At 37.1% G+C, this 282,949-nt stretch overlaps 4 protein-coding genes and 1 non-coding gene across 7 annotated transcripts; 2 read left to right on the forward strand and 3 right to left on the reverse strand.

Moving 5' to 3' along the window:
• Nucleotides 1–29,881: 29,881 nt before the first annotated feature.
• Nucleotides 29,882–29,965, reverse strand: Trnal-cag (transfer RNA leucine (anticodon CAG)). Its single transcript has one exon. It is a non-coding gene; the product is annotated as a tRNA-Leu (tRNA).
• A 39,506-nt stretch (nt 29,966–69,471) lies between these two features.
• LOC134530313 (zinc finger protein 236-like) lies at nt 69,472–141,118 on the forward strand. 2 transcript variants are annotated; one of them, XM_063365038.1, is made up of 25 exons: nt 69,472–69,656; nt 69,959–70,140; nt 79,877–80,034; nt 80,440–80,871; nt 81,722–82,015; nt 83,247–83,378; nt 85,269–85,418; nt 85,685–85,802; nt 87,232–87,374; nt 89,052–89,244; nt 91,124–91,238; nt 91,727–91,859; nt 93,996–94,135; nt 94,474–94,643; nt 97,668–97,821; nt 100,122–100,359; nt 100,970–101,168; nt 112,836–112,957; nt 114,140–114,349; nt 118,206–118,399; nt 124,218–124,347; nt 125,633–125,742; nt 126,998–127,268; nt 132,307–132,586; nt 136,357–141,118. In XM_063365038.1, exons 2-25 carry the CDS (start codon nt 70,017–70,019, stop codon nt 137,415–137,417), a joined length of 5,271 nt encoding a protein of 1,756 aa, XP_063221108.1. In that variant the 5' UTR covers nt 69,472–69,656; nt 69,959–70,016; the 3' UTR covers nt 137,418–141,118. The 2 variants fall into 2 exon arrangements, with proteins under 2 accessions (XP_063221108.1, XP_063221109.1); XM_063365039.1 differs by lacking the exon at nt 69,472–69,656 and adding an exon at nt 69,671–69,883.
• A 2,466-nt stretch (nt 141,119–143,584) lies between these two features.
• Nucleotides 143,585–162,369, reverse strand: LOC134530320 (sialin-like). The gene is made up of 9 exons (XM_063365046.1): nt 162,284–162,369; nt 158,890–159,044; nt 153,231–153,455; nt 150,352–150,439; nt 149,055–149,269; nt 147,252–147,404; nt 145,618–145,750; nt 144,470–144,711; nt 143,585–143,988 (listed from the first exon to the last, which is right to left on the reverse strand). Exons 1-9 carry the CDS (start codon nt 162,324–162,326, stop codon nt 143,806–143,808), a joined length of 1,437 nt encoding a protein of 478 aa, XP_063221116.1. The 5' UTR covers nt 162,327–162,369; the 3' UTR covers nt 143,585–143,805.
• Nucleotides 162,370–171,507: 9,138 nt separating this feature from the next.
• LOC134530319 (uncharacterized) lies at nt 171,508–195,506 on the reverse strand. The gene is made up of 3 exons (XM_063365044.1): nt 195,454–195,506; nt 186,452–186,882; nt 171,508–173,652 (listed from the first exon to the last, which is right to left on the reverse strand). The coding sequence occupies exons 1-3, from the start codon at nt 195,464–195,466 to the stop codon at nt 172,561–172,563; spliced, it is 1,536 nt and encodes a 511-aa protein (XP_063221114.1). The 5' UTR covers nt 195,467–195,506; the 3' UTR covers nt 171,508–172,560.
• Nucleotides 195,507–228,342: 32,836 nt separating this feature from the next.
• On the forward strand, nt 228,343–261,216 carry LOC134530314 (E3 ubiquitin-protein ligase sina-like). 2 transcript variants are annotated; one of them, XM_063365041.1, is made up of 3 exons: nt 228,343–228,484; nt 238,734–239,379; nt 255,971–261,216. In XM_063365041.1, exons 2-3 carry the CDS (start codon nt 239,047–239,049, stop codon nt 256,709–256,711), a joined length of 1,074 nt encoding a protein of 357 aa, XP_063221111.1. In that variant the 5' UTR covers nt 228,343–228,484; nt 238,734–239,046; the 3' UTR covers nt 256,712–261,216. The 2 variants fall into 2 exon arrangements, with proteins under 2 accessions (XP_063221111.1, XP_063221110.1); XM_063365040.1 differs by having other exon boundaries at nt 228,414–228,538.
• Nucleotides 261,217–282,949: the final 21,733 nt, after the last annotated feature.

A 282,949-nucleotide genomic window follows, 5' to 3' on the forward strand; every position in this document is an offset into this window, starting at 1 on the left:
TACAAGCGGACGCATTTATGCTATAGTTTTATAAAAATAGAGATAAATTTATTGTGTGTGATACATTAACGTTCAGTTCTTTAAACATGCGTATTCTGTAACATGATTTATAAAATATAATTTGGTGTAGCCCACAAGCACCAAACGAGTTTTATTTTTATGAGCAGAAATTTAATACCTCATATTTAGTAGGGAATTCTTTTCAGTTTTCTTATGAAGAAGAAATGATTAATATAAATGCATACATAAAGTCTCGATATTGTTGCTTGAGGTTGAGATTTCGTTTGTAGGGCATTTTATGTTTATTTTCTCTCTAAGCTTTCCCTTTGCAAGCCCTTTACGACACTATGTGGGAACGCTGGTATTCTATGATTAAAAGTGAACAGAACAATAAATATTACACTTTGTATAAGTTGAAAGGAATATACTAAGTTGTATATTGATTTGGATGCGCCTTGTTTGAGTCTACTCAGTATCTTTTATTTTGCAGCGGAGTGAGTGAACAAAGAAGCTGGCTTTCATCGGTAATTTCCGTAGAAAGAGGCGAATAGCGCAACATATCCGTGGTCAAGCAATTTGTATGTAGTCTTGTTGCTCTACATTAAACGGGTCGTAGACGTTCAGAGTATTATGGCAATATACCTAAAGAATATATGTTTATAATATATCAACAAAATAATTTTAGTCACTACAAGATTACTCACAACAATCATATGTGTTTTCTGCCTAAATTCTTCAAGTATTTAAACATCGGTCAGAAAAAAAGATTTGTGGGTTGATGTATTTTTATTTTTTACCTACTACTGTGTGTTTTACTACGCATATTTCTAGTATGAAAGTTATTTTGTATGCAATTTAAATAAATTATTTTTTAAATGCATCATATATACGATTCCATTCTGAATCATTTCAGGTTTACAGAGCTATTATTACAGTGAAAAAATTCTAACAAATGTATTTTTATACTATTTTTAAATACACACACAGGTATAGGTGCAAAACTGTTGGATTCCGGGTTGTTGGGTTGTGGGGGGGGGGGGGGGAAGGGGCATGTGATAAAGTTTATCATTTTCATTTTACAGTTACGTTTTTGCAAGTACAAGCGGGGTCCCTTCTGAAAGAGGCTTTTTGATTCCAGGGGGTTACCACGCACACAGCCCCCCACCCCACCCCCCGGTAACTAATCCCAAGCACACAAGAATAACTAGTGAGATAAAAAAATTCCAGTATTAACGTTTAGTAACTCACCCATCTTAAAACATAAAACTCTTCCCACGAATCACAAATTGTATGTATAGCGATTTTTGATCGACCATTGGAAACTTCTGACAAACAGTTCGTTCGCCTGAAATTTACCAGTTGTTATTTATTCGGCAACAGACACGTCATCGTCCTAACCATTGCCTTCAGTTCAAGGTGATTCAACATGAAAAATTCTCGCCTGACGAGTTGTCTCCGAGCTCCGAAAGCGGACTGGGGATGCGAATTTTTAGTCGTCAGTGTCCAAAAATTACTGCATGACTCACGTTCCTCGGTACATGCTATGCGTGAAAGATATTATTAAGATATATAATGCAAATCACACATATTTTGATACCGCTTGCAATGAAACTTCCGTACTAAAATAGTTTTACGTGGCACAGGACCTAGCTTTGCCTTCTTGTTGAAGTCAACACTTGTGAACTGGTGTGATTATCGTGGTTTTAGTAGCAGCCCACGTGAAATAATAAGTCGTTTTCTCTCGTCGCTTAGACTGGAGCCTGTTGGTAAATATGCGGTTGCAACAACTTTAAAGAATGTCTTTGAGATATGAATTATGCCTTGACAAGCTAAAAAAATTGTGATAAATAGTTCAAAATTAGAATTATAGCAAAAATATGGAAAATTCTAAATGGCGGGGAACAATCTCCCTTAATGGCAATACATACATCTGGACGGCAGAATATTTCCCATGTAAACGTTAATGCAATTGCAGTGTCATGCAACACGCGTTACTGACACGCATGCGGGTTGCGTCGTTTGCGGTATACATGCACATACACATACATACAAGTAAATATACGTTAGGTACCCTCAAAATTTGAAAATCGATTTTCCTGTAGGTTGAGTACCAGCAAACGGTCAGATAAAACATTTTTTTTTTGTCATTTGTTAGATACAGATAAATAATTATTGACACTATTTTTCAGAAAATCGTATGGGACAACGCATTTTCCGCTCCGTAAGTAAGGCCACTTCCAGTTTTTCAGTAAATAATAATTTTTTATCATCAGCAGTGCAATTACCTCTCGTATACATTTGTAAAATTAATAGAATATTTACCGATAATGTTCCATCTGTAAATTAGTTTTTTATCTAAGTTAATTTTAAATAAACATTTTTTTTTTTTACTTTTTTGAGCACAATTCTTTGCTATCAGTACGAATAAAGAGCTTGTTCTTGTTCTAACATCCTTCCCCCCCCCCCCCCAACCAAACAAAACACAAACGCGTTTTATTTGTGGATTGGGAGTTCATTGTGCATTAGTACCGAGAGAAGTGGTGCGATGGTAAAACTTAGACGCGTAATCGAAGAGATTTTGCCCCTTAAACGATGTTTACTGCGATTCCGAATTATGTTTCTCGTGGTGTCCTGCTACCACAAAAGATTCCTTTGGAAATCAGTTGCCAAAAATAGTTTATAATACTACAAAATAATTTAACATTGTACAACATATGGCTATGTTTATTTTTCCATATATGAAATATATTTTTTCGACATAATACTGAGTATTTCTTACAAAAATTGGCACATAGTTTAATATTTTGACTGATGTTTCATTCAAACATTATATTTTTAAACCATGAAAAAGATAATCGAATATTCAATTATTAGACTTAATTTTTTATTTTATACCTAGGTAAATATATATATATAAATAAATGTTTTTTTGTAAGTTTTGTTTTTTTAAAATATAAACATAGAGATATAGAGAGATAGAGAGATATAGAAAGTTAAAGAGAGATATAGAGAGGGAGATATACAGATAAATAGAGAGATTGCTAGGGATATATAGAGATATTATAGAGTTATATAGGGATATAGGTTGAGATAAAGATTGAAACATAGATACATAGAGAGATATTGTGATATAAAGAGCTATGGATATATAGTGATATAGAGAGGTTGAGATATATAGAGAGATAAAGAGATATAGAAAGATTTTAATATATATGGATAAATATAGTGACATTTATTGAGGGTCATTGTAGAGAGATAGAGAAATAGAGAGATAGAGAAATAGAGAGACAGAGAGAGATTCTTTGTGTATGTGTACCTACTTCAAACAAGTTAGAAAAATTTGAAAGTGGCATAGCAACACAAGCCGTTCATTAACTAGTAAAATAATAATATTCGCTTTGGAGGTGTACAGACCGCCTAGTTCGCTCTAGCATGGGAGCATTTAAGGGTGTAAAAGGGGGAAGCTGTCCCCGTCCCTTAAAAAAGTGGAAATAAAATATAAGAAAGAGCAAGGCCCTGTTCACTGTAAAAAATGTTCGCCTTCATTTTACGAAGAACGCCGGTTACAAATCATCCAAGGATCTTCATGGATTTACGACTTTCTTCGTAAATTTAAGGACATGAGTTCAATCTCTTTTAACATGAATTCAAAATAAATTCTTTGTATATTAAGAAATATTTTAAAAAAGCTGGTTATGTCTACAATAAGAACACTCTTATTTTGTCCACGTGTGTTTTTGCCTTCTATTTAGAAAGTAAAGTACAACTCAGGAGTCGAAATACCGCGTAGGTTCTACGAAAAATTTTAAATTACGAAGAACCCTTCTATTCGTATGTTTGAGTTAAATTCTTCGTTGAACAGTCCTTAAATTTTCTGTAATGTCTAACAGTGCATATATAGGAAATTTGTAACGAATCCTCACTGACTATTGTTTAAACATTTTAAAAATAAATAATTTTTATCTTCTTTTTTTGTTATTGTTGTATGGCCACTTGCACCCTCCTCTCTCATGAAAAAAGTTTGAATTCTGGAAAATTTCCTCCCCCTGCCATTTTTTTTTCTGTTTGAACTAGATACGCCTTGCGCTCTAACACAGTGTTCTAGGAGTCGAGCGGATGTTTCAGTCTGAGTTAATTATGACGCACCTCCGCCGCACGCCACCACGCGATCTCCAGAGGGCAGAGACGACGACCTCGGGCGAGGGGAGGTTACTCGACGAGTAGATTCCTGTGTCTGCGGACCCCTCCCCACCCCCCCACCCCCTCCGCCACGCTAACGGGGAGTTACGTCGACGCCTTCCGAGACGCTAGCTCCCCGCGAGCCGACGGCAGCGGCGCTTCTTCTTCTTCATCTTCTCTTTCTTCGCCGCGGCCGTTCCGCGGGTAGTCGCGCGCGCGCTTCGCCTATTGGTCCTGCGGGACGCCAGTTTGAGTCGGCCGCCGCCAGGGTGTGTCGCGAGCGCGCACGGCTCCCTCCCCCGTCCCCCCTCCCCCCTTCTCAAGGTTCCCTCTCCAGCGACAACCTTCCAGCGGAGGAAGACGGGAGTTTCAAGTTGAGAGCAAGCCGCCGTTAAGTAGGAGGAATGAGCGGCGTCTCTCGTACGGCCCCCGCGAGACGTAACAATTTACCACTTACTCCTCGGAGAAAATGAGGCAGGATGGGACAATGCCTCTTTTTTAATTGGCGCATCGGGCGAGAGCTGCTCAGCCATTAAGAAAGCTGGCGTGAGAAGTGGTTATGGAAGCGTTGGGGGGAGGGAGGGAGGACAAACACCGCTTTACTTTCCGCCACCCTTGGTTGCGCCGAGTAAATATGACTGGGCGTTAAGAAAAATGTATTTTCACCTCGAGATTTTAACTGGGAAATGCGTGTGTAATTTTGTCTGCTGCTGGAAAAGGGGGCCGCTGCCGCTAATTTAACGCAGGGGGCATTCCTCCGAACACGAGGAGGGTAATTTTCGGCGCGCCGCGATAGGAACAAACTGGCAAACTTTCGCATCTCCTTTTTCTTCTTATTTTCCCCCCTTTCCATTTCATCTCCAGACCGCGCTTATAGCTTTTTCATTGAGATTCACAAGCAGAATGAAACCGTGCTTATAATTCGTTACGGCAGGCTTAGATGAAACAGTTCTCCTTGCAAAGATGTAGTGTGAATCCATATTAGTGTCTTTTATTTCGAATTTCAAGCTCCAGATAAGAGTGGTACACAAAAAGTTTTGCATATAATAAAGTATAGTACATAACAATGAATTATACATAAAATTAATAGTAGAAAATAATGCAAATGATGCTTTTGGAGGTAATAAGATAAATTTGTTTTTCCTGAGGATAATTATGTGAATCTACATATTTTTGTTATTTTATCGCACTTTGTTAGTTTCATATACAAAACCAAACACTGTATGTCTCCTTCCACTATAGCATCCCCCTCCAATATTTTACCGTCCCAAAAAGATATGGTACCATGAAAACACTTTTACTGCGAAAACTGCTGCACGTAATGTGCAATAAATGTAAAACACAAAAATCATGTTTTCAACTCAGAAGCCTGAAGCCTGAAGCTTTAAGTTTACGTGTTTTATTAAACTCTCAGATGCGTTATGGTATTCAGGCAATGCTGATAAATCTAAATTAAATTAAAATTTTCTTGCTTCTAAACCACCATAATGGCGATAAACCATGTGCCAAGTTTAAAAAAAATAATTACAGTATTAAAACAGTCGTACCAAAATGCTTAGGTAATGCATTAGAAAATCGTCCAATAAATTTACTAAGAGCCTAATATAACTTTGTACTTAACTTACTATAAAGGCACTAATGGAAAATTACATTCTTCAATTATTATTTATCAAAATCATGCCCACGTAGGGGTGGAACTAGAGACGGAATAATTTATAACATTATTCTGATAAAACGTATATTTTGAAACATATGGCGCCTTGAAACCATTAAACCATCTGAAACATGAACAAAGAACATCACAGTAAGTGTTTAAATGGTTTTAACACAATAAATATATTGTAGCCCCTACTTTTTATTCAATATTATAGACTCTTAACTCAACTCCACACTCAAAACTATATTCACTGCTTTCTTGCTAGGGCCACGAATATAACCGGGGGAAAAAATTCCTATCAAAATTAGATTATTAAAACGATTAATATTAGAAGCATAGGCCTATTACTTGATAACTTAATAAAACAACGTTAATTACAAATATTAACTTAAGTTTTTTATTAAGTATGTTTTTTATTCGCAGCAAAACTGTGATTCAGAGGTCATTTTGCTTCCGGAGTTGATAGCTTCTTCCTCCAAACATCGCTAAACGTTGTTTATTCTTACAGTAGCTTACCGTGTAAACTTTAAAACACTCTTCAATCGCCATATTTTTCTCAACTTTGTAATCCGAACTTTTAAATTCTCGGATTGAAAATAAGGCCATAATTCTTTTCCCTCCCCTTTTCACCCTCCCAAAAAAAATCCCTCTTTTCTCTCTTGCCCATCCCTTTCGGTGTCTCCTTCGGTTCCGCTTCTCGGAGATGCTCCCACCTTCTTCAGGCAGGCCCCGGCTGCCATCTTCGCCCCTTGCGGTGGTGAGTTGTGGGAGATGTGGTGGCAAGGGCGCGCAGAGGGAGGCAGATACGACGGCACTTGCCACCACGCTTTACATCTCGTGAGGCACGCAGTTGTTCACAGATCAGCAGGACCTGAGCGTAATGTCCACACTATAACGATGAATAAATACATTTTCAGGTTAATATTCACCACGAATTTTTGTACCCTCAACTAAAGAAACATAAATAGTAAAATAGTCACCATGCTAAACGTTACAAGATATTATTTTTTGTAACATATTCCAAAAATAATCGGAAATATAATACATTGATTTCATGACAAACAGTTACTTTCACATAATATAAATCATAATTGTACTCAATGGTGTGCTTAATCGAAGCATTCCCCCCCCCCCCCTTTTAAAATAAAACACTGTTGGCTTTATTTTACTGTTAAAGCGTGTAATACGCCCATTTCAATTATTTTATTTGGTGTTATTAATGTATAAGATATGAATTTATCTGATGATTTAAGATCTCATTAAATATATTTTAATATAAAACAAGTGCTACAGCCTGGCCGATCGGAACTCTTCAAAAAAAGCATCCATTGTGAATGGACGCCCTGCTGAGATTCTCGCGCGGGTTGTCGGGATAGCCAAGCAGGAGCCAGGCTGACTGACCCATTTCTTCCTTCAATTCTGGAAATTGGGGAAGCTGCAATTTGAGGCGTGTCACAAATAAAATTTAAAAATTTATACAAAATCTCAAACAAATAATAAATAATTCAATAAATTCATGTACCAAAGTATGAAAGTCAAAATTTAAAAAAAAACTCAAATAGATCGTAATGAAATTCTGCCCACAAACATGAAATTTGACTGCAGGGTCGGGGCTTAGGTATGACCAATGGGTGCTGGTTGGTGGACCGGGAGAGTCCGGGTAAACTCTAAACTGTCTAAGGGGATTGCTAACCCCTTTTGGTTTGTTAACCCAGCCCTCTTAGCATTATCCCGACCGCCGTATACGCGAATCGGGAAAGGTATATGTTAGAGCTTCGGCAATGACCAGAGGCTGTTTGCTACCAGCATAGTCACTACCTCGGCCCCCTGCCTCACCCAGCTAACCAGACAGTTGGCTGTGTCCTTTAGCCCTTGGACCTTATCAGCACTGCTGGTGCCGGGGACGCACCACAACGTCGAAATACCACAACGCCGAAATGCCAAATTGACCACAACGCCGACAGCTATAAAACTGCTGTGTACCACAACGCCGAATTACCACAGCGTTTAAATACACTAACGCCGAAAAATGTCATTGCAGGACTGCCACAAAGGTTAGGTTAGACTAGGTTAGGTTAGGTTAGGCTAGGTTAGGTTAGGCTAGGCTAGGTTGGCTAGGTTAAGTTAGGTTAGGTTGTATTATGCTAGGTTATGTTAGGTTAGGTAAGGTTAGGTTTGATTGTGGTATTTCGGCGTTAAGGTGCATTTAAGAAACACACACAAATTCATTCAGTTGTTATTTCGACGTTGTGGTACACAGTAGTTTTCTAGCTGTCGGCGTTGTGGTCAATTTTGACATTCGGCGTTATGGTATTTCGGCGTTGTGGTAACGACCCCTGGTGCCTACCTGAATCCATCACATCGCACTGGGACCCCTCAGTCACCCAGAGGAACCCGTGGTCCGGTGGAGGTCCCAGCTGTCAGGCCAGGGACCGGAGCTGTGTCGTCGCTCACGGCGTCAGCGAGTCCGGGTCATTGTCGAGGGACAATGTGCGGAGGAGACTCTGGAGTCTCGAGACTGCCTCGAAGGCAAACAGACGCCCTCCGGCCGTCGAAGGACCGCAGCACCGTCCATCTCTGGATTCAGTTCTGGGGTTCGGAGCGTCAATGCCGACCCCGGGAAACTGCATCGGCCGGTTGATGGTGGTTAAACTGAAGCACAAGGTAGTCCGCGATTTACAATGGGATTCAAATATAAAATCAACAATAATTATTTTTACTAATCATTAACTTAACCTTAGCAGCCAAGTTTGATGTGGTCACTTTTTTGAATTCAATTGTTGTTTTGTACATGTTTGATAGCGCGACCACTGGCTCGTGACTTTCCCCCTGAGTCCAGCCGCAGCATGAAGAGTGAGACAAATCAAAGGACGTAACTTCCTTTGAAGGGCGTGTTACAAGTGCGATAAATTATTTGAATTAACTTTAAACCACTGACAGGCAAAATAAACCAATAAGTATGAAACTCTAAGAAAAAATATATTTTATACGCTGAAAATCTTGGTTAGTTAAAATAAATAACTGCACATTGTCAACTACTGTAATTATTTTTAATTAACTGAGAGGCAAAATAAACCCAAAAGTAAAAGATGCAAAAAGACGTACTTAAATTAAATGAAACAAATTTACTTATTCAACGTTGAATTGGCATAATAATCATAAAATTTGATGGTTATTCCAACTAAGAATACTGCTAATACAATTTAATTTTTACAAACTCAAAAAATTCCAACTTAGTGAATTTATGTTTTGATTTGCATCATTGCAATTGATAGCCTTGCAGAATTGTAGTTTTCACTTACAGATAAGTTTACTACAACCTTTGGAATCCTGTATGTATTAAAATTAGTATGCAGACGTCGAGTGTGGTTAAAATTTAATTTATCTAAATGGGAGAATAAAAAATAATATAAATAATAATATAATGACCAAAGATGAAATTAGTTTATATATATATATTTCTTCGTAGATATCTATCGCCACAACTAAAGGTAAAACAAAAGTGTCATTTGGGGTCTGCATTCGCACAACAGATGGCACCTGACGTCACTGCAGACGAGAGGATAATCCACGGGATCAAGGCCCGCAACATGTCCGCTTCTCGAACTGAGGCCAGGAGCGCCTTCCGCAGTCGGCAAGGCATACGAGAGGCTGCATGAGGGGGGGAAAACATCCATAAAAGTCAGTTGACTGGAATGAACGACAATAAACCATACAAATAAATCACCGGGGCCAGCAGCCATTTTCTCCCTGATTCTCCGGCACGATTATCGCGAGAAATGCGTTTTCCCTCGATCCCCCAACACTCCACCTTCGCCTCCTCCACTTTGCTCTTAACTCTTGCCCCCCCCCCCCCCCTTCTCTTTTCCGCTCCTTCGTCCTTCACCCTCGAAGACCAACCCCCGCGGAATGGCGCGAGAGGGGATGAGGCGCTTTCTATGCACGTCTCGGCTTCTGGAGATACGGGCTGTTCCAGCCGCACGACCTGCCCCCACCCCCCCTCCACCCCCCAACCTGCTTCTCGCGACGACAGCGCTGGGCTGTCGCGGCGGCCGGCGCGCGCACTAAGGGCGAGTGGTCGTCGATCCGTCGCCCGCCCCTCGAACACTCGAGTGCGCCGGGTAAACAACTCGGTGCAAGGCCTTCTTGTACTTCGAACACCAAAGACCACGCACTCGTATTACGCTGAACGGAGTGGTTTCGATAACGAAATGTTGTTTAGCTTTTTGATGTTCAAAATTACCTTCTTACAGTCGGCGCGGTGTTAAATGTAATAAAAATGGAATATCCAGTAAATAACTTTTTTTTAGTAATTTATTTAAATTTGTTGGTACGTCTTGAGGACGAGGTTATTAGATACGAACATAGAATAGACACTTTGACAATTTACTGACGATGCGACAAGAGTTGCTACTCATTTAAACAAACACAAATTCACATCCATGCCATTGACGAAATTCTAACCCGAAAACCGTTCGTACCTAAAGCCTGTATGCATCTAACTGCGCTACGGATCTTGGCATACGTGATATCACATGTTTGATAACATGCGATTCTTGCCATTTATTTAAAATATTTTTCATGATGTTAATTAACAAAATTTTTTCGCCATCTATCTCGATACGTAGTTTAATCTACCTCAACGATACAACATTCTTGCCAAATTTACAATTTAAATCCCAATATTTTTATCAGTCATCGTGGCTTATTGGTTGAAGTTTGAAGCTGCGCCATTGTTTTAGGGCTAATCAACGTTTCGTTTGGTCTGCTTTAACCAAGTCACGTTTTTTTTTTCATACGAAAATATTTTCATAATAATATTAATGCAAGTATGGCGATGATCCTTGTTGAAGTGTGTAAGTTATGAACCGTTAAAACCGTTCTCCGTATTTAAATATGCCTTAACTGTAGAAACTATGTCTCAAAAGTAAAACACTGAGAAAGTTAAGCAATTGAAATATTTACAGTTTAAAATTAACTTATTGAGGATTATTACTGAATTAATCCGAATAGTAACGCCACGCTGACTTTATTTTCACGTTATACAGAATGAGTCTGAGTTCGACCTACAAACTTCTTCTAATGGTTCATAGCGATAAAATAAGTTTAAAACATCTATACGTGCTTCCCAACGCTGGTATAGGCCTTTGAAATCTGAACGGAACAACAATTTTGTTGTAAATGACAGAGTTAGTATTAAAAATAGACCTCTGAGTGTCTGGATGAAGCTTAATTGAATGAAGTTCTACAACTATCGTGAATTATGTCGCTGTCACCAAATTATTTCATTGAAAAAAAAAAAATTGGTGTAGTAACTAGTCATAAAAGTCTGTGAAAAATAAAAGGTTTTGCACCCAATTATTTCAATGAGATAATTTTTGAACAAGGACAAAATTTGCAGTAATTGTATGATTTAATTCAATTAACCTAATCCAGACGCTTAGTAATATATCTTTAATATTTGATTTGTTATTTTCAATAAAAGTGTTCAGCTTTAACTTCAAAGACTTATAGCAGACTGGGAAACATTTTAGACCAAAAGCCGTACTAATATTTTTAAAAAAAATTTGATGGACCTGCAGACCAAATATGTTGGTCGAACGAATTCATATTCACTTTGGATAAGGTGAAATTTCAATTAACTTTATCATATTATTTTTTAATGTTAATATTTCAACGGATGAATAAAATATTGTAATGGTAGATTTTATAAAAAGTAGGTAGGCCTACTATTAAAGGCTTGTTTATTTAAAATCACTACCGTAATTTACGCGTACGTTGGTAATGCATGTATCAAAAAATTTACTTAATATTTATTACGAAATCATGTTTTTTTTCGGTTTTAATGAGAACAAGAATGAATAATTTTTTAAAAGTATTATCTCACAATGTAAATGTAATAATTGTAATGCAACCGCAATTTAGTATCCTTAAAGTGTTATTTCTTGGTGATTTGACGACTTACATGGTGTGTAGTATGTACAGAGTAGATACCTATAAATGTATTTATCAATGATGTAAATATGTCACATGGTTATTACAATAATTAGTGTTATTAACTAAGAGAAGGCCTCTTAATAACAGCGGAATGCACATGACGTAGAAATCTGTTTGTAATGTACGCGCAGAAAGCGCAGAATGTAAGTAGTTATCTGGAATGAACAGTGTGAATTTTAGTTGCAACGCTTAAAAAAAAAATCGTATTCACAATATAGCTTGCGTGCTGCTTGTAGCGGAGATGATTTAGTGCGCTGGACTCTTGCGTTGGCCCCAACACCGGAGGCACCCAGGAAGCTAGGCCTATATACGAGGGCGAGTTCGCGCCGCGTAACTTAGCAGAACTCGAGCTAATTTACGTTCGGGGCCGTCCGTTCCCCTTTGACGGAGCACGGGGCGGCTTAACGGGCCCGGGTTGGTGGGAGGGGGGGAGGCGTCGCGGCGCTAAGTGGCCGGCGCCCGCCAAGTTTGCGCGCGGGGCGCGCACCTCGTCTGGCGACGCGAGGACAACGGGCGCGTCGCCATTACTAATTCACGCGCGCGCGCACGCGCAGACCGCAATGGCGCCAGCTGGCCCCCGGAACAGGTGGCGGCCGACGAGGGACCGGCGGGGACTGGTGTTGGTGCCTTCGCGCGCGTCGCCTCGTAAAGTGATGTGTATTTACAAGCCGGGGCCCAGGCCCGCGGCGTATCGCTTATTTATTAACGGCCGTCTTGAGGCCTCTCTCCTCCGCGGGAGAGAGAAGGTGCTGCTGTATTGTTAATGAGGGCGTTAGTGACTGCGGACCGAGGGCCGTATATCCCGGCCTCGCGACAACGACACTTTCGCTACCTCCTTCTCCCCCGGGGGAGAAAGAAGTGTGGCTGTGGGTGGGGGGGGGGACTCTTCTACCCCCTCCCGACCCCTGAATGCGCGGAGAAAGTGTTACGGGACCGCTCGCTAGGCGGGGGGGGGGGGGGGAGGGGGGAGCCTGCCCTCTGGAGAGACGTCCTCCGGCCGCTGTCTGGGTGTGTCCTGGGTGAGGGGGGGGGGATCCGCGCGTCTTTGCACATACTTCCGTCAAACCGCAGCGGGCCTGAGGGTCGGATACTGGGTGAAGGGAGGGGATAAAAACAACCAACTCCAAACCCCCCCTCTTCCCTCCTCAAAGGTACGGAACATGCGTGCGAAGGGTAGCAAACGCCCCCCGTACATAAATAACCATTCTTTATTAACGCCCTGCCATTAGGATTGCGCGCGAGTTATTGGCTCGCCTTGAAGCCCTCGGCTCGTAAACACCTGCGCGCGTTGTGACGCGGGGACCACGCCTTTTCTAAAAAGTGCGTGGGTTCCAACCTGTTCGGCTTCCTCCGCGACTGCGTGTGACTTTTTAACGAGCGTCCCGAGCGTAAAAGAGGTATAATGCCATACGTATACAGAATGTAAGCGTGTAGGACATGTTCACTCCCACCAAGCTGAACGCTTTTCAATTATTCCAACGTGTTTGCTTTCGGTCAAGAAGGCGTAGAAGTAAGGTAAGTGTGTTATGTAAAAAGATTCTCGCAATTTTTTTTTTCCTTTTTTCTTAAGGGTAGGTTTTTGCAAGTCTAGGATATGGTGATTAAAATGAAAGGTTTCTTAGGTCAAGGGTTCTCTAAAATCTAAAAAAAAGTATTTACATGGCAAAATATTTATACATATTTTTTACCACGTAGGTGCATAAGCGAGCGATGAACTTCGGATATGTTTTAAACTGTTCGGGCGTCGAACTCCATTTCAGTGAATCTTAAGCTTCCCATCATTGTAAACTATTCCTCTACGCATGTACTGAGCGTAGACGAGTAACCAGTATTTGTAAACTATTCTCAGAAAACTGCTAGGTGTGGTAGTTTTCTTTGTGTGTTTAGTTTTGAATTCATTACTTCAGTATCTGATATTCGCTGCACTTCAATTTATGATTTGCACAGGAAAAACGAATCACAGATCTCGAGTTATATAAGGCATAAGTAAATTTTAAAAATGTGTGCGTACCCCCACGAGCATTATAAGTGAAACTTCACACTTCTGAAATACACTTTAACGAGAAAAAACAAATAAGTATTCAATAATTAACCTGATCGATGAAACTAAAATATAAATTATATAGTGGAGGTTTACAAGAGATTCATAATTGTAACGAAATATGGCGAAGAAAATCCTGCATAAATTCTTGCAGTTGTCTAACTCCACTTTATTCGTTATTCCACCTTTCCTCTCCCTTTACACCATCAAGCGCCAACTCTTGAGCGTTATACAGGATGTCCATAAAATAATGTCCCAGTTTTAATGGTGTATTATAACTCTTTAATTTTAACTACTTAAAACAAATCATTCAGCAAATTGAAGGTAAACTAACATTTGTACAAATTTTCAATATGTGTACCTTTAGTTATATGGCACACACCCAACCTTAAGTACAATTCTTCTCAAACTTGTGTTATAACGTTCGGAGTGATGGTAACAATAGCCTCTTAAATTATGTGTCTCTACTCTGGTAGAGGCGAATCGTAGACACGATATTTTATAAAGCCCCAAAGGGGAAAAAAAATCACTTTCGACACAGCCTTCAGGCGCAGGTAGATATTTCGAAGTACCTTTTCTTTTGTAAACTTCTATAAACTCCTGAAACATTTTAAGAACTTAATGTAGCCGAAATAACATCCTACATGTTCTTCAATAATCAAAAATATCGAATGAAAATTGTATCATATTCCATGCAGCGAAAATATTTTGAATGTTTTTTTAACTTAATGCATTCAGCATTAAAAATCTTAAAGAATGTCATAATATGCCTAGTAAGGTTTTATGCAATTATTTTGATCTTCAAACACTTTTTATCACCCCTTGCACTAATGCGTGGTCGTATAAATCTTTTTGGACAAAGTTTTAAGTTAATATTAAGAGAGTTATTAATATATTACGACGAATTTTATACTAAAAAAGTTTATATTTTTAATTTCAACCCCGGTTTTTACGGTAGGTAATAATTCGTTTCAACAAAAATTTTCCAGGAAAAGGTTTTAGATAAAGTTTTGGCGTTTAACAATAAATTATAATGAAAAAAAATTAAATGTATTTTTAAAAAGTAATGACTTTTTTCCTACCCTTGTTATTTCCACCCCTTTGCTTTAATCGTTTGTATTTCAAGAATTGTTTCAGAAAAAAGTTTTAGGTAAAAATTTTAAAAATTGACAAACGTTTTGAACAGATTTTATAGTGTACCTACAAAGGGAGTTACGATTTTTTTTTTTAAATTCTACCCCTCATTTTTTTCAACACCTTGCAGCAATAGTTCGTCTAAACAAAAAGTTGTTTCATACAAAAGTTTTAGATAAAAATTATAAGCTGTACGAATTCGATGTTGTGCCTACGGAGGGAGTTATTATTTGTTTTTGTCCTCCAAACCTTGTTTATTCTACCCCTTGCAGTAATGGTTGGTCGTATAAAAAATAATTCTGACGAACGTTGTAGATAATACTTTTAGGTTTTATAGTAAAAAAAAAAGAATTGATTTAACAGTTGCCATGTAACAAAATTATATATATTTTAATTTACCCCTTTATTTTTTCAGCCCACTATAACAATGGTTCGTCTAACTAACAATTGTTTCAGACAAGAGTTTTAGAAAAATTTATAATATTTACAAATAATTGGAACGGATTAGATAGTGTACATACTGAGAGAGTTGATTTTTTTTTAAATTCTATCCCTTTTTTAACACCTTGCAGCAATGGTTCGTCTAATACAAAATTGTTTCAGACAAAAGTTTTAGATAAAAACTAATAAGATTAATACATTTTTTTTACTAATTCGATGTCATGCCTACGAACAGAGTTATGGTTTTTTATATCCGCAAACTCTTGTTTTTCAACCTTTTGCAGTCATGGTTGATCGTATCAAAAACATATTCAGACGAATGGCATTACTCGTACGAGTTATAAAACGTTCAAATAGATGGGATATTTCCATATTAAAACCATTTTTTCTATTGTTTTTTTAACCTTCACCATTTCTAGCCCTTTGGTCGGAAATTGGCCATAACAAACTAGCCGTAATTTTATACTAGATTTTTTATATCAGTTTGGAAGTGATTTGGGAATAATTGCGATAATTATCGTGTCTACACATTTGTGATATATATATATACATACAATTTTGAGTTGACGACGGTTTTCAGGTCTATGGACTATGAAACGAAAAACTATACAAAAATTTTCCGAAAGTCGCACCATGGTAAAGGCTACAATAGATAGTAATTCTTTTAAATCTACCTAAAATCGCATCTCTGGCTTTAAAGCATGAAACAACTGTAACCGGTATGGACGCATTTGTAAACGTGTTCTTAAAACCTTTCACACGGTCGTCTTTGGCAACTGAAGTTCAAGACTTGCTTTTCGAACAGAATTCTTAGGACTACGCAGGCAATACGCTATGACACGGTCAACATCCTGTACGGACACTTTTGGTTATCCCGTGCTTTTCCCTTTGAAACATATCCGGTCGTTTCGAATTGCCTATAACATAGGCAGGTATTTTTTCCACATGGTGGATCACAATTAAAATTCAACGAAGCGCACATACAGATGCACTCTTTGCAAATTGCAGAACACGAAACCTTTTTCGCTTAGGAGTCGCTATTTTGCGTAGGTGGCGCTGCAAACGAAAAAAAACAACAAAAAAGTACTCGCGCATGCGCTTATATAAAACTTTTTGAGTTACTCTTAAATTGTGACCTTTAACCAACAGTCTACAACGGTTACAGTTGATACTATTAATTTTTATAACTGGGGCATTCTTTTTGGGACATACTGTACCTTTCTTTACACTTTGAAGAGTAATCGTCTCAACTCACTCTACCGGAGGCTAAGAAGTTTCACTTCAAAAACTACGTCTTCAGCTGTTAGGCTAGTGAAATTTCTTTCGAACTGCAAATGAGAACCATATTACAAATAAAATCTATTTAAAACAGGTTTTGTTTTCACGTAAAAATTTAAAAAGTAAGTTTTTAATCACATTTCAATATTATCACCAACATAAATATATTTTTATTTATTCTAATTTTTTTGATGAATTACCAAAAACCCTGATACAACGGACTTATTGATAAACAAGAGCCTAAACACCAATTTCCCAATTACTAACTTTAAAAATGACAAAACTTACATTCAAACTTTAATACCCTATTTAGCTTCCGTATGGGATGAATTATGTAAGTAACTCCTATGCAAAATTTCATGCTTCTATACCCACCAGTTTAAGCTGTGCGTTTTCTGCCAGTAGACTAGCTAATGCCTGGCAGCGTATTTCCAAACACTAGGTTGACTCGCGTGCTAGGGTAGGGCGCGGCAATGGTGACGAAGGAAGAGGGTGTTTGTGGCTAGGGACACCGTAGAATGGGGGTAGCTCTCTGGCAAATTTTTTAGAAGGTTTTATGGTAGTTTCTGTCATGGAGGGGGAAGAGAATGAAAGATGTCATCATGACGTGGCTTAGGGGCACAAAGCCAGAGTCGGCTTGAAAACAATAAATGGAAGCTAACAAATAGACTAGGGCGAGCATGTGTACTGCTGCAGAAAAGATTATTTCAGAAGACTCTGACGGCGCAAAATTCAAATTGTTAAAAGCTAAGTGAACAGTGAAGGCTTAAGTTCAGTGCTATTTCCAAGACTGAGGAAACTAAATGCGACGGCGATCTGGAGTGAGAAATACAATTGTTAGGTGAAGAGTTGCTCAGACGTTACGAAACCAGATTGTATTTTTTTTAAATTGAAAAAAGCAATTTTTTTATAATGTGTAATTATTGATTCAAACTAATAATTAGTGTTTTATCCGTATTTTGAAATGAAAATAATATAAAAACCAATGTTACATACATCTGTATGAAAAAAACAATATTCACAACTTCAACAACGATATTCATATATAATTTCCAGTTCATTTAGCCGTGTTTGTAGTCATAATGGAAAAATTTTACCTTTGAATGACATTTTAAATTGCAGTAGATAACAATAAACGCTTTTCTAACTAGTTACATATTTGCAGCCATGTCTGACAGAAACTTTTATGATGAAAGTAGCATACAGAAATGAATGTCGAAGGACTGGCTTCTGGGTGAGGAGCCGACCACCATCTTGGATTGTGATGTCACGGCGGCCATCTTGGATCGCTTTGACCTTGACATTCAAAATTTGATAAAATCCGCAAAAAAATTCCACCACATCATTTTTTTTATTTTTAGGGAAAATTCTCGTTTCGAGGAAAAATTTTCCCTTTTAGTCTAAAAAATTACATAGGCTTAAAGTTGCTAAAACTGGCTTCAGAGTCCTAGAAGCAAGCCGATGAGGTCATAACCGTGACAATTAGGATGCCATGGCGGCTATCTATAATTATGACGTAACATTTCCAATTATCGTGACGTTTACCATCTTGAAAAAATGTAATTTTTATGCTAGCAAACAAGGAAAAATTTTATAATTAAATTAAGGAATTAACAAATATTGAATTATGTCATAGCCGTTATATTAAAATTACTTTATTATTATCCAAAGAATAAGAAAAAATATAAAAATTAATCAAATTTTAAAATAATTTTAATTAAAAAACGGACTTATTTCATGGAGTTCGGAGTCCTCGGTTAGAAACCGGCGAGGGCAAAACAAAAAGAATGACGACAGATCCTTCCTCCACGGAAGCCACTGACAGACTGACCTCCAACACTAATTCCGGCTAGTATGATGTCACGACCGCCATCTTTTTTTTTTGTCTGCTAGAGTGCACTACCGCCATCATGTTAGTTTATTTTTTACCCGATGGAGGGCAGTAATTATTAATTGCTGTGATTCCTGCCAACTTGACATTTGGGTGACATTATGGAAATTCGTAATTAGTTAGAAATTCGGGAAAAATTCCAAAATTCATAGAAAAATCCACTCATTAATATACTAATTGATTCGATCGGTTACTGTCCTTATTCGATATGTTAAATTTTATGGAAAAAAAAATTAATTTCCATAAATATGGTGAAAACATCTAAAAGGGGCTTAAATTATTGTTGTAAGCAGATAATGACATATTTACTGCCATGATAAAAATTCGTAATAATTAACCTAAAAAATTAAGACAAATTAAAAAAGTAACAAATTAATAAAGTTCGCTGTTAAATATGGTAAAGAATCAATCAATATCTCAAAAAATAGGTAATTACGTATGTTTAATATGAGACAAATTAGGTGATCCTTTCAGCGTCGTAGCCAGTAAAAAAACTGAAAGTCCTTTCGTCTTGGACTCGCTTATATACCCGCGAACAATATATTCAAATGTTAGTCCAATAAACACATTAAAAAAATTTGGAAGCGAATTCTACAAAAGAAATTGACACACAGTACACACACTGGACATGCCATATACATGAAATGGACACACAGGCACGCAATGGTCACACGGTACACACTGGTCATGCAATGGACACGCGAAATCTGCATTCCGTGGAACGTTGAAAGACTACGCTTATCTAAATACGTTTAAAACTTTTCTTGGCGATATCAGGCAGAACATTATCAACCAGGTTAATGATGAAGTAGCTACATACAATCCTTAAAAATATAACTTGAATTTAAAAAAAATTGCAAAACACCACTTTTTTTCATTATTTGTATCCTTACTAATCCTTACTAATATTATAAATGCGAAAGTAACTCTGTCTGTCTGTCTGTTTGTTACCTTTTCCCGGCTGAACGGCTGAACGGATCGTAATGAAATTTGGCAAGGAGATAGATTATATCCTGGGGATGGACATAGGCTATCTTTTGTCTAAAAAAAAATAAATTTTAAACGGGTTAAAAAAATATATCATAATTTTATGTAACGTGTGTCATAGATATACAAACTGTAAGTGTCATTCCTCTATGTCTGCCGAGCAATAGCTTTCAAGCCATTACGTTACGTTTTGCTATTGTAAGGAACTAAGTAGAGAGTAAGAAAAAAATAAATATCTTGACAGTTTGTAGTTTCGCCATATTTGTTTCAGTTTTCAATACCGTTTTTGTATATTACAATTTAAATTATATTTTTTTTACAGTACCTACTTATAACTTATTTGCAAGGAGTTTGGTTCAGTGTTTATAATTTATCTGCTGAGCGTCAAGAGTCTTAGGGCTACTGAGACCGAAGACCAGAAATATTTATCAATTATGTAGTATATTGTTGAAAAATTTGAATTTTACTATTTCAGGTAGGTCGATTTTTTTTATTAATTATAATAGTTACGTGTAATTGCCATCTTCCTTTATTTCATATTAAACATTATGTTTGGTTGAGTGTGAGATAATTTTATTTATGTATGTTTTAATTTCATTTATTTTCTTATATATATATATATATTCTTACCTACCTACTTCTATTAAATTTCAGGTGGATGTTAACATTGTCATTCCAGTTGAATAAATTGTTTTGACAAATTAGTTGTTATTAATACTTTTTGTTTCATTTTGGACTATGTTTTTTTTTACTTAATTCAAAGATTTGTGGTGTGTTCAGGGAGTGATATCTCTATTAATTTCTATACTGCTTTGGATAAGCGGAATATGGCCACCACAGTTTTACATATCAACCAATCCTACAAATGTTTTAAACATTATGACAAATAAAAAATAGTTTCACAAACATCCTTAGTTTTTTTTTGGTGTGTATAGTTTGAAGTTTAATATTATTTATGTACGTAAATTCTTAAACATAGAGTTATTTATTAATTTATTTAGAAAATTATTCATAGGTAGGTAATAAGTTTTCCTTTATATCTCTTTCGATTTGGAGTGTTTCCGAGCCATTCGGGGTCCTCAACATCACCCCCTCCCCCCCCCCCCCCCCCAGGTGGTTAAAGCCCCAAAGTTTCGAAAGTTTAAAATTTTTAAAAAAATTTATCTTTCGATTTTAAGCGTTTTCGAGCCATTCAGGGTCCTCTGGGGAAAAGCCCCAAAATTTCGATAATTTTAGGAATTTCAAATATCTATTCTTTCGAGATGGAGTGTTCCGAAACATTCGAGGTCCTGAACCTCAAAAGTGAAAGCCACAAAATTTCGAAAAATTGGAGAAAATTGTATTAAAATTAAGTCATTACGAACTTAAGTGTCCGGGGCATGGTGGAACTTTTACCCAAAGTCGACTTCGCACCCAATTTTGTGGGAGAGGGGGGGGGAGTGCAAAACTCCAAAATTACGACAAATTTCAAAAAATTCTTAAATTTAAATATACTTTTTTTACTATTTGGACTGTTTCCGAGCCATTCGGGATCCTCAAACTACCCTCCCCCCACAAGGAGTCAAAGACCCAATGATAAAAAAATTTCCCAAACTTTCGAAAACCTATTCTCTTTCGGTTTGGAGTGTTTACGAGCCATTCGGGGTCTTCAACATCACCCCCCCCCCCTTCTCAAGGGTCAAAGCCCCAAAATTTAGAAAATTACAAAAATCATTCTGTTTCGATTTTTAGTGTTTCCCTGCCATTCAGGGTTCTCAAAATAACCCCTCCCCCTCTGGGGACAAAGCCCCAAAATCTCGAAAATTTCAGGATTTTCAAATATCATTTCTTTCGAGATGGAGTGTTCCGAACCATTCGAGGTCCTGAACCTCCACCCCCCTCCCTTTTCTCTAAAGTGAAAGCCACAAAATTTCGAAAAATTGGAGGAAATTGTATTAAAATTAAGTCATTACTAACTAAAGTGTCCGGGGGATGGCGGAACGTTTACCCCAAAGACGTGTTCTCCAACAAATTTGTGGTAAGGGGATTAGGGGAATGCAAAACCCCAAAATTTCGAAAAATTTCTTATATTTAAGAATACTTTTTTTTACTATTTGGAGTGTTTACGAGCCATTCGGGGTCCTCAAACTACCCTCCCCCCACAAGGAGTCAAAACCCAATAATTAAAAAAATTCCCAAAATTTCCAAAAACCTATTCTTTTTCGATTTGGAGTGTTTACGAGCCATTCGGGGTCCTCAACATCACCCCCCCCCCCCTCAGGGGTCGCAACCCCAAAATTTAAAAAATTTAAAATATCATTCTTTCGATTTTTACTGTTTCCCAGCCATTCAGGGTCCTCAAAATCACCCCTCCCACTCTGGGGACAAAGCCCCAAAATTTCGACAATTTTAGGAATTTCAAATATCATTTCTTTCGAGATGGAGTGTTCCAAACCATTAGAGGTCCTGAACATCCACTTTTCGCAAAAGTGAAAGCCACAAAATTTCGAAATATAAGAATATATATAATTGGATTTTGGTATGTATGACGTCGATAAACTCTTACACCGTTTGACCGATCGCCATGAAAGTTGGCACATCGAAGTGTTTTATCATCCATTTTTTTTTGTAACTCGCCGCTATATGGCGCTGTAGCACATCAACTTCTAAACCTTTCAACCGATCGCCCTGGGTAAACAGAAAATCATAGGTCACAGATACACAAACAGTAATTATGTGTCATTTCTTAATGTCCAACACACTGGACATATCGCTATCCATTTTGCTGTAACTCGCGGACAATATTTCACCCGGTGTTCAGCCCGGGCAAAGCCGGGTACTGCAGCTAGTTTAATATATTTTATACATTATTTTTTCAAACTAATAATTATTTTATCAGAGTTTTGAAGTGTAAATGATAGAAAAATAAATGTTACATAAATCTGCATGACAAACACAATATTTACAACGTCAACAATGATATTTTTATGTAATTTCCAGTTCATTTAGACATGTTTGTAGTCAAAATTGTAAAATTTTACCTTTGAATGACATTTTACATTGCAGTAGATAACAATAAACTCTTTTCTAACTAGTTATATTATTGCAGCCATGTCTGACAGAAAATTTTGTGATGAATGTAGCTTACAGAAATTAATGCAATTATAATGTGTTTACATATACCTACATAAAACCTCATGTCTGTCATTACCATGGGCCAAGTCATCCATCACAGATTATCATTCATCAATTTAAACCAGTTTAAATTTGAGGGTGGTATTAACAAATTGCATATCAAACTAATTAAAGACATTTGAAACAATACTAACTAAAGAGACATTCATCAAAACAATCCTAAAGTAATACAATTCAAAATAAATAGGTGCGTGTGCTTATGTACGTGCATTAGAAGTGGCGTAAAAAAATAAATTTGATATCGTGTGCAAATAATAATTAAAAATATATTAATAAAAGGCCGTTTTGTAAACTGTAAACTAAATCAACAAAATTTTAAGCAAATATTCAATTATAACATAAATTTAAATACATTTTAATTAATATTAAAAATAAAAAATATATAATAAATGTTTTTCCTAATTAGTTTTAATTATTTATTCAATATTAATGTAATATTTTATAATGCAAATTAATTATACAACCGGGAACATAACCTCACAATCACTCCCATGAAAACGGCCAGGTGACTACTAACCCAACCACAGACACTCCCTGCCAGCGACAATGGATGCTTACATGCAACATCGTTGTACATACGGGAAACATAACCTCATTTATAATAAATACACTTTAAAAAGTTTATAAACACAATTTATAACATTAATATTTACACTAAATCAATGATTTTAAGTATATGAACCAGAATTCATTATCAATCACTAATATATATTTTTTTAGAAGTAATTTTTTATGCTGACTATTTATGATGTGTAACATACGGCATTTAATAGTTTTAATTTCATAATTTGAACGGAAATGAGTCTTGCAGGACCTGGGTTCGCGGCTCGGCTCCTCAGAGGCGGATTTTCTATGGCAGATGGTGGCAATGGCATTTGTCTGATAGGAATAAACAAAGATCCTTCCAGGATGGCTTTCAAATGACAGGTCTGTTTCTTTTCTAAGGCGTCCCATGCGGGACGGGTGTTTCTCCGGGGTCGAAGAGATTTGCAAAAATATTTATTGTCATCTTACCATGTATACTTATTTTTTTTAAAACTCTAATTTGATTTTATTTTATAATTTTGTTAATTTTAATCAGTAAATATGCTGATTTTTTAATGCATTAATTGATAAAATATTCTAACGAGAACAGTCATACTTCCATAAGATTATAAAAATAATTTCTATCACTAATATCAATACTTCAATACTAATATTATAAATGCGAAAGTAACTCTGTCTGTCTGTCTGTCTGTTTGTTACCTTTTCCCGGCTGAACGGCTGAACGGATCGTTATGAAATTTGGCAAGGAGATAGATTATATCCTGGGGATGGACATAGGCTATCTTTTGTCTAAAAAAATTATCTTTAAACGGGTTAAAAAAATATATCTTAATTTTATGTAATGTGTGTCACGTTTTGCTATTGTAAGGAATTGAGAAAATTAAAGCTCTGCATCGTAGTACCTCAATACACCAGTAGATGTCACTGTTAGTTTTTTTATTAATCGTTCCTCTTTTGTCTAAAAAAATAATCTTTAAACGGGTTTAAAAAAATATATCTTTATTTTATGTAATTATGTAATGTGTGTCATAGATGTACAAATACCTCAATACACCAGTAGATGTCACTGTCAGTTTTTTTATTAATCGTTTTATAGTTTGCACATACTAACTAATATTATAAAAGCGAGTGTTTGTTTGCTACGCCATGAAATTTTGCATAGAGATAATTTATGGGCTGGAGAGTGATATAGGCTAATTTTTATGTACGGTTCCAGTGGAATTTTGTAAATACCTCTAAAAAATACGTATTTTTCTATTGTTACATTTTGTTTGGTTGTTCGCAAAGTAAATTTATTCATATGTTTTTTTTAATTAATTTCTTATATATATATTTTTTCTCCCTACCTAGGGCACCCATAATTCTTTTAAATTTCACGTGTATGTTTTCAATGTCATTCGAGTAGTACAATTTTTTTTGTCAAATTGATCATTGTTTATACTTTCTGTTTCATTTTGGAAACATATTTTTTTAAGGTATTATGACAAATAAATAAATTACTTTCACTAACATTCTTAGCTTTTTATTGTGTGGATAGTTTCAAGTTTAATATTATGTAGGATCAAAAATTCTTAAAAATATCAATTTCTTCGAAATTTATTCATAGTTTGGTAGGGCCTACTAATTTTTTCTATTTGTCAGTATTGTTATTTTTTTTACAGTACCTACTTATTTGCAAGGACTTTGGTTTTGTGTTTATAATTTATCTCCTGAGCGTCAAGCGTCTCTTAGGGCTGCCGAGACCAAAGACCAGTAATATTTGTCAATTATGTAATATATTGTTGAAAAATTAGAATTTTACTATTTCAGGTATGTTGATTTTATTTAATAATTAGAGTCGTTAGGCCACGTGTAATTGCCTTCTTCCTTTATTTAATATTAAACATTATGTTTGGTTGAGTGTGAGATAATTTTATTTATGTATGTTTTAATTTAATTTAATTTCTTATATATATATTCTTACCAACCTACTTCTATTAAATTTCAGGTGGATGTTAACATTGTCATTCGAGTAGTAATATTTTTTTTTTGTCAAATTGGTCGTTATTTATACTTTTTGTTTCATTTTGGACTATGTTTTTTTTTTTTTACTTGTAGTGTGTACAGGGAGTGAAATCTCTATTTATTTCTATACTTTTTTGGATAAGCGGAATATGGACACCACAGTTTTACATATAAACAATCCTACAAATGTTTTAAACATTATGACAAATAAAAAATAGTTTCACAAACATCCTTAGTTTTTTTTGGTGTGTATAGTTTGAAGTTTAATATTATGTATGTACGTAAATTCTTAAACATAGAGTTATTTATTAAATTCATTAGAAAATCATTCATAGGTAGGTAATAAGTTTTTCTATTTGTCAATATTGTTATTATGGTAGATAGGAGTACAGTAAATGCCTACATTCTTATATTCCTTTATATCTCTTTCGATTAGGAGTGTTTCCGAGCCATTCGGCGTCCTCAACATCACCCCCGCCCCCCCAAAAAAGAGGTCCAAGTCCCAAAATTTCGAAAGTTTAAAATTTTTTAAAAATCTTTCATATTCGATTTTAAGTGTTTTCGAGCCATTCAGGGGACAAAGCCTTAAATTTCGAAAATTTCAGGAATATCAAATATCTATTCTTTCGAGATGGAGTATTCCGAAACTTTCGAGGTCCGGAACCTCCAACCCCCCCCCCCCCTCCTTTTCCACAAAAGTGAAAGCCCCAAAATTTCGAAAAATTGGAGGAAATTGTATTAAAATTAAGTCATTACGCACTAAAGTGTCCGGGGCATGGTGGAACTTTTACCCAAGGTCTACTTCCCTAAAAAAATTGTTGAAGAGGGGGGGGGGGGGGGGAAATGCAAAACCCCAAAACTTCGAAAATTTTCAACAATTTCTTAAATTTAAGTATACTTTTTTACTATTTGGAGTGTTTCCGAGCCATTCGGGGTCTTCAAACTACCCTCCCCCTACAAGGGGTCAAAGACCCAATAATTAAAAAATTTCCCAAAATTTCGAACATTTATTCTCTTTAGATTTGGAGTGTTTACGACTTAAATAGTTAAGGACTGTAAAAATAATTTCTGTACCTAAAAATGTATTGTGTCTATTTATTGCGTAAAAATATTTGGAACTTTTTTCCATGGTAAGATTTCAGCATTACTCAGAAATTGCGCGAGCGAAGTCGCGGGTTATTAGCTAGTTCACAATAAATACACAATTCTGCCCACCTGGTTAAAAACTTTTGAATATTTTTTATATGTAATAGGGACGTATTAAGGGATAGTTTTATTTTTATAATATTTTATTTTTACCAATGCGAAACGAAATTAATTTAATATTTCTTTATGTACTTGCTTTAAGTTTATTTACTATATCCATTAATCTGCCCGGCATGAGTTGCAATGCCTAAATCATCTGTATGTAATATTTTTGAAGTAGGTATACATACACAAAGCATCTCTCTATACATCTTAATCTGTATATATACGTCTCACTATATATATTTATATTTATATATCAATCTCTGTTATCTATATACCTGTAAATAAATAAATAAATAAATATATATATATATATATATATATATATATATATATATATATATATATATATATATCTCAAAATATGTCTAAATATTAAAAATATATATTTTACCTATCTCTATTTTTTACTTGGCACAGGTGTGACATATATATATGAAAACAAGCGTGTATTCGAATGCAACGTTGAGCCAAAATTTCAAAGCAATCAGTGAAGAACCTTCGGAGATTTAAGATTTTGAACGAATGAACCATTACGTTTTTTATTCGAATAGATTTGTTAAATACGTACCGCTATTAAGCTAGAGCAGCAATTGTTTCATGTTCCCACGACCAGGTTGGGCTACGCGCCAGACCTTTTGGCCCGCGACTGTACCGGCCTGGAAGCCGCCTGCGCGGGTCTCTGGCCCGATCGTACCTCGGAGGTGGAAAGCAAGCCATTTGAATGCATTCTCGCTCGTCACTCAAGTGCGCGTTACCGCCGCCGGCGGCGCCCGCGTCGCCCTGGTGTGGGCTGGGGGGGGGGGGGGTGGTGGGTGGAGGGGAGGGTGTGGCACAGGGGGCGCGCCGGAGTTACGGCCGGAGCGCCGGCGCCGCGCGCTGCCTGGCAATCAGGCGGCTAGGCCCTCCTGAGGCGCCTCCGCGCGGACATATCGCGCGATAAACGTCCGAGAATACATCGACCAGTTTCACGCAGCGAGCGACCCTCCTGGCAATTCTTCTCGAACACCACTGGCTCAGTCGAATAAGCTGCCAGTACTCTATTCTGTCCGCGAGATTTATACCTATTTTCTTTTTTAATAACGCGTTGTTGAACCGATCCTACGTAGCGACGAGGCCTAAATGTGATCTAACGTTTGGTTTTTAAAAAAGGGTTTGAATTTTTCATTAATCTTGCCAATTGTGTAAAAAAATATATTGCAGACAACAACTAAACGTTATTTGAATGTAATGTCATCGGAAATTATTTTTTATATTTATAATTATTAGGGCAATTGCTTTTTTATTCCAGCTATCATATATATTTAATAATTTTTTTAAGTTAAAATTGATTGAAGCGATGTTTTTAAATTTTATGACACTTATTTTTTTCAGATAACAATTACACGAAGCAAACGCATGGGTAGTTGTAAATAATACATATTAAATTTAAAACATTTTCGTGTTTTTTTTTTTTTGTATTTTGCTATTTTTCTCGAGTAGATTTGTGACAAGATGAAAATTAGTTTTCTGTAAATGTGATTATGTTTATCTCTGGATGTAAAACTTCCTTATTTAATATGTTTATTGTATAGACGTTTCATGCTACGAGACTTATGAAGCGTGTGTTGAGGTTCGTGGGTTTCGATCCCATATTCATAGCGGAATTCAAATTTGAAGGCGTCGTTTCAGTGTCCATAATATATGCTTCGGACCACTTTGGAATTTTTCGATTTCAACGTCATCTTAAGTCACTGTAACCACGTAAAGTGAAACCGTACCTTTACGCTCATATTTATTACTTCAAGTGGCGGAAGATTCATTTCCTTTGCGTCGCAAGCTGTGCAGATGTTTTAAGGTCGCTGTAGCAGGAGCTGAAAAGTTGTTACGAGAGAATGGAAGCGAGGGGTGGTGGAGGGGGGACTTTAGCAGGCGACGCACGCTCGCCAGCGGGTTCAATGTGGGTACCCCACCCCCCAACCCCTCCCCTTTCATTCTTCTCCCAGCCTTCTCACCGGCGAAGCCGGCCCGAACGCCCTTCGCCGTCATCCCGCCGGTAAATCGTCATAAAAGTGACGCGAAGGGTTGGCTGTGATGTGACGCCTGCCTTAGCCTAATTAAAGACCGAGATTTATCGACGTGTGGAGGGGAGGATATTAGCTCGGGGCCCCCGCCTTTAACGCCGCCCCCGGCTGCGAAACGTCGCGAGGGGGTGCAGGGGTTTGCAGACGAGGAGATTTCGTTCACGTGCAGCACATTCTGCAAGTCCTGCGGGTTTGTGCCGGCGGCGGACGGGATACGTGAGCTGAATAATTGAACGATCGCTCACGTCACTCAACGGGAATGCGCAGAGTCTTTATTTTCCGCGGAACGGATTAATATTCGCCCACACTTGTGGACGGCATATCAATAGGTTGGGACCGGAAAAATTCGCGGGTTCAATGACCTGCCGGATGGACTCCGAAGTTCTACGTACACTCGGTCAAATGACACCCACTCATTGGCTGCTGTCTTGTGAGACGTCCCAACGTAGCAGCCTGTGATTCGATAAAGCTTTGGTCGGGCGTTTCTCATTGGCCCAGAGTCACCCAGGTGAGTTGTGAGCCAATAGCAGAGGCAGCACTGAGGTATAACTATTTGTATTTTAGCCTATCGCGAAATGAATTCGCGAATTTTTCCGGTCTCTATCAATAGGATCATTTCACCGGCTCACGTTCCTCCAGGTGCAAAAGTGGCACAAGGGTTTTTTAATTTCAACCTATCGATAGACAACTAAACAATTCACGTTATTTTTTTATGGAACCAGGATGAACTCCACACTATTGTATCGACGTATATTTTCCACTGGCTGCTGCCACATACGGCTTCCGGTCGGATTGCATGTGACTGGGAAATTTTAATGTTGTAATGTTGTTCTTCGTTTCTTTTTTCCTTTGGATCTGTAAAACTTCATATAGGTCCAACGAGAACGCAGATCAAGTATTTAAGAATAAGAATTCCAGACTCTTTATAAATTATAACGCAATAATAATATTCGAATTTTTTTCATTTTATAAGTTTATAATGATAAGCCTTACTAGAGATAACTAGAGATATGAGATATTGAAAAAGTGAAGAAGAACTTTACTGCGTGTCTCTAAAATAGATCGAAAAATAAACTTAATTGCGTTGGCCACACTGTTACCTAGAGTTGTCACTTTACAAAACTATTTGTCGATATATTTCCGTGTGGATCTAAAAAATAAACTCGTACAATTATGTGTGTGCAGCTTATTAAACTAAATATTTACATTAACTACATTGTTAGAGTACCCAAAAAGACTATTTTCAGAAGTGGGATTCGAACCCACGCCCACAGAAGTGGACTGTGACCTGAACGCAGCGCCTTAGACCGCTCGGCCATCCTGACTTGATAAGTTAACCATATTTTAAAATGATATTTTTATTAAAATAATTATTTATTATATTTTCTTCTGTTTATATAAATGTAATGTATGCTTTAAATCCAAAGAACTGCCATAACTTAGAAAACTTGGAAAAATCCACGTAACTAAGAAACACACAACTTAGAAAGATCATAACTTTGAAACACACAACTTAGAAACACACAACGCAGAACCACACAACTTAGAAACGCCATAACGTAGAAACTCAGAACTTAGAACTATCGCAACTTAGAAACACACAACTTAGAACTGTCATAACTTAGAAACACGTAACTTAGAAACACGCAACACAGAACCACACAACTTATAAACGTCATAACGTAGAAATTCACAACTTAGAACTATCACAACTTAGAAACACACAACTTAGAACTGTCATAACTTAGAAACACGAAACGCAGAACCACACAACTTAGAAACGTCATAACGTAGAAAGTCATAACTTAGAAAATTATATGTTGTGTGTTTCTAAGTTGTGTATTTCTAAGTTATGACAGCACCCCATCCCGAAGTTGGCCTAAGGTGAATTATTCGGGCGTGTTCGGGCAGGGTCCAAAATTTATGTGCATCTTAGGTCACCCCAAGTCCTGATGGACTCACCCACGCTTTTTATTTTGTGTGTGTGTTTGTGTTTAACTTTCTCGAATGACCTCGTGGTCGACGAAACACGAAACACGAAGCTCGCGGCTGCGAGGTCGGCAGGGGAAGAGCGAAGGAGGAGGGGCCGGTGAAGCAGAGGGGTCGGCGATGGAGGGAGTTGATCGCTGATCCCACGGCTACACGTGGTGACAAACCTCCGTCAGCTTGGCCCTCGTCCTTCTTGGGCAACCATTTCCATGCTAATCTCTGGCGCCGAGGCGCCACCTGCTGCAGCCTCGTGAGCGGCACCCGATGTCCCGACGGCGTCTCGTCGACGTGCTGGTAGACAAGGGAGGGGGGGAGGCCCAAGCTTCGCACGTGTTGGTGCCTCTTTCTCCCTCCCCCCCTCCCCATCGCGAGTCAGCACGGGGTCCCTTTCCACCTCGCACTTCCAGCACTTGGTGTACAACCCGCCTACCGAGTCACGCGTCACTTTCCCGGTAGACCACAAAATATTTTCGACGTGACAACGTCTAATAAATCGATGAACGCCGGCTGCACGCACGAAAAAGGATGACTCATTGTCCCGTTACACACATTGTACCTTTACGCTATGTCCCGTTACGCTCATTGTACGCTTGCGCCGCAAAACAGCCGTAGGGCAGCTAAAATCCCCAAAGCAACGCCATGACTAGCAAGACCTGCTTCCCACTTAGCTCATATTCTTGATTTCCCTCTTGTTCGATTAATGGATATTTCATATCTCTTCAACTCGATTGGAACAACCATCGATTTGACTTTTTCGAGGCACATTAAACTCGAAACACTCCCACTCGTTTCCTACTTTTCCTATCATCGTCCTATCCTTAACAGAATAACGCAGTTTGGAAGAAGTTAAATAGCAAACATGTATAAAAGTTATAGTTAAAATAATCTCTTCGTTAAAGTAATAAACATATTTGAATTAATGAGTGCAAATAAAAGTAAATTTATCCATTAAATTGTAGATTTCATTTCACTCCTTCTTTGTATCCATACAAAATAGTGATAATTTAAAAAAATGATTCAATTTTATTCATAAAAGTATGCAATCATTTCATCAATGTTTTGTTATGACGTTTTCACGTTAAACTATCGTCCGTAAACCGAATTTACAGACAACCAATTTTTTAATACATATTTTTTTATTACGTACGCAGCGCTTTTATTTTGAACTTATTCATGCCGGATTTTTCATTAAAATAAAATAATACGAAAATTAAAAAAAAACTTTTAATTTCCTACAGTGATTTTTGATAGTTGAATGCAGTTAAAAAAAATTTTATTATCAAATTTGGAAAATAAATTCCATCCAAGCGACACAACGTTGGATGATCTTTCTTATAACGGAGATCTTACTTACACCTGTAAAAACATGGTCAACCAAATCATCCCCGTTCTTAAAACAAAATGGCTCTGGTCAACTAATTTTGTGTGTAATTATGTAGCACAAAACCACCCGCATATACATAGTTACTTAAGTTATCACGGGTATGATTTCTTGTAAGGATTTGCCTGCTGGGCGTTTGAAGTGCTGTTACAATACACCCTCTTCAGCCTTTAAAAACCAACAATTATTTTTGTGAAGTCTTCATTTTATTTTAAATTATTTAATATTATTACAATTATATTTGTTTTTTATTAATTATTATATTTATATTATTATATTATTATTTAATTAATGTATTATTTGAAATTATTCATTTTGTTTGAAAAATTTTCATATTTCACGTTTATACCAAGCATTACTTAAAGTACTTAAACTATTGAATTAAAAGCAGTATTTCTTATGTACACTACACTACATGACGTAATTGTGATATTATTTTTTAGTTGACAAGTTATAACTTGATGTAATAAAATCGTAAAACTCTGTTGGTAATATACTATGTTTGAATCAGTTATCTACTGGATTTTGTCAATTGAAGGTTACGACGAATCTTCATTACAGTGGTTTAACATATTTAGCTCTATATATTTGTTTTTCTGAGTTTCTGTTTAGTAGTTATAGGTCTAATATACTTCTTTCTCAAATACGAATCTTGGCTTCGATTCTCAAATTAGTGCCTTAAATCCGATTATAGATCTAAAGTGTAAGAATAAAATAATATATGAACAAAAAGGGGGTTGTCTGAAAAGTCGGTTTACGGACGATAATTTTACGTGATAAAGTCATAAGAAAACGTTGATGAAAAATTGCATAGTTTTTAATTTTCAAATATTATTTACAGTTTTTGCAAATTAAATTTAAATAATTGTTTAAATATAATCACGGACAATTATTTAAAAAGCCCGCCTTAACCTGTTTGATATTATAGAAGATTTTCTCGCACGGTGATTGGACGGTTCTTCAACTCTCGGCTCAGGCGGAATGTGAATATTTTTCGCACGTGCAGCCGGCGTTTATAGATTTATAAGACGTTATCACGTCAAAAATTAATATTAAAAATAATATATTTACGATGATAAATGCATATTAACGTGATTAAGAAGTAAACCAGCATACATTAGATAGTTCCTGAAAATTTAAATAACGTAATCATTGTCAACTGCTCATGTTATAGTGTTTGAATTTCTGAGTTTAACTTCCTCAAATATTTACTTCGAATTTTTTATCTCAAAAATCAAATATTTTGAATAATAAAAATATTACTGGCTCATACCCACAATCTAGTTAAGCCTTTAAACTAAAGAAAAATCATAACTTTATTTAAATGAATCATGCAATGCGGAATTTTAATTTAACACAGTTTTACTTTGTACATACGCCTTTGCAGTTTTGCACTGTTTGTCATGTAAAAATTCCGAAAATCTAAAATAAATAAAAAATTGATCAAGAAAACAGTGCAAAACATCGATGCCGTATGTTAATAAAACTGCATTAAATCACAAAAATAAAATTTTTTAAACAAAGTAAATAAAAAAATCGATAAACATTATAATATTTCAGATTATGTCTCAGCGTGGTAACACTTGATAAAAACGTTGCAAGCTGAACACCTTACCAGACTTTCTTCCCAATAAAGCATTAAATAAACTAAGCAGGTGCGATTGATGGATTAGCGCACGGATACTGTAAATAGATTCACCACAAGATTTGTTTTACTTGCAAACTATATAATATTGTTATTTTTTATTTATATTTATTTTTTAAATAATTTCTTTATAGAAAAATAAAGAACAAAACTCAATGCAGGTTCTTTGTGTGGTTGGTAAATACTCCCGGTGGGAATTTTTAATATACAACAGTGTTAAAAGGTCGAAGGATTTATCATGAAAACGTTTTCGAGGTGAAATACGTTTGAAAGTTGATTTTCAGAATAGTCTGCAGCTGTTCATTTTTTCGTGCTAAAAAAGGTTAAGGCTATGTTCACTGGCTTCCTTGAAGACTTAAAAACATGTAGTTATAACGCCGGGCAGCTGATGTTACACTGTATGCTAATAGAATATTTGTAATTTATTTAATCAACACATTAACACCAGTGAGAATCGTCTTATCTGACGTAAACATGCAGTAACGACGTCATAGTGACAGAGGCTGTAGATAACAAGGTGTGAATGTTTTTAATAACTTTATCGCAAGGTAAAAAAAAATTAATAAAACCTTAATTTCAAATGTGTGTATATAGTATTCTGTTTATAGCGCCACGAAGTATACTTGCCCGTCATACCGGCTTGTTGTGCGGCAAGCATTTGACCCCTTAGACGTAGTCTTACACAGCTTCAGGTTCTCAATTTGTGTTTGTTTGGCGTAAGTTAAGTTAACTGATGGTGAGATCATGTTTGTTTTAGGGGGCTAGTGGTTATTTTCGTTGTAAATTCTGAACTCGGCTATCGGAAAATGTGAATTTTGATGATTACACAAATCCAGATATGTAATTAATAAGTAGGAAGGTGATGAGCACACAATTAACGTTTAATTAATATTGTAATGCAAGGGAGTCGTGTACCTTAAAAGTTAGACAACATTTGTGAATAATTTAAACTTATACTTAAGACTTTTAGTATATTGACATTTTTATGGGAAAAAATAAATAAAACTTTCTTTTGCCATCCCGAATGTTTAACAGTATACTTTCTATTGCTGGGATGTATTAGAAATCTTATCATCCTAGCTATGTCAGTTTTGCACACTAAAATTTCCCAAATACGTAAAGCTTCAATGCCATTTTATAAACTTCTCTTCAGTGAAATGCATTTGAATTTTTTTTTCAACCACAATGAATTTATATATCTCTGAAAATAATCATCAACTTACACACGCCAAATTAAGTCGGAAGTGGTATGTCTGCTCAGCAGCCGTCGATGAAATATTTGGAATGACGTTTCCGAGGTATTCTAAACCTTCCAGAGCGAAAGAAGTAATAGGCGGGGGCAGGTTACTGCCGGCATCCAGCGGCGCGGAATCGGCGACGGGGCGAAGTCCGGGGGGCCCGAGGGGGCGGCTCCCAGGGAGCAACGGGCCGGGGTTGGAGAATAAGTAGCCTGGCTTCCCCCTTCCCGCCCGCAACGGCCGAGCGATCTGCGGCAACAAATGGCGCGCACCAGCTACCAGCGCGGGCACTAACCATTACGACGAATTTACAGCTTCCGCTGACAAACGAGCCTCTTTCTGCCGGAGAAGCATCACCGTGTTTACCTAAAACTTGTTTCCACCCCCCCGCACGCCGCGTCGGGGGGCGAGATTGAGGTCGGCTTTTCAATTGCTTCTCGCGAGGCTGTCCTGGCCCCAGAGCGCTGCTTCCGCCGTGAAATACCGTCGACGAGGCCTCCAGGGGAGAGGAAAACAACGCTGCTGGCACTCGGTGACCTCGCTCCAGACCTCAGCCTCCGGACACGCGCTTCTGTCCCTCTGTCGCGCATCACCTGCACGTCATTCTCTCTCTCTCTCTCTCTCTCTCTCTCTCTCTCTCTCTCTCTCTCTCCCCCGGGACAACGCGACACCACTTCCACCTCACATTCGCGAAAAAACACTTGCCGCAAACTATCCAGGGATCTTCCTAAACTAACGTTGTATATTTTTAAAATAACGGGTATTGGGTTAAATTTATTTGAACAAAAGTCCTCTAGGATAATCTCGGTTTATCATCAAAACTTTAAAAAAAAAAAACCTGGTTAACCTATTAGCAAGATCACTCCTCTTTATTCCATGCGCGTGATTTACCTTGTTTACAGCGCAACACAAAATTCGGAATACGGAAGCCGCCGTGGTTTATAAGAAGATTTTTCGTTCGGCTGAAATTACGAATAAATCTCCGTGTATTTAAGGTGCTTTCTTCACTGACAGGTTCGAAAAATTTACTGTAATTTCTAACAGTGTGGGCAAGCAATGTTAATGAATTCACGCCAGGGTATCAGGTCATTTCGTTAGAGGATGAGTATAGAATCGCACACTTACACTCCAACAGCTAAGTATCTGACGCGGTGAATAAACTTTTTTGGTTTTTAATTAAGATTTTATCCTCCATCTCGGGTCAAAACTTCACCAACAATAAGAAAAGGAGGTTTAAGCATACTTATGTTATATTTATTCATTAGTTGTATCTTAACCTTATTTGGATACCAATGTTACTCGATTTTATAAATAATTTTTCTTAATTATGTATATTTTACCACCATCTAAGTTGGCAACAATTATTACTTGCACACGCACGCCAAATGAGCGAAATGAAACTAAATGAAATGTCTTTTAAACTTTAAAATTTATATTTCTTGTATTTGCCAACTGTAACACACCGTAAAGTTTCTTTTATATAATAGTTTTATGAAGTGTGCGTGAACATGAAGATTTACTTTGTTTCTGAAGAAAGTATTCTAATAATTGATTTCTGTATCTCAGAAAAATAACTCAGAAAAACGTTTGTCTGCCTCAACAATATTTTCTTTTGTATATGAACAAATAAATATAAAAATTATATTCAAACAAATATTTTGCTGCAGCAGGAAAGAGCCTTCACGTGTTACTGTTTTTAAGGGGAAATAACAAGCATAGTCAATTTAAAAGTGTCTTCTCACATTCGTAATTCAATTATGATCCAGCTTCAAAAATAATTCTTTACGTATGTCTGCAGGATTTAAAAACTGATTTTCGCATTAAATTTTTATTTTATTTTATACTGAAAGGCTTTTTACAGCATTTCGCGTGTTCACGACAGTCATCAAAGTAGTTACGGAGTGTGTGATCATCAACGGAAGGCCTCAAAAATTTCTGTGTTCCTTTAAATTAGGTTGTTCGTCAAGACCGCGCAAAAATTAAGCTGTTACAACATACTGAAGATGTTATCCTTCGTAAGATAGGTCCAAACCTTTCGAACCAGGAACTTTTCCTCAGCGTTATTTCTCCCCGTGCAACAGCAACGACTCTTCACGGACGGGGCATCGGTAGAAAGAGATCCCATCCCCTGTAAATCAGCGGGAATAAAAATTCTCCGTCGTAAATCCGCTTTCTCCCTTTTTCCACCACCGCCATCTTAAACGGAGCGGTGTAAAACTTGGGACATTAAATTTCACGTATGGCGTGCCACGGAATTAAAAGCTGCTCGCGAGGTTGCATGAAGCTTGTGAGCGGGTAGAGGAGGGGCCAGGGTAAATGAGTCTTATCGCGATAGCTGAATTGCCGTAATGAGGTCACTATATTAAGGCTCCTCCCACCCCGCACCAATCCCGTGCCCCCGGGGCGACGGTATCCGACCACCGCAGCCAGTAAATACGCCCCACGTGACGCAGGGGCACCAACCCTCCACCTCAAAGGGCGATGTTTAAATTACTGATAAAAATTGCGCAAAGATTAGTTTTGAATTTGTGGGCGTGCGCTGCAGACAAATTTCCCACCCTCGAAAGAAATATCCCACGGTACCCCAAAGGAGGAATTTGGAAATATCTCACCACTTCTTCGGCTTCAGAACAAGGAATGAGTTGAGTCGATACATACTCTCAAACTGACAGAAAATTCTACACTTCTTAATTCTGTCGTTATAGCATTTTTCAGCTAATGTAGCTTATTATATGCGCTAGTTACTAAACCTTCAGTCATGATAACATGGGAATGAATAAATATTCCTTTATTCTGCGCTTATTGGCTATAGAATTAGTTTAATGTACTAAAAGTTAAAAACATCAAGTAATTCTTTTTGCTATATTTCATTGTAAATGGCCATACAGAAACACTGATTAGTTACATGTGTTATTTACAATATGATTTCTCTGTGCTATGTACAATATATTTTTAATTTGGAATCATGATACATGTGATATTTTTCTCTGGTACACAACCATTAACGAAGAGGCAACCAAACAGCTGACATGTCTGCACGGTAATAAATATCATCTGTATGAGTTGAGTCCAAATGGTAAGAGTGACAGTGGTGATGATCAGGTGCCAAATGTTCAATTCCAAATCCAAGCAAAAGTTTACAAATACTGCACGAGGACTGGTTGCGCTCAACTTAATTTAAGCCAGCAAAAAACACGTTAGAATTTTCGACGCATGAAGACGGGAAATTGACAGGGAATCAGAACTTTTAGTCAACGGGAATTATAGACACACGTAATGAGATTAGTTCGACTTAAAAGTACATCAAACGATTGTCAGACAGTGCAGTTTAATGAAAGATGATTTAGATTACAGTAGAGCAAATACTCCTACAGCTCAGTGCATGAGACACAGACAAGGTTTCTGAAACGGATTTCATTCCTTCTTAAAAAATGTCTTGACTTTTTATCTACACCCTATTACGTCCAAATAAAGCATGGATTCCGTAACTCATTAAATTTATAAGCATTGCTCATTGTTTTCTCCCTTCATTACGATAATTCCAAACAATATTAATAATCGAAATATTTAATAAAAAGAACAAATTTTCTTTATGTAATTTCCATGACTGTAAAAGTTTCACACTCAGCCCACATTTACAGTTCATTCATCTTACCTGGAAACGTTTGAAATCAAACATTGGAAAAAATAATACCTATAAATTAAAAATAAAATTAAGTGTTTACACTGTGGTATTCACCCAATACGTTTCGCAGCATATCTAGGAAATATTTTTTTTAGACTTAAATTTCTTAACGCTATTTTGTACATCATATTGTTATGTCTCTAGAATAATGATTAAGTGAAACCTCTTTGGTGCTAAAATTATATAAATGTTTATTTCGAAATTTTGTAAACACTTTATTACATTTTATAATAAATTGCTAACTTATAAATGATATATCTACGTTCATACAGTTTATGCCATTTAATTTAATAGTTTACAAAGTGTTACCTATAATTCCATTATTGCAAAACCTTATGTATACAATTAGTTCCATTGTGGTTGAATATTTACAAAATTTTGCTTAAATTAATGCACAAACAGTTGATAGGCCAGTAAATTACGGTTCTGAATAAAAAAAAAATTCAAAACATGTCGTAGTGTTCAGTTATATGCATTATTTTTTTTTTCGAAGTTTTTAAATCCATACCATGCACCAAATTATTAGAAAGTGTAAATAATTATTGCTATGTTATCATAAATAACCCTACTATTGATAAAAATTAAAAATAAGAATTAAAATGCTCTACTTTTTAAGATAAAAATATTGGGAAGTCTTATGCGGCAAAAATTTTTAATAGGGTAGATTTTACTAGTTATACTGTAAAAAAACTTTACTAACATAGCAAGTAATTTGAAAATATGACTAACTTAAGCAAATAACTTGCTGAGTTAGCTAATTAATTTTTCGTACAGCGTGAATAGTAAAAGTTACCTGAATATAAAATGTTGCCGCATACGTTGTACAAAGAAATATGTTACCCACAGTTATAGCATGTCTTATTTTATTTTGATATGTTTATAATGGTAGGGTTTATTTAAAATTGCAAACATTTTTAGTCGTAATATATTATCGTTTGACGCAGGGTGGGAATTTAAAAACTACTTTTAAAAACGTATACTTAACTCAAATACTACGACGCTTTTTGAATTTGGGTTTTTCGATTCAGCAGCGTTATTAATTGGTAAATAAATGGTCCTCGGCTTGACTTTCAGCTAAGGGACATTCTGTATACACACTGTAGCCTTTGTTTAGGTGCAACTAGCCAAAAGTATTCTGTCTATGAAACACATATTTGAAAATTAACTCTTAATAGCAGTGCACACTTTTACGGCGAGCTTAACCGGCTGTCGTCCTGAGAACAAAAGAGTGCTAGCATCTGAAGCTGACAAGAGTTAAGTATCATGAATATGCAATTGTTACACAACACCGCGGGAACAGTTGGCTCTGTTCGCTTCCCCTACAGCCCATAAAGGTTGTTTTACAACTTCTGAGGCCCCCCCACCCCCCTTTTCGCCAGCGGCGTTATGTAATTTATAAACGGCTCCTTATCCCACTCGTTTAAATATTTTAACACCTCAATCTGGGAGAGTACTCTCGTTTCTTTGATAACATTCACTGTTCTGGCTCCTACATCGCTTCTTGGCAGGAGGGTTTTAACTCCCCAGTTGAGGCTACGATGTTTTAGTTCATGTCTAGTCCTACCTTCGTTTCAGCAAGGCCATAGCATGTAAACTGAAATTTTTCATTTTTAACGCACCTTTTAATCGGGCAAACATAACCAGTCAGAAGAAATCCTGGTTCAGATTTTGCCACGTTTTCATTAAATATGCCCAGGGGAAAAAACAGATGGTTTATTAACCAATTCCTTTCAATTTGCTGTGTTTTCGGGATAGATTATTTCATCGTTAATTAGCTTAAAACCAAATAAATAAACAGTATCACAACAAATATAAATCAATAACGTATATGTTTTTGGTAAAACCACTAGCATATCATCTAAAAAAAAAGTTTCTGGTTTAAATCCTGTAAATGGCATGGGTCGACGAGTGCATTTTAAATATAAAAGATATGTAAAAAATCGTTTAATCTTCACGTAGCGTGTTTCAAATTTGGAGTTCGAACACTGATAAACAATTGTCGTTGTTTACTTACGTACACTGTTGACATAACAACAGTGACAAAACGACACGTAGGCCATTGGTTCTACTTTGGAGATATATCAAAGTATCACACAAACTATAAAATCATTTAACGTGTGAAACACACTCTCACGCTATGACTGGTTAACCAGATGAGCAGGCCACTAAGATGTTTTATAGTGAAGTCAAGCTGTACTTTTTAATACTTCTACAATATAGTAACAGTTATTTCAGTGCTAATCAGTTCTCTATGTCAGCTACTAAACCGACCAGAAACCACCGAAATCGCAACGGTTCCCCTCGCCCTGGATTGACGAGCGAAGCGGGAAATGACTTGCCCAAACTGCCGCGGGGTCTCCCCTGCAACTTTGATACTGGCGCCGCGGACGTAAAGCGGACAGGGCTGACTGAATGCCTGCCCTTTATATGCGGATATCTACTTTATGGGCCACCTGTTGCTTCACTCCCAGGACCCCCTCCCCTCTTCCACCCCCCGCCTTCAACCCCCCTACTCCGACGCCCTCTCGACCAACTTCCTCCAACGTGCAACACAGAACACAAACTACCCGCCTGCTCCGGGCTCTGTTTTTTTATTCCGCCCCCTCCGCACTTGTCTCCCCCTCACCCGTCCTTGCTCGGCGGGCGAGAAGGGAGCTGGCGAGAGTAAATTGAGCGGCTTGTCGACATGAGTTCTCCAGTAAAAAGCCATCAGGGACACAATGTTTTTATACTCTCCGTTCCCTCTCCACATCTCTCTTCTGTCTGTCTCTCCCTCTCTTTCCGCTTCACGCGCGCTCTTATCGAACATCGCTGTCCCCTTCAACCCTTGCCAAAAAATTCCAAACCTTTCCGACGGACTCTTTCCAAGCGCAGCTGCAGTAGATCCGCTCGACCATGCTTGACACGGCGACGCGTTTCGTTCACTTGAGTTCAGCGCGTGGCAAGACAGCCTTCGTCTCCCGGCTTTGAACCCGTGGTCCGACCACCCTGACTTACCGTGGTTTCCCGGAATAATACCCAGGCCAAACCTGGGCTGGTTTTTGGCTTTCGGTTTCCATCGTGTGCGTGTTTCCGTCGCCAACTACCTCTTTTTTCACGTGACAACGTCTAATAAATCGATGAACGCCGGCTGCAAGCACGTAAAAGTGTCCCGTTATGCACATTGTCCCGTTACGCTGTGTCCCGTTACGCTCATTGTACGCTTGCGCCGCATCTATCTCTCTTCCACTTGATTGGAACAACCATCGATTTGACTTTTTCGAGGCACATTAAACTTGAAACACTCCCATTCGTTTCCTACTTTTCCTATCATCGTCCTATCCTTAACAGAATAACACAGATTGGAAGAAGTTAAATAGCAAACATGTATAAAAGTTATAGTTAAAATAATCTCTTCGTTAAAGTAATAAACATATTTGAATTAATGAGTGCAAATAAAAGTAAATATATCAATTAAATTGTAGATTTAATTTCACTCCTTTGTATCCATACAAAATAGTAATAATTCAATAAAAATTGTTAAATTTTATTCATAAAAGTATGCAATCATTTCATCAATGTTTTTTTATGACGTTGTTACGTTAAACTATCGTCCGTAAACCGACTTTACAGACAACCAATTTTTTTTATGTTTAACAATTTTAGCTCTCGGTATGCGACATTTTGTAGAAGTGATTTCATGAAAATGGAACGGAAATTCGATGAAAGGAAATGTGGCACAATGATGGCAGACCCACTTGTAGCAACATAAACCCGGATGTAGTCACTTTCGTAAACATTATCGTACATATCAAACGTATTGGTGTGCCAAATGAAACTTAAAGTATATATCTGTTACCCAAAAATAGCCACAGTAAAGAGTAATCACAATATTAAAAAAAACTAAAATAAACCGGCATACAATCATAATATTAGATATTATCCTTCTAAAGTCTCAATTGGCTAGTGGGACAGCGGTAGAGCACGCACTTAGCGTTACAATATGTGTTTTAAAAGCTTTCAGTTTAATATTTTAGTAATGACATAGAAGTAACTTCTAACGTGTGCGGGAAATTTTACAGTATTAACTGTTTCATGAATTTTAACAAGATGAACAATATTTTAATAAAATTCCTGTAATATTTTTCAAGTATTTTTCGCTTTTATCGGAGCCGTTTCTAATAGTTTAAAATATCGGTTTGTTTCGTGCTGCGATCGGTGAGTGATGGTGGCCAGCAAATTTAACGATTCAGGCAGCGAATTCTAGCTGCTGGCGCAGAAAGTAAATGTGTGATTCTCGTCTAGATATTTTGGTATGTACTTTAAAAACTAACATTTTATTGATCAGTATATTATAATATACCTATGTCACACATTTGACAGGTAAAAAGATAGATAAATATTTAAACAGTTAAAAACATATATTTTTTAATATTTTCATTCATATAACCTAACATATATAGAGAAATAGAGAGAAATATATGTACAGGTGTATAGAGGATATATATATATATATACGTAAAAAGAAACGTAGAGTAAGAAAGAGAGATGGAGATAGGTATAGATATATATATGTAGATTGAGGTATATAGTAAGATAAAGGGATATTTTGTATATGTGTACCACTTCAAACATGTTACAAAAAAAATGGGGTGTGGCTGTGTCACGGACACGGTCGTGTGTTGTACGTGAACACGTGTACGTAACAGTTAATATTTTCTATACAAAATATAAAATACGCTATTTTATGTATGTTATAAACATGTTTGACCACTAAGAAGTCGCGTATAGGCCGACATTCTATATATTTATTATATTATTTTTATTTTAACACCATATATATTCACTGTAACTATTTTACACTAATGTTTTATGCATGCAATCGATACATTTTGTCTTAGAACTAACGATTGAAACCTAAACGAAAGTCGTAGCATCTCCGAGTCAAAAGTTATACTAAATGTAATTCTCGAAACACAGCAAAATGACCTCAAACTGGCTGTGCTTCCCCCTCCACCGCGCGCGATGCGTCACAGTCCTCACTTAGCGTAACGACTTCTTTGATCCTTTAGCTTATCCAGTGGTGTAATTAAATTTTTTGATGGAGATTATAGATATGTAGCTGCAACACCAACCTGTATCCCCCAGATTTTGTTTATCATTCGTTTTTTTTTTTAATTGTCTCCCAATATGGAAGCAATTTTAAAGACGTATTCGTGTCAAAGAATTGATTGAGGCATCGCAACGCATGCCGAGCTTTAACCAGTTATTGAAATGAAAGAAATTACCTTTTAAAACTAGGGAAGTTTTTTTGGCCCATGGAATGAGATGACGGGGGTCTTGCAGGGTCGGGAGCGCTGACTCACACCCGGCTCGGACGCCGTGTGCTAGGAGGCGGCAGGCGAGCATTGCACCGGGACCCTGTTGGGGTGTTTAGTAAGGAAGGGGGGGGGGGGGTGTCTGAGTCCCGATTCCGGAACACCTCGTAAAACACGGCGATAGGGCGCCGATCGTAAGGCAGATGGCGTGCTGCTCGCCGCAGAGGGCCCGTCTGCCCGGTGGTGATATTGGCGTGTAGGGAGGGGGTAAGGGGGGTATCCTCACGTAGGGAACGGAGGAGGGAGAGAGAGCACTGAATGCCCCGTCCGGCTGTGGGACCAAACAAGACGAGTTTCTGTTCGGCTGCTTAACACGTCGCGTGTGTTGCAAAACTTTTACGATCGCATCCGGGACCCTTTGCAACACCACTTCCAAAGTAGGTGTTTCCACACCTGGTAGTCAAATTTTATTATTTTATAATGTGCGTCCTTTCGATAAAAGTAAACGCATAGGTTCAGGACTCACCTCATGACAATCTACAACGTAGCTGCTCACACGTTTAGCAAGGGGAAAAACAAAATTGCTTGGATGAGTCACAATTTTTTTTCTCACCCTTACATCGTAATATATTATACTTATTTCCTTGAATAAAAAAATTTTAAACACTATAATTCAAATGAGCCTAAACATCTATTAAATCTAACGTTTGCGCTGGAAATATTGACAAAACAATGGTTGGTAGATTCATGTTTTCAAATAGAGACCAACAACTTAAACAGATATACGTGGCCAAAACGTGGTAACCTAAGCCACGACTCACTACTTTATCACGAAAAAATGCTGAAACCATCGGCCTCGTCAAAAATATGACGCTATGCCCACATGCATATTATCTTTGCTCCACGGACTCGGCAGCAATGCTATGAGGAACAGGTTAGCTATGAGCAATGAAAATGTTATACTGTAAGCGTATGAAAATAAAATTCTTATCAGCGTTACAGAATCAGTGAGTCAGTGATGAGAGTATTTATATATTAGATTTTATCACGTGCGTGTATAATTACCACATTTGCTGTTAACTTCTGGTTTTTTTTTTGTGTAACAACTCTCGATTTATGGCATTTGGTAGGAGTAATTTCGTGAATGCGACGGAAGTTAAGGAAATGTGTAACAACCATCTGTGTCAGATGGCGCGAACCAAATCTCACAAAGACTAAGGTAAACTTTAAAGAATTAACTATTTAATGAATATTTACAAGATGGACAGTATTATAATAAAATTAACTGTCGAAAATCAGGTCCGAAGCGTCGGGTTAGTATTTTTCCAAATCTTTCTCGCTTTTATCGGAGCCGTTTCATTATATAGTTAATCTTTCGCTCTTCAAATCAAATTATTCGATCGTTCACGTAGCTACTCAAGCAGCGAATTTTAGAGGCAGGTGCGGAATCTACGTATGATTAGCGTCCAGAAATATTTTTAAAACACAATTTTCGTATGTTCATGATGCTCAGCATTATTGTAAAGAATTGTCCGTATAATTTCGTGTCCGATTTTTGTATTATAAGTGTGTTTGCGACACGAGAACCCATAAATTCGCTCGTTACCGAGGTTAGATCACTGGCGAGTACTGAAAGACTCACCCACATTTTTATTTTATTTTTGTAAAGCGCGAGGGAAGAAAAACTTTCTTTAAATTCTCAATAACAGATTGCTAAAACCGTGGCAATTTACTATCTTGAAAATTACTATTTGAAAAAATGTTTTCTTTTAAATTCTAAGGTGTTTATGAATTTTCTATTAGAATTTAGCACTGCTTTTGTATCAACCTTTCCGTATTTACCAGACTTTGAGATGCATACAACTATTAAAACTTTTATTTGTCCGACTCCTGCAAGCATAATAAAATGACGTAAAGAATTAACATAAAGTCAAAAGTGGTATCCTTACCAGACGACTGCCTGACTCGTCACACCCACAGTATCAGTACAATATTTACTACGATTTATTGTACTGTTGCTTCCAGCGAAAATAAAAGCCGTCATGAATAAAAGTAACCTCGTAGATAGGATGGTCTGCCTTGGTATGGACCGGCGTGTAAGAGTAAATGGAACAGATAAACAGAACTTTGCGGGACTGAAAGTAAAAAGGATGCGTTTGTTGGGGGAAGGGAGGGGTGGGTTGGTGAGACGAACGGGGTGGATTCAATTCGAAAGGTTACTCCGAGAGTTTGTCCGCGAAGGCAAACTGTAATGTCGGAAGAGGAGGAGGGGGAGATTGGAAACGCTCATGAAAATGAAAATAGGAAGGACTGGAAGGGGTCGGATTAAGGATTCGTTCTTAGGAGCGAATTATGGCTGCTTTCACAATTATTTTTTTTTTTCACCCGCGCCCATCCCTCCTTCCTGGCCTTTTACTCACACAGCCCTCACCCCGAGTTGCAGCTTTTCTTTGCGTCGGCCACCACGGTTTCCCCCCTTCCCCATCCCCTCCTCGACCTTCAGTCGCGAATTAATTGGCCATTTCACGAGGCTATCCATTAGTCCCTTGTCGCAGTCTGCCACGCCCCTCCGTCTGCTGCACTTTTCCGTCCCAGGAGTCCCTTTTTCCAGCCCCCCCCCCTTTTTTATCTATTCTCTCTCTCTCTCTCTCTCTCTCTCTCTCTCTCTCTCTCTCTCTCTCTCTATCTCGTGGCCATCCTCGCTGCCCGTCGAGCACAAATCACCGCGGCGAGCAGGCGGCTAGGACCGTGAATCCCAGCACCTCAGCGGGTCTGCTGCTGCACGGGAGACGAGCGCGTCTGGATCCACGCCTTCTTCCCTTTTTTTTACCCCCTCTTTTGTTCTTGCGGCAGGCGTCGACTGAGTAATGTGCTTCTGGCCTCGAAGACCGCGTCCCAACGCCGTCGAACAGACCCGCAGCCAGGCGCGATGCCTGTGTGCAGTTCACTCGCCCCCCCTCCCCAAACCACCCAAAAAAATATATATTATGGATATACTAGAAAAAAAAGGGAGCCGCACGTATATATATTTTTTTTCGCGAAAATATTTCGAGTCCATCCGACGAGATAAAAAAACATTATAGTATCGTCTGCGCTTCTTGATCTGTCGAGTTCCTTTCAGGTACGAGGGCGCCCGGATCACGTAAATTGTGTAAGGAAGCAAAACGCGTCCTGAATGGTCCGACCAAATAAGGCAATTGGCTTCTATTACAGACAGCCGTGAATTACGACGAAGAAGCAACTGGCGTGGGCGTACCTTGTTGCAGTCTAACGAGGACTGTGGAATTTTCTTTTTTCACCCGAAACATATGTGCCTGCTACTAATAAAAAATAAATCCCTGTTGGCCATAGGCTACGGGCGTGGATGGATTTAGAAGTACCGTTTTCCTCCGAGAATGTTCTGGGAACTTCAATAAACATCTTGTCCATTTAAATAACATGATATCCTATATGTTCTCCAATATTCCAAAATGATCGATTAAACATTTTCTCATAGCAATGCAGCGAAAATGTTTTGGAATTTTTAATTTTTAATTTTAATACATCTAGTATTGAATAGCTTACGAGTAATTACATACTATGCCTACTAAAGAAGTTTTGAAATGTTTGACCTTCAAACACTAATTTTCATCGTATAAAACTTTTCTTTACACCAAGGTTTAAGATAACATTAAGATGATTTAAAATAAATTTGAACGAATTGATAGTAAGGAAGGGTGATTTTTTAAAATTTCAACTCCTGTTTTTACGGTAAAAGTTCGTTTCATCAAAACATGTTTCAGTCAAAGGTTTTATATAAATTATAATGGATTTGATATTATATTTACTAAAAAAAAACAGCTATGATATTTTTGTTTATTTGTACATGGCATTTATCCCCTTGCAGTATAAAAAATTGTTTTAGATCATTTTTAGAAGATTTTCAGTTCATTGTTTTAGATTTTATAGTTTACCTAATAAGGGAGTAATTAATTTTTGGCCCTTTTATTTATGTTCTAATCCACCCTTCACAGCAATGGTTGGTTGTATCAAAAAATGTTTCAGACAAACGTTTTAGATAATTTTAATAAGGCTTACAAACAATCCGAACAGATTTAATGGTGTGCCAACTCAGGGAGTTATTAATTTTTTGTTTTTTTACAACCCTCACAGTTATGGTTGGTCGTATCAAAAATTAATTTAGATAAAAGATCTTGGCATTTGTTCTACGAGTTATAATACGTTCAAACAGATGTGATGTTTCATATCATGAGAGTTATAGCAATTTATCTGTTTTTAAAAACTCCTTCCAAGTTTTTACCCCTTTGGTCGGATTTTGCCCATTAACTAACTCGACCGAGAGTTTCCATTCCTTTATTTCATATATCAGTTTGAAATTGATTTGTTCCAAATTACGGCAGGTATTGTATAAATAGAAATGTTAAGAACTTGGGTGTCTATGGTTATGGGAAACTCTTATTTTTATTTATTTCGTTAATGATATATTACTAATATTACTAATGAGTTTTAAGAAAAAGGCCACATATTAACGGTTAATTAAAATCTGCGTACCACATGATTTCATGCTTTCAGTTTCATTCTAGGACTGACATAAATATTTGCCTTTAAGTTCATAATATAAAATAAAAAGATAAGTGTTACAAAGTAAAAAAATATTTTATAAACAATGAAAATCCACTATATTATTATCTATTTTGATACAATAATGCGTAGAAACACGAAATATTAGAACTAAAATAGTTTAGGATAGGCTAGTATCCCCTTTAGAGACATATTGCGAGCAAGCACTTTGAAGTCCGTGATAAGATCCTCCGTCGCCTATGGCATAGACCATAGTTGATGAGCACTGAGTCTAAACTAGTTGTTGCAGAACACACTTAAAATCTTGTAATCGTGGTATAAGTCTGGAGTTAAGGTGGTATTCACTCTTAATTTTTTTTTAAATTAAAACTTGTAGTGAATTCACACGAAATACTATATACCTATCCATGCATTAGCAGTTAAAAAATTTCGTACGATTTTTATGACAAATGGCTTGTACAGTTATGCATGAGTATGCATCTTAATTTGTACTGTTCTGTGTTTATTATTATTAATACTAACGTTTCGTTGGAACGAATGAAGAGAGCATGCAAGTCGGAGAGTCACTTTCGGAATCGGACCTGGAAGCACTGACCTCACGTTTTTATACTCGATCTGCGTGTTGTCTGTACCCAATGAGAAGGCCAAGGGGAAAAAAAAAGATTAGCGAATAGAGGTGGATAATTGTTTTCTTGGATTTTCACTTGGGGCAGACACGTTTCCGTCCAGACGCTCGTATCGGAGCCGACGGAGGTCGGCGCACTCGACCCGTTGTCGGGAGCTTCCTGGAGGGGGGGGGGTAGGGGGATAGAGGGTATTGTCTGGAGGGGTGTGGCAGCAGGGGGAGGGGTGTAGGTGCTTCTTTATTCAGGCACTCCAGGGCGGCTTCGGTATTGACTCCAGTGGATTGTACCGGGAAGGCCGGGGGATGAAGAGCGGGGTGGGGAGTGGGTTTGGCTCGGGAAGAGGAGATGCAGGCAGGCTCGGGGTTCTTCAATCCTCGGACTTGGCAAGCGATCAAATGAAACGTTACTCGGGGAGTCGAAGAAGCGAGAGAGAGAGAGAGAGAGAGATGTAAAGACGGTACGGCGGTGGGGAAAAAAAAGGGGGAAAATTTTTTTTTTAGCCGGAATACATCCTATCATTACTCACCTTTCTTTACATTCTCGTCCGGTTTTACCAAGGGAGCTTCTTTCATGGCCACCCTACTACCGCACTCCCAGCCGTCGCGAGATTACTGACCGACCGGTGACCTCTGGCGAGACCCACTCACGTGGTTTGTGATCGCTCGCTTCGCCAAGTGGTTCGAGGCTTCCCGAAGGAATAGCTCAAAGTATGTAGGTATATAATGGCCGAGTGGCCAATGTCGTTCTGATCTCCACACAGAAAAAGAAAAAAATCTGTGCTTTTACATAAGATTCGTTTGGAAACCGTTTGCCAAGAAACAGTTTGTAACACTACAAGAAAGAAATTGTAACTTTGTGCAACACATTGCAATGGTAATTTTTTTGCACGTGTGAATTAGGTTTCTCCAGATAATACTGAGTATTTTTTATTAGGCGCATAATTTTACTATATTAACTGATGTTACGTAGATTTAAGCGTAATATTTTTAAACCATGGAAAAAGATAATTGAACTTTGTTTTGTTTTATTGTGCTTTGTAATGTGCTCAGTTAATATTGTAAATCTATACAGAGAAAGTTTACAAACAATTTTAACTATTGGAGATACTGGGACAACACAAAGCATAATTGCCCGGGTAAGAATCCGAACCCGGTATAATTGTGAACACTATTTTTTAAATTTTAATTATGTTTTTAAAATTAATATTTCTATTGAATTTACAAAAATATTTACATGTTAGGAGTCGACCACTGCCACCCGGTGCACTGCAAGACAGGGACTTTGCGACAAGTGAATCCGATCTCTTGTCGAGGAAAACATGTTAATTTTCTCTTTGGGTTCTTTAAGACGTCCAGTACAAGCACACCAAATGAAAACAATGGAGTGTCACGTGATGTAGTCCTCCCCTCCCCACCCTCCAGCTCCTATGCTCCTACACGCCAGCCGTGCGTGGGGTGATGCTTCCTAGGCGCGCGCTGCCGTGACGTAGCTAATGTACCTGACCCTGCCCCCACCCCCTAAATACTGGCTCCCCACCAGCCCTAAAGGCCCTGTACTCACTTTCAAAGATTCGCTTCCAACACCTTCCAACATGTTGTGTTAGATGAAGTTGGAGGGTCACTGTAAACGTCTCTAGAGAAAACATGTATGTTTCACAAGTTGGATAACTTGAGGTTTTATAAAATATTTTACATATAGGTACATAACGGGTTCTGAAATATGTTCGAAGTTGGATGCAATCAGACAATCGAAATTCTGCCGAGTAAAAACGGAAGAAAACATTTGTTTCCGTCACAACGTATTTTAAAATGGTGAAAACACATGGCCGATTCAACAGGTTATAAAGGCGAAATCACTTAAATATTAATATGAATGTCATGTATGAAATGATTGTATGTATACATAGAAAATTATAACTTAACATAATCGCCGAAAATTTATTTTATTATTTAACTGTGTTAAATTTATAGATGTTTTACAAAAATTAAAACAATGCTTAAAACTGATAGCAAGTTAAAAAATTCCATCCAGCATCGTGATACATTATTTAATTTCAAATTAAGATTAAATTTTAAAAATTTCATATAGCTCAAACCAAAAACAAACTTGATAGTGTGACATGATTATAATATGTTTAAGATGATCTGTCCAAAATATATTTTATGAAGAAAATTGGAAGCAATTTTCCATCCAATACTAACCTTTCATCTCTATTTTCAAATATAGTTGGAGACAGATCTTTGAGAGTGTGACAGGGCCTTAATACCTTCCTTGTTTTCTTGTTATAAGAGTATTATTTATTGCATAGCTCACCTGAAGTCAATTGTTTATATTAAAAACTCGCGCGTTTTCTTGCAAGGGCAATAACACCGGCCGCATAAATTGAAACAAACTGTTCTTCTGCCTTCACCCTAGTCCTAGAAATTTCGCTTTTTCTCTGTGCTGGCTTGGACGGTAATTTGTGTCCCTCAGGCAGCTCAACCCTATGTCTGTGTGACCTTACCTCGATAAACAATAAACAAATGTTTAAATATGCAATATTATAATTGTTAAACCTTTAATATATCATCATTCAGAATCATCTTACAAAATTAAAAATCTTAGTATTCGGATGTGCAGTTGAATAATTAAATGGGCATCGCTTGATTACGAATATGTAAGAAAAATGTTCGCGTTTAATTATATTATTTAACATATTTATGTTCTCGTAAGTTATTTATTTTGGAATATATTGAAGGAACGCAGTTGTAAAATTACTATCCATGCTTAAGTGTTTGAGATAAACTATGATTGAGTGTATAATGTTAACTGTAAATAAGTCAAAAAAATTATAAAGCCTCGCCTTGGAACACACTCAAACCAGTAAATTGAGAAAGCGTCGGCACTAGTAAAAAAATTTAAAAAATTACAATTTTAGAAACATAATTTACACTCGAGCCTTAAATTTAGTTCTTTATTGTATTTTCTAAGAATAATACCTATAAAGTTTGAACAAAATATGAATTCATAACAGTTTTTATTGTTACGAACGCCGACAGGACAGCGACGCGTACCAGGTTCGGAGCTGACTGGCGGCCACTGACGTCACGCACTATCCACTGACGTAAGACATGCTACGCGTGCCTGGCCGTATTACAAGGGTCCTCGCTACCCACCCCCCTCCGCTCCCCGCGCACCGTCGGGACTTGGGTTATTGTCACATTTAGCGGCCTGTGAATTCCGGCATACAGAGGCCGCCGCGAGGAGTGGCATGAATAACCGTCGCTGTTCTGGGTGTTTCGGGTGGTCGGGTCGGCCCGGGATGACGCGACACGTCACAGCCGCTCTCGTCCCTTCGAGAAGGGCGCCACGGGTATATAAGCGGCGACGACGCCGGCCTCCGCTTGAGTTCCGATAATTCAGAGAGTTCCGCGAGTGAAGGGAAGTGCGACATCGGCGAAGAGAGTGTAAAGGCCCCCTCGAGAGCGGCGCGACGAGGAGTGACGGGACCGTGAGAGTGCGACTGAGTGGCGCTAGACCGTGTGTGAGGACAGGCGTGATGTAAAGGTCGAATCACTGTCGAGCCTTTGTTCCAGTGAGGAGTGCGAACTGTGGAACTTGATAGACTTTGAGTGACTTGCGAATAAATATTTTTAAGTGCATGTGATTGATGATGAGATATTTTTAAGTACAATTATTAATTAGTAATCAATAAAACTGTAATAAAATTTAATTTTGCTATCCCTTACGAACCCAGTTCACCCTCATTATACTCGTAACAGTATGTTAGCTACTTGTTATATAAGAATATATGTGTATACATGTATATATATCATGGTCCATGACTTCAAACAATTTTTTCTAGCATATAGGACCTTGAAAATTCCTATTTGCAGTAATTTCTGTAAAATGCGAAAATATTTTATCAATCATTACTCATTTTTATATTTATTTATTTATTGGCAGTACCTAGAAATTTATATTAGCTGTATCCAGGTTCTCGTCATGAAAAACATTTTAGGGCAAACATGCGAGCTCCATACTCTCTCTAACAAGACGGTTACATCCTCTTTTCACCTTTAATTCTCATTAGCCAACTGCTAAAGTAGACGCCATTCCTTTTTTGGACGCGCTGGTAGCTTGTACTTCTCTACGAGATTTTAACGCAATTATAAAACTTACTGGCTGCAATAATTGTCTCTTGGTGTTGCAGACATGGATAGGTTTTCTCTTCGCAGTGAGTGAATAAAAAACAGCTGGCTGAATAAAAATAGTGGTGTACCTAAGTTAAATAATACTGTTTTTTGCATAGTGATTTATTATGGTTTTATAATTTTTATTTTGACTTAAGAGTTGTGGTATATTTTTAAAATGATAAATACTTCCTTAGACCAATATATTATTTTTAATATATTTGAAGGCTTTTAGTTTCAAGTGATAATATTTATTTATTTATTTAGTTTCACTTTTTTTATTTCTTCGCCCTTTTTAAAGTATCTTTATGTAAAAGGGTTCAAATTTTTTTTATATTTAAACCCTGTTGTGTGAAGTCATACGTCATAACAGTTATTTTTCTTTTCTGTTTCATTTCAATTTTATGGAAGCCATTCTAAAATATTTTGTTAAAATTATTAAAATTTTTAAATAATATTATTTTTGTGAAGCAATCCTTTAATAGGTTTATAAATATGGCATTACTTAATAAAGTAATTTAACCATCATAAATGTATAAATATTTTAACTATAATTACTAAATAAGCTAAAGAATTTCTTAAAACATTAAACAACGATTTGTTATTAATATAGAGCAACATTCAATTTACTTATCAATAGAATTTTCTTCGCAGTTACAAATAACGTATTATAAAAAATGGACACGAGAACTTATCTACGCGCGTAAAAAGTTATATTTACTAGGCGTAATAAAAAACTAACTTTAATTGGTTATGCAAATTTAATAGAACTAAAATAACAAAAGGACATGGAGTGATATTATAAATAAGTTTGGTAAAGTATAAATTCAGTCAGTTAAAAAATTTAAATAAAAATTCAATAAATATTAATATAAATTCGTGTATAAAATTAATTATTTAATTTAGTAAACTAATAGAGATGATTTTCATTAATAATGAATATCAATAGATATTTTAAGTGTTCATTCAAATCTATTAATTCTAATTACTTATTAAATAATAAATTATTCATTTAAATTGCAAATAAATTATACCTACGGGAACATAACCTCACTTATACAATTGAAAAAGTAAAGTTTATAAACACAATTTATATTACTAACATTCACAATAAATAAATGTTTTTAATTATATAGTCCTGTATTCAATATCAATCACTAAACTATATGGCTTAAAGGCACATATATATTTTTTTTATTTGTGTGAAGCTTTTTTGTATGTAGCCTCTTTTTCATCCTGTGAAAATTTCATTTTAAGTGCGCACGCATAGAAACATTTAACTCTCATAATGTTTTCACAACGTACCTAAAGAAGTATAATTTAAAAAGTATAATTTTACAGAAAGTTGACAAGAATATTTTTACACTACCAGTTTTAATCCTTTGTTTAAGTCAGATCGAGAGTACTCGTAAATGAAAGTGTTCCGTATCCAGTTACCACCTCATCGCAGTTTTCCATGATAGTCAATACAATAGACTCGATGCTTATTCAACGAATAGACGTGATTGTTATATAAAGCTTACAAACACATTTCTAACCCTCAAATGTCGCGTGAAACGTACGCTCAGACATTTCTCTGGATACTAATGAATGTTCATAACGATGCTTATACGACATTAACGTCCACAGAATAACGATCAGGTAGACTCCGCAGGTAACCTACGCCTCTACGTGGCTTATCTGTCAATATATGTCAAAAAAACAACATGCGTTATGTACGTTTTAGAGGTTATAAAATTGCATGGCACTTTTTTGAGTCCTGATGCCGTGTTTAATATTATGTGACAATTTGAACTATTTTACATTAACTTAAATGTTATTAGTCAAAATATAACATTAATGTTAGGATTTTTTTTGTTGGAGTATCTACCATCAAAAATAAATAAATGCATACCTCTTAATTCACATAGTCTGATTTTGATGGTTCTATCGTCAGATAGCGGCCAATAATGCGCAAAATACAAGACTCTGTTCAAACAGAATGTGTCTAAAACACGTGTCAAAACTTTCTGGTACACGCAGGAAGTGTAGAAGAGGCGAAAATAGGTTTGGAAACGCTTTCTGTTAATCGGTGGAGCAGTTACCGTGTACAATTTGATACATTTCATATGACGTCCTGAACGAGTTTACACAGTCTTACTAATGATTGTCTATCTACAATTTTAACGTGTGAAACAATAAGTTGCAGTGGGGCATCGTAGATTTAGGCAAATTTGTCATTTGATTTAATGCAGCAACCCGCAAGCATAGCAGTAGTGCGTGTTGCATAACACTGCGCCTGTTATACTGTAGCTCGACTGCAAGGCTTTATGCAGTGTTTGGGTGTGGGTCCCGGATACATCATTAGAACTTAGGGCATGGACAATATCCATTCAAAGAACGTAAGGTTAAGTTTGTTACTGTTGGGCGTAGAAGGGATGAGAAACAGCATTGCAAAAATAATATTGACTATGATATTCCAGTAACATTAATGACGTCACTGTGGACACCAACTGTGCCAATGAAATGGTCTGCGAGACCCTTTAATCTGGGGTCACAGTGCCACGACAGGCCCGACACGCTTAGTTACCAATGAAATACGAAGTCAGTGACGTCAACACGACAAACTACGCATCCCAACGGCTCGCTAGCAGTAGATTATATTGCTAATTTCGTCGTTTCGTTGTCGCACGATGGAAAGCAAAACGGAAACCTTACAGAACTAAACTTCAAAAATATTTACCTACTTGGTAAATCTTTATGCTTAAAAAAGAAATTTCGTTTAACGTTTGGATACACTTTCACATTTGTAGCGTGCCTTCAACTATTCATTATGTTTATTTTTAACTTTGAGCACAGCTTGCAGTGTAATTATGTTATGTCCCTTCATTGTATACTTAAAATATACTTAATCTCACTTTATGTAATTGACGACTAAATGCTATATTGTTATGCAACAGGAAATAAAAGGGCCTACGCTGTTGTAGTGCATTATATAGGTACTGCATTTCATGGACAAATTGGATTGGGAAGACTTGCCGACAGCCATATTTAGAGTTCGTCGTGCTAATGTTGTCGTGTTAATGTGAACATACGCTATTAACACTATCGTGCTGGAACGCTGCACGACGCCTAATTGGATTTTTCGTGTTCGTCGTGGCATTATGGCACTCGCTTTAGGCGACGTGATGAGCCAATCCTTAGAAGTAAAGAGCAACCAACTGACGCTCCACTGAGGAGTTCGTTTTTGATCTTACGGTATGCGCTCACGATAGTGTTCTAATCAGAGTTCGTTTACATGAAGCGTGGTTTTAAACTTGAATTTAATTGGAAAACGAATATTACTGATCTTAATTGCTGGTGAGACTCGGTAGGAACGTAAATCCAACCAAAAAAACAGGTAATCTTATTACACCGTGGTAATTTTTAGGATGGATGAATTCCCAGTCAAGAGGCGAATTGCTTGCGTTAAATAAAAAAGTATTAATCTCTTGAAGGTATATATTAAAATCTATATATTATCCCAAGTACTTGTGAATAAACAATACATTACTTTCACGTATACCCCAATAACAAAAGTTAATCAAGTATATTTTGTAGAAACAACTCAAAATTAAAACTTCAAAACTATACTGACTCGCCATTTACCTGAATAAACATTGCAAGAAACATGTTTCTCTAATGAAAAAACTTTCAAGAAACTGTTAAAATGTTTTTTTCTGTTAACCGATATATTCCATATTGCTTAGGAATATTTCTCTCAAAAATATGACAGCCAAATATTAATGTAAACTAAATACTTTTGTAAATGTTTTTTACCAGTCTTGTAATTTTTTGTGTGGGAGACTCATCAACATGGCAAAGAATAGAGAGTGGAGAATACATGTATATTGTATATTTTGTGATGTATATAAGTTATACTGCATATTTTGGGTGATGTATATAGTACGAAAATGTATACAATACGTTTATGTGACTTCTAATTTTTTTTTTGTAAAACCATGAATATTATTTGCTGGAAAACAAACAAAAAATAATAATTTAATGCGAGTCATGCCTGGTGTTCGAACCAGGGACCAGTATACCTCCTCGCCAGAAGAACTTGACGCCGTAGCAGGCGTGGATCCCAAGTACCAGGCTCTCGGACTAAACGGTGTCCATAAATGCTGCAAGCCATTTTTTCCCATTGGGTTAAATTTCCGTGGAGCAATCGAAACTCCGCAAACAAGCTCTCTGCATAAAAGCTCGGGCAAAAACACGCTATCTCCTGCACAGATCCCTCCAGAACCGTGGCAAAAATCTATTCCCCGATCGAGAATATACTTCCCCTTTTGATTCCGAATCCGGGAGTTCGTTGCGTTTTCTTTCTGGTAAACTTGTTCGCATCTTCAAAAAAAAAAAAAAAAAATCCGGCCAGATAACGCTGATCGCGTAACGACTTTCCCCGAGGCGCGGGCCGATCAAATCACGTTCTTCCTGCCTCGAAGGGGCGCTGCGACCCGGTCAGGCAGGCGCCCGGGGTAAATGTAGCGAGCGGAGGTCGGAGCCGCGGCTAACCCTTTAATTACGAGCAGTAAATTAAACGCGATGGAAAAGGGGGGGGGGGGGAGACCGGTGGGAGGAGCTGGCTGCGATCCTCCGCATAACGTTTCAGCGGAATGAGGGGGAGGGTGTGTGTGGGAGAAGGAGGTGGTAGGAAGATCCCCTCGCAAAGTTTACACCCTTTCACGCAGCCGAAACCCAGATAGCTCTTCGCGCACATCGGGAAGTTAACAGGGACTGAAAGTTGAAGGAAAAACGGGGGGTTGGGGAGGCAGGAGGGGAGGACGAGGTTATAAGGGGGTCGGGAGAGACGGCAAGAGAGAAATCAGAGGTCTCGAAGAGCCAGGGAGAAAGAGAAGAGCGGGAAAGATATGTGTTGTAGTTCTACCCTAGACCCGTCGGTATCTCAGTCTTCCCCGCCTCTTCGCCCCTCAGCCTCAATTAATACAGCTTATCTGCATAGAGCAGTGGATGCTGCAGTAGGAATGGTCCCATAGAGCGCGCGCGTGGGTAAGAGGACTCGGTAGGGGGGGTGAGAGTGCTCCTGCTACACTAACCCTCCCTCCCCCACCCCCTTTCTTCTGCCGAGTTAAAGTAGGCCTCGCCTTTATAACAATAAATATCCCACCCTCCCAGACAGTTCCGTATCACTCCGCTAGATGGTAGCACGGAGCGCAAGCACTTCAAGTAGGCCATTTGTATGCATGCAGGGGAGCTTCCATCTGAAGCGTTTGCCGGGATCTGTCAGTCAAAATGGCGGAGGGGGAAACGTTTGCACGGCCCGTCTCCGTCTCTTTCTGGCTGGGATACCTCCCAAGGGCGCCACACCGTATCTCCAGGAACCCCTTCCACGCCCTCAGCAACCCGTCGCAACCCCCCCCCCCCCCCCCCCTTTCCGACCGAGCGCTGCTCGAGATACAAGTACCGCGCCACTCCGCCGCGCGGCGCTGCCGGCACTTCTCGCCTGCCATTACGCCCGGAGGAGGGAATCAGGAATTAAAACGGACTCGCAGAGGCAGGATGTTCGTGCCGTCCGGGAAAGAACAAAACACAGTTATATCGGCTTTTTCGTTTTAATTTCTGCCGAAAGTAACTTCGTTGGGCACCCTTACTCGACGAGAGGAAATTGGCAAGAATTGTTGTGTAGCGTGCGAGCAAAAGGGTTAGTGCTTAGGAAATGAGGTATAATTTATCATCTGCTTGTCTACATCAGTTGATGCTGGAAATTTGCAGATAAGCTTTTTAACTTTTTAAAATGAGCGCAATGATATTAGACTGTTTCTAAGTGGCTATATTACATCTAACTTTTCTTTATCACGTTTCAAGAAATATAAGCTTGACACTTTATTCTCAAAAATAATGATACAGAATATCCATTTAAATATTATGTAAGGTTACACAAGTACATTCGAAATATCTAAACTATAAAAGTAGAAACGTTTAGACATATTGTTTTCAAATTTAGTTTATCTTTGCGAAATTATTCCTGTGTTAAGTAGATTTATAAATTTACAAAGTATTTTTTTTTAATGTCTTGGTGCTGAATACTTATATATTTGTTTACTAAATAACGGCATGTCCAATATTCACTTTCACTTGGTTATTTACGTAGACGTGATTGCGAGACAATATTTCACTGTGTTCAGATATTGTATAGTCTTAAGACGTTTTCTCAAAGAATATACTAACCTTACTATGCACCACATGTATGGCTTATCAGATAGTTTAGTAAATATACTTGTACTCATTAATTCTGATCTACTGGAAGAGCTGCAAATTTGATACTTTTAAATACATATAAAATTTAATGCACGTGCAAAAGGGGTCCTTAATAGCCAAGTATTCCAAAAGTTGTGGATTTGAGCCCACACAACACAATTAATTTCATTGCGTAGTATTTGAATGAGAAATATAACTTAGCTCATAAATACATAGTATTGTCAAAATAATACATTTTTCGTAATTTAAATTCAAGCAAGATTAAAGGGTAATACATAAATACTTATATAATTTATAAACATATTTTTTACTCTCAGTCAATTAATATCGGATGCAGCTCGTTCTACGTAGTGTGTAAATGGCGGTCCGAGGACAGGCGCCAGGCGGTGGTGCTGTGGTGCCGACCACCATCTTGGATTGTTACGTCATGGAGGCCAACTTGGATGACATTGACCTTGAAGTTTGACCTTGACCTTCAAAATTTACCAATATTTGTCCAAAATTGGCCAAAATTGCCCAAAATTCACCAAAATTCTCAAAAATTCCTAGTTTTTTTTTTTGAGAAAAAAAAATCCGCCAAAAAATCTCAAAACATTTTATAATTCAAACATTAGGATTTCGAAAAACCTCAAAAGTCTTTTTGCCTTAGACAGAACACAAAAACATAAAAGCGGCTTAAAAGTCATAAGTGCTAGCCGCTATAAGCCGCCGAGGTCATGACCTTGAAAATTAGGATGTCATGGCAGCCATTTTTAATTATGACGTCACCGTTTCAATTTACGTTACGGGCGCCATTTTGAAAATATTTATTTATTAACCTATTTTAATAAAATAAAAAATTTAAATTTTAAATAAATTCAATCAATAAAATTTTAATAAAAAATAATTTAATATACAAAACTTACGACATGGAGCTCAGAGTCCTCGGTTCGAACCTGGTGAGGGCAAAAAAATATAGCGACCGATCCTCCCCTCATGGTGGCAGCTGGCAGACTGACCTCCCACCACCTTGAACAATGCATATATATACCATCAGCTAGAATGACGTCATGTCCGCCATCTTGAAAATCCGTAATTTCAATGCTATAAATTCGGAAAAGTTTTCAAAATTAATAAAAACTATTAATTGAATATTAATAAAAAAATCGTTCAAAAACACTTTTCCATTTTTTTTACACCCACCATCTTGGAAAACCATATTTCTTATGGTAGAAATTTGAAAAAGTTTCAAAATTTATAATCAAATTTTATTTATCACATTTTAATAAAATACTATACAAAACCTACTTACGCCTTGAAGTCCTTGGTTCGAACCCGGTAAGAGCAAAAAATAAACAAAAGGTCGATAGATCCTTCTTCCATGGAAGCCACCTGCAGATTAACCTCCCACCACCAAAAACCAAGGTATATATCATCAGCTGGTATGACGTCATGTCCGCCATATTTTTTTCGTCTGCTGGATGCCACCATCTTGTTTTCGTCTACTAGAGTGCACTATCATAATATTAGTTAAAATTTTACCCACTAGAGTGCAGAAATAATTTATTATTACTGACGCAACCGTCACCTTGAAATTTGGGTGCCATCTTGGACTTGTATAATTACTTAGCTAATATTCGTGAAAAATTCCAAAATTCATTAAATAAATTTGCAATCAATGTACTGATTGATTAGATCATTTCCTGTCCTTTTTCGATCCCTGGGCGATGCAAAAGTTTTTAAAAAATTCTTCTTCTTAAAGACGCTTTAAATCCTTACTACCAGCCCCAGTAAGCCGTTATGAAAAAATCACTTATTAATTTACACATTTAATCGATGGATTTCTGTCCTCGGTTTGGTTCTCGGTCAGTGACAAGTGTAACTAAATATTAAATAAATTTTATGTTCGGTTTTCCATTGCCTGACTCGGAGTTTATTAACAATTCACTCTACGAAAAACAACTCAAGACAATATATCTGTCCGACGAATTAAATATGTTGTCGATAAGCCTAACATGAAAGTCTAGTTTTTCGGTAGCTAGAATAATCTCTAAAACGTTCATGTACAAAAGCCATAAATACATATAGACCAAGTGTCTTCGGACCGCGAGACCGGGTCATGAACAATGTCAGACATATAGACCAGTCTTTTCCGAACCGCATGACCTTCTTCGATGTCAGTTAATTATTCAATTAAACCAACGTAACATATTTTACGCTTACAAGAAGACCAAGAATCCATAAAAAATTATTCATCAAGACAAAGAGGTTTTCGACTAGCAAACATTCAGAGATTCTACAGATTTGAATACGCACACTTAACGAAACATCACACATTCAACAAAAGAACACACTAAACATACAGTAGACACAGTACACACAGGATATGGAATGAACACACAGTACACACAGGAAACGGAAAGAACACACAGTACACACAGGAAACGGAAAGAACACACAGTACACACAGGAAACGGAACGAACACGCAGTACACACAGGAAACGGAACGAACACACAGTACACACAGGAAACGGAACGAACACACAGTATACACAGTACATGCCGGAAACGGAATGAACACACAGTACACACAGTCGACAAGGAATGAACACACACACAGTAGCGAGAACACAGGCTTAGTTTGAAATCAGAATACAATAAATAAAACATTAAATTTTTTGTTATTTAAATTATTTATTTTATTTCTCAACATTATACAAATGCATGTAAGACAAGTCATTATTGTATGTAGCCAGCCTCCTTCAGTTCTTTGAGTATGAAGGATATTTCTTTGATGCACGAATAGTTTCCTGCACAAAGAGAGGCATGTAGAAGTCGTAGCCGGTCAACCAATATGTTTGGATCTTCCCATGATGTGTAATCAATCTCTTCTGCTACCATCTTTCTTGTATGTTTATTATAAATACTTTTAATATCACTATCGTCCCAGTGATCATAATAAACATTATCAGATTTATTTATTATAACACGAAGTTTCCATCGTTTCGGTCTCAGGGCTTCATCACAGCTTTCGATTTTGCCAGCTTTAGGTACTTCAGCACAGTCTTCGATCACGTCACCTGCTTCAGAGTCACTATCGTCATCACCATAGAAGTCAACATATTCACCCAAATTACTGTAAGAACTCTAAATCGTTGATATTGGAGCTTCTTTGTCGTATAAAATCTTCCTTTTTAAGTGTCCATCATTATACCTAAGTATGGAGAATCTATTGAATATAGGCTTGAATGTATTCTCACTTTTCACGGTGTTGATACTTCCATTAGTTTCAGTCTTCCCGAAGCCATCAGCATCCTTCAATTTATGTTCTTCGTCACAATCGGGTGAGCTTATACCATCACGCTCAGGACAATGAAAATTATTTACATCCACTAGCACATTCTTCCTTTGTGAAGTGTCTTGATCGATGTCATCTATCCCGTAAGTGGGCTTGGCTTTACATGTTCTACCATGTCTTTTTAAGCTGCCAATTTGTGTTAACAACCTGCTACACTGATTACAGCTTAACATTTTGCGTAGTGGGTTTTTAACACAATCATTCTTGTCATGACATCTAGCATTCCTTCTCATGTCATAATCCTTGCTATAGTATCTACAGAGGCTTCCTTCCGATTCAGCTGCAGATAACAAACCATGATCCATGGTAGCTTCTGTGACTAATGTTAGATTCAAACTGACAGTTTTCAAATTGGAACCATTACTTAAATATAATTTTTAAAATATTTCATCAGCGAGAGTTAAGTTATCTCGTGCAAAGCAACTTGTTGTAAGTAGTTCTGCTTTTCAACAACAGATGACGCCACATTTTGCTTGCTGGTAAATATTATTCATTTATTTTATGTGGAATGTGGGATGCTCACTAACGATCGCAAAAGAAGGAAGGCTACGCTAAACAACAAGGAGAAGGAAGTTCGCCTTGCATGTTAGTGCTTTTTAGATGTTTCAGGGCATATTATTTGACTGTGTAATGGTTGTTTCAATTTTAATTCCGAATAATAAAAATATTGTAAGACACAACACAAGGCTACGAGGCTTCGAAGATACATGGCTCCAACTGGCTACAATAGCTCCATTCAGCAGCGAGAGTTAATTTATCTCATGCAAGAGAACTTGATGCAAGTAGTCCTGATTGTTGTCATGAGATGTCCTCACGTGTTGCAATAAGTCAACATGTATTTAGTTCTTTTATTTGGGATGCAGGATGCTCACTAACGATCGCAAAATAAGGAAGGCTTCGCTAGACACCAAGGACAAGGAAGTTCCTCGTTCGTGATAGTGTTTCTCATCCGTCTCATCACATATTATTGGACTAAGTAATGTTATTTTTTTTAATCCACCTGATAAAAATATTGTACGTGCTTATTTAGTAGCAGAAATTCACAATTTAATTGCAACTCTAGATAAAATGGCATGACTCTTTAAGTAAAAAATCCTTCATGCAGAGATCGATTTCTCACAAATAATCAGAAGCACTCGCAGAAAACCATCTGATGTCTAGCCAGGAATAATCAAAAGCACTTGGAGAAAACCATCAGATGTCTAGCCAGTGATAACTGGAGCACGCGGAAAAAAACATCAATATAGATTGTCAGAAAAATTCAGGAGCACACGGATAAAATTATTGTAAGTTTTCCTTAGTATCAAAAAAATCACAGAAAAAATTAAAAATAATAAAAATAGAATAATAATAAAAATAAAAACCACAAAATGAATATATAATTACAAAAATTCTGGCTTGAACTAGAACTGTATCCTTGCTCAACAAATGAGAAGTTCACAAGCTGACAGCTCCGGTTTTTGTTATTTTTGATACATCCTAATTTTCAAGGTCATGACCTCGGCGGCTTAGAGCAGCTAGCTCTTAGGACTTTTAAGCCGCTTTTAGGATTTTGTGTTCTTTCTAAGCAAAAAGACTTTTGAGGCTTTACGAAATCCAAATTTTTTAAATTATCAAATTTTTGAGATTTTTTGGCGGAATTTTTTTCCAAAAAACTGGAAATTTTGGGCGAATTTTGGCAAATTTTGAAGTTCAAGGTCAATTTCAAGGTCATCCAAGATGGCCACCATGACGTCACAATCCAAGATGGTGGTCGGCACCACAGCACCACCGCCTGGCGCCTGTCCTCGGACATACCAAAACATACTACTGTTCTATGCTAAAGATCACCTGTGATTGATTTTCAATTTTAATCAAAAACTGTTTTTTTTCCAGTGAAGTTATGAATTACATTGGTAAGTATTTTTGTATGAATATAGGTTCAGGCATAATAACTAGGCAATTTATTTTTACCTAATTTTTGCACATATGTATGGTAACTCTTTCCTAGGGGAAGAGATTTTTAAAAAGTTATTTATTTACTTGTCTTTTTTATCACGTATTTTGTTACGCTATTTAAAAAAGATAAGCATTTATAGTTATTTTGAAATATATGTAGTATCATGGCACACATTGGTATACAAATTTTATGCAATGTGTAGTTTCCTGCACGTTTTCATTTTTTAGTGTGTTTCTGCGATCAGAGTTGTTAGACAAAATGGAGTTAAATTTCATATATACTTTATTATATCAACGAGAGAGTTAATGGTATCATTATAAAGTAAAATTTTAAGTTCTTTGAATGACTTTTGCCACGGGGTAGATTTATTTAAAACATTATTTTGGACATATGCTATTGCTTGTTTGCAATGTACGTCATAGAGAGAGCCCGAAGAAAGGACAAAGAAAATTGAATGCACAAACACACAGAAAACAAGCCAAAATCAGTTGATGTTAAATTGCAAATTGAAAGACAGCACAGAGAATTTCTTTGGAAGGAATTCATCGTAAAAATACCACAGCACAGACTAACGTTTCAAGACTCTCATAGAAACACTTAGTGGGTAAACAAACCTAGACAATTATGAATGATATTGTAGCGCGATTCTTGTTCAGTCGCAAACCCCACTCCTGCCCCATTTAATGTTACCCTTTTCCTTTTATTAGTTATCGTTTGCTCGTATGAATACGTGCACTCTGTCATTTCCCTGTCATTATTTCGACTCTCGATGTCATGAGTCATTTTACGAACGAATCACTTCTCTCATTCCAACCTCTCGTTCCCTTTTTGCGTTTTATATTGATTTTATTTACATTCCGTTGAGCCTTGTTTTTGGTTGATACCATAAGGCTGTGGAACACGCCATTTACACATTTACAGTTTACATATTCATAACATGCTACAATCTAAAGTGATACATTGATACACTGAAATATATACTAACAAGAAAATAATACGTACACAGCTTTGAAAGATAAAAAATTTCAGCTTTTTTTTTTACATATTACGTAGTTTGTAAGATTAAAAATATGTACATGGTATTTTTTCGTATACACTCTTCTGTTATAAATTTTATCATTTCTATAAATTACAGGATGTATATATTTATATACTTTAAGAAACTGGGTAAGACTTATAATATTTAAATTTAAATATTTTTTTCGATTTAGAGTGTTTCCGAGGTCGGGTTATGGTGCAAAGTGTGCCCAGGGTTCGACTTTCTCCCCCTCGGAGAAGGGGGTGGGGGTGGTTAATAACTCTAAATTTCGCAAAGTTTAAAAATGTATTATTATTTGAATAGGATTTTTTTCCTATCCAATAGGTCGGGCTATGGTGGCAAATGTACCGGAGGAGGTGTTACAGCCCTAAAACATTTAACGCTTCCGTAACCTACCTTGGAGACTGATTTTAGGAAAACTCCGTGCTCAGTTAATGTGTATGTAATATAAATAATATCCCTGACGAGTTACAAGCATGTAGACATATACTTGAAAGACGGTCAATAGCTTTCATTTTACCGAGAACTCACAAATTTAGATCAGTCTCCCTTTAAATTAGTTTTTCAAAACCATAAAAGTTGGTTATTTAATTATATAATCATTTTTAACTGGCAAGCTAAAACTATTGTTGTCTTAATTTGTATTAATTAATTTTCTGCAGTTCTGTGGTAGTGCTGTAGTGCTGTAGTGCTAATGTGCTGTTAGGTACGAAATAAGTAATGACAACTGTATCAAACATGGCAATATTTTATTTTGAGACTAAAAAGAATGAAATAAACTTATAATTTAAAAACCTAAAAAATTATCGTTGAATGATCTAAAAATTAAAATATAAAATTAAAATAAAATTTTTTGTCTAACAGCCAAATAATGCAACACAACACTAAAAGTTTGGGGCGCTTGATATAATTTATCTTAAATTTTCTATCTCTATTTTCAGGATTTAGTCATTTACGAAAATAAATACATGAAATTAATAACATAAATAACTTAAAACATATTTATGGGGTGCTTGATATCATTTGTTTTAAATATTTTTATCAGTACTATTAAATGATTTGTAATAGTTTTCTATCACTAATTTTAGGATATAGTCATTCCAAAAATTTTAAGATATATTCAGTACGAAAATTACTACATAAACGTAATAACTATGATGAACTTAAAATTAGTATTGGGGCGCTGGATATAATTTGCCTTAAATTTTCTATTATTCATTTGAGGATATAGTCATTACGAAAATTTTTGGATTCAGTCATTACGAAAATGAAAGAAGAAAGTATCCCACGCTTTTAATTATGCAGAGTTGTGGTGTGTTGTGGTCTGTCATATTTCAAATTGAGTGGTGTGTGTTGTGTGTGAGTCTCAGTTTATTACAGCCTAGAGTATTCTGATCATGGACATCTTTGTTTCTTTTGAATTTGTTTTGGTGTCTGTAGCAAATCATTAATGTTCTGTAGATGTATTAATTTGTGAAAGTTAGTATTCCAATTATTTTTTCTTTAATTTTTCTGTAATTTTCGATATATTTTGCCTCTTGTTACATTTTTCCGAATCGTGTTCAACTTTCGACTTTAAAAGAACAGATTCTTCACAAAGCAAACAAATCGTTTGCTTTCGTTCACTCAAAGATTCGTTCAATTTTAACGAATTGTTCACTGCCGATACACCACTAGTTCATGTCGTATTGTGTGTGTGTATGTATGTATGTATGTATGTATGTATGTATGTATGTAATGATGTATGTATATATATATGTACATATTTATATATTCGGACAATTTAAGGACTTACGTAGGCATACTCATATAAGAACTACAAAATTTATAACAATAGTAAATTTTAAAAAATAATTTTTTTTCAGTACTTGCTAGTGATGTGTACCATCTAACTTTCGGTAACGAGGTGTTATAATGTTGCAAATATACATATAAAACCAGGGGCGCAACAACTAAATTTCCAAAAGGGGGGGGGGGGGGGGCAATATACCTTTTTAGAAAGAATCATCGATCCCTCCTATTGTAGCGGGGGGTCCGGGGGTCCTCCCCCGGGAAAATTTGTATTTCCAGATGGAAAATTGTGCTATTTAAGCAGTTTTATCATCTAAAAATTGATTACACAGCACTTTCTTTGCCCCGGTTTGCCCCCACTTCAAGGTTTGAGAGGGGGGGCAAAATACCCTTGCCCCCCATCCCCCCTGTTGTTGCGCCCCTGTATAAAACAAAACTCTGACACGAAATTTAAACGCAGAATCTTTAAAGGAATGCCGAGCGTAAGGGCGGATCCAGAATGATGATCAGGGAAGGGCCAAAATTAAATTTTCTTATACATTATTAGTACATTTAGAATTGAAATATTTTGTACATTTTATTTGTGGTTTGAAACCGTCCTATTATCTATAGCACTGCAGGAAAATAATACTTTATTAAGTTTGGTAAACTCTGATGAGGAATTACGAAAAAATCTGAACATTTTTCAGGGTTCAGGAGAAAAGGTGGGTGGGCATGCCGTCATGGCTCCCCTTCTGGATCCGCCTCTGGCCGAGCGTGATAAATATTCAAAAATAGTGTTTTCGACTGCATTTCTTGACGCGAATCACGCGTAGTTTCCGCCGCTAGAATTCGCTGCTTGAGCAACTATTGAATCATTCGTTTTGCATAATGAAAATTTAAGCTATATAATGAAACAGCTCCGATAAAAACGAAAAAGACTTGAAAAAATACTGACTCTCTGCTTTGGGCCTGATTTCTGACATGAATTATATTAAAATACTGCCAATCTTGTTAAAATTCATTAAACAATTAATACTATAAAATTTCCCTTTCTCTTTGTAATCTTTGGTTCGTGCCATTCCTGACAGATGGCAGCACCGTGGTTATACATTTTCGCACGTGCTCCCCGCCCCAGAGGGGTAAAATATGCACTGGATAATACGACTTCTGAAGAAATAAACATGTATTTTACTAGGTCCAGACAACCGGTACCCCTACCCCACCCATAAATTAATCATGGGTCCGCTTTAACTATATCATCTAGACTGATATAGATAGAATCTTATCTGCACACGGGGCCAAAATTGGCATACTTCTTGCCAATATAGGCCTAATTATTGTCAAAATCAGCTGATGTAAGTGAAATACTTTGCATTTTTGAACCCATGACATATATACATACGTTATTTTTTAAATTATTTTAATTATTATCTAAAGTGTAAAGTGAATTCAGAATAAAATTGAAACATCGCCGCAATCTTTTATGAGCCAGTAAAAGATTTGACTCTCGTTGAGCTAGTAATATCGCACGCGCATATGAACGAATGTTTTTAGCTGACGAGTAGGTAGTAAAAGTAGCTAAATAATAAAACTAAATGAAACACCTATTGCAGTTTATTTGCTGGAATGATATTTTATTAACGGTGCTTCCATCTAACGTGAAAATAAAATACTAAACACTAACGAAACGATGATATTATTTTGTATCGACTGTGTATACTTTATAAAATATTATTTGTGCTTAAATGTGTTGATTAAATTTGTCGAAACATAAACATTTATTACAACTTCATTTTTAATACTATTTCGAGAGTAGAGAATTTTATTTTGTAGAGAAAAATAAAGTTGACATATTGCATCATGGGTCATGTACTTGATGAATCGCCATCCGCCATGTTTTTCTTCATTGCACAGAAAATAATTAAATATTTCTACCCTTACATTGTAGTTGTAATTTCGCTCTGATGTAAAAATGCAACGTGGTGTAGTATTTTTGTGGTCCACTATACCCAGATAAATTATTTCGTCAAACACAGTGAGAGCCATGTTTTAATTTTCCAGCGGAATGATACCGTAAGTAGAGCCAGAAAAAAAATGTACCGCTGTCTTTAGAATGTTTTGATGTTTGTTCGCAGGTTGTTTGACAATCAGTTACTGACTAGCTCAGAATCAATTATGGTTATTTCTACTTTAATGTATTTGTCGCATAACTTCACTGTAGTCTGGTATTATTGGATTCTGAACGTTATTACTGATGTTTTGTTGTTCTTCCTATTGTACAATTTTTCATTTGTAATGAGGTAAGTATAGGTTATGTTATACCTTTTACTACAGTATAAAGTTGATGGAAACTGTCATATCTATTTAAATTTTAGGTGAAAGTGTGTGGCAGATGGGGACATCATAGTATAGCCATGTAAAGCATCAAGCAACATGGAGAAGGAAGTCAAAGGGGTGCTGTCAAGTGATTCCCAAATCATGTCACTGCAGATGGATACAGTTTTTTCTGGCAATAGTTTTGTTTTTGCTGGAGATGGGAACAATCTTCTGGCATCAAGTAAGTGAAATTTTATTTTGAGTCTTAAATTAAGTTGAAAAACAATAGCGGTAGTAATAGTTAAAACGGCTGGAAAATCGATGGAGTGTGTGAGTCGTTAATCCCAATATTAGATTTTTTTTTTTTTTAAAGATAGTTGAGCCTTTTTCCATCTGAAAAAAAAAATAATTTCCATGTTTTCCAATCATTCTTCAAGAGGACATGTCTTACTTAAAGTAGTTTACCAGTAGGTTACCATTTGCATGAGTGGTTAGGTTAATTAGGATTATACATTACAAATAAACTGTGATATGAGAATGGTTGTTTTGGTTAGGTTAGCAATTTTTTAATAGTGTGGACTGTTGATTAGGAAAAATTAACTGCACTGTCAGCTGGTAATTTATAATCTGTTAATTGTATACTTTAGAGGCGCTACTGTAAAAAAAAGGCAAATACCGGAAAATTAGGTAAATATTTACAATCGCGGTAGATGCCAAAAAAAATGCTAAAAATCCGAAAATACTTTTATTCTATGCTCTTTCACTTCCTCTTTTCAAATCAACCGGCGGAGATAAGAAATTCCAAATACTTTAGGAGATATCGAATTTTTTAATTTCATGATATGTAGAGTCGCGGTAGATGCCAAAAAAAATGTAAAAAATCCTAAAATACCTTTATCATATGCTCTTCAACTTCCTCTTTTCATTAAAAGCGGCGGAGATAAGAAATTCCAAATACTTTAGGAGATATCGAATTTTTTAATTTTGCAATACAAGACCTGTGGAACCATTCGAGCGGCGCCATTTTTGTTATTTTGCCGTGTGTTCGTGAATACGTAAATCGTGAATGCGTAATTAATAAAATGGTTGATTAGGTCAGGTCAGTTACATTATTAATACTTTCAAACTTAGCCGACATTAAAAATTTTTTTGTGAATTAATTTTAATGGATGTTTAGTTTTAAAATATTTATAATGTAACTGACCTGACCAAACAAACCCGGACAGAGGGTGAACAGTAAACTAAAATGGTCGATTAGGTCAGGTCAGTTACATTATAAATACTTTAAAACTAAGGTGATATTAAAAATAATGTGAATTAATTTTAATTATTCTTTAGTTTTAAATTATTTATAATGTAACTGACCTTACCTAACAAACCCGTAACAAAGGATGTACAGTAACAACTCACGTAAATTTTTTTGTTACTTATTACTTGCGCAACAATATCAAAATAACAAATAAGACTTTAAAATTAGAAACGTTAAAAACTCACGTAAGTTGGAGGCGGTAATTAAACACCGTTTTAAACAATAATTGAACTAAATAATCACGTATTAGTTCATTTGAATTCTGGCCTATCACGAACAATCACGTGACATCATTATCCAATAAAAAAATAGATACTCGTACGTAAACAAGAAACAATGGTGCACGCACGCCACAGGAATGCGCTGGTTTTGTGCTGAAATTTAAAAATTCGATATCTCCTAAAGTATTTGGAATTTCAAATCTCCGCCGCTTTAAATGAAAAGAGGAAGTTGAAGAGCATATAATAAAGGTATTTTCAGATGTTTAGCATTTTTTTTGGCATATACCGCGACTCTACATATGATGAAATTAAAAAATTCGATATCTCCTAAAGTATTTGGAATTTCTTACCTCCGCCGGTTGTTTTGAAAAGAGGAAGTGAAAGGGCACAGAATAAAAGTATTTTCAGATTTTTGGCATTTTTTTTGGCATCTACCGCGATTGTAAATATTTACCGAAAATTAATTTATTCAGCTCCTTATTTTTTTCATAATTATAATATTGAGGCACATTTCAGATATTTTCAAGAACTTCATGTAATTAATTTAATTTTGCCTGTGGCCACTACCATGGTTGGTAAATATGTACAGTCGCGGTAGATGCGGAAAAAAATGCTAAAAATCCGAAAATACCTTTATTCTATGCTCTTTCACTTCCTCTTTTCAAATCAACCGGCGGAGATAAGAAATTCCAAATACTTTCGGAGATATCGAATTTTTTAATTTTCATCACAATACCTGTGTATTCATGCGGAAAAAATTTTACAAATCCGAAAATACTTTAATTCTATGCTCTTTCACTTCCTCTTTTCAAATCAACCGGCGGAGGTAAGAAATTCCAAATACTTTAGGAGATATCGAATTTTTTAATTTAGCAATACAACACCTGTACAACCATTAGAACGATGCAATTTTTTTATTTTGCCGTGTGTTAGTGAATGCGTTATAAATAAAATGGTCGATTAGGTCAGGTCAGTTACATTATTAATACTTTCAAACTAAGCGGACATAAAAAATAATGTGAATGAAATTTAATGGCTGTTTAGTTTTAAAATATTTATAATGTAACTGACCTGACCAAACAAACCCGGACAAAGGATAAACAGTAGGAACTAAAATGGTCGATTAGGTCAGGTCAGTTACATTATAAATACTTTCAAACTAAGCGGACATTAAAAATAATGTGAATTAATTTCAATGGTTCTTTAGTTTTAAATTATTTATAATGTAACTGACCTGACCTAACAAAACCCGGACAAATGATGAACATTAAAAACTCACGTAAAATATTTTTGTTACTTATTACTTGCGCAACAATATCCGAATAAAAAAAATAAGACTTTTAAAATTAGAAACGAATGATCAAATGGCAGAAGTTGACCATTTAATTTAACATCGTATTGAACAATAAATGAATAAATAATCACGTATTGGTTCATTTGAATACTGGCCAATCACGGAACTGTCACGTGACAAAATTGTCCAATAAGAAACATAATAGACACTCGTAAACAAGAAGCAATGGTCGTCGCCGCATGAATACGCAGGTATTGTGATGAAAATTAAAAAATTCGATATCTCCTAAAGTATTTGGAATTTCTTACCTCCGCCGGTTGATTTGAAAAGAGGAAGTGAAAGAGCATAGAATTAAAGTATTTTAGCATTTTTAGCATTTTTTTCCGCATCTACCGCGACTCTACATATTTACCGTATGGTTAAGTCCTGGTAAACATGAGTACTTATATTCCAGCCACATGTGAATAATTGTATTTTCAGATTGAAGGATGGTGTAAAATTATTATAAATATTGCCTTGTACTATAAATATAGTGATGTACATTTGTTTCTTGCGTTAATAGCATAGCCAAGACTTTTTTCAATGAGCGATATCTCTAATCCCGTTGTCGTCGCCCTATTGTTTACTTGATACTATAGCTGCAACATAATCCTGTGGTTCTTCAGAGATCCTTAGGAATGTATAGCATTGCCAAGGCTGATTTCTAAAAGACAGGAATGTTAAATGTTGGTACGTTACGGCTGGGGCCAAGACAGCTTTCAATCTTAATCCGTTTTCCACCCTAATAGTGCCTAATTGGAAATAAAATAAGGAACTGAATAAATATATTTTCAGGTGTTGCCTTTTTTTCACAGTGGCACTCCTACAGTAGAAAATTACTCCTTACCAACCATCCCAAAAATTTTATAGTAGGTAAAAGTTATTCCCAGGATCCTAATGGCATGATCCTCTATATGTTTATCCAGTGGTGCATGATGCTGGCTGTTTTAATTTAGTACATCGGAACATACAGGACTTACAAAAACAGAGTTTTCACAGGCTGGGAAAATCTGGAAAACCGGGAAAGATCAGGGATTTGATAAGGTGTCTTCAAGTACAGAAAAACACAAGTATATTGCAAAATGATAATTAACAAACTGGATTAGTTATTCTTTAAATACTGGTGTGTGTGATGTCATAAAACCAGTATGTGCTTTAATTACATATTCCAGGGTTAGTACACCTCTTTGATATCCTTAAAAGTCCATAAATTAGTAATGTATGCATGTGGGTATTTTTATGTTCTTTTGTTTCAGATCTGTAGCAAACAGTGCTTTGTGCATGTGCAGTACAATTTGTGAATTTTGGGCCGTGTGATTAGATTTTATGTATAAAAAATGTTTTGAATTAGTTTTTTGTATTTTGTATCTCACCTTTAAACTACTGTCTTACTTTGAAATTAAATTGTAGGGCTATAAATGTCAGGTAGACACTATGGTTGGGTTAAATATCTGTTCCAGAGATAATTGTAGACAAAAGGGTCTTATTTGTAAGAAGTGAACTAACCAACAATATTATTTTTGTGCATTAACTATTTATCATTTTTATTTATCTTGAGGGATTTTGTGATATTACAAATAGTTTAATAACTCTTAATGGAGGTGAAAACAGTGAAGTAAAGGGGTTCTTAAATTCTCCTTAATGTTTGATTGCTCAAGAGGGTATTAAACCTCGATTAATGTGTAGTTGTAAACCAATCTGTTATCTTTAATTGAACGTTATCAACAACTGTGTATTGATTTAATGACTTGAAGCTTGCTCAAATGTAGATAGTCGTTCACCTGGTCACAATCAATAATATATTGTTTCAAATTTTGATCAAACATAGTGGTATTATATTACTTACTGACAGAATTTGCTGCGTAGCGTTGATGGAATTAACAGTGGAAAATAGAAAAAGATTTTATGACTGAAAAGTTTTTTGATATGTATTTTTAATTTTATATATTTATATTATCTCGCAAAAGTTTGTTAATAAGACGTGAAAGGGGGGGGGGGGGGATTTTTTTTGACAGGCTAAACACTGAAAACTAGGGAAATTTTCAAGAGTAAGGGTATGGGAATCCTGAAAAACTTTTAATGTAAGAATTAAGGTTAATTGTAAATTGAATACAAACAAAAAAATTTCACAAGACCTGAAATAATTTTTTGTGTTATATTTTTGTTTGGTCAGGATCTTTTGACAAGCTAAATTAAAACAGCAAGTGTCGTGTACCATATAATCAATTGTTCATGATCATGCAATCAGGATCAAGGGATAAACTTGGATACATGATGCCAAACTATAATAGTACAAGATAATACCGTAACTACAGCCCTGCCTATTCTAGTATAGAACATGATACAGACGATATATTACCACAGTGTTGTAGCTATTATATACTACAATCCTGCCTGGTTTTGTATATTTTGTGATACCAATTTTTATTATTATTATTTTATTTTTTTTCATTTTCAAATGATTTCCCCTACCTACTCTAGTATGTATAACACAGGTCTGCGATGAAAAAGTTTTTAAAAAAATTTATTACAAACATGTAGATGTTGGTCTGTATATAGCAAATATAAACTTTGTTTTAACGTATCATGTCACATTCTTTTTGCATATAGATAAATATATAATAGTTCATTAGATCAGTAAGTTCGGGTTTTTTTTTTACAAAATTAATTCCATGATCTATATTTCTATTCTATACTGTATGACCAACCATCCTATAGTCTATTGTTACTAACCTGCCTTTCCCCTGTGAGAAAATGTATAAAAAAAAGTCTATGACTAATCATAGTGGTTTAAACTGCAAAAAAAGTGTAATAAAAGATTGTTTTATTAAATCTGTAACTATGGCTCTTCGAAGTTGCAAAAACAATCCAAATGTATTTTGCTATATTTTCGCACAATATACAATAGTTACGCAAAGATTAAAAATAACAGACTTTGTAAAAAATGCTTTTTATGCTTCCTTCGGAATGAGGTTATGTTACCAAGAGAAACAGTGGGTTCCAATACAGTATGCCGGCTATGTGTTGAAGTGTTAAGACAGTGGACTTACGGTAAATCAAAATCATTGTCATTTGGTATTCCTATGTTGTGGCGGGAACAAAAAAATTATACAGATGATTGTTATTTTTGTTTGACCAATGTAACAGGATTAATTCTAAAAACCACGCCAAAATTTTGTATCCTGATGTTTCGTCTGTAACAAAGCCAGTTCCACATGGACCCGAATTACCCTTACCAGTTCCTACTAACACTAAAACCTTCAAAACGCCTTTATCACAAAACTCAGAATAAAGTGATCATCTATCTGCAAAGCAGTGGTGAAATTTTTCACCCTACAAATGACCCTCTATCTTTAAAACAGCAAGAACTGAATGATTTGGTACGGGATCTTGGATTACCTAAGGACGCTGCAGAACTTCTTGGTTCTCGACTAAAAGAAAACAATTTATTAAATGCTTCAACTACATTTTACTGGTATCGAAGCAGAGAACAAGAATTTGTGGAGTATTTTAAGAAAGAGGAAAATTAGTATTTGGCTGTGATACTGGCGGTTTAATACAAAAATTCAACATCGAATACAATACACCAGAATGGCGACTCTTTATAGATTCTTCGAAAAGAAGCTTAAAGGCTGTCCTTTTGCATATCGGCAATAAATACCTGTAGCTCATTCAATTTATCTTAAAGAAACTTACGAAAACTTGAAAAATGTTTTGGAGAAAATAAAATACACCGAACACAAATGGTTAGTTTGCGGTGACATGAAAATCATATGCATGCTTTTTGGTCAACAGCAAGGCTACACAAAATTCCTTTTACATTTGTGAATGGGACAGTAGAGCAAAAAATTTACATTGGAAACAAACTGATTGGAAAATTAGAATGGAATTGAAAGTTGGAGTAAAAAATGTCATCAATCCGAGCTTGATGGATCCAGAAAAAATATTGCTTCCACCACTTCACATCAAACTTGGTTTGATCAAACAGTTCGTAAAGGCATTATCGCAAGATGGGAATACTTAGAAGTATCTTTGTTCATGTTTCCCTAGCTTACCTGATGCGAAGTTGAAAGAGGGAATATTTACGGGACCTGACATCAGGAAACTGATAAGGGATACAGAATTTGAAAAAGTGATGACAACCTTGGAACAAAATGCCTGGCATGGCTTTAAAAATGTTGTATCTAAGTTTCTAGGCAACACAAAAGATCCTGCGTTTACAAATTTTGTCTAGGAAATGTTAAATGCCTATAAAAATTTAGGCTGTAATATGAGTCTGAAAATTAATTTTTTGAAGTCTCACATTGATTGTTTCCCAAAAAATATAGGCGACTACAGTGAAGAACAAGGTGAACGGTTTCATCAGGATATAAAAGAGATGGAAAGAAGATATCAAGGCCGTTGGGACGTTAATATGATGGCGGACTATTGCTGGATGATACACAGAGATGAAATAAAAAATCATAAACGAAAACCAACTAATCGCAGCTTTTTTTCAAAAAGAAAACGTTATTATTAATTGTTTTCTTCATGTATACCTTAATGTTGTATTTTAATAGCTATAGATACAATAAAACTTTATAAAATATTCTAAAATGATTCTCATTCATTTTATTAAATTTTTGTTTTGTTCTTTTTTGTATTGAATTACTATAAAATCTAAATCTGTTAAATGTGACATGTTATATATCATATGAATACAGTTTTCTATTACTTTTTAAGAAAATTAAAACAAATATTAACCATTTAACAAAAAAACTTTTTTAAAAATTTTTCGCAGACCTGTGTTATCTATGGTATCATATTCTATACTACAATCCCAACTGGCGTACCTAATATATTTTGTGATAATAAATTAATATATTTTAATTGTTTATTTTACAGTGATTTAAACTTCTCAAGTATTGTAAAGTTTACTTCAGCCCTACTTCTTCTGGTATTGAAACACGATACTGAAGATATATTACTTTCCGTACCATAATGTAATTTCCTCAATAAAATATCTTGTGCAAAACCAGCATTTGAAACTTTTCCGTTCAAAAAGCCCTATTTTCATCTTCTACCATATGAAATGCAAGCCGTAATAACTTCAGAACCGCCGAGTTGATTACTTCATTCTTATTCCTTCCATATTGCAATGTAAACTTATAAAAAAAAAAGTGTTTGTGGCGTCCACGTGCAACAGAAGTGAAACAATTTGCTTATTAGTTATAGATAGAAATAAATTATTAACATTTTTAATCACATTATTCACAGAAGCATCATAGTTGATTGCACAAATCAATAACTCATTTCCACACAAATAAATAGATTGTAGATACTTTAAATTAAATTAAATATGGTAGCGTCAATTGTTAGGAGTAGACCAACCAAGCATCGTTGTGAGAATTCCATAGCATCACTGCTGCGTCATTTCTACCTCTCCCCTGCCGTCTCTCCTTCCAGCCGTTACAACTAAAATATAGCATGCTACACTATGTACCTATCCCCTCCTTCGCCATCTTTCCATTCGACCGCTATTGTGTATGCATTGGAGTGGCGTCACTGCTGACACACTCTCCTCTACCGGTTCCCCCACTACGTACCTAACTATTCCCCTCGTGCAATCTGAATTGTTATAATGCTCAAAATTTGTATCCCCCTTAGCAAAGAAGTTTTACTTGAAAAATTTTTTAGCTGACATACCTTCACCAGACCTTTTACTTTGTTGTTGTAACTTAGAGTGCAAAACTAACTTTCCCTAAGAAGAAAAAGATGTTTTTACAATACCTTATCAATTTTTATGATTTACATACCAAAGAAATACTGTAAAAAAATTGATAATTTCACTCAGTATAATGCTTTCACTGAACAAACACCACACAAAATGAAATAAATTTGACAGATCTTGGCCTTATGCCACTACATAAGTAAAAATACTTATTTTAATTATAAACAACACAAATATCCAATAGTACTAAATATTGTACAGATTTAAATTAATTCAAATGCAAGTAACCTAAAAAAAAATTCCTTTTAGTTTTAGTTATGCACACAACCAACAAGCAATGTATAAAACCTTTCCCATGATTAATATGATACCACACTTGACTCAACTAGACCCACATGAAAAACAAAAAATGGAATTGAACTGTAAAACATTTTCAGGTAATTAAAATCTCACAATCTTGCACTGCTGTCTGATGCAATCACCACAATGGTTAGTATAGCTGAAATGTAACACATTTGAAATTTTTTTACACAGAAGCAGCTAATCAAGAACTTTATTGTTGAACTAAAGAAAATTAACTGCTAGTTGTCAGGGCTGTCAGGAATAGGGGGGAGGGGGGAGGGTGTTGCAGAGGCTGCAAAATCCGTGTGTCCTAGGAAACTGGAGGGCCTGGTTGAGTTTTTTTAATGTATGAGTTTACCTTGATTGTAAAATGAAAATTACAAGTTAATTGCTAATACAATTGTCATACAGGTATGGCAACAGAAAGTTTATATCCTTTAGGATTTTTATTTAACATTGTGAATTTTAAAAAATATGTACCTACATTTAGTAATGGTTAGGAGGTCCGATAAAATTATTTGCCCCTGTACCCTGGGTTTTTAGACGGTCCTGTTCATAATAACAAATAGCAGATGATGTGGTTACTATATAAACAATGTATAAAAATTAAAAACAAAAAGTAATTGGCAATACTCACATAGCCTTTATAGCTATAAATGTGCTTTTGAAAATCCATGTGCAACAAGCAAATAATATTCTATTCTCTCTCATTTGCTGTATCAAATTAAACATAATCTGGTCTGACAAAAACTCAATATATTTCCACAGAAGTGACATCCCTTAGAAAACTAATAATTTTGGTTTTAGTAAATAAAATAACACTGCAAAAGTACGTAGTTTAAAACAGAAAAACTTAAAACAATTTATGAACACATTTTAGGAAAACATTTTATTGAAATTATGTAGGTCTTGTGTTAACTTTTATTGTGATATGCATAGCTAACACTTTTTCTTCATCTTTTTACTTTGAAATTCATAATGCCATTGCTTGTGAAAGGGATGTGTTTTAATTTAACTCTCTGAACTACCTTATTGTTTTATAATTGATTTTTTTTTGTGCAGTACCAGATGGTGGTCTTGACTATGGGAATGCAGCAATTTTTTCCATTCCATTCCATTTACTTGCTGACACAGGAGTAATTGAGCAGAACAGTGCTCAGAATGTTGTCTACCGTACCGTAAACAACTCCTCCATTGGGTTGTTCCTCGACAATGGTCAGGTGAGCAAGCCTTTGCAATGGAGCATTCTAGTCATCTACTGTGATGTGTGCAAGTACTTGTACATGGTTGATGATGTTCAAAGTGATCACCTTGGTAATCTTTATAGCTATGTTCCTCTGTTCAAGGGTGATTATTTTCCAAGCTGTTTTTGATTGTTCACGATTCATTATATTGTTATATACTAATCTCAAATCAAGTTCTCCATATTGATATTAGTTATTCTCAATGTATATTATCCTAGCTCAGAATCCTGCTCTTTCATCTTTAATTAGAATCTCATTTAATGATCATGCAAGTAAATCGATTCTTGAACAATCATGATTCATTTTTATAGAGGAATAATATTTGTTTTGAGTAAGTAGTGACATTTTTAATTTTTATGCATGATGCGATTGTCTGTTTAGTTGACATTCTTGCCAAGCAGCAACCACGTGGTGCTTAACGCGGATGCACTGTCAGCCATGGGCGGGGACCTGGCGACTGTCCCCGGGGATGACAAGGTGAGTGACACGGCTCTGGGGCTGGAGCTGGACCTGGGGTACCTGGGCGGGGATGTCCTGGTGCCGTCCCAGCCGCCCCGCAGCCCCGAGCTGGTGCAGCCGGAGTCCGGCGATGAAGCTGGCGCCTCGCAGTGCGTGGAAGTGGAAGTCAGCATCCAGGAGGGGTTGCAGCAGGCGGAGGCTGCCCCGCAGCCGCCGGACGACGTCGTGGGAGATGAGAACGGCATCACCTTCAACATCACCAAAATCATTGTCCCGTCGCCGCGGCTGTCTAGCCGGCGTGGCCCAGGGCGGTCGCGCAAGATCGACAGGGACATCGAACCTCCTGTCGGGAAAGTGAGTCAACTAGTCCTTTTGATTTAGTGTCTAGGAAAACGTACTTATTAATAAATGTAGGCTGTTGCTCAAACTGTAATCATTTTACTTTTTAACTACTGTTCAATCCAGCTTAATTGAGAACTTTTAATTTCTGTTGTGCATTTTCTTTCAGTCAGTAAGTGATTGAACATCTTGTCTTAAAATACTGTGGTTTGAATAGCTATGTTTTGAGTTAAATTTTGTGAAATTGTAGTTTCGAATGACTTTCAGAAATGAAGTTTTAAAGTGTTCAGAGCAGCTGTAATGCAATTAGTATTTAATAAACAAAATTTTATTCCATATAAATATTTACCTTCAATATTGCCACTTTAGTGATAACAGAAAAGTACCTTTACATTACTTTATTTGGAAGGCCATATTATTGTTTATTTTTACTATCTACTTAGTGCAGTTTTTTTCATTTATTATAATAAATACTACTTTTAAAACATGTGAAAGCCATTTTCATTTTTTTAATTCGGGCATCCTACGTACTAGTTTACTATTGGAGAAGGCCATGAGGATAAATCAAATATTAATGTCCAAATTAAAAATACTAAATGAAAGCAATTTTAAGTTACTTTAGATTTTTAGACCATTTCATAGCTTTTCTGTGACAAAATTTATTAGTTGCTAGTACTAAGTTATAACCAAGCTATAAAAAACCACTTAAAAAAAAATAGTTTGAAGACATCCAACTTTCAATTTTAACTGAGTTTAGATAATCTTACAAGCCCTACATCAAACATAATGACATCGTAGTTATTTTTTACTCAGGAAATTAATCTCAGCTTTCGTTCTGTAATTGGTGGTGTTGCCATTTTTTCAGGGCCCGTACAAGTGCCCAATATGCGTCCACGTGTTTGCGAAATGGGCACAGCTGCGCCGCCACGTTAAGATGCACAAAGAGGACAAACCGTTTGTGTGTCCGTTGTGCCCCGCTTCGTTCAACGTGGAGGCGAACCTAGTGCTTCACGAGGCGACACATGAGCGAGACGACCCTCGCTGCCCCGAGTGCCACCGAAAGTTCACCCGCATCGCCAGTCTGAAAGCGCACATCATCGTTCACGAGCGGGAGGAGAGCCTCTTTTGTCCTGCGTGCGGAGATGAGTTCGCCACACAAGTAAGTAGTTGTGACTATTGTATTTTTTTTCATGTTGGGATAGAAGGTTTCAGAAGGATAGCCCTCTTCATGAAATTTGTTTTTTACTTCACCATAAATGGTCTCATGTCTGTCCACCCAACCTAATTTATCTACTATGTACACCTTTCGTGACTTCCTCTTTCTTAGTCTCTGTCTGGGAATCACCCTCCCTGAACGCACTTTGCTCACACTACTCACTTATGCCTGCGACGTAATTCGGCCCTTGATTATCCACTGCTCTGTCACGAATCCTTTGCCAAACTGTTACTTGTCTCTATCTCACTCACTGGTGTTGCTAACCACAGGACTCTCTCGACTGGTCGGCCAAAAAGCCTTAAGGGGATGGCTGGCGAATGATCTCATACATTTCCAATTTCTGCAAACACATGTCCTTAATTTCATGCCTGGAATCACCCAGGTAATAGGTCAAAGTCTCATTCTCTGGCCCCTAGGACTGGGCCGAATTCTCTCGAGAGACACCTACATGATGATGGTGGCGTGGTTTCGAAGGGGCAGTTAGTGTTCTACAGGATGAGTTATCAATAAGCTATAGTATCTCAAAGATGCTGGTGTTAGGTGCCCAAGTCAGAAGTCAATTGCGGATGAAGATAGATACCCAGTTGCTCTGCGGAACGCTTGCACTTTGCATAGCTCACATGTCGAGCAACTGGCTGTCTCTAGAAGAAACTTCACCCTGTAACAGTCAGTAACAATCAGTAACAATATTTTACTTTTGGGAGTGGTTTTGTAAGCTAGGATGGTGAATTTGTGATTACTTAAAAATGGTTCTACAAAATATAAAGCCTTCCTAGTAATCTAGAGATTTTTGTCAATAAATCCACATTAGTTGTGTTTCATTTGACAACATGATGGGACAAGTAGTTTAATATTTTAACACACTCTTGACTGTATATATTTGAAGATTGAGATAGAGGCTTGTAATAAAAATATACTTTTCTGGGTTAAAATTAATAGGCATACCAATTTTTAAGCAAATTTTCATAGGCTGATAGTTCTACAATTAACTTGTATAGTGTTTTTTTCCAGAAATTTCCAGTTTATGACAAAATATGTACATATAAAAAGTAAATTGGTAAATATGTAAATATATTACACTATTCTGTCTTTATTGCTTGTGTATTTGGTTTCTGGTAATAATGAGAGCCATGCATCAACGAATATTGTGAGTATTTTGTTTGTGCATGCGTAGGCTCAACTAGAGAGGCACATGAATGACCACAAAATATCAGAATCAAAGGAGAAGGTTTTCCAGTGCCAACACTGCCACCAGCAGTTCAACCAAGTGTCGGTGTTGCGGGAGCACCTCCGACAACATTACAAGGTAATGCATCCCTCTTGTGCTTACCGCCAAGTATTTATGTGGACGGGTTACATGTATACACAGTGTTGTGTTTGATACATGGTGTCCACATTCTGGAAAGTCAGAGAAATTTGAATTGGTCAGGGACAGTCAGGGAAGTGGGAATTGGTCAGGAAAAGTCAGGGAAGTTGAAATTGGTCAGGGAAAGTCAGGGGAGTTGTGAACAGATTTCATGTATACATATTGTTGTGTTTAAACATGGTGTCCACATTCTGTAAAGTCGGAGATTTTGGAATTGGTCAGGGAAAGTCAGGGAAGTTGGAATTGGTCAGAGAAACTACTGGAAATCATGGAAATTCCCCAGTGATAGTAATTTTGAAGTGGAAATGTCATTCTTGAGTCTGCCATCACAGAAACAGTAAAAGTTTTTTTTATGTTTTTTTTTGCATAGTTATACACTAAAAAATGGTGTATATGGTTCTTTTTGAATATTCATCAACTATTTGATTGTTTAGAGCTGTATTTTCATTTATTTTTTTTGTAATATGAAATAGCAAAATAGGTAGGTTTTTTTTAAAAAACATAGTTAGAGAAATATGAAAAGTTAAGAAAAATTTTATTGCAGATTTGTCATGACATCCTGTGTAGAAAAAATATTACAATTGTCTTGCAAATCCCAATTTGTAATTATAGTTTGTTTTTTTGCAACTTTATTTGGGATACTCATATAAATACAGTATTTTCATAAAACAGAATTAAATTGTTCATAAATTTTGTTTCTTTGCGGCTAAGGCTTTTTGTCTAGGCAGGAGGTAAAAAGAAAGGCCCCATGAACAGGTACACTACAAAAACAAGCTGCAAAGGACCCTTTAGATAATGTTCAAAATGAATTCTACTCTGATATTCATAAGGAAAAAAAAGTTTTTTTTTTGTTTTAATACATTCTGTGTGTGTGTGTGTGTTTTTTTTTTACTTTTCGCTTTTTTAATTTAAGTACATGACAAAATATTTCACTAATTCCAAGAAACAAATGTTAACTTAAGTATTTGTTTTAACAACAAAAACCTTGGCATGGTTTGGGGTGTGTGTTAGACCTATTTAATTTATTCTTTTGTTTTCAATTTTAAATTTTACTGCACTGAATTACTAATCATTTTAATAGGAAAAAGTTAAGGTATTGACATTAGGTTGCAATTTACATAATACAAATTCAGATTCAATTTTAATTTAAAATTCACAATTATTATTACATAACAGTATGTCTGAAAGTGTTTCCCCGATAAAATTCCACATAACTGTGGCAGAAATTTATATATTTTGTTATCATTTAACAAGTGTGTACAATTGTCAAGTACGTATTTTGTGTGTATATTTTATTCCCATGTCAGTTTATAGCTTTGTGTTGGGTGATTGTGTCATATATTGTCTCACATATATTCTTGGCTTCTGAGTTGAGACCACGCCCTTGTAAAGTCCCAGTCAGATGTGTGGACTTCAGTTCTTTTCTGGTTCAACATGAGTGGCAGAAAGTAGGATTTTAACGTTCTGAGAACCAAAATAACTAACGTAATAAAACAAATGTTGGTTTAAACAAAAAAAAAATCAGGTTGTTAGGTTTTAAAAAAAAACCTGGTTTTTCATCCAAATGGCAAGATAAAAGTATGCGACCCTCAGTTTTGGTGTCCTCAGTTTTTATAACTCAGTTTCTATAAAAATCATACCATTATATTCAGGTAAATATGGTAACACCCCATTTAAAACAACAATTTGAAAATAATTCAACCTCTAGTGTATTATAGGAATAAATTCTCTTAATGTCCCTAGCAATAAATCACAAATGTTTCTCGAAGGTACCTGTGTGTTTCTGAATCCCGGTGTACTTATATTATAGTATTTGTGTGATGCCTGCAGGTAAAAATATCACTGTCCCACAAATACCACAAGCGCAATATTGACCGCAGCTCATTTGCACACAAGTGTGACAGCTGTACCATGGCATTCCAGAAGCCAAGCCAACTGCTGAGGCATCGTCGCATTCACACAGGCGAGCGACCATTCAAGGTAAGAGCATGAGATGCTGTTCAGTTTGTAACTTTTAGCAGCAAGTGCATTTTTTTAGATTTTCTTCCAGTTTCAGAAGCAGATCCGTGCAAAAATTATATAAAACTTTTTTGTGTTCAAAGTTTGAAAAAATCTATACACGAAAGGAAAAATCCATGCCATTGGCACAGGACTGGGAGTAATTTTTTGAAAAAATTTTCTCTGGGCTCTTTTTTTTTACATTATGTGGTTTTATTTATTTGTTTACTTTTATTTATTTTTTTCAGTGCACTGTCTGCATGAAGGAGTTCAATCAGAAAGGTTCTCTTCAGATTCACATGCATAAACACAATGGCAGAAAGCCCTACCCATGTGAATTCTGCTCTGCCATGTTTAGCCAAAAAGGTGAGTTTTGCTGAGTGATGCTCATTATTACATTACATAATTGTTAAGTTTATGGAGTAACAGCAGCAAAAAAAAAAATATATATACATATATCCTTTGTAATACTGAGAACAGTAGCTGGTAATCTCAAGGGAATGAACGTTGTGTGTTGTGTTGACAGAAATTATTTATTTTTCTGTAATCCTTAATTTTACTAATAAAAATGTATGCATTTGAATCACTTTAATTAAGCAAAAGCACATGTTTGAACTGGCACCAATTGAGCCTCTCACATGCAGATGTTTTCAAGTATATTCTAGCTGTTGACAGTGGCCGCCAGGTGGCAATACGGCGCTGCCGACATCTTTACTGTTGGTTTTCATTTATTTCAATGCTGTGTTTTACTTTTACCAAAGAGTTCAATTTCATAGGTACACTTGCGTAATGACTTTTTGAAGACTCTTTCACATCTTTATTTTTTTTCCAGGCAGTTTATTATAATTTGTTTTAAATACTATGCCTGTATATAAATTTTTCTGTATTATTCCCAATAAAACTACAATGATGTTCAAAATACAGGTGTCCATCAAAGAATGTCACAGTTTCAATGATATATTGTAACATTTTAGTTTAGGATATTTACAACAAATCATACATGAAATTGAAGGTGAACTAACGTAGTTTTACATACAAATGTTTAATATGTGCACTTTTAGTTATATGGCACAACCTAAAGTTTCAATCTTCCCACACTTTAGTTAACAAGTCCGGAGAGTTGAAGCAATAACCTCTTTAATTCTGTGTCTCAACTCTGGCAAATCATTGGGTAGTGGCAGAACATAGAGACAATCTTTTACAAAGCCCCAAAGGAAAAAATTGCAAGGGGTTATGTCAAGTGAACGTGGAGGCCAGCGAAAAGGAACTCTGTTATCTTGACCATTATGACCAAGCACATGTGGCAACTGTAACTGGCATGGACTTTAAATGAAACACACGTTGAACTGAAATTACAGATTCACTCTTAGCAAATTGCAGAACACAACATGCTTTGCGCTCAGGAGTCGCCATTGTGCGTAGGTGGCGCTGCAAGCGAGAAAACAACTAGGCAGTTCCCGCACATGCACAGATCTAAAACTGTTTGAGTTACTCCTATTGACCTTGAATCAACACACTTTAATGCTTACAGTTAATACATTAAAATTCATAATTTCTTAATTCTTTTATGGACATACTTTATTTATTGAGATATTTCAACTTTTTGTATATGTTTTATGTGCTAGTCAAGGAAATATTTGCCCTTTAGTTTTTACTTATCGTCAGTACATTTTGTACAGTGGTACTAAAATTATGTTGCAACTTCACATATATTATATATATTTTAGAAATTTTCTAATGGTTATCATAGTTTAGGAAATTTTTTTTTTTGTATTTAGGCTGTTTTATTTTTCAGGGAATCTTCGCATGCACATAACACGTGTGCACACAATCCCACGGTCTGGTGAGACTGTATTCAAATGTTCGGAGTGCTCTTGTGTGTTCCGCAAGTCTGGTAGTCTAAATGCACATATGAGTCGCAAGCATACATCTGATAAGGTATGTAAATTTTCTAAAGATGTCTTATCCAAGTTATTAATTACAATTTTCAGAAAAAAGCCTCTGGATCAAATCTGAAGGAATGAAGGGACTTAATTTATAAAGATTTGGAACGAGCCAAGGTTACTATTCCACGACAAGTACATGGAGGTTTGAGTATCTCAAAAACTGCAGTGCATTTGTAATGAAAGAGTTGAAACTGGATTTTTGCTCGTGGGAAACTTGGCCGATGTTACAATGATAGGGTGAGTTTCCTCTGGGTACCAAGTTTCTTCTGTGCATTCATTCCGTAAGTGCTCCGTGCTCATCTTATTATCCTTCATCATTCCTGGTGACCTTAATGTCGACGTGATGTTAGGCCTAATTCATTCTTTCTTTTGTGAAATTACACCCACACATGCACTAACACAAGCTCTTTAGAATCTCAGTATGATCATTGTGCACGGAGACAGTTGCTTCTGAAAATTACACTTTTGGAAGCCTTGCACAACCAGAGAAAAAGTCGAAAAACTTTTGTTGGTGATCCACAGTTATTATAAATAAGTAAAAGCTAGGGATTTTGGTGCTACAGTGGAGTCCCACTTATCGGAACTAATTGGGGCCAAGACCTGTTTGGATTACCATATTTGCAGATTAGCCAAATAATATTGTGGTAACGCAACAAAACGGTATACTAAAATACATCTCTATAAGTATTAAATTAAAACTTAACAAATCCTATAACACTTTTAAAAGCACAAAGTTAGTAAATATGTTGATAAATGTGTCAAAACATGTAAAAAAAAAATTTTGAAAGTAAAATAAAGTCCAATATTTTTTAACCCTAAACTAGTTTGGATTTGCCAGAATTTTGGGCCGGCGGGGTTTGCATCAGTGGGACTCCACTGTGTCTATTATACAAATTTAAACATTCACTAAGAAAACACTGAAGAAAGTAAATAGATTTAAATGAAATGGCAACAAACTGCAAGATAACAGTCTTTATCATTTGTAGTATTGTTACACTGAAAATTTTAGGGTTTGGTATTTTTTGGGATACTTATGATTTGTGTTTAAAGTTAGTTCTTTCTTTGTAACATAAATTTTTTTTATTTCAAATTTAATTTGAAATTATTTTGGTTTGTAATACTGTAAATTTTTTCTCTCTTGCTCTTGCTCTTTTCTTTAAGAAAGGTTATATTGGTTTGGAAAACTTTTTTTTAATATATAAAAAAAGATATAATCATTTGGAGTTTACTTGGTAGTCTGGGCAGTGATTGGTTTGGTGAGCCCTGGATAACGTGCGTAGGCCGTATTGTGTGGTTAATGGCGTGGCTGACATGTGTTGTGGAGTTCTCGGTGATGAAATAGTAAGTTCTCTTGGTTTGTATTGAAGGAGCCCGGGGGGCCGGGTAGGGGGACAGGACGACCATGAAGGCAAAGTTAGTTTGTTTGTTTGTTGTTGAGGAGGTTAGCTCTTGGGCAATGATTACCAATGTGATTGTGTTGTTCAAATCATCTGGAGGGCCGGAGGACCGTCAGAAAGTCATCGGATCATGCATATAACTTGGTTTCAGTGTTCATTTTCGTGTCCCCCATAAACACCTTACAAGGATTAGATGTTGCCTTGCATGTGTTGTTTTGAGAAGGGCCAAGGCAAGTTTTCTTGGTGCGTGAGACCCTGTGCCCCTGGTGCAGAGAGTCCCTTGTGACGGGGAGAGGGTGGCGTTCACGGCGGGCGAGCTGAACTCCCACCTGAGCGCGGTCATGTCCCACCTGACGGAGCTGCAGGCGGCGCTGGGGGAGCAGCCCCAGCCGAGCGACGCTGACATCCTCCAGCAGGCGCTGGTGAACAGCGGCGTGTCCGGGGACAAGGCGGCACCTTCCGGCGGTAACTACAGTTCCTACACGCTCCAGGAAATTAAAAGCACTGCCCTTGAGATGGCGACGAAGGAACGTGTTCACTCAGTTGGCTGCATACCAACCAAAGTGGTTCCTCGACTTAATGTCTAGAGAAAAGATTTACGGTTTCACATGCTCAAAATATCGCTGCTTCGTGTGCGTGATTTCAGATTACTGCTAAATCTTGCCATTTAAAGAAGAGTATGTTATTAATTCCAAACATTTTTTTCAAATAATACATTTGTCAGGTGCATTAAAGATTTATCTCATGACAAATCAGTTTAAGAATTACAATTTTTAATATTGAAATGCGTGGCTTTTTTTAAATTTTGGTGTAGATCAAGTATCTGATTTTAAAACTTAGGTTTCGGAACGCTCAAGTATATATTTTACCTTGATGAAATCACAGTTACCTCCTTTTCATTTCATGAAAAAATTGTTAAACAATAAACATGCACATGTATAATTTTTTTACAAAGATTATTCCATTGTTTACACTTAAACTTTTGTTTACTAAGGTCAAAGCTATGCTTAGAATAATTAAATAAATGCACCTTATTACAATTAAATTTTTTAAGGATATTAGTTACAATCACATCTTAATTTGAAATAAAGATTACAGGTATCAAATTCACTATCCAACATTTTAGTTGATTCTTAGTTTGCTTAGTACTGTATTACAGTTTATATAAAATCCCCAAATTGTTTACCGCTCTTCTCTTTTCCCACACAAATGCCAATGTAAAAATTCTGAACTAAGCAAACAATGGCAATATTGTTAACCAAATAAAAAACCAAACTAGCCCCCCTTTTTTTTACCGCAGGTGTGAATTCTAAAATAATTTTAGTAAACTTACATTTATATTAAGTTTAAATTTATCTTCTCAGTACTGATTTATTGGATTTCATAACCTTATAACCTTGTCACTATTAATATCTTATAAATGTGAAAGTAGGTTTTCTTCATGTTCATTAGAATTAATATTACATTATTGCAACAATTTGCTTTGCTTAATGCATTGCACACATTACTAGGCCCTTGTTAATGTTATTTAGGCATGTGGTTGAAGAATACTGAGAGTAGATCTTGAGCAATGCCCTCAAAAATGTAAATCTTAGTTTGAATCATCTGTAGGCCGGAACACTGCTTTTGTCATTAATGGGGTGATGAAATTCTAGGTTTAGTGGATCTACCGTGGTTGAGTGGTCAGATTACTATCCTACTACCAAGGTAATCCAGGTTCCATTCCTGGTGGGGTCAAACCTGGATTTTTTTGTTACTGGCAAATGAGGCAGTTGTTTTTCTCTGGTTACTCCAGTTTCTCCGACCCCATTCATTCATCAATGCTCCATTCTCATCTTGATCATCCTTCATCATTTCTTGAGTCCTTTTTGTACAAGATGTAAGCCCTAATTAGTTCACTCCATTCATTAAATAATTCTTCCATTCATTCAGTTAGCCATTTATTTGTTTAGTCTGGCACGTGCGGCTTTGAAGTTATCTTGAGATAGTGTTTTACAAAAAAAAAAAAAATTGTTTCAAATTTATGAAATTTTTACATAGAAAGTAAAACTGTAATTTTTGTCTGTTGAAGGTGTTAGCAATAAATTTAAGAGTACAAAAATATTTATAATATAAGCTGAAGATCTATGTATAAAAAAATTAAAATGCATGTCTTCACTGAAATATTCACATTATACCTAATGTCCTATAATATAATGTGTACACTTTTTGTCCACCTCACTTAATCTTGTTTTTTTTTTCTTCTGGTGCTTGTTAAAAACTTTTATTTTTGTGGGTGGCAGTTATTTTTAACCTATACTGCAGGTCTTGTGTAGGTAGAAGTGTTGTATGGTGTATGTTGCAGAAAGTATTCCTAAGCCAGTTTTGGATGCTGAGAAGAAAGCAAAGCAGGGGAGTCATAAAGATGGAGTTGCATCGTTCATCATGTTGGGTGACAAGGACGTCCATGGCACAGTCAGGTTAGTTATTTGATAAAGTGCACACATGTTTGTCATGACCTCATAGAAGTGAAAAATCCTCACACCAATGTAAAAAAAAAATAGTTTTTTTATGAGGGAAAAAACTCATTAATATATTGCATTTTATGTTTTGGCAGATGTAGTGGCTAATAAATCATTATGTAAACATGTGAATCATCCTATTTAAAAAATACCAGTTGAATCATGTGATATGTGTTTTGTTATATATGTTGTTAGGTTGGTAGCAAGTATGAAAAAAATTTTTCCTTAAAACTAAATAACTGAAAGTTTTTTTTTTTAAGCTGACAATATTTACGTATTTATTATGCTTTATAATAAGTATATGCTAATTTGCTAGGATTCATATTTTTCACTTTAAAATTTGTAATACCTAACTCACAGATATTTAGCATGTTATTGTATTCATTTTTATATTATAAATTTAAAGTTGTTACTAAATAATTTTTGAAATATTGTGTTGTTTACAGGAGATACATTATTCGTCAGAGGAAGGTAGGGAATGTAAGGTGGCATCAATGTTCTTATTGTTCTAAAGAGTTTAAGAAACCATCGGACCTGGTGCGACACATTCGGATCCACACTCATGAGAAACCCTACAAGGTAAGGCTTGATTTTAGCTCATGTTATTACTCACTTCTTCATTATTTTGTGCCCCTTGCAGTGAGAGGTCAGAAGGAAGAAAGGGGTGAGATAGGTACCTGGTGGATGCTAATGTCCGGCCAACCAGGTTCCTTGTGCAGTGGTTGCTTTCCCCACCGACCACCCTGTCCTCAGGCACGTATGTTTTCCCGGCAGACCAATGTAGCAGGGTACTCCAACCACTGAGAAACCAGCCCACAGCTGTGTCGGTTAGGAACGTGGCAAGGTGCGAGGGATGAACCCATGCCACCAAGCTGTGTTGCCTTTCCATTCTTTCGGGGTCGGCGGAATGCCGGCGAAGGCCTTGGCGTGTGAGAGGCGGTTAACAGAAGTTCCCTGTGGAACAGAGAAGGTGTAAAGTCAGTGGCTGGTGTTTATTACAATAAGCAATACATCTGCCTTCCTCTGGTTTGACTTGGATTATTGCTCTAAAGTGCCCGAACAGGCTTTAACTCACGACCGCGTGACATCTGCGGCAGCTGCACATGTAGGCAGCTGGTGCAAGGTAGCGCGAGCACGACCATCCATAGCAATAGATGTGCTGTAGGGCTCGCTGCCCCAGGAACACTCCTGATTTCTGCCCGTGCGCCACTTTTTATACAGTCTTAGGAGGGTGGTGTAGTGCTAGCAGCGTTGAAGGAGGGATGAAGGACTTCGGTAGCAGTCTGCGTGCCTCGGGTAGGCTTGGCTCAGCCCTCTTCTCAAGGCACAAGAGGGGTGGTGAGCAACTGATTGTGTTACAAGTTGTTCTCTAGGTTCTGACGCTGGCAAGGTCCCGTGTGTATTTAGGTTATCACGGCGGGGTAACTGATGTCAGTGCCCTTTGATTGGGGCGCGAGTGCACGACATGACTTTTTTTTAATATAAAAGTGACTGTTCGGTGACGTAAATTCTAATTCATACTTACTAACCATCATCAGACGTTATCAAGCACCATTTCCGCAATGTTTTGGGTGAAACAGTGTGGCGGTGGCGAGGTTAAAAACCAATTTCAATTACGTCGCATTGTGCCGTTGCCTGACAATTCTTAACTCCATGGAGTGAATACGTAGTTGCAAATTAAAACTAGGTACTTACTAAACCTAATACAAGTTATACTTTAAAATTTCTTTGCACTGCCATAGGTTTTGTACTTTATAGTAACACTTCTCCCCATCCCCCCCTCCCTCAAGATTTATGTAATTGTGAATCTTCCACAATGCCCTGATAATTATTTGTTATCACTATATAAATAATTTGTTATGCATTTATTGGAAAAGTGAGCATGCTTTGTTTCTTTCAATGTTGTTTCATCTCCAGCTTTATTATCATTTTTATTAGAGGCATGAAATATTTTACTTAATGTTAATACATATATGGTATAGACGACACAGCCAATCCATTCAACTTCCTGCATTATCTTGAATGTAATTTAATACACTGCATTACTTAAGACCCCAGTGCACCATTTTATGTGAACTTGAATGATCAGCTGTTTAATGTTTATTTTATTCTTAAACCTATTCTGCCACATGCAATACAATATTTTAACATATTTCCAAATATCTACTGCAAAGGTTTAAAAACTTTATTATGACAACAAAACCACTTTCAGCCATTCCATATTGACTTCAAATGACAGTTTTGGCAGCATAGAGAAAGCTGTATCTAAGATATGTATAGTTGGTGTGCACATGCTGGCTTGATCCTTCCTCTATGAAAGGTCATTGCATAATATGTGACATCTGTATGTGTGTGAAACTGCCTTCTTTTTTATGGTATTATGTATTACATGAAATAAAGTTTAGAAAAAAAAATAATTTTTTTAACTGGTCTACTCTACTGCAGCAAATAAGTAAGTCTCAAGATTGTGACAACAGTAGACAATAAACAACAGGTAAATAGTTCTCATTAAGTTAAAAATGTATTTATTCTAGTTATTTTATGGTATGTATAGTTGTTTTTTTCCTGCTTGTATGTAATGTATGTACCTAATTGCTAAATAAATAAGAAACTTATATTCTGAATTCCACTTTTCTTTGTGATGTTTTTGTGTGCAAAATGCTTAAACACATTTTCTTTGTGAAATTATATTTTTTACTTAAATTTTATTTACAGTGCACTGGCTGCTTCCGAGCATTTGCTGTGAAATCTACATTAAAAGCTCATTTAAGAACTCACATTGGTTTGAAAGAGTTTTCATGCAACACATGTGGAAAATTATTCTCATCCAGTAGCAGCCTCAAGGTCCATGAGAGGTCAGTATTTGTAAAGCATGATAAAACATTGTTAACATTTCACTATGTATGGTCTAAAATATACATTAAATTCCTGCAAAGAAGTTTCTGTGGTACCATTTAAATAGCTGAGAACCAATGGAACTGAGGGCCAGAGTCAAGAGACATCATAAATTGACAAGTTTTAGTCAAAGATTACAAGAAAGTATGACTAACAACAGCAGACTTTTTGAACAGTTTCATTTTGCATTTTTATAACAACCTGGTTTGAAATGAAAGGCTTTTGCCTTGATAAAGTGAAACCAAATGTAATTTTGTACCTGTTTGGAAATAGCCTCAGCAGAGTGTTTACTGTGCAGGATACACACAGGACTGAAGCCTTTCCAGTGCTCAGAATGCCCCAAATCATTCCGGACAACAGGCCACCGCAAGGCGCACATGGTGTCCCACATTCGGCAAGTTAGCAGCAACACGTCGCTGGGACCAGTCGAAGAGGCCATGCAGGAACCAATAATAATTGCTGAAAATGGTATGGATAAATTTATTTATTTTCTCTCCTTTCAAAATTAATTTTTAAAGATGTACATACCCTTGCTTTGCTAAGGCAGGTTACAGATAGAACACTTCTCGTTTTACATGACTGAAGTGAAATCTCCATGGTGCTGTTAGTGATTTTGTACCTGTGTTAGCTTTCAAACCTTTTTTTATTTAGATACACTGTTATCATTCAGTGTGTGACTGCCATGCTGCTTTAAGTCCTCTTCTGTCCGTCCTCGGTATGCCAATGCCCTTCCTCGTGGAATCACCACTGCCATGCTACTATTATCTGCCTCAGCCTTTTCTTGTGGGTACTCTATTGCCATGCCTCATATCTTGCCACTACCTCTCCTCGTTTGTACACCACTGCCACGTTTCATGGGTAATAGTACCACGTATATCAAAGTTTTAAAAACAGTGTTATGAAACAAAATATTTACTTACTTTAAGAATAATGTGAATAAATATAAATCAATATATTCTATCTTGGATTCAAAACTATAAGGTTTTAACGTTTTAAGAATATTTAGCTATTTTTGTATTACGCATTTGCATTTATTAAGGATGGAAGAATGCTTTAATAATATACTGAAAAAGACTACAGAAAAAGTATTAAAATGTAGATGGCAGTTTCAATTAGGTTCATAATAAACAAATGTTAACTGCCACACACCAATTCTGTAGAGAAATGTTTAGAAAAATAAAACTTTAAAAATATAAATCAAATTAAAAAAAATCACTTTAAAAGTGCAAGTGCACCCCTTAACCCTTATCCCTTACCCCCTTACAAAAGACAGACAAACTCACACGTGTATCATAAAGATATTGCCACAATGCTGTAATTTCAGTAGCCTTTTTCTAACTGGCATTTTGTTTTTTACTGCCTTCTTTAATTGTCACAATTATATATAAATATAACTAGCTAATAACCCGTGGAATGGCTCACAGTTTTAAGAAAAATATATATTCCAAACATTTGACTAAAGAAATACATAATAAATTGTCAGGTGTATAAAAGTTTTGATTGATAAAAAAAAATTAAGAATCATAATTTTTTAAGTGGTTTTGGGTTAGCCTTTTTAGTTTTTAGTACGTATTACATATCTGATTTACCATTTTAGTGTGTTTGAGGATACATTTAACCATGCTGAAATCACACCTCATTTTCATTTTATGAGAAAGCCAGTTCAAAAGTAATGAGAAACTTACACCTATTTCTTTTTAATTTAGATTATGCCATATTTTACTCTGAAACTTTCTTTAAGTTTGGTAATAGCTATGCTGAAAATAATTAAATAATTACCGCACATTATAGATACCAATATTATTTTATGATTTTTGAAACAATCACATCTTTATAAGAAAATGTGGGATAAAGGTATATTTCTTTTAGAATTCAGAACTACAGATTTAGTAAATATAGAATGTGAATACTAAATAAAACCAACCTATCCTGTAATTTATCACCGTAGATGTAAAATCCTAATTATTTTTTTAACTTTCATTTATATTGAATTTAAATTTATCTTGCCAATATGGATTTAATGGATTAATTACTTTTTTTTAAATTTATTTTTTAAAATAAGTTTTCATGCCTGTTACAATTTAAGAGGAGATTGAATAAGAGGAGTGAGTTTAAAGTACGTTAAATAATCATTGCCAGTATCTTAAATTAAGTTTTATGTAATCAGAAGATTATATTCTTTAATGTTAAAAACATACTTAGATACCTTCACCCCTTAAAAAATATGATTTCAACAAGTAGTAAGAACAGTTAGTATATTTTACTTGTTTATAATCTATAATTGATACTGCATAACTTACATCTCATTTGATTAACTTCAGAGATACTCGCTTTTATTAAAAAAACAAAACCTACCCCTTTTTCATTCCGTTTGCGGTGAAATATATAAAAATAGTAAAGTTTATAAAACATTCTTTGTGATCATATAATGTTCATTATTCTTGATCAGTTTCTTACCTCCAGCCAGCTTAATTTGTTTGGATATACAATTTATTACTACGAAAATAGTAAAATTAATGTACACCTGTTTCACTGCCTTTGGGGTCGAATTTCTAAAAAGGTAAATTCACATTACAGATTTTATTATTTCAGTTATTCATGCTCTGTTTCTTACTTTCAAGTTTGCTTTGAAAATATATATTTTTCTTTTTATTATAAATCAAAACTTCCCAATTTTTACCCCTTTTGCCCCCTGATAAATGTTATAACAGCATTCTACTGTATTTAGCATGGTCAACTGGACCTCTGTACTAAAATTCAGCTCTGGAAAAATTTCCCAGAGATATAAAACCATGGTTTCCTGGGAGCAAATGTTGCCCCAAGCCCGAAAGACTGCAGTACATACCGTCTTGTTTACACCGCTTTGGTGATACATTCAATCACGCTAGACTCTTAACAAATACATCATCTCAAAGCTTAAAGAATATTCAATAACATTTGTTCTAGTGATTTTTACATCAGGCCGTTCTTGTTGTCATTTCTGTATTTAGTTCGTTAAATGTGAGAAAAAAATTATTTCCTAACTTTCTGGATTTATATTACATATTTAGCATATCATTTGAATAGATTTTTTTTCTTTTTAATTTTATTTTATAAAAGTACATTTATAGATTATTTTGGTTGGTTTAGTTGGTTGTGATAGTTGTGTTTAAGACATGCATTTTTTTGTGTCATTTAGGACCTAACTGCACATTTTCTGATTGACGCTAAGGTCTAGGTTTTAAATGTTTGATACATTACAAAGCATAGACAACTTTATCATTGTACTAAAATTCAGCAAACTAAAATTTGGCATATAATGTGTGACCCACACACTATCAATATAGTATATTTTTAAGTTCAGAATTAGTTTTAGGGTGTACGAAGAATCAAAGGACTCCAAAAGAATTCCTTTACTGCCGGTGTCATGAATATTACTCCCATTCGGCAAACATGCTTCCAGTTTTGTGCAAGAGCTTTGTTATTGTCACAATTTATTTTCTGTGTGTACAGTACGAGGATCCTTGAAAGTAGACACTGGAGAGGGAAGGAAATACAAGTGCTACTTCCTCGGGTGCACGTCTGCATTCCGCAAGTCGAGCCATTTGAAGCAGCACATACAGAGCCATAGCAATGAGCGGCCATACGTGTGCAAGCAGTGCGAAAGGTGGGTACAGCTGAGTTGGCGGAAACAATGTTGAGAGTATTGCAGGGTTGATACTGAAATGTTAATTTTGGTCTGTTACAAGTGGAAGAGGTTTAGTTCCCGGCTTCTCATCTGATACTGTTTACTACTTTATTTAGTTGCCTTTGTAATTTAAAAATAGAATTTTGAAAAGGATTTCCTATTTTCTTTATCTTTATTTGAAAGGTTGCGTGGACTATAGGAGCTCAGAATTTTCATTCTATTTAATTCACTCAATTGAACAACAAAAAGGTTAAATATTACGGCTTTTTAGAGCAGGTATACACCTTGTTGGATGCTGATGTTATAACGGTTCGTTATATACAAAATAAAACAGTTCAACGCCGATTGCAAATTTTGATGTTTTTATTATTTTTATTTTTCTAAACAGAATGCCCCGACGAATCCAAACACTTACAATTGTTCATTCACTCGTTCCACATGTATATCTGACTGTCGAAAATACTGCTGGTAGCTCGCATGATGAGAAATTACCGAAAAATAATAGCGTAGATGAAGTCCTTCAGTAATGTTTTACTGCAAGTACAAGAAGATGGTGCGACCTCGAAGAGGACCGCACCCAGCGAAAACGAATTCCGCCCCGAGCCAACTGCCGACGAAGGTGGCCGCAATTTCTAATTCATTGTCCGAAAGAAAATAAAACAAATTAGGTTGATTTAATATTCGGCCTGGCTCCGACCACCAACATGAAATTATCTATTAGTACATTACATTATAATTTAGTGAGAAGCCACCGAACGCGACCTACTGTGGCAGCGATCGACAGACGACTGGTGAACTCATGCCACACTCTCCTCCACGCAGGGAGTAGACGTCACATGACCTCACCGACCAATCACACGCACGCTTCATTCACACTTACAGATACCAGCCAATCACAGAACAAGTTACAATACATGAAAAAATCTTTTACATACAGAACTCTGGGCTTCCCCTGATCAGTCTCTTTTCAATTTCACATCGAAATCGGGGACTTCCATTTTCGTTCTCTCTCCCACACCGTGAGAGAGCAGTTATCACACATCTCCCACGACCAGTGGAGAATTACCGTCTATCTCGGTTGGCGGGGAAGCACTGTTTCTTTCTCACTCCCACTTACAGGCCTCTCATGCCTCTCTTTCTAACCATCACACCAGCCCAGACACAGTCCCGTGATTTATAATTATATTACAATACGTTAATAAAATTTAAGAATAGCAATCATAATACAAATTACTTTACAACATTAAAATCATTTAGAAATATCCTGAAAAAGTAGGCCTTAAACAGGTAACAATCTAGAACAGCAGCTCATTTGTGCATAATTATATAAAAAATAGTACTGATTGAAAATGTCTAATAAAATAATAAATACCTTCTTAAAACACATAGCAAGCAAAAAATATCAACCCTAAAATATATAACAAACGGTAAAATATCATTAGAAAGACTTTTTAAGAAATATTTACATTCATGAAAATAGTTAAAAAGAAAAATATTTAATTAGGAGGGCAGGGTTCTGCAACATTACATTGTTGATGCCAAGCATGGATTATCAACACCCAAGATTTTAAGTACGTAATTATTTTATTTTCAGCTCTATTTAGTTTTTTTAAATTGATTATTTCAGTTTTATTAATTTTATCTACCAATATTATTTAATTGGGTTAAATACATTATAATACTATCTTCGCTAATAGTTTTATATAGTTGCTAAATAAGCTTTATTGTTTAATTAAGTCATTTGCAATATAAATGAACAGTGTTACTAAAATGATGTTAACTGAGTTTTTGGCATAAAGATTAAAATTTAATTGATCTCGGTAAAATTTTGTTAGAATTATTTTTTATTAAATTAATTAACCAGTGTTTCTGTAATACACTTGCATTAACTTGCATTTCGATATTATGTATCGCTGTGACTGTGACTGAAATTTTGGTTTTATTTCTGTTTTATTGCTAATCATCACATAATAATGTCTCTAATTAATTATCAATATGTTAATTTCCTGAGTCAGAAATAACTAACAACTTTTTTAGATAGAAAATGTGTTTCCTTATATAATTATTTTGTACAGTTGTCATGTATGTATTTGTATATCACAAATAAATCAACTTCTGTAGTACTCTCTTCACTTGCAATAAATAATGTTATGGGCTCATGTGAGGTTTGACGAGCAGGCTCAGAACTGAAGATGTAATTTAAAAGCTTTTACCCCGTGTTCAGACGACAGTGAGGGGCAGGTGCGCAAGGAAACGGCAAACGTCTGGGTTTGTTCCAGGAGCTTCAACTCGATGGGCACGATGAAGTCGCACATGCGCACGCACCAGCAGTCGAAGAACTTCAAGTGCGGCGTGTGCGGCAGCTCCTTCACGACGAACGGCAGCCTGAAGCGCCACACGGCCGTCCACAGCAGCGTTCGCCCGTTCATGTGTCCGTACTGCCAGGAGACGTTCAAGCTGGTCTCCACCTGCCGCATCCACATCCGGGCTCACAAGAAGGAGCAGGCCTCCATGCAGGTTTGTACTCTCACAAATAGCTTTGTAGATTTTTTTTAAACTTAATTTTTAAATTTTTTTGATTTGAAATGAACCAGTCGTTCCAAATGAGAGTCCATCATTTTTACCGTTTCCCAACTTTGCTCAATACAAACAACAACGATACACATTTTCAAATAAAATATTTTAACATTCCATCTTTCTTTTGCTTGCCTTTAAGAAAGAGCGGTATCTTATAAGAGTTAAGGTTCAGCATAAATGAAATTTAAAAAAAAAAGGGAAAAGTAATCCAAAGGAATTGTGCATAAGTAACTGAAAAATAAATGGATAATTGATTCTCACATTCAAATCAAGGTAGTTTGAGGGATGTATATTCTTGCATAAGTGTTTCGCTCATGGCGTATCACGTAAATCAAATTTTAATTGTTGACAATTAAGAAATTTGTAAACATTTGGACTCCTAATAATTCAATAATTGGAACTTTAGTTCCTTATGGTTATGTTTTACATGAATGCACCCAAGAAAGCAATGGACGTAGACAAAAGTATTTCATGGCTAAGTAGAGATTGTGAATCCGTCTTAAATGTTTTTGACTATCTGTTGAAAAAATAAAATCCATCATTTCTGCAGGAGCAGCAGCAGGAAACTAATCAGGCAGTGAAGTCTGTGAGCGACAAAGAGCCAGCGACATTCTCGACTAGTGACCTCATGCCTGTCCCCGACTTCAGCCAGGCGTTCTCAGACCAGCCGTTCCAGTTCCCGTCTGAGGACAACAATGAAGAAGGTTCAGCTTTCGTGGCAGAAAATGTGATGCCCTTGCTTGCTGCAGGTAAAACATGAATATTGTTTTGTCATTTCGTTCTTAACATTTTCAAATTTTTTGTCACTGCAATGATCTCTAATCTTTTTTTTTTTATAGGAATTTTGTAAGTTAATGTCATTTTGGAATTTTTTTCTTTTTTCATGTAGTAATGGATGACTAGAGTTGTCCACCCTCTGACATCATGATGTCATGTGACACATGTGGTGAGGGGAGGAACTGTGGGAAACAAAGCAAGCAGTCTCTGGTACAATTTTGTTGTGTACCTCATTCGTAAGAGTTAATGTTTTATGCCATAAATAGAATTTCACACCTATAAAAAAAAACGAATGTTTTAAATAATGAAAATTAAAGTTTGTGAGAAGATCACTCAAGTACAATTCTAAGCACGCGTGTGTTCTGCTCTAAACACTTCGTTGCTGCAGATTAAAGGAAAGTTGATTGCTGCGTTATATTGTTAAAGAAGAATACCGTTCCCAGTATTTTTACATTCACATTGCCTTCGCAAAGCAGCAGACACATCACTTCCCAGAGCCAGGACCAGTCGGGCGGCAGACACGGTACAAGAACTGAGCTGTTAACGAACTTCACATGACCGCTGAGATATTTTGGTTAAACAGTTTATGCTTACCAGTACTTGTGGATTTATATTTATTAAAAGCCAACATAGGTTGGTTATTTATGCACATGATTCAGCCACACAGTACAATATTTTTTTTTTAACCCAAAGTAAAAAATTGACCTTGGAGTCTCTGTAAATTTTTTTTGCAATAAAAATCGGCATTAAATATACGATCCAAATGCAGGTAAATACGGTACAAGCTTGTTTTCTGAGTAAGAAGGCCTCTTTTATTTTTAAGTTTACCAGTGGCATGTGCAAAATGTTTTTATTACTTGTATTGTGATTATAAACTATCATTCATACTATTTACTGAGCATCATTGTGATATAATTATAATAAACATAGTGTTGTGATTAACTGTTACCTAGCTTTATCCAGACTTACAGGTCATGTAAAATATTAAGTTTTAGAATGGAAACTGAACTTGAAAAAATGTTGAAAAAAGAGTTCTAAGTACAGTGAATGTCCGTTGTAACGAATACGGTCTATAACGTAAAGTCCGCTATAACGATACCGTATTGGTCCGAATATAAGGCGACCATTTTTACATAAACGAGAGATGCAAAAATTGGAAGTCGCCTTATTTTCGCACCCAAGACGTCAGAACCGCAAACATTAGTTCCAAGCTGAAAGCTACAGTAGAAACATTGTTTAACAAAACGTTCACGATTTTTTATATTAACTAAAACTTTGTTACCTCACACGGTAAAAACAATAAATCCACCTAATATTGCAGTAATTTACAATTGTTTGAAGTTGAAAATTAAAATATTTGTTCTTGAGTAAAAACGTGACTGTTGAAGCATCTCAAAATGGCAACCTTTTATTTCACAATTCATATTTGTACTTTGTGTACAATCGCGTGTTAACATTTACGGTAATTTATCTTCAGATTTTTAACTGAAATATTTGTACTAAAATATCACAGTTATTTTCAGAACGATTGTTTACGTTTACAAACATTTCGGATGTAATGTATGGAAATTCACGGCTGCCAACTGTCTTTCCACAATATTTCTTTGTTGTAAAACGAACATTGCCGAACACGCTCGAAGACGCCATATTAACAGGAATTTGGTACGTTGCTTCAAAAGCTATTTTAATAATCCACTCTTTATTTATGTAAAAACCTTTCATAATTATAATAGATTATTCTTTCAAATTCATAGAACAGACTCTCTCTGTCAGAGAGTAATATGGACAAATATACGCGGTCACGTAACCGAAGTTATTCATGGCCGTATGCTTCATCATGTCAGCTAGCCACTTGTTTTGTTCCGGCAAGATGCATTATTTGTTTGCTTTTTTTACGTTAAACACACTACTAAATAGTAATACACCTTGTTCTGTGGTAATACGTAGCTTAAGTCAAACGGAAAGTTAAATGCTGTATTTTAAGAGTGATTAATAGCCATTGTAAAAATTTTAAATTCGTAGATACAGTAAACTGTGAAAAATCAACAATCACACATCGGTGGAACGGCGGGGAACGAGCTCTAGACAAATAAACAGCTCTGAAGATGACAATTATGCAGCTTCATTAGAGTAAACACGAAAAAATTTCTAGTGTAATATTTAAAAGTGTAAATATTTTCTAATTGTTTTCTTTTGACTTTTAGGGTAGGCCATTCAAACTTATTTTAAATAAGTAAAGTGATAAATATAAATTAATTGTTATACATAAATGCAAAAACGATTTATCAACACAAAATGTATGTCTAATGAATTTTCACATTAATTTCTACCAAAAATTATTTTTACATTTGTTTGGCCTCCTGAAACTGCAGGTCGCCTTATATTCGGGGTCGCCTTATATTCGGGCCAATACGGTAATTGCCATCGGCACCGTCAGTTTTGCATATGCTGCGTAGGATAAAAATTTCAGAAATAACGAATGCAGCGTGGGCTCATTTTCGCTATAGCGATAGATTACACATCTGTAATTTTGCTCTAAAAAATGAGAAAACATGTACAATTTCCTTAATAAATAAAAAACAGCTTCGCACAATTCCAGGCGTCCGGCAAACGAAACAACGCGCATGATGTGGCCGACTTGGCAACACCACACAAGGTGGGGCCCCACAGCGAGCATAGCTTGCCTCGCGGCTACGAAAGCAAGACAGGGCGCCGCTGCGAGCATTACGTATTTAGAATTGTAGCCCGTAAATGATAGAGGTGTAAAAGTAACGAAAAAAAGAGTACCCGTACCTATGTATGTATTCGTTACTATAACAATTAGTAGGTACTAGTTACTATCGTATCGTTACGTTACTCGTTACATCTGATACCGCATAACATGCTATGTTATGTTGCAGCAACGAATCGAGTGGTATTGCGTACGCATACAGTATGACGTCGCGTAAATAATAATAAATAGAATATAAACAATTAACATTATTTGATAATTAACAGTTTTTGTTAACCAAGAAACAATTAAATCTTGTTACGTTGTATGTTTTTTGCCCGGCTAAGCACACATAGAAACGTAACAAAACAAAACAAACAATGTTCCTGAGGAATTTTTCATTACTATGGTTCTGCGTTATTTGGAAATAAAAGAGTTTATTAAATTATCTATGTTTATTTCTTAAAAAATGTTTTTTCTCATTGTTACATGGCCTCAATACACAATTTTACAAATGAATTTAGTTAGAAAAACTTCGTTACTTGCACAGTTTTTGTCTTTTCTTATACAAATTTTAACGATGTCTTTGAATTTTGATAGGATGAGGTCCAAATACATACCACAGCACCATACATTTTGCCGTTGATGGTCGAGGAGTCTTGTCATTCACCAAAGAAGATAAAAAAACTTAGTAATGTCCCTTGGTTAATTACATAACTCAAGGTACCGTCGATCGCGGACCGAAATCACACGAAGTCGGGCCGATGCTGACGCCTAGGGCCTAAATTTCTAATACATTAGTCCGAAAAAAAGGAACTTAGGTTAAAAAATTACGGCCTGGCCCCAGCCCCTAGGCGTTAAATTATCTCTTAGTGGTTTTACATTTGTCTTGCGACTTGCCGACGACGCGACCGATTTCGACGACGATCGAGCAACAAGTGACTTGGTCGACGAGATTACCTTCCCTTGTAAAGGTGAAAACAAGGGAGGCAACCCCGTGGGCCAACTGACCAATCAGCGTACATAATTCCAAAACATGACCATATAAGGAAATTCGTACGGGCACATCACTTGACGCCAGGGCTTGCCCTGATTGGCTGGCTAGTGGTAGCCTCCAGAGACCCTTCCAGACGGTCGCTACAGCTGTGCGTACAACGTGACGCGTAAATCCCAAACACGCATTTACAAAGTGAAAAATAACTTTCTGGAGCCAGAGTGTCGCGTCTGTCCGCTCTTCCTTCTGTACCTTCCAGACTATTCTCAAAATATTACACTAGCAATATCCAATAGAATATAAAATTACCCAAAAAATTCAAATACAATGTTAAAAAATTTATTAAACAAAGTTGAAATTCATATAAAAACTTTTGTTTAAAAATGACGTCCTGTAAAATTATAATCTATTCTGCTTTAAACAAAACAATTACTGACATTAATTATCAAATATCAAAATTAATTATTATGAACTGGAGTTAACCCTCAAATTAATAATTAAGTATCTCAAGGAAATAAGTATTTTAAGGCTTTCCATGAAATTTAACCAAAGTAATTAATAACAATTCTTAACAACTCTGAACTATCCTTATCTACATATTAAATAATTACTATCTTTCATATCAAAATGATTCTTAATATTCTTATGACACCAAAAAAAATATATATTAATATAACATACTCATTATGCAATGCTACATAACCCCCCCTACTTTTTGATTGAATTTATAAAAAATTAAATCAAAAAGTACAAAAGTGTTAATTGAAACAAACTATATACCATGACAAATCAACAAAGTGTAAACAAATGCAACAAATTAACCTGACCATGAGTATTGCAAGATCTTTTTAACACAATAACAACATACCATTACTTTTCATATAACTCCTTAAAACAAATTTACAAAATTATAACCCAAACATTGAAAAATTATATACACAAAATTATTTCAATTCTCCATACCAAATTAAAAAGTAACAAATCAATCTTGCACAACGAACACAATTAACACTTGATTATAGAGCAAATATAAACTTCAACAGGTTATACCTTGACACTACAAAACATTTCATTGGAATTTCATGTTCATTTTTCTTTTAAAAAATATGCTAAATGTTCACTATAGTTAAGTGTCTTTAGTCCAACATGATAAAATTCTTGATCACAATTTGTTTACAATATCAACATAAAAATATCTTACGCAATAATCAACTTTGTACAGTTGATTGTCCATAATAATGTTTCATTGAATTATCCTAAAAAAGTACAAACACAGTTGGCAATTTTTTTTTTATTATTTTTTTTTTTTAATGTTTTCCATTCATTCTTCTTATGTATTGCCCATTGCAATGTAACACCATCCAATTTAGTGATAAACAATTCTACCTGTTGCTCATCCGAACCACTAAAATAGCTAACTACTTTCTCACATTTGGTTACAAATTGTATCGGAGTGACCCCTCGGTCATCACCAAACAATTTAGGCACTGTCCCTGCTATAGTGTTCACTTCATCTACAGTCAAAACTGAACCTCCAATGCTACCCTGTCCATCCGCTCTAATCTTACTCAGCCCTTCCTCGATTTCCTGTAAACATTCTCTATCCACATCATACCTATAATTCTCCAACTGGCCACACACCTTTGAACTTCCTGTAAAAGTTCTTTCAACATTAGCTCCAATATTCCCTTTAACTTCCTGAACCACTTTCAACTGTAAATCTGTGACATCATCTTGATTTTCGACAATTCTGTTTTGTACACCCTCACTATGTTGCACCAACTCAGAAATTTTTTTACTATGCTCCTGAACTGTTTCACCTGTTTGTGTTAACCCTTCACAATTATTTACTTTGCAGACACAAGAGATTTGTTCTTTAATATCATTCCTAAGTGCATCAACTGTATTGGTTAGTTCTTGTTTTACTTGTGTAATTTCCTGTTTAGTGGTTGTAAGTTCCTGTTTAAGTTCCTGTTTAATGGCATCTAAATTTTGTTCCATTATATGCCTGAATTCAGTCTGATCCTGTAACATGTTATGCATCATTATTATTAATTTTTTTAACATTTGATTAGACCTGTCTGACCCCCCCATAACCTCTACTGGATGACTATTTGCAGGCTGTTCCATGTTTTCTGACTGCTCCTGCACCAATTCAATATTCAAATTCCTGAAGTTTCAGGAAAACCCGCAAGGTCATCCTGACTGTCTGTACTCATTTTTTTTTGTTTTTACTATTATAAATGATTAGAAAATGTAAGCAACCCTTTAAAAACACATTTAAAAAAAAAACTTTAAACAATGATAACCACAAATACAAAATTTAGACCATAAGAATGTAAGTTTCTGTCCAATTTAGACTTGCTGTTTCCGGCGATTCATCCCTCGTCCCGCGAAGTACCGATTCATCCCTTGTTGTCCTGCGAAGTACCGAGATGATCTATGTTGCTGGAATCTTGTCCCACGATGTTCTGCGAAGCGCTGTTCTACGATGTTCTAAAATGTAGTTCTCGTCGCATTCCTTTCCCACGATGTCCCGCTCTGTTCTTATACGGTGAATGCTGGCTTCTCACGCTCGTTTTCGTTTGTTGATGTTTACAAGTACGACGCGAAGATCACACGATCCCCTATCGAATCACTCGTTCACAAGTTATAATTTTGCCGATGTTCCAAAAGGTATTACCACAGTTAATTTAGACATGATTGGCTTTTACTTGATAAGTTTTTACTGTTTTTCCGAATGTTTATTTTATTATCATCAGGCAGTGTCTAAATTCGTGCCCCACGACTGGGCAGCCATGTTGTTACGTTGTATGTTTTTTGCCCGGCTAAGCACACATAGAAACGTAACAAAACAAACAATGTTCCTGAGGAATTTTTCATTACTATGGTTCTGCGTTATTTGGAAATAAAAGAGTTTATTAAATTATCTATGTTTATTTCTTAAAAAAAAATGTTTTTTCTCATTGTTACATGGCCTCAATACACAATTTTACAAATGAATTTAGTTAGAAAAACTTTGTTACTTGCACAGTTTTTGTCTTTTCTTATACAAATTTTAACAATGTCTTTAAATTTTGATAGGATGAGGTCCAAATACATACCACAGCACCATACATCTTGCCGTTGATGGTCGAGGAGTCTTGTCACTCGCCAAAGAAGAAAAAAAAACTTAGTAATGTCCCTTGGTTAATTACATAACTCAAGGTACCGTCGATCGCGGACCGAAATCACACGAAGTCGGGCCGATGCTGACGCCTAGGGCCTAAATTTCTAATACATTAGTCCGAAAAAAAGGAACTTAGGTTAAAAAATTACGGCCTGGCCCCAGCCCCTAGGCGTTAAATTATCTCTTGGTGGTTTTACATTTGTCTTGCGACTTGCCGACGACGCGACCGAGTTCGACGACGATCAAGCAACAAGTGACTTGATCGACGAGATTACCTTCCCTTGTAAAGGTGAAAACAAAGGAGGCAACCCCGTGGGCCAACTGACCAATCAGCGTACATAATTCCAAAACATGACCATGTAAGGAAATTCGTACGGGCACATCACTTGACGCCAGGGCTTGCCCTGATTGGCTGGCTAGTGGTAGCCTCCAGAGACCCTTCCAGACGGTCGCTACAGCTGTGCGTACGTGACGCGTAAATCCCAAACACGCATATACAAAGTGAAGAATAACTTTCTGGCGCCAGAGTGTCGCGTCTGACCGCTCTTCTTTCTGTACCTTCCAGACTATTCTCAAAATATTACACTAGCAATATCCAATAGAATATAAAATTATCCAAAAAATTCAAATACAATGTTAAAAAATTCAGTAAACAAAGTTGAAATTCATATAAAAACTTTTGTTTAAAAATGACGTCCTGTAAAATTATAATCTATACTGCTTTAAACAAAACAATTACTGACATTAATTATCAAATATCAAAATTAATTATTATGAACTGGAGTTAACCCTCAAATTAATAATTAAGTATCTCAAGGAAATAAGTATTTTAAGGCTTTCCATGAAATTTAACCAAAGTAATTAATAACAATTCTTAACAACTCTGAACTATCCTTATCTACATATTAAATAATTACTATCTTTCATATCAAAATGATTCTTAATATTCTTATGACACCAAAAAATATATATATATGTATATAACATACTCATTATGCAATGCTACAATCTCATTAGAGTGGCTTTTTAATATTATCTCTTTTAAGATAAGAACAAAAACAAACGTGAAAATACGCGTTAATAAAAAACACAAATCAGGGTGTCTACTGACCCTGGAAAACCTGGAAAACCTGGAAAAATCAGGGAATATTGTAATCAGGGAATAATCAGGGAAAAATCAGGGAATTTTTTTAAAAATTGGAAATTTTTGTTTTGTAGGTTGTAGTTGGCAATATGTTTTTTGTTTATTGATCTGCTTGCATTGACGTAGCATCAAGTGTATTGCGTCCCATTTTTTTTATTTTTGAATGGAAAATAACGAACAGTTCCCACGTCCATTTTCTTTTATTTACCATCGGATTCGGAAGTAGCGTTAAACTACGTGATACAAACTGGTTCAAGCTGGTCTGTTATCCTGCTGACGTGACGTGCTGCAGCATGTGCTTCCCACGCTCGGATTATACCGACAGGTGCATTTAATTTTAAGTATCTATGGATGCCCTCAATGTAAACTGGGCATTTTTGTTAGCTTTGAAAATACATATCACAGACAATTTGGTGAAGATTCGCCATTGTTGCTAGAAATTGGTAGCTGTGGGCTTCATACGGTCCATGGTGCTTTCAAAACTGGAATTTCTGCTATACAATTGGACGTTGTTAGTTTTTTGAGGCACAGTTACTATTTGTTTATGCATGTACCTACCTGCAAGGAGGGCAGATTACATTAGAATAACTGGATCAGAGCTTTTTTCCAAGAAATTTTGTGCAATCAGATGGAATACTGCAGTTGCTGAGCATGCCATGAAAATGTTACCCCACCTAAAGAAATTTGTTAGTGAAGTTTCTATTTCATCTGTGTCTTTCAGTGTAGTGAAAAGTGCTCTTGAAGATAATCTTCTAGAAGTAAAATTGGCATTCTTCTACTCTTTGGCATCAGAGCTGGAATTGTTTCTCAGAATGTTCCAAAGTGAAGCACCCATGGTACCTTTTCTCTATGATTCACTGGTAGACATTTTATTAGCTTTGGCTGGAAAGTTTTTGAAACCAGAGGTACTGAAGAGCTTTAGGGAGAAACGCAATGTATCTCGATTGGATGTAGGTAACCAGGAAAATCTATTGACTGCTAACAATATCAAGTTGGGTTATGCAGTACGCCATGCCATCAAGAAAGAAAAAGTACCAGTAAAGTCTGTCCTGTTACTGAAAAATGATGTTAGGACTCGTCTAAAGGTTATGGTAAATAAACTTCAAGACAAAATTCCCCTGAAGTACAAACTTACCAAGGGAATTTCCTGCTTATGTCTGTCTGTGGCTTTAAATTCGGGTGTGAGGAAACAGCGTGTGAATTACAGTTTAGAATGTTGTCTTCAAAACAAGTGGCTATAAGGACAAGAAGCTGATAACATTGAGTAATCATATCAGTTGGTATGTTCCTCGCAAGATTCTGAAGCACTGTTCTCGTCTTTTTCTCGAGAAGACTGGCGCCTTGATCACTTGTGGGTGCTTATTCTTAAGGCACATACAGTAGCTACCAAAACAGGCCTTCTAAAGTTTTTGAGGGTGATGTTGGTACTTTCCCATGGAAATGCATCATTAGAAAGAGGATTTTGAGTGAATTCTAATCTGCTGACTGAAAACTTGCAGGAAGAAATACTGATCGCACAAAGACAGATGTACGACTTTGTTCAACATTCTGGAGGTGTAGAGCATGTTGATATCACCAAGTCCATATTACAGTATGTAAGAAATTCTAGTTGTAGGCGTAAGGAAGCCCTGCAAACAAAACAAAAAGAAAAGGAAGGTACAGACAAGAAGAAGGCAGAAAAAGAAGAGTTGAAGAGGAGATCAAGGCATTGCAGTTGAAGAAGGCTCGAGTGTTGGATTTGGCTTGTTCTGAAGCAAGTGCAATAGACGCAAAAGTTGAGTCACTGCGAAATTGATGGGAGCTTCCTTTTACTTATGTTTTTGCAAAAGTGTGTGAAATATTTGTAGCAGGATGTTTTATTTGCCATCAGTTGAGTCACTTTGGCCACGTCTGAAAGAAGGTATTTTTTTTTTACTAATTTGAGTTGAAATACTTTGAAACCCGTCAATGTACTGTTACGCAGTTTTTTCAGTTTCGTTGAATGTCGTAATTGTGTTACAGAAAACCTCAAAAGTTCAGTTTTAGACCTGGAAAACCTGGAAAAATCAGGGAATTTCATTTACTAGATCTGGTAGACACCCTGAAAAACATACATATTTCTAATTTGTAAAAATTACTTTCTTACGTTGTTTCTGTTCCAATCTCAAACTTTGTCTACACACACTATACCTTTAATAAACAGTAAAAATCTTGGACGAAGAATTTCCAAATTATACCTTACTTAATAAACAAACATAGTTCTTTGTAACGTAAATTCATCGAATATGCACACGCATGCTAGAACATACGAAAAATGTGAGTAACGAGATGCAGCCGTGTGTAAAGTTTCATTACTCAGTACTAGATGGCGCACCCGTTACTCAGTACCGAGTACATAAAGTTTGCTACAGCTCTAGTAAATGAGCATAACTCGTATCACACTTGCATCGTAAGCGTGCGGTGAGTCGACGAACACGAAACTTGTCGAGCTCGTCTTTTCTAATCAGAACGAAGCGGCGTCTGAAGATGATGACAATAATGACAACGAACCAAGTTCCGTCGAAAACGTCAATGATGGAGGCACTTCCAGTCGTTTATTTTGTCCGAAAGTCTAATGAAATCAAGGCAAACGAAAATTGATTCGTTTTTTAAAAAGTAATTTTTAATTTTGTGTTATTTTCCAAGGGTCTGTACGAGTGATTATTTTTGTGTTACTGAGCAATTGTCTGAAAAAAATTTTTTATATAATTTGTATGGTTGTCCAACGTAATTAGAGATTTTTAAATATTTTTTTTTGTATTCAAAACTTTGCAAATACGCACCCGATATCATCAGCTTAGCGCACATGTCTCCAGCAAACCAGCTGCGGTCAAAGCGACAGGAAGCAGCCGGCATGACCTTGCATGACCCCGCCCGCCCATCTCCATGTAAACAAACAGCTGTGCGCTTAGCCACGATGTGCATGACGGCCTTATCACGGCCACGCGGTCTCATATTTCACAGTCAGCAAGTGCTGATATAGCTTAAAAATGTTATTTTAGTAAGTTTTATGTATATTTCCTTTACTTTTGCTGTGAATTTCCACAGTAAAAACAAGCGAGAAAATAATATATTTAAAAAATGCTACAAAAATAAGATTTTTTTTTAAATTTTGGCTATAACGAAAATTCGCTATAACATAAACTTTTGGCGCCGTTATAAATTTACGTTATAACCTTATAACGGTCTTTTACTGTAGGTCTTTAAGCTTTACTCTTTTTTAACAATAAATTTTCTGGGACTAGTTTTCTTAATTAACATAGTGACCAAATATATTTTTTAAAAGCATTAAAAATTTAGTTATCACTTTCAGGTAACTGACCAGTAAAATTTCAATTATTGGAACTTTTATCAGAATCTGGACCATCACTACTTAAAAAATTATGCTCATTGCAGTAATCAATAGCATCAGGTTAATTGTGAGGGATCATGTATTCAATCCACACTTAAAGTTTGGCTCAAATTTATGAGCGCTGAGAAGTTAATGAAAAACCACTATAATTGTGTACGTCTGCCAGCTTAAACTGCTACAAGACTCTGTGAGATAAAACAATTTCTTTATCTGCTACCTTCAGTTTGTGGTTTTGCTTTTGTGCGTGGATAGATCAGAGTGCCGGAGGAGAAGCAGTTGATTTGGGGCCCAATGCCGGGACCCGCACACTTCATGCGGATGCTTCTGGGACCATCACGCTGCCTCCCATGGTCGGGCAGACTGCTCTGACACAGGTATATTGGCTCAGAAATCTTGAGTGGTCTAAGTGTCTGTGTGCTTAGTTTTGAATGACTTAGGCTAATGTGTTGGATGACGTGAAAATATTTAGTTGCTGGAAATGTGAATGTGTTGAGTACTGTATACCTATTTAGCCAGTTCATACTTCAATGTTGGATACCAAATAAAATAAAATGGATATCAGTTAAACATTTAAATTTTATTGTTTATTGCAATTTACATGAAACTTTCTTTCATAAAGCTATTGTCTTGATTGGATGATTAAGCCTATGAAAATTTGGAGCTTAGGCAAAGACTGAAGAAAAATGAAAAAGTAATGAAAGTTGCAAATAACAAGTTGAGTATTGTGCAAAATTATGTACAAAGCATAATAACATACTTTTTTTCAAAACACATTTTTGGTTTTTATCAGAAGCTTTCAAATTAATTTTTTTAATGCACTAATGGTTATTAATTAGTCCTACATGTCACACACAAAATAATTGTTTATGGTTATTGAAAGATTGACAAAAATTTCCAAAATATTCATTCTGGTGAATAAAAATTAGAAACATAATTTTACTTTTAAAAACTTTTCCATTAATCTTAAGTAAAAAATTTAAACCCATTTCAAATTCCAAATAAAAATCCATCTGTGAAAGTTGTCCTGAGTCATAGGGTCAGATAGGCACGTTGTACAGTAGTGTAAGCATATCCCAGACAGACAGGCCTATTAATCAAGCAGACCCGACTAGCTCTAATCTGTTCAGGAAGATTTTAATTTAAAATTTCTTGAAAATGTTTATTTATTGAAATTTTATAATATACATATAGTTTTGCTTCAATTTTTTTTCTAAAATTTCCAAAAAATCGTACTGTTCCAGCATGTATACAAGCTGATTATCTGAAACAATAGGAAATCTGTAGTGTGAGAAGAAAACCCAGGAGAAATTTCAAAGCTCTTAGGGACAATTTGTGTTTATTTGTTGTCACCATCTCCAAAATTCACCATCATCAAATTTTTGAAAGGTTGCATAAATGCAATGTTTCATTTATCAGTTTTCTGACTACTTTAGAAGGTAAATTGTACCACTACTAATTAATGATATTTGTCATTGTGAATATTAAGTATTTTGAATAGAAGTGTCCTTGGACATTTGGCTATTATTGGATTTACCATGCATTTTTCCCCCCCTTAGGAGAATCTACAAGAGATTGAGCGCACACTGAATGAACAAATATTTGGGGCGACAGGAGATGCAGTTGAAGAAACCATCCCAGCAGCAGGAAGTAAGCCGGATGATCCCACTGACCTCGCCAGCTCTCTCTCTGCTGTCAATGCCGTTTCACACCAAGCCTCGTTCACATCTGCTTTTGAGTCTTGTGTGTTTCCTTCTGTCACCTTGCAGGTATGTCATGTGAAGAAAATTTAGCATCTCGTATATTATGTAGAAAAAAATTGTAATCCATGACATAATCTTCAACTGCTTCCAGCCTGCAGCCAAGTCAACAAAGTAAAATATCTCCATCTTCCTCTGCAACTAAATCATTCCTCCTCCACTCTGTTTCATTATTCTCCTTTCCCCTTCACTTCTTCAACTATTGGCTCTTCCCACCATTTCCTTGCTCTTTCTTGAGACCTTATTCCTGTGTTAAACTCAATCATTTTCCTAGGCAGCTTCTCTTTTCCCATTCTCTTCACATGACCCTACCATCTCATTCTTACTTTTTCCATGATATCATTAAAGTTCTTTACTCCTGCACTTGCTTGCATCAACTCTTCCCTGATCCTGTCTCCCCTCATAACTGTCAACATACTCCGCGTAGATTCATATCTGTTTCCAAGTCTCTGCTCCATACGTGGACGCATAGTAGGATTACACAACACTTGTTTGCCATTTAATGGCACCTCTATCTTCCATACCAAATCACTCACATGCCTGTAGAATGTATCTCCTTGTATTCTCCTTACTATGTCTTCCTTGTTTTTGCCCCTTCCTACACACTTTAGATACTTGAACCCATTTCAACTCAATACTATCTAATTCAATGTACGTATTCCCTTACTCCATTTGTGTTCCTCGTCATGACCATCACTTCACTCTTTTTAGTGCTGAATCTTATACCACTTATACCACTTCCTCACTTCATACTATACCTCCACTTTCTTTTCTCCCCATGCCATAAAATTGCCAGCAAATAACATGCCTTTCATTTTTCCTTCTCCGATATTTTCTTCCACTCTTCATAATTCTATCCATCACTAACGAATAGCAATGGGGACAATGCACCACCCTGCTTTTCTCCGTTAGCTTGTTTAAACCACTTCATCATCCCTCTTCCAGTTCGGTTTTCCCTATAAATACCCAGCACTCCAATTATTAACTCTTCTTTAATATATCTTGTATATCCCATGTTTGAGCCTTCAAAGATGTAATTTTTTATGTATGAAAAAATCTATGATGACATAATTTTAAAAGATTTTCCATAGTATTACACTGATTTAAGATACTTCTTTCTTTGTCTACACTATGCAAAGTTTTGTGGAAAGTTTGCCATTTAATAAATTGAAGCTTAACTCACTCACACTACTAGTCATAAATTTCTTTATAGACTAGTGGGTATCTTCCCCCTCCCCTACCTCCCTCACACTCACCCGCTTTCTTCTCCCCCCCTCCTTTTTCCATCCTAGCATTAAAATATCTATGCTGTTTGCAATACAATCACTGTCAGTTTTCTTACTGTTATAAACAACCAACTCTTGATGTTTAAAAATAATAAAAACAATGCAGAAAATTCATGTTGTACAGTAACTTTTCAGAATAAACATATTAATAATAAAAATTTCTTAGAGTTATGTTAAAGATGAATCCAGGCATCTATCAACTTCTGCATAAAAGCTTATTAACAAGGAATTCATCTCAGTGGGGGGAAGTTTTAATTCCTTGCATATAAGACATCATGTTGTTTAAGATGGCAAGAACTAGTTTGACTATTGAAAATTGAAAAATAAACTTGCACCTCCATATAGTATGAGGGTCACTTCGTCGTACACAGTTTTACCATCGTGTTTATAGCATTTAAAAGTCCGGTAACATTTGAAATGTAAGTTAAGATTAGGTTTTTGTGACAAAGTTAGCATACCCCTAAACAATTTTTTTTTTATTTTGGTTAAAAAAAATGTTATAAAGTCTTACCTAACAAACTATTTGGAGGTTTATTTAAGTTATGTACAAGTTCAAAAAGAAGGAATGTATATTACATTATTCTTTAATTTTGGTATCCCACTCCCCAGAAAACAGTTGGTTAGTTTGACAGTCTGACCTGAAGATTTTTACATTATACAGAGCAACAGGTCATTTAGCATTGATAAGTCCATCTATTGTTCTTGCAAAGTTTGACCATAACAGCTGCATCAGTCATTCTGCTGACTGGATTTTGTGAGTAAAAAAAAAATGATCACTTCAATAGGCAGCTTGTTGATTTCTTGTATGATCTTGGGTATGTACTTTCATATCAATAAGATATTTCGACCCATCCTGGAACATTTGGTTCAGAATTGCAGAACAACCTGAACTCTTTCTACCATTTTTTACAGTAACATTAGTGCCAAGATCTATACGGTAGTGGCGTTTGTTTTCACGCTATCACAACCCATTTGAATTCATATAACATACATATTTAAATGATCATGGCATCAAAAAACCAGAAACTGATCAAACAATTCAAGTAAATATAAACTCATTTTGTTTATGACTTTTCAACATACCAAGAACATTCACCCCAAAGCCATGGATAATAAAGCTGTAATTTCAGTACTGCATAAAAGAATGCCTTAGGGTAAATGTTTTTGAGCTCTTGAATGCTTGGAAGTGTAATAGCTTCACATATAATGGTGGTGTTTGCCATCGGATGTCTTATGATGTTAACAAGCAGAGTGGATTATACGTAAATATATACTGGAACATAATTTTAATTGGAAATTATTGGCTCAACCATTGTAAACATCTGGGTACATAACGGTTTTTCCGCCAATCCGTTTTATCATCAAATATCTGTAAAATAGATAAAATTTATAAGACCAGTAGGCATGGTCTTGTACTTGGAAGTTGCATTAGTAGCACATCCGTGCATATCCATATTCAGTGTATAAAATTTTGGGTGGCATTTTATAAGGAAATTATGTGAATGTGAAGAGCCAAATCATTTTTGTCCATTGTAACGTAGCAGAAAGCTGAACAGAATAGTAGGTGCCTCGAACAATGGGCCAAGTAGTCTTAAAATAACCTTCCACCTGATTTTAAATCATAAATATATATGTATATATAATATTTTTATAATGTATGTATATAATACAAACATCAACACAGAGGTGAAGTATGTATGCAAAGTAAAAAAATGGGTCAAGTAAGTCAGATCATTATAAAAATATATATTTCTGTTCTCCTTCATGTAACGGCACCGTAAGTGCCACAGATTGGGTTGACTCTTTGCAACAGTGACCTAAGTACTATAAAATACAACCTGTTATAAGAACGAGTAACAGGACAGCTTTAAGAGGAAACTTTCAGGTAACCTACAATTTGACAATTTAAAACTTGCCCCTCAAAAATGTCATCAGTTTTTTGTGTGTGTATGTATGTATGTATGTATGTATGTATGTATGTATATGTATATATATATATATATATATATATATATATATATATATATATATATATATATATATATAATAGTATTTTAATCAATAAATTATATTATACATTAAAAAGAAAATTGCGTTTAAAATGCTAGCAATTTCTTGAACAGTTTTATGTGTCATACATTTTATATTTGAAAAATTATCATGCAAAAATTTCTTAAAGTTTGTGTAGTTTACAGAGAACTGAGTTCTAACTTAACATGTTAGTCAAAAAAAAATTTATAAAAAAACTTGTTTGTTTTTAAAACTTTGTAAATGGAATCTTAAATGTTAAGGAATGTTTATTAAAAGTATCTTCCAACTTGATTATGTCATTTATTTGTAACCACAAAAAAAAATTTTTTTGTACTGTATGTATGGTGCATTTGGTGGTGTGAATTTGTAAACTTTTCACTAATAGGATGTTCTGTCTCAAATTTTCAATGACTGCAAATAAGATGTGTCAAGAGCTCATCTTCACAATTGCCAAGTTTAAATAACAGATAGGCGTTGAAAGGTTGTTATATGCACAGATGGTTTAAAACTGTTCAGAGGGATGTACAGATTGTTTGTGGCTGTTCCAGAACGACCCGCTGAGCCTGGATGGCATGGAGCCAGAGAACGCCCTCACGGCCAACATGGCGACCATCCTGACTGGTGCCGAGCCCTCGGCTGAAGAGAGTCAGCCCGAGGACGAGATGTGCGAAGACCCTCTGGGCTCCGTCGAGGTGCACTATGACTTGCAGGGAGAGGAAGTCAGCACCGACCAGCTGCATCGGTGAGCTTGGGAGGATCCCTGCATTTGTGAATTATGTGAAGAATGTGGTTTCCATCTCTCTTACATTGGAGGTGTCATTCGAAAACCAAAATATCATTATCCGTTGTGTTAAAGTATATTTTCGTAAATCACAAGCAATCATAAAAAGTAACTAAAATTAATAATTGTGACAATGGGTTGAACAATTCTCCTGAATAGATTCTTGTCATTGACTTAAGTAGAGATCAAGAATATATATTGTGCAACTCTAGGTTAACTGTTAAGCAAATCCACCTTGATAATTTAAGTTTCACATTTCACTGTCCGATCTAAATAACATGCAAACATAGCAATTCGGAGCTGTAACAGGAACTTGATACTGATGAATGTTGAGGCCAAATGATACCTACTTACGGTACATACCACAAAGCACAAATAAATCAACTCTAACACTCAATGAACAAAGTTTGTTTCAATAAAGACACGTTCTTAAACTACCTTATAGACACTTAGCTACAATGTCTGATGTGTGGGTGATCCTCACAACTGCCAACAAGCATCAGTTTCCTCGTCCCTGCCCCCTCTCCCCCTATTCATGTCCGCAATGCCAGCCATTCATCTCTATTGGTGTCGCAGCGTGCAGCTGCATGGTCACCATCCCAATATGCACTTGCCTGTGTGCTGCTGCATCATCTTGAACTGTCGAGACATGGAGAGGGAGGCAGTTCCTCTTCCCCTCCCTCTCCACATCCCTGAAGAAGACTATGTCGCGCCTTCTGTGACTCGGCCTCACTTTTCGCGTCTGGGTTTCTCGTTTCCCTAGACTTGGCTGGCTTGGGGCGAGGTGGCCACTGAGACCCCAACATGCATCTCAACCCCTTGTCACTTCCCTCCCCCCCAATTCTTTTACACGCCGGTGTCCTTGTCCACCTTTTCAAGGAAATGAGCTTCAAAAAAGAGGGCCAGGTAAGGCATATCAAATCACAGCATGATGAAAATCTGTTCATACTAGCACAGCATCAGACACACACTGTCAAAGAGCCCCTCACTGACTGGCACACGCGCAAACACAGAATCTCTTTTTTGTAGTGACATAGGACAGATGGCTCATCGATAGGGGTAGTTAAATTTCGTTAATGACGAAATCGCGAAATTTTAAAAAAATCACTTGCACGTGATGTGTAATACAAATAACCTTACTTGGTAGTGATAAGACGTTAATATACTGCATTTCGTTTTAACTAAATTTGCTGTGATGCGCGAAATCCGTGGTTTTTCACGAAATATGACGAAATCACGATATTTGCGCGAAATTAACCTCTTTTATCGCGACAAATCACGTTGAATCATTCTGGAACCTGCACACAACGTTTATTATTCCAAGAGGTTATTATGTGAGACGCCATCTTTGTTTTTGTTCTTCTCTAGCACCCATAGAGTAGAGAGTGGCAATAAACATCATCACTTTAGCTACTGGTGGACAAATCACAGATAGCGTTGGTAGTTACGAGTGTCGAAATGTTCTATGACTTTATTTTCACGAGTGCGTGTCTGTCGAGTTTAAGTTCTTTATTTTTGAGTGGATGCAATATATATCTTCCGCATTCTATGATCGTTTTCCGTTAAAGTTTTTGTGGCATGTAGATCATATTACCGTGGTCAACTGTGGATAAATGTATAAAATGCCGAAAGTTGTGTTTTCGAAAGAGCTAAAGAATTTGACGACGAAGGATTTTACGGGTTCAGTAAAGAAAAAGGCATCATGATGTGCAAGTTCTGTGATGGCAAGTCAACTGGAAAAGAAAAGACACGTGTGAAACACGGAAATAATGCTAGCAATGTGTTTTGGTGGGGACTAGTTTGCAGGAAATATATAATAGCTTATTTTCAGAGATAGTCGAAATGGACTTGAGCCACTAAAGTTTCTGATCAGTTTCCGATTTTTTTGACGTGACGTCTAATAAATCGATGAACGCTGGCTACACGCACGAAAAAGTGTCCCGTTACGCTCATTATACGCTTGCGCCGCATCTATCTCTCTTCCACTCGATTGGAACAACCATCGATTTGACTTTTTCCAGGCACATTAAACTTGAAACACTCCCATTCATTTCCTACTTTTCCTATCATCGTCATATCCTTAAACGAATAACACAGTTTGGAAGAAGTTAAATAGCAAACATGTATAAAAGTTATAGTTATAATAATCTCTTCGTTAAAGTAATAAACATATTTGAATTAATAAGTACAAATAAAAGTAAATTTATCAATTAAATTGTAGATTTCATTTCACTCCTTTGTATCCATACAAAATAGTGATATTTCAATAAAAATTATTCAATTTTATTCATAAAAGTATGCAATCATTTCATCAATGTTTTGTTATGACGTCTCATTAAACTATCGTCCGTAAACCGACCTTACAGACAACCAATTTCTTTGTATGTAATCTTGAGAATTTTAATTACAAATGCAGCGTGCTAAATTTATGTGTACATGTACTTTAAAAGATTGTTTTTGATAAATTTTGACCAAAGAAAACAATAATTACATCAAAAATATATATGTGTATAGAATTATAATGACGAAATATTTATTTTTTCTAACTAAATTTTTTTTTCACCGAAATTTTGCACCGAAATAACTCTTTTTATTCACCGAAATGGGCCTTTTTTATTTACCATTTTTCATTGGCCTTACTCATCGATAGGGCCTGAAAAATTTCGGTGTTTTCAGTATGCAAAAAGCGGTACTTTCAAATTAGAAAAGCGGTGGTTTAAAGTTGGTATTTTCGTTATGCAATGGAAATTTTACCGGTATTTTAAATGTTGACTAAATTGTGCAGTTATTGAATATAATAGTTTACATATTTAAAAAACAATCCATGTATACTAGGAATTGGCTAATATGCATAATAACAGCCAATTAAATCCAAAACAGTTACACAAAACAGACACGTTGCTATAGATGTTTGCAACTACAAATTTTCTTTTTTTTTTTTGGCTGCCAATGCCACATGCTTAGCCGACTTTAGGTGTTTGTCAATGAAATCTTTTCTATCCCATGAAACTTTACAGTTGCAAAATTTGCACATCACTGTGCTATTGTCAGTACAATAAAACCCATGTTTCTGATACTGATATGCTCGTATTTAATGGAGTGGAGGAACACGGGGTTGCCACTTGAACAAACCCCAGCACACAAATGAGAAGAAACTTAGTGTGAACTATACCCCAGATCAATTTTGAGCATCAAAACCATACACGAACACGGCTTATGTAAAAATAAGGTAATTATGCTGAAACACAAGACTTGGGTTAAAGGATACTTTAACCTTGTGTGGATCAAGTAGAAAACATTCGGCTATAAACGAAAGAAATAAGAACAATGCTATACTGAAATGCTGTGACATGTTTTTGGAGTAGATAATCACAGCGACAGACCGACAGGATGCGATGTTTATTTTGACAGCTCAAGCAATTATCTTTTCCACGTCCCTTCGCAGCGTAAAAAAAAAAAAGAGAAAAAAAAAACACGCTGACAGTTTCTCACGCAGAAGGTTGAAATAAGGGAGGGAATGTGTTGAAATGTTAGTTGGATAAGGAGGGAGGGGGGGGGGAAATTGTTTTTACATGGTTTGTGGCTCTGGGAGGGATGAGCCTTGAAGAATTAGCAGGGGATGGGAGAGGTAAGCGTCGCGTCACGTCACGTATGACGTCAAGCCGCCGGGCGGGTAAGATAACATGACAGCTGAGACGGCTTTTCGTGCGATAGTGGAGGCGCCGAGCTCTTCTAGACACTGCCGCGTGGCCAGTCTAGAGGGGTGGTATCTATTTTTAGACGTCTTTTGTATGCCTGGCTGCTTACAGTACAGCTCTCGCCAAGATAAACGTGAACACATAGAGCCCAACAAAGTGTAACAGACTTGTTTTTCAGCCGATTTTACTCAAATTTTCGACTTTCTCTGCTCAAATTTTTCATGTTTTCTCAAAAAACGGTCATATAAACGGAATGGACGCATCAGAGGGGGCTCGCATCGGCGGGATTCTACTGTAATGGTACTTTTCGGGGATATATTCGCAGTGTAATATAGAAATGTTGTGGTTTTCGCGAATGTACTTACTTTTCGCGTTTTCATGCGAAATTCGCGCGAATTTTCGCAAAATTCGCGATCGCGAAAAATTCCAGGCCCTACTCATCGATAATCGCTGTCTGCGAAATGATCTGGATCAGAGAACCATATTTTTTCATCCTACACTTATACTGGTAGCACAATTACTCACAGACGATAGCTAGATGTCCGATAGTTCTGAACAACTCTGACTTTGTTCTGGTGGCCACCAGGAGCACTTAAGATTGGGTGCTGTATTGGTATTGGTGTCATTTTTAGCTTGCAATGTCCATACACCTCTGCTTAAGCTGCTATTTACCTATGAAAGTCGTTATCTACAATTCCATCAAAGAGTTACGTTCTGCAAAGTTAGTTAATTTGCTTGAGACATGGTAAAATAAACTTTTTTAATACAGCTCTTTTTTTTTTTTTTTTTTGATGTGACAACTTCTAATAAATCGATGAACGCCGGCTGCACGCACAAAAAAGTGTCCCACTACGGATGTGCTCTGTTTGCTCATTGTACGCATGCGTGGCATCTCTCTTCCACTCGATTGGAACAACCATCGATTTGACTTTTCAATCATATTTTTGTCGTTTGAATTATTAATATTATGTAATTTAACGATCGACCACCGATTTTCAGCACAATCGGTACGGTTATTTAAAAGTAATGTTGAAAATTCAAATACGTTTTGAACCAACAATGGTGTTACAGTTACAAATAATAATTCAAATTACACCCGGGATCTTTTGCACAATGTTTTAAAAAATATTGTAACACATTATAAATAATTTTGGTGTATTTGTAATGCGTATTTGTTATAAAATCGTGTTAATAGTATACCCCTACCGTGAACAAAGTTTTATATATATATATAACATTTGAAACTACATTACCTTAGTATGGCCTCGTGGGCGTGTGGTTAGCGTAGCTAACTCTTAAACTAAAGGTTGTCGGTTCGTAACCCGGCAGCTGCAAAATTTTTTTTTGTACTTGTAAAAATAAATATGGCGCACGCAACATTTCAAAAGTAATAAATATATTTGAATTAATGAATGCAAATAAAAGTAAATTTATTAATTCAATTTCACATCTCATTTCACTCCTTTGTATCCATACAAAATAGTGATAATTCAATAAAAATGATTCAGTTTTATTCATAAAAGTATGCAGAGGTAGATTTCATCATGCAAAATATTGAAAAATTAAAAAAAAATTCTTCCTCAAAGAATATAATATTTTTAATGCCTAAATGGTTTGGTTGCAAAAACCTATTACGGCTCAGTCTCAGGCCGAATATGATATTTCCTTTTCTTCTGGATCAATCATTTCATCAATGTTTTGTTATGACGTCACGTTAAGCTATCGTCCGTAAACCGACTTTACAGACAACCAATTTTTTTTTTTAGTATATTACTAATTTATACAGTTATTTCTACCTGGAGGAATACAACTGAAACACCTGTAGTAATATGCATTACATATTTAAAACAAAATATTATAAAATTCTTACTAATAATGTTTATTGAGCACTGTATACTTCTACTGTACTTGAATATGGCTTTTACTGAATTTTTTTTAATGCTTGAATAAACTTAACTAAATTTTAATTTTTTTTTTTTTTTTTAATGGCTCTGGGATCTAAAAATGTGGTGTTTTAAGGTTTTATATGGTTTATTTATTGAATTGTATTATTTATAACAAATAGTTTGCACTGTTTACAGCTGCTGTAAATGTACAATGAGCTTCAAGAAGGAATCTCAGCTTAAGACACACATGCTGTACCATGCTGGTGAGAAAACATATAGCTGTAACAAGTGTCATAAGCAGTATAATACCAACAGTGGCCTTAAGGTGAGTGCAAAAAATAAATCATTATCCAAAATTATTTTTTGTTATGAATTAAAGTAAAACAAACAATAATTATTCAATCAAGTGTTTACACATAACACATAAGAATTTGCAAAGAATCAGTATTTAAGAGGTACCACTGTTCTTCCGAAAAGCTGGCAGAAAATATTTGCTTCTGACTTTTAATGGCAATACTCTCAATTAAACAGCAACATGTGCTGCTTAAATGTGTGGAATTTATTGACCATCATTCCTATTTTACCTGCATAACTGTGAGTTCACTTCATTTTGCATAATGAGTTTTGCATCTGAAAAACCTCCAGAGGAAAAGCAAATTTCCATGCAATCATTTACCAACAATTCGCAAATGTTTAAGAATAATACAGTAGAGTTTTGCTTAGTGTGTTAACAATGGAGATAACATGAATACACCTAAATAATCTCGGAAATGAAACAGCAGTTAAGACAATGGATTGCATGTGGCGAAATGTGTTTAATTTGTTGGATAGGTGATGCCGTCTGTTTTTCAGGCTTTAAAGGAATTTTTCTAACTATCTTGAAAAAGTAAAACATTACTGGAGAACACTATGCTTCACTTTTGAACAGATTAAGGGGGGCAATAGTTAAAAATTGTGTAGGAGTGTCCAAATGAAGGTGGTGTTTCACCATGAGACCGCACCGGTGCATTCAAGCCATGTCACTGAGCAAGGATTGGCAGAGCTATGATTTAAACTTCTTCTGCATCTTGCCTATTCACCATTACATTATATTGAGCTCCCTCGAATACCTCTATTTCCGAAACTATAAACTTTCCTGGCAGGACAAAATAATTTCAGTGAAATAGAGCAATCGTATGAGAAGTAAAAAAGTATTTTGAAAGCCTCGAAGAAAATAAGTTTCCTATAAGGAATCTAGAAGCTGAAGAAACATTGGGGTTAGTGCGTAGAACTTTGAGAGGTTTTTGATTAAAAATACAGTCTGTTACAAAACTGAGATTTTCTATGATATCAATTAACTTAGTTGTTGGCTGTTAAGAAGTGTTTTTTTTTTCCCATGTTTTTAATTATTTTCAATTTTTAACTTGATAATGTAAATTTGTGATCACTAATTGGGTCATAATTCTAGTTTGGTTTTCCCCTCCCCATCACCCTTCCACTCCTCTGCACCAAGAATTTCACCCGATTGTGGTGGTCGGTTATCTGTATCAGCTCAGCTGTCTGAATGAATTTTTTGTTTGATGTGTCGCATGGAAAAGCAAGTAATCTATTAAAGCCCATCTTGGTTGCAGGCTCACATGAAGAAACATGAAGGTAAACTTCATGAGTGCTCGGAGTGCGGTTCCAAATTCAACACCATTGCTGCCCTGACCAAGCACATGTCTCGACACAGGGAGGAAAGGTATTTGTCTCTCTGATATTCTTCAAATTTCTAAAATAAAAAAATAAAAATTAAAAATAAATAAATAAAAAAGTTGCATTTATAAGGCATTCAGATGTTCCCATTAGAATGAATAATCAGGAATCTTCTGAATTTGTAACCTTTAATGCCCATTTATGTGTTAATAAATTAAGATGTGAATGTTTATCTCAGGCTGTAACAAGTGTTTCGCTCATGTAATGGAGTTTTTGGCATGACCCAAATTTATATGAGCACTCTGTCTGTACCTAAATGGTTTGGAGACTACTATAATCTTGGTGGTTATGTCACCTTAAGCCTTTGTGATATAAAACTATCAAACAAACAAAACTAAGATATATTCAGGAGCCTATTTATAATTGTTAATTTCGTAATGGTTACAAGAAATTTTACAACATTCTTCCATACTGATGAATTTATTAAAAAAAAAAAAAAAAAATTGCCTTGACGATTAATGTTGGTTAGCATGACTGTTAAGTGTATCGTGCATCTAGCTGAATTGACTGGTGCTTTTCTTAGATTAGTCAGTGTTTTGTGAAACATGTGTCCTTATCTATTCATATCATTATTGGATATAGTGCATAGGATTGGATATAGTATCATAGGTAAGAAACATGACAGGCTTTTCTCATTTGCCAGCAATTTTCATAACTGGGAATGAACATTTTGTATGGATTCATTAATTTGATTTTCATTTGCAACTAGTGTAGAACCTGTTCATTTTATACCAGTTCCACTAAAGTTGAATATTCATTTTTTTTTTTTTTGTATTCTTCTTGCACAAGGACAAAACCTAAAAAAAAATTTATAGATAGTATAAATATTATATTTTTTCACATTTTATTTTCCATATGATTAATTTCTGTAGGCATGTAACTGAACAATTAAATTTTTTTTTAGTTTTGGAACTGTGTGACTATAATCAAAATAACTTGCTGTTCCCATTGTAAATAATGTCATGAACATAGAATTAATATTTCTTGCTTTAATATGTTAAATATATTTACATGAACATAAACTGTGAAAATTAACTGTCATGCATGTACCTACGAGCCATTATTCATCTGTAATAGTAAGTAATAATAACTTTTATGGGACTGTGAAATTCATATTCTGTTTGTGCGCCTAAAAATATGCTTGTTACACGTTAAATTAATATTTGGTTTTGAATAAATCCGGTCTGTGTTTATTTAATTTCCGTGTACTGGAATTGAAGTACGTGTGGTCTTGTTGGCAGGAAGCACAAGTGCGGCGTGTGTGGAGAGGCGTTCCAGACGGAGGCACGGGTGCTGCACCACATCAAGTCGCACGCCTCGGAGCAGGAGGCGTTGCAAGTGGCGTCGCACCGCTGGCGTGGTCGGCAAGGGCGCCGGCCCCGCGGTGTGATCCAGCTGAGCTCCGAGGAGACGGAGCAGCTGGCCCAGCGGCCGCCGGGCGAAGCGGCCAGTCTCTCCGAGGAGGTCCTCATCGCCTCCGTGGCGGAGAAGGATCGCATAAGCGAGGTCAAGGTAGGCGGCTTCCTTGGCTCACGCTTCCTGCAGTTAACTGGAGATGGACGAGTCTGCAAATTTTTGGGTCGAGTCATGTCCACGCTTGATAATTTTTTAGTTGAGTCGAGTCAAATTCTTAAAATCAAACCGGCTTACTAGGAATTATTATTATTATTATTATTGTGTCTACCACCCCTTCCCCCTCCATCACCTCCTCCTCTCTTTACTCCCAACTCCCATTTCGATTTGAGATTAAACATTACTTGCCACAGTACCTAGAGTCCCTAACTGTAATTTTCCTAATAGATGCCAGATTACACAGGGTTCTTACCACTCCATAATATCCTAATTGGGTTCTTATATTTTATTGAATAAGGGCCGTTAAAGCGTAAAAGTCTTTAAATTTCACTAAAAAAATCCTTAAAAACACCCTAATAAATACTGAGAAAGTCGAGTAATAGATAAATGCAAGTTTTTAAATTGTGTATTCTACATTGCAGCAAACATCACTTTGCGCTTGTGCAGTACATTTGGCGAATTGTGGGCCGCTTGATGAGATTTTATACTTAAAAACCTTTTGAATTTGTTTTTCGTATTTTGAATCTGACCTTCAAACTAAAAAGGTGTTTTTGCTTTCCTGCTTTGAATTATAAAGTAAAAGTAATTACGTAGTGATAAAATTAAATGTTAAGGCTACACATTTCAGATAAACACTATGCTTGGGTATGATATGAGTTCCATAGATCATTCTCGACTATAGGGGCTTATCTGTAACACAAATTTTTTTATGGTTTTTTTTTTTTACTTTGTTATTTTCTTGAGGAATTTTGGGAAAGTACAAATAGTTTTCTACCTATGTATAATAAAGAAAAGGGGTTCTTAAAACTTAATAATTTTTATTGCACAAGATTGTACGAACCATGTTACATAATATGCCAAACCATTTACAGTCAAAACGAAACTTGTGTAGGTCTGGAGGAATACGAAAGTTGCATTTCAAAGCACTATTACTTAGCTGCGTGCATTTCATTGATCCAAGAACTGGAAGTTTACATAAATAAAATAGTATGTTTGCAGTACATACCAGAATTGCTAAAGGATGGCTGTAGTGTTAGTCATGAAATTTGCAGTTAGAAAGCATGGGAAATCTCATGTGAAAATAATGTTGATGGGGAAAAGTTCGAAGTGAGTTATCTGCTTCATGCATTGTCAAGACTATGAGAGAAAGGGACAACCATCAACATTACTGCTTAGGCTATGGTCACATTTATTCGCTAAATGCATGCATACAAACACTGGCTAGTTAATTTTTTTAAATTTCTTCTCTTGCAGCAACTAGGGACAAGCTTTGTTACTTGTCAAGCGCCAGACGAGCAGTAGACATAATAACAGGCGCAGTTCAGGATACTTCACAAGCTGATTCTGAGATGTCTGAATGCAAATATTTTTACTTTCTAGTGAAGTTATATGTATTCAAAACCTATGCATGTTAATTACATAGGCATATATATAACCATCCAGTATCTTATGATTATCTGTTTTTTACCCAAAGTAAAAAACTCTCATAAGGGTCACTATTTTTTTTTTTTTTAATTCATAAGTGATAAACAGTGTGTGTGACATATACACTGATAAACATTGTACAAAAAGTTGTAACGTATGTACCTAATAATATAAAATATATAGTAAAAACTATGTATAACAAAAACCATAATGTTGTTTCATATTTTTGTAAATTAAAAAAAATCATTGTCCAAAAAATTGGTTGTCTGTAAAGTCGGTTTATGGATGATAGTTTAACGTGACGTCATAACAACATTGATAAAATGATTGATCCAGAAGAAAAGGAAATATCATATTCGGCCTGAGACTGAGCCGTAATAGGCTTTTGCAACCAAACCATTTAGGCATTTAAAATATATTCTTTGAGGAAGAAAATTTTTTTTCAATTTGAATCATTTTTATTAAGTTATCACTATTTTGTACGGATACAAAGGAGTGAAATGAAATGTACAATTTAATTAATAAATTTATTTTTATTTGCATTCATTAATTCAATTATATTTATTACTATTGAAATGTTGCGTGTGCCATATTTATTTTTACAAGTACAAAAAAATTTTTGTACCTGCCAGGATTCAAACCGACATCCTTTGAAGTGGAAGTTTGCGACGCTGACCGCACGGTCACGAGGCCATACATGAAAACTAGAAGTTTCAAATGATATAAATATACATACATACATACATATATATATATATATATATATATATATATATATATATATATATATATATACACACACACACACACACACACACACACACACATATATATATATATATATTAGTGATGGGCCGAGACTCGAAAATTCGAGTCGAGTCGAGCGAGTAGCATCAGCTCGGCTCTGCTCAGCATTCGAGTTTATTTTATTCGACGGGGCGAAACTCGAAAGGAAATTGGGTAAAACTCGATGATAAAATATAATAAAATTGAATTACAATTCTTAATATCTCTTTACGTGACTTCGGCCGACACTAAAAATACGTACGTAAGACCGAAACACGTACTTACAAACAATGACGACAATCGGCCATATTATTTATATTTTAGTTTTACATATTGCCAACTTAACAGGTGTGGCCACATAGCAAAGAAGACGAACACATTTTTAATAAATAAAACACGAATTCAATTTTATAATCATAATATCGGCCCAAATTTACTTTTTTTTTAGTAAATCCGTGCTACAATCGGCGCAACGTTACAATAATAAATTAACGGTAGCGTTATATTTGTGTTACAGAGCGCATGTTTGCGACTGATACGCCACCAATCACGAAATGGCAGTTAAAAAAAAAACTTTGCTCCACTAATTTTAGGAAGTGTAGGTTGGCGAACATGAATTTTTTTTCCGTGTTTGTTTACTCTATTACGTTCGGCGAGATTGCATTTTGTATAATTGTTTGCTATCCAAGTTAAGTGGCAAGTTAAAATTAATTATGAAGTATAAAGTATTTTATAAAGTGTAACTATTCAATACAAATACAAAAGCATGGATTGGTTGGAAGTGCCAGCTTGCGATTGGCCGGCAACGTAACGGCGTTAGTGTTGTAGCAATAATCTTTAAATGTATTATATTTGTTATGGGAACGTTTATTGTAATGTTGCGTTAATTGTAGCACGGCCTTACACTTCCCATAAGTGAAAGTTTTCAGAAATGTTCTAATGATTGTGTGAAACGTAACCTAACCTTCGCGCCAACAAGCCTAAATTATATTAATTTTTTTATTGACTCGTGAATGCTGCAGGCCGCAGCTAACTCGTTCGGTCCAAAATAAGGTAAATACATATGTAGTTGAGCGGTATTTGTGGAAAAAAAATGTTAAAAACTGAAAATACTTTAATTATATGCTCTTTAAATTCCTCTTTTCATTAAAGCCGGCAGATATAAGAAATTCCAAATACTTTAGGAGATATCAAATTTTTTAATTTTCATAGTTGGGCAATATTTGTTAAATAAAATTTAAAAATTCAGAAAATACTTTCTTCTATGCTCTATACCTCAATTATTGAATTGTATTATATCAGTTAAGAATTTATTCTAAATTAATTATTTGTATTAATACTTGTATTTTAAATATATTTGATTACGTGGGCCAATCTAAGGACTTTTAGCAGTAAAGTGCAAATATTCAAGCTCGACTTAAGTGTCAAAGATTTAAATAAAAATTCAGACTCGAATCGACTCGAACTAATTATTGTATAATTCGACTCGACTCGACTTAAAAATTTGCAGGTTCGTACATCTCTAATATATATATATAAACTTTTTTTCAGGGTAGGGGAATAATATTATTTGGTTTTTATAACATGATTTGATAACAAATACGCATCCCAAATACACCAAATTTATTTATAATGTGTTACAATATTTTTTAAAACATTATGCAAAAGATCCCGGGTGTAATTTGAATTATTATGTGTAACTGTAAAACACTATTGTTGGTTCTAAACGTATTTGAATATTCAACATTACTTTTAAATAACGGTACCGATTGTGCTGAAAATCGATGGACGATCGTTAAATTACATAATATTAATAATTGAAACGACGAAAATATGATTGAAAAGTCAAATTGATGGTGGTTCCAATCGAGTGGAAGAGAGATGCCACGCATGCATACAATGAGCATGAAGAGAGATTCCACGCATGCGTACAATGAGCAAACAGGACACATCCGTAGTGGGACACTTTTTCGTGCGTGCTACCGGCGTTCATAGATTTATTAGACGTCACGTCAAAATTTAAAATTCATAACAGAACAATGTTTCTTTTTTTATGTCAGCGATAAGAAATTAAATAAACATAAAGAGGGAGGGAAAGAGAGACACGATCAGCTTGCCTGCATGATCCGGCCTGCTGCCGGCTAGTGGTTAGCATAGGAGAAGATGAGGGTTCACGGTCTGGGAGCTAAGGGAGGGAGTAGAGGGGTGGTTATTTGTCCTTGCTGCAGCCAGATGTGACGCGACCAGCTTGCCTGCTGCCGGCTAGTGGTTAGCATACATTGACCGGAACGAAGAGGGATAGTTGAGGGATGAATGGTCTTGGTGGTTGCTTAAGGAGGTTGTGGAGGGGTGGTTCTTTGTTTTTGTGCAGCAGACAGACTTGTTGCCTTGTCACCTGCTGGCCAACATACTGCTAGGCCTGGCCTGCTGACAGTTAGTGTATGTGAGCTGAGCATCTTTTTTGGTGGCTTGGCAAATCATTTTGTTGCACTGTTTGATTTTACCATGTGTACGAAATGAATGTTGTTTTTTTTTATTATTATTTATTTTTATTTTTTTTTATTTTAAATGTGAATTTTATTTGAATAAACAATTTTAACCATGTATTAAAAAATTACTTTCCCATGCCTCCAATACCTGTACCAATACCTTGTTACACTAGCAGAATGCTTAATATATTTTGTTTTTCAATACCGAAATTTGGTATCAGAAAAGCCCTACTACTATCATCTCTCTACTAATACTTATTATGTATTTGGTGTACCAGGATCCTGAGGAAAGGTACCAGATGGAACCACTGTTTGCACACCAGTGCAGCTACTGCCCGAAGAGCTTTCGCAAACCCTCAGACCTTGAGAGGCACAAGCGGATCCACACGGGTGAGCGGCCATTCAAGTGCCGCCATTGCAGCAAATCGTTCACTGTCAAGTCAACGTTGGTGAGCCATTTGAAGATTCATGAGGGCAAGAAAATGTTTGACTGCCATGTGTGCGGCTGTCTGTTCTCCACCAAAGGAAGTCTCAAGGTGCACATGAGGCTTCATACAGGTACGGCCAACTTCGATTTATATTGCATAAACTATAACTTAGTTTCCATCATTTAAGACGGGGGTAGTTTTTGAGTAATACAGTTTGAGATTACATTTCTCCTTAAGATATAACAGAGACCACATGGAAGTCCACAATTATATACAGCAGGGTATGAAAAAATCCTGATTTTTTTTAAAAATCAAAGAAATCAGATTTTTTAGATTAAAATCAGGTTTTTTTGATTAAAATATGATTTTTTTGATTAAAATATAAAAAATTGTAATCTGTGTAATATAAAGTACATTTTCATGATTGTTTTCATGACTTGACTTTGCTCTACAGTACAATTAATAACAGATTAATTTATTTTGTAAAGACAACTAGCCTAATTTTCTTTCTTTGAAATAACCACATTTTACATTGCATAATGTTTTAAGGAAACATTAATAATGTCACTTTATGAAAATTTTTAGTACAGTAACATAGTTAACATTAGTAAAAAAAAGATGTCTTATAGAAAATAACTAAATCATTGAAAACATATCATATTTAAATGTAACTTTGTCACTTCTGTCATCCCTTATAGTCTTATAGTCCAATTGTTCTAAATAAAGTAATTTAAACCAAAACCACAATTTCCTTTCTTCCTTATTCTCAGAATTGCACACATACGAGAGTATTCAAAGTAAAACTTCTACATAAAATATTACTTATTTAAAATTTTAAACAAAAATACAAGTTTTACACCTTTTTCTGTATCCAGTCGATTTCTTAACGTTGACTGAACCAAACCAGACATACCAAAGAAGTAACTAAAAATTTCCTTCCTACAGTTCTAAAAATAGCATTTGACATTGTTGGAAGACAACCCTGTTGCCAAGGAGATATGACCAGTGTTGTTAAGTAACGAATTACAAGTAATCGGATTACTTGTAACGATTACTTTTCAAGTAATTTATACTTGTAACGAATTACATTTAAAAAATGTAATTCGTACTTGTAATCGGAATACATAACATTAATTGTAATCGATACATTAAGGTAATCAATACTTTATATTTACTTGCAGTTACTTTTATTCTCGGAACGTATAATGAATACAATTAAGAACAAGATTATCATACACTTTTGTATTAGTAAAGTTTATAATTTTACGCTTGTAGTGCTACGATCGTATGCACAACATCTATTATCAAAAATGAAGATCCATAGTGACTTGCAGTGTCTCCAACATTACCCTATCCTAAAATCTGCATTTTTTAAATTTAACACATCGCTACCGTCAAGTGCTCCCGTTGAGCGTCTTTTTAGTGTTGGTAAAGATGTTTTTGCCATCAAGAGAGGGAATCTATATGATGAGAACTTTAAAATGCAATTGTTTTGTAAGGTCAATTCCAAAATTTAAAGAGTGTTACTTTTATTACAGGTAGCTACTTTTATGAAGTCTTTTGATGTTATTCAAGCAAGTTTGTCCTCAAATATTATTCATTTAATTAGAGATAATAAATTTAATCATTACATGAAATCATTTTTTTTTTAACCAAAACATATATGTATGTATGTTTATTAAGTAACAAAGTGTAAAAAAATTGAATCGTAGGTCAGTTTTAAAATTGTAGCGGGAAGTAATTGTAATTGTAATTGTAATTTTACTGATTACTTGTATATAAAGTAATTTTTACTTTTAATTAGTTACATTATCACCACAGTAATTGTAATTGAGCCTATTTACTTATTCCGAGTACTTTTAACAACACTGGACATGACACACACACAACACAAACACCTGAGGTAGAGGAGAGAAGAGAGAAAATGAGGTGGCATTTAAAGGTACATTACACCCACCCAGGGCAGCAACTAGAGTCTCTGGCACCCGGGGCATGAATGGATTCATGCGCCCCTCCCCCCCCCCCCCCCCCCCTCTTTTTTGGCACATACCACACCAATAAAGCGGGGGGTCTGGGGGCCCTCCCACGGAAAAATGGTGCTATTTAAGCATTTTTGGTACCTACATGTAACAGTTTCTGTGCTACTGTAACTTCCATGCATGAACCCACTAGTAGGAATTACAATGCAAGCGATTTCGGCGCCCCCACAGCTTTGCGCCCGGGGCGTATGCCCCGCTTGCCCCCCCTAGTTGCGGCCCTGCACCCACCTATATTTAACAAGTGTTTCAAAATAACTATAAATACATTTTAGAAGAAATTAAGTACTTTTTATTTTCATTCTATCTTTGCAACAGTCAATTTTTATGTAAGTAGGCATGATTACTTGGATTAAACAATACAGTATAGGAAATATTAAGGTTCATATTATCATATTATAAATTGATTTTATTCACTGATTAAAAAAAAAATCACATGATTTAAATCAGGATTCAAATCACGATTTAAATCATACTGATTAAAATCAACATACCCTGATATACAGTGAAATCTAATTACCACATATTTGAAAAAAAATATAACATTCAATTTAGTTATAAAAGTACTTTATACTGAAATTTCAATAAATGAATTATTCAATGAAGAAAATAATAATTTAAATTTTTCCTTTTTCAGAAGTAAAAAACTTGTTTCATAAAAAAGCACTTCCCCTGAATTATCCTAATACTGTCTTTGTCAAATACCATCTGTAGTAAAAAGGATATACTGTTAGAAAACATAGTATTTGTAACAAGTTTTTAGAAAAAATACAAACTTTTTTTCCCATTTACTAGCTGTTATGCATATTTTTTACATTTTATTAACAGTTGGGAACTTAGTTTTCTTTTGCTGGGCATAATTAAACTATGGATAATGCTACTTCTAATTACGTTAAAAATTATGCTTAGGTAGTTACTTTCTCCACAGTAGCCTGACATTCCCCACAAATTATACCACACCCAGCAGCCATACATGTGACGAACATCAAGGAATGTAAATGTGTAACGACCGTGGCGCTGCAATCTGTGGTGGATGGCGCAAACCACAGTTCACAAAGACAAAGGGAAACTTCATAGTATTAACTGTTCAATGAATTTTAACAAAATGGGCAGTATTTTAATCAAATTCACTGTCAAAAATCAGGTCCAAAGCTGGGGTTTTGTATTTCTTCAAGCCTGTTTTGCTTTTATTGGAACAGTTTCATTATAGTGTTAAAAATTCCGCTCTGCAAATGGAATGAGTTGATGTTGATTTAGCTGCTCCGTGAAACTGTAATATAAATACTGTCATCTAAGACAACTTGAGCAAGCAGCTTTAAGCTCTTCCAACTGGCATAAAATTCTCTTGTTTTGTTTGATAGAATTTTAATTTAGCATGGCTATGCACAGTTTTGTAAGGTAATGAGACCTCCCAAGATTATAGTGTGCTTGATCACTCCAATACTTGACTTTGTGATCATAAATTAGTCATTTTGGTGTGTTGGGATCAAACCCTCAACCCTGGCCACATGAGATTGACGTGATCACTGCTGCTTGGGACCCCAATTCTTGTCTTATTCATTGGAAAATAAGTCATAGTTTTCAGAATGCATACATTTGAAATGTTTATTCACAATTAAATTTTAAAAAATGTTATAAAAATTTTAAAAAGTGGATACAACTTATGTGTTATTGAAAGAAACTCATTATAAAAAAATAATATAAAAAAATGTAACTAGATCATTGCCAAATAATTAAGTAGAACAATTTTTTTCTTTTTTTTTCTTTTCAAGGAACAAAACAAGGGATGTGAGGGCATTATGACACGTAATCTAATGGAATATTGTTGTGAAAGATGTTTATGTTTTTATATTTATGTTCTCAGGTGCAAAGCCATTTAAATGCCCTTTGTGCGATTTAAGATTCCGCACATCTGGTCATCGCAAAGCACACGTTGTGAGCCATGTTCGTAACTTGAGTGGCCAAGGAAAGGGCAAGCATCGTGGAGCGCAAACAAAAGACACCGTTGAAGCAGCCCAGCCGGAAGCTGAAACTGAAAATGCGACGGAAAAGCTGCCTGGTAACGAGACTCCATCAGAGCAGTCTGAAAAAGAAACCGTAAACCATTCATCTGAGTCTGTGAACCTTTCAAGTGAAGTTGTAAACCCTGCGGATGAAATTGTTTTGGACCCTTCATTGTTAGTGACGAGTAATGAAGAAATATTGGGACCCCATTCCGCTTTAACTGCCGTTAATAATTTGCAGTTTCATCTACCGGAAGGTCTCACGATTTTGACGGATGATGCCGGTAATAGGTTCGTAGCTGCTCACTCGTTCCAGCTGGACGGAAATTATCTCCAGCAGATACAGACATCGACTGGGCTCATCACGCAGGGTTTGGAGAGTCAGCCTGTGGCATCAGCTGGAGAAGATGGGGTCACTTTCGAGATCCACACAGACCAGAATGGACAGATTGTGGACATAGTCTCCAAGGGCACAGTTTTCCAGGTGCCGGAGGAACAGCACACCGTGGCTCTCACAGCTGCCAGCGACCACATGTTGGCTTCCACGACAAGCCAAGCTCGCAAGACAGACGACCACCAGCATAGGTGTTCCGTGTGCGATAAGTACTTCGCAAAGCCATCGCAGCTCGAGCGTCACATTCGGATCCACACGGGTGAGCGGCCATTTACCTGCCAGCAGTGCGAGAAGACGTTCAACCAGAAGAGCGCACTTAACACGCACCTTAAGTGCCACATGGGTGAGCGGCCGCATGTCTGCCCGCACTGTAACCTTGCATTTACCCAAAAGGGGAACCTGAAAACACACATCCGGCGCGCACACCGCTTTTACCTTGCGTCGGATGTTTCAGCCAAGAACTTGGGGCGCGACCTATTCCCTCGAATAAAGAATGGTACCGTTGCTTCTGTAGATCCTTTGACGTGAAACTGGTGTTCAAGCTGAATCTGCCAGGCATTTTGTGTAAATGCTCATACCCAGTTGTCATTCAGTTGGTTCTGACATCTTGAGTTTTGCAACCCACCTATCTGTGTTTGTGGTAATGCTTTGTTTTCCATTCTGTACCAGTATAAAACTTGCATTTGAGATTTACCTCGCTTTACTTAATACTCTCTCATTTGGTGCAATGCGTAAGGTTCACACTTCGCTTTTTATAACTTTGGCTGGCTTAAGATTTGGCGAAGCTGAATATTAATTTTTTCATGCAAATTCAATGAAAAAAGTTTGGTTATACCAATTCTAATTGGACATTTGTAGGAAATCTGATTAAATCAAATATATAAAAATTTTGGCAGTTAGGTTTATGTAGACTTTTTATCTTAAAAGTATATAGTTGTGCTATAAGTACATTCTTAAAGTTATAATACAGTGGAGCATCGATTATCCAAAACAATTCGGGACTGGAGGTGTTTGGATTACTAATTTTTTGGATAACCGATTTTTTACAAAAACATTTGTACCAGCGTCATAGGAACAATTTGAAACAAAGAAACTGTGATTTTAAACACACAACTGTTTATGTATGTAAACCATATTGTGCATCACACATCTTAAGAATACAGTTGTACCTACTTAATAAATACATTACGTAAAATATGTAAGCCTACAGTTTAGGAAAAGGATTCCAAAATTGTATTGTGGTTCAAAGCCGAGACTCAAGCTAAATCCGCACATGTTTTTAACACAGCAATTATTGGACAGCATTAATTTCTTCTTTAGGTGCTACCACTTCATAGCCGTCTCAAGGCAATGAAAAGCTTCTGCGCTGGATGGTTCTTTGTCAGCACAGTTGTCATCACTAAGCTCTTCCTCGTCGTTGCAAGGGACTTGGTCGTTAATGACACTGGCAATGATTTTATCTTCCATCAATACTTGATGGCCAGGGTCATTGGCATCACATTGAATGTTTTCCTTTTCCACATTCTTCAAAACCTAAAGATTCTTTAATCGCCCCAGCCAGTTCTGATCAAAATTGGCTGTTTGGTGACTCTTCCAAGTGCAGTAATAGAATCATATGATGGAAGGAGCTTATTACAAGCTTTTTTGCTAGTTTAGTGTCCTTGACAGTGGTCCATGCATCTGCTGACATTTACACAGCATCTTTCAAGATAATTTTGATGTACATTTGCTGAATTGTTTTTTCGTATTCTTCCCCGATCATAACAATATGCAGCAATGCCTTTCTGTAATGTTTGAAGCTTTCAATAATCCCTTGGAGGATTAAATACCATTGGGAAGCAAAAAAACTTTAAACTTTCCATCTTCTCTTTCAAGTTTGAAAGTTTCTATTTCCAGTTCCAGAAAGGTTTTAGAAATCACTGCTTTATCAATCAATAAAATTATTCCAGAATTCCCAATTGTAACCAGATGATTTTTTACTTCAGGGATAAACATTATGTCATACCATTTTTTAAAAATGTTCATATCTATCTATAAATTCTTTTGTTTTTTAGGTGACAGGCAATTTTTCAACCCCCGTAAAACACCGTATATTTTTAGAATAACCTATGAGTAGCCAAGGTAGCTTGTGCGTTCCAGTAACATTTGTACATGCCATAGTAGTGATGTGTTATCTGCTTGCCTTAAAACCATTCTTAGAAACTAGGGATTATGTTTGCATTTTCTTCCAGTACAAATGCAAAAAAAAAAATATATTAATTTTTTTTATTTATAGTCCTCTGTTTCAGTACTTTTTAAGAGATGCTATGAAATGTTCAGCTACTTCAGTATCAGCTGACAGTTTTCACCCCGGATGTCCATTTCCCTAACTCTATGTCTGGATTTGAAATGCATAACCCCTAATTTCTTGTTTATGTAAAGTGTTTTTCAACAAATTGAAGAGCCACTTATTTGTTTTCATTGGCTACATACCTTCATGAGCCATGTGTAAACTGCATTATCTAAATCCAGGTTTCCTGCCATCTTCATTGTTTTTCTGTGCAAGCTTCAGTCTTCACTGTCAACATCATTTGCAAATTTTGTAATGGCATCTTTGTTATTTTTAATGTCCAGTAATGTGGCATTTCCAATTTCATATTCCCGAGTTAGGCTTGATTCACTAGCACCATTCAATTGAGCTATTCTAAGTTTATCGTAAACACTGAGTATAACGCAGTTACGTTTAGTACGGCATGATACGTCACAAGCAAGGCTGACATGCCACTGATGACTCAACGTTGCTCACATAGGCTGGTTGGTAGGGAGTTGGAAAGTGCTGCAGCACCATAGCACTAGCACCCGTGAGCAAAACTATATGGCGTGCAAACAACACTTTCATTTCACACATGTTTCGGTTGATCAGTATTCAGATAATCGGTGCTCTACTGTAGTACCATTCATACTCACTCGAGTACAGGATTTAGGTACTTTATTTTATCTCCTTTCCATTGTGTAGATCCCACCACAGTAATTTACCTTACTAGCTGAGTACATTAATCAGTAACTACCAGGGACTAGCTGCTACCTGCACATCAGATAGATATTGCTGACCTCTGCAGACAATTCACAATGCTTATTGTTATTAAGAATATTGGTGATCAATGAATCTTCCTGGCAAATGTAACATGCACACTATTTAGCAATGCTGGACTTGTATTCTCCCAAATAATTATGGGATGCAAAAAGTTATGTATTGATAATTAAAACTACTAACAAGCATTGTCAACCTTTTTTTTTTTAGTAGTTTTTCAAGTATACTAACCTTCTCTTCAACTATCATCCTAGGAGGGGATATGAAGGGTAATTGCATTTACTGGATGTGTTTTACACTTGGCTGACTTACACCTAAGTGAAACAATCCAAGAACGTGGTCATTTTGTCTTTCACCTACATATTTCTTTACCAGGCAGTCTGCATTTTATTGAACTAGTTTTGAAAGCATTGGCTCTGAATCATGTACAGAATACGTCTGCTAGCGATCAGGTTTTCATGAGGAATTTTTGTTATTTACAACATTAGTTTTTACAGTGTCTTGTACGGCCATGTGTGAGTGATACCTTGTAGTGGACTGGCGGTTGACTTAATACTGTATTCAGTTTACCTATGCAATACAGTAACATCAAGGGCATATGAAAGTTAGGACTGCAATTCATGCGAGTTGAGCTTGTGAAGATAACTTGCTACATAATATGCAATGTGGGTGAACACCACAGTGCTCAGAATAAAGTCTGACAAAGTTATTGTTTGGTGTCTTTTCATTCTTAGAAGGCTCAGATTTACTTTTTTTTAGGCACTTATATTATTGCTACACAACTATTTACTATAATTTTGGCTTGAGAATTAGAGGTTCAATTAATTTTATTCATTGTGCAACATAAAGATCTGTTTAAAATCTTATTTTAGTTAAGATAATTTTAAATCTTTCCATTTTGAATAATATTTATATGATTCTTTTACTTGAAATGCCTATAATCTAAATGGAGATACATTTGATATTTAATGTGATCTTACATTTAAGGTTGCAATAGATTTGGGCTGTTTTTTTTGTAAAGATTTTGTTTACTAGTTTGCCTTATTTATTATAGTGGTTTCGTTTCTATATATGTGAGGAATTTATCATTCCTTTTATTAATAAATTTTTTTATCGTAACATTGAATTTTGACTAAGTTCGTTGTAAAAAAAAAAGAAATTTCCTTGGTTTTTTTTTTCCTTACATTGTTATATTTGAATAGGAATTCTCCTAATTTATGCAACCCTATTTTTTTTAAGACAAACTTATTTTCAATAGGAACAAAATCTTGTAAAATCATAACTGAAAAAAAAAATATTACTAGTTCATAACATTTCAATTTTAATTCTTGCAAAAAAAACTTTTAGTTACATACTGCATCACTAAAAATAATACATAACTATAAAACTTAATTCAAATATTTACCTGTTTTTATTGTTTAGCTCACCGTTAACATGTTCCGCAAATTGATATTTAATCAAAGGAGAACAGAGATATGACTATGAAGCATTTGAAATAGTACTATGTATAAAGATCAATACCGGACACTCTGTAAATCATGGAAACTACTGTGTTCAACGCTCCTAGTGATAGTTGTTTGGTAACAAGCATTGAATCTTATTTGTAACTGTCGTGAAATTTAGTGAACAACAAGAAAATTATAGCAATTTTATTTAAACTGATTTATACAACTGGTTTTGCTACTTCATTAGGTTTGGTAAATATACATAGTTAAGAGTGCAGAGTGAAGACAAATTTTTCTTACGATATACCCTCCAGTCTTATTGTGCCTAAAAAAGTTTATCATTAACCATTTTCATGTCATAAACTAACAAAAAATTAATAATTTTCATCCTTATTCCTATGGTTTCGAAAACTTCCTGCATATTATAAACATTCTGGGAAGGGTGTTGAGAATCCTTCCCGCGAGTAAATTTGCCTTACATGCGTAGCAATTTATTTATTTGTATCGCATATGTAGAATTCTCAACATTGGGTTAATGTAAAAAAAAAAAAAATATTTTATAACATTCTTTTGGAATTACTGTCATTGTAGAATGAAATATTTAATAAATATTATTAATTTTTATTAGTTATTAATTTGTACAAGCTTCCTACATTTTTTAGTTCAGAGCAAATGTACCCTTTTAACAATGTGCCAGAATTGTACTGTGTAATAATACAATAAAATGTTAGAAGCAAATTGGAAAAGGAACATTACTTTACATAACTCAAAATTTATCATAACTTTACAAGCCTGTGGAGCATCTTTTAAAGAATGTGAAGCAACATGAAATGTGTCATAAGATGCAAGGATGAATTTGAATATCCCACTGCTTTTCTAAACAACTCTCTCTTGCGAGGCGGTGCTGGTGTGCATGATTTCCAAGATTCTCCATGCTAAACAGGCAGCGTGTCCGGTATTGAGTTCTGTAGTATTTAGGCATACTGTACATATGTATAAAATCTAAGCTTTGTTTGTTCACATCTTTGGTAAGCAGTATGACTGAGCGAAACATTAATAGCTACAAAAATGTGTTTTTATTAAATACATTACTTAAACATTTTCCATGTTTTGGGCAATAGTATTTGAAAATTCCTGATATTTATTGAGTGTTTATTTATGACTAGAAATATTTAAAAAAAAATAATTATTGACCTTAATTGAGGCCTGGTTTAACTATCCAGCAAAGTATAGTGCTATGCAAAAGGGAATGTGTTTGGTTATCTTAAAAAAAATTAGAATGTGTTATGGAGCCATTTCTATGGTATTTCTCCAATATCAGGCTCGACTTTTATTTTTCATGACCTGTAAAAGAGCAAGAAGTTGGCCGGTTGTGTGTTCATGTTTAGTTATTTACTGTCACAGAAAATGGATAATAAATGCATGTTATTTAATTAAAGCATGATTTTTACCTTTACTATCGTATTTGGTTTATGAGTTAATTTTCATTTTTTTCTTGTACCAGTAAATCTGCAGTGAACAGTGGTGTTTGTGTGAGAGAGAAATGTATTTATCACGTATTATTACCAACTCATTTGTTAAGTTACCAGATACTGTAAATAATGTGTGTAATGTTATACTGTTTAATTGAACCCACAAGAATTTTTTATGAAAATAATATTAAGAAGTAGGTAAATCAGGTGGAATTCAGAGTTGCTCAAGGAGAAAGTGTCATAAACCCAGTGTTCTAATGCATATGATGCATCGGGACCAAATCTATTTGACATTGCTACACATGTGTATTGAGAATAAATGTGTTCTAATAAGATATAGTGGTATTACCTGTCCATATGTTTATAGTCGCATGCAAGGAAAATGCTGTGACATTTATTATGTTGATTACAGTCAGTAAATGCGATGTTAAAAAATTCTATTGAAAATGTCTTGTGTTGTTTTTTTCATCATAGAATGTACTATTTATAAAATAAAAGTTGTGATTTTTATTTGTTTTTAATCATTTTGATGCATTTCTGATTGGTATATCCAAACTGATTGCTTGGTTACTCACTTCATCTGAGTTTGTTGCAGTTTTAATTATTTTGAGTTTATTATTTTTATTATTTAGAGCACTCAAAAAGGACACTTGTAGCCAGTTGCAGCAACAAAAATAACAGGAGCAAAAAAAAACTTTTATTAGACAGCATTTTTGCGAGCACCAAATTTGTAAATGTGTTCATACAGTGGCTAGTATGTTCAGTGAAACCTATTCATTGTCAACAGAAGTTTGCACACATCATCCACAAAACTTTGTGCAGTATTTTCTAGTTCCTGACTTAACATAAAAATCTATAAAGTACAAAGTAATGAAAATGGGCTAATGCTTGTAGAATAATTTAAGCAACTTATTTTTTTTTGTAAATTTTTAATTGTCTTCAACTGGGACTCTTGACTGTTCACTTACACTCACGTAATTATTTACAACTTCGTTACGTTTTGTGTTCCATGGCTGCTCATCCACTGATCCAAAGAACAAGTAAATGATAAATGGGATAATATTCACTCCTCCAGCAACACAAAAGACGTAGTTCCATGCAGACAGTGTTTGCTGAAACAAGTATAGCACATTGACAGTGTAGGCTAGTGGTAGTGAAAATTCTGGCAAACAGTCGGATACCCTGGTTCCTTAAAAAAATCAATTAGTTTACTTGATGAAATCATTTGTGATATTTTACACCATTAGTTGGTAATTGGTCACATGACTAAATGGCTGATGATTGAATGATGATGGATCACTGCAAACTCGGCTAGTCTTTGAATACTGCACTGCATATTAAAAAACCTTCATTATAATAATTTTATAGAATCGCATATAATAATAGCTTGGAGTAGGAATTCATATTTTGGGTAAACTTGCAGCCGGCTCAAGCACTCGTCACTTGTTCCTGAAGGTTCCTTCTTTTTGAAACACAATTCTACTTGATTGACAGCAGCTGCGATGCTGTGCTCTGTAAGAATGTCGTGGAACTAGTCAAACCGTTTTCATAGAGACCTTCAAATGGGTCAGGGAGTACGGTGCTGTTACTGACCTTGTTGTTGGTGAGGAGACCGGTGACGGTGGGTGCGAGGATGCTGACGACGCCCATCGTCATGGTGGACAGGCCGGCGAGCGTGCCCGTGTAGTTGACGGAGAGGTCCATGTGGTTGAGCTGGCTGCCGCCCATGTAGGCGCCCGAGAAGGCCATGGCCAGCGTGACGAGCGAGATGACTCCTGCCGCGCTGCGGTCCACCAGCAGGATGGAGAACAGGGCGGCGGCAGTGCCGAGCGTGGCTGCGAGGGGGAAACATGCTGCAGCATAGAATCACTCTTATCTCCTGCGCTTGGGGCCAACATTCGAGTACAGTTTTGCCAACAGAACTTTCAAATCGAATCATTGTTGGTTTGCCACTGTATACCAACTGTTACGACTTGTTGTGTATATAGTTTGAGCATGTGTAGTGTAGTGTATAGACTTTGAACATTTTAAACTTCCCGCCCTGCAGGGCATTGTGGTTGGTCACACTGGAGTGGCCAGGAAGTAGGTTGGTGCACCTGCGCACAGGAAGAGGACAGTCTTATAATCAACATGGTGGTGAGTGAACGTTGGTTACTATCGCGACTCGTTTTCAATCGAACTATAGTTGTTTACAAATGTTGCATCCGCTAATTATTTCAGTCCACATTTCTTCGTGCTACACCAACAAACATGTGTTTTTGTTCAAATCTTAAATTGTAAAGTTAGAATTTTTTACACAAAATAGTTAATGAACTAATTGTAAGAGATGGAAAAATCCTAAATGCATTGAAATTCAGATGTACACTGGGACACAAAAATTAGCTTGAGATGTGCAGGTAAACTAAAATTGAAAGAAATTACATTCTTGCCACTGTCGTAATCTTTACATGACCATTGTCTTGGCACAGCACAAAGTCATACACGTAGACAGAGAGAGTCATGTGAATGAAACGACAATTTTGGATGTGTAGTTGAATGACGACATTAGTGTAATTTGTTTTGCCGATGTCGTCGAATGATAGTGGATAGAGACTAATGTGAGAGCCCCTGCTCACAAGGTGCAGAGGCTTTTATGTAATGGCTGGTACCTATATAAAGAATATTATTATTCTTATATTTGAATTTAGCTGTTAATTAAACTCATGGCTGAGTTTTTTTAAAAAATTAAGTATTGTACTCACATATTCCATTGAAAATGTGGTAAGATAAAAGATGGCCAAGGTATTGCTTTCTTCTTAACCACTGTGACACAAAACCAAAAGTGATGGTGCTTATCCATGAGAAGAGCTGCGGAATCGCTGAAAAATAACCTGCCTGAAAAAATTTACAATGGTCACATGTTTTTAGTGTTACTATGTAGAGTAATTAAATATTATATTTTATTATACCATAGATGAAAAAAATTTGTTTAATGAACCCTTCCTTTTGCAATTTAATGAAACACCAACGAACTAGGTGTGAGAGGTTCTGGGTTTTAATATGATGTAACAAGTTTCTAAGTGTAATATTGAAATGGTTTATATTTATTTAATAACCCTTTTACCTCTTACATGTGTTACGTCTACCAGTATTAAATCATTTATAAACACAATTTTTAAAAACATTACTGCAAATTGTCTGCATGATCATACACCATAAATATTATTAAATATAATGTGCTCTCAAGAGTCCAAATACTTCCTAAATAATCAAGTAAGTATAGTGTGTTAATTTATGTTAAATATATTTTGGCATGTAATTTCCCTGTTTGAGTAGGCATTTGGATGAATAAAATAAAATATATATTGAGTGATAAACTAATTTTTTTTTACAGCCTTAATTTGTAGGTACTTTCTTAAAATAATTAGAAGCTGAATTGAATAAGGCCAGAAAATATACCCAACTTGGTTAAATTTTAAGTGTAGTACCGTATCACATGAACATCTACAAATTTGAGACTGGTGTGGAAGGGGAGAGGGGGATAATTGTAAACCAAAATCAGTGAACATGTACAGAAGATTGTATAAAATTACTCAACATAAAAAAATTTGGAAATTGGATGCTAACTTGTTCGTCCGTTCTGAGAATCGCTGTCGAAACTCAAGTATACGTGTAAAGCTTTTTTTACTCTGATTTAGAGAGATCCAGTGAATACTGTCGTTACAAACTTATTAAGAGAGAGAGGCAGTAGATGTCTTGGATTTCCGTATAGTACCTACCATTTTTAGAGCCACTTTTGTGTTGTCTGGTGGAAGCTTGTTATTTCGAAGGTCATGTGAGGTAATGCTGTCAAGCAATGAATGAAAAAACTGAATTTGTCAAACCAAATTGTAGAACATACTAAGTTCTGCTCTTAGACTTCCGGGTGTACGTTTTTAATTTTGTCGCAAGCACCTTGTTACGTTAAACACCAAAACATGGCGCTCAAGAAGCTGCAAAAAAAAATCTGCAGTAATTCCTTTAAGTTGATCCTCATCCGGTGATGTGAAAGCATTCTCGTAGTGCTCTTGTTTTCTATTGTATCTTAAATCTTCCTCTTTTCCATTAATATATCGACGTAACTTCAAGTATATCCATTTGGTCAGGCATGTGACTGCTAGTCCACATAACTTCGAATAACTTCGATAAATTAAAATTATTGTTGATGTTTGGTGAATAACATATGAGCCATCCCAAAGTTGGCCTCAACTATGGATAAGTCCCAAAAATGTTTAAACTTATTTGTAGCAAATTATGTGGGAATATAATATATATATATATATATATATATATATATATATAATACATACACACATATAGTTAAATATATATCTAGTTAAAGTAGTGGGAATGACACCTGGGTAGTGGTGTATCCAAGGATGTTGGTCATGTACGTCGGCAGCGCCATGCCAAGCGTCGACATAACCCAGACCCCAGGTATGCCCATGATGATGTATGCCCAAACAGCACGCGACAGAAGCATCTCCTTCCACGGCAGCTTCGAAGCTGTCTGGGAACAAACAAGTTTAATTGAATTGTATACTCGTGAAAACAGGGAGAGTTAAATAGGAGTTAGCATTGCCGCCACCCGTCCCTATGGAATAGTTACGGGGAATGCCTAGCGGGCTAAGGGCGTAGCTTTAGATTCGTTGTCCGGTGGGCGCCAGGCTAGCTTGGAAGAACGACCGTGAGGAGGTTCGTGGGTTCGCTGCCCCAGCGTGCCCCGCTAGGTACGTCGGCTTACGGTGGTGATTGGCTTACTGAGTGGATACAGGATGCGCCCTAGGCAGTGTAGGAGACTGCATACCTATACATGTGACACTGAAATTACACACGAGTTGGACTGAATTATTTTAATAATGCGCCGTTATGCACGATTGACACACAGCACTGGTACACGTTTATGACATATCACTACATAGCACTACATGATTACGTTACTCAAACTACCCTAATCTCCGCGGCAGTCTCGCGGGGCGGTATGGTTACCGGAGGCGGCCAGTACCGTGAGTTAACCCGTGACGCGGTTCGGCTCTGCCGAAAATGGTCCGGGGACACGTGAGCAGCGGTAAAGCGAGGTTGTGATATATTTACTTACTGAACATAAAGACTTATCGGTGCACTTAAAATGTAAGCTACTCACGGGACACACGTCCGCCCCGGCCGCGAGTGTTCGGAGACTGCCGAAGATGGCCGCCACGCGGGGGCGGTAGGACTCGTCCCCCCCCCCCCCCCCCCACGTGCCTAGCGCCAACACCTTCATTTTATCTTAAAGTTATAATTTTATATAATACATCCTTCCAGGTACTTAATTAAAAATTAGTACCTGGAAACTGTTTGCTGAGGGCTTAATATTTCTATCACTAATAATTAACTGTTTGAAAATATAGTCACATGGAAGACTGTTGTTTACAAGCATTAACACTGATGAGATACTGGATTTCATTTAATGGCACTGACAAATATCCTGGTAATTAGAATCTTATGTTTTAATTGTTACGTAGGTCAGGTGGCGAATCCCTCACTTGACTCGTTCCGGAAGTGGCTGGGGCGCGCTCCGAACAGGAGGGTCACTGATCGGGTGAGAACCGGCTGAAGGTAGCGTCGGTACGACGTCAGCATGATCATAATTTCAAGGCCATTTCAACTCGGTGAAACCATTTCTGCTAAGCCCAGAAAATTCTTACAACTATACAAAACATATCTTTCAACAAGGTATAACCATAAATTTTTATGTTATTTGAGAAAATTGGGCAAGCTCATGGTCTTGCAACAAAATTTTTAGCACAACCATGCGGATGAGCATAATTTTGAGGATTGGAAATATCACAGTTCATCACATGTATTGTTTTATCATCTATTCAACCCTTGAAGAAACGTGAAATATGCAATTAGGTACACCACTGTAATTAATATTCTTAATTGCACCTATTCATAAATGCTTTATTCGTATCATGAGAGAAAAACTAATTTCATAAATACATGGTGTGGTATGTTTCCTCCAGTAATTGTAGCAATGATAATTTCATGATATGTAACTTAAATACCTACGAAATGAAGTTTTGCTTTCAACGCAAAGATAAAACTTATGTACGTAATTAATTGAATTAAAGCTTATTGGACATATTACATTAGATCTTGCTACAAAATGATGAGGTACCTGAACGTGATCTTTTTTGGTTTTCTTTATTATGTATGAGCGCTCTTCCTCTGAGATTCTTGGGTGCGTTTCTGGGGAGTCGAACACGAATATCATCCACAATGCCGACCAGGCGATCACCAGGGACGGGAATAAGTAGAAAATGAACGGCCAGCCCAGGGTGTCTACTATCTTGCCAGTCATCGCGCTCGATATTATGACTGCCAAGATGGTTGCTGCAATCACAATACGTCAAAATTGTGTACACGAACAGTACTGGTGTAGGGTGTATCTACATGGAGCTGAAAGAACTTGATTATATGTAATATATGTGCACACAATTAGTGATAAATGCGTGTTTATCGGTGGTTTAGACGTTTAATATTAAGGATATCTTAGTTCCTAATGAATGACCAAATCCAGGAAATCAACTGTACAGTTCAAGAGCAACAAAAATTAAATTTAAGAAAATTAATTTAAGAAAAATCCTTCATTCAGGGAATATTTCACATTCGGTGTTTCTAACGTTACACTGCCTTACCGTATAAAAGCACTAATAATATCAGATATCAGATATACTTATACTACAACAAATTAGATTATACCACTTGAAAGAGCGTTAGATTTTCCGTCGGACAATCATATTTTTAGTCTTCATAGTCACTTAAAAATTTGGCCAACATCAGTTAAAAAACATTTTAATATTTCAATCATTGTAATTATGAAATATTTTGACCCTAATTTTATTTTATAAAAATTTATGTAATGTCAAATTTCACTAAAAATTCATTTAAATGACTTAAAATTGTACACTGGTATATCTAGATATGAAAGTAACGTTATAGTAGGGTTTTCTAACAGAAAATCTAATGCTCTTTTAGATGGGGTAGTTGAAATTTTTGCAGCCTAAGTACCTATGTTTGAAACTGTTATCGCTTTTATACGGCAATGTAGTGAAAAGTAGGAAAAACATAATACGTGAAATATTTCCTGAACTAAGGTTTTTTTAATAAAAGTTACTAAACTAATTTTGTATTGTTTTGAACTATAGTTATGGCCATTAGGAACTGAGACACTGTATAAATGCAATATTTTACATAGCCACATAGTGACATATTTAATTACTTTTAAACAAATGTTCTGCTGATATTTTCTTTTGCATACTTAGTTAGGTACATACAATTTTTAACATTTTGGGGACCAAAAAATATTGCATGTTAACTAGATTTATTACAACGTTAAAACTTTCCATGTTACCGTAAACGTCGTGGAACAATTTTAATTAATCTTCGGTAAATAAGTTATAGAATATACTCACACGAAAACACGATCCCTCCTAGCTGTTGCCTTTCTTCAGGTGGGAACCATGATGCAAACATGCCCATATTTATAGGTATAACTGGACCCTGAAAACAATCAACACTGTTTTTAACCGACACAATTTCTTCACCAGATACAATGAATGATTAATTCAAATGTCAAAAGGACTTAGTTTTTAAATATTAGTCGCACCCAGTGTGTTAACTATGCAGTGACTCCCGAGAACTAAAAAAATAATAATAAATAAGGTACTAGAAATATATACCTAATTCAAGTGAAGAGGTTAATTCTTTATTTATGTTGCAGACGTATACACGAGAGATAAAGGGTTTTGGAAATTATATTTAGTGCAAGGGATTAATAATAATTCATAACCCCACAGCTCGGTTTTTAAAAACAGTTCTGAAATATATATATATATATATATATATATATATATATATATAGTTTCGAACGCAAACAGGAACGCGACAAGCGCCAGGTTCGAAACTGGCTGGCGGCCCTGCCAGGCCACTGATGACATGCGCGTGTCACGTGGCTTCCGCTGATGTAAGGCATGCCACGCGCGCCTGGCTGGATTACAAGGGTCGCCGCTACCCCCTTCCCCTTCCGCTCCCCGCGCAACGCCCTGCCAAAGCGCCGTTATCTTATCGCTAAGCGGCCTTGAGAATTCCGCGAACTAGCGACTCCGTTCTCGACTGTTCGGGCTTTGGGTCAGCCCCGGATGACGCAACTCTTCACTGCTGCTCTCGTCGGTTCGAGAAGGTCGCCTGAGTACTTAAGCCGCGACGTGGGCCTCTGCGGGAGTTCCCAGCGGATTCCGAGCGACGGGAAGTGCGCCATCTGAGAAGTGGTATGGAGTCCCCCCTTGAGAGAGGCGCGACGCGGAGCGACGGGATCGTGAGAGTGCGGCGACTGAGTGGCGCGAGACTGTGTGTGTGGACAGGCGCGAGGTAAGGGGCGAACCACTGTTGAGCGTAGCTCCAGTGAGGAGTGCGAACTACGGAACTTGAGTGACTTGAGAATAAACATTTTAAAGTGCCAGTGACTTGTATTCGGACATTTTTGTAGTAAAATTATTTGTTATAAATGTAAATATTAGTAATCAATAAAATTGTAATAAAACTTAATCGGGCTATCCCTTACGAACGCAGTTCTCCCCACATTATAAATCGTAACAATATTGAATACTAAGTATTTATTTAAGTTCTTAATTTGGTTAAATTAATACTTTACCACTCGTGTTTATAATATTACTCCAGTCATTTGATTATTTTATTCCAATTAATTATTTTATGGATAGTTAAGTAATTTTTTTTATACGCCCAGTAAGTATAACTTCTAACGCGAGTACATAAGTATGCGAACCTATTTTTTAATCAAATGTTTAAAGGAAATAATTTTAGTTCAAATTTAACGATCAACTGTAAAAAAATGTGTGTATTATATATCACAGATTTTAAAGATAAATTTAGTTAACAAGGCCTGCCGTTACAAGTACGGGTTGCCAAGCATTTGATGGACGGATGGATGATATTTTTCGTGATGTCCGATTGGCGGGCGGGCTGTTTGTTAGTAATTCCGGCGTTAGGTTTAATCTTCTCTCGGCGCACTTAATGACAATAATGACAATGACAACCCCGCACATCTTAGTCATGGGTAGGGACCGAAAAAATTCTCGGGTTCATTGACCTCTAGGATGAACTCCATAGTTCTACGTACACTCAGTCAAATGCCACCCACTCATTGGCTGCTGTCTTGTGAGACGTTCCAACGTAACAGCCTGTGATTCGATAAAGCTTTGGTTGGGTGTTTCTCATTGGCCCAGAGTCACCCAGGTGAGTTGTGAACCAATAACAGAGACAGCACTGAGGTATAACGATTTGTATTTTAGCCTATCGCGAAATGAATTCGCGAATTTTTTCCGGTCTCTAGTCATAGGCCTTCCCGAGGCCTTTATATTGAAAATGTTGTAGGTGTGTAGTGCGGGCGCACCAGTGGCGGATACAGAAAAATCTCAAGGGGGAAGGGGGGGGGGCGCTGGTCTACCTCTTCCACACACTCCCTTGTTACGTCACCTTGGTTGCTTGGATGCAGCCAGATATCTTTTTCCAAGCTCTATCCGTTTCATTTACGTCTCGCCCGAATATTTGCTGTTGTTGGTGCATAATTGTGTGCTATATGTAGTTAAAATGGCCAATTGTGCAGTATACAAATGTCAAAATCACTACAGAAAAACTAAAGATTCTAGTCCCATGCAAAGCTTAATAAAACTTTATTCAAACTGTTTCCAAGACATGAAGTCGTTAAAGGCAAGTGTATGAATGTGTATTGTATAACATCGGCGGCCGGGTGCGCGCCCTTCCCTTGCCAAGAACCATGCTTGGTGCTGGGCTGCCCTTGTCAAGGGGGGTGGGGGGGGGGGGCGCCCGGGGCGCGCCCCCTGCGGCCCCCCCCCCCCCTATCAGGGGCGTAGGAACCGGGGGGGGGGGGACAGGGGGGACGTGTCCCCCTGAACTTTTTGGGTGGAGGGGACTGTCCCTCCCCCCCCCCAACTTTCTAGACCGTGATATTTTTATTTTATAATATTATTCTGCCCAACTTTATTTGTAATTTCTTCACTAATCAAATTTTATCTTAAAGAAACAATAATAATTTTAACATCGATGTATCCAATGGTTAGATACAAAAACTGTTTAAAAAGCGCTATTTTGCACTTTTAAAATCAAAATTTTCCGGTGGAGTACCCACGGACCCCCCGTCTTAGTAAGAGGGGAATAGGTTTACATGACATCAAAATCATTATTTGTCCCCCCCAACATTCTGAACACAGCTACGCCAATGCCCCCTATGAATCCGCCACTGGGGCGCACTCACGCCCAGGAGGCCGCCCAGCGCCTGGAGGGCGATGAGCGCGCGCACGCTCCAAGCGGCCGTGACGGGCAGCAGCAGGTAGAGCGCGCCGCCCAGCGCGTTGGCCAGGCCGAGCGCCATCTTGGGACTCCACAGCTCGGCGAGGCGCGCGCCCGCCAGGCACGAGCACAGCATGCCGTAGCTGCCCGCCGTCAGCACGTAGCTCTGCGTCACCTCGTCCCAGTCGAACTGCAACTCGCGCCGCCTCGTCAAGCTGGGGAACATACCCGAATACTCACGTTGGCAAGCCTTCTTTTCACAGACGAGACAGCCAAACCCGAAGTTCCCCGAAGTTCATGCTCGCTTTTTTTTTTCCCCCGTACCACAATAGGTGTATTTATTTGAGGGAAACCGTTTACATGATTTCACAGTATCTTTAATGTAGCTATCCTGACCAAATCAACCGTCCACAATGTTTTAAAGTATTTATAATGTAGCTAACCTAACCTAATTTATCATTAGTTATCATGAGTTAACAAAAAAAAAAACCGAAGATGCACGATCGGGCGTCTGTTGAAAGAAGGCTTGCCAACGTGAGTATTCGGGTATGTCCAGAAGGACGAGTGAATCGTATAGGCTTCCCTCAGCGGGGGCTCCCGTTCCACGATGCCTCGCGCACGGAGACGGAACCCCCTGGAACATTCCGCTATCGCGTCTGCTGCCTTTTTCTTCCGCAGTGCACGGGAACGTAACAAGTGGCAACCAATATAATTGCATTTCAAAGATACGAAATTTTAACTTAATTTAAAACAAAAACATACAGGCTGCTTAGAAACAATAGCACATGTGGAATGCATATTAATAAACATAAAAATAAACGAAAAAGTACTTGAAACATTTTTTTTTAAAACGTATTTAGAACATAAATAAACATGGCCACCACCGCAGCCATCTACGCGGCTTCTATTGGTCGTACGGAACAACGTCAACGGAAGAGCTCAGCATTGCCGAGCTAAACCGAACGGGTCCGTCTCCGACTGCATGTATCTGTTCCGTGAGGTACGTCTCCAGTTACGTGACCAGTCTCCGTTTTTGTGTCATTGTATAACGGGCCTAAGCAAGGTACGCAACGTTAGGAGCGTACGCGGAATTTCATTTCCGATGGAATAATTGGGTGGTGGGGATTGAACCCCTTTGCTCGCTATTTGCTTTTAAACTGTTTTCTATTGTTGCTGGGAATAATACTTCCATTATATATATATATATATATATATATATATATATATATAACAGGAGGGAGGATATATGTCTCATCCCCCCCCCCCTCATCACAAAAAAAACACTCTCCTGCGTACGCCCATGCGCAACGATGCAACAAGTACCAATAGAAAAAAATAACAGCCGTTTATGAAGCACGCAAGTCTCAAGACATCCTCAACACTATAACTTCAAAATGTTAAACAGTATGAAACATATTTTTACCCCTTACCCCAGACTTCTTTTAATAATTTATATTTATCACTTAAACAAAATAATTTTTAAATATTTTGATAAAAATAATTTTTATCACTGTGTGAATGTTTAACAAGTGTAAACATGATGTACTTATATAATAACAACAACATCGTGGGCTCTATGCACATAACGTCTGCGTTTTTAAAAGTTTTCGGAACATTTCTCTTGAAATATGGCCGTCGAAAACGCATGCCAAAACTCAAAACATAAGAAAGTTATTAGTTGTACAACACTTGCGTTGCGCTATTGCGACTTGCGTAGTTTGTAAACATTTTGCGTCTTGCGTTTCTTTATTTCTTACATAGTTTAAGGCTCGCTCTCATCGTCAAATTAGTTATTTCATTCCCAATGGCATTACTCTGCTCTAAGGACTATTTCGTTCGTTCAGTTCTGCATTTGCACTTTGGTGGAATGTTTTGCCACCAGTAATAATTTACCATCTAAACGTTATTTGAAGGCAGCAAAACGTCACGCAAGTAAACACAATTAAGAAAACTTGCGCGACTTACATAACACTTTGTAAATTTCTGTAGAAAAAAAATTGTAAAAGAGCTATCGCCTTAAACTTACAGAGAAAAAAAAACATACAGAGCCTTAATGAAAAATTATTTAAAAAATGCCATAATTTTTTTTAACAGGTTTTATGCCAAAACAATTATATTTCGTTTAATTTTCAAAATTTGTCATAATTATAGCATATTGTATAATTTAATTGAATGCCTCAAGTCAATAGTGACTGGCAGTTTCATATAGTTTACCCTGAGAATTCATTTGTTTTCAGTATTATTATTTTTTAAAGGACCTTAACTGTAATAATACTGTTAATAGACACTATTCCACGGTTTTTAAAATTTATTCATGTATCTATTTTTTGGCTTTAATTAAAAGATAAAACATGTTATGACATAAAATCTGAGGAAATCAGTATGCCGAATTTCGGTTTTTATCTCTTCTTCATTTGAGGTAAATTTGGAACTTTTTTACCTTTCATTTTAAATTTATGTTGAATTTGAAATTCGTTTGGATGGCTTGCAAATCATTTGATAGGGAAGTTGATCTTCACGAGAAGAATTTTTCTACCTGGGGGAGGGATGGAGGACATGTCCCCCATCTAGCATTACCATCAAAACATGGAAATAATTTGAAAGCAGGCAAAGATGTTCTATCTCCTCCTCCCACCGAAAAGAAATGTGTAACAGCACACAAAGACTTGAAGTTAAGTTAAATTTTGATGGTGGCAGCCAAGACGGTAACAAAGACAAAGGGTAATAGTTACGATGAAGATTTACATTAAGGAGGCGCAGCCACTGTACTCCTATCAAACCCAAGACGAATACTACTTACAAAGAGACTGGCCATGCCAAGTCGGACACTCCTGTCACCGCAAACTTAAAGAACAGATTAAACCCTATAGTAGTAGAGACCCATGACGATTAAGACGAATAAGGCCGAGGCCGCAGAATCACTTGCTTTTATTTTATAAGGAAGCAGTGGTGCGCTTGCGCAGAGACACAAGAAAGAGGGGGGGGGGAATTTGAAAGGCCAACGGTATAGAGAGGGGGAGTGAGGTGGGCTAGCACCCGACAACTTCTGTCTTGGAAACGTCCGCTACAATTTTATTACGAACAAAGTAAGAATATTTCATAAAATTTGAACTAATCTCCTTCAAAATACTCTCCTTGGCTAGCGATGCTCACTTATCGCAAGGTTGATTCCATGATTGTAAGCATTTCTGGAAGGTTTTTTTCGGAAGGCCCACCAACTGATCCGGCGTGGTTCTCTGAATGTCGGAAATGGTGTCAAAACATTTTCCTTTTAGCACGACCCATATTTCTGGTCGTTGTTTCGCAAACAACACGTTCATGGAAATCCATGACTAGAGTTACGGAAATTTCGCGCATTCATTTAGTCTAAAGTTAGAATGCAAACCTTCACATTCTCGCACTGTGTTCATGATTGGACCGCAGTTCTTTGGACACGCCCCTGCACGACCAGTGAGCCAAGACGTCCAGCTAGGAGAGAAGTAAGCGAATCCAGGTAGTGCCAATCCAAGTTCCCAAACTTGCGCATGATAGATTCTTTTCGATTCCTTTCTACTCTGTCCGACTCTTCTCCTGTATTCTTCTACACTTAACGCACGCGAACTTGCACCCAGAAGGGTTTTCCCTGTGCCTATGCAGATTTTATATGGGCTCAAATTATCTAGTAGTTATAGTCTAGAATTAGGATTGAGGGGGAGCAGGGCCACCAAGAGGGGGGGGGGCAAAAGGGGCAAATGCCCAGGGGCCTGGTAGACTTAGGGGCCCGGGGGCCCGGCAGCCTTAGGGGCCCGGGCGCCCGGCTGGGAAGTGGAAAACAATGGCTGTAATAACATTTTTTCCCTGCTATTAAAACATCTTGTACAATATATATATACACACACACCCACACACACACACACACACATATATACATATATATATATATATATACACATATACATACATACATACACACATATATATATATATATATATATATATATAGTGTCTCACTAAAACTACAGTCGATAACCAATAACCTAACCGAGCAGTACTTGTAACATTCAGTTCACACCAAAATACTTGCGTAGTAGCAGAAATGGGAACGCCAGGTACGAGCACAATAGGTTTGGGGTCAATGCCCTTTAGACTCGCCCTTCTGAAGTAAAGAATGCGGTGATGGGCCCTGGCTGGAGGGGGTGTCATGGAAATATCTGATTAAATGAAACATCTCAAATCAATTCATGTTTCAAATATTGGTCCAAACCAGTTGATACCAATCCAGCTTTTAAACACACTACGGAGATTAAAATTGGATAGATTATTTCCAAACGTGTGTATCGCTGTTCGAGTATTCTGCACAATTCCCGTGACAGTTGCCGAAGCCGAAAGGTCCTTCAGCAAAATGAAGGAAATAAAAAATGTACATCGCTCAACCATGTCTCAGGAAAGGATAAGTGGGCTCACCTTGCTTGCCTTAGAGCCTGATCTCGCTCGGTCATTGAACTACGACGATGTAATTAACGATTTTGCTTTGAAAAATGCACGGTAAACAGATTTGTCGTGATTACTTCTGAACTATTTAATTGTTTGTAAATCAATATTATTGAGTAGCATAATCCTTTTAAATGCATTATATGTTTAAAATTTTAAATAATATACTACAGTGTATGATTATTATGAATGTAGGTAGTGATTCGATATGAAGTAATGACTGTTCTGTTGTAAAACATTTTGAAGTGTTATTAAATTTAGACATTTTTATTAGTATATGACATTTGAATAGTTGTGTTTTAGTAGGATGTAAAATATATATCATTGTTATTTAAAATGCATGTCATTTATGATTTTGCATCGAACTAAGGGTATTAAATTAATTTGAATAAATTATTAATATGTATTACAAATTTTTTAATGTAATGAACGTGGTTCAATGTGTTTGATGTTTTCGAAGTAATAATATTAATTATTACTTTAAATTATTTTAATAATATTTATATTCAGAATAAATTATTATACTTATGGATTTTAAACACTCATATAATAATGCAATTTCTGATTACCATTTAAGATTTTTTTTAGCAATATATACATCAAAATTAATTATTATTTGTATTTTGATGGGATTAACAATGTAAAAGTGCACTGAGATAATACATGCCAATGCTCTCTTTTTTTTTGCGTAACTAGGAAATCGTTATGTATGTGCAAATGAAGGATGCAATTTTACGATACCATATATATTTATGTATACGTAGTACGTAGTAGTGGTATGCAAAAAAGAAAAAGGAAGGGTGCCTACTACCCCAGCTGCCCAGGGGCTCACAAATTCTCTCAGCGGCCCTGAGGGGGAGTTAGTCATGGCATCAATCGATGCCATGGCTGGCCAATCCCCTCCTAGCACACGATGCATGCGACTCTTCCCAGCATGACTAGGCGTAGGCTTTGGCCTGAGACGCACTTAGGGCCCTTCCTAACCCGGACTCCTCCCAAAGGTTAAGGGGGGGGGGGGCGTAGTGCCAATTAACAAGGCTAAAAATGTGTTGGCTAAGAAATCAACAAATGGCAAAGCCAACATGAGTTTAGCACACCTATGGCATTGAACTGAACATCGAGGCGAGACGAATGCGCGTAGTTTCCGAGCCCACCTTCCCGTCGCCCTCGCCGCTGGCGTTGCTGGCGTTCTTCCGCACCATGGCTGTGATGGCGACGGGCAGCGACGACTTGAGCACGACGTTCAGCAGCGCGCCGAGCGTCGACACGCCGGCGAACACGTACCTGGCGGGCACGTGGCACTTGCGCCCTGCAACACGCGCGTGCTGCGTGCGAGGCCGCCGCGGGGGGACGCACCACAAAGCCGAAATACCACAACGCCGACAGCTAGAAAACTGCTGTGTACCACAACGCCGAATTACCACAACGCCGAAATACACTAACGCCGAAAAATGTCATTGCAGGACTGCCACATAGGTTAGGTTAGGTTAGACTAGGTTAGGTTAGACTAGGTTAGGTTAGGCTAGGTTAGGTTAGGCTGGGTTAGGTTAGGCTAGGCTAGGATAGGCTAGGTTAAGTAAGGTTAGGTTATATTACGCTAGGTTAGGTTAGGTAAGGTTAGGTTTGATTGTGGTATTTCGGCGTTAAGGTACATTTAAGAAACACACACAAATTCATTCAGTTGTTATTTCGGCGTTGTGGTACACAGCATTTTTCTAGCTGTCGGCGTTGTGGTCAATTTTGACATTCGGCGTTATGGTATTTCGGCGTTGTGGTAACGACCCCCGCCGCGGCCCTCGGGAGGGGCTGTCGCACCAAGAAGGATGAACTTGCAAGTCGTGTTCAATTCTGATTAGTCAAATCCAAAATGGTCTCGAATTCGAATCGCAAATAGTACCTCGAATATTCCTCTCGAAATCGAATCTAGGTGTCAAGTGTCAAAAACAAAATAATGTACAATAAATGAAAAAAAAATTATAACTATGGCGTTGAAACATTCTACCCTTTAAATTTTTTTTCCCCTTCTGGATCCACCAATGCTCTTAAGAGATCCGCCCAGTCAGGGGTGTATCTGTGTTCGTGCAGCGGGATGATAAGTGCAACGCTCGCTGGTGCTTCTAGCACGGCATCGCCTCTCAGCGCAAGACTCTGAATTGGCGCGCGGTCTTCTTATAGTGCATAGGGCAAACATGATATTTGAGCAGTAACGATAACGTTATATTGCTGAGAAATGAAGGTTAAGATGTAGTTGAAGTCCCTTGGGGGCTGTCAAGAATCTTTACCGGGTGTTACATGCTAGAGATGTTATTGTAAACACTTATTAGCCATTTTCACTATTCTAAAAAAAAAAAGTTAAAAACGAAATCCGGAAACATAACTACTCCTCCAACCTCAGCGCATTCTTAAAAGATTTTTACGTAAACAGACACCACTCAGTTATCTTGAGCAGTTTTTTTTAATCGCATTGTTTCTTCAGAAACTCTGCACACCAAATGTGTGCCCTGGTTGTGTGACTTGGCTGTCGACGAGACGTTAAAGCTATTTTAAATATAATAAATAACTGAAAAATAAAAAAATCCGTCTGGTTACACCTAGCACTCCAAGTGACAGTGTTGTGGTTCAGTCATAGCTGGACGTGACCTAAAACGAGACCCTGAGATGAAGCAACGACTGATTGCGAGGAGAAGAAGCAATATCGACGCAGTTATTTTTATTGATGTTCGTTCTCAAAGCAAGGGTATCAAACCCCGAAAAGACAAATTTATTTTGACGGGATCTCTTGTCGTTTATGTACTTCCTTCCCACTTCCTCCTGTTTTTCATGCTATCCTCGTGCTCAACTAGTGATCATCGCCTGATGCTGACGATTCAGATTATCACATCATTTATTTAAGCCCTTGGTATTAATCAAGTGCGTTTGTCTCAAATTTGACAGATCTCAAAAGTAGTAGGTGCCAGTGGTACCGATTTCCCAATTGTCACCCGTAAAGCAACACATGATTTTGTTTACTTACACTGACAACCATGCGGCGGAGTTGTTTACAAACACTGTTGACAGAACAGCAGTGCCAGAATACTAGGTAGTACCCCATGAGACAAAATGTATCTGCCGTTTGAACTCGAACTGCACTGGTACATTTTTTTTTAAGTTCAAAAATATCAAATCGCTTTGACTTGCAAAGAAATGTCACATTTTATCAAATAATTGTATTTAAAATTGATTGGTATTCATGCGCACTGATTCTCCAGAATAAATCTTGAATGCTGGGAATGATATAATTAATTAATGGTTAGTAATGATCTGAAGAACAAAAATGCACTTCAAAATAACTTCATTAAATAAGTTAATCGCGTGATTATTAAAATTTCTTGCACAATAATAAAGTCCAAAACTGATAGCTGTAATCACCCGCATGAAATAATCAAATATTTCCTCGCTGCCTTTACAGACAGAGCCTGTTAGTAAACAGTGAAACAAATTAAAGTTGTATTCATCGACAGTGTGCAAACTAAGGTGTAAATATTTTATCAATATCTCTTATAGATATAAGTCTCAATCCACCTACTTATCAGAAGTTTTCCGAGAAGCATTACGTTTACTTTTCTCTAAATTATGTATTTCAAATGCCTATATTTACTTTATTTATTTACATGTTTTCTACGATGTCGTTAGAAACTGACGCGTAAGCTCAAAATATCATACGTTGAGGGAAATCAATAAAAAAAATTGGCCTCTATGGCAATTACTCTATAGGGTTGTAGTTGTGTAGTATATTTGCTCCTGGTAAGTAGCCAATCAGACGCGTGCCTGTACAAGATTCGAATATGGGCACTCTCGAATGAAAGTGCTGTGTTTTACCCCTGCGTGACTTCGTTTGGTAGTTCACGTACAATTATTATTCATCCAATAAATACGTAACTCACACAAAATTAAATATTAAGTAATCTTACAGCTTAACCACAAAAATCCAATCACATATAATCGCAGTGTTTTATTAGATATTTTAAGTTAGTATTTTAAAGAAAAAACAAACCTAACATACTTAAAAGTAATACTTTTTCCTAGCTCAGAAAAACGATTTGATTTCGACAACCATTCGTTTGTGTGACTTAAAATGTAGGCATTCAAACTCCTATAGTTTTTATAATCTTAATAAATGGGTGAAAATTATGATATGTGTGCGAGTGTATTTTCAATTTCAAATCTCTTGAAGTTGTCCATATTTAATTTAAACCAGAGGAACAGATATTTTGGTCAAATATATTTAAATTTAGCAGGAAAGAATTATTTATAATGTGGTCACTTGTAGCTTGCAATGTGAGCAACTGTTGAACACAAATTTTTTGTGGCTTTCTTAAATATTAAGAAAATGTGAGAAGCTAATCAAAAATATATAATTTCCGTTATTCATCGGTCATTATTACGGTAAAATTATCAAGTTAATAAAAAAACTGTTTGTTGTGGACTTTGACGAATTTTTGTTCGGAACCCGCAAAATATACATTGAACTGCCGTGAACGAACTCTAAGTGTCCCTATGTTGGCCTACCTGTGGTCGCCTGGGGGCTTTCTTCGTCGTCGAGCAAGACCATGTCGGCGTCCCGATTCGCGTGTGCACGAGTCTGTCACATGAATGTAATTTTTAACTTTTAGCAACGCAGACAATCAGTACTGCGAGTGATAAGATACTGAACTGTGCGGTTGTGCGGTCGCACATGTGGGCAGCCTTCATGAGAGACGAAGACTTTAATCCGCTCGACTATCGTCACAGGTACCTAATCTCAACTAACCAGAAAACACTAAGTCTCGGCAAACGGAACTGTTGAGTAACAGTGTGTTTTTTCCGAGCATGCATCCTACGAATAATGGAAGAAGAAAAAAATGTGACTGCTAAAGAGATGCTGAGACAATTTTCTCTTACTTGTTTGTTGGGAGTTTATATTTTGAATAGGATATTATCAAACTCTCACAAAAAAAAATGTTTTAAATTTTTATTTTTAATACACGTGCACCAATCATAGCCAACTTCTTGATTCAAAGGATATGCCAACTGCTAGAATTATCCGCGTAAGTACTATTATTTATTTAACGCTTGTTAACATAATCATAAGCCATGCCGGCACTATACACATACAAAAACAAATACAAAGTTAAAAGGGAAATAATACACAGAATATATAGTGCCGATGCAGATGTACGATCAGACAGCCACAGTCACGGTAAGAAACCAATTCAGTTAACATGAAAAAAATAAAATAAATTATACCAAATAAAACGAGATACAACGAAAAATAAATTAATTGCATTGGTTTTCATAGTTTAATTATGTAAAAGTTACTAAGTGTCGTTAGTAATCTTTTTGATAGTATAATGCTAATAACTGTAATAATAAGCAAGTCAGGCTGCTATTATAATAAATGGTATACAAATTTTCAACCCTGCATATGGTAACTAGAGTTTAATCTTACTAGTACAAGTGAGGTATGTAGTCAGTATCATCTTCGAATAGCCAATATAATGTGATACCGTCTAAAACCTTAAATAAGTAAATTTTAAATTTTATTTTTAATTAAAAAATTGTATGTGAGATCCCTAAATTTTCTTTGTTGTTGTGTTGTGTGTGGTGTAGGTATGTGCATGTGTTTTGGTGCGCGTGTGTGTATGTTAGTATCCCGCCTAATTAATTTGATAAAAATTCGTGTTTGAGATTTATAACTTCTAAAAAAAATTAGTTTTTTTGTCTAAATTACATAATACGATATTAAGTTATATGATTCTCGTGAATCCACGAATATTAAAAAAATATATATTCTATAATGAGTTTAAAAGATAAATCATATGTAAGAATAACTTAAAACATTAGAGTATTCGAACCACTTTCCTGTTTGCTACAATATATTTCAATTAAATACTTTTACTCAACGATTTAAAAAAGAAATGTATTGTTAGCGTTAAAATTTTCTCAAACATTTGGTGACTAGTTAGTGCATGACAAACAGTAGCATTTTATCTAGGCTAAACAATAATTTAAATAATTCACAATAACTCCAATAAGAGAGAAGCTTAAAACTGACAAAAAAATTTATTTACGATCGTTTATAAATCTCACCTACAATAGAATTTAGGTCACTTAAACTATTTTTCTATTTGTATTCAATAATTTATATAAATACTTCTACTAAAATTTAATTTCAATTGAATAACAAGTTGTTTTAACCAGTTTCGGTGAATCGTGTTACTTGGTAATTTTTGAGTATTTTAACAAAATAAAAGTTGGTAAATATTATGTAGCTAATTATAACAATTTACTTCAGTTCTAACTTAAATTTTAAATGTGCGTCATCGAATTTAAAGTGGTCGTTTTGAGAAATCATCAAAGTTCATTTCTTATCAGTATCTCTAGAAATAGGCATAGATACTTACAATATAAGTTAATTATGTTCACTTATACTGCAAAGTGTGATTAATTGGTAAATAAGTCTGCGTTGTACGAAATTAAACTTCAATAATATTTGAATATCTTGAGTTAAAATTTATGAAGATTAAAAAAATGTAATATCGAATCTGCTTTTAAATCCTGCACTTGGTTCCAAACATTTGCTTCAAATACTAACACTGCACCAGTGGAGAGCACAGTCGACAATTAAAACTTCAGTATATCATAATTTCATAACTGTATGAATTACATTTAAAGATTCTAAAAAAGACCCCACTTCTCAGGGGCATCGATAACTTTGAATAAACTTGATAAAAATAACTGATTTCACGAAACACAAGCTTAATAATTATACTATTGTATTTACGTTTCATCTACAACACAAATTTATTTACATTGTGCTTATTGTAATATCTCCCCAATCTCACTCGTATATAATAAGAAGACGTAGGATCGAAACATTACTGTGAAAACCTTACAAACGTATTAAGTCTGACAGCCCAACCATACGACCGCAGGAAAACAAACGCATTAGCATATTTCTCGTGAAATGACTTTTATAATAGTAAAAAATTCCAGTTTCTCCTTTTCATTAGGTCTTTTTAAACGGAAATTCTTTGGTTTGATTAAAATTATATTTAGCTCTTTAAATATTTTTTAAATATTTTTTTTAGTAAATAATTTTGATCCACACTTAAAATCCCAATCACAGATTCAATAGAATCTCAAATAATACCATTTTTATGACGTTGTTGAATAATGTATTTTTTACATCGTTCAAGGTACGGAAAAAATATCGAAATAAAAAAAATATCTTTAAATTCTAAAATTAGTTTCATAAATGTCAGTTACGCAAGAATGCCTAAAATAAACAAATTGTTATTTTAAAAGGCTACATTTTTCGAACAGCATTAAAACCTATTTTTGATACTCTTCAATAGATTCAAAAATATAGCTTATATTAGACAGTTATTTTATCTATGCTTTTTTTAATTCATTATAGTTGTATGTATTTGCGATTAAATAGTAAATGCTCAAAATTTCACTATTGATTATTTAGTAACGAGAATGAACTCCAGTCATAGTTTTTTAAAATAATATCGATGAAGTTACTGTCTTCTCAATAACTGGAAATATATATTTTAGAGACCCTGTTTTCTGTGTCGTTTCTTCTGTATTTCAGTTTAATGTAATTTCTTTTATTCCAGGGATTTTTTTTCCATAAATTTATTACGATTAATCTCTTGCATTTTACGTTCCACCAAAAATGTTTTCAGCAGATATTTACTTCACAATTATCTAACAGCGGTAAATTTCGCGCGAGTGTTCAATACCTACTTATTATCACTCGCGCGGCCTTTTGCAGCTCGAAAACAACTTCTGGTGAATATCTGGCGAGGACACTTGCGGCCCTGCAGGCTACGGACACAGGGAAATCCTTATCCTTCAAGCATCTGCAATGACGAGGAAATGAAAAGAACCAACTCGGCACAAGCGACCGAGCCTTTGGAGCCATTGCGAGTGGCTGTGTGCCGGGACGGGCTGACTTTTCCCTGACGATGGCGACTGCAACTTCGACCGAAACTTCGGTGTTTTTTTTTTTTTTTTCGTCTTCAACGCGGCTACAACCCAGAGGCCAAGCAAGCTTCAGAGAATGGCCGCGAAAGCCTGCGTTATTTATTGATATTAGAAAGTGTCCCGATGATGTTGGTACAGATGGTGCTAAAAGTTGTGAGCGAAACTTTCAGTACTCGCCAGAGATGTGTAACATCTAACCTCGGCAACGAACAAATTTCGTGTGTTCTTGCGTTACAGTTACACTTATAATACGAAATTCGGACACGAAATTTAACGTCGAAGTTTTTTTTTTTTTTTAAATAACCCCGAGCGTGATAAATATTTGCAAATTTGTGTATTCAATTAAATTTCTGGACGCGAGTCACACGTAGTTTCCGCACCCGCCTCTAGAATTCGCTGCCGGAGCAGCTACGTCTACTACTACAGTTGAAGACCAAATTTTTCAAATTTACAATGAAACAGTTCCGATAAAAGAGAAAAAGACTGGGAAAAAAACATTAATTCCCCCGCTTTAGACCTAAATTTTGACTAGGAATTTTATTAAAATACTACACATGATGTTAAAATTCATTAAACAGTTAATCCACAAAGTTTCCCTTTGGCTTTGTGGACTTTGGTTCGCTCCATCCACCACAGATGGCAGCACCATGGTTACACATTTCCTTTCCATACACTTTCATTCTATTCGACTTCGTTCCAATCACGTAATTACTACTACCACAATTTTCTTATACCGAGAGCTAAGATGTTACACATCAAAAACTGGTGTATTAATACAATTGTATGAACACTATAGAATGTTTTTCATGGTTATAGCACGGTGCTATGCCACCTAAATGTGATACAGAATACATGAGATTAAGTATTAGTTTCATAATTATAAACAAATGAAACACAATATGGATAGGCAAGCCATTTTTTTAATTTCATTGTAACGTGGATTGGAATTTTAACTACCAAACAGAACTTACAATATAAATAGTAATTTAAAACAATATTATACCACTTTCAATCATAAGTTCTTTATAATTTTTGTAAGAAAAAAAATATTTTATTAATTAATAATTATACAAAAAAGTGTTGTAAGCATAATTTCCATATAGAAGTTTTTAAAAGTATAAAACCGATATCTTTTAACAAGTTAGCGCAATCGCTGAATAATTAAAATGAATAAAAGTCTTGACGGCTTATAAATAACTGATTTTGAAACAGGGAATAATAATAACAATAACCGATGTTAGGATAACTGAAATTTATTTTTGATGATGGACAAAAGGTGGTCGATGTCAGAAAGTTGGTATTTTCGTGTAGCGAGGTTGGTACATGGCACGGACTCCAACAAGTTGGTACGCCTGACACGACTGCGCGGCGGTCGCACGGGGACAAGGGAAGCCTTATTTTCACAGACGAGAGAGTCAAACTCCCGATCGTGCATCTTCGTTTTTATTTTTTATTTTGGACAACTCATTATAACTAATGGTCAATTAGGTTAGGTTAGCTACATTATGAATACTTTAAAACGTTGTGGATGGTTGATTTGGTTAGGATAGCTATATTAAAGATACTGTGAAATCATGTAAACGGTTTCCTAGCCCTGGATAGCTACATATTAAAAAGTTATTTGCTAAGCAATCTTCGGGGAAGGCTTTCCACGGGACAATGGCGTGCTCGCGATATCAGCCGCCAGACGGGAGGCGTGGCCGTGACATCACCTGACGTCATCGCGGCCTTGCGCGCCGTTCCCGCTCAATGAATCATGGCTGAGCGGTCTCTTCGACATCGGCGTGTAGAGACGGTTCCTGCGGGAAGTGAGAACAGTTAAGTGTTTAAAGGCCCCGCCTGCCCGGCCAATCATACGGTTTGCAGAGCTTCAGAAAAAAATTGGTTGTCTGTAAAGTCGGTTTACGGACGATAGTTTAACGTGACAACGTCAAAACAAAACATTGATGAAATGATTGCATACTTTATGAATAAAATTGAATCATTTTTATTTTAATAATAAAAGAATAAATACTTTAAATTATACTAGCAATAAGATTTTTAAAATGCAAGAATAATCAACCTTTATTGCCGAAATTGTTGTTGTAATAAGCAATAAAAACCACATTAACTTTTCACTTCACTTTATAAACAGTCGAGTGGAAGAGAGATAGATGCGGTGGAAGAGTACAATGAGCGTTGCGGGACACAGCGTAACGAAACAATGTGCGTAACGGGACACAGCGTAACGGAACAATGTGCGTAACGGGACACAGCGTAACGGAACAATGTGCGTAACGGGACACTTTTTCGTGCTTGAAGCCGGCGTTCATCGAGTTATTAGACGTTGTCACGTCAAAAACACGCAATTAAAAAAAAACTGCTCGAAATGTCCGTGTGGTGTCTGGGTTGATGATTAGTTCTGTCCCCGTATTTCCTATATAATCTGTAATTTTAGAAGAGTGAAACTTTCTAAAGCGCGTGTAATCAAGTGTAGGCATTAAACATGCGATATATAGGTATATTCTCAACGGACTTGTATTACTCCTTTATTTTAATTCCCAAACGATTTAGTTTTATGGTTACCGCTCAACTCTCATGATTTCCCTATGCAAAACAGATGACTGCGCGCCAGTTCGCAGCCTTACGCTTAGAGACGATATCACGCTAGAAGCACCAGCGAGCGTCGCTCTTATCATTCTGCCTCGCTGATGCAAAGTCACCCGTGACTAGGTCGGGCCCACCCTGCTTCATCCATAGACTAGTGATGATGGAGACGGATTCTTGATCTTATGCGCATGGACGATCACTGGCTTACGATTAGGCTAACCAATAGAACTGACCAAATACAAACAATGACACGTGCGTTTATTTTTAAATGGTACTTTAACTTGTTTGTTAATATTATCTAATGTAGAGTTGTTGGTTGATCCGGTACATACTTTAATGTAAGAAATACTTTTTTTTTTTATCTCAGCACAGTCGGAACGATTTTCAAGTCCTATTGACAAATAAGCTGTTTAATGTCGTAACCATATATATAATTTTTTTGTCAGTGATGCTTGTATATGCATCATTAGTCTATGGCTTTAACGTAGTATGACTGTTAAATTCACACATAGTAAGCTCTGGCCGGCAAAATTGACATTTATTCAAGCATTTTTTCTTTAAACTATGGAAAATATAATCGAATTCAGTTTGACGTTATCTTGTCATCTCAAACTTTATATGTGAGCAGTTAATACTGGAAATATTTTCAGGGAACGGTTTACAAATAACTTCAGCTATTGGAGGTAAGGCAACAACACTAAGCATAAATACCCGGGTAAGAATCTGAACCCAATATTACTGAGAACACTATTTTGTAGTGATACGGTTGTTTTAAATGCAAATGTACAAATTTACAAATATCTGAAAATTTATATGAATATTTTTGGTTTGAATTAAATATCAATTCAAATATTAAATTATGCGACAATTTCCTTAAGAAATACTTACCATCATCTCGAATAACGTATTTCATATATGCAAAACTTACCATAGCCACATGTTTTTCAATGTTACACTATATGTTTACTGAAGTATTATTACAAACTATTTTTCGGCAACTGGTTTTTCAAAGGAATCTCTTGTAAGAGTACAGAAAATTGTTTTCTGTGTGTACTCAAATTCTAGAACCAGGTACAGCTCCGACATTTCGCAGACCAGAATATGATCCCTTACGAGTCTAACCACCCCCCCCCCCCCCTTCCCAAAGGGTTGTGACCCCTGGAAGAGTGTTCTCCATTGAGAGCTCGAGTCATCATGGGGAAGTCAAGACTCACAAATGCCTGCTGTGCGATAGTTTGTCAAGCCTAATTCCAGCCACAACAAAAAAATCATATATTTCTATAAACTAGTGATGGCTTAGTTCACTATCTTAAAAGGTTAGCTATATTTTTTTAATCAAACAAAAATAATAAGAATCAAATATTAAAGTTCATATAACATTTTAATGTCGTTTTATTATTTAGAATATACACACACATATGTGTGTGTGAATTCTAAATAATGAAACGTCATTAAAATGTTGTGTGTGTGTTTTTGTTTGTTCCGTATGCACTTGACCTTCAAAACACGAGTAAGGTCATTGCCTACACGAGATTTCAAAAAACCACCCCGATCACTCCGTTTCCACCTCTTAAAACAGAAATTCAACAGTGCTTGATGATTTTTTGTTCACTTTGCATTCAAAATAGGGGTAAAATTACTGTCTATAGTTGATTCCTAAAGAAGAGCCGGGTAACCGTCTACATTAAATAAAAAACATCCCCATCACGTTTTCTCACCCCCTAAAATAAAGTTTTTGTACTTTTCGATGACTTTAGGACAATTTGCGTTTAAATTTAGTGGAGAAATTACTGTCTAACTGATTTAGAATAAAAGAGGAATGTTGAAAAAATACTCCCAAACATAATTTTCATCCATTAGAAATTAAAATGTGTATATATAAATAAAATTAAGCACCATTAATGTTAAACACAAGAGGAAATTTATTGCTTCATCTGATTTAAAAATAGCCACTTTCATTTTCCCGTCCACATGATGTTTCAGAAACCACCCTGTTCCCCTTTCCCAGCCCTTATAACAGGATATTGTTATTTATTTATGAAATTTCACACACCTGACTTTAAAATTAAGAGAAACATAACTGTCTATGTCCGATTTAAAAGAAATTCCCCCATACCCCTGTCGACATATTTCCTAAAACCACCCGTAACTAACCTTACTACCCCTAAAGCAGTATCATGGTTCTTATTGCTACTTTTGAACTTAAACATTTGTTAAAATTCTGCAAACCCTACATTCAAGTTAAGGGAAAATTAACTGTTTACATTTAATTAAAATTTACCCTCATCAAATCTATATGAGATTTCATAACCCCCTCCACCCGTGTACCTTTCCCGCTACTTAAAGTATAGCACTAGTATAACATCTTGCAAACTTGACGTTCAAAAAAGGAGGAAAATTACTATCAACATCATGATTATCATTATAAAAAAAGTTAATTGATTGCATATTTCTCAAAACTACCCCATTCCCTTTTCCCACCATTTAAGGAGAATTTTTCTCTCCTTGATTAAATGTTTGACACTTGATGTTTAACAAATTTTATAAAAATGCCTATAATTAACAACTTTTATAAAAATGCCTATAATTCAAAACCTACCGACACTTTTTTTTTTAATTTTGGAGTTTTGATTCAGAACCATAATTCTGTCAGCTTTACGTTGAGTTCTGGGACATTCTGTGTAAGTATCTGTGTATTAATGTGCGTGTATGTGTGTTTGTGTTGTGTTTGTGCTGTTGCGAAGTTCCTCTCCATTAACCCTTACTTTACACCTCCAGGACGCGGTGATTTCGAAGTGGTTTGAGGATCGTCATTTGCGGCAGCAACGTCCTTTCTTAGCTTGTTACACAAATTGTCCTGATGTGAGTCTGTGTTCCTTTTTAAATTTAAAGAAGTCACATGCTCATTTATAACTAAAAACTATTTTCTCTTTTTAACACTGTGTTCTGATTTTCATATCTTTAAAACTACAGTATATACACTTTTTTTTTAAATGTAACCATTGTTGTGTTAATTGCAAAGTTTTATTTGCTATAAATATTATGTTTTAATAATTTGCAAATTGATAAAGAAATAATATAGAATTTTAAGATTACTAGAAATTTGTCTGGTAATAATAAATGTAGTTGTTAATACCATAAAATACTTTTATTTTTTTTATTTTCCTATATACATATAATGAATAACAAAAACATGAGCAAAATTTCATAGTGTTATTAATTATGAAACAACATCAAAAAAATTGTTGGCAAAAAAAATTGAATTGTTTTATATCTGGTAAAATATTAATTATATAATTAAATTACAGCTTATAAAAAAATTGGACTATCTGTTAAATTGATATAAATCGTATACATACATTATATATTCATGTTTTACTTAACATGGTATCACAGACCTACGTATACATCTTTGTTTAATTTTACGACTTTCTTTACAAATACTAGTACAACAAAAAATAATATTATAAAAAATAATGAAAACAGTGTTTTTGTACTGGATCATTGCCACTTTCTTCACCGTCCATCATGCGAGTTAAACGCCATTATGATAAAAACTAAAGGCATAGAGCTCATGCATAGTAGCTGAGAAAATAGTTGAGACCAGGGGCGTAGCCAGGGGGGGGTTTTAGGGGTTCGAACCCCCCCCCCCCTTAGCACCAAATCTTTAATTAATTTCTTATTCATCACTCAAACAAATTTCATATTAAAATTAATAAAATTTTTACCATTACAATATTTAAATTTAAGTACCGAAAACTGCTAAAATAGCACTATTTTACACCTTAAAATCCAAATTTTCCCGGGGGAGGACCCCCGGACCCCCCGCTTTAATACGGGGGTGGGGGGCCATGCTTCTTAACACCCCCCATATGCAAATCCTGGCTACGCCACTGGTTGAGACACCACCCAGGTGACAACTAACGTTCTTTCTACAAAGTCATAAAACATTATTACAGGTCAGCCATAAATTAAATGTATAAAGTTATGAAAACGATAGAGATGTGAAAAGTAGAAAATTTGATAAAGTATTTAGTTAAAGATACGTTAGTTTATTGTTGGGCAGATTACAATATTATTTTTTTATATGTAAATTTTAATGACGTATAAATCTGATTTGAAAGTGGTTAAACGGCGTAGGAAATATCTGCAAGTAGTATTCACACGTCAGGCATGTCCAAACATGTCCAGAAGCCGAAGATGACGGTCCAGTCGGCAGCCGCTCACGGGTCGCCGGCCACCTTCACCTCCACGTCCATGGCGATGGCGATGCCGGTCTCCAGCTCCGTGGCGAAGCTGTCGATGAGCGCGCGCGCCGGCAGCCGCACGACGCCGCGCTGCGACGCCGCCACGTCGGCCCACGAGTCGGCGGCGAGCGACAGCGCGTCGGCGCGGAAGTGCAGCAGCTTGCCGCGCGCGCCGTGCCCGCGCAAGGTCACGTGCAGACTGTGCGCCGCGGCCCCGCGCGCCGACCCCACGAACCACAGCCAGACCAGCGTGTCGCCGTGCGCCGCCGCCGGCTGCGCCACCTTCAGGAAGAAGGCGCGGCTGCCGTCGGCGAGGCTGACGAGCGCCGTGTCCTCCAGGGGCGACGGCAGCGCCAGGCACGCGCGCGGCCTGAAGTACTGCACCAGGGGCCCGTCGTGGCACTCGCGCACGTGCTGCAGCACGCGCGAGGCGCGCACCGCCACCCGGCAGGCCGCGTCGCTGGGGCAGAAGCACGGCGGGTCGTCGCCGCAGTCCTCCAGGGACTCGCACGAGGCCGCGCCCGAGGCGCTCAGCTGCGTCGAGCTCGCCGACGTCCAGCGCGACACGGGCGCCGGGCTGTGCGGCCGGAAGATCTCGCCCGTCGACAGCGACTTGGCCTTGAGGCCGGCGAAGTCCTCGTCGTCGCGGTGCGGCGCGAGCAGGCCCTGCCGCCGCGGCGACAGGTTCTCCACGGAGCAGGACTTGCCGAGGACTCGCGCCAGGAACTTGTTCCTGGGGGCGGCGGCCTTGGCCTCGCGCGGCTCCTGGGGCCTGAGGCACAGCTTGCGGCGCAGCTCGGGGGCGGCGGCCACGCCGAACGCGTCGGTGAGCGAGCTGAAGACGCGGTCGGCGAGCAGGCTGCGGCCGCGGCTGAAGCGCACGCGACACACGGGGCAGCGCTCGGCGCGCGCGCGGCACCGCACGCAGATCAGGTGGCCGTTGCAGCACTGGTGCGCGGGCGGCGGGATGGTGTCCAGGCACACGGGGCACTCGAGCGCCGCCAGGATGGCCGACACGCTCGTCGTCAGCCGCTGCAGGCTGGTCGTCATGGGCCCGCAGCACAGCGACTGTGGACACGGACAGCTCGTTCCGACACCGACACCGACTCCACCAAGTCACTCGAGAGGAGGGCTGATCAGATAACACGGGAGACGGGAGTGTTGAAGGAATGACTGGGTGGGGGAAACATGAGTACCCAGAAGAAGAAAAAAACCACCGACTCACTTTCCAAAAATCCGGGTTCCGCACCGCTGGGAATAGAACCCGAATCGCTTTGTTGGGGAGCGATTGATCTGACAATCTTTATTTTTTGGACAACCCTGCCCTACTCCTCCCGTTCATTGACTTGTTATTTGTTATTGACGAAGTATTTTACACGTATGTCTAGATTTCTTGCCAATTTAAGAACTGGTGAATCGTTAGGACCAAAATATATACAATACAAACAAGCACCCATGCATTATCCGAGACTCCAACCCAGAACCCCTCTCACCGGTTGCCGGAGTACATCCAACTCCGCTACTGATGTTGGCACTCTACCACCGTGGTCCTTCTGTCAAGAAGACATTAGCATAAAAGGCTATGTGAGGCATATCTTCTTGGTTAGAACTAGTGTTATACTAGCTATGTTAAAGCTAGGTTTTGTGAAGTTATAGTTTCCGAAGATTCTAATAGGTATACTTTAAAATGTTAAACATGTATTAACTGCCAGAACATACAACCCAAGCAATGGCAAAATATTGGACTCAAATCTCGGAAGATCCAAGTTCCAATCATGGTATGGAGCCTGGTTTCCATTTCCTATGGCTTCCCCGAAAAAACTCCAGGAAAAACGCTAGGACGATTTTTTTTACCTCGCTGGGTGAAAGGCATATTCCTCCCTCAACATCCATGTTATGTGTAGCACGTGTCCGTCTCTATTAAAGACCTCGACATCGTCAGCCAGTAAGAGATTGGGGGAGGCTAGAGTAGTCCATCTCCCACTCAACACTCCACACACATACTCCAAGTGGTTGCACTGAACACTACCACGGCCGTCAACCACGAGGATATCAACGATGAGTGGCAGAAGTCCACCGACACAGTTTCACACGGAGGTCGTCTCTGCCATATCAGCAAAGCACTGAAGTCTCTTCTTCGTGAGAGCACAGTGCTCATGGACACTTCTACCTGCACGTCCTGTTTTGGTTCTACCATACTTCTTCTGGAATTTTATCTACCTCGAAACTCACGTGAACCAACTGGTGCAACGTGGTTGCAATGCGCAAGTGTTCCCTCTAATAAATAAATAAATAAAACATGTCAGTGAATCTATCAGTGCTCGTCAAGAGTTGTGTAACGTCTATCCTACGTATCAAGCAAATTCGTGTGTTCTCATATTGCAAATACACTTTGTATTACAAAGCTCGGACATGAAATTTAACGTAGAATTCTTTAAAATAATGCCGAGCGTGATCAATATAAATGTAAATTGTGGTTAAAACTACATTTCTTTACGGTAACCACACCTAGTTTCCTCAACCACCGCTAGAATTCGTTGCTGGAGCAGCTACGTCGAATATATAATCATTTGATTGGCAGATATAAATTATGAACTATATAAAAAAAACGCTTCGATAAAAGCGAAAGAGACATGAAAAAATACTGAAACCTTGATTTAGAACTTATTTTTGACAATGAAATTTTATTTAAATACTGCCCATTTTGTTAAAACTTACAAAACCGTTAATTCTATAAAGCGCCATCTGCCGCAGATGTTAGCACCGTTGTTACACTACCGTTCCATTCACGAAATTACTCATACCAAATGCTGTACACCGAGAGCTAAGATGTAGCGCATAAAAAAAAAATTGGTTGTCTGTAAAGTCGGTTTACGGACGATAGTTTAACATGACAACGTCATAACAAAACATTGATGAAATTATTGCATACTTTAATGAATAAAATTGAATCATTTTTATTGAATTATCACTATTTTGTATGGATACAAAGAAGGAGTGAAATGAAATCTACAATTTAATTGCTAAATTTACTTTAATTTGCACTCATTAAGTCAAATATGTTTATTACTTTAACGAAGAGATTATTTTAACTATAACTTTTATACATGTTTGCTATTTAACTTCTTCCAATATGTGTTATTCTGTTAAGGATAGGACGATGATAGGAAAAGTAGGAAACGAATGGGAGTGTTTCAAGTTTAATGTGCCTCGAAAAAGTCAAATCGATGATCGTTCCAATCGAGTGGAAGAGAGATAGATGCGGCGCAAGTGTACAATGAGCGTAACGGGACACAGCGTAACGGGACAATGTGCGTAACGGGACACTTTTTCGTGCGTCCAGCCGGCGTTCATCGATTTATTAGACGTTGTCACGTCAAAAAAAGCCGCAACATTGAAGAGGCCTGCTATGAATCTTCCGCTAAGCATCGGTGACGGGAAACGTATGCGTCATGGTTGACAGTCGATAGTCAGAAAGTACGATCGTCCTTGGCAGCCGTGATTGGCTAAGCGTCGCGTTCACGTGACGAAGGACTTGGATTTGATTACAACATCCGTTATGATAATCTGCGGGTGTCTCCGACACAATGTTTTTTTAACTTTTTAAAAAACAGAATATCTTAGGATTCTTCAGGTCCGGCATTATGTCTACGTGGTCGTCCTCAGCGTCACAATTTAAGCAAAATGTTAAAAAAAACTTTAAGTGCTTACTTTATTCGTATTTTGCCTTCACTGTGAACATTTTTGTAAATGTAACTGAAATAATTATATAAAATTACATTTATTTGTAAATTTGTACATTTACATGAATGAAATAGTATCTAAACAAAAAAGAAGTTGCACTAATCTGGGTTCGGTTTCTTGCCAGGGAAATTATGTTTTGTGTTGTCCCAGTACGTACATTAGTTAGTTATTTGAAAACCGTTCCATAAAAAACTTTCCAGTATTATCTGCGCAATTTAATAAGAATAATAAATCAAAATAAAGCATAATCATCCAATATTCTACTTTATTTTCCATAGTTTAAAAAATGTATGCTTTTATAAAAGTAAATCAAAATGTAAAATTATGCTTCAATTTCTGTAAGCGTCACAACCAATATTCGGTATTGTTTCCAAAAATAAAGTATTTTATATATGGACCATAACCTTAGTAATGTGTTGTACAAATTTACCAATTTTCTTGTAGTATTGCAAACTATTATTTGGCAACTGGAATCTTTTATCAAGGTTTTTTTTTCTTCTGGGTTGGATGAAATGCAGTGAAACCACACTAAAACCTGCATTCAGCATACCAATTGCGATCGGTAAGAATTTATCACTCTTAAATCAAATGCTCTCCACGGCAGTATAATTTTACTGCGCGGTGAAACAGTAAGCGAGACGTATTTGCCTTTCTCCAATATAACTTTTCCTTGCCGCGTTCGCTCATGTCTCTGCACACGCATGCTCTTGACCGCTTTCCCTGGCAAACATCACGTGTAGCCTTTTTTACACAGCAAACCTTTCATCATGTAAATTGGTCCACTGCCCTTGCGGCAAGGAGCTCTCTAATTACCGAGAATGACTGTCGACTCGGACAAACAACAGGCCAGCGCCCGACCAAGGGTCCGGCACGACACGGGTCGTTACTACAACAACGCCGAAATACCATAAGGCCGGATGTCAAAATTGCCCACAACGCCGACAGCTAGAAAACTGCTGTGTACCACAACGCCGAAATAACAACTGAATGAAATTATGTGTGTTTCTTAAATGTACCTTAACGCCGAAATATCGCAATTAAACCTAACCTTACCTGACCTAACATAACCTAGCGTAATATAACCTAACCTAACTTCACATAGCCTATCCTAGCCTAGCCTAACCTAGCTTAGCCTAGCCTAGCCTAACCTAACCTAGTCTAACCTTACCTAGTCTAACCTAACCTAGTCTAACCTAACCTAACCTTTGTGGCAGTCCTGCAATGACATTTTTCGGCGTTAGTGTATTTCGGCGTTGTGGTAATTCGGCGTTGTGGTATACACAGCAGTTTTCTAGCTGTCGGCGTTGTGGTCAATTTGTCATTTCGGCGTTGTGGTATTTCGGCATTGTGGTGCGTCCCCGCCCGACACGGATGTGTAGCCCGTGGCTACATTTATAAACTTGCTTGTGCTAATTTATTTTAACATTTACACTTCTGAATATTTGTAACGAAAGTTTTACACTCGTCGTTCTTGCAATGACGTTCAGGAGGAATGACACGAACCGAAAGACGCCATATTGCGGTTTAGACAGTTTTGGGCCATAATAATGTTTTCCTATATTTTAACTTTCAAAAATTTACATTGAAAAAGCATATAATATAAGTAATGGATTTAATAGTGACTAACTGTTGCTATAGCTAAGTACTTTAACATTGTAAAATCTTTGGCGTTTATTATTGAATAAGTTTTTTAGAATTACTACAATAAAATATTCTGTCAATAAATACTCTATTAAGGGCTTTGAAAAAGTCTAAACTGTGATATATAATTTAACGAACGCTAATTTGCAATATTGAACGTTAAACAATTGGCATGGCATTAATTAAAACCTTTGAAACCATTATGGTTTCTTTCGGTTCCTGTCTTTTCCCTCTCTTAACCTTCAGAAAATTCAGTCTGTAAATGGAGGTATGCGATAAACGTCGTATCAATCATTTAAAATTTTTATTTTTGAACTTATTCAATTAATGTTTACGAAAAATGAAAAAAAAAATTGGGTACGGAGGTTGAAAGGAACTGGCCTTTATAAACACATAATCACTAGTAAAAATTCTTTTTGCACAGCCTACAGGCGTAGGTAGATATCTAAGTATCTACTTACTTCTTCAGGAAATATTTTGAAAACTTCTATTAATTTAAGGAACATTCAAAGAACTTAATATACATAAAATCTTTATGTTCTCCAATATAACAAAATGATGGATTAAACTTTTTTTTATTTTACACGCAGCGAAAATATTATAAATGTTTTAACTCAATGCATCCAGCATTGAATAGCCAAGAATGAATTTCATAGTATGCAAACTAAAATTTATTTGACCTTCAAACACTATTTTTATCCCTTGCACTAATAACTAATATACTAATTTGCTTTGCACCAAGGTTCAAGATAATATTAAGATGGTGTAAAATAAATTTGAACGAATTTGATAATAAGGGAGAATTGAATTGATTTTTTTTAAATTTAAACCCCTATTTTCACAGCAGTAATAGGTAATATAAAAAAATTGTTTTAGCCAACGTTTTGGATAATGTTTATAATTCATACAATAAATTATAACGGATTTTATAGTATATCTTTTAAAAAAACGTAATGCTTTCTTTGTCTTTCACCCCTTGTTTTTTTCACCTTGCATTAATGGTTTGTTATATAAAAATTTATGTGAAGAAAATTTTTAGACAATATTTCGAAAGCTAAACAAAAATAAGAATGGCTTCGATAGTGTACATTATAGGGTGGTTTTAATTATTTTCTTACGCCAACCCCAGGTTTTATCAACCCTTTGCAATAATGGTTTATATTATAAAAATTGTTACAGACAAAAGTTTTAGATAAAAATTATCAGATTTTCAAACAATTTGAACGGATTTGATGATGAGTCTACGAAGTGGGATATAAATTTTTTGTCCTCCAGCCCTTGTTTTTTTTTCCCACCCTTTGCAGTAATGGTTGGTCGTATAAAAATTATTAACAATTTATGGTTTTACTATACATTAGAACTAATAATTTAATAGTGTACATGGTACGGAAATTATGACTTCTTTAAAATTCTACCTATTTTTATTAACTCCCTGCAGCAATGGCTCATCTTATCAAAAATTGTTTCGAACAAAAGTTTTAGTTAAAAATTAAAGGATTTACAAACATTTCAAACGGATTTGATGGTGAGATTACTATGGTAGTTATGATTTTATTTTTGTGTTTTAACCTCTCTTTATTTATCCTTTGCAGCAATGGTTGATTGTATCAAAAATTGTTTTAGACAAACATTTTAGATAAAAATAGTAAGATTTCCAAACAGTTTGAACAGATTCGATGTTGTGCCTACAAAAAGAGATAATAATTTTTTTGTCCTCCAACCATAATTTTTCCACCCCTTGCAATTATGGTTGGTAGTATAAAAAATTTATTTAAACAAAATTATTATTATTACTCATACGAGTTACAATTCGTTCAAACGGATGTGATATTAGTCATATTATGGAGTTATAGCGAATTTTATGTTTTTTTAAACCTCCCTCTTTTGTATCCCTCTGGTCAGATATTGCCCGTTAACGAACTTGACTGAGATTTTCCATTACTATATTTTATGTATCAGTTTGGAAGTGATTTGTTCAAAATGACGGCAGTTATCATGTCCATAAAATGTGGGTTATAAAAATATATATAAACTTTTGAGTTGATGGTTTTGAAGTCTATGCACCATGAAACGAAAAACTGTCCAGAAGTCGCACCATGGTAACGGCTACAATAGGTAATATTTCTTCTAAATCTATCTAAAAGTGTATTTTTATCCAAAACACATCATTAGATGACAGTACACAATTGGTTTAGTTGAACACACTTCATACCAACTGCCGTGTGACCGAACTCTTTGGCGTACGTGAACACGTTTACTTAAACCTGTTCACCTGAAGTAGTTCGGCGCCCTAAATCTGCCGGTTTTCGCTCAGCGCCCGCGGCGCTCGCTTAAGAGCAGGGTCTCCCCTGAGCCGTGTTGAGGTCGCCGATACTTTCACTTCCCGCATGGCAAACACACGTGGTTCGGCAAGAGTTACCCCCCCCCCCCCCCCCCGCCTCCAGCAACTCCTTCCTCTCGTCCCCTGCCCCAACACTCGCGGGGAAAAGTTTTGTATGTCTCCACGTCGCCACGTATTGTCTGTGTCACGGAGTGAGGAAAATTCTGGAGACGGCATGGTTAGAGACCTGTAAAATTCGCGATTTCAAAATCCCTAAATGATAGACTCCATGATCCTCTATGCACTCGTGCAAATTACATCTGCTGATTGGTTACCGACTCGTAACACCTGTTGACTGGAATGATCGTGATTCGCTAATTCTTCTGTTAAAGAATTTTCATTGGCCCAGAGTCCTTCAGATAAACTGTGGCCCAATAACTGAAGCAAAATAATGTCAAAAGTATTTGGACTCTATCCTATCGCGAAATGAATCCGCGAATTTTACAGGTCTCTAGCGCAGTGGCGAGGCGTGAGGTTTACATGAGGGGAAGCAATAACTCCGTTCACACCAAAACATGATGTGGTTGGGGGGGGGGGGGGGTCTGGGGGCCCTCCGCCGGGAAAATATGGATTTCAAGGTACAAAATGGTGCTATTTAAGTAGTTTTCTTAACAGAACATTGACTATTCCACAGGTAGAAAAAATTGACATTTTTTTTAAATACATTATTTTTGAAAAATAATGATTGACTTACATTATTCTGATAGTAAAATACCTATTCTACATTACTTATATACTAAGTGGGAGTGTAGTATCATCGTACGCCCACAAATCCCCCACGCACTGCCAGCCAACAGCCCGCGGGAGAGATGCGCGCGCCCCGAGAGACGACCGCCGACTGAAACGCGACATCGCCACCTGCCGTGCCGAACTGTACCGGACATAGCCGAAGCAGTCGGCGGAAAAATTCCACCGTCTGCTTCGGCCATGTTCGCTTCAGTTCGGCAAAAAAGCGTTACCTTCGTAGCTTCTACCGCGTATTTTTCCAGCCAATCCCCTCCCTGAACCTTTGTACCATGCCACCCCCCTTCCGAAAGGAAACTACTGCGGCAGCCTTCCTGCTGAAAGCGATCCTACCAGCGCTTCTAAACCTAGCAACGCTTCTAAAACAGCATGTTTTTGTGTCAACGAGTTCTTTTTTTATAGCGCACAGCGCACAGTATTGGGTCCCAAGAAGATAGTGTAAAAAATACATACACCTAACTGCTCGAGCCAAAGTAAAATACTATTCTGAATAAAATATTTATTTAAAAAATACAATGTCTGGAAACTGCCTGGGCAAGCACTGCTTGCCTTGCTTGCCCTGACGAGACGCCACTGCGTCTAGCGCATGGTGTGACGTAGTTGAAGTCACTTTTTAACCTCACCATCACCCAAAACATTGCGGAAATGGTGATTGCTAACGTCTGATGATGGCTAGTTAGAATGAAGTAGAATATCCGTCGTTAAAACCAGCACTTTTATCAAAAATGTAATTTAAAACTGTTTCCACAATGCAAACACTTAAGATTCAGCAAGTGTTTCGGACGTCTAACCAACAGGGCGCAGCAATTAATTGAAGGGGGAAAAAAAGGCTTCACGCACCCTATAATCATGCAGACGTGGTCACCTTCTTGTCAATGTTATGTGGTACCAGTGGTAATCTTTTACCAACTGCAACACTGTTAAAAATTTTCAAATTAAATTTACGAAGAACGCTGGTTACAAATTATCCACGGATCTTCGCAAATTTACGGCTATCTTCGTGAATTACGGTCAATGCTTTTACTTATTTTGAACATTAATAAAAATATAATATTCTTGGTATATTAACAAAACATTTAAAAAAAAAACTGTCTAAGTCTGCAGCGAGAACGCTCTTCTTTTCTCTGCGTGTATTTTATTTTATTATTTATTTTTATAACGAAACATATAACTCGGAAGTCGAAATACGTCGTAGAGTCTCCGAAGATTCATTTACTTGAAATTACGAAGAACTCTTCGTTTCTTTAAGTTAAATTCTTCGTTGCAAAGTCCGTAAATTTACTGGTTTTTCTAACAGTGCACTCGCAAGGCATCACATGTTGTTTGTTTACGAACACCGAAAACCAAATGAAGTTGTTTGCAAATACTGTGGCGGAATAAGTAGAACATCAGTAGAACCACGACTATTTCGAGGATTTATTTTCACTCCAGGCTTGACTCAGCTTGACCACGCATAGTAAAGCATTTTAAGAGTGTTCATTAATAGATAACAAGGTCACATTCTTTGACGGTAAGTACGTGATTGGGTAACCACTTTTAGATATTTTTTATAACTGGAACAGGGTCGTAAAATGCGTGTCACGAGCACTGGAGTCCAATCAGAAACGTGAAGCAGGTCTATATGTGCTTCAAGCCTACTTTGCTACCCAATGAATCTGCGAAATAATCTTGGCTCTAAACATTGGTACTATTTTGAGATGTTTTATGTCTGAGGCAAACTACATTACATCGATAGTCTTGGCGTTGAGTCAGGGATACGTCGTTGGGAACAGAAATTCCTGAGACTTGTCCATGCAGACACTACCAAAGTTATGTTTCTCCTAATTCTGACACCATTGAGTTTACTAGCCAGTAGCAAATCATTTTGGTACGCCGAATCTCAGGAACGTGATTAGAACTATTTTCTCCGGCAATTATCACCTTGTCCAAACACAAGTAGTCTGCTTCTGCTGATACTACTTGACGTTTCGAAATCCAGCACTACCAGCACAAAGTAAAACCACCCAGACTTCAAACGCATCATGCATTTACTACTCATGCGTGATTTGGACGATCGATAATTTGACATGCCCTAAAACACCTCTGGCAAATGATCAACACGAAGCTCTGGAGGAAGCAAAGTTTCTGTGATTCGGATCAAAGAGGAGAATGTGATCTAGCATTAGCGGTAACCAATGATAAGTTGGTTATTTCACGAGTATGTTGAGAAATGTGGTGTGCTGCCCTATGGTCAGATATTTCGTGAAATTAACGGGTTTCTGCTCATCAAAAGGCAATCTGATTTTTATGTCTCACAGTTGGGCTCTTGGTCTTACGCGGCAATTTCTCTGAGATAAAAATTTGCTACAAAATATCTCCATTCTGTACTCAGCGCCAATAAAGCATTGATAATTCTGGATGTCTACGGCTCCACTGCACCAAACATTATGTTTTATCTTGATTAAAAATTTTTAAGGAGACATTTTTCCAAAATTATATTATGGGAGATAAGGTTCATGCCTTTCCCAGTCTTAATAACGCACAAAATAAACTTATAGTCGGTGATTACCACATCTTCAGTTAAAAAAAAGTTCTTACAAATAGCAGTTAACATTTTAAATATAACATGTGACACATTTTTTAACAAGATAAAACACGGAATGCTCATTTAGAAAACAAATCTGTGAAAAATTCTGTAAAATAAAAATATTACATGAAAATACAATAATTAAAAATGGCGGGTATGAGCCCATGACTTAGAGAGAACCATCATCCTTTGCCTCTCCATTTAAGAGGAGCAACTTTCCTGGTAGGAACGAAAAATTTTGAGTTGACTAAGACTGTAGCATTAGATGACTTTAAGAACTGAAACACTTAGAAGGTATTTTTCGTTTCTTCTGTCGTAACATGCTCTTGCTAACTCTGTGCCAATGTCAAAACTATACGAAATAACTGTTGTATTTTGTGCAAGTCAGCTCTGGATTGAACTTAGTATCTTCTGTCGAAACGGACAAAGGAAATGGAATGTTGCAAGTTGAATTCAGGAGTTTTACGATGCAAGACAACTCATAATCAGGGGTGCCCACAAGGGGGGGTAACGACGCAGACTGCGTCATTAAAATTTCGGGGGGGGGGGGGGGGGGTTAAAAGACGAGAAAAATGTATATATTATTTACATAATTATAGCTTCTAATGTGAAAATACGTTTCTGGTGCTTTGATAATTTAAAGGGATCTTGTAAATAAAATTGACAACCCCGCACTTTCCTCAACAAAAGCAGTTTGTCATCTGTCGGTTCAGGATGGAAATATTACCTGATATGACTAAAATTATTATTAGAAAATCAGTTTTATATAATACAAAATATGATAAAATATACTACTTAAAAAGTATAATATTATAAAATAATTGAGTAAATCATTGAGAAAATGGCATAAAAAGTTTGGGGGGGGGGGCCATCATTAGGTTAGGGGGGGGGGGTGAGTCATAGTGTTTGGGGGGTGGGGTGGGCACCTCTGTCATAATAGAAACAGCGCCTCTAAAACTGTAACGGATTACTAGGTACTTGGATTCCAAACTAAGTGTGCCTGTGAATAATTAGACATGCTGAATGTTGAGCGTGAACCACCACTGGCACCTGGCCACATGAGAGAGTCACATTTGCGCTGGTCACCGATACAAGGTAACAAACAGTGAACAGTTGTATAATTTTTGGGATATCTACGGTCAGGGAAAAAACAGGTAAATTGTAGTATACAAATTGTTTGTACCCTGAAATGAAGCCTGAAAACGATGGAAAAGGAGTTGATGAGGATGAGTAAGAATGCTCATTGATGCGATCTCAAAGTGGCAGGGCGTTGAAACTGAAGAACGTTACGTGCAAAGTAAAGATGTCGTGTTCCACAAACGAATGGGACTGTTAACAGGCGAAATGGTCAATAAAAAGAACTAACCAGAATGGAACGATTGGTGCGTATTGGTCACGCTAGATGACGTATCGTGGCTGGATTTTTAGAAAACACACACAAATTAATCAAAGTGACAAAAATTATTTTATGTAAAATATATAAAATTAAAAAGTGAAAACTGAGAAAATAATGAAATGGCTGAAGTGAGTTTAATTATGAACGAAGTATAAAATAAATAGTGACACATCTCATGTTCACAACGCTAATTCCATTTATTGACTAATATCTGAACCTCAGTGTCGATTTAAACAACAATATGTTATTTTATTCCTACTTAATCACCACCATGTTCGTTATCTATGATCCATTTCTTAACATTATTCACTATTATAATGAATGTCCACTACTCAAATGCTAGGCGAATGCCTCGCGGAAAATTAAAACTCCCATAATACTGGCCTTTACAGCTGGTAACATTTTGGAAAACACAGGTCTGCACTCTAATTATGACAGTATATTAATTTGTATTTAATGTAAAATGATTGGAACCTTGAACAGAGTACAGTGGTGGTGCATATATATGCCTTCCTGTAGGCCAGCAATTCACAGAACCGCACTGAAGTTTCCTAGACAATGCAAAAGAAGGATGGCGTATGGTTCCGGGTGCATTTCGTTAGCAATGAGCAGGCGAACACTGAGCTCTTACAAATTTATTGTACAACGATTCTCCCTAGACAATGTAAAAGAAGGATGGCGTATGGTTCCGGGTGCATTGCGGTAGCAATGAGCAGGCGAACACTGAGCTCTTACAAATTTATTGTACAACGATACTCACCACGGCACTCGTCGCAACTTATAAATCCGAGTGACGGGGGTCTCGGGTGGACTACCTTTGCCATGCAGACGAGCATGAACACCGTGCCTCGTTATAATGACGACCGAGGTGTAGGAATGCATGAACTGGGCTTAACGATTCGTCGGGGTCATGAGAGACGAAGAGGGATGTTGGCAAGATACTGGAGCATTGACGGTATGCGTGGATCAGAGCATACTTCAAATATGATGGTAACGTCTTCCTCGCTCGCCGATGGTGATCACGTAGAATCTCATGCCATAATTAAAAGTAAATATTTTGGGATTTCCTTGGATATTTCTGTTGCGTCGTTTTGGGAAATTTGTCCCACGACATCATATTAGGGATTGAATTCTTGGCTAATGCTCAGGCGAAGTTGGATGTTTGAGATAAGAGTTTGGAATTCGGTAAATTGTATTGGTGACAAAATTTTTTTAAAAAACAGAAATGTTAAATGATATGGCAGTCTCACGGAAGAGTCCCTCTTAAGAAAAAAACCCGAGTTTAACCTCAGGCGGGAATTTAACCTGGGTCGCCTAGTTGGGACGGAGTGAGTGATCTGACCATCCGGCCGTAGTGGCCGCCTTCCGAAGTGCACATCTGGTATGGGATACTGACCTCCGGGTCGCAGTTGGGGTCGGAGCCCGAGTTCCAGAGCAGCAGCGAGACGCGGTCGGCGCGCGCCTTGACCTTCTCCGCCACGTCGCAGATCTTGAGGCCCAGCACGTCCTCGCCGTTGACCTCGAGCACGCAGTCGCCCGACAGCAGCCCCGCCGCCTCGGCCGCCGAGCCCGCCTCCACGCCGCTCACCCACGGGTACGGGTCCCACTGCGTGCGCGACAGGTGGAAGCCGCACGACGCCGAGGCGGACCGCTCCACGTCGCAGCCGCGCACCGAGGGGCTGTAGTGCGGCGCCGGCTCGTCCTCGGGCCCCGTCGTCTCCACCACCATCTTCGGCGGCGCTCGGGCCTGCTCGGGCGGCGGCGTCCACGCCGGCTGCGGCAGCGCCTCTCCCGCCAACTTCGCCGCCTCGCGCTCGCGCTTCTCGACTGCGGGCAACGAGCACGCGCGCCTCAGGTGACGTCACCACACATACTGATTGAGGAAGAGTTGAACAAATTAGGAATGAAAAAGGGATGAACATGCTACTAGTTGGTGTGGTACACCATACTGTCTTATGAGAATAAATGTAACTTATGATGACGACGAGACGTCATTAGGAATTTTGATCAAATGTTACTCTATACGTCATGGAAAGGAAGTATGAACGAAACAGGATTAAATTACGATGTGAGACAGGGCCGGCGCGTCCATATAGACGAACTAGGCAACCGCCTAGGGCGCCAAGTAGCTGGGGGCGGCGCAGCACGACACATAACAGCTGATATAATTAGTTTAACGATTATTGAAACTAGATGAAAATTGATTTTTGTAACAGTTTGGAATTTTTATATTGATATAAGTAATTATTTAAAGTCCACGGTGACCCGTTTATGATTTGTAATAAGTAAAAAAGTAAAAAAAAAACACAAGCCTGCTTACATTTGATTGTTGGCAAAATCTTAGGCTTACGTGATGTATTTTGAGGCAAGGAATTTTTTTGGGGGGTTTCCGGCCCGGGGGGGGGGGGGGGGAGTGGCTAAAGGTTTTTCGCCTAGGGCACCAATTTACCTTGCACCGGCCTTGATGTGAGAAGCATGAAACCTGATCAAGTAAACAAGAACAAGGATAATATCAGTTATTAAAGAAGAGAGAAAACCATCATTTAAAGATGAATAGTGACACAAAAGAACCAGACAGTTTGAAGACTATACCTTAACTTGGACTAAATCGAGTTTGGTGTGTCAGAATGTGCCATTTATTTAGAATAATTTATGTAAAGAAGAGACAAGACCTATTTTCGATAGAGATTGAAGACAGAAGGGAGAATGGAGATATGAATCACGCTTTGAAGATTCCTTGTCACACTACTGTTGGAGGAATAAGGTTTAAGGGACGAACATCGCCATGTACAAGAATAACATTGAAGAAACGCAGACATTATGGATAACTCGGGAAGAGAGAAGACAACTTGGAGCTGGGGTGAAGATTGAAGAAACAAGAGAATGAAGATATGAATGATCACGTATTTAAGTTCACTGGAAACGCCATTGACGGAGGAAGTTTTAAGAGAAAATAATATTAATGAACAATTTCAATATGTAGCTTGACAGCCATTAAACTAGACAATTGAATGGAATAAACTTTTAGAACATAACAAAGGACCCCCCCCCCCCCACAAAGAGGAGAATACTTTTACGTTATTTTAAAGAAACAATAGACTATTTAAGAATTATATATATTGTTACGATTTACCGCGGGTTCGTAAATGATAGCCCAATTAATAGATTTTACTACACACACAGTTTTATTGATAGCCACTACTTATGTCACTTACAATTAATCTTCTAAAATGGAAAATAATCAATTTCACTTAAAAATAATGTTGCTTCCCCAGTCACTCATTTCTTACAATCCACACACCTCACTGGACCGCACCTATGGCGCAACTCTCGCCGCAGCACCATTCGTGGATCTCCGACGCGGGACTCCGCCGCCGCACTCCGCCACCGCCGACGCACTTGCCTTCGCCGAGGATCCGTCCGACGCCTCGCTCGGAAATTCGCTCGGGACTCCTCCGCGCCCGCGACACTATCGCCCGGAACTGAACTCTTCGCCCTGGAACCTTCGTCCAGGGACTTCGCCGTTTATCGCCCGGAAACTCCGCCGCGGGAAAACTCCCGACTCCACTGAACTCCTACCCTGAAACCTTCGTCCAATGACTTCGCCACTCTGCCGCACCCGCGGCACTATCGCCCCGGAAACCCCGCCGCGGGAAAGCTCCCGCCTTGACTCTGATTCAGCTCTCCACTGACTCTACTCTCTCTCTCTCGAGGCCGGCGTCCCAGGTGTATATATATAGCGAATTCACCAGCGCGGCTGGGGCCAGTCGCGTCATTCCGTGCCGACCCGACGGCAGAAATCTCTCGAAACATGTTTCGGTGACTCGCGCAACTCCGCAGCTGTCAGGTGTCAGTTACATGTCGAAGGCAGGGCGCCGCGCGTTGAGTGGGGGAAAGGAGGGGGAAAAGCGACAATATATATTGTTACGGACGTGAGCAAGGCCGCGACACGTGCAGGTGCAGAGCTGGCTGGCGACCGCCGCAATATGAGATGCACCGCACGCGCCTGGAAGATTACAAGAATTTTCGCTTTTCCCCTTCCTTCCCACCACTCCCCGCGCGGCGCCCTGCCTTTGCATGTAACTGACACCTGACAGATGCGGAGTTCCGCGAACTGCCGACACATGTTTAGAGAGATTTCTGCCGTTGGGTCGGCGCGGAATGACGCGACTGGCCCCAGCCGCGCTCGAGAGTTCTGGAAGGTGTCGGCCGAGAGGCAGTGGAGTTAAGTCAGTGAGAGTTCAGGCGGGAAACTTCCCGCGGCGGAGTTTCAGGGGCGATAGTGCCGCGGGTGGTTCCAGGGCAGTGTGTTCAGTATTGGGCGATAGTGTCGCGGGTGCAGCGGAGTCCCGAGCGAAGTTCCCAGCGAATCGTCGAGCGGATCCTCGGCGAAGGGGAAGTGCGTCGGCGGTGGCGGAGTGTGGCGACGGAGTCCCGCGGCGGAGATCCACGAGGGGTGCTGCGGCGAGAGTTGCGCCAGAGGTGCGGCCCAGCGAGGTGTGTGGTGTGTGAAAACGAGTGACTGGGGAAGCAACATCATTTTTAAGTGCATTTGATTATTTGCCATTTTAGAAGATTATTTGTAAGTGACATAAGTAGTGGCCATCAATAAAACTGTGTGTGTAGTAAAATCTTTTAATTGGGCTATCCTTTACGAACCCGGCGTAAATCGTATCAATATAGTGTTTGTTTTCTCCTAGTACACTTATATTGGGGAATGGATATAGGAGTGAATAATGAAGTTAGTAAACTAATTAAGTTTGTAATAATGTGTGTGTAGATTGCAAGGTCATTAAAGACGGTAAAAAACAACCACACGGGACAGGAATGTTTGGACAAGTAATTGCCCATGGATTGTAGTAAAGAACCGTCCCAGAATTTGCCTGTAGCGATGTCGGGGAAACGGCGAGAACCCCTAAATCATGATTTCACTGACCGGTTTTCGAACTTTGCTCCGTGCGATATGTCCACCTTGTCCCAAAAACGACGCCTTAGCGATGAAGTCAACCAGAAAACCTGACCAAACTAATACCAGCGGGAGGGCCCTTCATGAAACCGAACTCTCTGTACACGGAAAAAAATATTTTTTCCTGTAATTTTACAAAAGATTTATTTGGAAACTATTTGCCAACAAATAGTTCGTAATATTACATGAAAGTTGTAGTAAATTTGTACAGCACATGACTATGGTTGTTTTTGCACATATGAAATATGTTTTTCGAGATGATACTGAGTATTTCTTTCTAAAACTGGTGCATGGTTTTATATTATAATTTATGATTCATTCAAGCAAAATATTTTTAAACCAATGAAAATATAATAGAATATACAATAATGTGACATTAATTTGTTATATTAAGCTTATTATGTGCGCAGTTAATACTGGAAAGCTAATCAGGGAACGGTGTATAACTAACTTTAACTATTGGAGGTTCTGGGACAACACAAAGTATAAATACTTCGGTAAGAATCCGAACCCAGTGTTACTGCGAACCCTACGTATTTTTGTAGTGGTACAGTTGTTTTCATGTAAACGTACAAATTTACAAATATCTGTAAGGTTACGTGAATATTTCTGTCCCATTTACAAAAATAAAAATTTACAGTGTAGCATCCAATACCTCTCACGCCACAATGTTCTTGCATCGAATATCAGGTAAGTCGTGGGTGCGAGAGTATTGATTTTAGTGCCTGTTAGGTTGGTTAGCGTGTACCCGTTTCCCCTTATCAGCCTCCCGGAGTGAGAGAGCGGGCGCTAACAACAAAAATAAAGAAACTTATACTCCTGAGCTCTTCCTCACACTCAAGCGACCTCAAAAATGGCAACATCTTGCATAACACTACTTGCACTGCTTTCGAAATAAGTAGTTATCGGTAACTTTACCTAATACGAACAACAAAAATATATAAAGTAATGTGTTGCTAATAGTAAAAAAACACACACACAGAGAAAAAATATCCTAGAACATTTTTTTTTTGCTCACTATCAGGTAGAGTCATCATAAAATCCAAAACAGAAGAAATACAGAGTTAGCAAACAAAAAACTATTTTGCATGTGATAACAGATTCTAAATTTCAGCACATTTTGTGGTCAGGCAAAATTTGAAGCGCAAGAAAACTGCTGTAAATCAAACAAACCAATTAGTCTAAGTGTTCAGAAAGCTTATTGGTGGATGTAGGGGGTAAATTCCAGTGTTCCGTTCTTATCAGAGTTGATGGGCCTCGTAAGCGAATTGCAACCGAGAGCTTTCAATGTTTAAATGACACTCCTGCGTGACTCTTCACTCTATCTTTATACTTTAATTGCATTGGTGATGTATGATGTCCATTTATTAAAATGAAAAGGACGTTTTCCATTACTGAACATGAGCCAAAATAACAAAATACAGGACAGCGCAAATGAATGAAACCACAGGACAAGAAAAAAAAAATCAAACGTCAGAAACAGCATGAGACAGCCCTAGGAATAAACAGAAATCCTAGTTTGGCAGGTGCCACTATCTACTCCTGTTTTTATTTTAACTTTAGTTTTTTGTACCAGCTAAAAAATTTTAAGGGAAAAAAATTACGAAAAATTATTAGAGCTGGTAAAGGATTTTTTCTTAAAATTAAAAAAAAAAAGTTTTACTGAAAACGGGAGTAGATGGTGGCACCCACCGCACTAGCAGTAATAACGCCATCATTTAGACTTTCAACAAAACAATTGCGAATACATTACCAACGGAAACTACAACACGTATGGTAACTAATCACCGTCTGAGTCACCAACGACGAGAAAAGAACAAAACAATGTTGCTACAAAACAGCAAAATCGCGAGAACAAAAGAGACAAATCTTACATTTCCCAGTTAATTTTAAAAGGGCTTATCATGAAGGCCAATACCACTATCCAAAAGTCATCGTCTTAAATGAACAAAGGAATCTGCAGCCAGCCTACAGATGAACGTCGCCATGAAGTTTATGAGGCCCTATTAGAATGCTAACAAGCATATTATCTTACACTTAAGAGGTTTTCCAAGAAAAACTTTTGCTTTAAGTCCTGGGTGCAAGGGCAGGATTCTGAATCTCATTAAGAAATTTTCTCCTCGCATTTTTTAAAATTGTATTCTGAATAGAGCGTGTTAGAAACACGACCGCAACCCCACCTTTTTATTCATTTCAGAAAACAGTTCCCCTCACTTAAACTAATTTTTGGTGTGTAACATTTTATCTCTCGGTAGGAGTAATTTCGTGAACGGAACGGAAATGTGTAACCACGGTGCCGCCATCTGTGGCGGATGGCGGGAACCAAAGTTCACAAAGTTAAAGGTGAACATTTTAGTTTTAACTGTTTAATGAATTTTAACAAGATGGACAATATTTTAATAAAATTACCCTTTTTGCAAATCAGGTCCAAAACCAAAGTTTCGTACTATCGCAAGTATTTTTCTCTTTTATCGGAGCCGTTTCATTACATAGTTTTAAATTTTGGTCTGCAAATTGAATGATTCTATAGTCGACGTAGCTGCTCCGGCAGCGAATTCTAGCGGTGGGTGCGGAAACTACGTGTGATTCACGTCCAGAAATGGAGCTGAAAACACATGTTGCGTATATTTATCACGTTCGGACTATATTTCAAACAATTTTACGTTAAATTTCGTGTCCTAATTTTTCATTTAAAGTTTATTTGCAACATGAGAATTTTCTTATTATGTACCGAGGTTAGATGTTACACATCTATGCCGAGTGCTGAAATACTCGCTCACATTTTGTTTTTATTACCGTAATCAGCCCATGATTCCAGTAATTATACACATAGAGCTGGTGGTTGACAATCCGTCATCTGGAACTCTTCCGAAGTTTCCGCAGTTCGATGCCCGGATCTGGCACTCGGACCACGAGGCCCACAACTGCTGTGACGACTGCGCAGTTTGCAGACACACCCTGTCGCTAGGGCAGATCCAGAATAATGATGGTCGGGGTAGACCCAAATTAAATGTTCTAATGCAATTTCAGTAAATTTATAATTCAGTAATTTAGTCAATTTTATTTGTGGTCCTATTATTATCCATGACACCGCGGTAAAACAATACTTTAGAAAGTTTAGAAAACTATGATAAGGAATTTGGCGAAATTTTATAAATTGTTCAAGGTTATTGTGGGGGGTGGGGGAGGGCATGCCACTATGCAACCCCCCCCCCCTCCCCTTCCCACCATTCTGGACCCACCAGTGCTCTGTCGCGGTGTTGTCTGACTGAGCAACTGGTCTGAGCGAGGAGTATTGAACGAGTGAATCAGTATTTATTGCAGGGTTGGCTGATTTCAATCAGAATGGTTTAAACCACGTAAATGTATTTTTAATTTATTTTTAAACAGAATATATTCATAAATCTTAATGAAATGCCTAATTCCACTCTAATAACAACAATCGTTTTCTCATTATCATGTATTATTATTTACGGTAACGAATAATTTTATGCTAATCAAGATCTTATCATTTAAATTATTTGAATAAGTCGTAAATTATACCCAGCTAAATACTCCTCTAAAATTAAATTAATCGGTAAATTTTAGCTAAAAATGTAAATAAAAAAGAGGAAATAAATAATAGGCTATTATTATTTTTAAAAACCCTATTTTTATGGGAAATCCCTGTTTGTTCTGTAAATCCCCTTTCGATGGGAAACATTCTATGGAGAATCCTCCTCCTGTGGGGAAATAACATTTCTGTAGTGAAGTCCCAGTCAGATGTGCAGATTTGCTGGACTTCAGTTATTGGATGTTTCATCTTTTCTGGTTCAACATGAGTGGCAAAAAGCTGAATTTTGTATGGCTTTCAATTAAACATACTGGAAACCAAAATAACTAATGTAATTAAAAAAAACCTGTTTTGAACAAAAAAAACTGGTTTAAACAACAACAAAAACAGGTTGAATGGGTTTAAAAAAAATTTTCCTCAACCCTTGTTTATTGACGTCTCTACGACACCGAAGACACTAGGGACGGTTGATTGGTGGGACGACGAAACGGAACAGAGAAGGAGCTATCCATCGGCGATGAGAAGGAAGCACCCCCCAAGAAAACACACCAGCTCACAGAAACGTCCGCCACGTTTTGGGCAAATACTGGAACCCCGCGTCGGTAATCGAACCCGAACGGCCTCCAGTAGGAGGATAATTGGTCTCGCAAGGCGGAAGCTGTTGGAGTTTGTCGCGGGCAGGGTTGAGAGAGACAAGAGACCGGAAAAATTCGAGTTTTCATTGACCTCCACGATTAACTCAACAGTCCTTCGCTATACTCGAACAAATGTCACATTTTGTTCATTTGCTGCTGACTGGTGAGACGTCTCAACAACTTGGTAACCTGTGATTCTGGACTTATTTAGATGAGGGTTTCTCACTGGCTGAGAGTATTCCCTAAAAACTGGGTCCCAATAGCGGAAGCAGTTTATAGGTATGTATGTATATATATGGATTTTATTCATATATATATATATATATATATATATATATATATATATATATATATATATAGTTTTTATCCCATCGCGAAACGAATCCCCAAATTTTGACAATCCCTATTGATAGAACATCTTTGTTTTATCACGGCACAATACATATAAAATAATGGTATGGTGGCACAAAACATATAAAATAATGGCACAGTGGCATAAAACAATTCAACTTTGCCAGCAAGCTCTACGAAAATGGCAAGCCACACGTGGTCTCCCGCCAACGACAGGATCCACATCAATGGATAAACGACATAAGTATTATAACTGGTATCAAATACAGATATTTTGAGAAAAAAATGAACTCTTTCTGCCCTATGAAACATTAGAATATAATGTCATACCGAAAGTCTAAACGAAACTGTATATTAACAGAAAAATTTGAAACACTATTTCCTTAAAATATAATAAATATACCCTTTCACGTTAATTTTCATTGCAGTAACAAAGCAGTACGTGCATATATGTGTACCTTATATTCTTAATCATGGTTACATATTGGACCCAGATCAAGTAACATAGGCTAACAAATGTGTTATAGTGGTACCCTGGTCGCTGGTATATACACCCTATACGAGTAGCTGCTAAAATAACGGTAGGTCTAACAATCCTGGTCGTAGGTATTTACACTAGGGAAAAAAAAAACACAATAACTGTACGTCTTACAACGCTAGGCGAGGGTGTACACACATACGAATAATATAATAAAGGTACGTCTAACAACCCGGGTCACTGGTATTCACACCCGGTACAAGTGCTTTAATAACAACCCTGGTAAAAATTCTAAAATAATGGTACGTCAAACAACCGTGGTCGCGGGTGCACGAGTACTACAACAAGGTACTGGTCGTGAGAATGCACACATGGTGCGAGCACGTCTGACGAGCGTGGCGGCGCGTGTACTCACTCGCCTGGCCCATGTGCACTCGCGCGTCTCGACGGGCGGACTGCCCCGCTGGCGGCCCGCTGGTCGCGAGTCGCCCCCTGACTCACCGCGGGCTGCCGTCGATAACGAGGCTGTCACGACCGCTCTCCGGCACCTCGTCCCGCTAGCCCGCGACTATGCAACGGAATCTTGAGGCCCAGGCTTTGCCCTCCGTGTTCGCTTCATGGCATTTTTTTTTACTTCCTCGCAGTTCTATTTGCGTTTCAAATACTAAAGATGTTTCACTATAAAAATCAATTAATTTCTGTCAAAAATTTTGCGCTTAACACATTCTACACGCCAGATGAAATTTTTTCAAACCAGGAGACTATCCATAAACTAAATTCTGGCCCTAACTATTAGAGTATTTTTAAGTTAAATAATTTATATTTTCACATCATTTGTACAAGCAAAACAATTTTAATAAATATTAAAACTCTTAAGCAACCGTTTCTTTATGCCACGTGATATGCACCCAACCGGATGGGCTCTGTCTTAGAGACTTTGGTCAATCAGTCTGTAAATATAGCTGGTCAAGAACTGATTTCTGGGGCCGCAGGATAGTGTCTTGTGTCTCCTAGTCCGCCGTTCAACTGGGGGTCCGGGGAAGGGTGCGTCCGACCTGCCCGGGAGATGCTGGGCGAAGTGACAGACGGGCTCTCCAGTGAAGCCCTGCTCCGGAGTTCGTGGTGGCGTCGCGCGGCGCACGAGCCATTGCAGTTCGGTGGCTATTGCGTTTATTTACAGTGTTTAGGCATTAGTCTACTAGTAACTGTTATAAGTACATTAACCTTCGTCAAAAAACTTCTCCGGTGAAGTAACACTAATTTTTTGATTAAATGATTCCAAATCATAAGACAATAAGTCATTATTATGCTTTTAATCAACTTTAAATGATCATGATACATAGATAGAAGAGAACGGACGATTGATTTAACTAATGCAATGGTGATTGGTGACTCGACCCGACAAAATAAATTTGTAAGTATTTGGTGACATATTCGGTGATCATTTATTCCCTCCATGGTGTTACTTTTATATATTTGTTTTTTTTTTGCTTTCACGCCCACCGTCAATGAGTACCCGCTAAAAAGGTTTTCGAACGTCACTTGAAATACGTGCCACGCGTTTTCCCGACAATTATGAATTGTTTAACTCGCAGAAACCTGCTGTGTTCGTCTGTGCTTTCGTCGTGGTGTCCAGAATGTCTGTTTTGTCACATCGCTGGGTTCGCCTGTGCGTCGCTGTTTTGTTCAGATTATCTGTTCAGTATCGTCGTTGGATCGTCTATTTCGTCTGTACTTGCTGTTCATATTGCAAATGTCCCATCGTTGTCAGCCCACTCCGTTCATCTGTGCTGTGATATTTTTTATGACTAATTCCTTCCACTGAATTCTCTGTGCTGTCTATGCATTTTAAATTTGACACCAGCTGATATGTGCTGGTTTTCTGTGTGTTTGTGTATTTTATTTTCTTATCCATTCTTCAGGTTTCGCCATCAATGACGTATGTGAAGAAGAAAGTTTTGATAAAATTTTTCCCACTGCAAGAATCAATCGAAGAACATATTCGGTGAACATTTATTCCCTCCACGGTGTTACTTTTATACATTTGTTTTTGCTTTCACGCGCACAGTCACTTAGTACCCGCTAAAAGTTTTCGAGCGTCACTTGGAGTACACGAAGTGTGTGTCACATGTTTGCTCGACGACTATGTGTTGTTCGACTGAACAGAAGCGGCTCGTTACTCACCCGCTCGTCAATCATAGCGCTCGCGATAAACACTCCACACACAAGCCAAATGACGACTCTGCGCAGGAATTCCAACGCTGGGAACTCTGGTGCTTCCAACCGTCGATGAAACATTTCGAATTTTTGGCATGGTGAAAGGCACAAAAAAAAATTGGTTGTCTGTAAAGTCGGTTTACGGACGATAGTTTAACGCTACGTCATAACAAAACATTGATGAAATGATTGCATACTTTTATGAATAAAATTGAATCATTTTTATTGAATTATCACTATTTTGTATGGATACAAAGAAGGAGTGAAATGAAATATACAATTTAATTGATAAATTTACTTTTATTTTCACTCATTAATTCAAATATGTTTATGACTTTAACGAAGAGATTATTTTAACTATAACTTTTATACATGTTTGCTATTTAACTTCTTCCAATCTGTGTTATTCTGTTAAGGATAGGACGATGATAGGAAAAGTAGGAAACAAATTGGAGTGTTTCAAGTTTAATGTGCCTCGAAAAAGTAAAATCGATGGTTGTTCCAATCGAGTGGAAGAGAGATAGATGCGGCGCAAGCGTACAATGAGCGTAACGGGACACAGCGTAACGGGAACATGTGCGTAACGGGATACTTTTTCGTGCGTGCAGCCGGCGTTCATCGATTTATTAGACGTCACGTCAAAAAATAAAAATACACAACGCAAATTTTCCCGCCGTCACCGTGTTCCCGCGCTTGTTGGGCCCTGTTCTGCAACGACACGGAAACGGAGACGGATCACGTAAAAGGAGACGGATCTCACGGAGCACATTTTAAACAATGACACGTAGACGGAGACGGACCAGTACGGATTAGTTAGGCAATGCTGAGCTCTTCCGTTTACGTCGCTGCGGTGGTAGCCATTTTTGGTTATGTTCTAAATACGTTAAAATTTGTTTCAAGTATAAGAATATGTGTCATTATGACTGTGTCGTTTATTTTTATTAATTATGTAAATTCTTCCCATAAAATGGCCCTGAAGATTTATTATTTCGTAACCTTGAAATGCAAACTTATGGGTTACTGTTTGTCACCCTATAGACCCTATAGTGAAATGTTCCAGGAGATCCATCTTCGTTTCCGTGCCGTTGTATAACGGGCCTTAGTCAGGTGGATTCAAGGAAGGGAGGCCCTTCAATGGCTGAAAGGCCACCCCCTTCTGGTCGAAATTTACACTGCTGAAGATAAACTATAGAACATTTTACATCCTGAACACAGGGAAGCCCACCCCCTCTAAAACTTCCCACCATCTAATAACGAAATTCTGGGTCCGCTGTTGGAGTATTAGAAACCCAGCGAGAAAATCAATTTTCATAAGCTGCTTATGGAATGGTAGAGTTGAATTTTATTTTCTTAACTTGGGCCTTACAAATCTTCTTAGAGTGAAGTCATTAGAGACGGATGCACTCACCATACACAGTTCGTGGAAACTAGGGGATATGACGTGGTCCTAAGTAAGAAACTATATCGCAAACACCTGAAGTGATTTGAGAGAAACCATGTACAACCGAGATCAGGATATCCGGGTCGGGAATCGAACCATGGGTCTCTGGAATGTCAGTCCAAGATCTTACCATAGCGCCACCTCGCTCCACCAGATACCACGAGTGACATCGTGAATGCAACTAGTAATAACGTACAATCACAAAACATGGATCTAAGATAAATTGTATTGCTATATTTTAGCTCAAAGGTTTAATTTTTGCTGAAAACTAAAATCATACGCGATCATTATTATTTACGAAACATTTATTTAATTTACTTTAAATAAAGAAAAATAATCACATGTTCTGAATATATTTCATTTAATGTTTTTTTTAAAACAACTGCAACTGTGCAACGTACATTAACGATTATGATTAACAAGTAATATTTTAAGCTGCAATCACGTATGTTTGTAATTACGGGGCGTAATAAAAAAATTAAGTTTAATTTTACACGCAAATAATTATTAGAAATAGAATATTAAAATGACTGGGGTGATGTCATAAAGGCGCTTGGTAAAGTATAAAATCAATCAAATTAAAATTATTAAATTATTACTCAGTATTCAATATTAATATAAACACACGTATAAAATTAACATTTAACTTAGTAAAATAATACAGGTGAATTTTAATTAATTATGAAAATCAATTAATGTTCTTAAAATTTTATTCTAATTTACTAATTTTTATTATTTATTACATTATAATGTAATGTATAATGAAAACGGCCAGGAGACTACTAAACCTTCCACAGACACTTCCTGCCAGTGACAATGGAAGCTTACAAGCAACCTGACATCGTTATAGGGTAAATAACCTTACTTGTATAAATACACTTGAAGATACAGTTGAAAAAGGTTGTAAAAACCACTTTCTATCACTAATATTCACCAGAAATAAACGTTTTTGATTATACAGCCCAGTGTTCAATATCAATCACTAAAGTATATGATGTAAAAGCGAATATATATATTTTTTATTTGTACGTAGTTTTTTTTTTTCATCCTGTCAATTTTTGTCGCATTTTGCGCGTGCATCGTAAAAATTAATTCTCATAATTTTTTTTTCATAACGCGCCTAAAGAAGTGTAACTTCAAGTACGGTGGAATCCTGTTGTAATATTTACTTCGTAACTTTTTCTTTTCTTATTCAAATGGTTAACCTTTACGCGGACTTGTAACTTTACCTTCAATGCAGTTTGGTCATGAAGTTTTCAAGTTTAAATCCTTTGGTTCCTTCCGTAATGTGATAAGAGGGTTTGCGCCGATAAATTCCGGTCAATAATATCATATAGCTATCGCTACAGTGCCTTGAAATGGAATATTTTCGTGAAATCCTGCCTGTACTGTTGAATATTTCTCCCGGACGCCTTCAACACCGCATTTCGCGAAAAGATCTGAACACTTACTGGACTGCAACAAGGTATACCCCCCTAACCTGTAGTTTCTTCCTTGTTATTGGCGGCACGTCTGCGAGAGAAGTCGTTGCCGTGTTTGACCGAGCCACCCAGGACGCGTTTACTCCCGCAAGGGGAATCACTGTGATCCGTGACAATCGAAATGTATACCTGGGAGTAACCTGCCCAATCACGAAACACAGCAGACGGTGTTACAGTGTTTTTTTAACTTTCATCTAGTCTCGAAATCTTTTCGCGAAATCTGCATGACCCTACGCATCTGTCACGAGTAGGGACCGGAAAAATTCGCGGATTCAACGACCTCTATAGGATAGCCTCCATTATCCTCTGCATTTCTCAAGTAAACACGCGTGTTCATTGGGTACTAAATTGTGAGGCGTCTCCGCTGGGTAGCTTGTGATTCGACGCTTCATTGGTCGATAGTCTCTCATTGGCCCAGAGAGCTCCAGTTAAACTGCGAGCCAATAGCAGAACCGGCAGAATTGTACACATGTTTGAATTTCAGCCTATCGCGAAATTAATGCGCGAATTTTTCCGGTCTCTAGTCACGAGGATTCGGAACTTGGCTGCGCCTACACTGAGTCCAGACCGCGGGAGGACTGGGGGGAGGTGCGAGCTGGCCACTCACCGCGCAGAAGGAAGCCCCCGTCGGCTCCTGATGACGTCGCACCTCCGTGTCACGTGTCTCAGCGCGCGGAGGTCCTGCAGGAGAGAAGACAGTCGCGGACCATCGCCCGCCTGGCACTGGCTGTGGAAAGCTGGACTGCCGAGAGCGATCCTGAGAGGGCACGAGGGAGGGAGGGAGGGAGGGAGGACAGACCGGGGCCCGGGACGAGGGGCCGACTGCCCGGATCACCTTCACCTGGTTCGGGCGGCGTGCCCCCGGGGCGTATACCTCGTGGTCGCGCGGCGCGCGGGGCCCAAACAGAGACCAGTCACTCCAGACGCATTGTAAAACAATTGGTTGTCTGTAAAGTCGGTTTACGGACGATAGTTTAACGTGACAACTTCATAACAAAACACTGATGATGTGATTGCATACTTTTATGAATAAAATTGAATAATTTTTATTGAATTATCACTATTTTGTATGGATAAAAAGAAGGAGAGAAATTAAATCTACAATTTCATTGATAAATTTACTACTATTTGCACTCATATGTTTATTACTTTAACGAAGAGATTATTTTAACTATAACATTTATACATGTTTGCTATTTAACTTATTCCAATCTGCGTTATTCGGTTAAGGATAGGACGATGATAGGAAAAGTAGGAAACGAATGCGAGTGTTTCAAGTTTAATGTGCCTCGAAAAAGTCGAATCGATGGTTGTTCGAATCGAGTGGAAGAGAGAGATGGATGCGGCACAAGCGTACAATGTGCGTAACGGGACACAGCGTAACGGGACAATGTGCGTAAAGGGACACTTTTTCGTGCGTGCAGCCGGCGTTCATCGATTTATTAGACGTCACGTCAAAAACTAGCATTTAAGAAAATAACACAAAATACTAGTTATTCTTTTTTGACTAATTGCTGCAACAACTTTTAATACGTAGCTAAGTCCTTTGGTTTAGATATTTTACACTCTAGTAGGCATATGACATTAATTTCTTACCCTCATACCACATTCCACCCTTTAAAGCCGGATTTTGGTACTTCTTGGTGAAATTTTGCACACTTGACATTCAGAATGAGACAAATTAATGTATGCATCTGATTTATAAAAGAAAAAAAATGTCCCATCCTCTATATACCTATTAGTAGTTTAAATTTATGAAATCGACCATTAAATATTTATATTCTAATTATTCCATAACAAAAGACCACTCTCACTACGTAAAGCTCTTGCAATGCAATATATACACATAAGTAGGTAACTCTAAATCCATTGTGCTGCGATTTTTGTAAGCAAATTTTGATAACATTTGTTAGTATTTATTGCAAAATTGTTTAGTGTATTAATCAAAAATGAGTACAACTTCTAACGCACGAACAAATAAGTAGGTACCCTGTTTTAGGTATATTTCGAATATTGTAGTCGTTACCGTGGAGCGACTTTCGGAAAATTTTTATATAGTTTTTCTTTTCATGGTCCATTGACCCCAAAACCATCAACCCAAAAGTTTATATATATATATATATATATATATCACAAGTTTGTGGACACGATAACTGTGGCAATTATTCACAAATCACTTCCAAACTGATACATAAAATCCAGTAGTGGAAAATCTCGGTTGAGTTCGTTAATGGGCAATATCCGACCAAAGATATGATGAAAATGGGGAAGATTTTTTGAAAAACAGAAAAATCGCTTTAACTCCTATAAAATGGAAAATATCACATCCGTTTTAACGTATTATAACTTGTAGGAGTAAAACTAAAATCTTTTTGTCTGAAAAAGTTTTTGATACGACCAACAATAACTGCAAGGGGTTGAAAAAACAAGGGGTGGAGGACAAAAAAAAATCATACCCCCTTCGTAGGCACAACATCGAATTCGTACGAATTATATATTAGTCTCATACTTTTTATCTAAAACTTTTGTCCACAACAATTTTTGATAAACGAACAATTGTTACAGGGGGTTGAAAAAATAAAGGGGAAGAATTAAAAATATATATATAATTTACGGACCATGTACACTGTTAAATCCATTCTGTTTTTTTAATCTTAATTTCTTACCTACATTTTTTGTCGGAAATAATTTTATACTACCAATCATTACTGCAAGGTGTTGTAAAAACAAGGATTGGAACACAACAAAAATCATACCTCCCTTCATAGGCACAACATCAATTCGTGTGGATTATGTATTAATCTTATAATTTTTATGTAAAACTTTTGTCTGAAACAATTTTTGATAAGACGAATCATTGATGCTAGGGGCTGAAAAAATAAGGGTGAGGATTATAATAAATTCGTACCTACCTTAGTAGGTACACAGTCAAATCCGTTCAAATTGTTTGTAAACCTTATAACTTTTACCTAAAATGTTTGTCTGAAACAATTTTTGATAATTCAGATCATTACTGCAAGGGGTAGAAATAATAAGGGTAGAAAGACAAAATGTCATTACTTTTTTTATAGATACACTATCGAATACATTATAATTTATTCTAAAACCCTTAAACTTTTTCTAAAACCTTTGGCTGTAACAATTTTTTAATAAACTAACTATTATGGTAAAAACAGGGGTTTAAATTACAACTTCCTTAATATCCAATTTGTCGGAATTTATTAATAATCATCTTAATGTGACCTTAAACCTTTGCCCAAAAAAATTCTCATTACGACCATGTATTAGTGCAAGGGATACAATATAGTGTTAGAAGAATAAAAATAATTGAATAACTACCTTAGTATGCATAATATGAAATTCTTTAAGACATTCAATGCTGGATACATTAATTTCAAAACATTCAAAATATTTTCGCTGCATGGAATACAAGAAAATGTTAAATGGATTTTTTTTTAATATTGGCGGACATAAAGGATGTTATGTAGGCTAAATTAAGTTCTTAAAATGTTCCTGAAGTTTATAGAAGTTTCCAAAATATTTCCAGAATGAATAGGTGCTTCGAAATCCACCTACGCCTGTAGGCTGTGTCGAAAGGGATTTATTTTTAAACAATCTCCACGTCTAACAACATACGAACCCCTGAACCTATCTTCTTTCAACGTTTTCTTCGTTTGGCAGCGCTGCTAGTGGAAGTGTAAGACATTATTCTGAAGCCATGATAGCACGACAGAATTTTCTATTAGAAATGTTTTTGTTAATGCAGGTTATTGGACAAACGCCATTGCACTGATTGTCGTGGAAAAATTCCGGACATTAAAAAAATTTTAAAAATAAAGAAAAAATTCACAGAAAACAAGACTGAATCAGCTGATGTCGGACAAACGGAACCAACGATGAAACTAAACAAGTATTATGGATAACACAACGACGATAGCACGGACAAAAAATGTTCAACTTCTAAATAACAGTCAGCACAAGAATTCCGTTCAAGGAACTTAGTCATTAAAATTAATACAACAACACAGACAAACACAGTGGGCTAACAACGACTAGACAAATTAAATGCAGGCAAACAACAAACCTAGACAACGAAGCAAACATATAAACACATAGATGAAGATAACAAAGTTCTATGGACAACACACTGACTATAGCACCGACGAACACAGAAGGTTTCCAATGACAACAGTTGTGACGTTTTGGGAACTCTATGAAGTTTTGGTCGTAAAACACTTTACTATAAGTATATAAATCAAAAATATTTAAAAATTGGGTTGTTTAAAAACACAGGTTTCGTGATTTAAAAAAATAAATTTTTATTGATTTATAATGCTATTATAAAACTGTTATACTGTAAAGATTACATACAAGCGCTCAATATAAAAGTATCCACCACACGATTAAATATTCTTGGTTCGTGCTAAGATTGAAATATAAATTAGCTTTTAATGATTTTATAACCATGAAATAAACACTATTTTAATACACAAGAGAACTGATAAATTAAAAAAACAGCCAAATTAAAAAAAAAGTTTAAATCTTAGACACATGATTGTACAAGTATAATTATTTAGGAAACTACCCTTAACTACAGGTGAGTAGTGGTGCAGTTCATTAAAACGTACATCGCCGTTCACTAACGATTATGCCGGCCAGAGATAGGCATCAAAATGTCTTTTCGCAAAAAATAAGTGATTTATTATAAAAAAAAACACGTTTTTTCTGCCAATAGAAGGGCACGAGAGTTGCTTCAGAGTATTTCGGGAACCAATAAAAAGCAAGCGGCCAAGCAAGCAGTAAGCACGTAGTGATCTGCGATTGGTTTTTGTTTTAAATTTTAACTAATTGCGCGAACGGTAAGTGAGGCACGTCCGTCTCCCAAAACAAACATAAATGCATTGTTTCGTCACTCAGTTTTCAAGTTTCGCTTTGGATCGGAACACATCTACGCTAATTTTTCGGCGCAAAAACTTTATATTAATAACAGTTTAGCGAATTTTAACTAGGTTTTTTTTTTTTAGTTTTTTTAGTATTTTAATAAAATTCATTGTCGAAAATCAGGTCCAAATCCGGGGTTTTCATCGGAGCCGTGTCTAATAGTTTAACATTTCCGTTTGTTTCGTGCTGATGTCTGTGGGTGATAGTGATAAGCAACGTTTACGATTCAGACAGCGAATTTTAGTGGCGGGCGCAGATAGTAAGTATGTATTTAGCGTCTAGAAATCTTGGTATGTACTTGAAAAGCGGATATTTTATTGATCAGTACATTTATCACGCTCGGCATCATTTTTAAGAATAAATTGTACTTTAAATCTCGTGTATGATTTTAATATTATAAGTTTATTTGCAACATAAACAACATGGGTAAACACGAATTTGCTCGTTACCGAGATCAGAAGTTTACATATCACTGGAGTACTGAAAAACCTCACACACATTTTTTTTTCGAATTGTGGTTAGAATTGGGGCAGTTAATGAAGACATCTGTTAAAAATGCAGAGGGACATTCGCTGCACAATCCAAATGCATGTCACTAACAGAAAGGAGTTGCTGCTGTGAATTTAACGCCATTTTTAAGTCCTGATTGGATGCCGTAAAAAGAGCCCAATTCTTTTCAAGAGTTCCATTACTTTAAGTAAACTCATCCTCAAATGCTCACCAAATTCATATAATATGTATCAAGTTGTATTAATCATTTTTCTGAAAATCTTTCTCCACTCTAACCTCAACTTGCATTGTTTCGTCATCTGCGTATTTTAACACAGCGTCCATAATACATATATACTTCCAAAAAATATTTTTTAAGAAAAATGAATTTTAAAAATTTGGTCCCATGATATTTACCATAATATGAATTTATGGAGAAAAAAAAATATTATTTACTAGTATTTATTTGTACTAGGATACGCAACTGAACATTCACTTATACTAAAATATGCGTATATTGTGGAGTAATTCCTGTAATTCGTTAATTTCACTTTTTTTTAATGGAACAGGATAGACTATATTATTGTTACGAAGCTGCCAGTGACGAGGCTGGCCGGCCAGCTCGGCGTGTCAGCCTTCGGGATTCCTAAGGAAATCCGCTCCTCCTCGAGTGGATGCGACACAGTTGTGGCTTCCCGCCACACACTTGCCGCGACACGGACCCCACGTTAGCGGCCTCAATGGAGGGTTCTGCGGGTCCTGGGAGCACAGCGAAGTGGCGTAACTAGGACGCCACTGTTCTCGCAGCTTCTGATGACGCGACACTTCGGAGCGATACAAGACAGCTGGCGACGAGCGACGAGTGAGTAGTGTTGTGACACTGTGGAGCCGAGCTCCAGCGAGGAGAGTGTACAGTTAGTCATCCGGATCGTTATAATTTAAGAAATACTGTTGCTAACGAACCAAAATAAACAATAATAATTTATTAATTCTGGCTTTTCTTCTCGGGCCCTGCGTCCGCAAGCAAACAGATCTTGTTTTTTTTTCGGCAACTGACAAGCAAAGCGAATCCACTCGCAGCTCGCGATCTCGCAAAGCGTCAGTCGTCGTGCCCGCAGCAGAGGCCCTGGGTCGGCGCGCGCCGGTAGGTCACCGTGACCCACTTCCGACGCCCCAGCGCCGCTCGGCCAATCGAAGGTCGAGGCCACCGCTGCAATTAGCTCCGTGGCCCAGCCTCTCCGCCGCGGGCCGGGCTCTGGTGACGTCACGATGAGCCCGCGCGGCGAGCGCCTCGCACGGGGCGGACTACGTGCTGCCTGTGACGATCCTCTATAGTCCGTCCCACGCTCAGCTTCCAGCACAGTGTTGCCAGATTGCCACTACCCGGCTTGTTGACATAAAAAAATTAATTGGTTGTCTGTAAACTCGGTTTACGGACGATAGTTTAACGTGACAACGTCATAACAAAACATTGATGAAACGATTGCATACTTTTATGAATAAAATTGAATAATTTTTATTGAATTATCACTATTTTGTATGGATACAAAGAAGTAGTGAAATTAAATCTACAATTTAATTGATAAATTTGCTTTTATTTGCAATCATTAATTCAAATATGTTTATTACTTTAACGAACAGATTATTTTTTCTATAACTTTTATACATGTTTGCTATTTAACTTCTTCCAATCTGTGTTATTCTGTTAAGGATAGGACGATGATAGGAAAAGTAGGAAACGAATGGGAGTGTTTAAATTTTAATGTGCCTCTAAAAAGTCAAATCGATGTTTGTTCCAATCGAGTGGATGAGAGATAGATGCGGCGCAAGCGTACAATGAGCGTAACGGGACACAGCGCAACGGGACAATGTGCGTAACGGGACAATAAGTCATCCTTTTTCGTGCGTGAAACCGGCGTTCATCGATTGATTAGACGTTGTCACGTCAAAAATATATATTTTTTGTATAGTTCAAATGAAATAAATTTTAATATGTTTTTAATTTTAACTACTGGTTGATATTTCTAAGACCATAATTTAGTGTATAATGACAGAATTATTACAGTTGTATTCATTCTGACAAAAAAAATCGATGCTAAACATCAATTCGAATTTCACAGGAGTAACTTTGTGTAGTAGTCGGTCATTATTAATAACAGGGCATTCCATAATATTATGTGCTATGCTTGAAAGTGTAAAATGTTTTATAGTCACAATATATATAATAAAATTGTAACAAAAAAGTTCAAACCAAGATGGCTCTTAGAAATAAAAAAAATTAAGTATCATCAGATGATGCTCTTGATGAAAGACAACAGGGTAATGTGTTTACAAAATTATTATTCAAAATTTTACTTTGCAAAATAGATAGGAGAAAACCGAAATAAGGACAGCGCAAGTGGCAAACATCGTGCATTGGAAAGAGAGATAGTAAATGTCCTTTTTAAATTCATACTACAATATAAGGATGAGATGTGCTATAAGAGGAAACTTACTATTCATCGACCTCGAGTCACACGCTCAAATAATCTGCGTTCGTGAATCTAAGGATCTTTTTTTTTTTTTTTTTTTTTAAGTGGACCTTCATTGCAGCCGTTAGTGTGAGCCGAGGCGATGACTCATCAGAGCGTAGCTGAGAGTGCCACGCTCAGGAGGGGGACCCTCGATGGTGGGGAGGGCGAGGGGGAATATTGAGCGACCCAATCCTCACTCTCGGTCAAGAGTTAGCGAAGCGACGCTTGAGTTCTGCATGTTTCATTACCCTTGAAAGGAAAAAAAAAGAAGGAACTTACACACCCAACCTAAGCTATCTTTTACATACAATAATTACTCAAACAATAAAATTTAAATTAAACAATTAAAGTGAACAATAACTTACTGAATAAACACAATTAAACTATTGGAAAAATCTATAGAAATTTTCACAAATCTGATTGAATTGCATCAATTGAATTTGTAGGCTTTGCTTGTCTGAGACCCAGAAGTACATAAAGCGATTCGGGTGACACTTGCAAGCGTTACCAAGCGCGAAATCACCTCTACAAGCAAGGCACTAAAGTAGTGCGCGCGCAAGTCTCTTTGTCGAGCTGCGTACAACTATTGGACATTGAGAATTGAAACTTGAATTTTATTGCGAGCAACTGACAACCAAGCTTTGTTCTGCGTACATAAAATGCGAATGTATGTAATAAAATAATTTTTAAAACATGGCCATTTTAATCTCAGCGTAAAAAGCGACACTTCGAAGTGAATTTTAGAAACCGACACACACGCAGGTAGTCAGTCACACGCGTAATATTTCTTCTAAGCCAAATCATACATTTAAAAGTTCGATTTTTAAAAAAATATATATAACGGGTGTATTTAAAATAATCTACGCACCCCCAGTGCCTCGTGTATGATTGTCCTCGGTCTCACGGATGTCATGTTAGTTTTATCATTTTCTTGTCATTTATAGATATGAATCAAGGGATGTTCATGAAAATTTATTATTTTGGATCTTTTGCAATTGTTTAATTGCAAATATTTAGTTTCGAGTTTAAATGTTCATTATTTCAAACCTGGAATATTAACGTGAAACTTTCAACTAATGACCGAATTTGTTTTTAATATTTGTAACTAATAGCCGTCTTTTAAGAAAACATATAGTTGAAATACTCGTAGTTTTTTTTTTGGTAGCTCATAAATGCGATTGTATTTAAAAGTTACAGTGACAGAAAATTATACACCTCCAGTATCCACCAGTAATGTACTAAAACTTCTCACCGAGCTGACATTTGTCACGAAGTGATCATGATAATGAATACTCGCGGGTCGATTACCGCTATTAGTTAACACTTAGTAAATATCTGGTGACAAATGTTGTGACGAAACATAGAATACAAGCAGAGCTATCATGAACCACTTACAAGAGTAGTTCGTAAATAACAGAAATGAACAGAAAATGCAATTCGGCTAGTTAGACCGACGCTTGAGAACGCACGCAGCCAATGGCGTGGACAAGATTCAAACCCGGGAAATCGTGTCATGTCTATAAGAAGCAGTAAAACGTCGGAGGGGTGCTGGGAGGAGGTGATTTACTTATTTAGCTATCTACCGTCTTCATTGATGGCAAAATTAAGGCGATACGTCTTTTCTTGCACTTAACCACATACAAAAATATATAGCATAACTAAAATAAACTTGATGATAAAGTGGGCACGATTGTAGAAAACAAACTCGAATGATAACTAAATGTCCTAAGATAAAAGCTAAACATAAAACTAATACATATGTAACTCGAAATTGAGCACAGACATATACCTGCTGGCCATTTACACCGGTATTCAAAATATATATTGCAAAGACATAACGGCACGTTAAAGAATATACGCACGAAGTTGATGACAGCTGAGAACTGTTCGTACAGTAAGTACCAAGCCACGTTTACACTTTCCGGACGTGGTCTGAAGGCGACGCCCTGGCGACCTCGCCTCCGAAGGTCACCAATCGAAGTCAGTATGGGTGGACGTGAAACTGTTATTTGGCATTCAGCAGGAACAACACACCAATGCGAATACAGATACCTGTACACGTTTCACTGTGGGTAGGTTGGTAGCACAGGGCGATCACGGGTAGAAACAAATTAAAAAGAAAACTCCCATTACTCCTCGGAGACTGAATCAGGGGTTTATGAACAATTATGTACGCTGGCTGCTAACGTTATCAGGCGGATGTAGTTTACATCGAGAACGCCTTCCCATCCAGTCAGAGAGACGCAAATGGTTTCGTAAACATGTGGCAGATGCTTTAGTGCTGATAAAATTTCATCGCATTGATACAAGGAAAGTTGTGAGGTTATCATAAAAATCATATGAGTCGTGCAGATGATTGGATGTCAATCAATCGACTCTCAATTACCCATGAGCTTATACGAGAATCCCTTGACAATGACATTCTCCAGGACGTCTGGATTGAAACTGCATCATAATTATTGTTTTGTTATCTGAAAAAAAAACCACTAACTACTTCTTAACTGGTGTTTAAAAAAATTGCAAGTTTAAGTTTGTTTATGAATTTCAAGTATAACTAGAGCTTTGAATTCAGCACAGTATGGAAGGAAGAAATGTTTTAGCACTTTATTTCGTCCTTTATTAATATTATAGGTGTCGGTAGGACATTTATTTCTCCATTATGCAAGATTTAGGTTTGTTGTTAAAATATAAGCTGAAATCTCTAGATTGAAACTTCAAGATACGTATAAAGTCCCTTTCTTCGAAAATTCAACCCACCTGACAGTGACGTATTTGAGAGCTCGTGAAAATTGAGATAGCTAGTGTTCAAGAAATTAATAAATAACCCATTCATTTTTCTCTCCAGAAAACCTAATTTAATCGAATGTAATTTGTTAGTTTTTTTTTTAAGGGGAGGGAGGGTAAATTCATTGACTTCGAGTCAGACAAACGAACGATTACAAGCATCTTAAGTTTTATTTTATAATTTTTTTTCCTCGCTGCTGAGAAAGTAAAGGTTTAGTTAGGTTAGAGATGTTACATAAATCAAATTTTCTCACGAAATCTTTATTTTTGTATTTTTTTTCCAGGAGGGTGGGATAGTAACTTAAATGAAAGTTTGATTTAACACACGCTTAAAATCGTGTGGATCTACGAAATCTGGCAAAATCTCCGAACACGAAGTTGCACGAGCGAGCGGCGAACTTCGGCTACGTTCGTTGTTTGATCCTATTGATAAGGGCGGGAGGGGGGAGGGGGGCAAATGAATAGAAGGTTTCCCATCTACACGTGCGTGCAGATTCCCCCGGCGCTATTGGCGTCCTCGCGAATTTTTTTTCTAACCTAACTAAAACTAAGTGTATTTTGGAGGGGTCCGGGTTAGGGAGGGATCTAGGTGCGTATCAGGCCGAAGCCTATACGCCTAGTCATGCTGGGATTAGCCATGCAGGGAGAGGGTCGCATGCATAATGTGCTAGGAGGGGATTGGCCAGCCATGGCAGCGATTGGCGCCATGACTAACTCCCCTCACTCTTAAATCTAGACTATAACTAGAGATAGGTTGGGGCCCAGGTCAAACCTGCATAGACACAGGGAAAACCCTGGGCACATTCATGCGGGATGCAAATTGGCATGCATTACGTATAGGAATTTACAGGAGACAGAGGATGGTCTGGAATGAAGTGTTGGACAGAGTAGAAAAGAGTCTACCATGCGGGGGTTGGGCACTAGGACTCGTCGCCCGCTTTGAATTTTATTTGTATCTGGAATATTTGACCAGGGACGCAAGCGCCCCTGGTGGTGAGTGGTTACACTGACCACTCACTCCGCCGCCAGTCAGAACCTAAAAAAAAAAACTAAGAAGCTAAGACAAAAAACAATAAACGACTTACAAACTAGGCATTTCGTTACGAAATATGCAAACACCCAACTCAGGGATGGACGTGCAGTGCTTAAGATAAAACTAAAATAATAACTATAAATATTATTTTTTTTAATTTTGTTTTGTGCGTGCAGATTCCCCCGGTGCTGTCGTCGTCCTCGCGAGGTCGCGCCACGGGGGGACCGAGTGCGACCGAGCGGTAATTGCCGACGACGAGGGTCTCCACGCTCGGTCGCCCATCCGTGCGCGGCCCACGCCCTGCGCAGCTGCGCGCGTCGCGTCCCGTCGCGACGGCGGCGCTTCTTCCGGCACTGCCCGAGCCCGTGGGCTCGCTCACAGAACAAGGAGGGGAATAAACAATTGCGACTCTTACAGTGGAAACTGAAACCATGTTTCACGCGACACGTGTCGCTATCTGTTGGGCGGGCCCATATCTACCAGCAAATAAAAAATCGGAATAGATGTTCTCATACAAAGTTTTTTTTTTTTAAGTTAATGCGTTTTTTTGGTTATTTTAAGTTATCTCCTTGGCGGTGCAAAACTAATTTAATAGCGAAAATACTTAATGCTGTTTTGGAATAAAACGTCATGTAATAAATAAAGGAGTAGGAGGTTCAAAAACTCATTGTATTACACACCGCAAAATTAGTGGCTACCTAAATAGAGTGAATTTTCACTGGTTTGTTTGCCTGGTAATATCTTATACATTACTTCTCCTAATAAATTAATGTAGTTATGTCAGCAAATGTCGGTAATTAGAGTTTCTCCCCCCATGAGCTCGATGGCACAACTCACACACACACACAAGATAGACTTTACTAATAACTTTGAAAGATTTGTGCAATGGGAGTGCATGACTTGATGTGAGCTTTTGGACATACGCCATTGTGGGTTTTTTTTCGTTCTGTTAGTCCATTTTTCTCTGTTTTTCTTTGTTTGTTGACCAAATTCCTGTTATGGAATATTATGTGGTGTTTATATCCTGTTGACAAGAGCAATTTTTTGCTTAATTTGTGTTTTTGTCTTTTGGGTTTTTTTGTAGTTTTCTTGTACAGACTTACATGTGCTTAGCAATGGCGTATGTCCAAAAGCTTACATCAAGACTTTACGTTATGCCCTTTGCCCTTTCGAAGCTTTGCGATAATATGTTATGACGGTTTTTAAGATGTGTATTTCTATACAGTTGTGTGTTTATACGTTTCGAGAGTTCTAACCTATTGTTTTCTAAGAAACTACGTTTCTGTGTTGGTGTTTCCGCGTTGTTTGTTTCTGAGTGACCTCTTTCTAAGTCGTGATCGTGCTAACTTATGACAGTACTAAGTTACGTGTATTTTATTTTCGATAGTTATATGTTATGACTGTGTTCTGCTTACTTTATGAATGGATTTCCGAGCTCGGCTCGTGAACACCGACACACGCACCACGTAGTCCAGACAAATTAGACATTCGAGTTTGCATTGATTCCCAACAAGCTGTATTTTTGTACAGGTCTCGAATACATACGTCATTACAAATGACGTGTCGAAAGTCCAGCTTGTTGGGTATCAATGCAAACTGAGCATCTTTTTTCGTCTATTTTGTCTGGACTAACGCTTGGTAAGTGCATCACAACATGCGGTGTATGTTTCGTTACAAGTAGTATGGCATAGTAGGAAAGACTTTAAGTCAGTCACAGGATTCGTCTTAGGTACAGCCATTTCCTTTTTTTCTCTTCTATGGAAATAGCTTCAACATTCCAGATACATTTATTAAAAAGTTACAAAAGTTTCTGAAAATGTATTTAAAACCTCAATATTGATGTAAGGAATGTGGTAAATAGTTTTTATTTACTAAATATTTGTATGGACTCATTTTCATCACATTTTTTAGTCTTAGGATATCATCCACAAATATTTTACACGGTGTAATCAAAGCCAAGCGCTGCAAGTCCTAGTTCCTACAGAGATTGTACGGTGCTCGGTGAACGCACGCCCATGAGACGAGGGTCGTGGGTTCGATCCAATCATACCAGCGTCCCCAAAGTGACGAGCACTGAGAAGGCACCCCAAGTTTCGGTGTCTTCTGTAATCTTGGAGTTGTCGTCGCCTTGTTCCCATTTGCATGCCGTGCGACGGTAAACCCTAAGAAACCAACTTAAACAGAGATTATGGCAAGGCCTTGAAGATGATTCTTGAAACGAAGAAAAGGCTTCTAATCACTCGGTTGCCGACGGGTGACGGGCGCCCACGGGTGACGAGTCACGTGCGAGAGGCCTTGTCACCCGGTCACTAGGCCTCCCAGTCGGTGAGTCAGCGCACAAAGGCGCCGCTAGCCTTGCCAGTTGTCACCTATCTGCAGGCAGTGACTCACATTCGGCACGAAGTCGTGCGGAATAGTGACGAGACTGCAGCACTGAAGGTCTGCTTCAGCGCTCCTTTTCCAAGTCTACCGACTCCAGCGTGACATTAACAATGTTCGCAGGCTTGTTCACGGCCATTGTCTGAAGTATCTTGGATTCTGGGGTGTACCCGTGTCCTTGGCGAATAATTCACCGACGCGACGTTTCGGTTGACATTGTAGTCGCCATCATCAGGGAGCAGTTACCTAGTAGGTAGTAGGTACCTAGTTACCCAGTAGGTAACTGCTCCATGATGATGGCGACTGCAATGTCAACCGAAACGTCGGTGAATTATTCGCCAAAGACACGGCTACAACCCAAAAGCCCAGCTACTCCAGCCAGCGCGACAGTCTCACTTATTAGCTAGGAGAAAAAACCACTTAATAAAATATGTTATTTTACTTTTTTAGATTAAAAAAAGTTTTTTGTACAAAGATATTAAGAATTTTTTCCTACAGAAAAAAAAGCGTGTCTTATAATAATAAAGAGTCCTGGAAAAAAAGACAAGAACGAACAATAAAATCATTCGAATTAATTCTGCAGCACGCTGTTAGAAATTGCAGTATGTTTACGGACTTTTAAACGAAGAAATAACCTCAAACAACCGAATAGTTCTTCGTAATGTCAGATAACTGTATCTTCGTAGAAACTGCGCCGAGTTCTGTGTTTCGTCCCAAACAATGTAATTACACACGCGGAAGAACAATACAAGTAAGTTGATGCAGACTCAAAGAGATAGTGAATGTTTTGTTAGTAAGATTATAATTGTTTATTCATGTTAAAATGAGTAAACTCAGCACCCGTAAATTTACGAATATAGCAGTAAATTTATGAAGATCCCTGGATAATTTGTGCTTCGTAAATTGTAGGTAAAAATTTCTAACAGAGTAACAAGTTTGGTTTTAACTTATAACGGGAACCATAATATACATGTCGTAACCAACCTCTTTTCTGCAGGTTTTACATTAAAACACCGTGTTTGTTGAGGATGTTTGAAGGTTAGTTTAAACTCCACAGACGCTGCAGTCCCTGCAGTTGTGAAGTCTCGCCGCAAAACCTCAATAGCGCTGGCAGCACGAAGGAAGGCCAGCCGGGAAAGGGAACGGAAGTGACGCGTAGACAGCTAGAGGAAGCTGGACCCTTCCGTTCATTGTCCGCCTAGAAGAAAAATCAGTAACGAGCCAACGTCGGCTGAATCCTTGGCATCTTAACAAAATAAGAAAAAAAGTAACAATTTGGTTAACTTAACTGCGTGAGTATCTTTTTCTGTGACGAACGTTCCTTTTTTATTTGGCACTTAAAAGCGGTATATCACTGGGTGAGGAAGGAAGGTGGATAGAGAGAAAGTAAATCATTAAGCGTCTCACGAAAGCAACTTACATTAAAAATAAAATTAAAATTGCCTAATATGTGTCTCTCCCAACTCCTTTCTCTCTCTCTCTGTCACTCCATTTATACCTCTCCCTCTCTCATGCTTAAGTATTTTTGGGGCCGTCTCTACAACATAATTAAATTGTTTGTACTTCTGTTTTAATATTATATATATTTCAAACAATACTTTACGAGACACGTAGTTGAATCTAGTCATTTCTTTGAAACGTTTTCCTCAACACAGACCATAAATATCACGAGTTAAATCACAAATTTTTGATGTAGCTCTAGTTAATAATTTATTTCTGTGAGAAACTGGTGCGTGGGGTACAATCCAGAGGGAGGTTAGAGATAACGTAATATCATATCATAATTATTGTGAAGAATTGCGTGAGAGTTTACAGCTATAAGATAAATTCTAGTAAATAACGGTTGATAAAATTTGAGACGAAACATAAAATCCAAGAGAGCTGTTGTGATTAATTTACGTTTAAAAGTCTTCTAATATAGTTAAACCTCATCCATCCGGACTAACTGGGCCCGAAGACAATCCTAACAATTGAGAATCCGGATAATCCGGGAAATAAGCAAAAATAGCGGTTGGAAGGTATAGCTCTAGGTACACGGTATTAAGGAGGAATAATTTCGTGAATGGAACGGAATAAGATTTTAAACTGAAATGTGTAAAATAGGGTGCTGCCATCTGTGGAAGTATCAGAAATCACGAAAAAAAATTGCGGACCCGCTTGATTCATCCGTATATATTAACTTTCGCGAACATTAGGGGATGAACTAAACTTATTGGTATACCAAACTAAACTTTATATTAGTAACTTTCTCATTTAATACTTTATAGTCATAAGCTTTACCATTTTAACAATCTTTAGTTAACATTTTAATGTAGATATAGCGCAGCGTTCGTCATACTGTAGAGACACAAGACATTGTTAGACTACATATATTTGACGCTATTTTTAAACTAATTAATTCGTGATTAAACTTTTACTTTTAAATATTACTTAAATGTTAAATCTGCTCAGTTAGAATAAGGGTTGTTTGTAGGAAATATTTACAGACTGATTTCTATTGCTTCAGCAAACTCAAAATATACATACATATACTTACCATTTTAATATATGATTAAAAAAATTCAGGTGACTATTGTACTGCAAGTTTAGTTTTAAAAATACTTTAAACATAACGCCTCGTTCGTAATGATTTAGAGATCCAACAAATGATAAATATCTTTAAGCCATGATTCTTCCAACACAATTTTCCCTGGCTAGTAAATTATAGGTATTTTTATAGTAGCAATTATATCTTGCTAAATCTTTTAAGTTTAAAAACTGTATTCAAGGATATTTTAACTACCATAAAGTTTACCTTGGCACACCAATACGCTTAATACATCCCCCGATATTTACGAAAATTTATATATATGTATATGTATGTGTGTGTGGCATATTGCACCCATATAAATATAAGTATATAAATATATATATGGGTACAATTTGCCACACGCGTGTCTGCCGTCTTGACTGCGGCTTGTGGCTATAGCAGTTTCTGCATGCATGCAGATTGGACTTTCAGCCTGTTAAATGTCCGTTATAATGCGCGCTTATTTAATTTCATTTCTTTCGCATACAAAAATTACACTCTCAATGTGCCTAAAGAAGTATAACCTCAAAAACGCATGCGATGATGATTCCGGTCTAAGGTGGAATGTCACAGGTTCAGAGTTGAGGCATTTACACGCGACTCGTTCAATACCAGGGCCGGAACTAGGAGATTCGTTAGGGGGGGCAAAGCTTAATTTGCCGCCCCCTTCTTACCAACATTATAAAATACCCTTTTTCGTTAGAAGCGGTGGTTGAAATGATACCATACACTTATACATAATTGAGAACTTTTATTTATCAAGTACACTAATTGGAAAACTAATACAATTACATTTTTTTTATTATAATGAAGTAGACTGTTATCAAACTATTGTTTATTGTTTGCACAACAGTGAAAATTAATGTCTTACCAATAAGTTTATTAAGTACTAAAATTACATAAGGAACATGTGATTCTGAATTAAGTATAATATTTTATTGATAAGCATACAAAGAAATTCAGTTCAAAATTTAATTTTTCGAGCATGATTAGCTGCAAAAGTGTTAATAATATCATCAAAACTGATCATAGCAGCTCGTTTGTGTTCAATAGATATAATACTTAGATTTGTTAATCTCTTCTGGCCCATCGTGCTTCTCAAATAGCTTTTAATAAGTTTAAGTTTACTAAAACTTCTTTCACCTGACGCAATTGTAACTGGAAGGGTGAGAAACATTCTCAGAGCAGTAGTAATGTTAGGGTATGCCTCCTCCAGTTTATTTTTGTAGATAAGGCTCAATATTGTTGATGCTGTAGCATCTTTTAATTCATAGTCTACTGTTAATGCATGGTGCTTAAAACTTTCAATTTCAAATACAAATTCTTCTTTGTTAAAATCGGCACTGTGTTTCCTTATTCTGCTGCTTTGACTTTTAAATCTTCTACTTCCATTTTATGAATTTGAAAACCAATAAAAAATCCAAACTTATCGTTAATGTTCTCCAAAGCCTTAAACCTGTTACTCAGTTCCATAATTAATCTGTCAATGACTTTTAACATTACTTGATGTAAGTTTTTTGGACATACGCCATTGCTAAGCACTTTTTCTGTAGAAGAAAACTAAAAAAAATTAAAAATAACCAAAAGACAAAAAGCACATATTAAGCAAAAAATTGCTGTTGTCAACAGAATATAAACACCACAAAATATTCCGTAACAGGAATATGGTCAACAAACAAAGAAAAACAAAGAAAAATGTACTAAGAGAACGAAAAAAAAACACAAATCATGACACAAAAATATTGAATCCAAAAAAAATTCAGCACAATGGTTGAAACGAGACAAAAACACGACAAAACGAAAAGACGAAACAAACACAATAGTTTTCCAAAACAGAATAGAACGATAAAAACCCCACAAATGATGACAGCACAAAAATATTGAACCCAAAAAAATTCAGCACAACAGTTTAAACGAGACAATAACACGACAAAACGAAAAGACGAAACAAACACAATAGTTTTTCCAAAACAGAAACAAGCGACGTTTCGGAACTGCTATCTGCTCCCGTCCTTAAGCAGAGACGCACATGGTACGAAAACACAGGTGCGACTGAGTAGGGGCTGGAAAAATGAGGGTATCTATCAGAGAAAGGGCTACATCTTGCTCAGCCAAGTGATCACCCGCGCAACGGGTCCTTGAGATACCAGCTCTCATCGCAGTGGTTTTACTCACTCCAGACCATGAATTAAGGTAATACTTGTTTCTTAGAGTGAAGTAACGCATTTTAAGTACGAATATATTTACAAATTATGCATAACCAAGTTAAATATAATTTCTTAATTTCTTGGCTAACTTATTGGTTGCGATATGTACACTTTCAAAACTTTTTTTAATGACTAGTTTAAACTTGTTTTAGTGAACCACTTTTCATATTTTGCCGCCCCCTGATATTTGCCGCCCGGGGCACATGCCCCCCATGCCCCCCCTTAGTTCCGGCCCTGTTCAATACTCCTGTTGTTCTGTCTAGCCCTGAGAAATCAATAGTAACATCTTGTTGAACAGAATTATGGTGAGGCTTTTTTAAAAAAAGGAAAAATATATATACCTTCTTTTCACCTAAAATTAATAATGTTTCCTATTTCTCACTTCGGCATTAATTAAAAAAAAAATTCTACGTTAATTGGATGTCAGAGTTTCGTATTATGCAACATCAGACACGTGGATTTGCTTGTTACCGAGGTTAGACGGTTACACGTCACTGGCGAACACCGAAAAACTCGCTCTTATTGACGTGACAACGTCTAATAAATCGATGAACGCTGGCTGCACGCACGAAAAAGGATGACTCATTGTCCCGTTACGCACCGTGTCCCGTTACGCTCATTGTACGCTTGCGCCGCATCTATCTCTCTTCCACTCGATTGGAACAACCATCGATTTTACTTTTTCGAGGCACATTAAACTAGGAACACTCCCATTCGTTTCCTACTTTTCCTATCATCGTCCTATCCTTAGGTAACTGAATAACACAGATTGGAAGAAGTTAAATAGCAAACTTGTATAAACTTTATAGTTAAAATAATATTTTCGTTAAAGTAATAAACATATTTGAATTAATGAGTGCAAATAAAGGTAAATTTATCGATTAAATTGTAGATTTTATTTCACTCCTTCTTTGTATCCATACAAAATAGTGATAATACAATAAAAATTATTAAATTTTATTCATAAAAGTATGCAATAATTTCATCAATGTTTTGTTATGACGTTGACACGTTAAACAATCGTCCGTAAACCGACTTTACAGACAACCAATTTTTTTTGTGAAGTTGTGAAACCTTTGGAACCGTCCGCTCGTAGCACTATGAATCGCGGAGAGACACTTGGGGAATTCATAGTCTTCTGGAAAACTCAGAACCGTTACTACGTGAAGTCTAGCTACAAGTATTTTTAAGCTTTTAAGAAAATCCGTTTCACGAATTTCATATAGAGTGTATCTTAAAAAAAATATTGTTCTATAAAAATTAAATTAAACAAGTAAAAAAAATTACATAAATTGTAGCTTATTATATGGAAATAAATCATAGCTTAACCTTGGTTTATGTGGTATCGTTCCATATGGAAACCTTCAGATCCCAAGGTTTCGCGTTGCACGACGCTCTGTTTCTCTCCCGTGGGAAAAAAAGGGCGATCGAGACGTTAGTTACTTGAGCCAATGACGTCCTCGGCTCTCCTGCACCAATGAAAAAAATAAATGTTGGGTCAGGGAGTGGGTGTGGCGAAATCTGCAGGTAGTGGTGACGTTAAGAGAGACCGCCTGGCTGGGCGCGCGAGGTCTGGAAGCTCATGGTAACTTAAGGGCGTGGGAAGCCTAAGATGTACATCAAGTTCTGTCCCTGCCCAAACACGCCCGAATATTCACCTTCGGCCAACCTCAGGTTTATTTATATATATTTATATTTCTCTGTTTATTTTAATGTAGCTATAGGCCTACTAACCTAACTAACAGTAACCTAACCGACCACTTTTAATATATGAATTCATTTTCCTGCGCAAAAATAAAACAAATCCCGAGGTTGGCCGAAGGTGAATATTCGGGCAGGGACAGAGCTTGATGTACATCTTAGGCTTCCCTTAAGGGCGTCACTGGCTCGCGCATCACACGCTTCTTCGCCTCTACGTGCCAGCCACAACGTCGGTAAGTCGCTTCTGCGGGATTTAGACCAGTTACTCTGTAGTTTTACTATTGATATTAAGGATAAAGGCTACCTGCACGTCCCTATGCCCGTTAGAAAACTAGGTTTAGAAATTTCCATAGCTAAAAACACCCGTTTTATCCTTTCTCATTGACCATAAAAATACACGTTAAAGACGATACTGCGAAACGAAACTTGTATAGGCAAGAGCATTTGCTCTTTAATGCTATCAGACACTTTCAAGAAATCTCTGCTGGCCAGTGTCTTAATATTTTTTCCGTTTTGTGCTTGAATCAGATAGCGCGACGGGTGCTAGAAGCGATGGATATACTTTTTTTTTTCCTGACCAATCACGTTCGCCACACATGTGACGTCAGCGCAACATAAATTAGCGGTCGTGACATAATTCCTGATTGTATTTTCTTTGTAATTTTCATCGCGTTGCGAGCCTCGGAATTTTCCGTGTGGTGTTATGTTTAATACATTTATATAAAAATCGTTTAAATGTGTTCACCTACAGATTTTTTCTAATTAGTATTACACTATGATTAAACAAACAGGTCGATTAAAACCAAATTTTAAACATTAAATAAGTCATTTATGTAGTGCAAATTAAACGGCAAGAGTTGTTGGTTTTGGTTTGTCACTTGGATAAAACCCGCGCAAGTTCATAATAACGCGATATTTTGCTGTCGCATCGCATCCTTCTCGTCACATATGTCGCGCTACTTTAATTGCAGCATCACTCTTTATAAACGTAAAATTACTTTAGGCAGAAAACTCCACACTTCCATAGATTATTGTGGTTTTACCTTTATTGTTTGGCAATATAATGCTCCCTATCCGCCCCCCCTCCCCTCGATGAGCATTTGCTCTCTCTCTCTCTATTTCCATTAATCTCTATCTATCACCACCCAAAACTATTAGATTTACGTAATCCTAAGTTACGTAATACATCCAATGAAGCAGCAAACAAATGAAACGATTTAGATGTCTGTGTATGAACGTTGTTGAAAATTTTGCAAGCTGACTATACGAGAAAAATTTATTTTTAAAGCTTAAGGTCACGCCACTCTTGTCTTTCCTTAATATGTAATTTGTAATCGTGTATTATTTATGAACTTAAATGATAGGGGTTATAGCTTCCCAAACGTCACATTACCGATTGAACATTACCGACGTGCTGGTTTAGGAACCGAGAAAAATAAAACCACTAACGCTTCCAGAATCACATTTAACCTTGGTTTTTTTCCAAGAAACAACAGGCCAGAGGATAAACGGCACTACCAGAAAAAGACTAAGAAAAAAAGTAAAGTACTCTTTGAGATTCTCTATGATGGCAACGGCGGTTTTTGGGTTATTGAAGTTAAATATTACATTTTCATATTTGAAAGATAATGCTGTTTATATTGATATGGACACTGCAGGTATTTTCAAAGTTAACAAATTTTAATCAAAATGGGGTTAATAGCCGTTTAAGAAACCGAGACATGTAAAATTTGGGCATTCTACCTACGTGGTAAGATACTCACAATACACAAACATAATAATACATTATCAAACATTTATTCCAATCGAATCATCGATACCTAGTCCTCGGCTACACATACCACGTTGCTTTATTTATTTTCCAATTTAAAACCCACTATAAAACTAAGCAAAAATTTCTCACTAAAATTGCCAAAATTAATAGTGATCCTTAATAAGTTTACAAAAAAAATGCAATAATTTCTTAATCGTCTCATCCCAGACCCAAGAAGAAGTTGCTTTTAATTTTCATTCCATTATTAATTCACTCTTTGAAAAAAATTCAAATAACATATCACATGGCTTTCAGTGACATGGCTTCATGAAACTTAATCGTTATTAAGCGCAAAAAATCACACAAAATTCTTGTGCCACCGGCTGTCAACCAAACCAGCAAATGTACTCAGCAGTATGGCACCAAGTCCGTATTTGTTCTTTTCCACCAAAACTCGCACTTCAAACTTGCGATGTGCAGAATGTTCCCGAAATTTGTGGCACATGCGTCATATCGTGATGTGACCCAACTAGATGAGCACATACTGCCGTGTACGTACAATATGTGCTGGAACTAGACTGGCGAAGCGCTAGATGAAGGTACGTGCTGTGTCATGAAATTATGGGAAAACAATGACAGAAACAGGTTGAGTGAGGACAACACTCCTAGAACGATCGACATTCCGCTTTGAAATTCTCAAACGAGCACCTTTTTTCGCTGAGCGATCTGTGCAATCGCTTAGAGTTTGACTTGATGTAAGCTTTTGGACATACGCCATTGCTAAGGACATGTATGTATGTAAAAGAAAACTACAAAAAACACAAAAGACAAAAACACAAATTAAGCAAAAAATTGCTGTTGGCAACAGGATATAAACACCACATAATATTCTATAACAGGAATATGGTCAACCAATTTTTTGCTTAATTTGTGTTTTTGTATTTTGTATTTTTTGTAGTTTTCTTTTACAGACATAGGTACATGTGCTTAGCAATGGCGTATGTCCAAAATGTACTCCCATTGCACAAATCTTTCACTTAGAGATTATAGTATCTGAAATGCTTCCTGGAAAAAAAAAGTGTTCACTGTTACATCCTTGTGCTTCCCTCGCATTGCCGCCCGCGAGACCGTACATACAATGCATGTCGGCCATCCTGTGATTCGTGTTACGTATCCATTTCGTTGGATAATCCACCACACAGATGACGATGCGTTTATGTCGTTTGCTGGAAAGAGACCTCTATAAGAGCTTCACCGGTTAAGTTTCATTGTATGCTTGTCTATATGCGTTCTACCAGTCTCACATTTTGAAACAACTTGTATATTAGCCCTTTCTCCACTCAGCCTTTATGAGCTATCCAGTACTTTTGAAGTGAAAACATCTATTCGCTTGTTACAGTGATAGTCGATAGGACTTTCTTCTGTGACAAAATACCGTCAGATATGAATCGCTTATAACTACGAGACTAATAATGCGTCCACAATGGTTGGGCCCACAACGGATAGAGCTTGTATGTGCGTGTTTATCGCGCAGTATTTGATTTGCCTGTGACGTCATCGTACCAGTGAAGGCGCATGCGCGGGATTGGTACGATTGGAAGTTAAATTACATATTAATAAGAAACACTTGCTATGATTTTAAACTGGTGTTTTTACGGAACATCTACAACGTGGACCCAAACTGCACCTTTCTTATTTTTTACAAGTTTAGTTGAAACCAATAATACGTTGTTTTTTTTTAAACTCCTCAAACGTCAACTGTAATACATGCTTATGATCACTGCAAGATCTCAAACGGATTTTTTTTCCCACCAGGTTTACAACCAACCGTCACGTATAGTTTTCCCCTCGTTTCTGAACAACTGTGTTTCGGCAACAACTGAGATATGGGGACACGCAGCAAGAAGGCAGTGCGCAACCGACAATACCAAGGAGTTCGAAGTATACACACTCCGGATGCGCTCATGCAATGTAACAGCGAACGCGAGAGGTGGGGAGGAAACATGATTTGCGCAACAACACGGCGCCAAAGCGAAATAAAGGCGAGCCGGCATTTGACGTGTTGACAACGTTGTCACGTTTGCCGCGCGTCAAACTTTCAAGGCAAGGCTCGCATAGTGTTTGGAACCTTGATGCGGGGCCACCATAGCAATATGGGGGCGAGATTTTCACATAGCACGTACAATTTAGAACTGAACATTATCAAATGAACACATGTATGTAATTGTTTTGGTTTCATACTCTGACATTTTTTTTTTCCGCAAAATATTGTTGGAACGCTCCGTTTGTTCGTTGGACTGCTGGACACAGTTCCTTTTTTCGAAAATAGGTTCTCTTTCAGCGTAAAAACCTCCTGGAGTCGTGGACCTTCGCAGGGCCGGTGCAACGTAAATTGGCGCCCTAGGCGAATAACCTTAATTCCCCCCCCCCTCCGGCCGAAAACCCCCCAAAAAAAATGTCCTTGCCTCAGAATACATCACGTATGCTTAAGATTTTGTCAACAATCAAATGTAAGCAGGCTTGTGTTTTTTTCTTTTTTGCTTATCACAAATCATAAACAGGTCACCGTGGACTTTAAATGATTACTTATATCTATATAAACATTCCAAAATGTTACAAAAATCCATTTTCATCTAGTTTCAATAATCGTTAAACATATTATATCAGCTGTTATGTGTCGTGCTGCGCCGCCTCCAGCTACTTGGCGCCCTAGGCGGTTGCCTAGTTCGCCTATATGGACGCAAAGGCGCTGGTTGTTCGGCATGACTCACATTGAAGAGTTCACATTCAAGATAACAGTGGCGGACGCAATTGGGTCAGGAGAAAATTTGTCATGTTTCGGTGAAGGTAGGGTGAGCTATCACAACGCCTGGGACAATAAGCTACCCTGCAAGTGACTCACGTTGAGATACTGTTGTTGACGTGAGGTTTTTGAATACACATATTCTAATTTTAATTATTTTTCTATTAATGTGTAACATCTTAGCTCTCGGTATACGACATTTTGATAGGAGTAATTTCATGAATGGGAAGGCAAGTCGCATGGAACGGAAATTTGTAACCACGGTGCGCCATCTGTGATGGATGGCACCAACGAAAGTTCACAAAGCCAAAGTAAACTTTAAAGTATTAACTGTTTGATAAACTTAACAAGACGGGCAGAATTTTAATGAAATTCCTTGTCCAGAATCAGGTTCAAGGACGGAGTTAGCACTTTTTTTTTACAAGTCTTTTTCACTTTTATTGAAGCATTTTTCATTACATATTTTTAACCTTTTGCTCTGCAAATAAAATAATTTCTACGTTCGACGTAGCTGCTCCGGCAGTGAATTCTAACGGCGGGTTGTTGGAACTGCAAGTGATTCGCGTCAAGAAATTTAGTTGAAACACAATTTGCGTATGTTTATCACGCTCGGCATTATTTTAAAGAATTCTACGTTTAGTTTCGTGTCCGATTTAGAATTTTGAAGTGTATTTGCGACGTGAGAACACATGGATTTTGCTCGTTACCGAGGTTAGATGTTACATATAACTGGTGAGTACTGAAAGACTAACTCACATATATATATATTTTTAAATTCCCGTCCCCATGAAAAAAATTTCCTGTAGGCCCTATGTGCCACTAAAAAGGCAAATTATAAGTGGGCTCCGAATGAAAAGGTCAACCGTGTCGGTGCTCGGTAAATTAGGAGCTCATCGGGATGATGGGGTCGGACTAGAGGTGGGTCGCAGAGTATCAATCTGCTACTTTGTAACTGATACACACCTGTATTAAGTACTGTAAACGAGTACACTATTCAAGTATCTAGTACTTTAGTATCAGTTTAGAATTCACCTGGAACAACACCACGGCCAATGTGCGCAGAACCCGATCGCAGATGACGGTCATTTGGGCGGAGCTTGTGAAATAGGAGGGAGCGGCACGACGAATAAGGGTTAAAGAAGGGAAAGAATGTAGGGGTGTAAGCGCAGGGGAAGGCGTTGAAGGAGAGGCACAGAGCGAAATTGTTACGAGTAGTTTTGTTTTTGTCCCATATCCAGGGGTGCCAACAAGGGGGGGGGGGGGGGGTAACGACGCAGACTGCGTCATTAAAATTTCAGTGGTTAAAAGACGAGAAAAATGTATATATTATTTACATAATTATAGCTTTTAATGTGAAAATACGTTTCTGGTGCTTTGATAATTGAAGGGATCTTGTAAATCAAATTGGCAACCCCGCACTTACCTCAACAAAAGCAGTTTGGCATCTGTCGGTTCAAGATGGAAATATTACATGATATGACCAAAATTATTATTAGAAAATCAGTTTTAATTAATGCAAAATGTGATAAAATATAATACTAAAAAAGTATAATATCATAAAATAATTGAGTAAATCATTGAGAAAATGGCATAAAAAATTTCGGAGGGGAGGGGGGGTGAGTCATAGTGTTTGGGGGGGGGGGGGGGGGTGGGCACCTCTGCCATATCATAGACTATGATAGTACGCTCAGTGCGCAGTGCGTGCTTCTTGCGAAGACTGAAGACTCAGATTACGAAAGGCGTGGAAAGAGAACACCGATACTTTTTTCGACTACGAAGATGTAGAATGAAAAAAACTGATACCTTTTTACGCTGGTGATGACGGCACGGAGGATGTGTAACCTGTAACGAGACTGCTGATACCTTGTTGCTTTCTGGGACTCCTACTGCTGTAGCTGAAACAGAAGTATCAGCTAATTGTAACTAGTACATTACTGTATCTGTAACAGGTTGGAACAGATAACGAAAATTGCTGTAACAACCCACCTCTAGGTCGGACCCACTGTGATCTCGGCCTTCTGCAAAACCACTTTGCGTAAAAACTTCTTGTGACTTCACTACATTCTTGCCAGTAAGACTATATAAGAGGCTGGAATCACAAATCGTGGCGTTAGTGGGAATTTTTTTTCTTTTACTACAAACAAGAACAGGTACAAGTAATTTTTCTGTCAACAGTAAGACAAAATGGCAGTCGCAAAAATTACAACATGTCTGAAATATTCGTAAGCGATATGCTTCTGGGTACAGGAAAGTTCTCTTCGCCTTGGTTACTACAAAACACCAGATTTCAGAAACTGAGACTAAGAAATTTGCATTTCAACCTTTCTGGCCGCTGTTTTCTTTCTTTGTGGGAATGATGAATTTTTTTACGTGAATACGTCTTTAAAATTGCCTCCAAAGTGGGAGACAATTAAAAAAAAACTAATGATAACAGAATCGGCGGATACATTTTGGTGTTGCAGCTACATACCTATCGTATCCATCCAAAATTTAATTACATCACTAAATAGCTAAATGATCAAAGAATTCGTTACACTAAGTGAGGACTGAGACGCATCGCGCGCGGTGGAGGGGGAAGCGCCGCCATTTTGAGGCCATTTCGCTGCGTTTCGAGATTTCCATTTAGACTCGGAGAAGCTACGACGTTCGTTTAGGTTTCAATCGTCAGCTCTCGTCAAAATCTATCGATTGCATGTAAAAAAAAAAACATTAGTGTAAAATAGGTACAGTGAATATATATACTTTGCTAAAATAAAAAAAAATAGCCTATTTTATATTTTGTATAGAAAATATTACCTGTTACGTACAACACACGGTCGTGTTCATGACACAGCCACACACTTTTTTTTTGTTGGATTTTGGGAGGGAGGTGGGTTGTGTATTCCCCTCTATCCCTCCCCCCTTGCGAGCGTCTTTGACCTTGGAGGTCGGTCGACGTCGAGAAGCGCCGGAACTGGAGCCCCGCGACCATCTCCCCCCCACCACCAGGTAGTTCCGCCCTGCCGCGCCCCTCCCACAACACCCCGCGGGCCGCGTCTTTCTCCTCCTCTTCCCGGCCGCGGCGTCCTGCAGTGTCCGTGCCGCGAGCGTCGGTACAGGTCGACGGCGAGCGACCACGCTCCTGCGCCGCCTCAGGTACGTGGGCGCTGGGGCGTCGGCAACCTGGCGCCGCATTGTAAACAAACCTATGTATGTATTCAAAGCTTTTTTTGATTCCAATACACACACACACACACATATATATATATATATATACATGGGCGTAGATCCCGGGGGGGCCAGGGGGGCCCGGGCCCCCCCCCCCCTGGAATTAATGGGCCCCTCCTTGGGGGGGCCCACTTCGTGATTTTAAAGTTAATGGTGTACACAGCATATATATCAGATTATTATTTACAACGACGACAGACACTTTGACATGCTTTATATTCCTACCTTTAAGTTCCGTAGTTGTTTTCCCCTACCCCTTCTGCGAAAGCCATGGTATGGAGTTTTCCAGTGAGAACTTTGAAACCCTTAATTCCTAGAAACCGTTCATTCCAAAGGACGGAGCTAGGGTAGGGTTCCGTTAGCATTTCCTCCCCATTGATACCCACACTACCTTGTCCTCTGAAACGACAGTATTATAGGTTTCAGGTAGTCTGTTTTTAAAGTGGTTTTGCTCTCGTGTGCGCCAGTCTTCTGCTTTCTTGGCAAACATCAACATGGATAATTTCGTGACGCGGAAGAAACGGAAAACAGAATCTGATTCTCACCTGGTAAGCTTGATTGTTTTATAAGTAGTGACTATTATTTAGGTAATATATTTTATTTAAGTGATTATGTAACGTTATTTTTTCCAGTAAATAAACAACTTAATACTTTAACAGTAATTATAGCAGAATTTAGTTTATTTACGAACTGAAACTTATATACCATTACTGGAATTTTTTTTTAGCTCATCTCCATTCTGTAAGGCTAGCTGCTCTGTACGTTACATGTGAATATACAGGGAATAATTTTTTTCCTCGTCAATATGGAATTTAAAATCACTCCCCTTTTATTATCAAACGATAATTTTCACAATTCATGGCCGATAATCACTTTATAACATTTTTTATTTGATAACTGCAACACTGCACGAGTAAACAAAAGTAAGATTGAGAAAGAAGTATTTAAACGTTACACATCCGTATTTAAGTTAATAAGGAAGCAAACGCGTCTCTTTAATAACTAATCAAGCGGTATATTTTAACTAAATAATATTCACTGCCAAAATACTGATTATACTAAAAATAAGCCGAGAAATGTATGTGGTTCAATTAGCTGTAGGATAAATTTCATAGTTCTATCTACGAGATTTTTCATTTGTGTCATTAAGTTTTTTTTTCTTTTTTACCTGGTTGATGCCTTTACTAAATAAAAGAGTCTTTAAGGGTTTTAATATGATTCGATCGTTCATTTGATGTTGATCCGTTTATTAGCTTTGGAGCTTTGGGTTTTTAGGGTGCATCAAAAACTGTGAACAAAGAATTTCACGAACAGCATTTGAATCGCAGTAATTATGTGATGTGGCATAATAAAACCTGACAAAGTGCGAGTCGAGCTCGCGCACGAAGGGTTCCGTACCATTATCTATAAAAACGGCAAAAAAAAATCATGTCTGTTGTATGGGATTGGGAGCCCCTCTTAAATATTTATTTTATTCTGTTTTAGAATTTCTTGTTATAGCGGCAACAGAAATACATCATTTGTGAAATTTTATTCTGTTTTCACGTTTGTTGTATGGGAGCCCCCTTAAAAATTTGTTTTATTTTAATTTAATCATTTATTTTAAAGTGAATATATAACTAAATATTCTGTGAATATTTCAAGCGTCTACCTGTTGCCGTTTTCAATATCAAGCAAAAACGAACAAAAAAATCACGTTGGTTGCATGGGAGCCTCCTTAAATATTTATTTTACTATGTTTTTAGTATTTGTGTCTATCACGGTTCATGAGATACAGCCTGGTGGCAGACGGACAGACAGACGGACGGACAGCGTTATATTCACGTATATTATTTTAATAGATCTTTTCATGGATATTTTATGTATTTAGGTTAGCAAATTATACAAACATGTTTGAGAGACCATTTCTTATAGTCATTAATTAATAATTACTAAAACATATGTTGCTCTGCTTTATTGTTAATATCACTTACGTAAAAATAAAGTGTATAACATACGAGCTTATCATCCAGAGAAGACTTGTTTCGGTTGACCTCTAGCGCAAAATTCTTAAACCACAGAATTCACGGGCCCCCCCTGGATATCCTACAGATTTGCGCCCATGTATATATATATATATATATATATATATATATATATATATATATATATATTCGATATAAGCTGATTTTGCACCGTTAAAAACTTTTACCTTCAATTTGCGGAGAACGCTGGTTTCAAATAATCCAGGAATCTTCGTAAATTTACAAACATACTTTGGAAATGAATCCAAAAGAATATTCTTGGTATACTAACAAAACATTAAAATAACTGGTTAACTCCCGATTATCCGCGAAATTAAGTGGCAGAGCCACCGCGGATAGTGAAAATCGAGGATAATCCGCAAAAGAGGTGAAAATGAGGGGGGAGGGGGAAAGGAAACATTTATTTCAACTTAAAAATCTAAAAATGTATGAACCTTTTAAAAGTTACAATTAACATGTAAAAAAATTTTAAACGATGCTAAAATTTTTAGTATTTTACTGAATAATTAACATACAATAAATACATTTCAGTAATAAGTGCTCAACCATATGAATAGAAACAAAGTGCGACAGAGATAAAAATACCAACGCATGCCAGCCTACTGCGTGAGTTCCGAGAAGGCCTGTGGCGTTTTACTGTACCTATACTGCACACAATACACTCGTCAGTAGAGTTCAAATTTGCTCACTTGTAATAAAATACAGATTTACATATGTGCTGTATTTTTTCGTTGCATGCGCGGATAATTCGCACCGCGGTTAATAGGGAGTTTACTGTATATATAATTTGCTATCTTTTACGCTCTCATTCCACCCCATGAAAGTATTAATCTTATTATAACCCACTTACTGTATTCCAAGTGTAGGCCTACGCGTGCTACTCTCAATTATTTAACAATGGAATGCTTGATAAAAAGATTATTTTGATGTAATATAAATTGTAATTAATATTAATTTAATTATATTTAAAAGAATTAAACTATTACCTATAACGGAAACGAGATAATTCTCTGGACTTTAGGCACCAAGTTATATATTTTTTTTAAATTAGTATTAATGGCCCAGCAATCGGTTATTTAAGTAGTAATAGTTAGTTCTGAACTACTAAACAAGATAAAGTGACCAAAAGAAAAAAAGATAAGCAATTTTTATTTCAAAAAAATTATCTACTAACCTAAACAACTTTATTCTCAGTCTTACTCTCAATCTTTAACATTTAATCAGATAATCGTTTCAATGCTTCCAAATCACAGAATTATTAACCTAAAATAATATTTCTCCTTTTCTTGTTTCTGTTTTGGAAAACTATTGTGTTTGTTTCGTCTTTTCGTTTTGTTGTGTTTTTGTCTCGTTTCAACTGTTGTGCTGAATTTTTTAGGTTTCAATTCATCATTTGTGTTGTTTTTTTCGTTCTCTTAGTCCATTTTTCTTTGTTTGTTGACCATATTCCTGTTATGGAATATTATGTAGTGTATATATCATGTTGGCAACAGCAATTTTTGCTTAATTTGTGTTTTTTGTTTTTTGGTTTTTTGTAGTTTTCTTCTACAGACATACATGTGCTTAGCAATGGCGTATGTCCAAACTCTTACATCAAGTCATGCACTCCCATTACACAAATCTTTCAAAGATAACACCGTTTAACGTTCGATATAAGCTGATTTTGCATCGTTAAAAACTTTTACCTTCAATTTGCGAAGAACGCTGTTTAAAATAATCCAGGAATCTTCGTAAATTTACAAACATACTTTGGTAATGAATCCAATAGAATATACTTGGTACATTAACAAAACATAAAAATAACTGGTTAACTCTAAACCAAGATTACTCTTATTTTCTTAACGTGTGTGTTTTTACATTAAGAACGAAATAAACGACTCGGAAGTCGAAGTTTGTACAATGACTCAATTATTTTAATTTACGTAGAACTCTTCGTTTATTTGAGTTAATGTCTTTGTATAAAGGCCGTAAATTTACTGTCATTTCTAACAGTGTGGCTTGTTTTCTCTGTGTTTGTGCATTCGTCTTTTTTTTCCGCTCTTTTGGTTTATCTGTAACATACATTCAAATTATTTGAAACAAAACCACCTATGTTCCCGTTCGGTGCTCTTAAATTTTATTCATGCCGGGGAGATAGTATAAAGTTGTCTGGTGATGATAATGTGGAAACGTTTATTAACTCGAAATTTATTGAGTAAGGCATCCTTAGTAGGAAAATTACGGATGGACCAGGCCAGGCCAAGCAAGGATATTCTAAGGTGATTTACCTTGACCTTTCGTATTGTGGAGGCGAAAAGGTAACTGGGTCTCGATTCTTATTTTCTCCACGGTTCAGTCCTAACTCCTGACCACGTGATCAACGGAAGACGAATTTGTAAAAAAAATAAATAATAATAACACTTACCTTGGACAGATTGTTCATTGTTTACTCACGTTTACTCGTACTATTTTATGTTATGATAATTTTAGTTTTCGTAAGGTCGTGGCAGGGAAAACTCAATATTTTGAGCAAGCAAACGTTCTAATTTCACGATTTATCTTAATTTTAAGCAGTTTAAGAACCATACCTACACTATTTTTTTTTTCCACCTTGATGTGGTTTTCTTTCGAATTCGCCTATTTCAGTTTTAAGGATTATAAATTTTGAGTGATTGTGAGTTCTAGTGTCCCTTTACTTGGCTTTATGTGGTTAAATTTACTGGCTATATGGCTGCCGCTTTCGATTCTTTATAGTTACTTTAGCAGTCGATCAAAAAAAATACATGTTTGAGATATTTATGTTACCGTGGGTTATGTTATCGTGGGTACCTGAAAAGTGATTTTATTCTAAAATTAATAAAAAAAAAAGTTTTCGTCTTAATTGAAGAAGGCTGGGAAATAAAAGTAAATAGTAGCAGATGGATAACTTGATTTAGCAAGCTGTTTCAGTTCTGTACTAAATGGAATTTAAAGACCATGGCTGGACACGTGCTCTTTTCAGAGTCGCTGACAGCGAATTAAAAAAAAAAACACCTTAACACTTTGTTAATTTTTTGCTGTACTCAAAACGTTGTCAGGTTGGATTTCGGTTTATTTTTAAAGCGTTCTTATGCACTCAAACACTGCATTGGTTTTCAGAGTCTATGTAATTGACCAGTAGAAAGAACGAAGTAAATTATTATATCTTCAATTAAAAAAAAAGGAAACTCGATAAAAAATTTCGTTTAAACGATATATTATCAAGTTACATCCTCATTCAGAAAAAAAATGCTTTAAAATGTTTTATGGTCGTTTGTCCACGAGTTTAGGGCGTACCTTTCATGTTGAGTGAGTTGTTACCTTGTATGCATAATAAATTATCGCTTATGGTTGTAACAATGTAATAGTATTTAATTATTTAAAATACAATTTCTAAAATGACAAAAGGTTTCTCTAATTAAAACAAACTGAAATTTATATTTCTAAAAAAAAAAAAATTAAATTTCAGAAAACGAAAAGAATTTCATATTTTTGTTACGATATGATTTAAGGTAATAATAAATAACAGTATTATATGAATAGTTGCAGAGAACAGATTATTTAATTAAAATTTCATAATACGTATATTAAAGTAGCCCCAAAAACATTTTAGAGACGACATTTTCACGTAAAGAAATTATTTGCGATAATCTGTGCTGCTTTCCAACACATGCGCTCGGAGCAGCGATATGTTTCTATCAAGAATATCCTACAATTTTAATATGACATACAAATTGAACTCCACGCTTATAAAGATACTCTCGTCTCTTTAAAACCCGGCATGCCAATGTTTTCTATCGGAAAATTCCTCAGATAATTAACTGATGTTCCTAGATTGCATGAACTGGCAGCAAGTACTTTAACATGTTTAAAAGAAGAAAACGAATTGCTCTTTTTTCTTCTTTTTATCGGTCTATCCACTGCAGTATTTGCAATAAAATAAAACATTCCAATTGTGTTTTGAGGTGACAACGTCCAATAAATCGATGAACGTCAGCTGCACGCACGAAAGTGTCCCGTTACGCACATTGTCCCGTTACGCTGTGTCCCGTTACGCTCATTGTACGCTTGCGCCGCATCTATCTCTCTTCCACTCGATTGGAACAACCATCGATTTTACTTTTTCGAGGCACATTAAACTTGAAACACTCCCATTCGTTTCCTACTTTTCCTATCATCGTCCTATCCTTAACAGAATAACACAGATTGGAAGAAGTTAAAAAGCAAACATGTTTACAAGTTATTGTTAAAATAATCTGTTCGTTAAAGTAATAAACATATTTGAATTAATGAGTGCAAATAAAAGTAAATTTATCAATTAAATTGTAGATTTCATTTCACTCCTTCTTTGTATCCATACAAAATAGTGATAATTCAATACAAAATGATTCAATTTTTTTCATAAAAGTATGCAATCATTTCATCAATGGTGCAATTCAAGTCTCTTAAGTGTTTTAAAGAATCTCTACCGGTTGTTTTACGCCTAAAAATTACTCTGAAAAAAAATCTTTTAACCATTTTAACTCTTCTAAAAAATACCGTTAAAAAACTTAATCCGGAAACCCAACTACTTATCGACCCTCAGAGAACTCTTAAATGACTTTCGAAAGCAGACCCCACTCGGATATCTTGAGTAGTTTTCAAATCGTGTTTTTTCCCCTTCTGAAGCTCTGTATACAGCATGTGTGTACAGGTATGCGGGATCGGCTTCACACGCCCCTTCAGTAGGCCTACTGCAATTTTTTTTGTAAATGTACCTTTAATAATCATGCAAAATCACAATATATTTAAAATTTATGCATTCACATGAAACCAGGTGCACCGTTACAAAATAAATTCGTATTATTATTTGGTTTGGATTGATGGCCGGGAAATCAGGTTTTTTTGTTTTACCAGTAACTACATTATGTAAATCGTTCTCTGAGTAGTTTTCCAATATTAACTGCGCACATTAATAAGCATGATTAAAAATAATAAAGCCCAATTTTTGAATAATAGATAATAGGTTTAAAAAAATGTATGCTTGCAAAAAATATTATGCGCCAGTTTTCGTAAGTGCGATGAAGGATATTCAATGTTTTCCAAAACGTAATTCATATATGCAAAAATAACCATGACAATGTGGTGTACATACGTACCATATTTTTCTTGTCGTATTACTAACAATTTGTCGGCAACTGGTTGATAAAGGAATATTTAAAAAATAAAATCTTTTTTCGGTATTATTCAAGGGCTAAAACTGAAATTTTAACATGACACGTCTCTTTCATTTAGAGTTCTTTCACAAATATTTTTATCAGATATTACACTCAGTGAATTTCTACTGATAATGTTTGTGAGATAACAAAAAATGCAAGTGAGATGTAATGTTGAAATTTCAGTTTTAGTTGAATAAAAGTAAGGACGAAAAATGGAAAAATTCTACATGGCGGGTGAGACTAAACTTGAACAATAATAAGAAAAATAATAATAATTAGTTCTTGTGATCACAGATTGTTACGAACAGGCGTTTCGTGTGTATAGGCTATATATATATTTTTTACTAACAAGTAAAAGTTTTATTTGTATGTGTGACAAGTGTTGTTTATTAAGATTTGGAAACATAACCTAATTCATTTAATTAATGTACTGATAACAGTATTTACTATTTAGTTGCAGCAAAAAAGATTATTATTCCAGTTTATTTATTTATTTTAACTCATTAGAGGAAGAACTAGACCTCAAAAGACAAAAAAAAAAAAATACTGTCCCTTTTGTTATAATGTACTAAACAGTTAATACTTTACAGTTTCCTTTGGCTTTGTGCACTTAAGTTCACGCCATCCACCACAGATTCCATCACCATGGTTACACATTTTCGTTCCGTGCGCCTTCCATTTCAGTCACGAAATTATTCCTACCAAATGCCATATAGGCTACCGAGAGCTAAGATGTTACACAAAAAAATCTTTATAATGTTTAAAACGTATTACTTAAAACCTCTAGTTTGGTCACTATTACCATATTTATAACACGTGTTACACAGTTACTGTTGCCTTCAAAGGGGGCCCATGCCTCTTTGTGTCACTGCTCGTAAACCATCGATATATGTTGCTTTGCAAATGACAGGGTACCACTGGCAATATTTTTAAGAACTTACAAATTTGAGAAAAGTCACGTGACACACGCTTTAAACATTTATTTTAGCAGGCTCTCTTGGATTTAGGTTCGGTCTCTTTGCGTGGTTTTTATGTTTCTTATGTCTGAAAAAAAATTGTACAATGTTTCGCGAGACTTTCGGTTTCGAACACGCATGGGTCTGGACAACTGATTTCAAGGTCGTGAAAAGATGGAAAAAAAAAAACAACACCGTGTGGTTTCTTCTGAAGCGCTGCGCGCCGTATGTGTGCCCGGGTAGGCGAGGCCTCTTAATGTGGCATATGACACGGGTTCGATCTCAACACCCGGGTACACGAGCACCTGTTAAAGAACTCATACGGCCTGCGCCGCAGAAACATTCTTAAGCTTCAACCCCGATTTGATTTAGATTTGTTAAATAGTTTTGACCTGTTCGCAGGCTACGGTAAAACCAAGAGGGAGAGAAAAAAAATTCTATGCACGATTCTGTAGCGAGAAAGCCACATGACTATTCTCGTACGTATGTGATGGCTCATAATGTATCAGCGCGAACTTTTAAGCACGCGTCATCGACTCTATCCAAAAAGTTTTAATGCCAACGCTGAGATAAAACTAAATTTTTATAGACGTAGTTTCGTTATCTCGTGATTATAAAAGCAGCCTAAATTTCAATTTGTCAGTCATGGACTATCAAAACTCTGTAATGATCACTCACCGAACCATTTCACACAGTCAATCCACGCGAGCGCGTTCCCTCCCTAACCAACTCCCTTTTTCCCCCACTCATCTTTTGTCACTACAGATGCGGGACTCGGAGTAAGTGAAACTCTGCTTGCTATGCGCGAAGAGCGACGAAGCTGCCCGGAGAACTAACTGCCTGCGGGAGTGACCTTGATACTCGTCTGTCGGAGAAACGTAATCTGCATCCCGCAGCGCCGCTCATGCGGGAAGCGCTTCGTTCGAGACGGACGACTTCGGTGGGTTTCAAGGACTTCCGCGAGTACTTCGTCTGCCGGTCACTCGCACCGATGCGGGGGCTTAGGCTGCATGTGTTCGGCTCGGCTCGGCTCGGCTCGGCTCGGCACCGCCCATCTCGGAACAGAACACGCTGAAGTCTGCGCAGTTGATCGACGTTTCATGGGCCGTTCCTTCAGTAATGTATTTCCGCCGTCTAAACATGTCGTTGTAAACGTGAAGCAATGGTACGGCACATCGAGGTCCGTTCTGCAATGTCACGCAGACGGAGACGGATCCGTGCGTATTAGCTCGGCAATGCTGAGCTCTTCCGTTTACGTCGCTCCGTGAGACTTGAAGAAAATAATTTGGAGAAGGGAAACTAATTAAGAAATTTACACACTAGCAACTGTGCAGTTGACAAGGACTAAATTAAAGCTATCAAAGAAATGTTAGTATCTGCCACAAGCTGCAATGCTCTGGGAATGTTTGTTTACCACTTCAAGGAACATTTTATTTTACAAAAAATTAAATTGTTTATATTTTTAACATATTAATATTTTTCATAAAAATTTAGTTTAAATTAATAAATTTAATGTTTGTTCAAAAATTAAATTTATGTATTTTTGCTCATGTATTGTTTTATCCCGACTCTTTGGAGATATGGATTCTTATTCCAGACAATCTTTTAAGAATCGAATTTAAGATTAGTTTTTGAGATGAATTGGATTCAATATATTACTAGTAATAATCAATTGTTTTAGATTATAATGCATAGTTTTAAGTCTGTTCTTATTTCTAAACTTCAAACTTAATTTGGTTTAGTAAAAACATTTGCAAATCTCATATTACATTTTATAAGGAAAAAAATACAAAAAATAATCGCCCAAGATTATAGAGCTAAACTGATACATTTTTCGTAAAGGAAAATGACCAACAATTTAAATAAAATGCAAAGCATCTATAATAAAGTGTACACGTACTTAAATTTAAGTTTTAACATTTTCATTTATGATATTTGGCAGTTATGTGACTTGCTGCGAATGATGTTCAGGATGGCAATTTTTTTCCCTTTCTCTTTTCAGGCATGTTGAACAAGTTTCCAACCACCCTGCCTGTAACCAACAGTCACCAAACATTTTCGAGTGGATTCGGATAGCGTTGAGAATCTTCGAATCACTTCGGGAATCTTCGGATAAAATCGGAAATCTTCGTGAAATTCCGGGTACCTTCGGGAATCTCCGTGTATCTTCGGGAATCACCGGGCACCTTCGGGAATTTCCGGCCAAATTCGGGAATATTCGCTTCGTGGGACTTCGGGAATCTTCGTGGGACTTGAGGAGTGTTCTGGAGTGTTCGGGGAAGAGGAGCAGGTCTCGACCTGCCGCGGGCCTCGCCATGCAGGAGGAGCAGCAGGGCGAGGCGGCCAAGGACGACGACGAGTACCGGCCGACGGTGCGGCTGTGCGAGGTGAAGCGCTCCGCCTCGGCGTCGTGCGGCTTCCACCTGTCGCGCACGCAGTGGGACCCGTACCCGTGGGTGAGCGGCGTGGAGGCGGGCTCGGCGGCCGAGGCGGCGGGGCTGCTGTCGGGCGACTGCGTGCTCGAGGTCAACGGCGAGGACGTGCTGGGCCTCAAGATCTGCGACGTGGCGGAGAAGGTCAAGGCGCGCGCCGACCGCGTCTCGCTGCTGCTCTGGAACTCGGGCTCCGACCCGCAAGCCTCCGCCGGCGTGAGTATTGCCATTATTGTACCGCTTACCTGTAGCTATGAAGGTGACGTTGCCACATGCACCAGGTACCATGCAACCATGGAGTTAAGAATTGTCAGGAGACAGCATGACGTAGTTGAAGGTAGATACTTTTTAACCTCACTATAGCCATACCGTTCAGCCCAAAACATGGTGCTTTATAACGTGTGAATTATAATATCCCATGTTAAAAATAGCCATTTTCATAAAAAAAAAGTAATTAAAATCGGATTCTGCACTATAAACACTACAGGTCAGCCAATGTTTTGGGCGTCCAACCAACATGGCGAATAATTAGCTGGAGCAATTAAACGGCCCTACCCTCTTACCATGCAATGATGCAGACAAGACCATCGTATGCCTACAACTTCAATAGGCATGAGATAGTTTCATTGTATTGCGTACAAATTTTGCAATTTATACTGCGTCATTATATTTTAATTACACCCAAAAAAGGTGTAACTATCTGATTTTAAGATTAAAAAACTATATCATTAATACCGATTTTAGCCTATTTAGCTTTTATGCAACACAGTTAAGCAACCAGAGATATGAACCAAATGAGACCGTCTTGTTTTGAACAGTTTTCGATGCCATAACTATTTTTTATTGTTAGATATTCAAAATTTATCTAAAGTAAAGAATAATACTTAATTAAATGCTCGAAGTTTATAGCGACTAGCTGCTACAAATAATTTACCTTTTGGTTTTTAGAATTTAATCAATTTTACGAAATGACAATGCAATTTTCACTATTGTATGGACTTAGTGAATTACTTAATGTGTGATATCGTCCTTAATTTAAGAAAATTGACAATACTAAACTGTAAGAAATTTTTGTGACATTTTATCTTTTGAAACCAATAAGGAGTATTTTTTGTTCCAAGTTGGCACGCATCAGTATTGCGAGTCTACAGTATTGCGTAACCAATATTCAAACGGCTCTAACAATAAGTTAAATGTTCAAATAATACTCGCGTAAACGAAATAGAAAAAAATTATTATCTTGTATGAACAGTCTTAAAGGCTCTTAAAATTATGTTTGTAATCTACTACAAAAAATTACTCTATTTTGAATGAAACAATTTCCACTTAAAACTTTGCAGTTCCATGACAATCCCTTATCAAAAATTAAAATTATTTTTCATATACACTTGATACTCGAGTAACAAAACCTATATAAACAGTATGCATGTTACAAATAATATATAGTTTTAGGTTGAAAAAAAAATTTCAAATACAATACACGCTTGGCTTTCGAACAAAAGTGTTTTCTGGTGTATAACGATCTCCAAACGATTTGAATTAATATATTTACGTGCGGGACTAAACTAGTATTTTTTTAATAGCTCTTTAGCTAAACGAACCTTCTGCACCACATAATTCTGTTTTCGATGTGTGCTCATTTTCCTCCAACTGAACTCAATTAAGATTTTTTTTTCAAGATCCTGTATCGTAATGTCCTCTGACGTAACGGGACCGTAATTACTTACCTGCAGCAGCCACAGCAGGGCGTGACGGAGCCCCACACCTTGACATCGTCAGCGACGCTTGACAATCTCGGCGAGATGAGACTTAAGTACCGCACTGAAACCAAGCTGGGAAGCGTGTGGAAACCGCTATGCAAGAAGTGCAGGCGAAAGAGGCGCTCGCTAGTCCAGCGAACTAAGGAACTTGATTTCAGTGTAAATTTAGGTGCTTATGTTTAGGTTGTTTACGTCACAACCGTTTCTTACCATTTAAAAAGTTGGCTCGTGTTTTAATATTTAATGACATGTTAGAACTATATTCATGAGCTGAATCATTAACGATTTATTTCATATTGTACCATGAACAGCTCAGAATCGTCTGTAAATCTCACCGTTCAAAATACTCCAAATTCAAAGAATTTCTTAATGTACGGTTCAAGTACATTTCATTCTTTTGCATGCATGTAGATAACCTGTATCCAGAGCAACACAGGAGACGTGAAGTTCCAGTTACATACCTAGAACTGCTTTTGTTTGTCTTGATTTGTATTCTTTGTTGAAAAAATCCTTAAGTTTCACTGTAAAATCCAAACAGAGGCTCGTGTTGCAGTGGCTATGCGGCCTTTGTCGATCATTCTCGCCGTCGTTAGCTCTCGCCTACGATATTTCTCACGGTCGATAATTCTTGCCGACGATAGTTCTCGCTGTCTATAGTTCTCGCCGACGATAGTTCTCGCCGATGATAGTTCACGCCATCGATATTTCTCGCCGTCGATAGTTCTCGCCCATAACAGTCCTCACAGCCGATATTTCTCCCCTAATACAGTCCTCAAGTGATAGTTCTCGCCATCGATAGTTCTTACTGCTGATAGTTCTCACAATCGATAGTTCTCGCTGGTGGTAGTTGTTGCCGGAGATAGTCGACAATGGTTCGCACGAGCGCGGTGCCGAACGCAGGTCCCTCGACCCAGTTCCCAGCTCGCTCTGCTTCCCTCCCGGTGACGCAACGCTCCTCCGCCGCGGGTCCCCCTCGCCCCCCTCCGCCAACATCAGCTCGGCGGCGCGCGACGCCTGCCCGAGAGCTCGGCACAACCTGCCGTCGGCGACGCACCACAACGCCGAAATACCACAACTCGGAAATACATTAACGCCGAAAAATGTCATTGCAGGACTGCCACAAAGGTTAGGGTAGGTGAGGTTAGCACACAAATTCATTCAGTTGTTTTCCATTTTGCTCCTGTGGGCCCCCCGCCCTCCCCGCAGCAACATTTTTCGGCGTTACGGTATTTCGGTGTTGTGGTATACAGCAGTTTTCTAGCTGTCGGCGTTGCGGTCAATTTGGCATTCGGCGTTATGGTATTCGGCGTTATTGTACGTTCGGCGTTGTGGTATTTCGGCGTTGTGGTAACGACCCGATCCATAGGGTCGTTACCACAACGCCGAAATACCATAACGCCGAATGTCATAATTGCCCACAACGCCGACAGCTAGACTACTGCTGTGTACAACAACGCCGAAATAACAACTGAATGAATTTTTGTGTGTTTCTTAAATGTACCTTAACGCCGAAATACCACAATCAAACCTAACCTTACCTAACCTAACCTAACCTAGCGTAATACAACCAAACCTAACTTAACCTAGCCTATCCTAACCTAACCTAGCCTAACCTAACCTAGGCTAACCTAACCTAGTCTAACCTAACATAGTCTAACCTAACATAGTCTAACCTAACCTAGTCTTACCTAACCTAACCTTTGTGGCAGTCCTGCAATGACATTTTTCGGCGTTAGTGTATTTTGGCGTTGTGGTATTTCGGCGTTGTGGTACACAGCAGTTTTCTAGCTGTCGGCGTTGTGGTCAATTTGGCATTTCGGCGTTGTGGTGCGTCCCCGGATCCTTATACATACGCTTGAAAGGGAACTGGAGGGGGTGCTGATGAGAGCAGCTAGGTGGGTGAAGAAAAAGTGGAGGAGAATCGTCAGGAGCGTAAAGGGGTGGTGTCTAAATAGACCAACAGAGCTGGTGAAAGAACTGGGGTTGGAGAAAGGTATGAAGGTAGAAGGAGAAGCTAGTTTTGATTTTACCATGTTCTGAGTGATTACCACTGTCTTGAAAATCCTATCATACAAATCGGACCTCAAGCTGGATTTTGTCGTTCAGTTTTTTTTCCAGAATATTCGGAAACACTCTAATGACTATACAAAAAATATCCAAGGTTTAGTTTCACCTCCCCTTTCCCTGATCGCACCCATAAAATACTTGGAGAATTTAAAATAATTAAAATATGTATGTTAATTTATGTTATGCTATTTAGCCTTATTCCTGTTACATGGTCGTCACTTTGATTCACTTAACGTTCTAAAAATATTGACCAAATATTGACCAAAATATATCAAAAATATGTGGAAATACGCTAAGTATAGTTAAAAACCTTAACTGGATCCAATTTTGAATTGGGAATGGTATCCATGTATCGTATTATGGGAAGAAATGATATACCAAAGTCAGTGAAAATATGAACTCGTTACTCATGTCTTTATTACAAAAAATATTACAAAGACATATTTAATATATACCCTAAGTACTGTTTTCCCGTATCAACGATTATGAGTTAAAAAAAAACATTTATTTTCACTCACATGATTAAGAAATCTTGGTTTTGGTTTTCTACACAAGACGCGATTGTTAAAATAATTTTATACTCAAATTAATAAAAACCTTTTTTTTTAGTCCCAGCATCTTTCGCGTAACTTCACATGATGGAAAATTATAATTTCGACCTTGAGAAATATGGAGGTGGGTGTTCGGTACAAGGTTGTCTAGAATGTCGCATGCTTGTCGGATTCCATGTTACTAGCTCATTGCTATCGAATCAAGCAGAGATCAGTATTTAAAATCTCAAATATTATGTGATCAACATTAAAGAAAATGTATGTTGGCATGCCAGCTCTATCTTTATCAGAGTTAATGTATTTTCAAACAGACAGTGGTAATTACTATTTTACATCAAGTACAAGTAAAAATTAGATAAACAGTTTGTCAAATTACAATTGTACTGTTTGGTAGATTCATGTGCAATACGTGTTTAAGTAAATAATTTCCAGCTGTTTTTATGAGGCAGATATTCGCTAACCACTTATTTGTAGTAGTTAATTTTTTTATAAATTAGCGAAACGGCTTTAAAAGTAACTTTACGCATCCGTGACTTATTCTTCTTAGCAGAGACTTTAACTCTACTGATTTTCCCACAATAATGATCTGACCAATAAACTATTATACCTGTGGAAATTTATAGTGCAAATGGCAAACCCCTTGCATAGCGACATATTCAACTAATGCCACTTACACAGTAGTAATTTACTATTAAAATTTTAGTTTGATATAAAATTGATTGCGTTAACTGACACACACTGAGCTAGTGATAATGTAGAAACTGGCATTGTTAAAAATCTAGACTTAAATTTTACTACATGACATCTTATTGTTATTTTATTTATCAAATAAACTGATTTTACCTGTTCTAGGTGACAGTTATCGCTAAGGTTTCACGCTTCTGGAACGAGAGGCATACGTCTTGATCCTAACCCCCATTATTAATTGCATAGTTTACGAGTATCAAGCATGAGCAAACTATAATATTTACAGTCATGTCACTGCGTAGCGCGTGACTTATATCTAAATTAAACTTAACAACTTACTTATATAATTCTTTTAACCGGGGAACATGTGTTATATGTGTAATGGTTGTATTTATTGATACAACATAAGTTAGTGTTAATTTAAGCTTAATTGGTTATTGGTAAATTATATTTGTACCTTTAATATAGCACGGAAATTAGCGCGGGTTTCTTGATATAAGTTCATATTTATAAATATATTTTTAACTTAACACTTGAGTGTTTTCAAAAGTTTATCACAAAAATATTTGTGGAATTTCAAACTCTAGTTATTGCAACTGACGTATATATTCATGCATTATAACCTAGCTTGTAGAACATTTTTGTTTTCTAAAACTTCGTCTGAATATTTACACAATGTTTAGTATATTTTTTTTCTGAAACAAACATAAAATGTTTTTAACCAGCTAAACATTAATGTACTTACGTGTTTTACACATCTTTAAGAGTTAGACCGGTCAATTTAGACATTCGAAGGTGCATAAAATCCCAACAAGCTGAAAATCAGTACAATTGTTCAAAACATAATTATAAATAATATTTAAAAGTTCCCCATCATTTCCGTGTATGGAAAAAATTTTATTCAGGGTCAAAGTTCAAGAAAATGAGTTTTTCGTGATTTTCAGCAAAACGGTAGGTTTTATCATAAAAGTACCTTAGACAAAAATTTTAGATCATAAAATTATCTATAAAAAATGTTTGAATATTTTATTTCCTACGAACCACCGTTTCTGAGATATAACGATTCAAAAAGTTATAAAAGTTGTTATCGTCATAATATGCACACGTTTCCACGCCGCCTATGAGGTAGTGTACTTAGCGCGTTTTTTTTTTTAACGTGGTTTCCCCAGTAGGCCTACTCCACGGGTCAGTTGTGATACTGTTTAATGTGAAACTATTGCATAATAACGGAAATTTTCAAAGATTGGAAAAGATAAAAGCGATGTAAATTAAAAAAAAAGTGGTGAAGTTCATTCGCCTGATTCGTAAGTTTTAAATTCTTCTTGATCTCCTTCTTGTTCTTGTTCTTCTTCTTCTTCTCCTGCTTCTTCTTCATCTTCATTTTGGATGCAAGTAAATTGCGTCAATAACGATGTATCGCACGACACTTCGTCGGAATCAAACGAATCCTCCATTGTTTGTGATTCATTACAGCACGACCGGCCTTGACAATTTGTTCATGCCAGAGAACAAAACAGTCCAACTTTTTTGCAACCACATTTAGCACTGCATCCCTTTTTGCAGTTGCAAAAAATTGTGTTCAGCAGTATTTCCGGCGCAGGTGGGAGTAAAGTTTGAACTGGCTCTAATATATTGTTGACCAACTTCCAACCCTAGTCTGTAGGGTCTAGCTGATAACCAAGCCACACTTGAACTTGGTAATATACCCGACAAAGATGTTGATGAGCAGCAACTGAGGAAGAAAAGCTAATTGAACATGTTTTTTATTTTTAGTATTTTTAACGAAACATGCATATCGATGCTTATCTAAACAGGTAGTTTTTTTAGGAGCTCCGTACATAGAAAAAAGAAAGCGGATGCCGTTGGTGATAACTTCTTGTTGAGTTGAATTACTCTTTTTAAAACTTTCAGCACATTGAAATAAATCTTGTTTTTCAAACATTTTGCAAACTGCTGTTTTACCCCTCCTGTAAAATGCAGATGTCGTATCACAGCCAGTTATTGCGTGTAAAAATAGTACATGATTTTGACACTTTACAAAAGTAGATAAACTTTTTGATGAATATATATCTGATTTATGTTGAGCTTTTCCTGGTTTTAAGAAAAAAATAGTTTATATTTATTATAATACATAATATATAACAACTCTAGAGATGTATATACGTGGCGTACTCATGCATATTATGACGATAACAACTTTTATAACTTTTTGAATCGTTATATCTCAGAAACAGTGGCTCGTAGGAAAAAACATATTCATACCTTTTTTATAGATAATTTTATGATCTACAATTGTTGTCAAATGTAATTTTATGACAAAACTACCGTTTTGCTGAAAATCGCGAAAACGTGATTTTTTTCACCTTTGACCTTGAATAAAAAAATTTACATACACGGGAATGATGGGGAACTTTTAAATATTATTTATAATTATGTTTTGAACAATTATACTGATTTTCAGCTTGTTGGGATTTTATGTACCTTCACTCTCATTTTTTGGTCTATATTCATATAAAAAATACATTGTTTGAATGTAATTTCGTAGTACGTGGTGCTTACTTTTTTCCCCATTAAATGATCAGCGCAAATATTCAGGCGCCAGTAGCACATCCTGGAGAGGTACAGCTTGACATACCCTAATTCATAAACCATTTGAACCCAACGTTAATCATACCTACGAGGAAAGTAAGATAAATAAGCTTTTTTTTTCTTCACCTTTTTGTATTTTCAAGTAGGCTACGTACGGTCTACGTCTTGACGTGGGCCTTGTAGAAAGTTGAAACCAAACGGAGGAAAGTTTGTGTTGTTTTGGTCGCTGAGAAGGAGGCCTGGAAAAGGACACCACAAGCCATCGCCTATAAACTTTCTCGCCGAAACCAGCCAGTCCACAGATTAAACAGCCGCTACATTGTAATCCACCAATCAATGCTCACAAATGAAATCGAGGTATCCCTCTGTGATTTTCGAATCATTACCTGGTAAATATACTTTTTTGTCCTGTTGGCGAACTATATACTTAAATCAAATCGAAGTTAAAATATTTTTTGTAATTCTTTCTGCCCGTGTGTCTGTACGAAATGATTTAGCTAAAAAAAAAAAAAAATCTGCTGATATTATTGACTTGAAATTCAAAAACAGCGCGCTCTCTTACACACACACAGGAAGACTGGGTGGTTTCATCAGCCACCTATCCTGCCGCTGTGAAAACAGGAAATTAACCTTAAAAAAGATAGAGTTCCCAAGTCGGTGTTCCTTAGATCCTCGTCCTCAGACATGGCTACGAACCGTGACGTCTTGATGACATCACCGTGCAGTGGGAACTGTTGCTTGTGTCGTAAAGGAGACTTCCTGCATTAAAAAAATAAATAAATTGATTATAAGAATGACGTGTATTTTTCAATAACAAAATATATCTTTATTTAAAGCGCTTGTTAAAAGAAATTAGGTAGAGTGTTGTTACATTGTCGGTCGTTGTAGAAGCACGATTTCAACTAAAAGGACGTTTAAAAAAAGTCAGAAGCCACAACGTAAAACTGCGATGCGGAGGTAATAATTGGCTTTAGGTTATTCATCCACAATTTGGTAACTACGATCTTAAACCAAGTCACGATCCAAAAAGAAGGCCAGCGTGGCTCCAAGATTTAGGGGGGGGGGGGAGGGGGGGGGAGTAGTAGGATCAATAGCATTTCCGAGCCCGAATGTTATTTCTTTATTTTTTATGCGTTTAAATTTATTTGTTAAACTATTATTTCATCAAAAGTTGTGTGGTAGTAGGCACTAAAGTTCAGAATTTGAAATCATAAATTTCTAAACAGTTCTAAGCCAATCTCTAAAATATTTAATTTAATGTTTTGCAACTACACAATTCTAAGTACGCTAGCCTATCACAAAAAAAAGGTCTTCCTGGAGGTGACCTTGAGAAGGAATGGGATGTAGACACGTAATAGGAATGTTCCAGAGCGTTGGACAAATAAATCTGAACGATCCACCTCACAAGGCTACTGCTAGGAATCCAACATAGTAAGCAGGCTTGGCAATTGCACGCGTAGCACTTTTAACGAGGAACAATAAATAACCCCATTTCAAATTTTGATTTCCTTCACCATCTGTATAACAATGCGGCTTCCGAATCGCTAGGACTAGCGCTTGACGGCAACCCTTTTCACACATTTCTAATGACCAGCTGTTATGCTTACGCGTCATGAAGACTGACATAGGGCCCCTAGAGGGTACGTCTGTCAAAGATGCGAATGAAAAACAGTTAGCTGGACTCACAAAGATCTGTCGTGTCCGTCAATTTCCCGTTCATCAGAAGCTTCCCAAGGTTTAATTTTTAACGATCTAAAAGACGAAATAATTACTTTCAAAATGTTTGCAAGTTATTGCCGGCAACATTTTCTATCTTAATGTTTCTGAATTTATTTTATTTGTGTAGCTGCTTCCATAGCATGTTGTTAAAATATAGCCCAATTAATTTTATACAACATTTATATGCTACTAATATTTAAATTACTAATTAAATCACCACACTTAATGTTTGTTCACAAATCACTAAGTATCGGTCTAGTCCGCAGTTAGCACTCCTCACTCGAGCTAGGTTCAACAGTGGTTCGCCCCTTACCCCGTACCTGTCCACACACCTAGTCTCGCGCCACTCGGTCACACTCGCACTGTTCCGTCACTCCGTGTTGCGCCGCTCGCAAAAGGTTGGGGGGGGGGGGGGGGTGAAGAGTGTCTCTCATCCTCCTCGCCGCTTTTATACCTGTTGGCCATCTTTCTCTTTCTTGAACGGACTGGATGGTCGCGTCTTCCCGGGCCGACCCGACGCTCGAAGCATCCAGAACAGCCCCTCCACGCGGTAGCCTCTGTAAGCCCACGAAATTCCCAGGCCACTCAGGAATAGATGACAGCGCCGAGGCAGGATGACGCAGGACAACTGAATGAATTTGTGAGCTAACCTTACCTAAACTAACCTTTGTGGCAGTCCTGCAATGACATTTTTCGGCGTTGTGGTATTTCGGCGTTGTGGTGCGTCCCCAGTCGAGAGCATCCAAGTGGGAAAATGCTGTGACGGACGTGCGGAGTGTTGTGACTCGGTCGACCAGTGGACGGACGGACGGATGGCGGACGAAAGGGCGATGAACGAATCCGAAAGTCCATTGAGAGCCCCCGCCTTTACGCTGGGGGTTACATCCGCGCGCTTGCCGGCCAGTGAGCGTGGCTGGTGAAAGGTCAGACGCCAGCGCTCACGGGGAAGACGAGAAGCGCACCTATGTCGCCGGTGATGCAAGCGTGGGCAGTGTCGAGAAGAGAGCGACGCGAACGCTCGGCTCCCGGGGTATTCTCCCCTTGCTGCGCCTGCGGCGGGGAACCGTCCGGTTGGAACGGGTCCACCCGCGCGTCTGCGGCGGTGCGACAGCCACCTCTGACCTCGAGGTTTCTCCCGAGAAACCTCGATGCGGTTATTGCTTCGTCACGGACAGGGCCTCCGAGAGAAACAAAGGCCCTGGAGGAAAATATTTTGGTCGGTACTCCTCCTTTTAACTAAATGTGCCATTTTTCAAATCCAAAAAATTACAAAAAATTACATATTAATTCTGCAAACGTTAGCGTGGCCTGGGGCGCAAATCAGTAGGATTCGGTAGGGGGGTGGCGACCGTGAAAATTCGCAGAAGGGCCCGCGCTAACCGAGAGTTTTGAGCGTGGTTTTCAACCGACGCAAGTCATCTATGGATAGAATACTTGCATGCCGTAGATTGCCTGTATATTGGCCTATATGCATGCAATAACAGAAAACTTGAAAAAAAAAAATACTCCAGAACGTTTTCCATAATACATAGTTTTGAAATTTACGTTTATTAACCCCGTTTCTTAGTCACGATTTTGCAAGAGCAAGCGGGCTTCCTCAGTGAGGAGCTTCTTAAGTCCAAGGGCGGCTCCAGGCCCCCCTGCCCCCCCCCTCCGGGATATAAGACCATGACCGTGGCCATAACTGTAAATGTGACCCGTGCTTATTGCATAACTTGTAAGGGTTCCAATTAATAATATTAGCAATGGACTTGTAGTTACGTCCAACTATCTGGGAAAACTGATGGATTTAAAACTATCTCGAAACTTTACCGGCACCTCCTTGAGCTGACCCCTGGGAATTTTCTTTCCCCCCTCTTGCCCCGCCCTTTCGACAACCCTGGTCATGGGAAGTTGGAAACCACAACCGTATCTCTGTTAGTGAGGCGGGATGATAAGTGCGACGCTGCTGGTGCTTCTAGCGCGGTGTAGCCTCTAAGCGCACAGATTTGGACTGGCGCGCAGACTTGTCGTGCATAAGACTACTGTGAAATTTGAGCGGTAACCGAAACTTTTGTTCACTGAGAAATTAAAATAAAGATGTAATTCAAGGTCCCTTGAGCCTTAAATAATCTTTACCGGGCGTTTCAGGTCTAAAACTCTTCTATAAACTAAGTTTAGAAACGTAATTCGGTAACAGAAATATCCATCCTTAAATGATTTTCGTAAATAGACGCCACTCGGATATCTTCTGCAGTTTTCAATTAGAGTGGTTTCTTCTTAATTTCCGCACACTATATGTGTGTTCAGGTAGGTGGGCCCATTAAGGGAGTAGTTTTCTGAATTATTGAGGATATAAAAATTAGTTTTTTCTCATTATTTTTATTAATGAATTTTTAAACTATGGGTAACTGTTGATAAGTGGCTTTATATTCTTAGTAAGGTTTATTAATTATTTTTAATAAGCTTGCAGGTCGATTATGTTTCACTCATAATATGAACGTAGAGTATGTTACCTTGTTATTAATTAAATTAAATTTTTTTGTGGTCAAGTAAAATTTGTTGTTTTTATTATATGCATAATTCGTAAATGTATATTAAGTTTAATTTTCCAAAAAGAATACAAACCTGAGATTATCAGGGTTTGGGGAAAACAGATATTTTATTTACACACTTACGTTTAAATAAAAAAATGTATACCTAACAACCTGTCCATTTTCATACTAGGATTTCAAATAATTTTTTTTTGCATTTCATTTGATTAAAACTATTAAATAAACAATTATTTAATTTACAACCCATTTATACACAAACTAGCTGCAATACCCGGCGTTGCCCGGGCTGAACACAGGATGAAGGGGACCTTTTTCGAAATCAGATGTAGTTAGTAATTGTCTTCTTAATTTGAATCTCAAGTGTGAAAATTAATTTATATCACTTTCAGATCCCGACAGACGTTGTTCTGCCAGTTTATAGTTATTTACCTGGTCTGTATGTAATTTAGACTTTATAAAGCAATATAGAAAAAAGCTGAAAAATAAGAGATTACTAATATTGAAAATATTCCATTATCTAGCTAATGATCGGCCTGCATTGCAATGCCTCATTCAGTTTTGTTTTGTAATATGTTTGAAGTAGTTCCACATATACAAATCATTTATCCATCTCTCTATATATATTTATATTTATCTACATCTATATACATCTATTTATCTCTCTATCTCTATTTATCTCTTTATATCTACATATATACTTCCCACTATCTCTATATTTTCTATATATGTCTCTATATAGCTCTATACATCTATAGGTATATCTCTTTATCCAACCCATTTCATTCTCTACACCTCGCTCTATCTCAACTTATCTCTCCGTCTCTATCTCACTCTATACATATATATATATCACTTTATCTCTGTCTCTTTTTTATATTATTTAAATTGTGTCATGCGTGCGCACTTATACAACAAAAACAGACGAAGTGCCGCTATATAAAATAAAACAAACACATTTTTTGCCTCGATTCGTGCTCCAACTATTGAAAAATACTTATACCGTCTCAGTAACCTTCATGGGCATGCGCATAACAAATCACCAAAATTTCATCGCAATTGGATGAATGGTATAGGAACGCATACGGCACAAACAAACGAAAATTAAAGACATGACAAACGCATCAAACGATGGTGCGTTTAAAATTCAAGGCAACTCTATCTATTGACGAAGTTAAGAACAAAACTGTTATTAGCGCCTTTATTTTGCTAGCCGCTGCGAGCTCCACTAAGCGGGCCGGTCTCACCAAGGAGAAAAATATGAATTTGCCAGTCCTTACATACTATGTGTATGATCGTGTGTCAGACATAGATAAATGACACTCACTATTTGTATGTCTATGACCTATGATTTTTTCTGTTATAAAGTGAAATTGTCACTTTTTCACTCCCTTAGGGATGGAATTTCATATTAATATGGGGTCTATGTGTTAATCCATGTTATAAGCTAGCTGTAGGCCAAATTTCATTCAAATCCATTCAGTAGTTTTTACGTGAAAGAATAACAAACATCCATACTTACAAACTTTCGCGTTTATAATATTAGTAGGATGTTTTTTGGTTCTATTATGAGTTTATTTAATATCGTAAGCAACATCGCGAATTAATATAAGCTTAATAATTTAGGATTCTACCTCATTTAATATTTCTCCTTGCACTCTAAAATTAAATTGATCAAATAATTAATGTTGATATGACCATAAATTAAAACTGTGGTTTAAAATTATGTTGAGAGAAAGGTTCAGTTTTTTCCCCTTGTTTTGCTTATAGTTCGGTATGTTTTCCTCAGATAAATTCCAAAGACGCGAAAGGTTGACGTAGTTTTCATTTTCAGGTTGTATTTTCTCACGACTGCAGGTGGAAAAGGACAATAGCTATGAACGTGAAATCCATGTATACTTAATACGTATAGGAAGTATTCTATTTTGAACGAAAATACTAGGTCTAAAATATTTGGAAAGCTAAGGGTGTATAATGAAATAACCTCGGCTTGAAAGTACAACTCCTATTTTCCTCATTAGTCATATTTGATAGTGAAAAAAATTATTGTGCAATCCGCTCATTGAATTGATGAATACTTTGATTACTTGTGTCAGCTAAACGGGCTAGCTGGTAACATTTCTGCTGATAACTTGAAAAGCGAAAAAAGTATCCTATGTGCAAAAAAAGTGGTTAAAACGTGAAATAATCTACTAACCTTCGAAGTAATAATAATATGAAACAGGTTCACATAAATGGTCATAATTATCAAAGGAACGAATTTACTGTCATTTAGAAAATCGACCATAAATTGAAGATTTGATGTGTTTTTTTTGGACATACATAGGTAAAACTTAATAACGGACAAAGAAAATGAATACGCTAACACACAGAAAACATGCCAAAATCGGCCGATGTCGACATAGGTATACCAGCAATGGCGTATGTCTATAATTTAAATATTAAATTATTCCACCCTATTGCAAGATTCATTCAAAGAACGCATAAAATGAAGCATATATTAACTGAAAAAATTACAGTTTTATTATGATACTGTTCCATCCGTACTTCTCAGTAGCATATTAAAATTATATAATAGTTGTTAATCAAGTGAGAAGTAATTAATTAGTAGGTACTACAACATCTGTGCACATGTGCTGTGGTACCCAGTTCAACGCGCACTTTGAGCTTGTATTCGAGTGTTTTGTTTGTTTGATCATCCTACGCTGCATGGTCATGCAAAGAGGCTTAAGGGAAGTTTCAATGGCCTATCTTCACGATGTTAAATTCCATAACTTCATGTTCTTTTTTCTCAGAAACTACTTGATGGAACAGACTGAAATTTGCTCACCATAATCTACTAGGGTTTTTTAGTACTTTAACATAGGGGTTTCCATTTATTATTGTTGTAAAAATAATTATAATTTTATTTCAAAAAGTCATAAATTTATGTAAATATTTCTAACGGGACCTGCAAAATTATATTGGGTTTTGAAGTAGAGCGCTTGGATACCGAATCAATGCTATAAATTTGAGCTATTTCAATATGAGGTTATCAAACCCACAACCCACGTCGCATAAGTGCGACGCGTTACCGAAAAAAAAGCGATATTTTTTATTTAAAACAAGCCCACCTAGATAGGTATGTATTTGTATTATTGACACGGGATGATAAGGTCGACGCTCGCGGGTGCTTCTAGCGCGGTATCGCCTCTAAGCGCTAGGCTGTGAACTGGCGCGCAGTCTTCTCGTCGTGCATAGGGCAACTATGAGATTTGAGAGGCGACTATAACATTATATGGCAGATCAATGAAGGTAAAGGTGTGTAATGCAAGTCTCTTAACTATTTTTACGAATCTGTATGGAATATATGTCTAAAAATTATTCTTAAAAACCCCGTTTTAGTCCTTTACACTCTTCTAAAATTACAGTTTAAAAACCAAATACGGAAATTGAAGTACTCATCCGACCTCAAGGTATTATTAAATGATTTTTTTTAACATACCTCATTATGATATATTGTGAAGTTTCTAAATCGTGTGATTTTGTTTTTCTGAATCTCTGCACACCGTATGTGTGTGCTCAGGTAGGCGTGGCCTATAATGGTTGGTTTGTTGAAGTTTCCATCATTAACGAGGTATCCGTGACATTTTACTGACCTTTGTTTGATATTTTGACATTTGATTGGCATTTGATTAATTTAGACGGGCATTATCTGAACCCATGCCTTACCCGGGACTTGATAATCAGAACATCTCGCACCGAGATACGACGTACATCCAACTGCGCTTCGAAGGTCAGCTGTATCGAAGACCCCGTAGCTTTGGAAGTATTTGCACGTCTTTCGAGCTGGTCCGACTTTCTCAAGCTTGTTTTCGCAGCTTTATAGCGCCGGCCAAGAGAAAGTGCCACAGCGACGTGGAAATATGTTAATGCCGCGATGCTGCGAGGCAGTGGCTAAACTTGACCTTCTACGGACAACTCTCACTTCCTCGGAGTTGGTGACGTCGCACTGAATGTTTGACCATACCCATCGTGTTGGTTGTCGAAGGTTCCCTCTCCAGTCCCGTGGCAAAATGATACTTTTGATGTGTAACATCTTAGATCTCGGTGTACGGCATGTGGTGGGAGTAATTTCGTGAATAAGACGCAAGTCAAGGAACGGAAACGAGTAACAACAACGGTGCTGCCATCTATGGAGGATGGGAAGAACCAAAGTTCACAAATACAAGGGGAAACTTTATAGTGTTAACTTTTTAATGAATTTTAACAATATGGGCAGTATTTGAATAAAATTCCTTGTCGAAAATCAGCTCCAAAGACGAGGTATCAACTTCTGAAAATTATCTCAGGCTACATCCACACAATACATGATTACAGTAAAAAAAAATCAATAAAACACTGTGAAGAGATTTAAAAATGCTCATTTATTCTTACAAGCAGTTCCCTCTTTTCCATAAGAGCACATGGGGCATTTCCCAGGTCCCCTGGGTGTATTAGGGCCCCAAAATCCCGGAAGAAACCATTATCATTAACGTAAGTCCAATTCAAAAAAAAGTAAACACTTCACTTAAAACTTATTTCTATAAAGCTAACCATAATAACAAATAGTCACTAAATACAAGAACATACTAATGTTTTCATTACTTTCTAAAAGGGCCCCAAATTCTGCGTGGCCAGGGGCCCTGCATGTCCTAAGATGGTCATGCTGACAATAATGAAAATAAAATTAGACATATCGTTCACATGTTAATAGCATTGTCATTATTGAAACATAGAACTGTGTGTAGCATTTTATAGTAAGAAACAACTTTTCTTGAAATGCTGCCATTCATCTGAGTGTGTACCAGAGTGCGAACATGTTCTTTCATCGTGAGTTGATCTGAAAGAAGGGTGAGGCGAGTGATGCGAGTTGTGTGTCCAGATCTCGTGGGCCGCTTCCTCCCCGCTGAGCCTCCAGCGGCTGTCCACCTGCCTGCAGTCGGCCATCCAGCTGCTGGAGTGCCCCGTGTGCCTGGAGACGGCCTCGCCGCCCGCCTTCCAGTGCTGCAACGGCCACCTGCTGTGCGGCGCGTGCCGCGCGCGCTCCGACAAGTGCCCCGTGTGCCGCGCGCCGCTGGGGGCCCGCGGCCGCTGCCTGCTGGCCGACAAGCTGCACGCGCTCTTCGCCGCCACCTTCTCCGCGCGCCGGCCGCCCGCGCCGCAGCCGCCCTCCGAGCCCGCCGAGGCGCCGCAGCTCGCGCACTGCCCCTACCCCGCGTGCCGCCGCCGCCTGCCGCCCCCGGCGATGCTGCGCCACCTCCGCGAGGGCCACGACGGGCCCCTGGTGCAGTTCTCGCCGCGCGGCGCCGCGCGCGTGCAGCTGCCCACGCCGCTCGACCCGCGCCAGCTGGTGGCCGTGTCGGCCTGCGGCGGCCTCGACTTCTTCGTCGCGAGCGAGGGCCGCCGCCTGTGGCTGTGGCTGCTGGGCGACCGCGAGCTGGCGGCTGGCTTCCGCGTGCAGGCCACGAGCTCGCGCGGGTCCACGGCGCAGGGCGCGGTCTACTCGCTGGCCGTGGCGCGCGAGGACGTGGTGGCCGGCGGAGACTGCGCCGAGCTGGAGGACGTCGCCTCGCCGGGCCGCGTGCAGCTGCAGCTGGTGAAGGTGGGCGCGCAGGCGTCGTAGCCCGCGTCTAGTGACGGTGCGCTTGCTGGTGCTACGTGGAATCTGCTTCGAGCAACGGAGTTCCTACAATGGCACGCGGACTGAGATGGAGCTATTCCGTTTACGATGTTCCGTGCAACCGATAGAAGCCGAGTAGGTACTTGGCTGCGATGGTAGCCATGTTTGTATTTGTTGTAAACACGTTTAGAATTTTTTAGGTACAAGGATATCTCGTGTTCTATCATTACTTTGTCGTTTATTTTGTGTTATATAGGATGTAAATTATGCCCCGTGCTATGATCTCGAAACGTATTAATATATTTTTTTTCAATTAAAATAATATTTCGTAATCTTGAATTGCATTCGCATTGGTTGCCCTTTGTTTACGTTTCCGTGCATTGTGGAAACAGCAGACGCGATACTGAAATGTTCCTCCTGGAGAGCCGTCTCAGTTTACGTGATCCGTCTCAGTTTGTTTCAATGGAGAACGGGACTTAAACACAAGAGTGAAGCTAGGTTAAGAACTGGTGATTTTTTTAAAACTAATTTACGGGTATGATATTAGAAATATAGGAAATCATTCCGTGACTTGAATATATATTTTTTAATGTTATTGTAAAGTAATGAAACCTGTAAAATAGCATTATATCATAATGAAATAATTATGCTTAAAAATTGGAAAAACCAGAATATTCGTTTTACATTTGTTAAAATATTCGTCCAATAATCTCCACACAGTCATTTGTCCCTAGGCATTAATACTTTATTATATTTATTAAAAGACAAGTCATGGCCGCTTCTCAAAACTGACGAAGAAGGATCTTAAGGCAGAAAACATTTGGTCATTGGCTTCGTATATGTTGTGTAGGCGCTCATTTGTTTCCGAAATATATTTGTATTATGTAAAACTGCACGATGTATTAATTTTACAATTTTTACTTGTAATAATACATAATGGGCTGTCAAACGTAATATTTAGCTAATATTTAGCACATATTGAATCTCTGTTTTTTCGAGTCTTAAAATTGTGACCTTACTTTTAGAACTGTATTTTACAATAACAATAACATATTTTACAATCTTCTGTGATTCACACATTCTGTCCTGTAATTAAAGTGCATGTGACATTTTCACAGAAGATGCTTCATTACCAACTAATGTATAATTTTGCAATAAATTTGTGTTTTATAGCTTGTGACAGCATAAAATTGCGATTGTGACAGTTAGTCAATATTTTTCAACGACAGTTCTCGTTTGTTATTGGAAATATTACCGAAATGGACGGTAATTCTTCTCAAAATAATTCTATTAAATTTTAGGTTTAGGTTTCCAAAACAATTTTTTATAGTTATATAAACTAGTTAGAGTATACATGTTTCAGTTGTTTTTATTTGTTTTTTATTTGTAAATAATGTTAGGATTGGCGAATAAAAGAATGATTCTTTTATGAATGTTTTGATTACACCGCCAAAAGGTTTTTATATAGGTACGTATCCAATAGGTTTTGAATTATTTTCGTTTGTTTTATAAAATTATTTTGCTAAAGGAATTTCTCAGTGTACATAATGATATCATTACATTCAAAACCACTATGTCAGTACACAAAAAAATCATTTAATTGACTAACAAATTGAAACTACAAATTTCAAATGAGTTTACAATTATATACATTTGTTTATGAGAATGTTACTAGACGCTGGCTGTTATAATGTCTCTGTCATTTTGATTGACATTTCAGTCATCAACTTTATGTTAGCAGTTTCCCTTTTTAAATAAAATATTTGAATATATGATCAGAATAAAGATGACCGGAGAAGAGAAATGACCAGAAGAGGGTTTTCTCAGTTTGTCTCCTTGTTTTCTGTCCGTGTTTGAAGAATGTATTTATATGGCGTTTAAAATGGACCTTTACTTGTTACTTGACATACTGACTGTGAAATTTATTTATTATATTTTTAGTTCTGTGCTATTTCCATGAAATATACTTGTACAAATATTAGTAGATCTTCATGTTTGTAGTCGCTGATGTGTTATTTTTCCCCACGGAGATGATTTGTTAGTCAGTTTGTCCTGTGTATAATTCTTTAACGTGAGATTCTGTGCAGTATAGTGTAGTTTTCACCTCGACTTATCTTTCAATGATCACTTCGTGATCCTTTCAGTCTTATTCGTGGGTTTTGAAACTGTCTGTACCTAACACCTCACGCCTTTTGAGAATATGGACATTAAGGTGTTGTTAGAAAAAGGTTAGATTTGAGAGGGGGATATAAAGATGTATATATGTTTAATTCTTTAGTCACGATAGCACAACGAACGCGACAGCCAAATATCACGTTATTGTGAACATGCTACAAAGAAAAATAAAAGATTATGTATAAACGTTACACATGCAACACACATAAGACAGCCATCAACGTTTAGACTTTTTTTATAAACATGTTTGAGAGGAATTCGTTTATTCTGTGCGTGTAACTTTAAAAGATTCCACAAACGATTTTAGTAAACAAAACCTTCAAAAAATATGAATAATAATGTTACAAAATCACCAGTATAACTATCATTTAACTATCATTCTGACACGCATTTTAGTAACACCATGCTGTTTACGCGATAGGAATGGAAAATCTTTCTAATCGGGAAGACTGTCGCGCCAGTGAATTTTGTCGCACTGACGTAACAGATGTTTGGAACGTGATTGGGCAGGAAATTATTTTATCACGTCGTGCCCACCGCGCTATTGTTATTTCTGCATTTTTATCATTCGCTTGAAAGTAAGTAGTCACCTGTATCGTCTTTTCCTCTACTTGATCATACTTGATCATCAGAGTGGATGTTTGTGGGTTGGCTTTCTGTAAACACTGTGGATAATGTGATCATGTTCCATTCCTCGTCACCAACGCATCCAGATAGGGGAGGGTCTTTTTTGTTTTAAACTATTTCTGTTTACATTTATTTACCACGGCTAGTATTATTCCAGACTGAAGGACACATTAGCAACAAATTCAAACACGAAAAATTTACACCAAGACAAAACAGAGGATTGCATTAAAACTAACCCAGCATTGGATTTGACAAATTTAATACCATGATTAATATATCAAAATACAAGCTAAAAATACATTTAAAAAGCAACAGATATGTTGACGCGCCTTTTTAGCACGAACAGAGTTGAATTATATGCTTTCAGTACTTTTACTCAAATGCTTCCCAATGAGCACACCACAAAATCGTTTCTGTTTGGCATGACTGTCTGGCTCACTCAAATCCTGCTCCAGTCTGATTGGGATAAAAATTTTAAATCGGGATTCTTCTGTAAGTTCAATCCGCATAGAAGTGTTAAAATAAACGAAGAAACGGATTAGTCATGTAAAAAATATTGGGCATGAAAGAACGAATGAGCTGAGATAGTAAGAGCGTTGGAGAGTCGATGAAGTGGAAGCGGAAAAGAACATGGGTAATGCAATTTAAAGCATCCTCGCCGTGGCTTAGTGCACATGCACACTGAATGTATATAATGTATACATATGTGTGTGTGTGTGTTTTAATTTTATTGGGCCCATCAAGCTATTCTACAACTCAAATTTAACGTAAGAAAAGAAGTCTGGTAGGTTTCAGACGGGGATACATACGTGATGTTTCCGTTTTTTTTTTCCACAAGGGAATCAAACTGTTTGGAGACTAGAACACACTACACCTAGCGCACCCAAACAGGGATTAGATCTAGGCGGTGCACCGGGATGTGCAATTTATTGGTAACAATCTGTACCGTAGATGTTTAGGAGCGCGTGACGTGACGGGTCCGCCGCGTTGCGCGCGCAATGGTCCGAGGCGACGGACGGGGCCGGACGCGGAAGAACGGGTCGCAAGGGTGAAAGTGTTGCGTCACAGTGAAAGCAGCCAGTGGTTAGTTTCTGCCCCAATCCCCCCCCCTCCCTCTCCGATCGTCCTTGTTATCCCTCGTCCACAAACCCGGCCGCGGACCGCCGCGCCGTCTGGTCGATGGGTTGCGACACCAGAGCGCGCTCAGCCGCTCTCTGCTCCCTGGCCCCACGATGCATGGTGTGATCAGTCCTTCCGTGCAAGTTTTTTTTTGTGTGTGTGTTAACATCTTCATTCAATCATAGAACAATGCGACCAATTTCGAACGTATCACATAAAAAAAGGCGAACTGATAATTGTAATGATATTTTTAAAGATTTAGACCCTTTCACAAAGGGCAAAAATCTCAATGAATGACATTTTGAATTCTTAATTTTCTTGCAGTTAAGATAACTTCTGATGTAAATAATGTATTATTGTTATTTCATTGATAAGAATTAATTTAAAATTGACAAATTTAGTTATTATAATTTTTTAAGTGTCTTTTATGTTTGTGTTGTCCCATTTTTACTGTTGTGTTTATCATTATGTTTTGTGTATGTTATTGTTATTTCTTTATGTAATATTTGTTAAGTGCCCACCTGTTAAAGGCTTTGACTGTTGGTAGGCACTCAAATAATAATAATAATAAATAAAATAAATAAAAATCTCAGCTCTCGATACGGTACACGGCATTCCGCAAAAGTGATTTTGTGAATGGAACGGAAGCCGCAGGGAACGGAAATGTGTGACAGCGGTGCTGCAGAGTTCGTGGAGACAAAGGGAAACGTAAGAGTATTTAACTGTAAAGTGGATTTTTTTTTTAACAAGATGGCCAGCGTTTTAAAAGAATTCCTTGTCGCAAATAAGGTCCAAGTCCGGGCTCAACAAATGTTTTTACAAGTATTTATTTCGCTTTTTATTCTAGCCGTTTCATTATATAGTTTAACCTTTCGCTCTGCAAATCGAATGATTCCATAGTCGACGTAGCTGCTCCGGCAGCGAGTTCTAGCGGTGGGTGCGGAAATTACGAGTGATTCTAGTCCATAAATACAGCTGAAAACACAATTTGCGTATATTTATCACGCTCGGAATTATTTGAAAGAATACTATGTTATGTTTCATGTCAGAGTTTCGTATTATAAGGTTTTTTTTTTCTGCCACATGAGAACACACGAATTTGCTCGTTACCGAGGTTAGATGTTTACACGTCTCTGGCGAGTACTGGAAGACTCGTTTTAAGAGTTTTGACGTCTATCTGCTGGCTCATTGATCTCCAATCGCGCTAATTCGAAAACTGTAAAAATTTGTCCAAGTAAACTATATTCTTGTAACTATGTGCAACTCAAGCAATGGCAAGCAGAAAAAAAAGGCTTTTTTAAATTATGAGCCACACAAATCTCTCATTTTTTTTTTCACTCTACGCAAACCAACTGTACCTGGGCATCTCTGCGGCGTCTTAACTCTATCCTAAGTTCCGGGGAGCCATGCAGTACTTTGGATGCAGATATTATACTTTATGAAAGAACTCTCTAAAAGCGGTGAAGTGTGGGAGGACCTCGTTGGTCGTCATCGCTAAGGCGTCTCGTACATATAGGGATGAATTTAATGACGCAAGCACTTAATACTCATTTATAATATACATATGTTTATCATTGTAGGGTAGACTGGGTACAGTTGTGACAATTTTGGTTTGTTCGCCAATAATTCTGTTAATTTATCAGTTAGCTGGGAAAAAAGTAAAAATAATTGTAATTTGTTTATTTGTCTACGTAAAAAATACTAATATATTGTCCTTAAATACGCTGTATTAGTCATAGGATTAAATTTATAAAAAGAAAGGAAAGTGTCACAACCGACCACACCCCAAGGACGATTGTGACAGTAGTTGGGGTCGGTAGTGACAGGCATAAACATACTGCAAAATTGTTTATAGTTACTTTTATTGTTAGAAATATGTACCATAAAAAAACATAAACTTCATCTAACCAAAGTTAACATTCATATAGCAAGTGAACTAAAATCTGACATCACTTTTGTTCTTATAATTAATAAGGCACTGTAACAATTAATATTATAACAGTCTTCTTAGAATCAGTCAGAACGTTAACTAAACTTAAATTTAATGTAGATGACTGTAAAAAGTTCTACTTTAATTAAATTAATAATAATAGTTTAAAATATTAATAAAATAAAATAATAAAAGTTAATAAATTGAGATCCAGTCAGATTCATCATCACAATTGCGACAAATGTAATGGTGACTATTAAGCCTGCGCACTCTACGTGTTCCTTGGCACTTGATCCATTTTTCGCCAGCCCTACTTTCAGAATATGCGCCTACACAAACTAGACAGAAATAGTCTTCTTCATCGGATGACGATTGTGAAGTCTTTCTTTTCTTGGCATTGGTTTTTCCTTTTCCTTTCCCTTTATTATTTCGTTTTAGTTCAGTTAAATTTTTCTTTACCTGCTTAGCCTTCAAACGATTTTCTTTTTCTTCATGTTCTGGGCATCAAAAAGAAAAAAAAAACGAAAAAGATATGTCACAACCGTACCCACAAAATTGGTCACAACCGTACTAAACGCACAATTTGGAAAACAAAAAATCGCAATGTATCAACCAAAAAATCTACATAAAAAGTAATAAATCGTAGTTAACTACTAATGTTCAACTTATAACAAGAAAAAATACGAGGTAATCTATCTGTATGTATAAAAAAGTAATTATTAAAAGAAATCAAACAAAGAAACTTACTTTTGCCTGTTGAAAAGCAATGTAGGCTCCTGCTTAGGTTAATGTAGCGCGGTGACTACGCAATCCTAGGGAACGTGTTCAGACTTGCACGCCGCGCCTCTCTTCCCTTATTTATACTCTTCGCCATATTCCGTACAGTTTCACGGTTATAACGACTGTCACTACCGTACCCTGTCACAACCGTACCCAGTGTACCCTACTAATGCTTTACTAAATTTCCTTCTTCAGGTACGAATCAAGGATTCCGAACTCAATGACGGGTTTTTATTTTTTTATTTTCTATAATTTTTATTTTTATTAATTTTTTAATAATTAATCTTTCTTTAATCTATACAAGTAAGTGGCCAAGACAATGGCGACGATTTAGCTACTAGTTGCTGGTATCGGGTATTTCATGTTGATTCGGGGAAATTTGGATTTGGAGATTTTTCTTGGGTAATATTTCCTATGTGTGTGATCGCACTAACCTTTGAGCACCTAATCGGTACTGAAGTATTTCGGGAACCTACGTTTTATAAATTTCAGGTTTTGTTGATCGCCAAAATAATTTCGGTGCTTAACTAAGAAACTTGAATCCTACCCTCAACGTTGGCCTTAAACCAATTTTAATTTGAAAACAGTCGATCTTGCTTCACTTTAAACCGGAAAAAAAAAATCGTTAGAAGAACTGTCGAATTTACAGATTTACTTGTGATATCTTTTATTTTAATGAATTTTACTGTTTTACAGTTGTGAGGAAGCAGCTATATTTTTAGTGAATATAATACTTATAAAAACAATTCGTTGACATATGTAGGAAGTAGCTATTGTTATAGTCGACTCTGAGATGACCAATATACGGCGTAATCTCAAGTCTGGAGATGTACTGCGCCGTAAGTTTCGGCTTACGGACGATGCAGCAGTTAGGGCAAAGACCACAAATATCCTGCACTCCAGGAAGGGAGGCGCAGTTTACCAAGGTAAGGGCAGCGGCGGCATACAAATTGCTGAACAAAAGTGCCTGCCAATGTTTAAAAAAGCTATTTTTATCGTTGTGATGGCACTTCGTAAGCAGTTGTTGGCCTCGTGCGCAGAATCATATCGTGTGGTCTATGGATCAACCTTGACAGCCATAGATAGCCTACAATATAAAAGGAGGGAAGCCTTCTTTTCACAGACGAGAGAGCCAAAACCCGAAGTTCCCCTAAGTTCATGTTTTTTTCCCGTATCTTTAATGTAGCTATCCTAACCAAATCAACCGTCCACAATGTTTTAGAGTATTTATAATGTAGCTAACCTAACCTAATTGACAATTAGTATCCTTTTATCAACACCGCCATATTTATTTACAATGAAGAAAAAAAACAGAAGATGCACGATCGGGAGTTTGGCTCTCTCGTATGTGAAATGTAGGCTTCCCATAAAAAGAGGCTGCATCCTGACTTCCACTACGTACGTACACGTTTGCGGTGTAGGTACGTCACACGACGGCCATGTGACCGCTCCACCAGGATTCGAACCCTCAGACTGAATCTCGCTCGTTTTTATTTTGCCAAATGTAACTAAAACCACAATTCTTAAGTTATTTTAATTACCAAGTATTATATTATGTGTAGAGACCAGAAACATTCATGGCTTCATTCTTCAGTAGGCTAAAATCAAAATACACTTCTGAACTTCTGCTACTGGCGCAAAGTTTATCTTCAGGATTCCAGGGCCCCGCGCCAGCCATTTTCTTTTTTTATGTTCCTTGTCTGTCAAGTTTTTCTGTAAAAAAAAAAAAAGGAAATTTATGGGAAAACTAAAAATTCAGATTTTATTAGCATCTAATTTAAATTGTTGACCAATAAATACCTTTAGATTTAAATTGAGGCTTCATGATTTCACATAGCGAAAGCCTCACAATTTAAATTTCTCATACGCGATTTCAACGGAATTTGATCGTTAGCATTACATAATAAAACTAACCCAAGTATGATATTTCTAGTAGAAAGTACTTCAAAATTTCTTAAGATAAATAACAAATATTGTGGTCGAATTTTAAGTTATAGGTTGGCTTGAAAACATTGTTTTCGAGAGTTTATTTTTAAAATGTTGTGGCCTCTTCATTAGAGGGCTACTCTATACCTCCCAAGGACACGAGGTGAGGTCCTCCATAATATTAGGTCACTGGTAAAGTAAATGACCCAAGTCCCCACAAAGTCTAGGGCCTGAACCAAGGAACGGCACGAGGAAGCCGTGAATGAAAATATGTCAGTTTCATCATATTCAAAGGTTTCATCGACCAACCCCATCCATGGACACGTAAAAAAGGTCGCAGAGTTATGTGAATCGATGAGCCAACGGAATAACAGCTTACTTCGGTCCAGGCCCCTAAAAAGATTTAAAAATATTTTTGGCTTCTATGTATATTGTTTTAGTTATATTAATTCTTAACCTTAATCACAATTTTTTTTCAAACACACATTGAAACTAGTTTTAAGTAAGTGTTTAGATTGTCAACGTAAATTGATGTTGAATAATGGCAAATAAATGAGTGTAACATGGTGTCACGTCGGATGTTGGTGGTTTTATTACTCACAGTTGTAGATTCAGACACGTTCTGTACGCACAGCATATTCCGAATCATATTACTCTGGTGTGATATTTCGTCGGTAACTAAACTTAGGCCTGATTGTTTACTTGTTTTCTATCATTTATTTTAAAATTATCTACCTTATTTTTGTTTTCATTTGTTTCTTCTTTCCTTCTCGGGCCCCATAGACCCACGGGCCCCGTTGCCGTAGCAACGGTAGTACCGGCCATGTGGGGGCCCTGCTTCGGTCATTTGAAGCGAGAGAGGTGCACGGCTTGAGAAGTTCGCGGGCTGCTTGGTACCGCGAGCCACCGCCTCGCAGCGCTAGTGGGCGCAATGGTGCGCTTACCTACCGCCAGACCCCAGCACTGGTCGCGAGAAGCTCTGTTATTTGCTGAGTACCTACATTGTAGACTATGCATACGACTATGCGAAATCGGTTGCGATAGAATTTTTATGAATTAAATTTAGCTAATAAAATTTCGTGAAGTATCTGAAATCTATCGGTTATATTCGTTGATAAACATTAAACTAAAACAGCGCCAGCTGACCAGCAGCCTATCTAGGTTAAGATCGATTTTAGTAGTATTTGTTTCGATTACTTTTTAGACAGTTACGTTTTGTAATAAGTTGGCATTATTTTTTTAAAAGGAGGAATTGCCTACGTGACCAATGTAATACCTCAATTTCTTGTAACTATTTATATAAACAGTTCCTTATTTCCGCCATAAATTCCACCCAACTTTGCTGTAGTAGTATTTTTTTTTTTTGCCACGCGACCTTAGGCACACCACCGTACATTGCGTTGTAGGTTCTAAAACATGGCGGTCAAATATTGTGCAAATAATGTGAATGTGCACAAAATGTGAACCAACATTTTCTCTATCAGGGGGGAAAATAACTCCACGCCTCCGGGTAGGTACAACTGACCGGGGCTCAGACTTCGGCGAACTTATAGCACCCTTTCCCCCCCTTCCCCTTGCTTAATTATCATAAATACGCTAGGCAGAGAGACCAAATCTGGTGACTGACGACTGCTGCCTCGGAGCTATACACTGCTCTCGCTCAACGAGTTTAACTAGGCCACTGTGTACACATAACGCATTATAATCGCAGGCATTACGACGTCGATGCCCGGATCTGGCGGTCGGACCACGAGACCCGCAGCTGCTGTGCCGAAGGGTACACATCGTGCAGCAAAGGCGACTCCAAGGCAGGCAGAGCCGTCAAGCGCCCAGGCCACTGCGCCACATATTTTCGATGAAATATTTTTTTTCCTGTGAAAAAAAAAAGTAGTAAATAATAGAAAAAGTGAAGCATTTAATTCAAAGTTCTGGTCAATAACTTTCGAATTCAAATGAGTTTTTACATTTTTTAGTATTAAATTTCTTGGGGAGAGCTTTCCTAACTACTTTCATCTCTGGGGGCTATTCCACACCTCCAAGGCCCCCCGACGAGGCCCCCTTAGGGCCGCACAATAGCAACTGGCCCAGGGCCCCGCGGGCACTAGGGTCGCCACTTGTCCGCGGCACTCACTACTGCCTTCCAGGGACTCTCTTCAGCGGCGGCCGTCTCTCTGATGACGTGGCCCGTTCTGGTGACTCACTGGGAGCGGGGTAACGTAAATATCGCTACACAAGGGCGTATCTATAAGTAACGCACAAAATGTTATTAAAAAAAAAAGATTTGTTGTCTGTAAAGTCGGTTTACGGACGATAGTTTCACGTGACAACGTCATAACAAAACACTGATGAAATTATTGCATACTTTTATGAATAAAATTGAATCATTTTTATTGAATTATCACTATTTTGTATGGATACGAAGAAGGAGTGAAATGAAATCTACAATTTAATTGACAAATTTACTTTTTATTTGCACTCCTTAATTCAAAAATGTTTATTACTTTAACGAAGAGATTATTTTAACTTTAACTTTTATACATGTTTGCTATTTAACTTCTTCCAATCTGTTTTATTCTGTTAAGGATAGGACGATGATAGGAAAAGTAGGAAACGAATGGGAGTGTTTCAAGTTTAATGTGCCTCGAAAAAGTCAAATCGATGGTTGTTCCAATCGAGTGGAAGAGAGATAGATGCGGCGCAAGCGTACAATGAGCGTAACGGGACACAGCGTAACGGGACAACGTGCGTTACGGGACACTTTTTCGTGCGTGCAGCCGGCGTTCATCGATTTATTAGACGTCACGTCAAAAAAAAAAAAACAAGAACAAAGCAATTAATGGAAACAGAAATGAAAGTATTGCCCATTTATTACTTTCTTACATAACTCCCGTGCCTTCTTGAGGCATTTGTCCCAACGATGGATGAGTTCAAACATCCCGCGGTCTCGTAGAACTCAGTCGGCTGCGAGAAGAGCCACACTTTCGCGCGGCCCGTGTTTCAGATCGTCGTCGGAGTCCAAGTAACTTACCGCCGAGGAACTTCGTGGGTCCAAACAGACGGAGGTCGGAGGGTGCCAGGTCCGGGCAGTAGGGTGGGTTCTCCGAAACGTCCCGACCGTATCCCTGGAGTTATTCACGAACACCGTCTTCCCACATTTGTGCAGTCAATACAGTCTTTTCCGGAAACTTTCGCCATCTCCGAATGAATTCTCCAACTTTTGATTGCAAAAAAAAAAAAAAAAAAAAATTGGTTGTCTGTAAAGTCGGTTTACGGACGATAGTTTTACGTGACAACGTCATAACAAAACAGTGATGAAATGATTGCATACTTTATGAATGAAATTGAATCATTTTTATTTTAAAAACAGAATAAATTCTTGAAATTATACTAGTAATCAGATTTTTAAAATGCAAGAATAATTAACCTTTATTGCTGAAATTGTTGTTGTAATAAGCAATGAAAACCACATTAACTTTTCATTTCACTTTATAAACAGTCGAGTGGAAGAGAGTTAGATGCGGCGCAAGCGTACAATGAGTGCAACGGGACACAGCGTAACGGAACAATGTGCGTAACGGGACATTTTTTCGTGCGTGCAGCCGGCGTTCATCGATTTATTAGACTTTGTCACGTCAAAAAGAAATCTTATCACGGCTGTTTGGCCTCCAAAGATGATGTAATCACTAACGCCATTTTACCCGTGACTGACAAGACCACGAGTCAGTAGCGCCCTATAGTTCCTTTTTTTTAGTAAATAATTTCATTTTTAACAAATATTTTCCTACTTAAAAACTGACACATGCTTTACTTATTTATACGCCCTCGTTTTTTTTTTTTTTCCCCGCGGTTTGAGTCGCCGAGTTGTGCGGTTCCGTATCATTGAAGAACCTAGCCGACGAACAAGCTTCGATATATTTTTTGGATGACTTAATTTACCTTGAGTGTATAACGAAATTATAATTATATTGGTAGTAAATTATAAAGGAAACCTTACAAGTAATGCGAAACGTGCATATCACAATATTTGCTTAGTTCAAATGTTACTTGCCTGGACAGCACTGATAATTCCGTGAAATAAATTTAGTCAGAAGAAAAAAAACTACGGCGCAGTCGAACACATAAAGCTGACAACGATAAGACATTGGCATAGAAAAACGTAATACAGAAGCGCAATCATGGAAAAAACAGTGCCGTACGGACGAACCCAAAGATGAAAATAAACATATAATCTGGACAAAACACTGACAGCGTAGTTGAACACAGTAGGCTTTTTATGATAAAACAGTTGCGAAGATTCTGGAATTGACATTCGCTCCCATCGCCAGGCACCCACAGACAAAAAAATTCAAACTAATGTTGTAAACGTAACTAAATATGTGCCGTCTTATTTTTTCCTTTCGTTGTCATAATTGACGGGAAGCACGGCGAATGCTCTCAAGCTCAAGGTTAATTCCGCAGTCGGTGGAGGACGAGTTTTTGCGGGCATACGAACTCACGTCTCGTCTCTTTCCACCACGTTGCAGAATACGTGCAGCTGATGTAAAATTTTAGCCGGAAGTACAATGACGTAGACTATTTACTCATGTTCTCGTTGAGGTAACGAGATCTACTTTCTTCGCTCATCGAGCGCGTGAATTAGAAAGGAAAAAAAATGGAGTCAGCTCCATGTAACAACTGCCTGTGGCGATACAAACTTGCAAGATTTCACAAGGGTAAGCAGTAGTAGAATTAAACCCGCAAAAAAAATATTATATCAAATACTTGGTTTAGAAAAAATCAAAACCGTCAGTTTTCTCAACTGACGGTTCAAATCATTTGTCTGGCCAGACGATGTGTGTTGAAGAAGTGATCTACATATTTTCACTTCGATTAAAAAAAAAAAAAAACCGATTGGCATAAATACCATCACGTAATCGTTTTCCATAATTTCGCTATGAATGAGCATAGGTAGTACCTTATTAATTTTTCTCAGGGTTACGGTTTGATATTAAGAAAAGGTTTTTAATGGCAATCACCGGGATTAAAAACTGGTTTCAACATTCATATAAACTTTATATGTAACAACGGTTAAGCAAATTCTTGAACGATGGCCAAAGACCTATTAACATTAACAAAACTTTTTTTTTTTTTTTGCAATGATGCCCAAAATAGTGTCTTAAAGAGATTCAAAAAAACATGTTAAGCAGCCATTATTTCCATTGTACAAGATTTGCTGCACAATTTTTTTTTGCTTTTATTTCCTTTTAAAAAAATATTTACAATAAACGCGATATTACTGAAATAACCTCGAGGACTTTGTTTCTAAATGTTAGTTGAACTGGTACTTTGGTAATAAAATTATAATTCTTGTATTTCTTAAGATTCGTTTAAAATAGTTTGCGTAATCTTTTAAACGCGTTCACGTACGTTTTCCAACAAATATAAAATTTGGTTTGATCAAATTTTGTTCGAACGGGTCCATTAATGAAAAAAATATATATTATGCTGCTGTTTGTGGGTTGCGTATGTAACGGCAAGAAACATTTTACATTTAGTTGTTTGTTTCAGTCTGCCACGCGGTCAAACACATAATGTTCACAATAATGCTTCGATGCAAGTGATTCTCTTGCAAGCCGCTCCTGTTCCACTGAAGCGATAATTCGATACAATGTTAAATTTACCTTAAATTTATGAAGAACATTATTTACAGTTTATTCTGGGATCTTCGTAAATTTGCGTCTATGTTCGTAAATTTACGGACACTGCGTTCATTAACTTTGATCATGAATTCAAAAGGATTTTCTTGGTATTTTAATAAAACATTCCAAAACTTGTTAAGTCTACTGTAAGATCATCTTACTTTGTTCACGTGCGTGTTCACTTTTTTTTTTAGAACGAAACATACAACTCGGGAATTGAAATACGGCGCATTTTCTACAAATATTCAGTTATTTAAAATTACGAAGAACTCTTTGTTTATTTGAGTTCAATTCTTCCTTGAAAAGTCTGTAAATTTACTGTAATTTCTAATATTGAACACATTCTAAGTGGATAGCGAGATTTTTAACACTTTGCTTTAACTTACACCAGACGTCTCATCGACACAGACTGCTTATGCCGTATTTATAAACTACGCAAGAAACGCAAGCCTAAACGCAAGACGAAGGAAGTTGGCCGATGTTTGTAATGCGTTTTGTGTGCGTCTTGCGTACCTTATAAACAGATGTTTGAAAACGTCGTTTTTAACTCTTTGCGACATACGTTTCTTTCATTTCTTGAGTATTATATAAATCAGTCTTTAGAAAAGTCTATGCATCAGAAACATTGTAGTTGGTATTGGACATAGATTAAGAAACCATCCCAGAATTCTCCCTGGCATGTTTTCGGGAAAATTTAAATCTAAAACCAGGACGTTCATACCGGTATTAAAACGCGTGTTCTCTGGAATGATAGTGTATTCTTACTTCTCTTCACCTCACTCCATAGCAGCGAAATCCAGGTAGCATCGAAATGAAGGTATCAGAGTGTATCTCAGGGTGGATTCACAAAATTTAGCTAGCGTAAGTGCGCAGTTTTTTGAGGCTTTTCATGCAAAGGCGTCACAACGTAACACAACATGTTTATGTAATATATACATATAGGGACAAGATTTTATGGTTTTGTTTAAAAACATGTTATTTCGATGATATTGCCCTTATTTTTATACACTGTCTTTGTTCATAAAATTATACTATTCATTTCTTGATATAAATTGCACCAAAATATTATTTTTTTTGACATCTGATGGATTTGTACAATAAATACATTAGAAATAATTAGACTATGTCTAGAACATAACTTCTCATAAAAAGGAAAAATAAAAAATAATTCTGCAAAATGTGCCAACGATATTAATGTAAAATAGTGTTACCAATAAGGAATACAAGATGAAACAACGTAATATTAATTTTTTACATCAATTTAGTTCATACAATTTGGTACAAAATTCAGGTTAAATAAATTACATTCAATGAATTTACAATAATATAAAATAAAATGTTTAAATTTGAGTTGAGTTTAAAAAAAAATTGTTGATTGATTTCATGTTTTAGTAACATTTCGTTGCCATATGGTGTAGCAACTTTCATTTGAATGTTTTATATGTTGGTTTTATCGCTATTCATCATATAATTTTGTCCCTAGTGGTTTATCGGTACATAAAATAATTGTAAACATAAAGTTTATAAATACTAAAATGATCTATATGGTTGAAAGTAGTATAGGAATGTATTTCCTAGGACATGGCGCTGGCGCGTGGTGCCGGTGCCGGTGTCCGCCATCTTGGATTGTGACGTCACGGCGGCCATCTTGGAGGAGTGTAACGGGACATAGCGTAACGGGACAAGTTTGTCCTCGACCTTTGACCCTCAAAATCCGCCAAAATTGGGCAAAATTTGCCCAAAATTCCTCAAAATTCGCCAAAATTTCCATTTATGTGGAAAAAATTTCCGCCAAAAAATCTCAAATAATTCCACAATTAAAAATTTCTCTTTTCGAGGGAAAAATTCCCGTTTCGAGGGAAAATTTCCCGTTTTTAGTCCTTAAAAATCCCAGCGGCTAGAAATGTCCATATGTAGGCTTAAGCATCCATGTCTACAGCCTACGATAAGCCTCTGACGTCATCATGGATTATGACGTCACCGTTGCAATTTTCGTTACGGCCGCCATCTTTAACTTTTTTATTTATTATCCGATTTTAATAAAAAAAATTTAAATTAATAAAAAAATTAACTTAATAAATTTTTAATAAAAAATATTTAAAAAAAACAAACATTTACGACACGGAGTTCGAAGTCCTCGGTTCGAACCCGACGAGTGCAAAAAAAATTAAAAATGGCGACCGATCCTTCCCCCGTGGTGGGTGCTAGCAGACTGACTCCCACCACTTTTTTTCAAAGCATATATATCGTCACCTAGTATGACGTCATGGCCGCCATCTTGTCTTCGATGCTGGAGACCACCATCTTGTTTTCGGCTGCTAGAGTATGCTGACGCCATGTTAGTTTAACTCTTACCCGCTAGAGTGCAGTAATCATTTATTATTGCTGTGACACCCGCCATCTTGTCATCTGGCCGCCATATTGAAATCATGTAATAATGTAGCTAGAAAAGCGGGAAAAATTCCAAAATTCATTAAATAAATCACTCATTAACTTACATATCGGTTCGATCCGCTCCAGTCCTCGGTTCGATACCCGATCGATGCAATAATGTTTAATTTTATGTAAAAAATAATAATTTCAATAAACCATGTTCAACATTCGTAAAGAGACTCTAAATCCTCTACGACCATCATCCTATCAGACATCAAGACCACCATCTTGGAAATCCGTAATTTTAAAGCTAGAGATTCGGGAAAAGTCCCAAAATTCATTAAATAAATCACTCATTAATTTACATATTGATTCGATCCGCTCCTGTCCTCGGTTCGATCCCTGGACGATGCAAAACATATTAATTTTAAGTGAACTATAATAATTTTAATAAATAATCATCAAAGTCCTAAATGAAGCATAGTTTCCAAATCAACCATCATCCTATAAGTCATTATGGTCACCATCTTGGAATCGTGTAATTATTTAGCTAGAGATGCGGGAAAAAGTTCAAAATTCATTAACTTAATGTGGAATCTATATATACTGATTGATTAGATCGAATAAGGTCCTTGGTTCGATCCCTGGTCGATACAAATCAACTTTAATTTTAAAAAATACCACAAAAGCGACAGGTTTGAGAAATAAAAACACCGCAAGTTCTTTTAAAAAATTTTATTACATAAATTCAATACACTACTACAAGTACAAAAAAAAACACTGACAAATTAATAAAGCCTTTTTGGATTCCTCGATTCAAACAGTCTTCTTATTGTAAGGACTAAGCCTTTTACATGACTTTAAATGTCTATCCGATCCGTTCATCACCACAGCCAGAGACGGACTGAAGTTCATATCACCTGGGGTCTCACTTATATAGTCTCATTAGCCGGTACAACACATGAGTCAAATCAATAACCATGTTCATTATACGTCTCGGAGCATTTTTTATAATGAAGATGCAAGCTATCGAGACGTGAAATTAGTTTATTGCACTTTTTGCACTGAAACAGTATTCTTTGAGCATTATTCTGACAGCTGCTTCTTTCATGTCTGCGCGCATTTGAAGTTCTAGTAAATGGTGCGTCACAGTATTTGCACTGACGCAATGTACGCCCTTCATTAGTTGAAGAATCCATTGCTGACGATGAAACTTCGGATGATGGTGGTATCACATCTGTTGAAATCTCCTCCAATGTTGACGCCGTCGTTGCCAACGGGATCTCCACCGCCGCCGTGGTCTCCTCTGCAGTCAGTATCGGGATCTCCGACTCCATCATCGTTGCTGCCATCGAGTTCGCAAGAACAGGTAATTACGCGATTTATGCACCAGATTAAACAATCTAGGTGATCCTTACACCGCCGTCGTCAGAAACAAACTGAGCGTCCTGCTGTCTAGGACTCGCTTATATACATGCACCGGATGGAATAATACGCTAGTCAAATCAAGAACAATTTATTATAATACTAGAGTCAAAACAACATTAAAAAAAATAGAAGCACCATCAAAAAAAAAAGGAAGCACACTTGGAAGCACCGACAACGAAAAGGCAGCACATTTGGAAGCACCGACAACGAAAAAGGCAGCACCATCATCGAAAAGACCGCACATTTGTCATTGGCTCCAATATTCATTGGCTCCAATATTCATTGGTTCCATCAGTCTATTGATTATATCAGTCTAGTGACTCCAACAGTCATTGACACCAACGGCCTTTTTCTTCATCAGCTCCAATGATATTTGGCTAGAATGCTACGAGTCTAAGAGACCATGAGGCTACAATTCTACGAGTGTACAAGACTCCTCCAACTACCTTCAAGTGTATAAAGCTCCAAATGCTCCAACAGCTCCAACACGCAATGTACGCGCAATACATGTAATTTACACACAATAAATATAATGATTACACAGTACACACACACAGGAAACGGAACGTACACACAGTACACACAGGAAACGGAACGTACACACAGTACACACAGGAAACGGAACGTACACACAGTACACACAGTACACACAGGAAACGGAACGTACACACAGTACACACAGGAAACGGAACGTACACACAGTACACACAGGAAACGGAACGTACACACAGTACACACAGGAAACGGAACGTACACACAGTACACACACAGGGAACGGAACGTACACACAGTACACACAGGAAACGGAACGTACACACAGTACACACAGGAAAAGGAACGTACACACAGTACACACAGGAAACGGAACGTACACACAGTACACACAGGAAACGGAACGTACACACAGTACACACAGGAAACGGAACGAACACGTAATATTCACGCAATTGACACACAGTACACGCAGAGTACACACAATTTACGCAAAGTACACCCAATGTACGCAATGTACGCAATATATATGTAATGTACACACAATGACTACGCTTCGTTCGCGCAGGACAAGCATTTAATGAAAACGAAGCACGTTTGGACGGAAATTCTATAAAACGAAAGCTCATTTAACGAAAAGGAGGCGCATTCTCTCGTTCATTCAACTTGGTAGGATACGATCTTCAATGATAAGTTAGGATATAATCTCTCCATCAGTCTATGAATCCAACAGTTTATATTTCCATTAGCCATCGACTCCAACAGTCATTGACTCCAACAGTCATTGGCTCCAACAGTCATTGCCTCCAACAGTCATTGTCTCCAACGTCCTTTTGGTTCATCAGCTCCAATGATATTTGGTTAGAATGCTACGACTCTAAGAGACTATGAGACTACAATTCTACGAGTGTACAAGACTCCTCCAACTACCTTCAAGCGTACAAAGCTCCAACTACTTCAGCAGCATTATGTTATAATAGTACAAGGCTACTTGACTACGAAGCTACAAGTCTACATGGCTCCAATTGCGGCATCTGTCTTCGTCTGAATTTTCTCTTTGACTCCAACTCCGCCCGCCAGCATCTCTTCGATATGCACCTCGATTATGTTATGATAGTACAAGGCTACTTGACTACGAAGCTACAAGTCTACATGGCTCCAATTACGGCATCTGTCTTCGGCTGAATTTTCTCTTTGGCTCCAACTGCTACAGCAGCATTATGTTATAATAGTACAAGGCTACTTGACTACGAAGCTACACATCTACAAGGCTCCAATTATCACATCTGTCTTCGTCAGCATTTTCTCTTTTGCTCCCACTGCTCCAACAGCATTATGTTATATGATTCCATGGATACTTTGTTACGTAGCTACAGGTCTACGAGGTTCCAATGCATCATGTTTACGAAGCTTCCAGAACACAGGGTTACGAGACTGCGAGGCTACAGGACTACGAAGCTTCCAGGACACAAGGCTACATGGCTACGAGACTACATGACTCTAACTGATTACAATAGCACCACTCAGTGGTGAGAGTTAGGTTATCTCATGCAAAAGTACTTTATGCATGTAGTTCTGCTTTTCAACAACAGATGTCGCCACATGTTGCTTGCAGGTAAATAATATTTAGTTCTTTTATGCGGGATGCGGGATGCTCACTAACGATCGCAAAAGAAGGATGGCTTCGCTAGACTCCAAGGAAAAGGAAGTTCGTCTTGCATGTTGGTGCTCCACAGATGTCTCATGGCGTAATATTAATTTGACTGAGTAATGATATTTGTCAATTCCACCTGATAAAAATATTGCAAGTTTTGATTTAGTAGAAGAAATTATCGAAGTAAATGTAACTCCAATTAAAATGTCATGTCTCAATAAACAAAAAAAAATCCATGCAGAAAGTGGTTCCTCAGAATAGTCAGAAACACTTGAAGAAACCACAGGAATGATTGCAAGAACACGGGAAAAACCATCAAATTATTGACAATAATCAGGAGCACACGGAGAAAACCATCATAATATTGGCAAGAATAATCAGGAGCACACGGAGAAAACCATCATAATATTGACCAGATTAATCAGAAGTACTCGGAGAAAACCACCACATGTTTTCCTTGATATCATAAAATTACAGGAAAAAAATATTTAAAAACAAAAATAAATTAATAAAAAAATAAAAAAATAAAAAAATTGCATAAACAGTTCTGCTAGCTTGTAAACTTATCATTGTTGAGCAAAGATAGAGTTCTTGTACAAGCCAGAAATTTATGCAATTTTTTTATTTTTTTATTTTTTTATTAATTTATTTTTGTTTTTAAAAATTTTTTTCCTGTAATTTTATGATATCAAGGAAAACATGTGGTGGTTTTCTCCGAGTACTTCTGATTAATCTGGTCAATATTATGATGGTTTTCTCCGTGTGCTCCTGATTATTCTTGCCAATATTATGATGGTTTTCTCCGTGTGCTCCTGATTATTGTCAATAATTTGATGGTTTTTCCCGTGTTCTTGCAATCATTCCTGTGGTTTCTTTAAGTGTTTTTGACTATTCTGAGGATCCACTTTCTGCATGGATTTTTTTTGTCTATTGAGACATGACATTTTAATTGGAGTTACATTTACTTCGATAATTTCTTCTACTAAATCAAAACTTGCAATATTTTTATCAGGTGGAATTGACAAATATCATTACTCAGTCAAATTAATATTACGCCATGAGACATCTGTGGAGCACCAACATGCAAGACGAACTTCCTTTTCCTTGGAGTCTAGCGAAGCCATCCTTCTTTTGCGATCGTTAGTGAGCATCCCGCATCCCGCATAAAAGAACTAAATATTATTTACCTGCAAGCAACATGTGGCGACATCTGTTGTTGAAAAGCAGAACTACATGCATAAAGTACTTTTGCATGAGATAACCTAACTCTCACCACTGAGTGGTGCTATTGTAATCAGTTAGAGTCATGTAGTCTCGTAGCCATGTAGCCTTGTGTCCTGGAAGCTTCGTAGTCCTGTAGCCTCGCAGTCTCGTAACCCTGTGTTCTGGAAGCTTCGTAAACATGATGCATTGGAACCTCGTAGACCTGTAGCTACGTAACAAAGTATCCATGGAATCATATAACATAATGCTGTTGGAGCAGTGGGAGCAAAAGAGAAAATGCTGACGAAGACAGATGTGATAATTGGAGCCTTGTAGATGTGTAGCTTCGTAGTCAAGTAGCCTTGTACTATTATAACATAATGCTGCTGAAGTAGTTGGAGCTTTGTACGCTTGAAGGTAGTTGGAGGAGTCTTGTACACTCGTAGAATTGTAGTCTCATAGTCTCTTAGAGTCGTAGCATTCTAACCAAATATCATTGGAGCTGATGAACCAAAAGGACGTTGGAGACAATGACTGTTGAAGGCAATGACTGTTGGAGCCAATGACTGTTGGAGTCAATGACTGTTGGAGTCGATGGCTAATGGAAATATAAACTGTTGGATTCATAGACTGATGGAGAGATTATATCCTAACTTATCATTGAAGATCGTATCCTACCAAGTTGAATGAACGAGAGAATGCGCCTCCTTTTCGTTAAATGAGCTTTCGTTTTATAGAATTTCCGTCCAAACGTGCTTCGTTTTCATTAAATGCTTGTCCTGCGCGAACGAAGCGTAGTCATTGTGTGTACATTACATATATATTGCGTACATTGCGTACATTGGGTGTACTTTGCGTAAATTGTGTGTACTCTGCGTGTACTGTGTGTCAATTGCGTGAATATTACGTGTTCGTTCCGTTTCCTGTGTGTACTGTGTGTACGTTCCGTTTCCTGTGTGTACTGTGTGTACGTTCCGTTTCCTGTGTGTACTGTGTGTACGTTCCGTTCCCTGTGTGTACTGTGTGTACGTTCCGTTTCCTGTGTGTACTGTGTGTACGTTCCGTTCCCTGTGTGTGTACTGTGTGTACGTTCCGTTTCCTGTGTGTACTGTGTGTACGTTCCGTTTCCTGTGTATACTGTGTGTACGTTCCGTTTCCTGTGTGTACTGTGTGTACGTTCCGTTTCCTGTGTGTACTGTGTGTACTGTGTGTACGTTCCGTTTCCTGTGTGTACTGTGTGTACGTTCCGTTTCCTGTGTGTACTGTGTGTACGTTCCGTTTCCTGTGTGTGTGTACTGTGTAATCATTATATTTATTGTGTGTAAATTACATGTATTGCGCGTACATTGCGTGTTGGAGCTGTTGGAGCATTTGGAGCTTTATACACTTGAAGGTAGTTGGAGGAGTCTTGTACACTCGTAGAATTGTAGCCTCATGGTCTCTTAGACTCGTAGCATTCTAGCCAAATATCATTGGAGCTGATGAAGAAAAAGGCCGTTGGTGTCAATGACTGTTGGAGTCACTAGACTGATATAATCAATAGACTGATGGAACCAATGAATATTGGAGCCAATGAATATTGGAGCCAATGACAAATGTGCGGTCTTTTCGATGATGGTGCTGCCTTTTTCGTTGTCGGTGCTTCCAAATGTGCTGCCTTTTCGTTGTCGGTGCTTCCAAGTGTGCTTCCTTTTTTTTTTGATGGTGCTTCTATTTTTTTTAATGTTGTTTTGACTCTAGTATTATAATAAATTGTTCTTGATTTGACTAGCGTATTATTCCATCCGGTGCATGTATATAAGCGAGTCCTAGACAGCAGGACGCTCAGTTTGTTTCTGACGACGGCGGTGTAAGGATCACCTAGATTGTTTAATCTGGTGCATAAATCGCGTAATTACCTGTTCTTGCGAACTCGATGGCAGCAACGATGATGGAGTCGGAGATCCCGATACTGACTGCAGAGGAGACCACGGCGGCGGTGGAGATCCCGTTGGCAACGACGGCGTCAACATTGGAGGAGATTTCAACAGATGTGATACCACCATCATCCGAAGTTTCATCGTCAGCAATGGATTCTTCAACTAATGAAGGGCGTACATTGCGTCAGTGCAAATACTGTGACGCACCATTTACTAGAACTTCAAATGCGCGCAGACATGAAAGAAGCAGCTGTCAGAATAATGCTCAAAGAATACTGTTTCAGTGCAAAAAGTGCAATAAACTAATTTCACGTCTCGATAGCTTGCATCTTCATTATAAAAAATGCTCCGAGACGTATAATGAACATGGTTATTGATTTGACTCATGTGTTGTACCGGCTAATGAGACTATATAAGTGAGACCCCAGGTGATATGAACTTCAGTCCGTCTTTGGCTGTGGTGATGAACGGATCGGATAGACATTTAAAGTCATGTAAAAGGCTTAGTCCTTACAATAAGAAGACTGTTTGAATCGAGGAATCCAAAAAGGCTTTATTAATTTGTCAGTGTTTTTTTTTGTACTTGTAGTAGTGTATTGAATTTATGTAATAAAATTTTTTAAAAGAACTTGCGGTGTTTTTATTTCTCAAACCTGTCGCTTTTGTGGTATTTTTTAAAATTAAAGTTGATTTGTATCGACCAGGGATCGAACCAAGGACCTTATTCGATCTAATCAATCAGTATATATAGATTCCACATTAAGTTAATGAATTTTGAACTTTTTCCCGCATCTCTAGCTAAATAATTACACGATTCCAAGATGGTGACCATAATGACTTATAGGATGATGGTTGATTTGGAAACTATGCTTCATTTAGGACTTTGATGATTATTTATTAAAATTATTATAGTTCACTTAAAATTAATATGTTTTGCATCGTCCAGGGATCGAACCGAGGACAGGAGCGGATCGAATCAATATGTAAATTAATGAGTGATTTATTTAATGAATTTTGGGACTTTTCCCGAATCTCTAGCTTTAAAATTACGGATTTCCAAGATGGTGGTCTTGATGTCTGATAGGATGATGGTCGTAGAGGATTTAGAGTCTCTTTACGAATGTTGAACATGGTTTATTGAAATTATTATTTTTTACATAAAATTAAACATTATTGCATCGATCGGGTATCGAACCGAGGACTGGAGCGGATCGAACCGATATGTAAGTTAATGAGTGATTTATTTAATGAATTTTGGAATTTTTCCCGCTTTTCTAGCTACATTATTACATGATTTCAATATGGCGGCCAGATGACAAGATGGCGGGTGTCACAGCAATAATAAATGATTACTGCACTCTAGCGGGTAAGAGTTAAACTAACATGGCGTCAGCATACTCTAGCAGCCGAAAACAAGATGGTGGTCTCCAGCATCGAAGACAAGATGGCGGCCATGACGTCATACTAGGTGACGATATATATGCTTTGAAAAAAAGCGGTGGGAGTCAGTCTGCTAGCACCCACCACGGGGGAAGGATCGGTCGCCATTTTTAATTTTTTTTGCACTCGTCGGGTTCGAACCGAGGAGTTCGAACTCCGTGTCGTAAATGTTTGTTTTTTTAAATATTTTTTATTAAAAATTTATTAAGTTAATTTTTTTATTAATTTAAATTTTTTTATTAAAATCGGATAATAAATAAAAAAGTTAAAGATGGCGGCCGTAACGAAAATTGCAACGGTGACGTCATAATCCATGATGACGTCAGAGGCTTATCGTAGGCTGTAGACATGGATGCTTAAGCCTACATATGGACATTTCTAGCCGCTGGGATTTTTAAGGACTAAAAACGGGAAATTTTCCCTCGAAACGGGAATTTTTCCCTCGAAAAGAGAAATTTTTAATTGTGGAATTATTTGAGATTTTTTGGCGGAAATTTTTTCCACATAAATGGAAATTTTGGCGAATTTTGAGGAATTTTGGGCAAATTTTGCCCAATTTTGGCGGATTTTGAGGGTCAAAGGTCAAGGACAAACTTGTCCCGTTACGCTATGTCCCGTTACACTCCTCCAAGATGGCCGCCGTGACGTCACAATCCAAGATGGCGGACACCGGCACCGGCACCACGCGCCAGCGCCATGTCCTAGGAAATACATTCCTATACTACTGTTGAAACGTAATCAAGTATAACAAACAATAAACTTAAAACATTGATCTTATTATAGTAGTAACTTTTAAATACAAACATGATTTATTAACAAAGAAAATCATATTGAATTAATATAAAATTTTATACGCAAAATAATTTGGATTACGTTTTAAAGAAAAAGAGAAATTGTGAAATACTGATGTGATAAACCAACTATTTAAAAATATATATTTAACCGACTTCAAAAAGTAAATACCTACACTAAAAAGAGAAAAACAAATACCAATTTAATCCAAAATATAAAAATGCACTTAATAATTTTAATTTATTTTTGTTTTATTTCGTTTAGTACACAGTATTATAATTACTTATTAATCAAGCTACCTAAATTTATTATTTATTTATACATTTACAATGTGACAATTCTTGTCCAAAACTAATAAAATATTGTCGCGGGTTGAAATTTTGCAGGGTTGTTGAAATCAAATTTAGGGACTTTACTGACGGGACTCTGGGCTGGCTGCTCTGTTCACTCGTCAGCGCAAGTGGCGTGACCATGTAATTGGGGCACGGGGCCGGCGCGGCGCGCTGCGGGCTTGCAGAATTTTGTTTGTTTGTTTGGCCGCGCGCTGGCGCAGCCACGGGCCGCAGTTACTGGGGCGCGCTGTCGTAACAAGCCGCGCGGTGTGGCCTGCACATTGGGGTAGAGGGGGGGTAGTCTTCCCAGATGTTCTAGTTAGTTGTTTAGTAAATTTGACTTCAATAACGAGCTTTTGTTATGGTAGGCGCG

This window comes from Bacillus rossius, chromosome 3 (assembly GCF_032445375.1).
Source record: "Bacillus rossius redtenbacheri isolate Brsri chromosome 3, Brsri_v3, whole genome shotgun sequence".
Taxonomy (NCBI): Eukaryota; Metazoa; Arthropoda; class Insecta; order Phasmatodea; family Bacillidae; genus Bacillus; species Bacillus rossius.

Coding starts and splice junctions, on each gene's coding strand:
- LOC134530319 (XM_063365044.1), bottom strand. Junction 173,653..186,451: donor ACCCCAACTGCGACCCGGAG/GTCAGTATCCCA, acceptor CCGTGTCCACAG/TCGCTGTGCTGCGGGCCCAT.
- LOC134530314 (XM_063365040.1), top strand. Junction 239,380..255,970: donor ACCCGCAAGCCTCCGCCGGC/GTGAGTATTGCC, acceptor TTGTGTGTCCAG/ATCTCGTGGGCCGCTTCCTC.
- LOC134530313 (XM_063365038.1), top strand. CDS start 70,017: ATGGAGAAGGAAGTCAAAGGGGTGCTGTCAAGTGATTCCCAAATCATG. Junction 85,803..87,231: donor TGCCATGTTTAGCCAAAAAG/GTGAGTTTTGCT, acceptor TTTATTTTTCAG/GGAATCTTCGCATGCACATA. Junction 97,822..100,121: donor GTGTGCAAGCAGTGCGAAAG/GTGGGTACAGCT, acceptor GGTTTGTTCCAG/GAGCTTCAACTCGATGGGCA.
- LOC134530320 (XM_063365046.1), bottom strand. CDS start 162,326: ATGGTCTTGCTCGACGACGAAGAAAGCCCCCAGGCGACCACAG. Junction 159,045..162,283: donor AAGCCCCCAGGCGACCACAG/GTAGGCCAACAT, acceptor CGCGTGTTGCAG/GGCGCAAGTGCCACGTGCCC. Junction 143,989..144,469: donor GTCTCCTCACCAACAACAAG/GTCAGTAACAGC, acceptor TACTTGTTTCAG/CAAACACTGTCTGCATGGAA.